This window comes from Schistocerca serialis, chromosome 5, assembly GCF_023864345.2.
Source record: "Schistocerca serialis cubense isolate TAMUIC-IGC-003099 chromosome 5, iqSchSeri2.2, whole genome shotgun sequence".
NCBI lineage: Eukaryota > Metazoa > Arthropoda > Insecta > Orthoptera > Acrididae > Schistocerca > Schistocerca serialis.
In genome coordinates, this window is record NC_064642.1 from 267292761 (window position 1) to 267532360 (window position 239600).

The 239600-nt window shown below is 42.5% G+C and overlaps 1 protein-coding gene across 1 annotated transcript; it reads left to right on the forward strand.

Moving 5' to 3' along the window:
- The first annotated feature begins 265 nt into the window (after positions 1 to 265).
- On the forward strand, positions 266 to 148970 carry LOC126481893 (uncharacterized). Its single transcript, XM_050105851.1, has 9 exons — positions 266 to 357; positions 27203 to 27406; positions 46884 to 47058; positions 76623 to 76768; positions 96098 to 96266; positions 110786 to 110841; positions 110890 to 111074; positions 142339 to 142539; positions 148903 to 148970. The coding sequence occupies exons 1-9, from the start codon at positions 266 to 268 to the stop codon at positions 148968 to 148970; spliced, it is 1296 nt and encodes a 431-aa protein (XP_049961808.1).
- The last annotated feature ends 90630 nt before the right edge of the window (positions 148971 to 239600 follow it).

A 239600-nucleotide genomic window follows, 5' to 3' on the forward strand; every position in this document is an offset into this window, starting at 1 on the left:
TCACAAGAACCTCTAATCGAAAAAGCAGAATAATGGAGGGAGTATTTTTGCATCGAGATGTTTCTCTAGTAACGTGAGAATTTATCACTCTCATCTGCCCCGCACGATCATTAATCATTGCTATCATTCGCTCTCGTTATCTACGAAGTCAGTCGCCTGCGGGCAAACAGCAATCAGTCTTGTGACACGGAAAGGTGTTTGTTTTCGTTGCGCGCGAGCGCAGTTTGCGCTGGGCTCGTTAGCAGTCGCGGCGCCCCGCCACGCCATGTGGAGGCGCTTCGCGGCGGAGTTCTCCGCGCAGACCTCGCTGCACGGCTGCCGGCAGGTCGCCAAAGCCGGCACCAGCGCTGCCGGCAGGTGAGCGGCGTCCAGCAGCGCCGGACTAGGCGCCACGTTCTAATGAGGCCCCTCACACCCACGTAACCACGTTCGAAGACAATAATTCCATGTAAACATCTCAAACTGCCAGATGCTGAACATGTCCGTCATGGAAACTGTTGCCACCATATGAAACTACAGTCTATAAGCGCAAGCTTCCGCGACCGTTGTCACTGCCAATAAAACTGTTCTGGGCTGTAGACCGTATTGTCGATATATAATACGGTCTGACGTTTCGGCCACTATTGTAAGTGGCCTTCCTTAGGGCTTTGTGCTAAGTTGACTGTTGAGTGAGAGAGACTTTACATCTTATACTGTTTACGTAAACAGCTCCCTCCGCTACTGTGTAAGATACAGTCTCCCTCATTCAGCAATCAGCTCAGCACAAAGCCCTGAGGATGGCCACTTACAATAGTGGCCGAAGCGTCAGACCATTTTATATATCGGCAATACGGTCAACAGCCCAGAACAATTTTATTGACGGAAACTATAGTCGTCTGGCCATAACAATGGCTTCTTTGATTGCCCACTGGAACTACAGCATATAAAATATCAATTCACTTTATTACATGAATAAATACGAAGATTTACATAACTTGGTACATCCTTTGCTACAGCAATGCTTGATAATTTACAGATGTCATTGATTACTAAAGCGTCACTTTAAGCTATAGTTAACAAACGGTTCTCAACGTTTACAAAAGTACTTTTTCATCTGAGACTTGAATAACACTTTAATCCTACTCGAGGTATTTGACTGCTTCAGTTGCTGTCACGAACTGGGCAGAAAGCTTCCTCGCTCGACTGATTATTCACCTCCATGCAAGGGCGCTGCTGTGCTGAGAGAGAGGGCGTGCCTTCTTTAGCCTCTCCCATTCGTCACTGCGGATTGCAGCGAGACAACTCTAATGTCTGTAATATCGATATGCAATTACTGACTTTGGTGTGGCACCGCGATCTTTGTTCAGTATCACAGAAACGACGTCTGTGACACCAGGAAGTACTTCCACCATCAACATTACCTACATCATGTTTCATAAAAGTTTAATCACCATCAATCCTGCGTCCGGCCATCCTGATGTACGTTGTCCGTGATTTCCCTAAGTCGCTCCAGGCAAATGCCGGAATGGTTCCTTCGAAAGGGCACGGCCGACTTCCTTCCCCATCCTTCCCTAATCCGATGAGACCGATCACCTCGCTGTCTGGTCTCCTTCCCCAAACAACCCAACCCAACCATCAAACCCGCCGTAATATTCCATACCATTCTTAGGCAACACTGGGATGGGTCGTGATTGTGAAATGTTACGAGCTGGCAAGCACTACTACTGTTGACAGCCTCAGACATTACACAAAAATTATTTAATTAATGTTCTTAAACAATCTTTTCAGGATCAGCGAGGTAAAGAGTAATCCTAGTTACGTAAGAACAGTGGCATGCTATCAAGATATTTATCACAAAAAATCAAGGTAATTACGAAATGGAATCTCTACAATTACAACATTCAGTTAATTCCACTGGTCACACTAATTTAAGATTGCCCAACACATGCCTTTTTTGCAAAAATCGCGTTCCCCATTTTCACGACAGAAACACTGAAATGGTTGATACTGTCTAGCCTCTTTATTAGTAGGAATCTCTACCCTGAGTGGCGCTGACATCACAGATCTCAGAGAGTAATCTATTGGAACTGGACATATTTATAATTACGATTCCCTATGTCTCAACCTGTGGCACATGTGTCACCATAAAAAGTCGAGTGGAGAGCACATCTGCTGTGTCGATTTGTGGAAGATTGCGGACGTCGTGGAGACAAAGTGTACGTTCAGATGTGAATTTAATTACACAGAGGACGTGTGGTCGAGCCTGCAAACTTCTGCATTTGAAGTTAAAAAAATACAGAATCAGTTCATGAGTCAATATAATCTGCTTACACACTTGCCAGGAGCAGACTATGCCGCAGACAAACAAAATGATTCTCCTTCAAGTGGCACGATTGGTACTTCCTGGGACTAAGTTTGAGTGTGTACACTGGACACGTTGTCAGCCATATCTCAAACAAATTATACCCTCTCCAGCTACTTGTGCCAGCTTCATACCCACCAGGAGTCCTCTGGCACATTCTGCTTCAGTATTAGCAAACCTCAGTTCAGTAATATGGACACTTGATTCAGCCAATTACAGTTTTCATTACAACCAGATTAGGCGCTGCAGTCATGGACTGTGCGGCTGATCCCGGCGGAGTTTCGAGTCCTCCCTTGGGCATGGGTGTGATCGTTTGTCCTTAGGTTCAAATGGCTCTGAGCACTATGGGACTCAACATCTTAGGTCATAAGTCCCCTAGAACTTAGAACTACTTAAACCTAACTAACCTAAGGACATCACACACACCCATGCCCGAGGCAGGATTCGAACCTGCGAGCGTAGCAGTCCCGCGGTTCCGGACTGCAGCGCCACAACCGCTAGACCACCGCGGCCGGCTGTCCTTAGGATAATTTAGGTTAAGTAGTGTGTAAGCTTAGAGACTGATGGAAATGGAAATGAGCGTTTGGCGTCATTGGCCGGGAGGCCCCTCGCGGGGCAGGTCCGGCCGCCATATCGCAGGTCTTATTTCATTCGGCGCCACATTGGGCGACCTGCACGCCGGATGGGGATGAAATGATGATGAACACAACACAACACCCAGTCCCTGAGCGGAGAAAATCTCCGACCCAGCCGGGAATCGAACCCGGGCCCAGAGGACGGCAATCCGTCACGCTGACCACTCAGCTACTGGGGCGGACTTAGAGACTGATGACCTTAGCAGTTAAGTCCCATAAGATTTCACACACAGTTGAACATTTTTGAACAACTTGATTACCTCCCACTCATTCTAACCATGAAACCGCTGGCCATCCCTGAGCAGTTCATACTAAATGTTCTAGAAGCTAGGGCTTAGCCAATCACAAGGACTCCTGGATACAGTGGCGGGAAAGTGCTATGCATTTCTTAACTATTGTCTCGAAAGCACCTGTGGACCCACCAGGTTAGCCGAGAGCGCTAATGCGCTGCTTTCTGGACTCGGATGGGATCGCATCCGCCCGGCGGATTACCGACGTCGGCTGGTGTGCCGACCTGCCCGGATGTGGTTTTTAGGCGGTTTTCCAAATCGTGCTTCGTGAATACCGTTCTGGTCCCCCCCTTCCGCCTCAGTTATACGACTCGCAGACATCTGAACACGTTCGCACTATTCCATGAATTCTACTAGACGCAGATAGCTGGGGTTCACTCATTCCATCCCAGGGCGTGGGGGTGGCGGCAGGAAGGACACTAACTATGCCGACCCTGCGAAACTGCAGGACAAGGCACCAGCAACAGAACAGTCTGCCAGATGCCCGTGCGACGATTGGAGACACACTCTGATGGAGCCGGCCAGTGTGGCCAAGTGGTTCTAGGCGCTTCAGTCTGGAACCGCGCGACCGCTACGGTCGCAGGTTCCAATCCTGCCTCAGGCATGGATGTGTGTGATGTCCTTAGGTTAGTTAGGTTTAAGTAGTTCTAAGTTCTAGGGGACTCATGACCTCAGATGTTAAGTCCCATAGTGCTCAGAGCCATTTGAACCACACTCTGATAGGGCTGAAGAACTGCAGGTTATTCTTTTTAGATGGCTGTCTTTAGTGCCCCTATTCAACCTTCGGCGATGACCCTGACAATGGCGACCTGCCCAAAGTCCGTTGCTTCCTCAGTCTCTATCACTGTCCTAGAAAATGTAAAAATAATTTTTTAAAGCATGCAGTACTACAGATTCTAGTTCTTGAGCTCCCAATATCTGCCACTACAGTTAATAAAATGATCCCTTTGGTCCCAAACGCTATAAATATGTTAATCTAATCGATCAAATTAATTAAATTGATTGATAATGTACGAAGGCAAAATACCGCCGCCCTACACTTTTTAAAAACCTTCATTCAATCCCCACTGACTTATTTGATTCGACTATTTCTCAATTACTACAGCATTTGAATCATTATTGCCATCTCGCCAGTCAATCGTATTCCGAGGTGTAACCAACAAGTCAAAATCATATTCGCCACCGATCAAATTGAGGATGAAATAATTTACATTGTATACTAAAAGTAATAAATGGTATTAATTCTGGAATAGTTATAGAGTCACTTATCCTACTCTCTTAATTCTTGGACTTTTAATCCAAAATGCATTATCTCAACACCGCACAAAATTCATAATTTCAAAGCTGTCCCCAGAAACTATGCCCATCCAAAAGCGTAATAGTAATGATTATCCTTCTCAAAACGACTCGAATCCCTATACATGCTCACGCTTTGAGATTCTCTGTGTATCAACATCAGTCCTCTCATACGTGGAGTATCTAGAACCGAGCACGTCTATTATACTACGGCGAATGCAAATCTAAACCACCTCTCGTTAATACCGATCTCCCTACGCAAATTCATCAAATTGACAACTCTCTGCTTCCTCTGCCTATGATCAATGGCACTCAATGGCATTTATTTTCACACAATCACTTCAAAAACATCTATCCCCCCAGAATTTCATACCCTTCCCCTCATTTCTCTTATTTTAATTCTTATCCTTACTATCAACATATCGCTGTCTTCATAACTTCCTGTTTTGTAATCCTAGCACCGATTAGTATGATCAAAATACCATTCTTGCTATGTTGTTCCATCAATCTTTACTACTCCACCGGATGTTATCTTGTTATTGCCGTCGCAGCCATCTCGTCAACCGACTAACAGCATTATATACATCGTCTGCACCAGCAATAATATCAACATCAAACCTTCGGCAGCAGCATATAACATTACGTCAGTAGTGTCTGCAGATTCAGTAGCAACGAGCCTCTAGATGTCTGCATTTAAAACACACGTCACAAGCCTCATGTTACTCTGTATAGCGCGTCCAAAACCTTAGAATCATAACTGTACAGACGTTAGAGGACTCTAAACTCAGTCTTTTGATGCAAGGAACCAATAGTCGGATGTCTACATTTCAGGCGTACGAGCTCTTGAACAAGTGACGCATGCGACGTCCATACTGTACATGCTTATGAACATCTTACTTTATTGACGCTATCTTGAGAAACGATACATTATGCTCTGTGATGAGTATACAAGTCACCAAAACTCGAAGTTTTAATTCCACAGAATGTGCATATGGTTAGTGAAACGAAACAGTTCAAATTTCTAGGTGTTCAGATAGATAGTAACCACACGTACAGGATCTTGTTCAGAGTTTTCGAAGATGCACTATTACCCCTTAAAGGAACTTGCAAATATGCATATACTGTACAGTGCAGCATTACGTAGTACCTGGAATGACGAATTAATGTACAAAAAGAAGTCCTTCCACTAGGAGCCACAGAGGAAATTTATCACCGTGAATTATGCGAAACGGGTTCTTTCAAGCCACAGACACTAGGTAAATATTGTTGACAAAGATGTTTTCTTATTTTAGACTTCGATGAGATGATGTTGGGTCAAGTGGGAGGAGAGCCTTCAATAAGTAAGAACCAAGTTGTCCATGAAATGCACACTTTGTAGATACAGTTAGGAGAGTAAGGGGCGGAGCAACAATTACATCCCTTAAGAAAAGAACTTGCGTAAGCACTGGGACCAAATAATTTTGAACTCAGAGTTCAACATGTCAATAGATTTTGCCGTAAAATATGCAATAGGTTTGGCAGTAGTATTTTAAACATTTGTTTCGAGCTTAAGTTGTTACTACACGATATAGACACTAAAAAGGCCAATTTACGACTATTAGGCTCGTATCACAAAGTGCTCACTTTAAGATCATCTATCACATGTTTCTGAGTGAGATGGCGCAGTTGTTAGCAAACAGGACTCGCATTCGGGAAGACGATTGTGCAAATACCTGTACCACTATCCAGACTAAGTGTCTTGCGTGATTTCCCTGAATCGCTCTAGGCAAATAGCACGATGGTTTCTTTGAAAAGGGATTTCTTCCTCATACTTTCGTAATCCAAGCTTGTGCTCCTTCTCTAACGACTGCGCTGTCAACGAGACGTTAAACTTTAATCTTCCATCCTTCCCTCATTCTGATCCTGACCCTAAAGGTTTGCATCAACTGACTTCTGAGTGACTTGATGCAGCCCGCAACGTTTTCCTCTCTGTGCCAAACTCTTTATCTAACAATGGCACTAATACACAACGTCCTCGACCATTTGTGGGATACTTCCAATCTCTGTCTTCCTCTGCATTGTTTGCCCTCTACGACTCCTTCTACTACTGATGTGTTAACACATGCCATTTCGTCTGCTTATATTAATATATTTCTTCCTCATTGATTCTGTGGAGGACCTCCTTATTAATTGTTGTTGTTGTTGTGGCCTTCAGTCCTGAGACTGGTTTGATGCAGCTCTCCATGCTACTCTATCCTGTGCAAGCTTCTTCATCTCCCAGTACCTACTGCAACCTACATCTACCTGAATCTGCTTAGTGTATTGATCTCTTGGTCTCCCTCTACGATTTTTACCCTCCACGCTGCCCTCCAATGCTAAATGTGTGATCCCTTGATGCCTCAAAACATGTCCTACCAACCGATCCCTTCTTCTAGTCAAGTTGTGCCACAACTTATTAATTATAAAATCAATTTTTTTTCATTCTTCTTTATTATTACATCGCAGACACATCGATCCTATTCATCACAGTTTCCTCGCAGTCCATGATTCACTTCCACACAATGTTGCGCTGCAGATGTACAATCTCAAAAAATCCTTCCACAAATTGAGGCTTATGTTTGATATACGAAAGAATGAGGAATGCGTTTTACGTCCTCCTTCATTCGTCTGTCACTCTTAAATTTGCTTCCAAGGTAGCAACAGTCCTTTATCTACTAGGTGGCCCTAAATATGGAAGTTTGCGCTAATCTCATTTTGGATGCTGCTTGACACTTTACTCCCAGTCCGTTTTTGTTTCTTAGCACACAGGTGCTGTAGTAGAAAGGTCGTATAATACTGGTACAACACGAGATGTGATTCACCCGACCAATTAAATGGTTCAAATGGCTCTAAGCACCCTGGGACTTGACATCTGAGGTCATCAGTCCCCTAGACCTAGAACTACTTAAACCTAACTAACCTAAGGACATCACACACATCCATGCCCGAGGCAGGATTCGAACCTGCGACCGTAGCAGCAGCGCGGTTCCGGACTGAAGCACCTAAAACCGCTCGGTCACAGTGGCCGGCTGACCAACTAATACGTTTCCATTGATCCGTAGTCGAATCAAATCTTCATGGTCCTGTAGCAGCTGCAATAGTAATTAACGATGTCAACATGAGAACACGTAGGGCTTGCCTGCTAGTGAGCCCAGTGTTCAACAACGTGCACTGAACAGCATGCTTCGAAACACTTATGCCTGCATTAGCACTGTACTTCGCTATCAGATCAAGTACAGACTAAAAGACACCCATGGTACATATAATGGTTTCCTGTTACATCTTTCAGCACTTTGCAGTACACAAATTATCATCGTGTTCCATCTTGTTTCGGGAATCTGGAAGCAGCACCCTTTACTTCATGATATGTCGCTACAGGCATTTAACGTATACTATTGCACATTCAGGTCGTCTAGATTCTGTGTAGAAATGAATTGTCTCAGCAGTGTGCAACTTTTCCTGGTATTCCCAGCTAATTGGTTACTTCTGCTCAAGTGTGATTGCCAATCCTGTCAACTGAAGACGGAGTTTCTGAAAACTGGAAAGGGAAATCCTGGAGGGCAGTTTTTTATGCAAGTCTTTTATAACACAAGGCTTCATCTAATTCCTCATTCAGCCAGATGTCCTCATCGCAGATCATATGTACCGGTATGCCTGTTTGAATGGCAGGTTTGCTAATTTTTCCGGATTTTAATCTATTTTGTTTCCCGGGGACTTGGACAGGAAAGGTATCCAGGATCACTGTCTACCTTTTTTTCTGATTGGTTTGATGCTGCGACGCACCTGGAATTCCTCTCCTGTGCCACCTCTTCATCTCAGAGTACCTCTTGCATCCAACTTATTTGTTGGATGTAATACGGTCTCTGTCTTCCTGTACAGTTTTTACCTGTTACAGTTCCCTCTAGTACTTTGGAGGCTATACCCCGATGCCTTAACAGACGTCCGGCCATTCTGACCATTCTTCTCGTCAGTTTCTTTTTCCAAATATTCCTTTTCTCTGCGGCGAACTTCCACATTCCTGATTATCCTGTCCAATTTTTACACATTCTACTGTAGCAGTACATTAAAACCTTTCGATTCTCTTCTGGTCCGATTTTCCCACAGTCTATGATTCCTTACTAAACAGTGCTGTGCTCCAAACTGTTGCGCTTCTGTTTTTCCCAAACTGTCCCGTAACTGTTGTAAAACCCGAAATAAAAAGTCTATCCAGTTAATTAATCTCCACAAATAAATGAAATATGAATTAATACCAGTAATTGCCAGTACTTAACTAATGCAGATTGCAATTTCCTATGTTGAATTAATTGTACGTAGACATAAATAAGAAGCGTCTATGGAAGCATATTGGACTTCGCTGTAGCAAGAGCACGTGCTGTGTGTCGTGTCAGCTGGCGGGGAAACAGTCACAGCAGAATTCGCGGAAGGCACAAGAACATATGCAAAGAACTACGTCAGGGGGTCACACTGTACAGTGCATTGATGTAAGCCGACTCGGCGCCGGAAGTCTAAAGGTCACAACGCACACTGTATCTCTACGCTATGTGGGAACAACGCAGTCTGTTTTTAACGAGCTGTGTTTGGCTTGGGGACGGGTGCTGTTTTGGCAGAGTCCAGGAAGAAATCCTTTTGGGGACGGCACGACAGGCAGTGAGAATTCGGCGAAATACACAGATCGCTAAGATAGCGTCTGAGAATGTGTAGTGGGAACGAAAGAGTTCAAGGCACTCTCGAAGACTATAAAACACCGCCACCACTCCCAGGCTCCACAACACAAAATGTTTAATGAACTATAAAAACAGCTACCGTTGGGTAACCTAAACAATTTGGGAGTGGAAGAAAGAAACACGGTTGCACTTACATAGGTCTGCCTTTATTGGCCGACAGGCGAACGTAGACAGAGAGAGGGAGAGAATGGGATACAGCATTCGAGCGCCAAGTACTACGAAATTCGTAAATGGTTAATCAATTGAAAAAGATTAAGGGAGGGAGACTAGTGTCTTTTAAGACAACTTATTACCGGTAGGCATTCGTAATGTGTATCATTCAACCAATCAAAATTACGTAACGCCAGAAAGACGGAGAGAACCTGGCCTTCATTGTCATACGCAGACTGCAGAAAGTTATTCTTCAGCCAGCCATGCGCAACCTGAGACAGACCTCACTTCGACAGCGAGAGGCTCTCACCTGACTAACATAAAATTAGAGGCACAGAGCCAACGATTAAGTGTGCAGCTACTTCAGCCACCATTTCTAGATTATGAGCATGGTGAGATCCAGCTACAGCTATGAGTCGACCTGTCCGGAAAGTCAAGTCATTTTTAACGATGTTCATTTATTTCAATATGCATTACGAAGACTTTTTTGTCGTTAGAGTTTCAGCATGTTTTCAATTCCGACAATAGATGCGAACCAATAAACTTCTGTAGTACTAACCTTTAGCGATCACAGTACAGCTGACACGAATATAATTATTTTCTTGAAATATATTCAAACTGCGAATACGGTACCACCATATTACATAATCAACTGGAAACAAATGAAAATTTGTGCCGGACCGGGACTCGAAACCGAATTTCTCACTTAACATGAGTGATCGACTTCACTGCTTCGGCTGTCTGGAAACACTTCACGGACAGACCCAAACTTCCGTATATCCCAGCATTTGCTTCCCATAGTACCCGCACAATTACGTGATTTTTGATTCGACGATTTCGTTCTTCGTCTCCGACTCTTGTTCGTCCCTCCTGGTTCTTGTACTCATTATATATTACCCGTCTTTCCCTATAGATTATTGCTATTTTTCTTAGAAATTCAAATATCTTGCACCATTTTACATTGCCGAATGCTTATTCTAGATCAACAAATCACACAACTGCGCCTTGTTTCTTCTCCAGTCTTGCTTTCTTTATCAACCGGAAGGTCAGAACTGCCTGTCTGGTGCGTTTACATTACTTGAAGTCAGACTGATGGTCAACTGACAGATCCTCTATTTTCTTTTCATTTCTTTTGTTTATTATTGTTGTTAGCAGCTTGGATACATGAGCTGTTACGCTGTTTGTGTGATAATCTCACACTTATATTCTCTTTCTATCATCAGAATTGTACAGATTATGTTATTTCGAAAGTCTGATGGTAAGTCGCCTATGTCATAGTTTCTAAACATGAAACTGAATAATCGTTTGATTGCCTCACTGATTTCCAAAATTCCTATGGAATGTTAACTATCCCTTCTGCCTCATTTGATCTCAAGCCTTTTACAGCTGTTTTAGACGTTCAGTCTATTATTGGATCCACTATCTCTTCTATTTTGCCTTCAATTTCTTCTTTAATAGCGTCATCAGAAAATTTATGGAGGTGTTCAATGTACTCCTTCCATATACCCACTCTTTCCTGTGCGTTTCATAGTGGGACTATGACTGCAGTCTTATGTTGCCACCCTTGCTGTTCATTTCAGTGATATATCTATATCCTGAATCGGTCCTTCCTATTATCCTTTCTTTTTCGATGTCTTCACACTTTCCTGTAGCCATTTCGCCATAGCTTCCCTACGTATCCTATTTATTTATATTTCTGTATTACTGTCTTTTCTGAACATTTTTATACTTGCTTCTTTCGTGAAACAATTGAAGTATTTCTTCTGCTACTCAAGGCTTTTTCGGTATTACCTCCCTTGTACCTATGTTTGACTGTACAACATCTGTGATTGCTCTGTTTAGAGATGTCCACTCGTTTTCAGCAAACTGCCTCTTGTAATATTCGTATCAAGCCGACCGGAGTGGCCGTGCGGTTCTAGGCGCTACAGTCTGGAACCACGAGACCGCTATGGTCGCAGGTTCGAATCCTGCCTCGGGCATGCATGTGTGTGATGTCCTTAGGTTAGTTAGGTTTTTAGTAGTTCTAAGTTTTAGGGGACTGATGACCTCAGAAGTTGAGTCCCATAGTGGTCAGAGCCATATGAACCATTTTTATTCGTGTTACAGTATCGATATCGTTAGTGAACTTCAACGACATCTCAGCATTCCTCAGTACTTCACTATCCCACTGCCTTCCTTCCACGATATTTCTTCTGGACGATTCTCTTAAACTTCAATTTACTCTTTATCTCTACTTAATTGTAATCTGAGTTTATATCTGCCCCTGAGTGAGCTTTACAATCCAATATCTTATTCGGAATCTCTGTCGGACCATGATGTAATCCAACTGGTATGTTCCACTGTTTCTGAATCTTTTGAAGTATATCTCCTCTTCTGATTCTTGAACAGACTACTCGCTATTACTAGCTAAAATTCATTGTTGCACTGAGTTAGTCTTTCTCCCCTCTCATTCGTGCTATCAAGCCAATTCTATCGTTCTATATTGTATGGAACTGGGGACCTAGAGACGACGGAGAGGCTTCGTCCCCACCGTAGCCCTCAGTGGTTCACAACCCCACAACAGGCTACAGCAGTCCACTCACCCCACCGCCGCCCACACCGAACCCAGGGTTATTGTGCGGTTCGGACCGCAGTGCACCCCCCCTCCCCCCCCCCCCAACGGGGACGTCTCACGCCAGACGAGGGTAACCCCATTGTTTGTGTGGTAGAGTAATTATGGTGTATGCTTACATGGAGAAAGTGTTTGCGCAGCAATCCCCGATGTAGTGAAACTGAGGCGGAATAAGTGGAACTAGCCCGCAATCGCTGAGGCAGATGGAAAACCGCCTTAAAAACCGTCTACAGACTGGCCGGCACACCGTACCTCGGCACTAATCCGCCGGGCGGATTCGTGCCGGGGACCGGCACGCCTTGCCGCCAGGAAAGCAATGCGTTAGACCGCATGGCTAACTGGGCGAGCTATCAAGCCCATACTTCCCTGTAACTTTTCCTTATGGTCCTTCCCCTACAACCGCATTCAGTCCTCCTTTGCATACTATATTCCTGTTCAGTACCCTCATATACTTTCTTTATCTCTTCATCTTCTGCTTGTGACACCTACATTACACCTGAACTATCGTTGTCGGTTTTAGTTTTCTTTTGAATTGGAAGAGAACAACCCCATTACTGGACTGTTCACAATAACTCACCCTCTGCCTTACCTTCCTTTTCATAATAAATTCTACTCCCGTAATAACGCCGCCACTTCCGCACTGCACTTTGTAATGACGAGTGTTCCGGAGGATCCCTACAATATGGAATAGTGTGTCTGATCCGAAGTAAAATTATGGTGCAATGACATGGTGGGTGTTATAACCGATTCGTGTCAATAAAATTTTTCTGTTAATGCCGATAAACAATGTCTCGCATAATTGAATATTTTTCAATAATCGATTTGAGATTTCAGTGGTCATTTGTTCTGATTTCCTGTTCATTAATCTGCACAGTTAGCTGAAACAAACTTGCGGTCGCCAGCTCGCTGCTGTGCCAACAACTCTAGTATGATCAAATATTGGAATAATGACACTAGCAGCGTAACTCACCTCGTTCTTCTATTAGCAAACAACACTATTCAACTTCTCACAATACACTGACACAGCTATGAACTGGAATGCTACAGGAAAAGATGGGTTTCTTTTCTGTTTGTTAAATAGAACAGCTACTCAAGGCGCTAGCACTACACATTAAATTCTCTATAGCAATAGGGTCGCATCTAGCAGAATATTACGACGTTATTCACCTTAATGCTTAATACTGGCTGTCTTCAGTATACCTGTACCGGAATACGTCTGTATTTGCTCTTATATATTAGCTTCGAAAATGGAAAAAATAATTGAATACATTTTCTGGTGTAGTGATTTTAGCAATAACTACAGTGTAATGCTCGCTGCAATGCTTAAGCAGTTAATTTGTTAATCAGTAACAAATAATGTAAAACTGATAACTGACATTCATGTTTTGATAGATGAAACGCAATGCTCTTTCAAATTAAGAAGCAATGTTTAACAAAAAAAAGCCTGAAAGCTATCATGGGAAAGGTAGTACTACTGACGATTGTTAAAATCATTTAATGTGACTATGACCTGTTACTTTTCTGAAATACTTTTTGACCAGTCTTTTAAAGAAATTAGGGTTATTACCTTTCAGTTTCAGAAAACATTATTATTTAACTGTTGTTCAATTGTGAACAGTTAACACAAAGCATTCTCACCGTTTCGACTGTTTCAAGCTAATCACAAAAAGTATGTTATTAGATTATTGTTCACTCATTTGGATAAGTTTCTGTCTCTTAATACAATTCGGAATTTCACATAAGGAAAGGGAGGACCCTTTCACGGAAAATTTTCAGGCTGTAGCACAACAATTACTGTCACAATGAGAAACTACAATTTGAACACTATGAGTTCTAAACGCTGGAATGTCAGTACAAACTCGTAGAATAAACTAGTTAAATCTTAATTTGTGCTGAATCTTCTTAGGTGCTTCTGCGGATAACATAAATCGTACAGGCCCTTTATCGCTCGTCCAATACACAGCATTGGCCCCACAGTACATTCTGTTTTTGTGATTAGCTTGTTGCCAGTTAAGCTCTCGAAGTTTGGTACTTTGCCCACATAATTCCAAATACTGTCTGTCCATACAAAACCTTCTCATTGCAGCATAACGACGAACATTTTAGCATCTCATAGACAGTCTCAAATCTCTGCACAATTTGACTGTAATACGTTTTACGTCTGAACCATAAGCACTCTAGCAATGCAAAAGCAATGACTGCCTCTCCAAAAACTATTTCGCGTGCAGGTGCGTCCATTAATGAAACCTACCGATCGATACTCTTACCGATAATGTTACACCTTTGACTATTCTAACGTGTCTACAAACAGTAATTGAAACATTTATCAGTAATGTATTGACATTTATGTCACTGGATTAAATAAAAGTCTTAAAAATATCCTCGGCGTAACATTACAGAAAAAATATACACAGTGCTAACCATCCATCAAAGCGAAATATCGATAATCCACTGTGTTGAGATGTTACATGTGCTCCATTTTTCATTGATCTACATTACAAGATGTAGACTCAAGGAAACTTCAAACACATAGCACAGTGCTTACGGTATTTTGAAATTTCAACAGAGCAATGACTACCAGTTTTATGAAAATTTTTCATATCTTAGCTACATGAACTACAATAACAATTTTTTCAATATTTCAGTTACAGTATTTACACACATACATTTTTACATACGCAGAAATACATGGCAAGCGTTTTTGTCACTCTTACTAATTATTGAAAAATATATTTGTTCACAACATGAATAGTTATTACTCATAGCAATTTTAACAAATTATTACTTTACTGTACTTTAAAAGCATAATTTTATCTCTGTACACTTATATATCATCTCACTAATTTGCTGTCTATGACATATTAGTCTTTATAAGCATTTATTAGTTTTTATATTTGCATATTTTATGTTTCATTCCCGTAAAAGAACACATATATTTCACTTGTGCCAAACAACTTTTCAAGATATTTTGTGTTCTGGTGCCAGCATGCCAAGCATGTTCATAGACACTCACTTCCAATTATTTTTCTATTCACCACTTTAGTTACTTTCTAGAATTATTATCCAAGCTGTCAGTTCATCTCTTTTATATTATTGCTCGTTATCTGTAATTTAAGTAACCAGTCTCAGTACACATATCTATAAAAAATTTACATACATAATGAATTTTATAAAAGTAGTATCATATGATACTCTGTACTTATTCATACAAATTTCATAGTTAAGTCGAATTATGTATTTTTGTACTTTTATTTTTGACTTCATAAATGAATGTTAACATTAATTTTTTTTTATTTTGGTAATGTTTCAGATCTATAATGTTACAGACATTTCGCCTTTCACAGACCGAGGGTAAACCAAGCAAAAAGCATTAGGATGAAGAACAAACTCAATGCTAAATGGTCATTTGTTAATGAATTTGAACGTATGTATTTCACTGTCGGTTTCACTGGCTTTCTCGTGAGTTTTCATAATGACAACATCTCCTACCTTGAATTTAACTTGTTTCACTTTCTCATCAAGCCCCTTTGTTCATGCTTCAACGCACTTCATCATCCTTTCTCTCCAAAATTTCTTTTTCTGTGACATACCCAATTCTTATGTTGGTGGAAATTTGATTATCTCTTCTATTATGCTCTTTAGTCAATGACCAAAACTAATTTCAATTGGAGAGAAGCTCATTCTTTCATGTCAGAATGAGTTCATTATTTCTTCCATTTCAGATACATATTTGCCCAAGCTGTATGATCACTATGACAATAAGTCCTAAAATAACTGACCAATTCACACATACATCGTTAAGATGGGTTAGTTTGAGGGTGGTAGGCCGCAATATGAATCACTACACCACTTCATTTATTCCCTCATCCGAAACTTGGGATGTAAATCGAGGCCCATTGTCAGATAGTACAGGTTTTGATGTCTGATATCCACAAAATGTTTATTTGCTAATTTAAAGAATACTGCTTTTGCAGTAGCTTTTCTCAATGTATACAATTTTATAACTTTGGAAAAAGTATCCAACGCCACCAAAATGTATACAAAGTTTCCTGTCATTTTTGGCAGTGGGCATTTATGGTCCATTGACAAAATTTACAGATTGTCTTTAGGCTAAATGCTTTGCACGGCACCATTACTAGTTAAGTCCATCACTTTTTCTCTCCGACATTTATCACAAGCCCATACACTTTCCTTTACTTTCTTAGTTATATTAACAAATGTTACATGTTTAGATATTTATGTGTACACTTCTTTTGTCCACAGTGGTCATAAGCTAAATGGTAGTAGCCTATCAATTCAGATATGTACTTACTTGGCCAACAAATTCGGCAGTGTTCACCAATTTCAATATTTTGTAAATGTAATATGCTACCAACGCGACCAAAATGTATACAAAGTTCCCTGTCGTTTTTGGGAGTGGACATTTGTGGTCCATTGCCAAAATTTCCAGATTGTTTTTAATAGTGTCTAAATTTGGCACCTTCTTCATTCATAGAATCATTTTTATTTTTCACTAGCGTTAAACATTCATCTTCAGATTGATAACGATGTATATTTTTACATGTGTTCTCTATCTTCCTTTTACCTTCAACCTCGTTAAAATACATCATTTTAAATGTTCTCTCTGAACTCTCCCTGTTAGTTTTACCACCAGGATAAAATGGCAGTCTTGACAAGGCATCTGCTACACAGTTATCAACTCCTTTAAAGTAACAAATTTCATAATGAATCATCTATATGAATACTGCCCACCTTGTCAATCTGTCATACATCAGACGAACACTCTTTGAAAACGTCAACGTCTTACGATCGTTATGTATTGTTATTTTGCGTCTCCTTCAAAAACCTTTAATTTCCTAAAATCCCATATGATAGCTAATACATCTTTTCCTGACACAGTGTAGTTTCGCTCGTATTTGGATCATGTCCTACTTGCGAAAACTATTGCATGACTTCATCTTCTCCTTCTCCTATTTCCCGAAACATGTGAACTCCAACTTCCTCGTAGCTTCATCAGTATTCTCTATAAAATCTATTTTATTTCCCTGTTTCCTTCTTCTAAACCCTCAGCTGCTATCATCATTCCTTATCCTCAACCACAGTTTCAACTTCATTTATCGAGACACCTTGCGTATTTGCAAATGAACACTGGGCTAGAACCGGTGCGGCAGCACCACTCGTGCATGTGCGAGTATTCGCTCTGGCAACACTTGTAATTTCACGAACCTGCATTTCTAACAAGCCATTACCATTTTGTTGTTCGGGCCCAGCTAGCCTCTGCGCGACCTTGACTACCTGTAACAAATTTTTCTGTTCACTGTTATATCGTTATTGTTGCAGCAAAACTGATTTCTTTTCTGTTGGTGTCGGGGCCCCCAATTCTATTCGCGGTACTACGCCCCTTTACAGACATGAAGCGTCGTTTTCCTCATAACCTTTTTCACGAGGTCTGCAATTATGACCTCCTCTTCCTGGACGAAAACCTCTTCCGACTCTTCTCAACTCCATTTACCTGTGCTGACCTCACATTGTAGTCGTTACTATTACCATTTTGATGATAATGACTGCCACTATAATTATTGTGGTTTCTATTCTGGTTGCTGCTGTTGTTATAATGGTTTCGGTTTGGATGGTTGTTAACATTATTGTGGTACCGATTTTCACCATTACTGTGCAGCAGTCTCCTACGTCCTTTAAAAACGAGATTTTATCACGGTCCCTCATAACATAACTTCGGACATTTCGTGGTAGTCTGTCCCTCGGTATGTCCAGCATTCATTTTTCACTCATTTGACCTTCAGGTTCCCCGATTGTTTACACAGGTGCTTGCAATAGCTTTTTATACTCGAATTCCTCTTGCTTATCTGCTAACCAGTATTCTTTTCCAAACCTTTTCAAAAATTCATCGAGCGTTTCGCAACCCCCAAGGAGCGAACTGCTCAGGTACCTGCACCTACACTCAACCTTGTTATGGCAGTTCTCACGCGGCTTTCCCCCGGGAGTCCTTTTGGTATTAATAGCCTACACTCATCCATGAACACAGCCGAATGACTTCTGCTTTTTTGGATCAAACTTGCCGAGATCATTACCTGTCTGATTCTGACATGATCCTCCTATCGCTTGGCTTACAGTAAAACTTTTGGTACTCTCTAGGTTTTCCACACATTCCTGAACTTTGCTTGTTTCTGTGTTAATCGCGTTTACAGCTCCCTGTAATTGAGATTCCGATTCTTGCTTAACCATATCCATTTTTTCATGCAAAGGATTTTCAGACTGCTTCACCTCTGATCTGACTGTTGCTCTCTTTAGATCAACATCTGTTTGGATATCATTACTGACATTCTTCATATTTATATCTACATTTTGATTTACTTTGGACACCACATACTGGCTATTCTCTTCGATAAAGCCACTCAATTCCTGTTGCGTACTTGACTTCATATTCTTTATTTCATTGGTAAACAAATTTTAAGGGTTTTCCTTTCATCTCCAAATTTCTTGTCCATTTCATTTTTCCAAGAATGAATAGACGTGTTAATTTTACTATTCAAAGATTGATTAGAATTTCGTAACTCAGTTCTCCAATTATTTAAATCGGTGCTCAAAGATTGATCTCACTTCTTCAAGTCGGGGCTCAAAGATTTATGTAGCTCATCAGTTTCGTTGTTCATGGCAGTTAAACCATTTATTTAAGCATTTCTGTTACCATATCCATGCGACCTGCACCCAATTTGATTTCTTGCACCACTACTGGTTTCATTTCTGTTACACTTTCGTCCAAACGACTTTCATATCCCATGTAATTTGAATTTACATTCTCCATACTATCATCAAATCTTCCTACTTTATTACTACATTGTTTATATCTGCCATATCCCCAATAGTCTTTGTTTCAATTTTGATATCCAATTTATTGTCAAACAACTCTGTACTCAGAACGTGATATTGTGTTTCTTATTCCACCTTCTTTTCTGAATTCGACCTTCTATACTACTGCTTACTGAAATTTATCTTACTCCTGAAAATTTCAAATAGGACGCTTTTCAGTTTCAGAACAATGGTAATCAAATTACACTGCCCTGTCACTGGGAACCACGTACAATGCCCCCACCCAGTACTACATTTTGTCTGCAATGACACATTTTCCTAAGGATCCCTGCAGTGTGGAATAAGGCATCTGAACCGAAGTAAAATTATCGTGTAGTAACGTACAGGTGTTACAGCCGATTCGTCATTAACCCGCTTTTCTATCAACAACGATAAACAAAATCTCGGTTAACTGATATATTATTCAATGGTCGATTTGAAATTTCAGTAGTCAGTTGTTCTGATTTCCAGTTCATTAATCTGCACAGTTAGCTGAAACAAACTTACAGTCGCCAGCTCACTGCGTGACAACTGTAGTATGATGAAATATCGAAATAATGACGATAGCAGCGTAACTCACATCGGTTTGTTGTTACCATATGACACTACTCAACTTCTCACAATCATTGACATAGCTGTGAAATGGAAATACTAGAGGAAATTTTGGATTTCTTTCCTGTCTGTTTAACAGAACAGCTACTTAAGGCGCTGGCACTGCCCATTCAATTCTCTATAGCAATAGCGTCGCGTCCAGCAGAATATTACGACGTAACTCACCTTAATGCTGAATGTTCGCTGCCTTCAGTATACTTGTATGGGAATACGTTTGTATTAACTCTTATATATTAGCTTCGAAATGGAGCAATAATTGAATACATTTCCTGGTGTAGGGATTTTAGCAATAACTACAGTGTAATGGTTCAAATGGTTCAAATGGCTCTGAGCACTATGGGACTCAACTGCTGAGGTCATTAGTCCCCTAGAACTTAGAACTAGTTAAACCTAACTAACCTAAGGACATCACAAACATCCATGCCCGAGGCAGGATTCGAACCTGCGACCGTAGCGGTCTTGTGGTTCCAGACTGCAGCGCCTTTAACCGCACGGCCACTTCGGCCGGCAACTACAGTGTAATGCTCGCTGCAATGCCTAATCAGTTAACTTTGTTAATCAGTAAAAAGTAATGTAAAATCGAAAATTGTCATTCCTGTTTTGACTGTTGAAACGTAATTCCCTTTCAAATTCAGAAGCAATGTTCAATAATAAAAAAAAACGCCTGAAAGCTCTCACTGGAAAGTGGTAGTACTGACGATTGTTAAAATCATTTAACCTGAGCATGACCAGTTACTTTTGTAAAATGCTTTTTCAACAGTCTTTCAAAGAAATTAAAGTTATTATCTTTTGGTTTCGCAAAAAATAGATCACACTGTCATTATTATTTAACTGTTGTTCAGTTGTAAGCAGTTACCATAAAGCATTCTCAAAGTTTCTACTGTTTCAAACCAATCACAAAAAAATGTTATTAGATTATTGTTCACTGATTTCGATAAGTTTCTGCCTCTTAATACAACTCGGAATTTCACTTAAGGAAAGGGAGGACCCTGTCACGGAAAATGTTCGTGCTGGAGAAGATCAATTACTATCATAATGAAAAACTATAATTTGCACACTACCAGTTCTAAACGCAGGAATGCCTGTACAAACTCTAGGCTGGTTAGACTTTAATTTGTGCTGAATCTTCTTAGGGTTTCGGCTGATAACGTCATGCAGCAATAAATTGTACAGGCTCTTCATGGCATCGATTTACAATATACAGCATTGGCCATACACTACATTTTGTTGCCAGTTAAGCTCTTGAAGTTGTGGCCACGTATATTTCTAAATACTGTCTGTCCACACAAAATATCTCTTCCCACCATAACGACGAACATTTCAGCACCATCATAAACACACACAGATCTCAGCACACTTTGACTGTAATACATTTTACGATTGAGTCAGAAGTAGTCCCAGTAACTCAAAAGCAGTGACTGCCTCTCTAGCAACTATTCTGCGTGGAGGAGCGTCCAAAGACATTATATAAGCCTATCGGTCGATAGTCTTACAGATAATGTTACACCCTTGACTATTCCAGGGTGTCTACATACAACACTTAAAAAATTACCAGTAATATATTGACATATAGCTCACTGAATTAAATAACATTAATAAAAATATTCACGGCATAAACATTACCGAGGAATATACACTAAAGCGAAAAATCGATAATCCGCTTTATTCTGGTGTTAAACTGTTACACCATTTTCTGCTGCTGTTCATATTATCCCATATTCTTCTGGACTAAACCCTTATCTTCTTTGCATTTAACTTCGCTGACACCCACTGTATCTAATTGAAGCTTTGAAATTCCATTATCAGATTTTCTTCGTTCCTCTGCTGCTAATGTTCCCAAATCCAGTAATTAACATTATGATCCAGTGATGAGAGGAATTGAAGGCCAGAAGGAAGAAGACGATCCTCTCTAAATTTTGGACAATATCATCAGGATGTAAAGACGAAGCATATTACACTAACTATATGTGACAATTTTAAACACTCCTGTGCGCCATAAACTATTATACCACCGTTATGCAACAGCTGCGCCAGTATCGACTATTCCAAGGTCAAGTTAAAGACACACTGTGTGATACGATAACTGAGTTTTATTTATAATTTTAAAACCAGTGTAGATCATTATTTCAGAGTATTATATCACAACCAAATGAAATATGAAGTAATAAGTTGTTGTAAACGATTCGATATTAATTTCTTTCATTTAACAATTTGTTTTGGCTCTTGACTATGAGACAGAATCACGTTTTGTGCCACAAACTGGAATATAGTATCCATACCTATTAACATATGGATGATGTCGAAGGATCAGATTATTTTTATAGAGTATGAGAAAACCTTGTTCTTCGAAATAATGGATGGTCGTGGGTTAAGAATGATTCTGTTCTTCACACACATATATGTCACATAACGTTGATGGACTTCAAGGCTGTTGACAAACAGTGCTAATACATGTATTGTTATCAGAAATGTGGAGACTTTTAGTTATTACAAAATATAACAGTGAGAAGCGCATAAATAGCTGAGATGTTTAGACATAAGTTTAATGAAACAGAAGATGACACGACATGTTACTTTAGTAGAGAATGGACTGATAAAATAGATTATGAATATGCAGTGACAATTGAAAATACATTCCATACCACGAAACGAACCTTAGTGTGTTTATCAACGTTGGCTGTCGACCTAACCATTAGAAGACATCTAAGTGCTGTTATATGTGATTCAAACGATCGCTGTCACAGATCTTTCCACATGTATATCCTTTGTAGGTGGGTGAGATTAGATTAGATTCTATTTACTTTCATTCCAATTGATCCATAGGGAGGAGGCCCTCCAGCATGTAGAACATGTCAGAAAAACAACAATATATGACAAATATTGACTACTCAAGCAAATAAGCTAATGTACCATTCTACAGGTCCCATGTGGAATGATCATCATTTTTTAATGAACATAATATGAAAGAATAATTTTACAAATACTAATGCACTGAATTTAAAATAAAAATATTTATTTATTTATAAGGTTATAAACGTGTAATACAACTACTATAATACTTATTTACAATGAACACATTACTGTAGTGATATGGTGCATAAGTTAGATTGTACTTACAGACACACACATATACTTACTTACAATGAACAATTTACTGCACTGAAATTGTGCAGAAGTTATACACAAACATATATATATATATATATATATATATATATATATATATATGATGCCATGAAGTGAGCTGTTGGTTTGAAAAAGTGATAATGTTACTGATGAAAGAAAAAATAAGGATTCTAAAATGGAACCTTGTGGGACCCCACATGTAATATATATATATATATATATATATATATATATATATATATATATATATATATATATATATCAGTTTGTTCTACTGAGAAATTCATAAATGAAGTAGAAGGAGTTGGTTACCAATAAATCCTTTAGGTTTCCTTTAAACTGAATTTCATTGGTTGTGAAGCTTTTTATGCCTGCTGGCAAGTTATTGAAAATATGTGTTCCTGAATAATGCACACATTTTTGCACAAGACTAGGTGACTTTAAATACTTGTGAAGATTATTCTTATTTCTAGTATTGATTCCATGAATTGAGCTGTTGGTTTGAAAAAGTGATATATGTTTAATGATAAATTTCATTAAAGAATAAATATATTGGGAAGCAGTAGCTAGTATCACTAGTTCCCTATACAGTCTTCTGCAGCATGTTCTTGAGTTCACACCATATACAGTGCTATTACAAATGATTGAAGCAATTTCATAAATTCACTGTAGCTCCATTCATTGACATACGGTCACGACACACTACAGATACGTAGAAAAACTCATAAAATTTTGTTCGGCTGAAGCCGCACTTCAGGTTTCTGCCGCCAGAGCGCTCGAGAGCGCAGTGAGACAAAATGGCGACAGGAGCTGAGAAAGCGTATGTCGTGCTTGAAATGCACTCACATCAGTCAGTCATAACAGTGCAACGACACTTCAGGACGAAGTTCAACAAAGATCCACCAACTGCTAACTCCATTCGGCGATGGCATGCGCAGTTTAAAGCTTCTGGATGCCTCTGTAAGGGGAAATCAACGGGCCCGCCTGCAGTGAGCGAAGAAACGGTTGAACGCGTACGGGCAAGTTTCACGCGTAGCCCGTGGAAGTCGACGAATAAAGCAAGCAGGAAGCCAAACGTGCCACAGCCGACGGTTTGGAAAATCTTACGGAAAAGGCTAAAGCAGAAGCCTTACCATTTACAATTGCTACAAACCCTGACACCCGATGACAAAGTCAAACGCTTTGAATTTTCGGCGCGGTTGCAACAGCTCATTGAAGAGGATGCGTTCAGTGCGAAACTTGTTTTCAGTGATGAATCAACATTTTTTCTTAATAGTGAAGTGAACAGACACAATGTGCGAATCTGGGCGGTAGAGAATCCACACGCATTCGTGCAGCAAATTCGCAATTCGCCAAAAGTTAACGTGTTTTGTGCAATCTCACGGTTTAAAGTTTACGGCCCCTTTTTCTTCTGCGAAAAAAACGTTACAGGACACGTGTATCTGGACATGCTGGAAAATTGGCTCATGGCACAACTGGAGACCGACAGCGCCGACTTCATCTTTCAACAGGATGGTGCTCCACCGCACTTCCATCATGATGTTCGGCATTTCTTAAACAGGAGATTGGAAAACCAATGGATTGGTCGTGGTGGAGATCATGATCAGCAATTCATGTCATGGGCTCCACGCTCTCCCGACTTAACCCCATGCGATATCTTCCTGGGGGTTATGTGAAAGATTCTGTGTTTAAACCTCCTCTACCAAGAAACGTGCCAGAACTGCGAGCTTGTTTCCACGATGCTTTCGAACTCATTGATGGGGAAATGCTGCGCCGAGTGTGGGAGGAACTTGATTATCGGCTTGATGTCTGCCGAATCACTAAAGGGGCACGTATCGAACATTTTTGAATGCCTAAAAAAACTTTTTGAGTTTTTGTATGTGTGTGCAAAGCATTGTGAAAATATCTCAAATAATAAAGTTATTGTAGAGCTGTGAAATCGCTTCAATCATTTGTAATAACCCTGTATAACTCTTATTGCACGTTTTTGTCCCCAGAAAACGTTAGTTTGACGTGATGAATTACCCCAAAAAATAATCCCATATGACATTATGGAAAGAAAGTAAGCATAGTATGTGAGCTTTTACATTTTTATATCCCCTATGTCTGACACAATTCGCATTGCAAATAGAGATTTGTGAAGATGCTTCAGCAGTTCTGTGGTGTGCTTTTCCCAGTTGAATTTATTATCAAGCTGTAATCCCAAGAATTTACACTGTCCACTTCTTCTATCTGCTTGTCATTGTATGTTAGGCAAATACTCGTGGGACACCCCCTACAAGTTCTGAACTGCATATAGTGTGTTTTTTCAAAGCTTAGTGACAAAGAATTGGCTAGGAACCAGTGATTAATGTCCACAAAAATTTTATTAGCTGATCTTTCTAAGACTACACTTGATTTGCTATTTATTGCAACGTTTGTATCATTGGCAAACAAAACGAACTTGGCATCTGGTAATGTTACTGATGAAAGGTTATTCATATAAACAAGAAAAAGTAAGGGCTCTAAAATGGAACCTTGTGGGACCGCACATGTAACTAGTTCCCAGTTGGATGATGCCTGATAGCTTAATACATGTCTCTTTCCTAATAACACCCTTTGTTTTCTGTCAGAGATAAAAGATTTGAACCATTTTGCAGCATCTCTGTTACACCATAATATTCTAATTTACTTAAGGGGATTTGTGTTTCACACAGTCAAATGCCTTTGACAGATCACAAAATATACCAGTTGCCTGCAATTTTTTGTCTATTGAATTAAGCACATTTTCATTGTAAATGAAGATAGCTTTCTCAATATCAGAACCCTTTAGAAATCCGAACTGCGACTTTGACAGTATGTTATTTAAGATAAGATGGTTATAAAGCCGATTGTACATTACTTTTTAAAAATTTTTGAGAATGCTGGAAATAGTGAAATTGGACGGAAATTTGATGCTATTTCTTTATCTCCCTTCTTAAACAGTAGCTTAACTTCAGCATATTTTAACCATTCAGGAAATATTCCACTGATAAACGACTGGTTACACTGATAGCTTAATATGTTACTTAACTCAGAATCACATTCTTTAATTAGCTTGGTTGATATTTCATAATAGCCACTAAATGTTTTTGATTTTAAAGCTTTAATGATGGTCATTATTTCTGCTGGGGTGGTGAGGGTCAAATTCATATTATGGAAGTTACTTGAAATGTCTGGTCTGAGGTATTCCATAGCAGCATCTACAGAACCTGGCAACTCCATCTTTTCAGTAACAGTTATAAAATGTTTGTTAAAAAGTTCTGCAACACTATACACATATGTCATCAATGTATCATTTAGTCTTAATGCTATTTGTTCCTCTTCATGTCTGGTTCTACTGGTCTCCTCCTTCACTATATCCCATATTGTCTTTATTTTGTTATCTGATATGACTATCTTTTCCTTGTAATATATTTGCTTTGATGTCCGTATTACAGTCTTTAATATTTTGCAGTATTTCTTGTAATGTGCTATAGCGTCAACATCAGAACTGCTCTGCGAATTTGTGACCTTTGTGATTCTCATCCCACATTCACCTTTGGCAGTGGTGACCAGAAATTGTAGGGAGAAACTTTAATGACAATGAAAGTTTCGAATCCTGGTGTTGTACAAATTTCCGTTTGCGACTGCATTTTCTTCACATTGAGTATTTTCTATCTTTTGATGCCATTTCACTATCATTGCTTTCATCCCAATCGATGCAGTTCTCTCGTTTTTTGACATCGCTGTCACATAGCACTATGCGATATTGTTTCATTTTTCTGCCTCTATGCGTATTTCCCTGTGAGGAAAGATCTGTGTGTTTTATTCCTGGGAAGGTGCACTGCCAGCGTGGTCTCTAATTTCTGTTTGTCGGAAGAAGGCAGTCAGTGAGTCTACAGGAGCGTCTAACACCCACGGGGAGTTCAGCAGTTTCACAAGGTGTGACCGTGGCCCACTCCATGCTTTTGTTGGCTAGAGATAGCATCTGTCTTCGCAGAGGGGAGAGACTGCTGTTTAATGACTGCTGTCCTCAGAGAGTAACTGACGGTGACATTTTTGCCTCTTCCTTTTCTGTACGGACCTTAAATGATCAGAAGGAGAAAGTCGGTTGCTTTCGCTCAAAAAATTTGGTGTATCCAGTCAAATGAACGGGCCCTACTACCGTTCTTGGCCCGAAAAGGTTCACCAATCGGTGGGACACTGCTCCAGGGCAGTCTGCCAATGGACTGAGAGGAAAGTCAAATAACATTGGAGGTTAGAACATCCGTCGCACAAAGATCAATAACGTATATAGTGAGGTCATAAAGTTGAAGACAGCATTAGTCAAATGTCCTCTGAACTGGCTTTCCGCATCTCACCACTAGCGGTTTGAATGTAGCTCTTTGTACCACAATTCATTAATCTCTGCTTTCTTTTTCTAGATCTTGCCACGCAACAGTTCTGTGTCTGAGAAGTGAAAAGTGAAGAGTAACGGATATAAAGCAGCGGATCTACAGCGCCCTCTAGTAGCCCTTCTTTCACTGTTTCAGGCTGTATTGGGTGGCTGTTATTTTCTGCTGTTCGGCATTCTGCGCGTTGTTCGTTTATAACATTTGGACCGAATATGAAGACAGCCCGACTTCGACAACCATAGAAATGACCAATTACCCTCTGTACCGCATACCTTTCCCAGCAGTTACCATCTGCCCATACACTAAAATTCGCAGAACAGTGGGAGAGAAGATTCTTGCAAGGTAGGAGGAATATATTGGATATAGAATTTCATTTGTATCTGTAATGTGTGAAATGAACAGAAGTCATGCAATGCACTAATGTAACTCATTTATAACAAAAGTGAATGACTTATATTGTTCTCAGCTTTATGTTAGCTATGTTTCAGTTAAAAGTACGTTTATTTCTTCATACTGTTGGCCAAACATTTTGTATTGCTGCTTTTACGCATCATGAACGTACAAAACCTGTTGTTAGCCTTTATTGTTATCCTGCTTCTCACTGCCGTGGAATGTTTAATTATGACACGATACAAATTTTTATGTTACAGCGATAGAGGATGGGGTACTGAAATGTGAACTGTCAGGTATTGGTTTAGAATTTAAATTTGTTTTCTATTCTTTAATCAAGACTCTGTGAAGTAATTAGGTATGTATGCCTTTTGCTCTGGCTGTTATATGAAAAAAAATTGAGAATTCGTAATAGTTTTGACGGCATACTTGGTGTGTGAAAGGTGGTTTTAAGGAATTGTAATGCATACCGTTGGTAATAGAAAGAACCTAAGCACGGATTCTTAGCGAGGGGCTTAAGTTCTTGTGAAAAGATTGTTGAAAAAAAAATGGTTCAAATGGCTCTGAGCACTATGGGACTCAACTGCTGTGGTCATCAGTCCCCTAGGACTTAGAACTACTTAAACTTAACTAACCTAAGGACATCACACACATCCATGCCCGAGGAAGGATTCGAACCTGCGACCGTAGCGGTCGCACGGTTACGGACTGCGCGCCTAGAACCGCGAGACCACCGCGGCCGGCAAAGATTGTTGAGGAAACACGCTTCCAAATACGCGATGTTCACTAATTAGCATTCTTCTTTGAATGACTTATTTATAGCACAAGGGGTACAAACCAATAAATGAAATGAACTAAGATCTGGCACAGCGGATGACGAGAATTTAAACGAGCATGGCAGAAGACAATGTATCGTAGCCCACGCTAGAGTCTATCGTATAGGACATTACCCTTTTCACTGTCTACTTTCCTTAAGTGTGCTTTGATACTGCATGCGAACTGATCTTTCGGGACTGAATGCAGAGGGTGGAGTGGGTAACGTTAATGGTGCTAACAAGATCATTTATGTAACAAGAAACGTTCCTTTTATCATGAAAGGCGAAGATTTACTGATCTAAAACCAAAGGATTAATTACAAAAACTTTTTTGAACACACTCAGTACACAGTTTTCATGGCGCAATCTAGCGCATTTAATTGTAGTTGCACCGCCTGGGGTAGCCGTGCGGTCTACGGGCGTATTGTCACGGTCGGCGCGGCTCACCCCATCGGAGGTTCGAGTCCTCCCTCGGGCATGGGTGTGTGTGTCGTCCTTAGCGTAAGTTAGTTTAAGTTAGATTAAGTAGTGTGTGAACTTAGGGACCGATGACCTCAGCAGTTTGCTCCCATAAGAGCTTACCACAAATTGGATTGTAGCTGATTACCGAATTACGTTAAGGTGGTGAAATTCATTGATAGTGGATACAGCCTCGGTTGAGAGACATTAAAGTGGGTGATGGAAGGAGAAGTTATGTTAGCTCATGCTCGCACTCATGCAGTTGTTTATCTAACACTCTATTCTACGTGAGCTAAGCAGAGAGTGGACGCGGTAGATGCTGAGTGAAGCCACATCAAAGACATACAGTCGATGACATTTCTTAAAAAATCGGTAAAATAGTCACTGGATAGTAATTCTGAATGCTTAAAAGTAATCTTTATGCACAGATTTTAACTTAGTAGACACTGCAATATATTATAGTTTTCTAGCTGGGAGTTACGCAGAACAAAGACCGTCCTACTAGACATTAAGAAATGACCAATGAAAAGGTATAAAACTGCACACGAATTCCTCCACTCATTACTTGATTTAATTCTAGGCAGAATTGAACAAACTATAGGCTCATACTGGTTACGGCGATCGATTACGTGAACACAGAGTGATGCCGTAAGTCCGGACAAAACAGTGACCATCAGATTGCTCTTTCTCAGAAAATGTAACAAAATAAACAAATAAACGAACAAGTCGGCCTTTTAGTTCTCCAGAGCCTACTGGTCTACTCTATAGATAGCGAGGAACAACAAAATCAGCGATATACGTAGACGAAATGCGTAAATATGTGAGTTCAAGGAAACAGCTCTGATTGGCCCGTTTAAAATGGAAACGTCACATTCGTCATGTAACTGGGAATATATGTGAGGAGCGATTTAGAACCGCAGAAACTTTGGTCAATGATTCCTGATTCGGGTCCCCAATAGAACAATGAGTGTTCCAAAGACCTGATGGGCTTCGACTTGTTCTGTTATCGACTTCTCCCTCCCACTCCTGGCCCCAGCGCACACTTCAATTGGTTGACGAAAGAAAGAAGTGTAAAAAGCTGAGGAAAAGAAGTGAATAGAACAATGTAATTTACTTAGAAATGGAATAAATAAGAGGTGGAAGGAAGCTAAAGCAAATTAATTCCAGGGAAGATGCGAAGTTATCGAAAAAGAAATAGTAACTGAAAGATGGATCTGAAGTACAGAAAATTGAAATAACTTTCCAAGAATTTAAAAGCGAAGCCTTCAACATTAAGGCTGCGAAAAGAATTCTGTTGTTAAACGTACACGAGAGAAAATAGGTAAGTGGAAAGAGTACATAAAGGACTTCCACGAGAGGGAGGATATGTTTGGTGTCGAGTTAGAAGAAGAAATATGTTTCGATCTGGACACAGGGATCCAGAACTATTGTAGAAAGCTTTGGAAGAGGTGTGAGTAAATAAAGCAGAAATCACAGAAAACATTTCTCCAGAGATTTATAAAGTGATTGGGGAAGTGGCAACAAAATAATTATTCAAGCTACTATTTAGAATCTTTGAGACTTGAGAAACAGGCGATCATTTGGTTTTTGGGAAAGTCAGTTCTGACGTTAAGCTTGATATTGGAGGAAGAATGAAGATAATTTCAGAGAAAATTCATTCCACAGAATGGTGTGGTTCAAAACATTTGTAATCCTGAGAAAAATAGGCGTGCACTATGGGAAAATATAAGTAATAGACAATAAGCACCACACCCAAGAAAGAAAATTAAGCATTGCAGGCCAAAAATGAAGGGCTCGAATAATAAAGGAGGTATGGGAGAATACAGTGCTTCTACTCTAATGTCTGACCTATATAACAAAGCAGCAATGAAGATAACAAAAATGACTTTCCGAAATGGGCTTAAATTTTAGGGTGAAAGGGATGATAAGATTCGCTAATGACACAGAATATGGACTGACAAGGAAATGTCATCAACTTTACCCCAGATTTTCTGGGAAAAAGCACCGTAGTGAGGTAGCCTCAAGATCAAGACAGAAGCAGTGGAACAAAGTATGTTCCACCCCACCTTCCACTCTTGCAAACCGTATTGAAGATGGAGGATCCAAGAAGGTGGCAATAGATACGTGAACGTCGCTATGACGTCGTGGAAGAAAGATCAAATCTTGGTGGGAAAATAGGTCAATTGAACTACCTCCCCTAACCTAATCTCCTCCTCGTCCCCTCCAGTTCCCCTCCTATCCCCCTCCCCCTCCCATCCCCCTCCCCTCCCCCTCCCCCAGAAAATGATGGGAAGTTCAAATTCCAGCAGACCAATGCAACACACCACAGCTACCTCCACTAACCTAAGAAAACGGCGGGAAAATAAGTCACTTGGGCTACCTCCACTAACCTAAGTCATCTGACTGCCACCTCTTCCTAGGAATTTGTGGGAAAAGGACTCAGCCTGTGCTGGATAGGATGGACATAAATCTTTATTTTGCATGCAGTGTTTATTTAAACAATTTGAGGCAGTAGCTCCATCCAGTGTGTCCACCATGAGGTCCAGAGTCCAACTGACATAGTACATGGTACTGCCACCAGAGGGCACTGTCATCCCTCCCGTGACGTAATCCAAGATGGCGGTCTGGAGGGGAAAAATGGCGAAAAAATGACTCACCTGTGCCAGGCTGCTGGAGAGAGGAAGGAGTGTACTTCATTTATTTTCGAGCAAATTTATTTAGGAACGGATTTGACATAGTATATTTATTACACTGATAGAAAACACTCGCCCTGGAGTGATTGTGGTCAAAATACTCAGCATACAGACATGCAAACAACTCGTAAATTACCGAAATAATGGTACACTGACGTGCAGACACACTAACTAATTATAAACTGTCAAAATAATGCATGCAATTTTTTTAGAGACGGATTTCACGTAGTTTATTTATCATACTGGTACAAAACACTCATACTCACATGCTTGAGGTCGCAGTAAATAGTCTACAGACCTGCAAACTAATCGTAAATCACCGAAATAATGAAGTACAATGATGTGCAGAGACGCAAACGATTCCTAAATAGTCAAAATAATGCATGTGAAACACTCTGCAGACACGCTTGCTAATCGTCAACTGTCGAAATCAAGCATTGCACAGCCTACAGATAAAATGCAAATAATTTAACAGACATGAAAACCACTCATAAATTGTCAACATATAACGCATGTCTAACGCTATTCAAACATGCTCGCAACGTTAAAACCCCCTGAAACTAATGTAGTGCACAAACACTCAGTTCACATAAAAAATGCAACATACCAGGGAACTTTTCCAAAGCCCACATGCACTTTGCAGGGCCAGTTGGACGCAAGCCAGCGCCGGAGCGCGAGCGATTGCTATTGCGCTGCTGCCAATGATAGGTGAAAGTCGTTTCTATTTTGCCGGATACAGTTAGAGTTATTTGAGTGTTATCCTGACGTCACATGTCTACGTAAATATGCGCCAAGTCGCCCTCTGGACTGGGCGCACATGTTCGCGATTGCTGGCGCCATTCCTCTCTCTACCTGCAGTCCAGTGAAGTCCTGATTGCTGAGCGACTCACTCGTGCAGATGCTGCAGACATCTGTTCCATTACTTCCCATAATAGCATAGGCCACATTGTTCCTAGCAATCCTATCAGGATAAGAAAGCTCATCTAGCCACGTACGCATTTACAAGCCGAGCATGGCTGATGCATCACCGCAAAATGCTCGTGTAGCTTTACACCATCGCAAGCACATCTAAAAGGTTCTCAATGTGGTACTAATGCCACATGCCTGTGTAAAATAAGAGCCAAGGGGACCTATTGGAGTTTGTATAGAGTCCCAGAAATAGTAATGGTTGCTTTTGTAGGAGCTTTCGTGATGTCTCAGCTTGTCTGCATGGAAATTCTTGCCCTAAACTGTTTACGAAAATAGCGCAGAATAACACTGAACACATTCCTCCTGATGGTCCTAACGTGGCGCCCCATCCATCAAGTGCAATCCTTCTTGGAAATCGTTAAGTTCAAATGGTTCAAATGGCTCTGAGCACTATGGGACTTAACAGCTAAGGGCATCAGTCCCGTAGAACTTAGAACTACTAAAACCTAATTAGCCTAAGGACATCACACACATCCATGCCCGAGGCAGGATTCGAACCTGCGACCGTAGCGGTCGTGCAGTTCCAGACTGAAGCACCTAGAACCACTCAGACACTCCGGTTGGCAATCATTAAGTCCTGCTTTCAATAAACATCATCGAAACGCAAACGTTCTCCTACGTCGCAGCACAAAGGATGTCGTTTAAATGATGGAGCATTATGATTGGCTCTTATTGAATGTATTTGCTAAATTACTGACGCTGCCAATGTGGAAGCACTGTCTACCTTGTTTTTCCTTTCTGCAGACGAGACTTTCAGGGCGAAAAAACTATTTTGTGCAGATCACCATATTGCACCGACAATTAAACCTTGCGAAGTGGCCTACAGATCGTCAAATACATAAAGACTCTTACTCAATTACACCACTCAGCTACTGACGGTGGGATCTTGAATATTAAAGCGTGAAACCGATCTCTAACCCAGCGTACCATGTCAATGTAGTAAACACACAATTCGTATCCTGCACCACACAAAAACGGCCCTTTTACATCATTCGTATGGCTATCGACCACCAGACACTCATACATATACCCTGAAGACAGACAGTGTAATCAGTTGCACCATCGGTATATTTCTCGCTGCACTAGATATTTCCTGAAAGGTTGGGCAGTCATCCACCTCCAATGAGTGATTACAGCAACCCTCAGTGGACCTAAGACACTCTCAGAATTGTTCTATAAATTCGGGCTCCCATCGGCTCAAACGCATTACTGTTTCTGGTCTCGACCTGCTTGCTTGCTTTTCTACACCCGTCTCCTGACACTGAGATTACACGAACATATGTAATTTCACATGGTGTGCCAGAATATCATAGCATTTTTGTGATACTTCTCGGTATCAAGCACATAGCAATATCGCTTGAATGGCAGTATCACTTGCGCAACATAATCCTGAAGATATAGACTATAAATTATTTCTCTAGAAACCCGAAACTTTTGCGAGGTGGAGCATGCTGTAAACAACTAAGTAACTAGAAACTTATCCCATCTGCGAAGACCTTTACATGAAAACTCGAAAGAATAGAGGAAACTGATATTTCCACTCTCAAATACCGATGATGGTGATGTAACAGATTCCAATCATCCCTATAATTTACAAAGTCAACTAGAGTGTTTCTCATGTCTAGAGTATCAGTAAACATGTTTTCCATCTATCTTTCACCTGCTAGATGTACATACCTCAATCGATGTTCCCTCAACTAAATAAAGGCGCGACATGTGGAGAAGCAGTCAACCGAACTATTCACATGGTAGGAAATAAAAGTCTAGCGAATACACATGTCCATATTGAATCTTCTCAAATTTCCACATGATCACGAAAGTTATCCAACACATACTAAGTATTAGTTCGCTATTCGGCCGTCTAGAGGTCGACACAGTTAAGTCAGCTACATTTCTGCACCCCAAGAGGCCTCTCCGTTTGGACAGCTCCTACTGTTAGCCATAAATGTGAATCATTCCCATCACAGGTCACTGGCGCTGCATGCCAAGCACACATAGACTGAATCATCCTAGAAAACCAGCCACATATATATTTCATCACTATACTTACAATTAAATATTACAATCGCAGCCTCAATTGGACGACATTCGACAATGAGCGAAGTATAGGAAATGCACCCTGCTGACGGCTGTAGCTCTGGAAATAGAAATATCTGTATCATTCTTATGACTTGACATACTCTTCCCTTTGCTATCACAGTATTCCACGTCAAGTCCATACCTTCCTTATGACCGGACACAGTGTTTTAATTTACACATACTTTATAGGCCTCATGCTCAAGGCAAACCTAACATGCATCCCCTACTACTAAGTAGATCCATAACTGACTGCCAGCGATATGAAATAATACTGACCTAAAATCAGCGATGGGTGGACATGTCTCATAAGTTTTTCTTGCAAGTGGTACCATTGTGTCTTAATAAGAGAAGCATAGTAGTCTTACAAACCACCAGATGTTTAATACACGATCGCCACTACCATATTACTATCACAATCAGTCTTGGTTCTACAGGTACACACAAGTATCCATGTTAAAAGCTATATGGGCTTTATAAATCGAGGCATGGCATTACCTCCGAATGAAGTGGTTTTTGCAGACAAATATCGCGACGCTGAATATGCCATGTGAGAGGTTCGGTGACATATATCGATTGGGTTGTAGGCGATGGTTGATTGAGGATCACAAACAGTAGTAGATGGTGTGCTGATTGAGGTCGTAAGAAATGTACACTAGCTTTTCAGATCTCTAGTGTTACACTTTCCGTAGAAATGCTGTCTGGGATTTGGGATCAAGTCTTTCCATTCAACCACATACCTATAGTGGATCCTATGGATAAACCCTTTAATGGTTACAACCACTAGTGAATCATATTTCTGGCACTGTCATACCTCGAAACGAGTCACCGTTTTCGAACCTATCTGCTACAGTGAAATTTCAGATAGTCCCTATGCCTGCCATTTCTGCAGCTTTTCGCATGTGACTGTTCCACTTTAAGTCGACGCTGAGCAGAAGTCAGAGAGAGCTGCATCTACCACCTTCTGCAACCCATGTAGAAACAGAGTGACCTGAGTTAGTGTGACAGGACGGTGTTATGCCCATTCGATGGAAATGAGAGCATGTTGTCAAAGCCCTGCCAACCGTATATAATGTGTAAGGTGAGCGCCAAATGAAGCCTGCTCCTGCAACACGAGGTAGTATAAAAGACGGCACGGGAACTAGAGGGAGGACGAGGATGTTGTTACTGCATTGTGGTTCATCCCCGAACTACGAGTACATAAAAGTACTGCTGTACAAAGCAGATCTGTGTCCCTCATGGCCCATTCACGTCTATCACACCAACATGCTATCTTAATTATTCTGTACCATCCAACAGAGAAAAAATACGAACTATTAAAGCTCCACTAACTCCATCCACTAGAGAACTCATTAAGAATTTTACCACGTCGCTCTCCTCCCGTATACCGAAAACACATACTGTCTGCGTGCCAGCATCGAGCACATGTGACAGTCCTATCAAATATACAGCTGTTTATCCATGCACGGACCAGTGTGAAGTTGCATCACCTGTCTGTAGGAGGATGACTGGATCCCACAAACTATACTATAAGTAGAAGAGACCCTCCCTGTGACCCTGTGTCGCTGTTTGAAACATTGCTTTTTCTGCTGTAGCATGCTTCCTACACTGCCATACATTTTGTACTTTCCGCCACAACTTCGAGATCTGCGTCAGGTTCTAAACTGACATTAACACGTTCTGATCCATTGCTTCTCACAGAAAACTCGACGGCGCACGTTATAAGTCATGTTGTTACTGCTGCTAACATAATGCACCACACACACTGGATGATTTTAAACAAAAGACATTTACAACATAAGGAAACTGGAAGAATTTGGCGGCGTTGTGGAGAGTTTCCAAACTGATGTCCGAAGGTGATTGACGATCTCTACATTTAAACTCATCTGTTACAGTGACGGAATAGCTGATGACTCTGCATTCCATTTTGGCCGATTCCTCATATTGCAGTCATGTATGCGATCACTGTTTCGGTGCTAGCCATCCCAAGAAGGTGTTGCCCCACCACCAAAACTCTTTCTATATCTCAAACAAGCGATGTCAGTCAATTATTATGTGGTAACAAACAGCGTACCTGTGAGGGGATGGCATGGAAAAGGCGCTGTCGATGTACTGTAATAATAACCATCACATTTAATAGTGCGAACAATTTTAGCAATTTTACAGCAGTTTCAAAACTGACCAGTGATGTGACAGCATGTCTCCCAATTTCAGTATCATAGCTATACCACCCCTTCTCTATTTTGCGAGTATCATTGCGAATGTAGTTTGATGACTGTGCAGTATGTCCATTAATTGTTAATTCTCGAACATATACATCATCAAAGTATACCAGACAGCACTGTACATATTTCTAGCACCTCGAGCATAGTGTTTAATTTACTATCTGGTTGGCAGTCACAAAGTATTCTCGCAGTCTTAGGACAGACCCCCTCGCACCGTCTTTTACCAACCCACCCTCCAGCACCGTTACCAATTTAATCTGCAGCTGACCAGAAACAGATCGCTACATTCCGCGTCTCGTGAAAGAATTGAGCTAGTCGAGTCCTCACCCATCCAAATGCACAAGATTTCTCTAGGTGGCCCATTGTGGAGGAGGTTAGCACTCCTTATCAATGAATAGTAACAGATTTGAAAGTTTTGTGATGTTATAGCAGACTGTTAAGAGGAACGAGAAACGGGTAATTTTTATGCATGTTGAAGCTCCAGGCAGATAGAGTTCGAAGCATTTTTACACAAATCAACCATGCTATCAACTCTCAAGTATTGTTCTATAGTCTGGAATCAGTACCAGGAGGGTATTGGTAAGAGAGAACATAAACACACACAATCCTGAGGCTACATGGTTCCACACTTAAAACAGGCTATAATGTTACATTGCTCCAGTTTCCGACCTTTTAATCGTATGGAATGTAACACTGTTAATATTCCAATGTAAGAAATATACTTCCAGTGCATAACATACAACCTTCTTGCCAGTTTCCGTACGATAAGCTATGGTAACAAACTATAAAACGAAAAAACTACTTCCTTAAAATATCGATTCCGTGTGATATGTGCACACTATAGCTTTCCAGAGATGCACAGTTCAGAAATTATACTATGTTTGCATCAGTCGTATATAAAATGATCGTTGGTAACGGAGAATACCTTTTAGAAGGAAACAGATAGACGCATAGCAGCGGCGTTTGACATGTGAAATTACACGTCATACCGCTACTAACTCTGTAAACAGGACATCTATCAAGCAAATGACTACACGGGGATTGCAGTACCTCACAAACACCTATCGCTAACTTAGAATCATCTTAGTTATGAAACTGAAGTCTTGATTTTATATCCAAGATGCGACCGAGGAATGGAGTACATTGCATAAATCTGCATTTGTTTAGAGGAATGTGTCACGTTTCATCACACATGAGATGGAAGTTCTCTGATGTCAGAGGTTTACTGTTAACGATCACAATGAGACACTTCTCTAAGACCCATCCAGAACATGTGGTTGTATGGGCTATGTCACGCGATCATTACATCCTGACAGAACAGTGGAACTATTGACCTGCAACGACTTCTCCCTCCCTCTCTCTCTCTCTCTCTCTCTCTCTCTAGAAACCACCACAGTCTACCATTAAATCGTACCTCGTTACAACTCCATCTCAGCCGACCACTCTACCCACTGTATGTCATCCTTTAACTCAGATGCAAGTAAGTTTAGAGGCAGATGGTATCTGTTTTTCCTGGAAAGCATCAAAGACAGCAGTCAGCTCATGTGTATCGCTGTTACCTTAATAGACATACAGTAGAATGCTGCCTCGATGGAAAAAAAGTAACTGTTTTCCTGGTTCTCTTCGCTTCCATGTCTATGTTTCCTCAAACTCCTCTTGCTGTCGCATACTTATTCCCATGTACAAATTCTTCTGCGCCAACCAGAAGAAACCTAGTACTTCCTCAATTTCCCCACACTTCAGTGTATGTTCCCTCAATTTATAGGTATTTTCAGCAATTCTATCGATTTTTTTATGTCGGTACTACTACCGATGCGATCGAGACATAACCTCTCGTTCCGTGTTCTAAAATTGCTTGTAAATGTAGTAGCTGTCGGTTTGTAAGACTATTACGCCTCTCTTGTTAAGACACAGTGGTACCACTGGCAAGAAAAACTTATGAGACATGTCCACCCATCGCAGATTTTCGGTCAGTATTATTTCCTATCGCTGTCAGTCACTTATTGGCCTAAAATTATACTTAGTAGTAGGGGATGCATGATAGGTTCGCTTTGAGCATCAGGCCTATAAAGTACGTGTAAAGGAAATCACCATGTCCAGTCGTAATGAAGGTATGGACTTGACGTGGAATACTGTGATAGCAAAGGGAAGGGTATGTCAAGTCATAAGAATGATACAGATATTTCTATTTCTAGAGTTACAGCCATCAGCAGGGACATTGTCGAATGTCGTCCAATTGAGACAGTGAATGTAATATTTAATTGTAAGTATAGTGATAAAATATATATGTGGCTGGTTTTCTAGGATGCTTCAGTCTATGCGTACTTGGCATGGAGTGCCAGTGACCCGTGACAGGAATGATTCACATTTATGGCTAACAGTAGGAGCTGTCTGATTGGAAAGGCCTGTTGGGGGCAGGAATGGAGCTGACTTAACCGTGTCGTCCTCTAGACGGCCAAATAGCGAACTACTACTTAGTATGTATTGGACAGCTTTTGTGATTGCGTGGAAATTTGAGAAGATTCAATATGGACATGTGTCTGCGCTTGACCATTATTACCTCCCAAGTAAATTGTCCAAGTGGCTGCCTCTGCACATTCCGCGCCTTTACTTAGTTGCGAGAACATCGATTGCGGTGCGTGTATCTAACAGGTGAAGGACACGTTTTCTGAATCAACAGTAAGTGTTACCGTAGTCTGATGATTATAATTTTCATGGGTCGATTTCAGTTAAATTGGAGCCCTTTTGTGTTTCTTTATTGCGGAATTGGACCAATACATTTGGGTTCAGTTAGAAATATTGGATTTCCTGCGATTAAGCAGTCCTGAGTTGTGGTCAAATAGGTTTTTGCATTGCATTCTACAATTATTAGACAACATATGGCGTTCTTTTTAAGTACAGACCACTTTGTCCGTCACATGATAGTCTTCATCAGTAGGTGCTCCTAACATTAGTCCACTGGGACTGTTTTGCAAAAGTGCTTGTCATATAAGATATCGATCTGGGTAATTTCCAAGAATGATTGCCTATCGAAGTCGCGGCGTCCAAACGATACATATCGAATGTGCGATCGTAAACCGATCATGCAACTCTGGTGGCAGGTGTTATGATCAATTATTTATGATCTTCATTATTATCTGTTTTCCGTCGTTTCCTTAGTTGCTCTAAATTGCGTAAATCCGCGAATTATTTGTGAGTTGCTAGTGAAACCTAGACGATTTATGTCGTGAGTAGAATATCTGGCGTTCTTGGCGTTTCTGCGGCGGATTCTCTCACATGAAAAAATCTAATTTCATGCTTATGCCCCATAGAAAATTGTTCGACTTTTTGTCGCAAATATGAAGTACTACCAGAAGACGAAAGGAGGGACTGTGTGGACTGTGGAGGTGCGAGGTGTGTAAAACTTCGTAAGAACAGTTTCGATGCTGAAATAGCGTTACAATTTCATTGCGGACAATGCGGAAAACGAACGAGTATATGGAAGAATACATGGTTCGACTCTTCCAGATTATCCGTTCACATGACGACAAAACCGACGACGAGTAAGGTAAGTCGTCTCCTTCGTAATTACAAGTATTTTTGTAACGCTCTTATTCTGTCGTTGCTGTAGTGTCCACCGAAAACATACTCATAACGCTCGCCAGCAGAGTCACATGATAGATTAACGATCGCACGTTCGATATGTATCGTTTGGTCCCCACGACTTCGATAGGCAATCATTCTTGGAAATTACCTCGATTTGATCTATAATACAGCGTGGTGGTTTTATGGTTTGTCTGTGACTACCTAGCTTGCTGTCACTGGTTAGGCTTCCATCGTTTCATTGATGATGCATTTTTGCCGATACTAGGATTTAGAGGAGTTTCATCGCGATATAGTCGGTTTGTGAGCAAGACGTGTGGTTTGTTAGCGACTCATTGTATTCCTACGGGCGTGTTCTGTAATATTACCGTTCTAATTTAGCTAGAATGACCCATGAGGAATTTGGCACTTCAGTGTCTTGTCATACGTCATTTCTGGGACTTATTTTAGTAAATATCACACCGTTACTTTGGGGTTTTTCTTTGTATGATAGGTGTTACTTTTGTTGAGCACTGTTAATTCACGTTTGTATTAATTTAAGCCTTTATATGTTTCACCATTGTTTCCGACAGTATAAATTTTCTTCGCCTTTTATTTTGTTGTCTAAGAATCTTAGTACATATGTACTTTCTGAACCTTACTGTAATGCACTGATTTGTTTGGTTGAGGCACACAATGTGTCACCTTCATGTGAGCTCGTAGATCTCAGGTTTTTCTGCAACTCTTTGCAGCCCGGTTTATGACGGTCTGCTCTCATAATAGGCATCATGTTTTCATTAGCGACCATGTTTTCGGTTTCTTGTTATCTTATACGCTACATTTAGACTTAGGACGATAAAGTGTTTTATTTCTTCCTTATGGCGGATCTTGGTGTTAACTAACGTCAGCTACCACCTTTTAGTCAGTTGCATTTCTAGGCCCAAATTGACACATTGCCCAGTTCACTTGTGGGAGTTCCGTACGTCTTGAATGGATCTTGTGAGTATGATTAGGACCCGGATAGTTTATCAGCGTTTCTGTGTTGTCGTTACTTCTCCATAGATTCCCGGCAGGGTCGGGGATTTTCTCTGCCTCGTGATGACTGGGTGTTGTGTGATGTCCTTAGGTTGGTTAGGTTTAAGTAGTTCTAAGTTCTAGGGGACTGATGACCATAGATGTTAAGTTTTAGAGTCAGAGCCATTTGAACCATTTTTTAACTTCTCCATACAGCTCGGGGGGAATGTTATGATGTTCTTACTAGAAACGTGTTTCGGTGTACATGGAGCCTGATGAAGTTACTCACTTTGTGGGCTTCAACTTCGATGATATGGTGGTCTTCGCACACCCATTTATCTTTTATTTTTTTCCATACCCACGTTACCAATCGCGATACAACTTGCTATGGCTTATTATTTAGATGGGTTGGTCATCTATAGATAGGTCGTTAGGGTATTGCCTTACACTCCCAGGGAAATAGTATGACATTGTCGGCTGAGAATTTGGAGGAGCCCCTTTCTTAAATACGATTTGATATCCTTGTTGGTGTTCCGCTGTGGTAATGCCGACCTGTCAAGTGATATAAAGGAAACCAAACCATATCTTTTTATTTCGATTCACTGTACAACCTAAGCCTACAAGGTATTTGTGAATATGCTTAGCGTGCTCTGTGCATGCTGGTTTTCTCTTAATATGTCGACTGCCGTTATGTTTTGCGTTAAGTTGCTTCACGATGGAGTGACAACTAATTGTATCCTCAATTGCGATATAACCTATGTCGGAAATATGCATACTACTGTACTTCATAGATTACTGTGCGACATTTTATTTTATGTGAAGACAGGTTCTCATGTATACTAGCTGTTTCCTCATGTGTAAGAATTTTACAGGATTTTGTACATACAAAAAAGACAAGCTTTGTTTCAATGGAGCTCCTGATTGTATACTACCTAGTTCCGATCTTTTCAATGTTTTTGCACATTATCTTGTAAATCTGTGATCTTCAATAGTCTTATGACTAGTAGATATGTACATATGTCTTAGTCCATTGTGCTGAATGTACCCGGAGATTTGGTTTAACGCCTCTAACAAATAGGTGCACATGTTTTAGTCTGTTGTGTTGGATGTACTCAGAGATTTGGTTTCACGCCACTACTTTCATTTTTAAGCTTTAAGCGCTATTATGATTAGCAGTCACTTTCTGTAAGCTTGCTTTATACACTCTGATATACACTACATGTAGATTCTTTCATTATGCAGGGGCCTGAAGATGGCATAATGAAATGCTGAAACTGGCAGCCTTCAAAATAAAGTAAAATAACTTCTTAAGTGCACGGCTGTTGGTGAATTTCATTGCCACTGACATTTACTTAACCATCCGATGTCCCCTGTCCATAATGGACCAACGGAGACTGGAAGACTATATGTTCTACATTTGTACCTGAACAATCAGACTGCGTTTCCACCTCAGATGAGCATTACCATCTACTTGGCGTCGATTTCGTCCGATTTTGGATGTTTGGGGGAATGCGGTGGACTCGCAGCTCAGTCGCCTACACGGGCTTCAGAACTGTTACCTTCGCGTGCCCTTAGGCCTGCCGCGACGCTACTCAAGTGAGGTGGGAAAGTGCAGTACTAAAGCACTAGTAGTTTATCACGTCTCCGAATGTACTTGCTATACGATCTGGTTTGTTACGACAACTGAAATAAAGCCTACGGCAACCAGCCTGTTTTCGGAAGAAAGGAATCACACGGAACAGTGTATTTGGGATTAGTCAGAAATACCGTTGTCCCACGAAATGGAATTTTTACAAAAATCATCGATTCACTGTCTGTCTGTTACATACTACGTTGAAAGCACACATAACGCATACACTCTCATAAACATACAATACAAGTTTATTAAAAGTATGGTTGGATCTTAAGCAAAACGGACTGCCATTGGCTGGTGAGTGACGCCACTATAGGTGCAAAGCGAGGCAGCGTCTGGCGCAGTGAGCGGCTCTTAAGCAGTAATAACTACGCTTAACTGCAATAAATTCTCAGGAAATTTTTTAAAGCAGCTGATTTACCTGTTTAGATGTTATTAGTGGATAAAGAGTGCCACTGCCAGGATTTTCGCTTTCGTGCTCCTGCTGTCTTTTGCATTTCAGCTTCACATTAAGGAAGCGCGTGCGAATTAAAATTCTTGTTCCAACAGATAGTTTGATAATTTATGGTGAAAAATATCAGCGTATTTGGTTTGCACACAGTGCAGATTATTTTCACTATACAGTTTTTCTTTCCTTCGAAATACCTAGGAAAATGGTATATTCATTAAAGATGAGTTCAAACTGCAACGCTCTTTGTAGCCAGCCATGTGTCGGAACTGTAAGATCACCGTGAGGTAGAATTTCCATCCAGCCAAAACGTTCCACTTCTGTAGCGGGAGGTATTAAAGCATCAGTAGACGGTGTTCCCAATGTGCCGTCATACTTCTTTGTACGATACGTGATTTAACCGGCAAGGAATCGGAATCGTGCAGAGCAGTCAGGTCCCCCTCCGACAGCTGATTCTCCTGGTGCTGAATGAAAAGGAAAGTTAATATCTTGCAGTTCTCTTTTACCATTTACAGTGCTTCACTCATGCCGGGCAAAATTTCTCTGAACAAACGTCACGTCAACAGTCCGTCATGTCGACTGCTTCTCCCAAAGGTTCATTTGATAGAGGAATATCATGAGCATCGTGCCCCAAGAGTAGCAGCCGTAATCGATATTTCGCTTCTGTTGGGTTCAAGTGGAAATGACCAAATCTTCTTATCTGTGAGAAAAAAATTTTCCAGTACGTCTTGGTTCACTCGTGTAGATAGAATATATTTCATCTGCAGTGGCTGAAGGTCTAAAAACAGTTCAAATAACGAGCGAATAGTTGTCCATTTGGCTCTCTGGAATTGAAGCAAACGATTTGTACTGCCTACGCCCATTTCTTCGGCACACGCGTCGAGTTCCCTTAATATTCTTCCCTGAATATCCTTGTACACTGCATAATCACTGTATGACGTGTTCTTGTCATTGAATCTTCGGGCATTCAGGATCTCAAATGCATCGTTAAAAAAATAGCTGCTTCCTCTTCTTCGGGCATCAGGTACCTTATGGCTTTAGCAGTGATACTGGGAAAAGTTGCATTGCCAAAAAAAAAAAAAAAAAAACCTTTGACGTTCTCCGCCCTTGAATATGGGGTGAATTTGTGATAGTTTAGGACACAACTTCATTTCACTAGTATCTAAAGCAAGCAGTCTTTGACTAAGTCATCTAAAGCGAGCAGTCCTTCATTAAGTCTTTGATCAACAGTTTTCCCACCTGGAAGTCTTATTCCATCATCCAGAAAGTGGTTCCTCGTGAATTTAAATAATTGTGGAACGTCTGGAAATGCTAACATTCGTTTATTATCGTACTGAGGATCTGGAAAGCAGTAATTTGGCTCTGTCACGTTAAGACCTTTCCACACAAATCGATTTTTAGTGCCGAGGTCGCACACTACAGCAACAGTGTTGTAGGCAGCATCATGTACGGAGAAGATAATAGTGTTTAACTGATCAGCTGTTACCTGTGTTTGGAAACCATAGCAGACTGGTTGTTTCTATCCTGAAAACCAACCGCGTACTTTAAAAAAATAACGCCTTAATGTGCGGCCTTACAACACTATCTTCAACAGAATCGTATGTAACGCTGCTACCTACATTCAAATTCAACGTTTGACAGTACAGATGGCTACGCTTTCATTAGCTGCAAAACACCTGCAAGCACGACTGACTTCACGCTCTTTCGAGCGTGAAGTCAGTCTTTTCACTCTCTTTGGAGCGGTAAACCAAACAAATTTCTTAGAAACAAATGTTTCCTAGATACAGCGCGAATAGTAACTGCTTTGCTAATGTCTTCTCTTGGCCAGTTTGCTTGTTTCTTTCCACCCAGCAAGTAGTTTATCTGCGTCATTAAAAACAGTTCGCCTAATATTTCAGTCACCTTCTCCTTCACTTGCAGCTTTTGATACTTTTGCCGATGTTTTATTTTCTCAGCATAAGTCTTCACATTTAGTTTCAAGCACTATTCACTAGACGTCAGGCTTGCATACTTAGCTGTCAGATGCGTTTACTGAATTCATTGATTTGTTTACTGTCAGTCTCACACTCATCTGCAGTTGTTTCCTTGTCTACATTCCTTTTTTGAGAGCCACGTTGGACAGGTGCTCAAGTACACTTTACGTCGTCTTCTTTGCCTGCAACTTGTCTGCCCTGTTTGGAGATACTGTGCCACCTGCATTCGAATTACCACTTACACTGGGAACACTTCCTTGTATGATTACACTCCATACTGATTGCTCTTTAAGCTCTCTCCTACGTGCTAAATTAAGAAGTTCTACTCATAAGTCACTGACATAATCAATAGAAACGTAATGCAACGAACAAATTGTCGATGTAACATCGAAACGATGTTTTCGGTGGCCCATCGTAATCCAGTCTTTCTGCAAATGAATGTCTTTTGGGATGGAATGACAGAGTATATCCAAGCATTTTCCATTCTGACAGTACGACAGGTATCCAGTTACAGCACAGCCAGGCATTTTAAACTGAAACTTTTATCAAATACCGCAAAACATCGCAAACTAAAGCAGGCAACACAACTACGTTACACACTTCAATATACTGTGGAACTCTGCGGTCTCGTGTGCTCCTATGATGACGACAGGCGCAGAACAACAAAATGTTCAGCGATCTGCGCATGCCGTTTGGGTAAATTGAAATAACACGGCACAGTTTTAAAGAAACAGATACATCAATATTGCTGATGTAAGCAATATTGTGCTTGGATGAATATACAGTGTCCTCTACAGAAAATGAAATTAAAATGTAACCAGATGGATAGCTGGTACATTGTCCAAGGATATTCTTTTCTAAGTTCCACGAGATAAGAATAGACCGACAAGACCACACCGTGGGCAGTGGATATATCATATTAGAAACTGCATGATCAACTTGAATACGTTTATCGGAGGACAATAATGAAACTTTGATGCGATTCCCTGAGTTCCATAATGTATGTAAGTCTAAAGGGGATCGTTTCATTTAGCAATGAATCTTGAATGGCAGGTTTTATAAAACCACAACCTACGGCACGCTAGGCACCAGTGCTGCTCTCTATTCGCTTCCAGTCATGTACACACTGAAAGACTAATTATTATTAGTTTTTGTTTGCCCATCCTTCCCATTGAAGGTTTGCGGGACTTCGGCCTTTGATTTACGTAATAAAATGAAAAACGCGAAACCGTTCTTTCAATGCTATTTGTTATACAGCAAGGCCTTAACTGACGCTGAAGGGGTGAACTCGTGCATATAATTGGTGTTCACCTCCTCAGCGTCAGTTAAGCCCTGAAGGTTTTGTGCTGAGTCACTCAAATTGGTTGCTTTATAATAAATAACATTGAAAGGACAGCTGCAGGTGTTTCATTTTATTATTATTAGTATGTTTCATTTACATTTATGAAATGCATATTAAATACAAACTAATTGAAAGTCTCTAACAGTTTTCAAAATACGTAATACTTCAGCCCTTCTTTTGGCTTCAGGTTAACTGTTGTTTTTTGATGGTATCTGTTACAGGTACTTGAATGTGTCAGTGTTGAATGAAACGCTACGTGAACAGTTACGGCTTGTTATGGAAGCTTTATCTCTCCAAGAGTTTCCGCCGAGCAGAGCAGCAATGGAAACGTTCGAAAACATAAAGGTGTTTGCTAGGCTCTTCCATAATCTCAACACCACCCGTTTCATGCTCGATGTAAGTACAAATGCCTGCTTATACAGAACTAAGATAATAATTATAAATGAATTCGGTTTATATATTCTTTTTTCTCAGTCATCCGTCTTCTAACGGTTTGATGTGCCTGCCATGAATTCCTCTCCTGTGAACAGTTTCTCATCTCGGAGTAGCAATTTCAGCTTACGTCTTCAATTATTTGATGGATGTATTCCAACCTCGTGCCTTCATCTACAGTTTTTTGGAAGTTATTTGCTGATGTCCTTTCATCCAGTCTCTTCTTCTTGTCAGTGTTTCCCTTGATTTCCTTTCCTCACCAATCCTGTGGGGAACCTCTATAATCCTTACATTATCAGTCCATATAATTTTCAACACCCTTCTGGAACACCACAGTAGTAGAGCAAACTATGTACAGCACCACTCTCAATTGTTGCACAAATTTATTCAAGGTGGCAGATACAAGATGGTAGCAATAGTTATGTCAATGTCACTATGACATCATGGTGGGAGGTTCAAATGTTGGCAGGAAAGTAGATCAATTGGGGTACCTACACTAACCTAGCCCTCTTCCCTCCCCCTCCCCCCAGAAAATGGTGGGAAGTTCATATTCCATGAGGACAATGCAACATACCACAACTACCTCCACTAACCTAAGACAATGGTGGGAAAAAAGGTCACATTGGCTACCTCCAGTAACCTAAGTTATCCGACCACCACCTCTTCCTAGGAAATGGCAGGAAAAGAACTCAGCCTGTGCTGGATAGGATGAACGTAAGTCTTTATTTTCAGTCTTTATTTAAACAACTAGAGGCAGTACCGCCATCAAGTGTGTTCACCCCAAGGTACGGAGTCCAACTGACCTGGTACACAGTACTGCCTCCAGAGGGTGCCGTTGTCCTTTTGGTGACATAATCCAAGATGACGATCTGGAGGAGAAAAAATGGTAGTAAAATGACTCACCAGCGCTGGGCTGCTGGAGAGAGGGAGGAATGTACTTAATTTATTTTCGAGCAATTTATTTAAGGACAGATCTGACATAGTATGTTTATTATACTGCTACAAAGCACACGCCTTGACGTGCTTGGGGTCACAATACACAGCATTCAGACACGCTAACAACTCGTAAATTATCAAAAGAATGCAGTACACTGATGTGCAACCACGTTCACTAATTATAAACTGTGGAAATAATGCATACAATATATTTAGGGACGGATTTCACATAGTTGATTTATTAGACTAGAACAAAACACTCATCCTCACATGTTTGAGGTCGCAGTAAATAGTCTACATACCCGCAAACTATTTGTAAATCACTGAAATGATGCAGTACACTGATGTACAGAGACGCAAACAACTCCTAAAGTGTCAAAATTATCCATGCAGAACGCTCTGCAGACACGCTTGCTTATCATCAACTGTCGAAATCATTCGCTGCACAGCCTAGAGACCTGCTCGCAAAATAATGCAACAGACACACAAGCAACTTGTAAACTGTCAAAAAATAGTGCATGTGTAACGCTATTCAAACACTCTCACAACGCTTAAACACCCGAAAATAATGTAGTGCACTAACACTCAGTGCACGTAAAAACGGAACACATCTGCGAACTGTTCCACCCCGAGCGCGCGATTTTCAGGGCCAGCCAGACACAAGACAGCACTGTGACGCCGCTGCCGACGGCAGACTAAAGCCGCGTTTACAGTTACAGGTCTTTGAGTGTTATACTGACGTCACATGTCTATTTAAATAAGCGCCAAGTCAGCCTCAGGACCGTGTACAGGCGTTCACTATTGCTGGCTCGATACCTCTCTCTACCTGCGCTCCAGTGAAGATCTAACTGCCGAGAAACTCAGCCTCGCACCTCGCAGACACTGCAGAAATCGGTTCCATTGCTTCCCAAAAATAGCACAGGTTGCATTGTTCCTAGCGATCCTAATGGGACATGGGAGTTGTGTCTAGCCCGAGCCGTGTGCGGCTCGCGTTGATGCAGTTCATAGCTTGGCATCTTGTAATAGCGATAGTGGCGCCTTGTTTTCTTAGTGTGTTCACTTGAGCCACTGAGTTTACTCGCCTTGTCTGTCCGTGGGTGGCAGCAGCAGCGCTTATCGGTGGCGTGTACTGTGGTACCATCTCTAGGATTTCTGGGTCATCGTGTGTCGAGGGCAGTTGAGTTGGGACGGAGCAGCAGTGAGGGCCGGACAGCCTGGACTCGCCCAACCACTGGGGACACACATGCACTGTCAGACGAAGGATGTGGTCGCGAGAGTGCACGACCATATCAAGGAATGGATTCAGCGAGTTTTAGTTCAATGGACCGTGATATTGGAGTAGTGGAACTTTCACCTGTGTGTGTGTGTGTGTGTCTGTCCGCCCGTCGAAGTGCCCTCATGTCAATAAGTTGTCAGTCGATGATTTCTTCTGGGATCTTTTCCGTGCCTGACTTGAGTGGGGATGACCGTTGGATGGTTGTTCGATCGGTCGTCGTAGCGGACGACGTGCATTTGGTTTCCCTACCGTTTCTGGCTTCTCTGTGTTCATGTCGACTGATAATTCGTCCGTGTTGTTTCACAGTGACTGGTTTTAGTATTGTTTGAGACATTGTGGAATTGCCTTCGCGGGTCTGTGTGTATCTTGTGTGGTCTTTGTATCCAGTTATTTAAATGCTGCCTGCTGGTGTCGGTAGTTCGGATTCGGACGGAGCGGTAAGGAGGTCAGCAGCGCGAGGGCAGGCCGGGACCACGGGCGGCGTGCAGGTACTGTCAGACCTGGGGGCTGTGGCCGACGACGAAAGCCAGGACGTTTAAAGTTGAGTGAACCTTGTCCAGCACTGAAACCTCCACTGTTTGAGATCTCGCTGTTGTTTGCATGTTGCTGCTCCCAGGGTCGGTGAGACCAACTGCAACAAGTGGAGTCTGTCAGGTTGGCAGAAGCTATTAGCCGCCTTCTGCTTCTTGATGTTAGTTTGGATTTAGTACTATTCTTATTAGTGAAGTGCAGCCAGCAGTATCTTCTGCCTTGTGGCCGCTAACACCCCAGTTACCTGCCCTGGAGGTTAGCGTACTTTTCTGGCCGTGTACCTTTCCTCGTCGTGTTGATGCTGGCCGACACGGCGTGTAGTTCGACAGCCTCTTGAATTGTACTGTGCATATGCTTTTGGGAGGTCTACCTTGGTTCTAGTGTTTCCTTCAGCCTTGGGTGTGTTTCTGAAGACGTGGTGCTGTCCGTCTCTTCGCCCTTGCCTAAAAATATTCCATCGTTGTACCTGTTTGTACCTGTCATCGGAAGTTAGGCGGATTGGTTAGTCGGTCGGTCTGCCCTTAAGCTACCCCTAATGTGAGTTTCATCCTGTTACGTGAATACAACTCTCGGCTGCCTGTCTCACCGCTCACACAGCAGAAGTCACCTTCCTCAGGTCGATCCAGGGAGCAATGTCTGTGGATCACTCTGTCTTATTTCGCCGAGTTGTCATAATTGTTTGAAATTTACCCTAATGTTTTAGCCTGTTATTGCCTTCCCCACTTGTAATTCCGGCCTTCAGCCGTTAATTGTTTGTAACACTGCTTGTGGCTCTCAGCCGACAAGTAGTTTCAGTTCTGTCTTGATAAGGCCTTCAGCCGTCACTATAGCTTGTTACAGTTATTGAGATTGTTAGGAGGGTTTTTGGTATTTTTAATGTGCTATTGTCCACCTTATTGGTAAAACAGGCCTTCAGCCGTTGTGTATATTCGAATTTGCTTGTGGAGTTCACCCGACGAATAATTTCGAACGTTCTTAATCAGGCCTACAGCCGTTGATTGTGTGTAACATTGCTTGTGGCCTTCAGCTGAATTCTTGTAATAAGGCCTTCCGCCACCAGCGTAGTAAAATATTTAAAAATGATGGTTGAGAGTTTTGTCTTTTTTTAAAAAAAAATAAGTGTCTGTGTTTTCTGTGCAACCAACGGTAACTGATTAGTCCCCATCCACACCTTTCCTGCTTTCCCTAAGTTCCACATTTCATAGCCGTGCACGCGGTCTTACCTGCCCAGCAGAGCTGACGCATAACCGCGAAATGTTCGCGCAGCTACCAGGACCTGTTTACGAAAATAGCCCAGAATAACACCGATTGCATTTTTCCCGATGGTCCTAACGAGACATCACGTGCTCATAAAAGCATTCTTGTTGTTTGGAAAGAGGGCACTGTCTAAGCACGGACATACAGAAAACAAGGCAGCCGCACTGCTAATGTGCGGTATGTGGGTGGAGGCGACTGGATGCAATCGAGTACAGTGCTATACTACAACTCCCGATCAGAAGAATAGTGAATTTGGGCTAGGTGTTGGCAGCTGTACTACATTTACAAGCAGTTTTAGAACACGGAACGAGAGGTAATGTCATAATATCATGGGCAGAAGTGAAATAAAAAAAATCAGTAGAATTGCAGAAAATGATGAAAAACATGTATAAATCGAGGGAAAATATGCTGAAATACGGGGACGTTGAGGAAGTAATTGCGCAGAACAAATCTTGTACATGGGGATAAGTATGTGACAGCAAGAGGAATCCGCGAAAACGTCCATCGTCGATATGGAATCGAAGGGAACCGGGGAAACAGTTCCTTTTTTCTGTCGGGGCAGCATTCTATTGTAAGTTTAATGAGGTAACAGTGATACGCGCGAGGTGATTATTGTATTTGACCTTTTAAGGAAAACAGAGAACCATCCGCCACTAAACGCACATGCATCTGCGTTAAAGGATAACAGAGAGTGGGTGGGGTGATGGATTGAGGTGCAACTGTAACAAGCTATGATTTAATGGCAATTTGACGATGCATTCTAGAGAGGGAGGGAGATCTTGGCGCAGGTCGTCTGACCATTTTCTCCTCTGTTCTGTCAAGATGCATCAAACGCGTGACATAGCCTGCGTTCGACACGTATACAACTACGTATTTGACTTAGAGCACTGTCTACTTGCGATCATTAACAGCAAACCTGTCCGTCATCAGAGGACTTCCATCTGATGTAAGATGAAATGTAACCACCTTGTTTCGACAAATTCCTCTAAACGAATGAAGATTTATGCGATGGACTCAATTCCCTTCTCGCATCTTGGATATGAAATTGAGACTTCAGTTTCATAACTAAGATGATTCTAAGTTAGCGATAGGTGTTTGTGAGGTACTGCAATCCCAGTGTAGTCATTTGCTTGATAGATGTCCTGTTTACAGAGTTAGTAGCGGCATGACGTCTAATTTCACATGTCAAACGCCGCTGCTATGCGTCTATCTGTTTCCTTCTAAGAGGTATTCTCCGTTACTAACGATCATTTTATATAGGACTGATGCGAGCATAGTACAATTTCTGAATCGTGATCGGAAGTGAACCGTGGACGCTATACATCTCTGGAAAGCTACATTGTGCACATATCAAACAGAATAGTTATTTTAAGGACGTAGTTTTTTCATTTTACAGTTTGTTACCATCGCTTATCGGTTTCAGGCTCTGTCTCAGGCTGATACTGATCTTCGGCCTGACATGGCTGCTTGTCCTGTTCCAGAGGTTGCCCTTCAGTCTGCAAGATACGGGCGGTCGCAGAGGGTGGGCTTACTGGTAGTTGGGAGCTCCAATGTCAGGCGCGTAATGGGGCCCCTTAGGGATATGGCAGCAAGAGAGGGGAATAAAAATGTGCACTCCGTGTGCATACCGGGGGGACTCATTCCAGATGTGGAAAGGGCCCTTCCGGATGCCATGAATGGTACAGGGTGCACCCATCTGCAGGTGGTCGCTCATGTCGGCACCAATGATGTGTGTCGCTATAGATCGGAGGAAATCCTCTCTGGCTTCCGGCGGCTATTTGATTTGGTGAAGACTGCCAGTCTCGCTAGCGGGATGAAAGCAGAGCTCACCATCTGCAGCATCGTCGACAGGACTGACTGCGGACCTTTGGTACAGAGCCGAGTGGAGGGTCTGAATCAGAGGCTGAGACGGTTCTGCGACCGTGTGGGCTGCAGATTCCTCGACTTGCGCCATCGGGTGGTGGGCTTTCGGGTTCCGCTGGATAGGTCAGGAGTCCACTACAAGCAACAAGCGGCTACACGGGTAGCAGGGGTTGTGTGGCGTGGGCTGGGCGGTTTTTTAGGTTAGATGGCCTTGGGAAAGTACAGAAAGGGCAACAGCCTCAACGGGTGCGGGGCAAAGTCAGGACATGCGGGGACCAGGCAGTAATCGGTATTGTAATTGTAAACTGTCGAAGTTGCGTTGGTAAACTACCGGAACTTCAAGCGCTGATAGAAAGCACCGAAGCTGAAATCGTTATAGGTACAGAAAGCTGGCTGAAGCCAGAGATAAATTCTGCCGAAATTTTTGCAAAGGTACAGACGGTGTTTAGAAAGGATAGATTGCATGCAAACGGTGGTGGAGTGTTCGTCGCTGTTAGTAGTAGTTTATCCTGTAGTGAAGTAGAAGTGGATAGTTCCTGCGAATTATTATGGGTGGAGGTTACACTCAACAACCGAGTTAGGTTAATAATTGGCTCCTTTTACCGACCTCCCGACTCAGCAGCATTAGTGGCAGAACAACTGAGAGAAAATTTGGAATACATTTCACGTAAATTTTCTCAGCATGTTATAGTCTTAGGTGGAGATTTCAATTTACCAGATATAGACTGGGACACTCAGATATTTAGGACGGGTGGTAGGGACAGAGCATCGAGTGACATTATACTGAGTGCACTATCCGAAAATTACCTCGAGCAATTATACAGAGAACCGACTCGTGGAGATAACATCTTGGACCTACTGATAACAAACAGACCCGAACTTTTCGAATCTGTATGTACAGAACAGGGAATCAGTGATCATAAGGCCGTTGCAGCATCCCTGAATATGGAAGTTAATAGGAATATAAAAAAAGGGAGGACGGTTTATCTGTTTAGCAAGAGTAATAGAAGGTAGATTTCAGACTACCTAACAGATCAAAACGAAAATTTCTGTTCCGACACTGACAATGTTGAGTGTTTATCGAAAAAGTTCAAGGCAATCGTAAAATGCGTTTTAGACAGGTACGTGCCGAGTAAAACTGTGAGGGACGGGAAAAACCCACCGTGGTAGAACAACAAAGTTAGGAAACTACCGCGAAAGCAAAGAGAGCTTCACTCCAAGTTTAAACGCAGCCAAAACCTCTCAGACAAACAGAAGCTAAACGATGTCAAAGTTAGCGTAAGGAGGGCTATGCGTGAAGCGTTCAGTGAATTCGAAAGTAAAATTCTATGTACCGACTTGACAGAAAATCCTAGGAAGTTGTGGCCTTACGTTAAATCAGTAAGTGGCTCGAAACAGCATATCCAGACACTCCGGGATGATGATGGCATTGAAACAGAGGATGACACGCGTAAAGCTGAAACTAAACACATTTTTCCAAAGCTGTTTCACAGAGGAAGACCGCACTGCAGTTCCTTCTCTAAATCCTCGCACAAACGAAAAAATGGCTGACATCGAAATAAGTGTCCAAGGAATAGAAAAGCAACTGGAATCACTCAACAGAGGAAAGTCCACTGGACCTGACGGGATACCAATTCGATTCTACACAGAGTACGCGAAAGAACTTGCCCCCCTTCTAACAGCCGTGTACCGCAAGTCACTAGAGGAACGGAAGGTTCCAAATGATTGGAAAAGAGCACAGGTAGTCCCAGTCTTCAAGAAGGGTCGTCGAGCAGATGCGCAAAACTATAGACCTATATCTCTGACGTCGATCTGTTGTAGAATTTTAGGACATGTTTTTTGCTCGAGTATCATGTCGTTTTTGGAAACCCACAATCTACTATGTAGGAATCAACATGGATTCCGAAAACAGCGATCGTGTGAGACCCAACTCGCTTTATTTGTTCATGAGACCCAGAAAATATTAGATACAGGCTCCCAGGTAGATGCTATTTTCCTTGACTTCCGGAAGGCGTTCGATACAGTTCCGCACTGTCGCCTGATAAACAAAGTAAGAGCCTACGGAATATCAGACCAGCTGTGTGGCTGGATTGAAGAGTTTTTAGCAAACAGAACACAGCATGTTGTTATCAATGGAAAGACGTCTACAGACGTTAAAGTAACCTCTGGCGTGCCACAGGAGAGTGTTATGGGACCATTGCTTTTCACAATATATATAAATGACCTAGTAGATAGTGTCGGAAGTTCCATGCGGCTTTTCGCGGATGATGCTGTAGTATACAGAGAAGTTGCAGCATTAGAAAATTGTAGCGGAATGCAGGAAGATCTGCAGCGGACAGGCACTTGGTGCAGGGAGTGGCAACTGACCCTTAACATAGACAAATGTAATGTATTGCGAATACATAGAAAGAAGGATCCTTTATTGTATGATTATATGATAGTGGAACAAACATTGGTAGCAGTTACTTCTGTAAAATATCTGGGAATATGCGTACTGAACGATTTGAAGTGGAATGATCATATAAAATTAATTGTTGGTAAGGCGGGTGCCAGGTTGAGATTCATTGGGAGAGTCCTTAGAAAATGTAGTCCATCAACAAAGGAGGTGGCTTACAAAACACTCGTTCGACCTATACTTGAGTATTGCTCATCAGTGTGGGATCCGTACCAGATCGGGTTGACGGAGGAGATAGAGAAGATCCAAAGAAGAGCGGCGCGTTTCGTCACAGGGTTATTTGGTAACCGTGATAGCGTTACGGAGATGTTTAACAAACTCAAGTGGCAGACTCTGCAAGAGAGGCGCTCTGCATCGCGGTGTAGCTTGCTCGCCAGGTTTCGAGAGGGTTCGTTTCTGGATGAGGTATCGAATATATTGCTCCCCCTTACTTATACCTTCCAAGGAGATCACGAATGTAAAATTAGAGAGATTAGAGCGTGCACGGAGGCTTTCAGACAGTCGTTCTTACCGCGAACCATACGCGACTGGAATAGGAAAGGGAGGTAATGACAGTGGCACGTAAAGTGCCCTCCGCCACACACCGTTGGGTGGCTTGCGGAGTATAAATGTAGATGTAGAAGCCTGCAGGAATTATTTATGTCATGCGCTCGACATATATTTCTTAGAATGGAATGTTAACAGCACAGCAATCCACATGTCTGATAGGTCGGAAATTGAAGCGATGTAACATTATAGCATGTTTTAAGTGCAGAACCTTGTAGCCTTAGGAGTGCGTGTGTTTATGTTCCCTCTTACCAATAACCTCCAGGTACTGATCACCCGTTTCTTGTTCTTCTCAACCGTCTGCTATTACATCACAACACTTTCAAATCTGTTACTATACAACGATAAGGGGTGCTAACCTCCTCGACATGGGCTCGTCTCGAGAAATCTTGTGCACTTGGACGGGCGAGGATGCAGAATGTGGTCTACTTCTTGTCAGTTGCAGATTACATCGGTAACGGTGCTGCAGAGCGGGTTGGTGAAACAAAGTGTGAGGGAACCTTCTAGTCTCTAACTTTATCCTGAGATTGCGAGAATGCTCTGTGACTTCCATCCGCATAGAGATAGATCGGAAATTAAGCACTATACTCTAGGTGCTAGAAATATGCAGAGCGCTGTCTGGTATACTTGATTATATATATTAACAATGATTGGACATACTGCACAGTCATCTATCTACATTCGCAATGATACTCGCAAAGTATAGATGGGGCTGTTTAGCTATGATACTGAAGTTGGGAGACGTGCTGTCACATCACTGGTAGTTGAAATTTCTGTAAAATTGCTAAACTGGTTCGCACTATGAACTGTGCTGATTGTTATTACAGTATATCGATGGTGTCTTTCCCATCCAATCCGTCCACTGGTACACTGTTGGTTACCACATAATGATTGACCTGTCACTGTGCCAGATGAGTTGAAATGTATAGTTCGTCAATCACCTTCGGACAGCAGTCTGGAAACTCTCCACAATGCCGCCAAACTCTTCCAGTTTTCTTATGTTCTAACTGTATTTTATTCAAAATTATCCAGTGTGTATGGTGTGTTGTAGCAGTAGTAACAACATGATTTATACGGTGCGATAGTGTTAATGTCAGTTTAGAACCTGACACAGACCTCGAAGTCGTGACGGCAAAAGCAAAATGTGTGGCCGTGTACAAAGTGTTTTACAGCAGAAAAAAAATCAATGTTTCAAACAACGACACAGGGTCACAGGAAGGGTCTCTTCGACTTATAGCATAATTTGTGGAATATGGTCATCCTCCTAGAGTACAGGCGATACACCTTTACACTGGTCCGTGCAATGGATCAATTGCTGTATTATTTAATAGGATCGTCACATGTGCTTGATGCCGGCACACAGACGATACTTGTTTTCAGTATATGGGAGGAGAGAGATGCGGTAAAAATCTTATCGAGCTCTCTCTTGGGTAAAGTTAGTGGAGCTTTTATAGTTCGTAATATTTCTCTGTTGGATGGTACAGAATAACGAAGATAGCATGTTGGGGTGATAGACTTGAATGGGCGCTGAGGGACGCGAATCTGTGATAATTGTATATAGTTTGGGGACGCACCACAGTGCAGTAGCAAAATCTTTGTCCTCCCAGTTCCTATTTCTATCGAATGGTCAAAACAAAGTCCTGTCCTGATTAACTAGTGGCTGTAATCGTTAAAGGATTTGCTACAGGTATGTGGTTGAATGCAAAGACTTAATTCCAAATCACAGACACCATTTCTACCGAAAGCGTAGCATTAGAGATCTGAAAACCTAGTGTACGTTTCTTACGACCTTAATCAGTACACCATCTACTACTGTTAGTGATCCTCTGATGTGGCATTGAGAGTGAATGCGTTACAAATAATGGAGAAATATCTAGCGGCGGCAGCGTGAGGGAGTTGCAAACACCAGTTTCATACCACACTCTTTAGTCAAATAACATTCAAAATTCGGTAATTTTATTATGAGGTTGCACCGTCGGTGACGTATAACCGCACTGTTGGTCTTATACTATACACTCCAGTGATCACGGTATTTGTCTAGAAAACACCACTTCATTCAGAGGTAGTGACAGTGTTGTGTTGGCTGAAGATCCAACACTGTGTTACTAGAGGAGGCGGAAATGCACGCGTTTTAGCTCACTCAGGCTGGCGTGAGGTCTGGAACATGACAAGGAATGAGAATTCAGAAGACGGACGTAATAAGTTTCATACTTAACTTTAATCCATTAATGATGAAAGTCGCTCTTGAAGGTACATGATTCACAATATCAATCTCAATAGTAACTGAATATGGTGCCTTGCTAGGTCGTAGCAAATGACGTAGCTGAAGGCTATGCTAAACTGTCGGCAATGAGAGCCTATGTAGACAGTGAACCATCGCTAGCAAAGTCGGCTGTACAACTGGGGCGAGTGCTAGGGAATCTGTCTAGACCGGCCGTGTGGCAGCGCTCGGTCTGCAATCACTGATAGTGGCGACACGCGGGTCCGACGTATACTAACGAACCGCGACCGATTTAAAGGCTACCACATAGCAAGTGTGGTGTCTGGCGGTGACACCACAGCCATACGCAGACTTATAAAGACATTATAGCATTTAGCATGGATACTTGTTTGCACCTGTAGAACCAAGACCTCTTGTGATGGTAATATGGTTGTGTTTTATAACATCTGGCGGCTTTTAAGACGATTACCCTTCTCTGTCTAAGACACAGTGGTGCCACTCACAAAAAACTTAACTTGTCCACCCACCACTGATTTTTGGTCAGTATTATTCCCTATCGCCAGCAATAAGTTATTGGCCAAGTATTATACTTAGTAGTAGGGAGCGCGCGATAGGTTCAACATGAGCATCAGGCTTATAAAGTATGTGTAAGTGTTTCGACATGTGCAAAGGAAATGACTATGTAGGTATAGATTAGACGTGGAATACTGTGTAGCAAAGGGAAGAGTATGTCAATTCATAAGAATGGTACAGATATTTCTATTTCCAGAGCCACAGCGGTCAGCAGGGCGTATTTCCGATAAAATATATAAGACCGGTTTTTTTCCTAGGACGATTCTATGCATGCTTGGCTTGCAACGCCGGTGACCTGCGGCGGGAATGATTCACGTTTCCAGCTAATGGTAAATTGTTCGGTTGACTGTTTCTGCACATTTCGCACCTTTATTTAGATGAGGGAACATCTGTTGTGGTGTGTGAATCTAGCAAGTGAAAGACGGCTGGAAGACATGTTTGCTGGTTCTCTAGACATGAGAAACACCTTAGTTCACTTTGTCAATTGTAGGGATGGTTTGGAATCTCTTACATCACAGACATCGGTGTTCGCGATGAAAATGTCAATTTCCACTATTTTTTCCGAGTTCTCACGTAAAGGTCTTCACAAATGGGATATGTTTCTAGTTACTCAGTGGTTTACATCACGCTCTACCACGCTTAAGTTTCAGGTTTGTAGAGAAATGATTTGCAGTCTATATCTACGAATTATGTTGTGCGATCGATTGGTAGGATACTGCTATGTGCTTGATGTCGAGAACTATCACGTAAATGTTATAATATTATGGCAAACCATGTGAAAATACATGTGTTCTTGTAATCACAGAGTCAGGACATGTGAGTAGAAAAGCAAAAAAGCAAGCAGGTTGGGTCCAGAAACAGTAACGCGATTGTGCCGAGGGGATCCGACTCCGAATTTGTAAAATTCTGAGAGTGACTCCGATCCACTGAGGGCGACCTGGTCACGCGTGGAGAGTAGATGACTCGTGACAGTCGGCTTTGGAAATATATCTAGTGCTGCGAGTAGTATATAAGTGCTGTCTGTCTTCACGGTATATGTACGAGAGTCTGGCGATCCATAGCTACACAAATGATGTAAAAGGGGCGATACTGTATGGTGCAGCATACGAAATGTATGTTTACTACATCGATACGGTACGCGATGATATATATTGCCGGTTTGAAGATTGGTTTCACGCTCTAATATTCAAGCTGCCGCCCTCAGTGGCAGAGTGGTGTAATTGAGTAAGAGTCTTTCTATATTTGATGATCTGTAGGCCATATTTCAGGGTTTAATTTTGTAGGACAGTGCATCGAATACTGTTTGTGTAATTGTTCTGATTTCCCCCCATCTGTGCTTAGACAGTGCTCTCTTTCCAAACAACAAGAATGCTTTTATGATTAACGGTGTTTACGCGAGTGTACATAGACATGATGAATCCTTTTAGCGGTGAGAACATTTAATGTTTCTGAGATGTAAAAAAATGGTTCAAATGGCTCTGAGCACTATGGGACAACTTCAGAGGTCATCAGTCCCCTAGAACTTAGAACTACTTAAACCTAACTGACCTAAGGACATCACACACATCCATGCCCGAGGCAGGATTCGAACCTGCGACTGTAGCGGTCGCGTGGTTCCAGACTGAAGCACCTAGAACCGCTCGGACACTCCAGCCAGCTTCTGAGATGTATGCTGACAGCAAGATTTCCTGGTAGGGATCACGTGCTGTCTCTTTAGGACCGTCTGGAAGACTGCAATCGGTGTTATTCTGGGCTACTTTCGTAAACAGGTCCTGGTCGCTGCGCGAACACTTCACGGCAATGCATCAGCTTCCCTGGGCAGGTAAGAATTCGTGCACGGCTAGGCACAGCTCGCATGTCCCGTTAGGATCGCTAGGAGAAATGCAGCCTGTGCTATTCTGGGAAGCAATGGAAGTGATTTCTGCAGTGTCTGCGAGGTGCGAGGGTGAGTCGCTCGGCAATTAGGTCTTCGCCCGACCACAGGTAGAGTGAGAGTTCGCGCCAGCAACGATGTACACGTGCACGCGGTCCTGAGGCTGACTTGGCGCTTATTAAATAGACATGTGACATCAGTATAACACTCAAAGAACTGTAACTGTAAACGCGGCTTTCGTCTGCCGTCGGCAGCGGCGTCACAGTGCTGTCTTGTGTCTGGCTGGCCCTGAAAATCGCGCGCTCGGGCTGGAACAGTTCGCAGATGTGTTGCGTTTTTACGTGCACTGAGTGTTAGTGCACTACATTATTTTCGGATGTTTAAGCGTTGAGAGAGTGTTTGAATAGCGTTACACATGCATTACTTTTTGACAGTTGTTTGTGTGTCTGTTGCAGTATTTTGCGAGCAGGTCTGTAGGCTGTGCAGTGCATGATTTCGGCAGTTGATGATAAGCAAGAGTGTCTGCAGAGCGTTTTACATGGATAATTTTGACACTTTAGGAGTGGTTTGCGTCTCTGTACATCAGTGTACTGCATCATTTCAGTGATTTACAAGTAGTTTGCAGGTCTGTATACTATTTACTCCGACCTCAAGCATGTGAGGATGAGTGTTTTGTTCCAGTGTATTAAATAAATTATGTGAAATTCGTCCCTAAATAAATTGTATGCATTATTTCGACAGTTTATAATTAGTGAGCGTGTCTGCACATGACGGTGCTGCATTCTTTCGATAATTTACGAGTTGTTAGCGTGTCTGTATGCTGTGTATTGTGATGTGAAGCACGTCAGGGCGAGTGTTTTGTATCAGTGTAATAAACGTATTAGGTCAAATCTGTCCCTAAATAAATTGCTCGAAAATAAATGAAGTACATTCCTCTCTCTCTCCAGCAGCCCAGCACAGGTGAGTCATTTTACTGCCATTTTTCCTTCTCCAGATCGCCATCTCAGATTATGACACCGAAGGGACAATAGCGCCCTCTGGTGGCAGTACTGTGTACTAGGTCAGTTACACTCTGGACCTTGGGGTGAACACATTTGATGGCGGTACTGCCTCTAATTGCTTAAATAAAGACTGAAAATAAAGACTTATGTTCATCCTATCCAGCACAGGCTGAGTTCTTTTCCTGCCAATTCCTAGGAAGAGGTGGCGGTCAGATGACTTAGGTTAGTGGAGGAAGCCAATGTGACCTCTTTTCCCACCATTGTCTTAGGTTAGTGGAGGTAGCTGTGGTGTGTTTCATTGCCATGATGGAATTTGAACTTCCCACCGTTTTCTGGGGGGGGGGGGGGGGGAATCAAAGGAGGCTAGATTAGTGGAGGTAGTCCAATTGACCTATTTTCCTGCCAACATTTCAACTTCCCACCATGATGTCATTGCGACATTGACATATCTATTGCTGCCATCTCGGATCCACCATCTTGAATAAATTTGGCAACAATGAGGGTTGGGCCATACATAGTTTGCTCTACTACTCACCATATCCAAATGCTTCGATTCTCTTTTCTTCCAGTTTTTCCACAGTCCATATTTTATTACCACACAATGCTGTGCTCTAGAAATTCTCAGAAATTTCTTCCTAAAATGAAGGTTTATGTCTGACACTAGATGACTGCTCTTGTCCAGGAATGTCCTTTTTTAGCTGCAATAGTCTGCCTTTTATGGTCCCTTCGTCCATCTGTCATGGATTATTTTGCTGGCTAGGTAGCATAATTCCTTAACTTCTTCTACTTCGTGATCGCCAGTTCTGATGTCAAGTTTCTCGCTGTTCTCACTTCTGATACTTCTCATTATTTTCATTTTTCTTCGGTTTACTTTCTGTCCATATCCTGTGTTCCTTATAATGTTCATTCCATTCAACAGTTTCTGTAATTTTTCTCCACATTCACTGAGGACACCAATGTCATCAGTTAATCTTATAACAATTGTCCTTTCACCAATCGCACTCTTGAACTATTCTTTTCTTTCCGTCGTTGCATCCTCGATGTACAGAATGAGCCATACCAGGAAAGGACTACAACACCGTTTTTGATCCAAGCACTCCGTTCGTGGTCTTCCAATCCCATGTTATTAACGTACACTTCTTGTTCACTGTTGGTTATTGTACGTATTGTATACTCGTATTATCAGTCTTTCCATAGAGGTTACCCATGTATTTCTCAAAATATCGAACACCTTGAACCATTTGACATTGTCGAACGCTTTTTCCAGGTCAAAAGATCATATAATGTGTCTTGATTTTTCTTCAGTCTTGCTTCCACATCAACCGCTACGTCCGAGCTGCCTCTTGAAGCCTTGATGTCTTCCCTAAAACCAAACTGATCGTCATCTAACAGGTCCTCAATTTTCTTTTCCATTATCCCATACATTATTATGTGTGCATGTGCTGTTAAGATGACTGTACGACAATTACCACATTTGTCAGCTTTTGCAGTCTCTACACACCTACGTGAATTGGTTTTTTATTTCTACTTCCCCAATGATTTTAGAAATTCTGATGGAATGTTATCTATCTCTTCTGCTTTATTTGAATTTGTCTTCCGAAGCTCTTTTAAATTCTGGTTCTAATACTGGATCCACTATTTCTTTCCTGACAATTCCTGTTTCTTCTTCTGTCCATTATCAGCTACGTCGTCCACCCCTCATAGAGGCCCTCAACATACTCTTCCCACTATCCGCTGTCTCCTTTGGATTGAAGAGTGGGATTCCCATTGCACTCTTAATATTGGCGCCCTTGCTTTCAATTTTATGGAAGGTTGTTTCGACTTTTCCATGTGCTAAGTCAGTCCTTTGGACAATCATTTCTTTTTCGATTTATTCACACATTTCATGCAGCCACTTCGCCTTATCTTCGTATTTATTCTTTTATTTCATTCCTAAGTGACTTGTATATCTGTATTCCTGAAGTGCTTTGAACATTTTTATACTTCCTTCTTCCATAGATCAACGGAAGTATTTGTTCTGCTTCTTCGCAGTTACCTTCCTTTCTCCTATGTTTTTCTGTCAAACATCTGTGCTTGTCCTTTTTAGAGATCTCCATTCCTCTTCAGCTGAAATGATTACTAGGGTATTAATTATTGCGTTATTAATACCCTGAGATAACTTCAAGCGTATATCTTCATTCCCACGGAGCGACGTAACGCTGTAGTTAGCACACTGAATTAGCATTCGGGAGGACGACGGTTCAAACCCCCGTCCACCCATCCTGATTTAGGTTTTCCGTGATTTCCGTAAATCGCTTTAGGCAAGTGCCGGGGTGTTTCCTTTCAAAGAACACGAGCGACTTCTTTCCATAAGCCGATGGGACCGTCAAATGAACCAACCAACCAACCTCTTCATCCTTTCGTACTTCCGTATCCCACTTCTTAGCGCATTGATTCTTCCTGTCTAAAATGTGATCTGGTACTATATCTGCTCTGGGTACGCCATACAATCCAATATCTAGGTCTGGAATCTCTGCCTCAAGATGATGTAATCTAAATGAAATTTTCCCGTACGTCCTGGCTTTTCTCATGTATACCACCTGTTCCTCTTGTTATTCTTGAATAGAGTATTCGCTATCGTTAGTTGAAATTTTTTTCAGAACTCAATTAGTCTTTCTCATCTCTACTCTTTCCCCTTAAAGCGCATTTTAATCCCCCATGACTGTTAGATTTTCAGTTCCCTTCACGTAATGAATTACCTGTTCGTTATCCTCATATATTTATTCTCTCTCTCATCATTATCTACTTGCGACGTTGGCATGTCTACCTGAACAATTGTTGTCGATGTTGGTTTGCTGTACATTCAGATGAGAGAACCTTATCACTGAACTGTTCACAGTTACTCACTCTTTGTCCTACCTTCCTGCCGGCCGGAGTGGCCGCGCGGTTAAAGGCGCTTCAGTCTGGAACCGCGCGACCGCTACGGTCGCAGGTTCGAATCCTGCCTCGGGCACGGATGTGTGTGATGTCCTTAGGTTAGTTAGGTTTAAGTAGTTCTAAGTTCTAGGGGACTTATGACCACAGCAGTTGAGTCCCATATTGCTCAGAGCCATTTGCCCCAACCTACCTTCCTACTCATAACGAATGCTACGCCCGTTATACCATTGTTGATATTACCTAACATTCATCAGGCCAGAAATCTTTGTCTCCTTTCCATTTCACTTCACTGGTCCCCTGCATATGTAGACTGAATCTTGGCATTTTCCTATTCAGATTTCCTAGATTCCCTACCACTTAAAAACTTCTGACATCCTGATCCCCGATCCGCAAAACGTTTTTCTTGTGGTCACCTTCCCCCTGACAGTCCCTTCCCGGAGATCCGAATGGGGATTTATTCGGAATCCTTACCAAATAGAGAGATCATAATGACACTTTCTCAATTACAGGCCACATGTGTTATAGATACACATTAGGTGTCTTTAATGCAGTGGTTTCCGTTGTCTTCTGCATCCTTATCATCGCTGATCCTTTCGCCTTGTAGGGGTAGTTTCCCACACCAAGGGCAAGAGAGTGCCCTGAGCCTCTCTGTCCGCTCCTCCACCCTTTGTGACAAAGCCGTTGACAGAATGAGGGTGATTTTCCTATGCCACAAGTTTCGGCGGCCATTGCTAATGATTTTTATTCAAAATGTGACCATCAGTGATGTTCAAACCCGGGACAGGGGATGTTCTGATTACTAATGAAAGACTCTACCCCGAGAGCAGAGGTGGAGAAATAATGAATTATTTAACACAGTTATATACAAAAGTCCAGTTAACGGAGAAAAATTAGGGGGAAAAATTGAATAGTCGCTAGGAGGGATTGTAATGAACAAAACACTAAAGAGCCTGACCGTTGGGATTGGATCTTTGGCGTGCAGGGCCGTTTAAAGACAACTTTTTGGGTGTTTTCTCGAATAACTCGAAATCGCGGCTCCTAGCGAAAATACTTCTCAGTACAAAATTAAACTACATTAAATTTCCTACGCAGAATGTCCCATTCATTTTTTTCTAGGACTAAAGATTATGTCGTACTACTGTATGAATGCTTACTTGTACATGTCCACACATTATTGAGTACTTATTCAGAAGTACGATGTAGTATTGCTTCTATTTAAAGTCTTGGCTTGGGATAATTCTTCTTTTGTCAACTTTATACATAACAAGAGCCGCTCGGCTTTATCTAATCTAATGTACCATCATGTGATGTAACAAGACCCACTCCTTGTGTAGAAGATATTTCTAAAAATATCGAAACCTAGGTCGAGGGCTAGTAAACATTTGTTTTGCAACTGGTTGGCTGATTTTTGAATCTCTTCAGATTTACATAGATTTTGAAATATTAAATATGTATTTCACGGCTAAGCGAAGTAGAGCCGTATTAAGGGATAAATTGTGTTCGGGGGTGCAACAGGGTGAAGGGGGTGAGGGGTGTGTAGGGTAGAAGGTGAGGGTAGTCAGGTCGTCGAATTATGGTCATGGACTTCCCTCCTTCATATGTGTGGAATTGTGTTCATCCACTCCCTCCTTCATATGTGTGCAAGTCGAAGTAGGAACGGGGCTCACGAGAAATACGGGTCCCGAAACGATCTTGTGACTTCACACTAGTCGGCTTGCGCGCCATATTTCACGAATGTATCCATTATAGGTCTTAACTCTGGCGTGTGCTATTGAGAGCTTGCATGCATTTAAACGCGTAGTTGAAAATTATTAAACTTCGCGAAATAGTTACTCGCTCCTTGCCAGAGGTGGTTGCTGGCATTCGTAAGACCTGTCTAGTGACGTGCTGTAACATACACGCGGCGGTCTGTTTTTCTTGGGGGCCTCTATATAGAGCGAGTGATTCCCCACACTCTCTAGCGCACTACGTCACAAGAAGCAACTATAGGATGTTCAACGAAGTTATACACAGCGTGCCTTATGAAGCACTAGTGATGTAATGTGCAGGCATGCCCAGGAGGAGGTTGGGGGCTTATTTCACAAAGTGCCTTGACACTCCATGGAATGCAGATATGAATTACAAATGACACCAACACAAGAACACATATGGACAGAACCTGCGCAGATCCCTGCACGATGTTGTACACTGCCAGAAGGGCAACTGATTCTTAGCCATCCCGTACGGCGGCAGCACGGATCGTCCAGGAAAGGCAGCTTTCTTCACTACAAGCGATGCCACATTTTCAGTTTACAGACGGACCATGCCTCCCCAGTCCTCTTAAGTGAGTAGTAAAAATAACTTCACTGAGCTTGTGTTTATATAATAAACTTATTTCCAGTTTTTTAAATGAGTTTTTCTTACATGTGTTAAATGAACTTTGAAGTGTGAGTTAGCGAGCTTTGCTCTGTCATTTAAATATATGGCCGAAAGAGTCAGCCTACAGGAATTGTGAAAACGAACCCTGTCGTCCAGGATCGCGTGCCACAAAGGGCGCAGATTCACCAGAGATGGGGAAATTCACAGGCGTCTGCTGTCTATTGAGGCCTAAGCGCTGTACTGTGCGAGTGAGGCAGACGAGTACCTTCATCATACGGAAACCCAGTAGAATCCTTTTGTGGTAGAGAAGACTTAGCAGTGTTAAATATGGCGGACCTAAAATAGGCCATGAAGGGAAATATTGAAACTATTTAATTCTGTAGTAATGCAGAGAATCAAGCCACAGTAATTTTAATTTGCCATACTCCATAAATTTTCATGGTGATCCCAATAAAACTTGAATATTGATCATATCTATAATAGTTTAGGATTTACTGTTAAAGTGAAATTAACAAATTTTGTAAAAAAGACTTGAATGCTGAAATCTGAACGCTTTGGTCGATCTTAAAGATCGACATTTCATATAGAAGATCATTATTAAAATGACAAAAGTTCTAAATATCAACTCTGTAACCTTTTTTGTTTAAAAAATATAGTAAATTTAAATTATCAGTTATTATAGTTAAACATCAGATCATAATTTCCTCCATACAAAGCACACTGAACGATGACAGCATGACACTTTATTGAATCATTAGGTAACAGAATATTTGTTGTAAAGTTTAGCGCATAATAGTTAATTTTGTTCTTTATTTATTTATCAGAAATTACATTGGTGGAAGTTTACTGGCCGTGACATTCAAAGTTAAGAAGGAAATTGTACTGGTTTTATGTAAAAGAATTTAACGTTTATTATGTAATGGATATTATTGTTTCTTTATTTACAGCGTGAAAGTGGTCAAGCCTTGATTATTTAAATATGTTAAAATGTAAAATAATGTAGAATAAGCTGTTGCCAATCAGATGGACGGCTTGAGGAAAGGTAACTGCCCTAGTCAGTTGGGCGAGGATGTTCGGCGCGCGGAAAAAGCGGCCGGGGACGGGCAGAGTTTCAGTGCTGGTACAGACGCGAAAACGGACGGTTTGGCTGGAGACATCAAAGGGTACAGTTCGGACACAGACGCGGAAGCGGACGGTCGGTCTTTAGGCAGCTAGCAAGTGAAACGACTTAGCAAATCTCGCGTTGTGTGGTATCGCGGGACTTAGTCTCTGAGCGGTGAGCAGCCGCGCGCCTAGTGTGAACTCTTAACTTTTCGAGTATATAACTTATATTTCGCGATGAGATTGTGAATGATCGTACTGAGTCTAATGGATATGCGCTCGAGTGTAACAGTAACTCTAAATACGACCACCTTCGCTATTAGTTTGCTTTCTGAATAAACATTACTCTAACCAAATGACAACTGTTTGGCCTACATCATTTATGGGTCGTTAATTTAGTTTACGATACTATTATTACTGTTATTAGATGCTACGTTAACTTCGTATTTCGCAAGCTTGCCACAGCCACACAATTTAACCAAAGGGTCACAAGTGGTTAATTTAGGCCGTGTAATGCGACACGTGCGGTTCAACACCTAGACGAGTTTGATCCAAGACGTTTCGACGAAGAGAAACCGCATGTGAGCCCGAACGTCTTTGGGATGTTAACTCTCAGGTGTAACATAAATTCCTTTAAGCAATGACTGGGAAGGATTTAATATTTAAGTGTGATGATGTCAGTAATCTATGTATTGCCGTTAGGAATGGAAATTGATTGGTAACAGTGACACTGCAATCTATGTAATTGTGTTGTAGTTACTGAGTGGTGGATTACTGAATGATCAGAAAGCTACTGCACTTCTCTCGCCATTAACTATGTTAATGATGGGTTGCATAAATGTTTTCCATTCATGAATGGCTGCCACTTGTAGAGTGGGCTGCACCAAGTGGAGCCAATTAGCATACATCCACAGTGTGTCTTCCAGGATGGTGTGAACTTTCTGATCATACTCAAGTTTAAAACAGTAGTCTGCTGTAAAACATTGTTTGACTTACGATGACATCTCTGAAGTTCTATAACAGGTGGCCTACGTCTGTTCTAGAGGGATGCAATCTAAGCCTGTGGGTCTCTTCACATATGAAGAGAGCTGAGGCTGGGGTGATGCATGTGATACGCTTCATGCTGTGATAAATATTCCAACCAGTGATAGTGTAGACAATGAAATCGCCATTGCCTAATACATATTGACAGCATGCTACACTTTGGAGCAAGGGCACCCATACAATAGTTTGTATGGGAGAGGGGGGCTAAAACTGGCGGTAGGGAATATTTTTAATATTTTGGAAGACGAATGGCAGCTTGTAAGTAGCCATAAAAAGTTCTAGTTCCGACCCTTCTAAAACCTGTGTGATATCGACTTATAAATCATTTTCTTCAAAGAAAAACACACGACTACACTATATTTTTTTCCTTTCCCTGAGAACTAGGGTGGGGCGTGTGTGTGTGTGTGTGTGTGTGTGTGTGTGTGTGTGTGTGTGTGTGTGTGGAGGGGGATGGGAAGATAGATGGTCCACCTTTCCCGCAGGTACCAGTGACCAGTGAGTCTAATCGAGCGCGTTTCCCACACCGAGCCAAAATTTCATACGTTGCGCACCTATCTCTTTTTTCTCATAGGTTATTAATTCATTTAACCACATTCGCATTTCAAAAATTGAAATTTATTCCTGAAATTCAACTGAACTGTAATTGATTCAGATCTACTACGGAAAACAAAATATGAAAATTTGAGCCAGATCCTTGACTCGATCCCAGATTCCCCGCTTATCACGAGCAGTCGCCTTATTAGTTAGGCTGTCCGAGCATGCTCCCAGACGAGCCGAAACTTCCATACGTCGCAGACCTATCTGTTTCTTCTCATAGATTATTAATTCATTTACCCACAGTCACATATCTTGTGATTCCCGTGCAGGTTTTACAAACAATACAATGGGAAGTCACAGACTATCGTTGTCTTTTTCACCACAGGCCTTTCATCGCCTTATATATATTTATACCTGACGAAAAACTATAATTTTCGATAGTTGCAGCTGCGAATACATATCACAAATCAGTTTGTCAATAGATTTGGCATATCTCGTAGTTAATGAAAAACTGCTGCAGATGTTGTTGAGAATTTGACTGAGTCCGCTACCGGTTTCTGCTTTTATATTAGGCCATTTTCAAGTAGTTCTGAAAACTGACATAACTATGACAGATATACAAATATTGAATATAAGGAAAGATGAAGAAAACCAAGGCCTAAATACGCACAATTTAAGTACAGTTATACTGCAATACATTATGGTGTAAAGAGCAACGTCCAAATGATAATGGTTTGATGGAAAGGTGGTTAAAAATGTTACGTGCGCAATGATATTGTGAGAAACATGGGAGTGCCAACATTGTAAAGTCTGTACAATTTGTTACAATGGAATTTTGTTTCTCGCGATGTCAGTGGGTTCGCAACATTTGAAGTCCATCTTGCAACATAGGCGTGTCAAGACTATAAAGATTATACAGTTCAATGCATCTTAATTAATAATTATTTTTGTCATGATATCATTGGGCAATTAACATTTTAAATCCACCTTGCAGTTTTATTATTTGTAGGTTGCTGCTCTACAGTATAACGTAATTTTATGCTCTGTCTCTTCTTCGTAACAGTAATAATAATAAAAGTTCGATAGCTTTCTTCTTTTTTCATCTTCTGTTACACAAATTGTTTACAGATCTATCAAATATATGGTAGTTTTCAGAAGCACTTGGAGAAGGCATAATGAAAAGGTCGAAACCGACAGTGGCCTCAGTAAAGTTCTCAACAGCAACTAGAGCGGAGTTTCATTACTTAAACAAACAGTTGCGGAATGGGCACATAGAGAAACTAATAACATCGCATGGTACTTCATACTGGTTACATTAGGAGGTAGTTTAAAAACCAGACCTTTCGAAAGAAGTAATAAAAATCAACCGCTGGTAAATGCTTGGGCTTCGATGTATACTTTAAACGATTCCCTAGTACAGATAAATCTGTGTCGTCAACAGATTTCTCCATGAGATTTATCACAGAACGTTGAGTTATAGAATGAGGGGCATTCAATAAGTAACGCAACACTTTTTTTCTGAAAGATGGTTGGTTTTATGCAGGAGACCAATGCATCACATTATTCCCCACTCTTGTGGCCACAAAAATCCTATTTTTCAACATAACCTCTATTCAACGCGACGGCCCTGTGCCAACTTACTCGGAGGACCTGCAGGCCCTTATGGTACCACTCTACTGGTCAACATCGGAGCCTACGTCTAGCTGCAACATCAATCCCGCCAAAATCCTCACACTGCTTCTGGCGGAATGCATTCTTCACTGGGCCAAACAGATGGAAGAAGGAAGGTGCGAGATCCGAGATGTAGGGTGACTGAGGAAGAACAGTCTAACGAAGTTTTGTGAGCCCCTCTCGGGAGCGCAGACCTATGTGAGGCCTTACTTTGTCAGGGAGATGGCGGAGTTCGTTTGCTTTTTTGAGGTGACGAACATGCTGATGCCGTTTCTTCAATTTCCTGAGCGTAGCACAACACACTCCAGAGCTGATCGTTACATCATAGGGTAGGACATCAAACAGAACAACACCTTCAAAGTCCCAGAAGACTGCCAATGGCTTTACCGACCGAGGATGCGGCTTTGAAATTTTTCTTCGGAGGAGAGGTATTGTGGCGCCACTGCAGGGAGTGCCGTTTTGTCTCCGTTTCGAAGTGATGGATCCATTTCTCATCGCCTGTGACGACGTTTAACAAGAAATTGTTACGATCAGCCTCGTAAAGGGCAAACAATTCCGCACAGATCGTCTTTCGTCGCTCTTTATGGTCTTCCGCAGGAGCCGTGGAACGGAGCGGGTACACACTGGTGGACGAGTGTGTCAGCGCTACCAACAGACATTTCCAGTGCAACAGCGAGGTATTTGACTATGGTTCGTCGATCATCTCGAATGATAGTGTCCGCACGTTCCAACATTCCAGGAGTCACAGCTGTGTCAGGGTGGCCGGAAGCGGGAGATAGGACGGATTTGCACAACATTGTTGCAATGGTGACACACCCTCGCCCAACGACTCACCATGGTTTTGTTCACTGCCAGGTCTCCATAGACAACATGCAAGCGCCTATAAATATCTGCGATGAACTGGAGTTCTTTTTTTTTTTGTTTCTTTGCCAAAAGAAACTCAATGACAGCTCTCTGCTTGGAACGGTCCTCCGTTACAGACGCCATTTTGAAGGCTACTTATAGCACTGCCACCTATCGGACCTTCATGCAACTGTAGGTGCTCAAGCGGGAATATTACACGATGTCCCACAACAAATTCCCTTTTTTTTTCAATCAAAACCGGCCGAGAAAAAAATGTGTTGCATTACTTATTGAACGCCTCTGGCATTAGATTCCGAGCCAAGGAAAGTTTCAAACTTCGCCAAATGCCGAGGAGTTACAGAATTAAATTCCCAGTCAGACTGCGACAATGAAGAGTCGGCCAGCCAATCCAAGAAAAAGCCGAAATTCTTGAAGCAATCATTAAATTAAACCGAAAAAAGTCGTTGGAAATAAAACCTAACTGTCGACAAGTGCAATCGATCCTGTGAAAAACAAGAGCTATGCCAGCGCTTTGCTTGATGTGACTGGCGGCAGGAGAATTAATATGTTGCACAGCTTTGGCAAACGTTGGGAAAATATTTCTGTCACCACACCTCAACAATCCAGCCGACGTCTAAGTGTTTGCTAGTGCTTAAATTTATTAGTTCTGTTGTACAGGCTATTTTTAAACTACCTCCTGACGTCGTATAGGAGGCTACGAGGGTGGCATGTCATATGTTGAATGGGGCATGTTCACGTGAGAATAATATAATATCAGCAGAGAGGGTTGCTTTAAGTTCACCTGGAGTTGATCCGGATATTGTTATTTTACCCACGAACAAAAGTAGTGCTACAATTGTTTTCGACAAGCAGGAGTACGTTCAAAATATGCTGTGTTTACTGTCTGATTCAGTGTATCGCAGGATCGGCGCTAATCCTCAAAATGTGTTAAGAGAAAGACTAACCGACTCCTGAAGAAAAGTTCTTCGTCATAGGAGACTATCAAAAGCCTTAATTCTTATTGTGCCGTTCCCCATAGATTATATAGTCTTTCGGAGATCTGCAAGTGAGTGGCTCCTCTTAGGCCGATTATGATTAACATTGGTGCTGTGACATCCTGTAGCAAAACACCTTACTTATCTGTTGAGGCCCCTAGTAGTTCGGCTTGAGCATCACATTAACAACTTGGCGGATTTCTTGCGTCGATTAGAGGGAACGCGAATGAATGACTACGATATTCTAATAAATTTATTTACTCGAGTTCCTCTGTTTGTTCGTTATGGTTAATTAAGATTAGAACTGGTGTTTAACTAACGAAACTATTTCAGCATGTATTGACAACCACTAATTTTTAATTCAATGGCCAGTACTACGAGCAGACAGATCGACTGGCGATGCGAAACCCGTTGACACCTATTATGCCAATTGGAGTCAGCGGCTTTGAAACCTGCGTATTGTTTCAGATATACAGACGATACTTTAGTTGTTTGGCCCATGGCACTGAGAATCTGAACGACGTTTAATTCAATGCGCATGAATATTTCACGATGGAGTTGAAAAAGCTGCATTTCCTTCCTTGATGTTTTGGCCAGGAGAAACGTTGGTGGTAATTCGTCACAAGTCGTTTGTAATAAGACTACTCGCACTGAATCCTATCTACAGACTGATAGTTGCCACCATCCAGCTTAGCGCGGAGGGGTACTTCGTACCCTAGTCCACAGGAGCCACATCATCTCGGACCCATCTTGAGGTCACCCTTTGTTACAGTGGTTATAACGAACACAGATCACATTTGCGTTGCGCTATCGACCAACCGTGCACGTGGTGAATGATGACAATAGCGGGGCGCACCGAAGTCTGCGCCAATTGTGCCATATAAAGGGTGCATTTTCAACAGGATTGGTCACATTTTTCTGCAATATGAAGAGTAATAAGTTTTTAGGCCACCATCTAAGATTACGGTCCGCTTGCTTCCGAAAAGAATGATCTGTGTTTGCACAAGGCCGGTGTATGCCGTATTCCATGCATTTGGTGAGGCTATAAGGACAGTGGAGTGCCGGTGTGCTGAGCACAAAGCGACACACGTGCTTACAACAGCCCGCAAATACGCCGTTGCGGAACATTGCCTTGGCACCGGTCATCCGATGAAATAAAACAACGAGATTCTGAGATGCACTTGCCGCTATTGGATTAGTGGCACTAAGGAAGTAGTTGAAATTAAATTACCGAGTAACCTTATGAATATAGATGGAGATTTTTGCTTAAATTCTGAGTGTAATCCATTCTCTCCCTTGTCAAAGAACAGGGACACAGTTAATGCTGCCTCACTCGTGGTTATCAATTTTCACTATCGAAAACTTCTGATGTTCGTCATCTTTGGTTGTGTGGTGGCGCTATTGTTTACAGTGTGTGTGTGTGTGTGTGTGTGTGTGTGCGCGCGCGTGCGTGTGTTATCTTTCCCGAATTGCTCTGAGAACCTGGCTTACGACTGTATATCCTTAAGCTACTTAAACATAGCATACGCCGGAAGAACTCATGGCTTACTTTGCGATTGTCTCATCTCCAGCTAATACAGGGATTGGACAAATATGTGGAAACATAACGATAAATTCATGCTTGACCATAAATGCGAATGCCAGCTAAGCCTGCAGATTGTGTTGTTGTATTTGACCACGAAAAGCAGCTGTGCAATGTCCTCAATATGTTGCAAGTGACAGTCGTGGCCAGAACAGAGTTCTTTGTCGTTGTGAACGCATTATGTCGGAGATAAGTGAATACGAACGTAGGCAAATTGTTGGTGTTCGCATAGTCAGTTCTGCAGCAATCAAAGCATCCAAAGTGTTCGGCGTTTCCGAAGATTTATACCACATACAGGGAAAGCAGAAAACGTCATCTGTTAAGTTACAACGCGGACGGCGGTGTATGTTGAGTGATCGCGACAGAGAGTCATTGAAAAGGATTGCGACGAAAAAGAAGATTACGACAACTAAAAAAGTCACTGTAGAATTGAGTGTTGCACTCGCGAACCCTGTCAGCACCTAACACGAAGCGAGTTCCAGAAGAAGAACATTGGTGTGCGAACGGGAATTCCAAGACCTCTCATCAGTTTGGAAAATGTTCGTAACGGGAAAACGTGGTGTCGAAGCCATAAAAGCTGGACTATGGAGAAATGAAAGAATGCCATTCGGTCGGATGACTCTAATTTATGGCTCTGAGCACTATGGGACTTAACATCTATGGTCATAAGTCACCTAGAACTTAGAACTACTTAAACCTAACTAACCTAAGGACATCACACAACACCCAGTGATCACGAGGCAGAGAAAATCCCTGACACCGCCGGGAATCGAACCCCGGGAACCCGGGCGAGGGAAGAGAGGACGCTACCGCACGACCACGAGCTGCGGACAACTCTAATTTATCTTTTCAACGTCAATAAACTTCACCAACAGCCGTATACTTTGTTTTATTTTATTCTGAAAGCAATTCTTACAGTATACGGTTGTTGTTGAAGTTTATTGACACTGAAAAGTACTCACCAGCTGATGTCCCCCAACTGTGATGAACCAACAGAGGCTACAATGTCTTATTTCACCCTGTTTCCAACTTATGGTCGAGTTTACGACCTAAAAGTGAAATGTGAAGAGGCATCGGTGATATTTTGGGCAGCCATATCGTGGTATTCCATGGGCCATGTGACTACTCAGTAAGGCTGTATTACTGCCAAGGATTTGTATCCATTTTGGTTGATCATGTTCATCCCATGGTACAATGTTTGCTCCAAACTGGGGATTCCGTGTTCTAAGACGCCAGAGCCCCTGTTCACACAGCTCGGATCACCCTGGATTGGTTTTGTGAGGACGAGGGTGCACAATTGTATCTTCCTCGGCCAACGCAGTTCCTAGATCTCAATATTAAAATTTAACTTCTGTGGTCTGCTTTGGAGATAAGGGTGCTTGATCGCTTGGACCTACATCATTGTTACCTGAAACTGCCACTATTTTCCTCGAAGAATGTCGTAAGATTCCTTTGAAAACCTGTATTTATGCTTTCCGAGACGGTTGGCAGCTGTTTTGAATGTCAGCGGTTTTTCTACACGGTATTAGGTATGGTAACGTGTTGTGTTGGTGGTGCTTCCACATTGAAGTCCATCCCCTGTATGTGCAACCTGAAATGCAAGCGCTCCCTCGAATTAAAATACGAGCTTCGAAAATAACTACTGGTCACAAAAACTGGAAAATGACCGCCTGAGGGTCAAAACTGACAGATTCGGACAAAAAATATCCACTTCAAAACTAAGATGGAACATTTCCCCAGTAATCTCCCTATCTGCATAACCGTAACATCAAGTTTTTTGTAAGAAGAACAGAATGAAACTTCCATTCATTTCATATAATGGCAGAGTCATTCAATACGGCTTCTTCTATAGTTAGTAAACACGTCCATTTATTTGTGTTATTTGCTGTCTCTTAAACTTGCAGTCGCATATTTTACCCAATAGCAGTACCGCTTTTCATCTTTTCCAGGTCCTTCCAAGAGTGGAAGATATATTCGCAGTTTGCTACTGGCAAGGTTACAGGACAAACTGCTCCAATATATTTTCCCTTCAACGAACCGATACGGGATTTTGCTACAGCTTCAACTCCTTGACATCAGAAAAAACACGGCACTGGTAATTTATAACATATTGAAGGGCAGCTTTAAATTACATCTATTGGAAACATAAATAAATTTAGTAAGTAAATATTAATGAAACTCGGATGAGTACAACAGAAGAAACAATCTTTTGGGAGAAAGGCACCTATTTATGGTCACGTAGGCTAATGTTTCGCAAAAGAATTACGTCGACGCTTTCCTCGATTGAGTTACGTGACCAGAGAAAAAAGAAAAAAAAAAAGTTCGGATCCATTTTTATTTAAGTACTGTTCCTATACAGTTGAAGTGACAATTTTCTTTAATTGTAAGAATAAAGATATATTACTCTATAATGACTATAATATAGCCGCGCGGAGTGGCCGCACGCTCTCAGGCGCCATATCATGGACTGCGCGACCCGTCCCGCCGGAGGTTCCAGTTCTCCCTCGGGCATGGAAATGTGTGTTGTTCTTAGCATACGTTATTTTAAGTTAGTTTAAATAGAGTGTAAGTCGAGGGACCGATAACCTCAGCAGCTTGGTCCCTTAGGAATTCACACACATATGAACATATGAACAGCACTACAATATGTGCAGTCTTATTCGGCTGAGTGCTCTGAAATGCAGAATGGAGAAAAGTAGTTCCCGTTCTAAAGATATGTACCCTACTTTACTATATGACACGAGGTTGTCAAAGCCCTTCGGAGTCAGTAGTTCTGAGCTCTATGGTTCAAATGGCTCTGAGCACTATGGGACTTAACTGCTGAGGTCATCAGTCCCCTAGAACGTAGAACTACTTAAACCTAACTAACCTAAGGACGTCACACACATCCATGCCCGAGGCAGGATTCGAACCTGCGACCGTAGCGGTCGCGCAGTTCCAGACTGCAGCGCCTAGAACCGCTCGGCGACCCCGGCCGGCTTCTGGGCTCTACCTCTGGCTCCTAAGCTTGTGGTCAGAGTAGCTTTCGATCTGAGACAGACAACGGAAACGCCTTATTTCGCCTAGAATTTAAATTTGGGGTCAAGTTACGAATCTCTTCTCGACAAGTGTTTAATCCTTGTGCCGATTTTAAACACACAGAACTCACTGTAAGCATGAAAAAACGGTTCTCAACAGGGCGTTTGAAGTAGACTATTGAAGTAGTTAGATGAAACCTCGAAAAGGTGGTGCAGCTTATGCAACAGAGAAATGTTCGCTCAGTTATACATTAGTGTATAGTTGTTCGCCATGGTGAGTTTTGGATCACGTATTCATTTACTTTGCTTCACAGTTGTAAAACCATCCTCTTCGACTCCTGTAGCTGCTCGAAAAGCTCAACACACAGTGAATAAATACACATTAGTAATGCATATAGCATACAGATAATCTTAGATTGGAAATAACGTTAAAATAAAGGAAAGAGCACAACGGAAGTGTTAATATCTTCATGTTAATACTAATGTAGAACAGTTGGCAACAAATGTAAGATGAAGGTGAAACATAACAACTCACTACCCATGATTAGAACCGATACCGAATGTAATTACTCTCCATGTGGCAGAGAAAACCTCGTGAAGCAGAAGTCTCTTCTATTGCCCCATTCTCTGTCCGGACAGCCGTCGAAATTTCCAACGGTTTCGAGCGACCGCCGTATCATCCTCAGCTGATAGGCGTCACGAAACTGCTGCAGCCTAGTTCTAGAACTAAAGGAAACCTTCACTGTAGTTTTATTCTCTGTAAAACTCGAAAGAGTTGGCCTGGAATCTCATTGATTCGTGTATAATTGTCTTCAGTGATGGCTCACTCTACGAACTGAGCCCCGATGACCAGTAAAGACGTGACTGGAGAAGCCCTGGATAGCGGTGGGATACCAAATTGACTGTCACTTGCCATACGAACCGACAACCAGGATTCATGGTGGGGGTGCCATTTCTTTTCACAAAACAAACCTGTTTTTTGTCATCCGTGGCACCCTTACAGAACAGCGGTACGTCGACGATATTCTAAGCCCTGGTTTGCTGCCCTTCATATGTCGTTTTGGGCTTTCAGTTCAGTAAGGTAATGCCCGCCTACATGCGGATAGAGGCTCTACTGCTTGTCTTCATGCTTACCAAACCCTACCTTGTCCAGCAAGGTCGCCGAATCTTTCCCCAAGGGAGAACGTTTCACGCATTATAGAAACCGCCCTCCAACAGGCTCGTAAGTTTAACCATATAACTCGCCAATTGGAAAGAATTTGGCACGATATCCCTCAGGACATCCAACAATTCTATCAATCAGTACCAAGCCGAATAAATGCTTACGTAAGGGCGAGAAGTGTACCAATGCATTACTGACTTGCTCAACTGGTGAAGATTTTTCTCTTGAATAAATCATACAGTTTTTCTGAAAAAGTAATCATCTCTCTCTCTCTCTTTCTATACTTAAAGTTCCAGTTTCAAAGTGCAGTAGAAAGAGAACCGCTTCTCAGAATGACATAAAATTTGAAAAGCTAATTACTGGCGTGGGGAAAACATCATTGGAAAGAAATCAAAAAAATAACTAAATTTTGACAGAGACATGTCGCTGTAAGCGTCAGAATATGCACAACGACGTACGTGCGGCACACGGCTGTCCCACAGTTTGCGACTAGACGCCCCACATGAGTGTCTCAATGAAGGATAGGGCGCTGCTGGAAATTCACTTTTACAAGAACGGTGACTGCATGCCAGTAACCCTGCAGAATTTTCGGACACTCAGGGGTATGGAAAAAGCATCGGTCCGATGTCTGATAAGTGTCTGTAGGAAATGATTTTTTTAAAAATGTGTTCTGTCTAAGTGCAGTGTGGCACAGGCAGGAAAGCAGTTGATCCGACGTCTGTCAAAGATGTGGCCACAGCATTGCAGGACGGGTCATGCTGTGGTGTGCTCGAGGAACACGGGACATGCCTGCGAGTACGGAGCGTAAAATCCTAGGAAACATCCTGCATTGCTGCCCATACAAAATCCTCCACGTTCAGGAGTTTCTTCCTGCTGACCTACCAGCGAGACAAACGTTCGTTCTGGAATTTGATGCTCGCGCCGAAGGGGACAACGAATGGCCATGGAACATTCTGTGAACATACGAAGCCCATTTCCATCTCCAAGGATGTGTCAATACCCAGAATTTCAGAATATAGGCAATGGAAAATCCACACGCACCCCACCGCCTCCACTACATTCTGCAAAGGTGACTGTGTGGTGTGAGTTGACGGCATTGTTTATCGCAGGGCCGTAATTTTTCGAGGAGAGGTGTCCTGTGGGTCCTGTTACTGTACCGTCAGTGATAAACAGTATGCGGGTCTTTTGTGCATCAACGTCATTCCAACACTTCAATAGCTTGGGTGTGTAGTTAGGATCATTTTTATGCAAAATGGCACTCCTCCGCACTTTGCACAGTCAGTGAAGCGGCTGCTACAGAGACATTTCGGAAATGCTACAATTATCAGCCGTCATTTCCCTACAGCCTGGCCGTCCAGATCACCTGATCTTAATCCGTGTGACTTCTGGATATAGGATTATCTGAAAGATGTTGTGTTTAGTGCTCTAGTTACGAACGTAGCTGAACTGGAGGCATGCATTGCATTGTGAACGTGACACCCCCAAGACCTCAGGCCTGTTGAGGAACATGGTGTTTTCCGATTTCTACTTGTGGCAGAAAACGGTAGACAACATATTGAACATGTCTTGCAACAGTCTCGTGACCATTTGAAACCGATGAGTTTTTACTTTTTGTGCTGTTTTTGGCCCCAGGACAATAAATACCGATGTCATTTTGCTTTTTATGCGGTTTTTGGCCTCGTGGCAGTGCAGAATCGAATTTTTCTATCCGATATGGTACGAGATTGCTGCGATGAACGGGCTTACAAAACATACATTGCCTTAATTGTTGACTGCCGAACTTGTGCAGTCATACACATTGAACAGTACAGGTGGTGTAACGTGCAAATCAAACCATAGCCGTCATATTGCGATCTGTCGTCGACTCCATTTACTTTTACTTTAAGACGGTTGCATTGCTATTGTTTTTTTTTTTTACGTGAGGTTTCTCCCCGGCATCAATAATATGCTGCTCAATACTTTACAGTAACAGAGTCTTGTTACCATCAGTTGTATCACGTTTTCAAATTGTTAGTATTGAAATCGGAAACAGGTAAAATTCGAAAACGGCTTCCTTGTACGCCAAAGTGGCTTCAAATTTGGCAGTTTGATAGACATCGAATTCGAAGTTTTAAAATTGCTAGAAGCGACCAAAATGCAGATGTACCAGCTAAAAAAGAATAGACAGATGTATAGATATATACATTCTTGCAGATGCACACTTGCATTAAAAAATATGTGATTGCTACATCAGTACTGCACAAGACACCTAGAGATATGTGGCGGATGGTATATCTGGTACCAGTAACTACTACCCCGTTTCCTGTTCCACTCGCGAATGGAGTGTGGAAAGAATTATTGTCAATAAGCCTCTGTATTAGCTCCAACTTTTCGAACTTTTTCATCGTGGTAATTTCTGGAGATGTATGTGGGAGGAAATAATATGTTGTCCGACTCTTTCCGGAAAATATTCTCTCGAGATTTCAGTAGTAATCCTCTCCTAGATGTACAACGTCTCTTTTGTAACGTCAGCCACTGTAGTTTGTTGAGCATGTGTGTAACGCTCTCGTGCCGACTAAATGATCCGCTTTTTGTACGATCTTCTCTATCTCTTCTATCAGTCACATCTGTCAAGTCCCCATACTGAGTAACAGTACCAAAAATCGTTCAAAAAGCACCTTGTGAGACGCTTCTTTTGTCGATGAAGTACCTTTCCTTCCTATGAATCTCAGTCTGGGGTCTGCTTTTCCTACTATTTGCTTTCTGTGGTCATTCCGCTTGAGATCGCTATGGATAGTTACTCATAAATATTTTGCGGCTGGTAGCGTTTCCAGCAATTTCTCATCAATAGTGCAGTTGTACAGTAGTGGATTTCTTTTCCTGTGTGCGCAAAATATGTTACATTTATTTACGTTTAGGGTCAACTGCCATAGACTGCACCATTTTTCAATATGCTTTAGGTAATTTTGCAAACCGTTGCAGTCTTCTGACGTTGCTACTTTGTTACAGACAACTACATCATTTGTGAATAGACGTACTGTATCATTTATGTATACTGTTTACAGTTACGGTCCTGTCACGCTTCTTCTGGGTATACCTGAAATTACATCTGTCGACTTCGTCCCGTGTGCGACGTGTTGAGTTCTGTCTGCAAAGAAGTCCGCAATCCAGTCGCAAATCTGGTCCGATCACGGTAAGCTTGTAATTTTTTCACTAGACGGCAGCGCGGGACGGTGTTAAATGCCTACCTGAAGTCAAGGAAGACGGCATCAATTTGAGCGCCGTTGTCTATGGCGCTGTGGATCTCACGGAGGGAAGGAGCGAGGTGAATTTCGCAACATCCCAACATCTCCGTTTGCCGAATCTATCTCGATTTTTATAGAGGAGATTTTATTTCTTCAAAAAAATCATAACTATTGAGTGTAAAACATGGTTCATAATTCCATTAAGGTCATACACATAGACGTATAATTTAGTGCATCTCTCCTACTATCCTTCTTGAAGATGAGAACGAACCACGCCTTTTTCCAGTCGCTAGATGTCCTTCGTTGCTCCAGTGAACTACGATGAACTGATGCTAGATGGGGAGCAAGTTCTTTCCCACAATCTTTGTAGAATCTTACAGGTATCTCATCTGGTACTGATGCCTATCCACTACTAAGCGCTTGCAGTTGCTTCACTGTTCGTTGATCAGTTACCTCAATATCCGCTGTATCGATTTAATTATAAGGAGGGACCGTATTACGATTTTCCGCCGTGAAACAATTTCAGAAGACCGAATAACTGTGCATTAATCATTGCTGAACCGCTGGTATCCCTATGCGCTGTGGAGGGAAGTGGAGTTAAAAGTAGCGAGGTGAGATACTTTGACACAGCAGTGTGTATGACGTCAAAGCATATTCCTCAAAAAAGATGATAAATATTAACGTAATAACTTTGACACTGCCCGATGTGTGAATTCTACAAAAAAAAGAGTTAGTCCTCTAGGTGAATTGCGTGTGACTGAACTTAAAAAAACGGTGACCCATTTTATCAAAATAAATGGTATCCGATTGTAACAGCAAATTATTCAGATAAAATACAGTCTAGTCTGTAAACACTCCACAGACGTTGAGACTGTGTCACACATTTACAGCCGAGTGGGTAGCCGTCAGGTCTAAGGCGTCTTATCACGGTTCGCGTGGCTGCCCCGTCGGAGGTTCGAGGCCTCCCTTGGGCATGGGTGTATGTGTTGTCCTTAGCGTAAGTTCAAATGGTTCAAATGGCTCTGAGCACTATGGAACTTAACATCTGAGGTCATCAGTCCCCTAGAACTTAGAACTACTTAAACCTAACTAACCTACGGACATCACAGACATCCATGCCCTTGGCAGGATTCGAACCTGCGACCGTAGCAGCAACGCGGTTCCAGACTGAAGCGCGTACAACCACTCGGCCACCACGGCCAGTTTAGCGTAAGTTTGTTTAAGTAGTGCGTAAGTTTAGGAACTGAAGACCTCAGCAGTTTGGTCCCATAGTCCTTATCACAAATTTCCAATTTTTTTTTCACACATTTACATTAAATATGTCGGCATTGCGAATACGCGTTAGCAGTCATGTGTGTCAGACTATTTGTTCTTCGTAATATCTCTATCAGGCAGCTCGCATTTTTACTATCCCTGCTGACTGCTAAAAGTACTGACTAAGCACATTTGCAAACCACAGCTTGTCAGGACAAACATACTGTCCACTGTCGTGTGTAAACCTGAGCCTATGCCACAAGTGTTATAACAATATAGCAAGAGTAACATTTTTTTTCGTCACAGTACCGTCAAGCAATGTCATTTCGTATGTATTAAGAGAAAATAACTGTTGTATCAAACGCAAACTAATATCTACCTGTCTTAGCATTAATTATTTGTCGAGGAAACCGAGACACTGTTGTATCATGCCTTGCAACATATGGGTTGATAATTTTTGTGTGTGTTAGGCTTCAATTTATAGCTACAGTATTTACCCTGCACATACGAAGAAGATATTGTACATTTACCGAAAATGACGTTAGCATGCCCACATGTCGTACTTATCCTTTGAGTAACTGCGTGGCTGCCTTTAACTTGACTGTGGGCAATACGTCCACTATAATATTCTCTAGAAAGGAAATAAACTTTTATTGCCGACCAAACAGTGTATGTATTGTCTGTAAGCTCTACAAAGCATGACCACTGCACGTCTTTCATAACCTCGCGCAATAAAGCGACACCTACAGAAGAAAGGTTCTAACAGGAAGTTTCATATCAGTGCTCACTCCACTGCAGAGAGAAAATTTCATTCTGGAAACATCGCCCAAGTTGTCTCTGCAATATCCTTTCTTCCAGAGTGCTAGTATGCCAAGTTTCGCAGGACAGCTTCTGTGAAGTTTGGAAGGTGGGGGTCTAAGTACTGGTAGAGGTGAAGCTGCAAGCTGCAAGGGCTGGTCGTGAGTCTCCTTGGGTAGTTCAGTCAGTACAATCTGCCTTCGGCTACGGTGCGCTCACGTGACTGTGTTCTGCAGCGAGGCGCATCTAGCCGTTGTTTGTGTTTACCGCGGCCACAACGCGTGCTGTCGTTCCTAAGGGCACTTCAAGCGACATAATTATTCATTTTTTGCTCCGATTTCGCCCGTCCCAAGGCGCTCGATGTCGAACGATTCCTGCGCAATGAAGCGGAGGTACCGCCGACCGACATCACAAGGGTCCAGTTTGTCACTGTGGGTGGTACTGTCTATGTGAGAATGGTTGACGACACGGCAGGTGATAAAATTATACGAGAGACCCAACGTGGACCATGCTTCTGCCACTCCGACCCCAACGTAGGTCCCGTCACCTTAGACCCTGCTACCGTTCGAGCTCCCTGCAGACGTTTTGCTCGACGCTCTGTGACCCTATGGTACGGTCATCCAACACGTTGCCCAAAAGTGGGTGCAATTCAGGACATATCCTGTCCTGAACGGTGTTCGACAAGTTTGCAGCCGGCCGGGGTGGCCGAGCGGTTCTAGGCGCTACAGTCTGGACCCGCGCGACTGCTACGGTCGCAGGTTCGAATCCTGCCTCTAGCATGGGTGTGTGTGATGTCCTTAGGTTAGTTAGGTTTAAGTAGTTCTGAGTTCTAGGGGTCTGATGACCTCAGAAGTTAAGTCCCACAGCGCTCAGAGCCATTTGAACTAGTTTGCATCGAACTTCGGAGCCGTGGACACTCTTATGTCCGGGTCATAGGTTGCATGGTTATGAGTTTGTGCAACAGTCAACCATGCACACGCTCTGTTTACGGGAAAGAGGGCCATCTACGGTCAGAATGCGTTCAACGACATGTTGTGCAACTTTCCCTTACGGCCTTGCAACTCCAGATCATCACGAGAGTCCTCCTGGAAACATGCGGCAGTGCTCACCGCGACGACGACAACTCCAAGTCCGTCGTATGGCACCATACGCCTCCCCACTGTCACTTGGACGTCGCTGCGGTCAATAATAACGACGAGGCCGCCTTACGGCCGCCTCCGACCTACAACGGAGGGGTCACTCCACTACACGGCCACTCGACCCATTTATTGTAACTATAGCGGCTTTCAAGATGAGACGTCGCACCTCATTGTCGTCATTAGATACGGAAGAACACGTTAGTAAACGACGATCAACACACTGAAGCAAACGTCACCATTGTTCACTCACGGAGCCCCGGTGTCCTCTCCGCCTCCCGCAACGATGCTAATCCTGCCTGGCTGGAAGACAGTCGCACCATGATGTCAGCAGACGGCGACGGCGATGGCTTTGCGCGACGGTTGCCTTGGCGCCATCGAAAACTCGGTGTTTCCCCGTCACACGGACAGGTTGAGACGACAGTCTACCCGCAGTCGTCACATGATTCTCCTCCTTCAGAGAATATGGACGCACGACACCAACACTCCGCCGCTTCTCACCATGGCAGACCTGCTCCCAGCACTACCACGTCACACAAACAACTTTGCAATGCTCGGTACCAATATGGTCAGCAGTACAGCAGATTTGCAACTCCTCTGCGAAATGCTCAGGGGGTCAGAAATCGGTTGCGCCCTTCTACGAGGGTTGTGTCTTGCTACCAGTCAGACTCTTAATGGATTCGAGTTGTTTGCCCTCTATGTCCAGGAAGGTACCTCAGTCACTCATGTGGTTTCTTTTCCATCTGCACAGAGCATGGCCCTGGCACTATCTGGTACCTGGCTCATCAGCTTATATGCCCCATAAGATTCGACACACCAACGTCAACAAACTACGATCAGCGCAGAAGAAAAAGCGTCTTTATTCGCGGGGCAATATCACCGTTACGTCATAGGGGAGATTTCAAATGTATCCTCCATCCGAAGGATCGGACTCCCGGCTACTCAACATGTCCAGGTGTACATTCTTTGGTGGCCATTTTCATCTCATTGATGCGTGGGAGATCATACAGCGTGACATTCCCGCTGCCATTTTCACACTGTTTTAATTGTACAGGAATATACTCTAAGACAAAGAAAGGAATTATCAGAATGGATCGAAAATTGGTATATGTGATGTAAATATAAAGATAAGCAAATGATTAAAATTTCAGAAAAAATTTGATGATTTATTCAAGAGAAAGAGATTCACAAAGTGAGCAAGTCAGTAATACGTTGATCCACTTCCGGCCCTTACGCAACCAGTTATTCGGCTTGACATTATTAACAGCGTTGTTGGATGTCCCCCTGAGGGATAGCGTGCTAAATTCCTTGCATTGGACGCGTCAGATCGCCAAAATCCCGAGATCGTTGGATGGCCCTGTCCATAATGTTACAAACATTCTCAACTGGAGAGAGATCCTGCGACCTTCTTGGCCAAGGTACGGTTTGACAAGCACTAAGATGAGCAGTAGAAACTATCGCCGTGTGCGGGAAGGCATTCTCAAATATAAGCCCAGTAAGACTTAACTGGGCGTAGAACGTCGTTGAAAAACCGCTGTGCTGTAAGGGTGCCGCCGAAGATAACTATAGGGGTCCTATAATGAACAGAAACGACACCCTGGAACGTCACTCCTGGTTGTCAGGTCATATGGCGAACGACAGTGAGGTTGGTATACCACTGCTGTCTGAGACGTATCCAGACACGTCTTCGGCCTGGAATCTCGTTGACTGGATCAGAGTTGTTGTCAGCGGTGGGTCCCGCTTCGAACTGAGCTCCAGTGACCAGCAAAGATGTGTGCAGAGACGCGCTGGACAGAGGTGGGATTCCAACCTGAGTGTTGCCCGCTGTATGTCCCAATAGCCAGGAGTGATGCTCTGGGGTACGATTTCACTTCATTGAAGGTCTTCTTTGGTTGTCAGCGGCGGCACCCTCACAGCACAGCGGTACGTCGACGATAATGTCCGCCCGCACATGGCGAGAATTTCTAGTGCTTGTCTTCGTGCTTGCCAAAACCTACCTTCGCCGTCAAGGTATCTCAGTCTCTCTGCAATTGAGACGTTTGGAGCATTATGGGCAGGGTCTCCTAACCTGCACGTGATTTCGACCATATAACGCTCTACTTAGCTAGAATATGCATTTTCTCAATTTGTGAAACTTTTTCTCTTGAATAAATCATCCATTTCTTGTGAAATTGTAAACATAACATCTTCGTGGTGCCTGTTTCTTCTTCTTCTTCTTTTTCTTCTTCTTAGAGTAAACTTAGTACTTCATGCACTGGATAAAAGATATACTTTTTTAGAGTCAAGAGAAGGCGTATTTTCAGTTCATGTGACTTTCACTTACGATTCGCGTCGATTAGTCAGCTTATAACGCTACTGGCGGCACGCGCGTTTGCTACCTGTTTCCTAATAATGTAACTTTTAGTCCTGTCACAGGAAAGCCAAGTATAACGCTACGGTGGAATGTATACTGCCAAATATGACCTTAACATGCAGTAAGCGTTACTCTCTGGGAGGAATTTTGGAAGTTCTTCAGTGCATTAACCCAACGGATAGAGGGTATCGAACGTGAATTTCGTATAGTGGTAATTAGTAGAAAGCACTGTAATTTAGAAAATAATGAAAATAACAAAAATTTACGTAAATGAAACATAAAAACCGGTCGCCAGCCTAATCAGGCATAATAATGTGCAAGTATTATTCGCAATGAATTACTATATACTCTTGAAAAAGGAACTTTCATAACTTCTTTCTTAGTAAAGTGCAATGAACACCTGCAACAACCAGACGAACTATCAGTGGGTAACAGTAGTTATCAACAGCATAGATTAGCAATCACAGAAATATAATAGAAACGTTACCCCTGTTAACTACAATCATCACTTCAACCTTTGACTAAATCAGCACAAAATTTGTTCTCAAAGATAACACGAGACTAAGTGTCACCTGACAAGAGTTCAAGTTTGACTAACACACATATACACATCACAAATGCAACACTATGACACTGAAATAACACTTTTCATATTCATTCCACTGTGGTAATGTTTCAATTCATGATCAAAAACTAGATTCAAATTAACTTTCCATTGCTGGCAAAAATTTAAAGTGGTGCCCTTAAGCTGTTCCTTCCTTTATCATCAACTACGCACACCTTACAGAAACACTTTTCATACAATAATACTGATTTCCAATCCCACTTGATATTAATAATCTTGCAATATTTTATAAACATTTGCACTGACAATATACTTAATTGACTTCAAAATGATTTCAAGTTAGGGTTAAATCTGAAACAGGATCAAAATTAAGTGCCTTATAACACCACTTGTGAAACAAGTGATTTTAATTAACCACATTTATGTTCATTACTACTAAAACTTTGGCACTTTCAAAGTAAAAACAGTTCATAGCAAATTACAGCTTTTCATAAGTTTAATATTATGTGCTTCTCTCTTTATCTGTGAAACCAATGATTTAACTAGCAACTTTTATATGCTTTAAAACCGAAACTTAGGAACATTGAATCAAAAACAAATTAGCATTTCTTCATAAACAGGATACTCGGTCTTTAGCACTTTTAGGATAGGACCCTGCTTGGTACCATGAAGGGAACAATTTCAACGGTCAAACACAAATTTTTGCAACACTTGAATTACTATTGGAAAAACACACAAAAACGCACTGGTTCATACTGGTATACGCATCTGCACTCCAAAGTTGTTGAAACAGTTGCGCAATATTGGTGGCAAGCACGTGGTGGCTATCTGGTCTCCTATGGCGGTTTAATACTCTATTTCATTTCTTCTTGGCGGCGAGTTAATCATTTTTAGAGCAGTTCCAAATACGAGAGCACCATTTTACAGCCGAAACCACATCCGAGGCCGTTCCATCATAGATTTGGTATCAGAACGCCTGACGTGGCACCTGCGGTGTTCACTATGCGACTACTGGCCACTGACTGATTCACGTGCTCTCCCTCTTGCCGCCCAGACAGACCACCACGTCCACCTTTTCTTGCGTGCCAAGCCCCTTCCGTAGTGGAGGGGGTTTCCTAAGTATGAACCAGTTATTTACATACAACTTGTTCTTACAAACATACATATTTAATAAAATTCCATTATTTAAGCACACTATTAAATTAAACAAATCATATATCATAAAGTTCCATTTCCCTCCAACAATTCAAAGAACTTAACTCATACAGAATAAACGCTTCATAATTACATATTCTGTACCAATTACTCACAATTGATGATGGTGTTACAAGCTCAAAATATTCGGGATATCAAATGCTGCTAGAACTGACCAGTATTTGAGTCGTACAGTCTTCAAACGAACCAGAAACGTACGATCACAGTCTCGGGGAAGCTGGTAAATTCGCCAGTATCTGCTCGGGTCTGCATTTGCTGATCCTTTCGCATACCACTTCAAAACCCTTTTATGGTAATGCTTCTTGCTGATTCGAGTGTGTTCATGTTTCACACAGTCGTAAATGTCAGAGAGTCTAAAGCCACTCTCTCAAAAATGCTAACTCTCACTTCTACGCAAGTCCGCCTTATACTTCTTACTACACTGGTATTAGGTGCAAAATTTTATTTTTAAAGGTATCTCTCATGTAAAAATTATATGTATACTGAAATTTATATTAATGTTACAATAACAGCTGTTTAACTGCCAACGGTTGGGAGGTAAGTGCTTGTGTAAGATTTGGGACAGCCAAGCGGCTGTGGACAGTATCAGATTTTGTGCTGATGTACTTTTGGGCTTACAGTCAGAACCTCATTTAACTCAACCTCGTAACTTCATATATATATATATATATATATATATATATATATATATATATATGAAGTTACGGTGAGTCATCTAACATTACCGCTAGATGTATTTCGTAAACCACATCAAATATCAAATACTGACGAATCGATTACACAGACCGAACGTGAGGAGAGGGGCTAGTGTAATTGGTTAATACAAACCATAAAAAATTGAATGGAAGTATGTTTTTTAACACAAACCTACGTTTTTTTAAATGGAACCCCGTTAGCTTTGTTAGCACATCTGAACATATAAACAAATACGTAATCAGTGCCGTTTGTTGCATTGTAAAATATCCGGAGACATTGTAACCTAAAGTTGACGCTTGAGAACCACTCCTCCGCTGTTCGATCGTGTGTATCGGAGAGCACCGAATTACGTAGGGATCCAAAGGGAACAGTGATGGACCTTAGGTACAGAAGAGACTGTAACAGCACATTACGTCCACATGCTAACACCTTTTTGTTGGTCTTTTTCACTGACACACATGTACATGAGGGGAGAGGTACACGTACATACGTGGTTTCCGTTTTCAATTTTTTTTTTTGTCATCAGTCTACTGACTGGTTTGATGCGGCCCGCCACGAATTCCTTTCCTGTGCTAACCTCTTCATCTCAGAGTAGCACTTGCAACCTACGTCCTCAATTATTTGCTTGGCGTGTTCCAAGCTCTGTCTTCCTCTACAGTTTTTGCCCTCTACAGCTCCCTCTAGTACCATGGAAGTCATTCCCTCATGTCTTAGCAGATGTCCTGTCATCCTGTCCCTTCTCCTTATCAGTGTTTTCCACATATTCCTTTCCTCTCCGATTCTGCGTAGAACCTCCTCATTCCTTACCTTATCAGTCCACCTAATTTTGAACATTCGTCTATAGCACCACATCTCAAATGCTTCGATTCTCTTCTGTTCCGGTTTTCCCACAGTCCATGTTTAACTACCATACAATGCTGTACTCCAGACGTACATCCTCAGAAATTTCTTCCTCAAATTAAGACCAGTATTTGATATTAGTAGCCTTCTCTTGGCCAGAAATGCCTTTTTTGCCATAGAGAGTCTGCTTTTGATGTCCTCCTTGCTCCGTCTGTCATTGGTTATTTTACGGCCTAGGTAGCAGAATTCCTTAACTTCATTGACTTCGTGACCATCAATCCTGATGTTAAGTTTCTCGCTGTTCTCATTTCTACTACATCTCATTACCTTCGTCTTTCTCCGATTTACTCTCAAACCATACTGTGTACTCATTAGACTGTTCATTCCGTTCAGCAGATCATTTAATTCTTCTTCACTTTCACTCAGGATAGCAATGTCATCAGCGAATCGTATCATTGATATCCTTTCACCTTGTATTTTAATTCCACTCCTGAACCTTTCTTTTATTTCCATCATTGCTTCCTCGATGTACAGATTGAAGAGTAGGAGCGAAAGGCTATAGACTTGCCTTACACCCTTCTTAATACGAGCACTTCGTTCTTGATCGTCCACTCTTATTATTCCCTCTTGGTTGTTGTACATATTGTATATGACCCGTCTCTCCCTATAGCTTACCCCTACTTTTTTCAGAATCTCGAACAGCTTGCACCATTTTATATTGTCGAACGCTTTTTCCAGGTCGACAAATCCTATGAAACTGTCATGATTTTTCTTTAGCCTTGCTTCCATTATTAGCCGTAACGTCAGAATTGCCTCTCTCGTCCCTTTACTTTTCCTAAAGCCAAACTGATCGTCACCTAGCGCATTCTCAATTTTCTTTTCCATTCTTCTGTATATTATTCTTGTAAGCAGCTTCGATGCATGAGCTGTTAAGCTGATTGTGCGATAATTCTCGCACTTGTCAGCTCTTGCCGTCTTCGGAATTGTGTGGATGATGCTTTTCCGAAAGTCAGATGGTATATCGCCAGACTCATATATTCTACACACCAACGTGAATAGTCGTTTTGTTGCCACTTCCCCCAATGATTTTAGAAATTCTGATGGAATGTTATCTATCCCTTCTGCCTTATTTGACCGTAAGTCCTCCAAAGCTCTTTTAAATTCCGATTCTAATACTGGATCCCCTATCTCTTCTAAATCGACTCCTGTTTCTTCTTCTATCACATCAGACAAATCTTCACCCTCATAGAGGCTTTCAATGTATTCTTTCCACCTATCTGCTCTCTCCTCTGCATTTAACAGTGGAATTCCCGTTGCACTCTTAATGTTACCACCGTTGCTTTTAATGTCACCAAAGGTTGTTTTGACTTTCCTGTATGATGAGTCTGTCCTTCCGACAATCATATCTTTTTCGATGTCTTCACATTTTTCCTGCAGCCATTTCGTCTTAGCTTCCCTGCACTTCCTATTTATTTCATTCCTCAGCGACTTGTATTTCTGTATTCCTAATTTTCGCAGAACATGTTTGTACTTCCTCCTTTCATCAATCAACTGAAGTTTTTCTTCTGTTACCCATGGTTTCTTCGCAGCTACCTTCTTTGTACCTATGTTTTCCTTCCCAGCTTCTGCGATGGCCCTTTTTAGAGATGTCCATTACTCTTCAACTGTACTGCCTACTGCTCTATTCCTTATTGCTGTATCTATAGCGTTAGAGAACTTCAAACGTATCTCGTCACTCCTTCGTACTTCCGTATCCCACTTCTTTGCGTATTGATTCTTCCTGACTAATGTCTTGAAATTCGGCCTACTCTTCATCACTACTATATTGTGATCTGAGTATATATCTGCTCCTAGGTACGCCTTACAATCCAGTGTTTGATTTCGGAATCTCTGCCTGACCATGATGTAAGCCAATTGAAAACTTCTCGTATCTCCCGGCCTTTTCCAAGTATACCTCCTCCTCTTGTGATTCTTGAACAGGGTATTCGCTATTACTAGCTGAAACTTGTTACAGAACTCAATTAGTCTTTCTCCTCTTTCATTCCTTGTCCCAAGCCCATATTCTCCTGTAACCTTTTCTTCTACTCCTTCCCCTGCAACTGCATTCCAGCCGCCCATGACTATTAGATTTTCGTCCCCCTTTACATACTGCATTACCCTTTCAATATCCTCATACACTTTCTCTATCTGTTCATCTTCAGCTTGCGACGTCGGCATGTATACCTGAACTATCGTTGTCGGTGTTGGTCTGCTGTCGATTCTGATTAGAGCAACCCGGTCGCTGAACTGTTCACAGTAACACACCCTCTTCCCTATCTTCCTATTCATAACGAATCCTACACCTGTTATATCATTTTCTGCTGCTGTTGATATTGCTCGATACTCATCTGACCAGAAATCCTTGTCTTCCTTCCACTTCACTTCAGTGACCCCTACTATATCTAGATTGAGCCTATGCATTTCCCTTTTTAGATTTTCTAGTTTCCCTACCACGTTCAAGCTTCTGACATTCCACGCCCCGACTCGTAGAACGTTATTCTTTCGTTGATTATTCCATCTTTTTCTCATGGTAACCTCCCCCTTGGCAGTCCTCTCCCGGAGATCCGAATGGGGGACTATTCCGGAATCTTTTGCACATGGAGAGATCATCATGACACTTCTTCAATTACAGGCCACATGTCCTGTGGATACACGTTACGTGTCTTTAATGCAGTGGTTTCCATTGCCTTCTGCATCCTCATGTCGTTGATCATTGCTGATTCTTCCGCCTTTAGGGGCAATTTCCCACCCACAGGACAAGAGAGTGCCCTGAACCTCTATCCGCTCCTACGCCCTCTTTGACAAGGCCGTTTTCAATTACGGAGTGGAATAGAGTGTGTCCCGACATGTCAGGCCAATAGATGTTCAATGTGGTGGCCATCATTTGCTGCACACAATTGCAATCTCTGGCGTAATGAATGTCGTACACGCCGCAGTACATCTGGTGTAATGCCGCCGCAGGCTGCCACAATACGTTGTTTCATATCCTCTGGGGTTGTAGGCACATAACGGTACACATTCTCCTTTAACGTGCCCCACAGAAAGAAGTCCAGAGGTGTAAGATCAGGAGAACGGGCTGGCCAATTTATGCGTCCTCCACGTCCTATGAAACGCCCGTCGAACATTCTGTCAAGGGTCAGCCTAGTGATAATTGCGGAATGTGCAGGTGCACCATCATGCTGATACCACATACGTCGACGCGTTTCCAGTGGGACACTTTCGAGCAACGTTAGCAGATCATTCTGTAGAAACACGATGTATGTTGCAGCTGTTTGGGCCCCTGCAATGAAGTGAGGACCAATGAGGTGGTCGCCAATGATTCCGCACCATACATTTACAGTCCACGGTCGCTGTCGCTCTACCTGTCTGAGCCAGCGAGGATTGTCCACGGACCAGTAATGCATGTTCTGTAGATTCACTGCCCCGTGTTTTGTGAAACCCGCTTCATCGGTAAACAGGTAGAACTGCAACGCATTCTCTGTTAATGCCCATTGACAGAATTGCATTCGATGATTAAAGTCATCACCATGTAATTGCTGATGTAGCTAAACATGCCGGCCGTTGTGGCCGAGCGGTTCTAGGCACTTCAGTCCGGAACCGCGCGACCGCTATGGTCGCAGGTTCGAATCCTGCCTCGGGCATGGATGTGCGTAATGTCCTTAGGTTAGTTCGGTTTAAGTAGTTCTAAGTTATAGGGGACCGATGACCTCCGATGTTAAGTCCCATAGTGCTCAGAGCCTAGCTACACATGAAACGGGTGAAAGCGGTGACGATGCAGTATGCGCATGACACTACTTTGACTCTGTCCACCGGCTCTCGCAATGTCCCGCGTACTTATGTGTGGGTTCATGGCAACAGCAGCTAACACACCAACTGCACCCGCTTCTCCTGTGACGTGCCTGTTACGGACCCTTTTGCGTGGTACGACCATACCTGTTGCATACAGTTGGCGGTAGATGTTTTGCAATGTGCGGCACGTTGGATGCTCTCTGTCCGGGTACCGTTCTGCATACACCCTGCAGGCTTCAGCTGCATTTCGTCGTCACTCGCCATAGATGAGTATCATCTCCGCCTTTTCAGAGTTCGAATACACCATGGTCACAGTTCCTACAACGCTACACTATCACACACGTCTGGTAACACGGTGTACTACAGCTGGTCTGCGTGCGGAGACGAATGCAGAATAACAATAGCAGCAAGCGGTACATGCTGACACTGCGACAGCTAGAACAAACCACAACAGTGCACTACAACCACACTCGTAAACACGGACGTCATCGTAAACATGTCCCTGCAGATGCTGCTCGCCGACCGTGGCCCGTGTTTGTTAGAACACGCAACTGAACGTCGGAGGTTTCAAGCGTCAACTTTAGGTTACAATATCTCCGGATGTAATTAACATTTTACAATGCAACAAACGGCACTGATTACGTATTTGTTTGTATGTTCAGATGTGCTAACAAAACTAACGTGGTTCCATTTAAAAAAACTTAGGTTTGTGTTAAAAAACATACTTCCGTGCATTTTTGTATGGTTTGTATTAAACAATTACACCAGCCCCTCTCCTCACGTTCGGTCTGTGGAATCGGTTCGTCAGTATTTGATGTGGTTTACGAAATATATCCAGCGGTAACGTTAAGTGACTCACCCTGTATATATATATATATATATATATATATATATATATATATATATATATATATATATATATATATGATGCAAATCATCAAGCACATACTTACGAACTGAGTAACATTTTCTTAGACTTTACTTTTTATGGGCAAAATTTGCTTGGGCTTCAATATTGCCACAGTTCAGGCACCGCTAGCTCACAAAATAATGCTATCTACGAACTCTCAGAAAAAGTATGAATATCTTATAAGCTGTGAACACAATTATGTAGTAATGAATTGTGATTGACACTGTGACACGCTGTTTTCTATTGTCGTAAATCTGTGATTTGCTTCAGATATTTCACACTAAAACAACAATTTTCTGAAGTCAACAAAATGGAGATAATTTTTATCTGAAAATAACATATTCGATTAATTTGTACAAAGTGTTTGTTACACCCGATGTTTCATTAGCGTAATATGTCAGTAAAGTTAAAAATTTTTGTCTTTAGCCCTACACTGATCGAGTACAAAGTACCCACAACCGTGGAGCAGCTGCAAGACCCTTGCACAGTGAGGCGCAACATCGCATCTGGTCCTACAACGGGTCTCGAGTTGTTTCTCAAAGGATTACCCCCGGAAGATACTCTTGACGGCAGGCTAGAACCATCCATAGCAAGGGTAAGCTGAAACACACACATAACAGTTATACAGTATTTTGTATTACTGACTGAAATCGGAAGATACTTAACTGATCACATGTTTACAGGGTGAAAAGTATTTAAACCGACAAACTCTGGGAGGTTGTAGGGGACATCAAAACAAATATTTTTCCCTAATGTCATTTTTTCCTATGAGGAATATTTAAACCGGTAGAAGAAAATTTCTCTGGTGGCAAATTAACTAAAGCAACAAACACTTTTTCCATTTCTTTATATCCAAGAGGCAATACATTAACACAATCCAATTTCAATTACAGTAGATTGTCAAAAATGCCTCCATTGACACGTAAACAAAGGTTAAACCGTCGGATCATGTTCTGTCTGACACGGGCAAAAACCCCAGGAGTATCCTAAATTGTTCCTGCTGCTGCTACTATCCGGGCAACCAGATCCTCTTCTGATGCAACAGGAGTTGTATAAATGAGGTTGTGCATCTCTCCCCAAGCAAAACAGTCCAGAGGGGACATATCTGGGGATCGAGCGGCCATGGTACAGGACCACCTCTGCCAATCCACATTTCTGGGAACCGTCGGTCCAGGAATCGACGCACAAGACGACTGAAATGTGCCGGCGCCCCGTCATGTTGGAACCACATGCGTCGTCTTGTAGGGAGCGGAACGTCTTCCAGCAATTCTGGCAATGCTCTGGGGAAAAAATTGTAATAGTGCCTGCCATTAAATGGTCTAGGTAGCAGACACGGCCCAATTAAACAGTCCTCAACAACACCGACCCACATATTAACGATGAACCGCACTTGATGAGCGCTAGTAACTGTGGCATGTGGGTTATCCTCACTCCAAACATGCTAATTGTGCATCACGCCCGAGCGTTGCTTCATCGGTAAATATCACAGAGGATGGAAATGTAGGATGCATTTCACACTGTTCCAGGTACCACCGCGGAAACTGTGCTCTGGGGGATAATCAACTGGTTCCAGGTTGTGGACACGCTGTAAGTGAAATGGACGTAACAATTGCTCTCGAAGGACTGTTCTTACATTCGTCTGATTCGTCCCCATGTTACGTGCAATTGCACGAGTGCTGATTGAAGGATCCCGCTCCACATGCTGTAAGGCAGCTTCCTCAAATTGCAGCGTTCTTACCGTGCGACGGCGTACCTGTCCAGGTAATCTGCTAAATGACCCGGTCTCACGCAGATGTTGGTACACAGCAGCAAAGGTCGAATGAAGCGGGATACGGCGATTACGATATTGTTGCTGATAAACCCGCTGTGCAGCTCGTCCGTTGTGATGCGCTACATAGTATGCACCAACCATATCAGAGTACTCACTCCAGGTGTATCGCTCCATTAATAAACACAGACAATGCACTACTACACTGGTGGACAGCAGTTTCCTACAACTGAAGATCGTAATACGGCCTCTAACAACTGAAGAGCGTAATGTGACCTCCACCGGTTTAAATAACCCTCATAGGAAAAAACGACGTTAGGGAAAATATTTGTTTTGATGTCACCTACAACCTCCCAGAGTTTGTCGGTTTAATTACTTTTCACCCTGTAGATATCCACTTTACTCCCCCCCCCCCCTTTTTATAGTTGGCGCTTAATGTTCATGCTATACAGACAGCACCTTAATATACAGATTGTCCACCCAACTATGCCACCTCATATACTTCCACAAAAGAAAACTAAATGTAAAAAATGCAGTTGGCCAGGGATGTACCTATGCCAGGAGCTCACGTGACGGCCACGAAGACTACTTTCCGCACAAAGTTAGGTTTTTTAAAAGGCACATTTTAAATGGCACATGTATGCTTTTTTTTCTACAGAAATAAAAACTAGAAGTGATACGACGTGATTCTAGAGTCCCAAACATAATTATTAGCGTCATATAGTCCGCAGAAACTTCAGGTTTCTGCAAGACATCCAGCATGGAAAACGCACTCAGAACTAACCAGGGACATCACGACCAAGCAACCTGCGTCACTTAAGCAGATGTTCCACCGTTTGCATCAGTATACCTGTGGAGACGGTGAACAAGTGAGCATTGCGCAAGTGATAGTCTTTCGACAGGTTTTGCTGCACACCCAGCGGTAATACGTTATTTCTTATCCTCTAGTGACGTTATCGGTTCGTGGAACACAGACTCTTTCACTACGCCCCAGAGAAGGTAATCGAACGGCGCCACGTCGGAAGAATGGACTGGCTAACTCACAGGACTCTCCAGTCCGCCCGCAGCTCGTGGTCGTGGGGTAGCGTTCTCGCTTCCCACGCCCGGGTTCCCGGGTTCGATTCCCGGCGGGGTCAGGGATTTTCTCTGCCTTGTGATGACTGGATGTTGTGTGATGTCCTTAGGTTAGTTAGATTTAAGTAGTTCTAAGTTCTAGGGGATTGATGACCATAGATGTTAAGTCCCATAGTGCTCAGAGCCATTTGAACCATTTGAAACTCTCCAGTCCTCTCCACCTATTTGGAAACATTGTGTTGTGTACATAGTTCCACATAGTCAGCGCGTACACAACTTTCCCAATAGAGCGTTCCCCCGCTGAGCACAACAGCGCTCTACGAGATGGGGCTGCCATAAAGACGAACTAAATTCCGCTTTTTTTTTTCTTTTTTTTTTCATTTATTGAATTTCAATTCCCCCCGAAGGGGGCGGGCTGGCAGCAGCTTAGTATGCCGCTCTTCAGCCGACAGATTTTGTGACAAAGATCAAGTGAACAAATAATAAAAAACAGGCGATAAAATCGGAGACTTAGAGAGTAACAAGGCGAAAAGAAATCGTGGAACTTAAAACAACAACACAGGGATGATGACGCTAGTAAAAATACATACGAAGCAGACAGGGAAAACAATAGACAATTAAAAAAAAAAACACGGCGACAGTCTGGATTCTGTTCGCAAAGGACATAAAATTCACACCTAGCGACAGCATGGTTGTTGTTCGCAACACGAGAAAGACAAACAACACTGAATAGTCACTGGAACACTGCACTAAAAAGTTGGCAAATGTGACACCACAGTCGAGAGCAGGTGGGGGGAAACTGGACAGAAGATGGGAAAACAAAAAAGGGGGGAAAGGAGAGTAAAAGCGAAGGGGGGAGCCGGGAAGGGAGCTGAAGGAGGATGAGGACCCATAAGAGGGGTGGGGGGCAGATGCGACAGGGAGTGGGGTAGGCAGAGGAGGGGAATACAAAAGGACTGGGGGGAGAAGGGAGGTAGGGAGAGGTTTAGTGGGGAGAAAAACAGGACGGAAGGGGGGGGGGGGGAAGAGGGAGCCCAGGGAAAGGACAGAGGAAAGGAGGGGGATTGAGGATCAGAGTTGATAGGAAGGATAAATGGAGGGAGAGAGGGCATCATCCGGGAGGGGGAGTTGACGGAAGCCACCTCGGGAAAGGAGATGGAGGGTCTAGAGATGGCGGGTAGGGGGGACACAACGGTGAAGACGTGGCAGGGGGCGGGGATGGGAGAGGAGAGGAGCAACCAGGGGGTCAGGGGGTTCAAGACGCCGGGAGGTGTAGAGGATGCGGATATGTTCGAGGAATAGGAGCAGATGGGGGAAAGGAATGAGATCATAGAGGATCCGCGTGGGGGACGGGAGGCGGATACGGAAGGCAAGGCGGAGTGCATGACGCTCAAGGATCTGGAGGGACTGACAAAATTTGGGGGGGGCAGATATCCAGGCAGGACTGGCATAACAGAGGATGGGATGGATTAAGGATTTCTAGGTGTGGAGGATGGTAGAGGGGTGCAACCCCCATGTCCGGCCAGAGAGGAGTTTGAGGAGTCGGAGGCGGTTGTGGGCTTTGGATTGGATGGAGCGGAGATGAGGTATCCAGGTGAGGTGACGGTCAATGGTGAGGCCACGGTAGGTGAGGGTGGGGGTGAGGCGGACAGGATGTGCGCAGACAGTAAGGGAGAAATCCAGGATCCGGAAGGAGCGAGTGGTACGACCTACGATGATTGCCTGGGTCTTGGAAGGATTGAGTTTCAGGAGCCATTGGTTACACCATGCAGCAAAAAGGTCAAGGTGATTCTGGAGAAGGCGTTGGGACTGTTGGAGGGTAGGAGCGAGGGCGAGGAATGCGGTGTCATCAGCATATTGCAAGAGGTGTACTGGAGGGCGGGGGGGGGGGGGGGTTGGGGCATATCTGCCGTGTACAGGAGGTAGAGGAGAGGGGAGAGGACAGAGCCCTGGGGCACACCTGCAGAGGGGTAGAAGGTGTGGTAATTGGCATTATGGATGGTAACATAGGAGGGGCGGTGGGAGAGGAAGGAGGCCACCAGACGGGTGTAGTTGATAGGAAGGGCGTAGGTTTGGAGTTTAAACAGGAGACCGGGATGCCAGACACGGTCGTAGGCCTTTTCGAGGTCAAGTGAGACAAAAATGGCGGAGCGACGGGAGTTAAGCTGGAGGGAGAGGAGATGAGTGAGGCGGAGGAGTTGGTCATCAGCAGAGAAGGAAGGTCGAAAGCCACATTGGGTGTTCGGGAGGAGGTGGTTTTGGTGGAGGTGGAGATGGATGCGCCGGGAAAGGATGGATTCCAAGAGCTTGCTGAACACCGATGTGAGACAGATAGGACGATAGGAAGAGGCATCAGATGGAGGCTTATTGGGTTTGGAGAACATCAGGATACGGGAGGTTTTCCACAGGTCGGGATAGAAGCCAGTGGCAAGGATGACATTGTAGAGGGTGGCAAGGAGGGAAAGGAAGGAGGGAGGGCAGTGTTTGAGGTGGCGGTAGGTAATGCAGTCGTGGCCGGGAGCAGTGTTGCGTTTAGTGCGGAGTGTGAGGCTGATGTCCTGTGTAGTGATGGGAGTGTTAAGTGCAGAAGGTGGGGTGTGGCCCAAGTACTGGAAGCTAGGAGCAAGGGGAGGAACAGAGGTATTCGTACGGTCCATGACATCAGGGAAGAGGGAATAATCAAAGTGGGGATCATCTGGGATGGAAAAAACATCAGAGAGGTGGGAGGCAAAGTGGTTGGCCTTACTGAGGTTGTCAGGAAAGGGACGGTCATTAAGGAGGAGAGGGTACTGGGGGGTGGGGCGGTTCCCAGTAAGGCGGTGGAAAGCAGACCAATACTTGGAAGAGTTGATGGGGAGCGTGGTGTTGAGTTGTGTACATGTCTGGCGCCAGGCTCAGCGTTTCTTCGCAACAAGCAGGTTGCGGATGTATCGCTGTAATTGCCGGTGGCGGGTAAGTGTATCCCGGTCACGAGTGTGGAGAAAAGAGCAGTAGAGGCGGCGGGACTCTCGAAGAAGAAGGACGGCCTGTGGAGGCAGGGCGGGGTGGTGAGGGTGGGTGGCTTTGGTGGGGATATGGGTGGCGACGGCGTCAGACAAGGTCTGGTGCAGGAAGGCAGCAGTGCAAGCGATGTCAGCAGGAGACTGGAGGGTAAGGTCGTGGCCGTCAACCTGGGTGTGAATGGAATCCCGGTAGGCATCCCAGTTGGCACGGGAGTAATCATGGACAAGTTTAGGAGGGACGTCAGGGCGAGGAGCGTGGCGGGGATGGCGACCGTTAGAGATAGTGAGGAGGACAGGAGCATGGTCACTGCCAATGAGGTCAAGGACATCCGCGGTGATGCGCCCAAGGAGGTTTGGAAAGGCAAGGACCACATCAGGAGTGGTGTTGGATTCGGGCCGGGTGTGCTGAGGCAGGGGAACCAGGTCTCCCTGGAGAGTGGTGAGAAACTGATGCCACCGCCGGAGGTCGGCAGGATCACGGCTGTGGATATTGAGGTCGGCGGCAATCACGTAGGTGGAGAAGGTGCGGTCAATGTGGGCCAGGAAATCGTACGGGATGGGGGTGCAAGGGCGGACATAAATGGTGGCACAGGTGATGGTAAGGGTGGGGAAGAAGAGGCTGAGGGTGAGATGCTCGGCAGGATTGTTAAGGAGAGGTTGGGGCCGGACAGGGAGGTGCTTGAGGTGGCCTATAGCAACTCCGCCACACGCGAGAGGGTACGGGTTATTGGTGCGGTGTAGAGTGTAAGGAGCCGTGGAGATGGAGATACGGGGTTGAAGGAAGGTTTCATTTAGGACGAAGGCATCCACGCGGTGCTGACGTAGGGTGTGGAGGAAGAGGAGTTTGTGGGTGGGCAGGGAGCGAATGTTGTGGTACAGGATACGGTACGGTTGTTGTACCATGTAGAGTGTAAGGAGCCGTGGAGACGGAGATACAGGGTTGAAGGAAGGTTTCATTTAGGACGAAGGCATCCACGCGGTGCTGATGTAGGGTGTGGAGGAAGAGGAGTTTGTGGGTGGGCAGGGAGCGAATGTTGTGGTACAGGATACGGTACGGTTGTTGTACCATGGGAGTGGAGAGTTAGACAAGGGTGGTGAGGGGGGTGAAGGTGAAGTGGGCCTGGTTGTGGGAGTATGTGGCATAGGTGGTAAGATGGAAGATGGAACGGGCAGCGAGGGCGATAGGGAAAGAGTGTGTGAGCGCTGGAAGGGGTGGATGTTTTGGAGCACAATGGTGGTGAAACGGATGATGTCCTCAGCAGTAGGGGGAGGGCGGAGCGAGTTGTTGGGGTGGATGGGGTCATCAACAGGACGGACAGGCACGGTGAGCTCAGGGGTTACTGGTGGAGGTTTCGCTTTACACTTCGAGGAGTAGGTAGGATGTGGTTCGTTGCAAGTGTTGCAGGAGGGGGAGAGGTGAGGTTGGGGCAATGCTTGAGGAAGTGGGAAGCTTTGCATTGGGGACAAGTAGGGGGGTTCCTGCAGGCAGAGGTAATGTGGTCGTTGTAGGTGAGACAGCGTTGGCAGCAGTAGGATTGGACGGGGGAACGGGAGGGGTCTACCTTATGGCGCTGATTGTAGATGAGGGCTCCCTCGGTGAGGAGGCGGTCAACGGAGGAGGAGGATTCGGTGAATATCCGCATGAGAAAAGTCGGCCCGGCATCATTGAAGATGTGACGGGCCGAGCGGATTTCAATGTCGGGCCGGGAGTTGAGTTCCGCCAACACCTCAGCCTCCGTGATCACGGGGCTAAGCTTCGTGATCACAGCAGTGAAGGGTGGCGGACGCCGGGGAGGTTGAGGCTGACGGGGAGAGGACGGGGTGTGGTAGGGGGTGAGGGTTGCACGTTGGCCAAATTGGATACGGGGGATGCGGGAGAGGAGATCGGTGTGGAGGGAAGCACTGGGGGATTTGATGAGGACCGAGTCCTTGCGAGGAATCAGTTGGGAGATGGGAGCATTGGGGTAGTATTTCCGGAGGGCGAGGGTGAGGGAGCGGGCATCAAGGAATTGAGGGTCAGGATTGGAGAGGACAAAGGTGTGGGTGGCAGGCGAGGCAGGGGCGGGGGTCAGAGCCGCGTCCATGGGAGTGGGTGGGTCACGGGGGTTGGGGGTTTTTTTGGAGGAGACTGCGGGGGAAGGGTCAACATTCGGGCGCTTTGAAGGTTTCGTGGGCACGACCGGGTGGAGAGGGGGCAGGGGTACTGGTTGCAGGGGGAGATGGCGGGGGGCAGGACCACCCTGAGCAGCGGATGACGCAGACGGAGGGGGCGTGGGTGTCACTGAGACTGTGGAACGTCGAGCAGAGATCCATGCTGGCTTGGAGCCTGTCGGAGGCGGTGCGGGGAGCGGCGGAAAGTCAGTAGCTGTCGATGGGGCGACAGTGAGAGGGGAGGAGGAGTTGGGGGTGGTTACAGCCGAAAGTGGTGCAGGGGTGGGGTGGACAGGGAGAGAAGGAAGGACGGGAAGTGGGGTGGAGGAGGAGCTCCATGTGATGGTGGTTGGAGCAGCGGAGGGAGAGGTGAAAATGATAGTGGTGGTGGTGGTGGGTTGGGACATGGCGGCGGCGCGCGAGAAGGGCGGCGGCGGCGACCAGACGGCGACGGCGGCGACCGGCAGGCGGCGGCGGCGGCGGCGGCGGCGGCGAGCACCGGCAGGCGGCAGGCGGCAGGCGAAGGCGGCGAGCACCGGCAGGCGGCGACCAGGCGGCGGCGGCGAGCCCCGGCAGGCGGCGGCTGCGGCGGCGGCGGCCGCGGCGAGGACCGGAAGGCGGCGACCAAACGGCGGCGCAGACGGCGGCTGCGGCGACCGGCAGGCGGCGGCGGCGGCGGCGGCGGCGGCGGCGAGCACCGGCAGGCGGCAGGCGACGGCGGCGAGCACCGGCAGGCGGCGACCAGGCGGCGGCGGCGAGCCCCGGCAGGCGGCGACGGCGGCGGCGGCGGCGGTGGCGAGGACCGGAAGGCGGCGGCGAGAAGGGCCGGACGGCGAGCAGTATGGACGGCAAGCAGACGACACGGCAAGGAAACGGCGGGAAACTCCCACGTCGAAGTTGCACCCTGAGAGTAGCCCAGGCAGTGAAACTCTTCGATGAAGAAGAGAGGAATTCCAACCCTCGAATCAATTCCGCTTCCGCCGATCCGCGTATTAATATGTAACGCAGCCAATGAGATTGCTGCTAACGTAGAACCTTTTCTCCTCGCGGATCACACTCGCGCAGTGATACCTGAACGCGTGAGGTAATATAACGAGTTTACAGACCTCCGATTAGTCAGTCTGTACCAATCTGTATTAGTGTGCATTAGTCTGCATTTGTCTGTACCAGTCTATAGTCAAGTTTCAGTCTGCACCTAGTAAGATTATCATTTTCCTGTACATAGCCATGAAGATAAATGAATAGACACTTCGTCAAGTATCAGAGATATGTGAGAATAAGATTAACGTACCAATACCAAAGGATCTTCAGATTGTCAATTGTAAACAGCATCCAGAATCAAGTTACGTAATATCTATGATTTATTATTTTAATAAATGTGTGTGTGAAAATTAATCAAGTTCTGTTTAAAGTTGGTCACCATCAATCTGCTACTCTAAGCGCGCAAGTGGCATTTCTATCGTCTGACCTAACGGCAGAAGATAAACACGCCACGATAAGACCACGAGACATATTGCTGACACTCGCCTACTTCGTTAGAGCGACGAGTCAAATAATCTGATGGTGTGTGTACCGAAGGTCTTACAGTACGCACACCACACATTGCATCCTTCGTTAGAGCGATAAGTCAAATAATCTGATGGTGTGTGTACCGAAGGTCTTACAGTACGCACACCACACATTGGACCTGTTTCTCTCGAAACAGGTGCGTAGTGCGCGGGACTTCCATCACCCTGAAGCCACGTTGATAGAGTGTCTAGCAGAAATGCAGCATATCGCCTTCCAATTAATGGTCCCTGATGAAAATAGAGATCTACAATACGGATATAAATGATGCCGCACCAGACATTGAGACCCCACTATCTTTGACGAGATGCTGTGTGAAGCCAGCGGGGATTTTTCACTGACCAATAGTCCATGTTCCATAGATTCACGTGACCATGGTTTGTGTGGAAAGCTCCATTAGTAAACAACGCATCGCATACGAAGTCAGGATGAACTTGCAAACGCTGAAGTGCAAAACGACAGAATTCATTGTGGGATTAAACGTCATTTCCGTACATTACTTGGTGGATACGGATTAAAATATGCCTAATCAAAATTCTCCACACGTTACTACGACATTTTTTACAACCGCGTGCAATTTTTCGTATACTCACCTCAGGATTTTGAGCCAGAATAGCAATTTCACTGCCATTGTTAGTTGTTGTGTTATTAAGTTGACGTTGTCTGGGTGCCCAGCTGCCTGTTTCTATGAAACTTGTGCAGATTTTGGAAATGGTATGACGTGAAGGCGCAGTTCAAAATGGTTCAAATGGCTCTAAGCACTATAGGACTTAACATCTGAGGTCATCAGTCCCCTAGACTTAGAACTACGTAAACATAAGTAACCTAAGGACATCACACACATCCATGCCCGAGGCAGGATTCGAACCTGCGACCGTAGCAGCAGCGTGGTTCCGGATTGAAGCGCCTAGAACCGCTCAGCCACAGAGGCCAGCGAAGGTGCAGTTGATCTGCGTAGTGTTCAGCATACATTACTGCAGCTGTGGTTGCATTTGTGTGGAGTTCGCCGTAAATTAAGACATAGCGACGAGACGACCACAAATGTCACAAGCCACACCATAACAGTGGAAGCACTGTCAGAAAGGTACATGAAATGCGTCGCAGTTTATTTTCCTGTTTGGCACCGATAGCAGTACCGCAGGAGACACTATTAGACTGAATAGGGTAAGTAAAAAGTACGTAATGGTGGTGGTCTGTTTACAGTTGTCTGCAGGACAGTGCAGGCAACCCTTGCCCTGCGCATTACAGCGCAAACCGCGAAGCCGTTCCCATCCTGTAAAGTCTAATATTTTAGAGTGTGTGAGGTTTAGAATAGTGAAACCAATTCTTCCGTCATAGTTGTACCTCTAATTTGCATTTCTGTGGGAAAAAACACACATGTGCCATTTAAAAAAACATATGTGTTGAAAGTGTTGTTCGTCAAAATTTACGGATTGTGCATTGCCCATTGTTTGAGCCGCCGACGTAGGTGCATCCCTGACAATTTTCATTTTCCACAATGAGTTTCTTTTCAGAAATGTATAAGGCAGCAGAGTTCGGTGGTACCCCCTGTATATGTATTATACCTGATCATTAAAGAAATGTACGTTTGGAGTACATCATTGTATGGTAGTGAATCGCAGATTGTGGGAAAACTAGAAGAGAATCGAAGCATTTGAGATGTGGTGTTACAAAAGAATCCCAAAAATTAGGTGGACTGATAATACAAGGAATGAGGCGGTTCTCCACATAAATGGGGAGGAAAGGAATATATGAAAAACACTGACAGGAAGAAGCGACAGGATGCTGGGGCATCTGATAAGACATCACGGAATAACTTCCGTGGTACTACAGAGATCTGTAGAAGGTAAAAACTGCAGGGGATAACATAGATTAGAGTACATAACTGAGGACGTATTGTAAGTGCTACTCTGAGATAAAGAGGCTGACACAGGAGAGGAATTTAAAAAAAAATGTTCTGTACTGTGAGAAGACACAGAACACACAAAAGCTGATAACAAATGATAATAGCACTCCAAGTAAGGACCAACAAACACAGTTCCTTTAGATTATTGAGGAATGATCGTAAGGAATATTGTAAATACACTAATTTATTCTGGAATAAAATTTTCTACATAGCATTCTGGTTATGATACTTCACTTTAGATGATCATCAGTTGTTTATTTTCATGTTCGGTGCTACCAGTTTCGATCAGTAGAAGCAAAAAGTAAGCAGCTTGTCACTGCAACATTTGAAGTGAACTACGACGTAGGTAGAAAACCATAGCTTCTGTTACAATAAATAATCTCCAAAAGACACAGATATGTAGGTGATGCATAAAAGAGGATCATACGTTTCAAACCCACTTTCTCATTACTCTATGACTAGCAGAAGCTAAAGATTGTAAAACATGTAGTTACAGTACTGTCTCCTGATAGACAGTCTGTGGTACGTTGTGTGGGGACACCCAGTGATTGTATGTGCGGGATGCAATCTGTTAAAAGGATAGGATTGATACTAGGGAGTAATTGTTTAAGTCTGCGTAGTCTGTTTCACAAAAAGATTTGTGGGTCGTGATACTGTCCTCACGAAAACAATAGGTCACAGGAATAAGTTGGAGAGTTCCCAACATCAATACTGTGACTGGGGAAGTGGCCTTAACGAAAGCACATCCTTCTGTTGGACCTTTAGTTCCACCTACAGCTTGACCAGTCTGCAAACAACACACTCCTGGGGTTCAATAGACTGTAGATTATGGTCTTTGTGGTCCCTGTGTCGCCTTTCCTTCCACTCTTCATTTCATGTCTTATACTCGTGTGACCACTGTGATGTGGTCGGACAAACTGAATCTGAGAAAAGTAGGGGGTCAATATACACTGAGGTGTCAAAAGTGATTGGATAGCGATATGTGGATATGCAAATGGTGGTAGGATCGCGTACACAAGGTATAAAAAGACAGCACATTGCCGGAGCTGTAATTTGTACTTAAGTGATTCATGTAAAAAGGCTTCTAACGTGAACGTGATTATGGCCGCACAATAGGAATTAATAGACTTAGAACGCTGAATGGTAGTTGTAGCTAGACACATGAGACATTACACTTCGTAAATCATTACGGAATTCAATATTTCGAGATCCACTGTGTCAAGAGTGTGCCGAGAATACCAGATTTCAGGTATTACCCCTCACAAGAAACTACTGAAGAGGCCGACGGTCTTCCCTTAACGACAGAGAGCAGCGGCGTTTGCGAATAGTTGTCAGTGCTAACAGACACGCAACACTGCGTCAAATAACTGAAGACATCAATGTGGGACGTATCCGTTAGGAGTAGTCAGCGAATTTTGGCGTTAATGGGTTAAGGCAGCAGACGACTGACACGAGTGCCTTTGCTAACAGCACATCGCCTGCTGCGTCTCTCCTGGGCTCGTGACCATGTTGGTTGGACACCAGATGCCTGGAAAACCGTGCCCTGATCAAATGAGTCCCGATTTCAGTTGGTAAGAGCTGATGATAGTGTTTGAGCGTGGAGCAGACCCCACGAAGCCATGGACTGGAGTCCTCAAAAAGGTGTTGTGTTATGTGTTGGGCTAGGTGGTGGTGGCATCATAATGGTGTGGGACTGTGTTTACATGAAACGGACAGGGTCTTCTGGTCCAATTAAATCGGCAATTGACTGGGAATGATTATGTTCGGCTACATGGAGATTACACTATTGGCCATTAAAATTGCTAGACCAAGAAGAAATACAGATGATAAACGGGTATTCATTGGACAAATATACTACACTAGAGTTGACCTGTCATTACATTTTCACGCAATTTGGGTGCATAGATCCTGAGAAATCAGTACCCAGAACAACCACCCCTGGCAGTAATAACAGCCTTGATACGCCTGGGCTTTGAGTGAAACAGAGCTTGGATGGCGTATACAGGTACAGCTGCGCATGCAGCTTCAACACGATACCACAGTTCATCAAGAGTAGTGACTGGCATATTGTGACGAGCCAGTTGCTCGGCCGCCATTGACCAGACGTTTTCAATTGGTGAGAGATCTGGAGAATGTGCTGGACAGGGCAGCAGTCGGACATTTTCTGTATCCAGAAAGGCCCATACAGGACCTGCAACATGCGGTAGTGCATTATCCTGCTGAAATGTAAGGTTTCGCAGGGATCGAACGAAGGGTAGAGCCACGGGTGGTAACATACCTGAAATGTAACGTCCACTGTTCAAAGTGCCGTCAATGCGAACAAGAGGTGACCGAGACGTGTGACCAATTGCACCCCATACCATCCCGCCGGGTGATACGCCACTATGACGATGACGAATACACGCTTCCAATGTGCGTTCACCGCAATGTCGCCAAAGACTGATACCACCATCATGATTCTGTAAACAGAATCTGGATTCATCCAAAAAAAATGACGTTTTGCCATTCGTGCACCCAGGTTCGTCGTTGAGTTCCCCATCGCAGGCGCTCCTGTCTGTGATGCAGCGTCAAGGGTAACCGCAGCCACGGTCACCGAGCTGATAGTCCATGCTACTGCAAACGTCGTCCAACTGTTCGTGCAGATGGTTGTTGTCTTGAAAACGTCCCCATCTGTTGACTCAGGAATCGAGACGTGACTGCACGATCCGTTACAGCCATGCGGATAAGATGCCTGTCATCTCGACTGCTAGTGATACGAGGCTGTTGGGATCCAGCACGGCGTTCGGTATTACCCTCCTGAGCCCACCGATTCCATATTCTGCTAACAGTCATTGGATCTCGACCAACGCGAGCAGCAATGTCGCTATACGATAAACCGCAATCACGATAGGCTACGTGGTGGTACGCATTTCCCCTCCTTACACGAAGCATCACAACAACGTTTCACCAAGCAACGCCAGTCAACTGCTGTTTGTGTATGAGTAATCGGTTGGAAACTTTCCTCATGTCAGCACGTTGTAGGTGTCGCCACCGGCGCCAACCTTGTGTGAATGCTCTGAAAAGCTAATCATTTGCATATCACAGCATCTTCTCCCCGTCGGTTAAATTTCGCTTCTGTAACACGTCATCTTCGTGGTGTAGCAATTTTAATGGCCAGTAGTGTATGTGCACTCATATAAGTACTTCATGTTGCTAAACAACCATGTTATATCACTGGGTCACAGTTATTTGCGATCGGGTTGAAGTACGTTCTGGACAATTCGAACAACTGATTTGACCACCGAGATAGCCTGACATAAATTCCATCGAATATTTGTGAGACATTATCGACAGGTCAGTTCGTGCACAGAATCCTGAAGCGGCAACACTTTCGCAATTACGGACGGCTACAGACGTGGCACGGTTCGGTATTTGTCCAGGGGATTTCTAACGATTTATGGAGTCCACGCAACGTAGAATTGCTCCACTATGCTGGGGAAATGAAGGTCCGACATGATATTAGGATGTATCCTACGATTTTTGTCACTTCAATGAACGTTGCCTCTGTGCGGAAAACCGTGTACACACTTTATTGGTGCCCACCACATGAGCGTTATTACTCATAGAAAATTCGTCACAGTTCCATAACTGAGCCGCCGTGCCGGCAGGTGTCGGTGCAGCCGGTGACGGAGGTGCCCGAGTTGCGGCGTGGCCTTTGGCTGCGGCGCGCGGCGGGCCGCGTGCTGCTGCTGCGGCTGCGCGCGTCGCTGAGCCGCGGCGGCGCCCCGCTGGCCGCACTGCCGGCGCCCCGCCGCCGCTGCCACCTGGCGGGCGATCAGCGCGCGCGCCGCTGGCTGGCCGCCGCCTACTCGCAGGCCGCCTGCCGTGGCTCCTGCCGCCTGCAGCGCGCCCTCCGCCTCTGCCGCTGCACGCCATACTTCTTCAACTACGTGCCCGGTCAGTCGCCCTCTCACCTACATGTCGAAAGCAACAGTACAAATGGTAATACGTATATTATCTTCAACAGACCTACTTTGGGTTGTACATTGACGCAGACCAAATTTGTTTGAACTTAATAAAAGACGATAACAATATGCAGGACTAGACCCAGTAGGCTATTGTAAGATATTACTGATCGATCCAAAACACAGAGTAAGGAGCAATAGTAGATATAAAAAGGGGCTAATGACTCAATTGTGATTCATTCTCGAATTTCTTAGTTTCATAAAAAAAACTTCAGGGCCATCAGTGAACATAGAATATCTCCATTTCCCAAAGAAAGGAGCCTCCAGAACTCAAAAATACACCTATATTCAAAATCTTTGAAAAGACAGTCCTCATACATTCAGAAATGTACAAATTTAAAATGAAATTGTCTTAAAATCCACTCGCAAGCCACCGTAGTGGCGATAAATAACTTGTGGAGTGACGGGCGAACCACCCCAATAAGGGGTCTCCCGGCCACCAATGCCATATGCTCATTATTATATTTTTAGTCACTAAGTTTGAAAGTATAGCTTACAAAATGTAGACAAAAAATGCTACTTTTACACTACTATTAGAATATTTAGATTTCAAATGGAGATTCCAAATTTCATTTATCAAAATACCAGTATCAAAATGGGCATTTAAAAAAGGAAATCTAAAACTGCACATTTCAAATAAAAAATTTCAGAATGCAAGTTTCGAAATCAAATTTGAAAATTCAGATTTACAGATGCACATTTCATAGTACACGTATCAAAATTTAGATTATAAATTCAGATTTATATCTGAAAATTTCTTACTAAGCATTTCTAAAGTCCTATTTCTAAAAGCAAATTTCAGGACAGTGATTATGAATGGGAATGTAAATAAACACATTGTAAAATGAAAAATTTAAAATACAGGATTCAACATGAACTTTACAAAATGTGATGAATTCACAATTATGCAGAGTTCAAAATAATACTTTCAGCATAAAATTTTCAAAATGAGAATTTCAAAACCAAATTGCAAAATGTTCATCATGAAATCACAATTTCTAAATTTTGGCTCGAATACCCTGCTTCATAATGCAATCTTTGATGTTAGTTAAAAATTTTTATGCCTTATAAATGGATTCAGAACCACAAAAATCTAAGATAAAAGATTTGTTTTATAGCAATAAAATGCATTACCCATGTTCTAGGGAAAAGTAAAATGATATTCTAGACAAGATAAATGTAATTCAATGCTAAGATGTAAGTTTTCTCAAAAATGGCGATGTAAAAGTAATAGTTTAGTGTAGGGAAAGTGCTAAATTTGTAGAAATAATGGTGTTAAATAACCAAAATAGATTGAAGTGTAATCACAACATTGTGAAGTCAATTGATAAATGTTATTTAGGTAAAGAAAAAGATACAGAAGAAGAACAGAGAGAAGAAGAAGATACAGAAGAGAAGAAAGATATAGATTGAACACATCATTATATAGTCAATTGCCAATAGTGTGTGGTAATAACGACAAGTTGAGAAATAATGAATAAAGATTTAAATTAGAGGATATTCCTTTATAAATCCAAATATAAAAAAGGAAATCTGCTGCATTACATACAAGTTTACAATGTAAGAAAAAATGCAAGTTTAAATGGCAAGTACAAATTATTAAAGAGCTAAAAAGCTCACTCAGCCACAGTTCATTCATTTACAGACTTAGTCAGTAGAATAATTTAGTGATTTGGTTTCATCTCTATAACCAAAAAAATATTTTGATAACAACTTACATTCTATGCTCCTTATATGAAATTAAGAGAGAAAGAAATTTCTTTTCCTACAATTATAGAATTCTGAAATATTTTATTCATTAAAAATTAAATGACTGGTTTAAAGTTCAAGATCTAGAAAAACATTTAAATTATGATAACACTTAAAGGCGATTAGAGTGAACATGATGAAGAAGATAAAAAATTCATAAAAATTTAAAGAAGCTATCTCATAATCCCTTAAGATACATTTCAGCCTTATTTATCAGTGAAAACGGTTTGTATTCACAAATTATGTCTTCTGAAGTTGAGAATTTAAATGCTTTCAATAATCAGTTTGTGAAGTAGTTTTACCTGTAAGTTGTAAATAATTTGAATGATATTCAATTATTTAAGAACATATTTGAAAGGTATTTTGTTCCCTCTGTATTTGTAAGAATTTTTTCATATTTAATGACTTTCTGTGTTCCTTACTGTACACTGTTTGGGAGAAAAATTATCCTCTGAAAAGCATCACCTTCAATCTTGTAATCAAATGCTATATTATTTTTAATGAATCAGCACTTTATAATTTGATATTTAGATCTAGTATGTCTATTGCTGAAATATTATTAGGTTTTCTTTGAACAGATATGAAACTGAAACTACCACTTTAAATCGATCTGTTTATGAGAATCTTAGGAACGAAATTATCTCCAGACTGGAAAACTAGAAACTCAGAAATATTATTGAAAGTCAATGAATTTATCAGAAAATAAAAATTAAAATCAGATCCTGCATGTTAAATCACAAGCAGAAAATGCAACTGAAAACCAATGAATGTATCAAAATTTCAAAGATTAATTCAGATCTTGCAGACAACATTAGAAATGGAATATGTTGTTCATAAACGCAGTTGAAAACACAAACAAACATTAATATCCTATATGCTAATCCAACATTAACACAACTACTGAAAGTAATGCTAAATATAATGTTACACAAATATTAACAGCTATTTTGACAATAAACACTAATGCTAACATTAACACTAGTAATAAATATAAAGCTATCCATAATGTTACAAAAACACAAACAAATATTAAAATGATACAAACTGATGCTAATGTTAAAACTTACATTAAAATTGATTACAACCAATATGTTACATGAACATATGCAAATATTAAGTTGATAAATGCTAGCTCTAATGTTAACACAAGTCCTAAGCATAGGATTACATTATATTGTGTTTAGGACTATACTCTGTGTTAGAGCTGATGTTAGCATTAGCATTTATTGTTTCAATATAGGGTTTACAAAAGGCATTATCAGTCTGTAGCTTTTCATAGATGATCTGAATTTATACTTGATAATTTGATTTACTGACTTATTTTCAGTTGATTAGTTTTAAATTTTGGGTATAGGATATGAATTCACTTAGGGTGTTTTGACAAATTTGTTAATTTTCAACTGTATTTTCAGTTTGTAATTTAGGATCCACAATCTGATTCCACCTTTGACATTCTGATGTATTGACTTGTTTTGTGGCATTTTCATTTTCATGTGTGTATAGACATTACCAGCAGGTTTTCAGCTATAGTCTTACATCACATAAATATTGATTTAGAAAATACTGGTCTACTGAAATATAGAGCAGTTAGTTGTAAGTCTGATAGTATTGCTGCTGCACCAGTGCCTTTTATTTCTGTAATCTTGAGTTTATCATCATATAGCTACAGTTTGAGGATGTAGCACTTTTAAGAAATTTTATCTAGAAAGACTTCAGACATTTTGGAGGATAAAATCCCCCCCCCCCACCCCCTGCACCAAATAGGATAGTATAAGAACCATAGAAAATCATTTGTTATTAAAACATTATTTTAATTAAACAGAGGAAAAACAATTACTTTTAAAATTATTCATTTTATTTACAATATTGAGGTAAAATTTATTCATAAACATATCATTTAACTTCTGAAATTTTAGGTTAGAGTGGTAGTGAACACAAACCACTGACACTCAATTCTCATTACCTTTTAAGGAACTTCCAGGTAGCCCTGCGAAATTTTCGTGAAGCTCTTTATCTTTTTCACCACTATTCATAATATCTTCCTGTTTAGTATTCTCATAAATTAAATAACTTACTAGATAATTTGCTTTAAATTAGGCATCATTTTCTTCATCAACAATAAAACTATTTCAGAATCCTGCACATTGGCCCTACTAAAAGTCTTCAGGCATATTTTCTCATGTGTTTTGCAAGATATTTGTAGTTTTGTTTTTGTAATATGTAGCAGGAGTCAGGTTAAAGAAATACTACTCAATACATCTCTCATGAAACACCTTGCATAGACAGAAAGCATCTGTTTCCTGCTACAAATAAAATGATTTCTAAAACAGAATTTTATGTGGTCACTCAACAGAGCCAGTCCATATTAGTATTGTGTGGTATTTTTTGTACTAACATGTATCAACAGGGACAGTAAAACATGAAGAACATACGGTAGCCCAGCAACAACAGCACTGGCCAGCTCTGACTGCTAGCTCCATATAGCACAGCTATTCAGTCTCTGCTAGAGTACTGGATATTCAGGTTGATTTACTCTCATTGTTAATACATATCGCTAACTGAATATTATAATTGACTAATGTGGGGTAGCTCTACAGAATGGGAATGTAAAATTTCACATTAAAGTCATTTTGTTTGTAATGGGAAACATACCAACAGTTCTGTCATCACCACATGTTGCATGAAAGACATGAAGAGAATTATTTGTTTGGGCTGACTCCAGAAACACATTGTGAGAAAGAAATTGAAAATATCTTCCAAAACATCAAGGAAATTCTTCCTGACTTCTCTTAGGAGCCACTATAATTTTTGGCAGAGAAATTTCTCACTTCCTCCATAATGTTACAAAAGAAAAACAAAATATCGTAGGTTGTCAATACATTCTTTTGAGGAACCATTTTTTGAGGTGTAGATAAAGTGTCTCTAGGAGTGTAAATCCTTAGCAGTTTATACTTGCAATCTAAATTTGCAATTTAGAGTTGTAATTTTATATTGCCTTTTAAACTTCTAAATAATGTCACAGATTTCTTTTTTATATGACGATTTTTATAAGAATATCTTCTAATTTAAAAACACACTCATTATTATTCAGATTGTAGTTATTACCAGATTCTTTTTGAAACTTATCTTCATAATAATTTACTTTTAATATAACATCTTTCTGTTTATCTGAAAAATATTCTTTTATTGTGGAAAAAACTTTTTTTATGCTTCAAGCTAATTTGTTTATTTGACACCTTCATTTTCACAAATTTGTCCTTTACATTATCATATAATATTATTTCTTTGTTGTCAGTTTTAAGAAGATCTATGGCCAATCTGTGTACTTTGTTTCTTATGTAGGAAATCTTTCAAATTTTTAGCATCCAGATACTGCATTTTATTGCTATAAAACAAATCTATATTCTAGAGTTCAGTTGTCTTGAAACTACTTATAAAGCATGAAAATTGTTGACTGCCATCATAAACAGTGTTTTGAAATCAGTGTTTAGAAATCCTCATTTTGGAAATTTTAATTTGAAACTCTACATTTTGAAATTTATACACGAAAACACCATTTTGATACCTACATTGTTAAATTCTGCGCCTGAAACTCACAATTTTAAACCTTCTTTCTAATATTCTCATTTTGAAACCTGTATTTTGGAATAACTCTTCTGAAATTTTCATTTAGATACATGTTTGAAACTTCCTGGAAGATTAAAACTTTGTGCCAGACTGAGACTCAAACTCAGCACTTTGCTTTTCATGGGCAAGTGCTCTACCAACTGAGCTTCCCGAGCACAGCTCATGTCTCATCCTCTCAGATTTACTTCCACCTCATCTCCTACCTTCCAAACTGAAAATAAGTTCTTCTACAAAATTTGCAAGACTAGCATTTCTGGAAGAAACGATAATGGAAAGACATGGTTTAGCCATAGAGGGTATGTCGATAAGAAATCCCCTCACAGATTAAACTGTGCATTAGGCTGAGACTCGAACTCGGGACCCAAGTTTGAGTCTCAGTCCTGCACAAAGTTTGTCTGCCATTCAAGTAGGGTGAATACCAAAGAGGATTCAGGAAGGGAAATTCATGTGCCAAACAGATCATAACCCTTAAATAAGTTCCTGTTATTTTAAATACAGAAGCAAGAAATTTTTAATGACCTTTGTAGATTTAGAAGGAGCTTATAAATCAATTGTCTGAATAACTCTTCTCTTAATCTTCAAAGAATTTGTCTTGGATAACAAAAGAAGGGCTATTTCTGATAGACTCCCGCGGTCACCACCTACAAAGCAAAGATTGTGGGAGAGATCTCAAATGGTTCTGAAATCAGATCGGGAATTAGGCAAGGAGGTGGACCCTCAATTCTACTTTTCAACTGTAGGGATAAGAACGTGACCTATATGTGACGAGAAAGAATGAGAGTAAAAAAGATAAAAATAGAGTCGACTTGGCTATAGAAATATGGTCTTTGCAGAAGGCCAATTTTTTTGTGATTCTCTAAATATAGCTACATAACAAATCAGTGAGCGGAAGATGCAAGCAGCAAGGCAGGGACTTCAGATCTCTTTCGAGAAAACTGAAATTACTACAAACATCAAGTCATTACCCATAGTACTAGACTGAAGAAAAAGGGAAGTTTAAAATCCTCTGAGTAAGAACCCTTACCATCTCAGATCAGAACAATGTACATAAAACATCAAATAATCAAAGATGGATATCAATTAATGCGAACATATGACAATACTGCATGGCAATAGAACTGGAGGCGTTATATTATCTGATAGAGAAACTGTAAATAAGAGAAAGACACATCTTAAGAAAAGGCCAGGACTCGACCAAAGAAAATGGTGCCTGCATGAGACGGCACATTAGTGAACTCTGTTGACGTTTAGAAACGATGACATACATCGTTCGGAAGAAGAGGATTGCTTTCAGTGGACACACTGCCCGTATGAATCACAGAAGACTGATCTACCGCATCTTCCGTAGCTTTCAGGATGTATGCTGGATTTGGGGGTTATCATGCCCATCTCCACAAGTTAATGGACGTCACCCTTCCTCACAATCAGAAAACACATCGAGCCTTTGCACAGATATTAAGTCCACCGTTAACGTACAGTCTGTCGTGGATTTGTACCCTCTCCTTCGCTCTGAACAGTTAATGGACAAATAACAATGGGGCATGTTCTTCTCAAAGATCGATCTCAAGGACGCCTATTTGCAACTTCCGTTGGTTGAAGTTACGAAATCCTTACTCATCATCAACACTCAAATCAGGCTGTTCGAGCATGAGCATCTCCCCTTTGTGACTGGCGTATTGTGACGAGCCAATTGCTCGGCCACCATTGACGTGACGTTTTCAATTGGTGAGAGATCTGGAGAATGTGCTGGCCAGGGCAGCGGTTGAACATTTTTTGTATCCAGAAAGGCCCGTACAGGACCTGCAACATGCGGTCCTGCATTATCCTGCTGAAATGTAGGGTTTCGAAGGGATCGAATGAAGGATAGAGCCACGGGTCGTAACATATCGGAAATGTAACCTCCACTGTTCAAAGTGCCGGCAGTGAGAACAAGAGGTGACCGGGACGTGTAACCAGTGGCACCCCATACCATCACGCTGGGTGATACGCCAGCATGGCGTTGACGAATACACGCTTCAATGTGCGTTCACCGCGATGTCGCCAAACACGGATGCGACCATCATGATGCTGTAAACAGAACCTGGATTCATCCGAAAAAATGACGTTTTGTCATTCGTGCACCCAGGTTCGTCGTTGAGTACACCATCGCAGGCGCTCCTGTCTGTGATACAGCGTCAAGGGTAACTGCAGCCATGGTCTCCGAGCTGACAGTCCATGCTGCTGCAAACGTCGTCCAACTGTTCGTGCAGATGGTTGTTGTCTTACAAACGTCCGCATCTGTTGACTCAGGGATCGAGACGTGGCTGCACGATCCGTTACAGCCATGCGGGTAAGATGCCTGTCATCTCGACTGTTAGTGATACGACGCCGTTTGGATCCAGCACAGCATTACGTATTACCCTCGTGAACTCACCGATTCCATATTCTGCTAACAGTCATTGGATCTCGACGAACGCGAGCAGCAATATCGCGATACGATAAACCGGAATCGCGATAGGCTACAGTCCGACCTTTATCAAAGTCGGGAACGTGATGGTACGCATTTCTCCTCTTTACATGAGGCATCACAACAACGTTTCACCAGGCAACGCCGGTCAACTGCTGTTTGTGTATGAGAAAGCGGTTGAAAACTTTCCTCATGTCGGTACGTTGTAGGTGTGGCCTACCTTGTGTGAATTCTCTGAAAAGCTAATCATTTGCATGTAACAGCATCTTCTTCCTCTTAAATTTCGCGTCTTTAGCACGTCATCTTCGTGGTGTAGCAATTTTAATGGTCAGTAATGTAATTTTTATGCGTACAAATTGAATGCCTCAGTCATATCAGCGACACCCTTGGTGTTTGCCCCTTTGGCAAACGTTCCAAGGCTATTCAGAAGCTCCTTCCCTAAAAAATTCCACCGAACCTCAGACTGCTCTTGGCAAGATATAATATTATCTTCGCTTAATTCCTAACGCAGCACACATCGTGGCACCCTTGTTTACTCTCTGGAATAAAAACGTCCCTTTTGTACGATTGTGTGGGCAAGAAACGGTTTTCCAAAAATAAAAAAACAAGTCTCGCTTAGTGACATGGCTAGTCCACTTTGAACATTCGAAACCTGTGGTCCTCATGGTAGATGCCTCTTCCTATGGCACTGGTACAGTGCAGTTTCGCAAGACTGGCGCCACGGACCGTCTGATTGATTTCACATCAAAACTGCTCAACAAAGCTCAGGTAAATTACAGTCAACTAGAGAAGGAGGCCTTGACAATCGTCTATAGTGTTTCCAAGTTTTACCAGTATCTTTATGGCTGGAAATTTTTTTCTGCTCACAGACCATAAGCCTCTCAACAGTTTACTTCACTCTGCAAAACTTGAGTCAGTCTGGACAGCACTACAACGTTATGCCCCTATCCTGCGAAAGCACATCAAGTAAACGCAAATACTTTATCTTGTCTCATGGTCGGATCAGATGCGAAATTTGATTCTTCTGAGGACCCTTGATTTCGCATTGACCAGATTGAGAAAGTTCTGACTGACCACCATATAATCGTCATGCCCTCAGGGAAAAATGACAGCCTTCAGCTCATTCGCCGTTTTATTCAGTTTGATACGATGTCACTGCCAAGTGATTCTCGGTTTTCAGTCCAAAATCGAGTTGTGCTTCTACACTCGTCAAATGAATGAACCTGGGTGCTGATCCCAGCATCTTTGCAGCAACAGGTGTTGCCTTTACTTCATAAAGGACATTTTGGTATCAGCCATAGGGAGAAATTGGCCAGTTAGCACTGCACGTGGCTGTGGGTAGACAAGGAGATTGAACACATGATCCCACACTGCAAGGAATGCGCTGAGAACCTCCCTGAGCCTCACCAATCCTTTTTTGACTGGTCCCGACTAGACGCCTCCTGACAACGAATTCACATCGATTTTGGGGTTCACAGCGGATTGTTACAATGGGCGAATTTTCCAAGACCCCTTTTGTGGTTCCTCGGAATTCCACAAAGTCGGCCAGTACGATTCGATCTTTAGTGACTGTATTCTGCCAAGAGGGAATGATCATGACCAACAATTAACTTCAACAGACCTTGCGTGTTTCTGTAAAGCTAATGGTCCAGTGGGAAAGAGGGACAATTCGTGCCTTGACGCGCAAATGTCAAAATTAAGGCAGTCTCACTACAAAGAAAATGCTCTGCCCCTTTCTCATCAACGTTCTATACTACACCTCCGGCAGATAAGTAACCAGCTAAAATTCTGAATGTCAGGCTTCAGAGGATACACTGCATCTCCTCTATTCTGCTCTAAATCCCCCTCGAAATTACAGGCCACTCATAAGACGCTCTTCTGGATTTTCAACCGTGGTCATTCGTAGTAACCTGGGACTTAAGTCCAATTTGTGGATAGAGCAACCTACGTTATTCGAGACTATTCGGGATTCCGTCTTCACATACACCAGAATAAGCTGCGCCCTCACACGATTCCCGATCCTCCTGTGGAACTTTCTGTTCCAGAACACGCTCCAGCTGATGGTTTCTCCTCTAGGAATCAGCATCAGTGAATTTCGTACTACCTGTTCACATCTTCAGCAGGATTCCTCAAAAGCAGAAAGAGAATAATGCTATACACCAGTGAATGATCTAGAGCAGCCTCTGGGATGGCTGCCAGCAGAGTCCATGGATAACACCAAGGTTAGATTCCCATGAAGAAGAATCAGTTCTGTAGTCCAGTTTCAGAGTGGGGTTGAAATCCTGATAATGGCGGTCCGAATGGTGTAGCGTCGTGGTACCAGCAGCAGACTGCCCCCACATATTCCCAAGCTGTCCCAACGATATCGTCAGTTCAGATCGCAGAGGCACGAGATCATCGAGACTGGACCGTGGATCTGTGGAAACATGTCGCCTGGGGAATGAATCACGTAATAACATATTTTGTTACACCTGGTTGATGGTCGTGTCCAGATAAACCTTCATCCAGGTGACTGGTTGCTCAAAAGAAGCAACACACCATGAACGCAGGTCGATTGGGACCGTATGATGCTATGGGGACTCTCACCTGGGCTTTCGTGGGTCCTATGACACGAATTCAGGCCACCACGACAGCTGTCAACTATGTAAACACCAGTATGTACCAACTGTTTCCTTTCATGCTTCATGTCTTCCCTGAACGGCTGTGATTTATTCTAGGAGAATAGCTCTCTGTGTCACTTGTTGAGAATCGTAACACTGTGGAGCACGCTAGTGAACTGAGTTTGATATGTTGGCCACCATATTTACATGATCTGAACCCAAGCGATTAAATCTGGAACGCTATCGGGCGCCAGCCCCATGGCCAAAAATCACTGAACCCATAATTTACAGGATTTACGTGATATCTGGTGTTATATACAGCTACATCTCCAAACAGGCTTGTCGAAACCACGTCATGTGCAATCGATGCAGTATTGCGTTCTAAATGTTCCTCACACGCTATTAAACAGGTATTCACAGTGTTGTAGCTCATTACTGTATATTTGACTAAACAACAATAACACTGAAGGCTCTAAGTTCTAAAATCACCGATAAAAAGGAGTCTGTTGGAATATTATGTGTTCTATAATTATGCAGTACAACTACAGACGTCTAATGTTTGATTTTGGGACATCAGAAATTTTGTTCATAACATTCATCTGTTCTACCGTAGTGTTGAAAGTGAGCCTTAACTCATATTTGTGAACCAAATAATGCTCATTAATTACGTATGAATTATATGAACCATGGACCTTGCCGTTGGTGGGGAGGCTTGCGTGCCTCAGTGATACAGATGGCCGTACCGTAGGTGCAACCACAACGGAGGGGTATCTGTTGGGAGGCCAGACAAACATGTGGTTCCTGAAGAGGGGCAGCAGCCTTTTCAGTAGTTGCAGGGGCAACAGTCTGGATGATTGACTGATCTGGCCTTGTAACTTAACCAAAACGGCCTTGCTGTGCTGGTACTGCGAACGGCTGAAAGCAAGGGGAATCTACAGCCGTAATTTTTCCCGAGGACATGCAGCTTTACTGTATGATTAAATGATGATGGCGTCCTCTTGGGTAAAATATTCCGGAGGTAAAATAGTCCCCCATTCGGATCTCCGGGCGGAGACTACTCAAGAGGACGTCATTATCAGGAGAAAGAAAACTGGCGTTCTACGGATCGGAGCGTGGAATGTCAGTTCCCTTAATCGGGCAGGTAGGTTAGAAAATTTAAAAAGGGAAATGGATAGGTTAAAGTTAGATATAGTGGGAATTAGTGAAGTTCGGTGGCAGGAGGAACAAGACTTTTGGTCAGGTGATTACAGGGTTATAAATACAAAATCAAATATGGGTAATGCAGGAGTAGGTTTAATAATGAATAAAAAAAATAGAATAAAAAAATAGGAGTGCGGGTTAGCTACTACAAACAGCATAGTGAACGCATTATTGTGGCCAAGATAGACACAAAGCCCATACCTACTACAGTAGTACAAGTTTATATGCCAACTAGCTCTGCAGATGATGAAGAAATAGATGGAATGTATGACGAGATAAAAGAAATTATCCAGGTAGTGAAGGGAGACGAAAATTTAATAGTCATGGGTGACTGGAATTCGTCAGTAGGAAAAGGGAGAGAAGGAAACATAGTAGGTGAATATGGATTGGGGGGAAGAAATGAAAGAGGAAGCCGCCTTGTAGAATTTTGCACAGAGCACAACTTAATCATAGCTAACACTTGGTTCAAGAATCATAAAAGAAGGTTGTATACCTGGAGGAATCCTGGAGATACTAAAAGGTATCAGATAGATTATATAATGGTTAGACAGAGATTTAGAAACCAGGTTTTAAATTGTAGGACATTTCCAGGGGCAGATGTGGATTCTGACCACAATCTATTGGTTATGAAGTGCAGATTGAAACTTAAGAAACTGCAAAAAGGTGGGAATTTAAGGAGATGGGACCTGGATAAACTGAAAGAACTAGAGGTTGTAGAGAGTTTCAGGGAGAGCATAAGGGAACAATTGACAGGAATGGGGGAAGGAAATACAGTAGAAGAAGAATGGGTAGCTCTGAGGGATGAAGTAGTGAAGGCAGCAGACGATCAAGTAGAAAAAAAGACGATGGCTAATAGATATTCCTTGGGTAACATAAGAAATATCGAATTTAATTGATGAAAGGAGAAAATATAAAAATGCAGTAAATGAAGCAGGCAAAAAGGAATACAAACGTCTCAAAAATGAGATCGACAGGAAGTGCAAAATGGCTAAGCAGGGATGGCTAGAGGACAAATGTAAGGATGTAGAGGCTTGTCTGACTAGGAGTAAGATAGATACTGCCTACAGGAAAATTAAAGAGACCTTTGGAGAGAAGAGAACCAATTGTATGAATATCAAGAGCTCAGATGGCAACCCAGTTCTAAGCAAAGAAGGGAAGCCAGAAAGATGGATGGAGTATATAGAGGGTTTATACAAGGGCGATGTACTTGAGGACAATATTGTGGAAATGGAAGAGGATGTAGATGAAGACGAAATGGGAGATAAGATACTGCGTGAAGAGTTTGACAGAGCACTGAAAGACCTGAGTCGAAACAAGGCCCCGGGAGTAGACAACATTCCATTAGAACTACTGATAGCCTTGGGAGAGCCAGTCATGACAAAACTCTACCATCTGGTGAGCAAGATGTATGAGACAGGCGAAATACCCTCAGACTTCAAGAAGAATATAATAATGCCAATCCCAAAGAAAGCAGGTGTTGACAGACATGAAAATTACCGAACTATCAGTTTAATAAGTCACGGTTGCAAAATACTAACGCGAATTCTTTACAGACGAATGGAAAAACTGGTAGAAGCGGACCTCGGGGAAGATCAGTTTGGATTCCGTAGAAATGTTGGAACACGTGAGGCAATACTAACCTTACGACTTATCTTAGAAGAAAGATTAAGAAAAGGCAAACCTACGTTTCTAGCATTTGTAGACTTAGAGAAAGCTTTTGACAATGTTAACTGGAATACTCTCTTTCAAATTTTAAAGGTGGCAGTGGTAAAATACAGGGAGCGAAAGGCTATTTACAATTTGTACAGAAAGCAGATGGCAGTTATAAGAGTCGAGGGGCATGAAAGGGAAGCAGTGGTTGGGAAAGGAGTGAGACAGGGTTGTAGCCTCTCCCCGATGTTATTCAATCTGTATATTGAGCAAGCAGTAAAGGAAACAAAATAAAAATTCGGAGTAGGTATTAACATCCATGGAGAAGAAATAAAAACTTTGAGGTTCGCCGATGACATTGTAATTCTGTCAGAGACAGCAAAGGACTTGGAAGAGCAGTTGAACGGAATGGACACTGTCTTGAAAGAAGGGTATAAGATGAACATCAACAAAAGCAAAACGAGGATAATGGAATGTAGTCGAACTAAGTCGCGTGATGTTGAGGGAATTAGATTAGGAAATGAGACACTTAAAGTAGTAAAGGAGTTTTGCTATTTAGGGAGTAAAATAACTGATGATGGTCGAAGTAGAGAGGATATAAAATGTAGACTGGCAATGGCAAGGAAATCGTTTCTGAAGAAGAGAAATTTGTTAACATCGAGTATAGATTTAAGTGTAAGGAAATCGTTTCTGAAAGTATTTGTATGGAGTGTAGCCATGTATGGAAGTGAAACATGGACGATAACTAGTTTGGACAAGAAGAGAATAGAAGCTTTCGAAATGTGGTGCTACAGAAGAATGCTGAAGATAAGGTGGGTAGATCACGTAACTAATGAGGAGGTATTGAATAGGATTGGGGAGAAGAGACGTTTGTGGCACAACTTGACTAGAAGGAGGGATCGGTTGGTAGGACATGTTTTGAGGCATCAAGGGATCATAAATTTAGCATTGGAGGGCAGCGTGGAGGGTAAAAATCGTAGAGGGAGACCAAGAGATGAATACACTAAGCAGATTCTGAAGGATGTAGGTTGCAGTAGGTACTGGGAGATGAAGGAGCTTGCACAGGATAGAGTAGCATGGAGAGCTGCATCAAACCAGTATCAGGACTGAAGACCACAACAACAACAACAATTACGTATAGACACTGGGTATCTCTATTTGCGACTGAAGCGGCTTATAATGTCTCTCTTCGACAACCAACTCAGAAATAAGAATCTAGGGTGTCTATCACATGAGTATAAAAACTGTAACACATATCAATGACCTGAGGCCATTTACTTCTTCATGATGTATAGGACTAAATAAGGTCTATGTACGTTTTAAAATTACAAATTTTATAATGTCTCATACAATGCATGTTTTATTTTCCAGATTATCGAATTTGCAAGCTAGTGGATATTCCTTGCTTGAACAACATAAGCAGTAAGTTCTTTTCTGCAAATCAATTGCTTTATATATTATCTATTTTCTTCATCCATTCAAGCATTAATGAAGTTTCATACGACAGTTATTTAGATCAGTCTGGCTGGTCTTCACCTATGTAGCAGTCACATATTTGTGATAGCATCAGACATTTATCTCTCTTCTGTAATTTATAATACATGTACTGAAAGACTTTTCGTTTGCTCTGAAACTTATTTCACCATTATTCGTAATAAATTAAATATCAACACGATATTTAGCGAACTTATTGTCAGCAAACCACATGAAGCCGGCACAAAAGTTAAAATACTACATGAGCCCATCACACAAGATACTATACATCAAGTGCATAATATAAACCCCTCCAGGTTCGCTGTAATAGATCGAATGTAATAACAGCACATAATTTTGTGGTTCAATTTGTTAAGTCCTAGTTTTCGTATAAGAATAATTCTTCCGAAAAGACACTACTTATTTCCTACCCCTTTCTTGTTTAATACCATCTCGTAAATAATCGTTAATGATTGCATATTCGACTTATAATTATGCTTTATTTGTATTTGTAAAGTCTGCCATTTTGGGTTTTACGTCCATAAACTCTTTGGTGAAAGGAGTTGGGTGCCTTTTCTTTTTTTAATGTAATACTAATCGCAGCGTGGAATGACAGAATCTGAAACATCTAAAAAGGGAAATATAAAGGCTGGACCTTAATATTGTAGTCAGTAAAGTGAAATGGAAGGAAGATAATAATTACTAGTCAGAGAAATATTAGGTGATAACAACTGCAGCAGAAAATGGTGTAACGAGAGTAGGATTCGTTATTGTCAGAATCGAAAGGAACGAGACTTCACATCAACAGTTAAAGTTCACAGCCCAGTGTCACAAGCAGATGGCGAAGTGATACGTAACTTATTTCAGGATACCAAACGGGTAATTCAGAATGTAAAGGGTATAGCGCATTGGAACGTGGTAGTAGGGGAAGAAATAGAGGACAAAGTTAGAGAGAATATGTGCCTAGTAGCAGAAATGAGAGAGGAGAAAGACTAAGTGAATTCTGCAATAAACTTCAGCTAGTAATGGTGAATACACTGTTAAAAATCAAGAGACAGAAAGTCTATTAGGAACAGGCCAGCAGGAACGAGAAGATTCCAACTGAAATACGTCATGGTGAGACAAAAGTTTTGAAATCAAGTATTGGATTGTATCGTGTCCTCGGATGCCGCAGCTTAGTAACAGTAAAGAGGCGACTGAAGTTCAAAATAATCTGTTGAAACCATCGCACAACTGTCTCTCATTAGTCAGTACTGAGAATGTTAGGCGCCAGCTTCAAAAGTGTGATATATTTAACACAAAATGTTTCGGAGCACCCCTTTAACAGATGCTTCAAGCTTCTATGCCATTAGGCACCGCAAAATGTAAAAATCACAGAAGTTCGACAGACAAACATAATTACAAGGAAGTAACTGCATAGAAATTTTGGCTAGCTACGGAAATACTTCAAATGATCCATGAGTGAAGGAAGTGTAAATTGTTCAGGAAGACACAGGAATGTGGCAAATAAGTCACTTAGGAATGACCTGCGGTCCTTTGGTACAGAGCCGAGTGGAGGGTCTGAATCAGAGGCTGAGACGGTTCTGCGACCGTGTCGGCTGCAGATTCCTCGACTTGCGCCATAGGGTGGTGGGCCTTCGGGTTCTGCTGGATAGGTCAGGAGTCCACTACACGCAGCAAGCGGCTACACGGGTAGCAGGGGTTGTGTGGCGTGGACTGGGCGGTTTTTTAGGTTAGATGGCCTCGGGCAAGTACAGAAAGGGCAACAGCCTCAACGGGTGCGGGGCAAAGTCAGGACATGCGGGGACCAGGCAGTAATCGGTATTGTAATTGTAAACTGACGAAGTTGCGTTGGTAAACTACCGGAACTTCAAGCGCTGATAGAAAGCACCGAAGCTGAAAGCGTTATAGGTACAGAAAGCTGGCTGAAGCCAGAGATAAATTCTGCCGAAATTTTTACAAAGGTACAGTCGGTGTTTAGAAAGGATAGATTGCATGCAACCAGTGGTGGAGTGTTCGTCGCTGTTAGTAGTAGTTTATCCTGTAGTGAAGTAGAAGTGGATAGTTCCTGCGAATTATTATGGGTGGAGGTTACACTCAACAACCGAGTTAGGTTAATAATTGGCTCCTTTTACCGACCTCCCGACTCAGCAGCAATAGTGGCAGAACAACTGAGAGAAAATTTGGAATACATTTCACATAAATTTTCTCAGCATGTTATAGTCTTAGGTGGAGATTTCAATTTACCAGATATAGACTGGGACACTCAGATGTTTAGGACGGGTGGTAGGGACAGAGCATCGAGTGACATTATACTGAGTGCACTATCCGAAAATTACCTCGAGCAATCAAACAGAGAACCGACTCGTGGAGATAACATCTTGGACCTACTGATAACAAACAGACCCGGACTTTTCGACTCTGTATGTGCAGAACAGGGAATCAGTGATCATAAGGCCGTTGCAGCATCCCTGAATATGGAAGTTAATAGGAATATAAAAAAAGGGAGGAAGGTTTATCTGTTTAGCAAGAGTAATTGAAGGCAGATTTCAGACTACCTAACAGATCAAAACGAAAATTTCTGTTCCGACACTGACAGTGTTGAGTGTTTATGGAAAAAGTTCAAGGCAATCGTAAAATGTGTTTTAGACAGGTACGTGCCGAGTAAAACTGTGAGGGACGGGAAAAACCCACCGTGGTTCAACAACAAAGTTAGGAAACTACTGCGAAAGCAAAGAGACCTTCACTCCAAGTTTAAACGCAGCCAAAACCTCTCAGGCAAACAGAAGCTAAACGATGTCAAAGTTAGCGTAAGGAGGACTATTCGTGAAGCGTTCAGTAATTCGAAAGTAAAATTCTATGTACCGACTTGACAGAAAATCCTAGGAAGTTGTGGTCTTACGTTAAATCAGTAAGTGGCTCGAAACAGCATATCCAGACACTCCGGATGATGATGGTATTGAAACAGAGGATGACACGCGTAAAGCTGAAATACTAGAAATACTAAACACCTTTTTCCAGAGCTGTTTCACAGAGGAAGACCGCACTGCAGTTCCTTCTCTAAATCCTCGCACAAACGAAAAAATGGCTGATATCGAAATAAGTGTCCGAGGAATAGAAAAGCAACTGGAATCACTCAATAGAGGAAAGTCCACTGGACATGACGGGATACCAATTCGATTCTACACACAGTACGCGAAAGAACTTGCCCCCCTTCTAACAGCTGTGTACCGCAAGTCTCTAGAGGAACGGAAGGTTCCAAATGATTAGAAAAGAGCACAGGTAGTCCCAGTGTTCAAGAAGGGTAGTCGAGCAGATGCGCAAAACTATAGACCTATATCTCTGACGTCGATCTGTTGTAGAACTTTAGAACATATTTTTTGCTCGAGTATCATGTCGTTTTTGGAAACCCAGAATTTACTTTGTAGGAATCAACATGGATTCCGGAAACAGCGATCGTGTGAGACCCAACTCGCTTTATTTGTTCATGAGACCCAGAAAATATTAGATACAGGCTCCCAGGTAGATGCTATTTTCCTTGACTTCCGGAAGGCGTTCGATACAGTTCCGCACTGTCGCCTGATAAACAAGGTAAGAGCCTATGGAATATCAGACCAGCTGTGTGGCTGGATTGAAGAGTTTTTAGCAAACAGAACACAGCGTGTTGTTATCAATGGAAGACGTCTACAGACGTTAAAGTAACCTCTGGCGCACCACAGGGGAGTGTTATGGGACCAATGCTTTTCACAATATATATAAATGACCTAGTAGATAGTGTCGGAAGTTCCATGCGGCTTTTCGCGGATGATGCTGTAGTATACAGAGAAGTTGCAGCATTAGAAAATTGTAGCGAAATGCAGGAAGATCTCCAGCGGATAGGCACTTGGTGCAGGGAGTGGCAACTGACCCTTAACATAGACAAATGTAATGTATTGCGAATACATAGAAAGAAGGATCCTTTATTGTATGATTATATGATAGCGGAACAAACGCTGGTAGCAGTTACTTCTGTAAAATATCTGGGAGTATGCGTGCGGAACGATTTGAAGTGGAATCATCATCATCATCATCATCATTTATGACTGATTATGCCTTTCAGCGTTCAGTCTGGAGCATAGTCCCCCTTGTAAAATTCCTCCATGATCCCCTGTTCAGTGCTAACATTGGCGCCTCTTCTGATGTTAAGCCTGTTACTTCAAAATCATTCTTAACCGAATCCAGGTACCTTCTCTTTGGTCTGCCCCGACTCCTCCTACCTTCTACTGCTGAACCCATGAGTCTCTTGGGTAACCTTGCTTCTCCCATGCGTGTAACATGACCCCACCATCTATGCCTGTTCGCCCTGACTGCTGCATCTGTAGAGTTCATTCCCAGTTTTTCTTTGATTTCTACATTGTGGACACCCTCCTGCCATTGTTCCCGTCTACTAGTACCTGCAATCATTCTAGCTACTTTCATATCCGTAACCTCAACCTTGTTGATAAGGTAACCTGAATCCACCCAGCTTTCGCTCCCATACATCAAAGTTGGTCGAAAGATTGAACGGTGCACAGATAACTTAGTCTTGGTACTGACTTCTTTCTTGCGGAAGAGAGTAGGTCGTAGCTGAGCGCTCACTGCATTAGCTTTGCTGCACCTCGCTTCCAGTTCTTTCACTATGTTGCCATCCTGTGAGAATATGCATCCTAAGTACTTGAAACCATCCACCTGTTCTAGCTTAGTTCCTCCTATTTGGCACTCATTCCGTTTATATCTCTTTCCCACTGACGTTACTTTCGTTTTGGAGATGCTAATCTTCATACCATAGTCCTTACATTTCTGATCTAGCTCTGAAATATTACTTTACAAACTTTAAATCGAATCTGCCATCACAACTAAGTCATCGGCATATGCAAGACTGCTTATTTTGTGTTCACATATCTTAATCTCACCCAGCCAGTCTATTGTTTTCAACATATGATCCATAAATAATATGAACAACAGTGGAGACAGGTTGCAGCCTTGTCTTACCCCTGAAACTACTCTGAACCATGAACTCAATTTACCGTCAACTCTAACTGCTGCCTGACTATCCATGTAAAGACCTTTAATTGCTTGCAAAAGTTTGCCTCCTATCCCATAATCTCGTAGAACAGACAATAACTTCCTCCTAGGAACCCGGTCATATGCCTTTTCTAGATCTATAAAGCATAGACACAGTTCCCTGTTCCCCTCATAGCACTTCTCCATTATTTGCAGTAAGCTAAATATCTGGTCCTGACAACCTCTAAGAGGCCTAAACCCACACTGATTTTCATCCAATTGGTCCTCAACTAATACTCGCACATTCCTTTCAACAATACCTGAGAAGATTTTACCCACAACGCTGATTGAAGAAATACCTCTGTAGTTGTTACAATCTTTTCTGTTTCCATGTTTAAAGATTGGTGTGATTACTGCTTTTTTCCAGTCTGGTGGAAAATGTCCCGACTCCCAGGCCATTTCAATTATCCTGTGTAGCCATTTAAGACCTGACATTCCACTGTATTTGATGAGTTCCGACTTAATTTCATCCACCCCAGCTGCTTTATTGCACTGCAATCTATTGACCATTTTCTCCACTTCCTCAAATGTGATCCTATTTCCTTCATCATTCCTATCCCTTTGTACCTCGAAATCTGAAACATTACTGATCGTATTTTCACCTACATTGAGCAACTCTTCAAAATATTCCCTCCATCTGGCCAACCAATCCACAGGATTCACCAGCAGTTTTCACGACCTGTCCAAAATACTTGTCATTTCCTTCTTACCTCCCTTTCGAAGACTGCTAATTACACTCCAGAATCGTTTTCCAGCAGCTTGACCCAAAGTCTCCAACCTGCTTCCAAAGTCATCCCAAGATTTCTTCTTGGATCCTGCAATTATCTGTTTTGCTTTGTTTCTTTCTTCAACATAACTTTCTCTGTCTACCTTAGTTCTATTATGTATCCATTTTTGATACGCCTTCTTTTTCCTTTTACAGGCTGCCTTGACTGTGTCATTCCACCAAGTTGTTTTCTTCATCCTACCTTTACACACTACTGTTCCAAGACATTCTTTAGCCACTTCTAGTACTGTGTCCCTGTACCTTGTCCATTCCTTTTCCAATAACTGTAATTGACTACATTCAACTAACTGGTACCTTTCTGAGATCATTGTTATGTACTTGTGCCTGATTTCCTTATCCTGAAGTTTCTCCACTCTTATTCTCCTACATATGTACCTGACATATGTGGCCGCCTGGTAGAATTTTGCACAGAGCATAACATAATCATAGCTAACACTTGGTTCAAGAATCATGAAAGAAGGCTATATACATGGAAGAACCCTGGAGATACTAAAAGGTTTCAGATAGATTATATAATGGTAAGACATAGGTTTAGGAACCAGGTTTTAAATTGTAAGGCATTTCCAGGGGCAGATATGGACTCTGACCATAATCTATTGGTGATGAACCGTAGATTAAAACTGAAGAAACTTCAAAAAGGTGGGAATTTAAGGAGATGGGACCTGGATAAACTGAAGGAACCAGAGGTTGTACAGAGATTCAGGGAGACCATAAGGAAACAATTGACAGGAATAGGGGAAAGAAATACAGTATAAGAAGAATGGGTAGCTTTGAGGAATGAAATAGTGAAGGCAGCAGAGGATCAAGTAGGTAAAAAGACAAGGGCTAGTAGAAATACTTGGGTAACAGAAGAGATACTGAATTTAATTGATGAAAGGAGAAAATACAAAAATGCAGTAAGTGAAGCAGGCAAAAAGGAATACAAACGTCTCAAAAATGAGATCGACAGGAAGTGCAAAATGGCTAATCAGGCATGGCTAGAGGACAAATGTAAGGATGTAGAGACTTATCTCACGAGGAGTAAGATAGATACTGCCTACAGGAAAATTAAAGAGACCTTTGGAGAAAAGAGAACCACTTGCATGAATATCAAGAGCTCAGATGGAAACCCAGTTCTAAGCAAAGAAGAGAAAGCAGAAAGGTGGAAAGAGTATATAGTGCGTCTATACAGCGGCGATGTTCTTGAGGACAATATTATAGAAATGGAAGAGGAGGTAGATGAAGATCAAATGGAAGATATGATACTGCGTGAAGAGTTTGACAGACCTAAATCGAAACAAGGCCCCAGGAGTAGACAACATTCCATTAGAACTACTGACAGCCTTGGGAGATCCAGTCCTGACAAAACTCTACCATCTGGTGAGCAAGCTGCATGAGACAGGCGAAATTCCCTGAGACTTCATGAAGAATATAATAATTCCAATACCAAAGAAAGCAGGTGTTGACAGATGTAAAAATTACCTGCCGCGCGGGATTAGCTGAGTGGTCTGAGGCGCTGCAGTCATGGACTGTGCGGCTGGTCGCGCCGGAGGTTCGAGTCCACCCTCGAGCATGGGTGTGTGTGTTTGTCCTTAGGATAATTTAGGTTAAGTAGTGTGTAAGCTTAGGGACTGATGACCTTAGCAGTTAAATCCCATAAGATTTCACACACATTTGAACATTTGAAAATTACCGAACTATCAGTTTAATAAGTCACAGCTGCAAAATACTAACGCGAATTCTTTACAGACGAATGGAAAAACTGGTAGAAGCCGACCTCAGGGAAGATCAGTTTGGATTCCATAGAAATGTTGGAACACGTGAGGCAATACTGACCCTACGACTTATCTTAGAACAAAGGTTAAGGAAAGGCAAACCTACGTTTCTAGCATTTGTAGACTTAGAGAAAGCTTTTGATAATGTTGACTGGAATACTCTCTTTCAAATTCTAAAGGTGGCAGTGGTAAAATACAGGGAGCGAAAGGCTATTTACAATTTGTACAGAAAGCAGATGGCAGTTATAAGAGTCGAGGGACATGAAAGGAAAGCAGTGGTTGGGAAGGGAGTGAGACAGGGTTGTAGCCTATCCCCGATGGTATTCAATCTGTATATTGAGCAAGCAGTAAAGGAAACAAAAGAAAAGTTCGGAGTAGGTATTAACATCCATGGAGAAGAAATAAAAACTTTGAGGTTCGCCGATGACATTGTAAATCTGTCAGAGACAGCAAAGGACTTGGAAGAGCAGTTGAACGGAATGGACACTGTCTTGAAAGAAGGGTATAAGATGAACATCAACAAAAGCAAAACGAGGATAATGGAATGTAGTCGAATTAAGTCGGGTGATGCTGAGGGAATTAGATTAGGAAATGAGACACTTAAAGTAGTAAAGGAATTTTGCTATTTGGGGAGTAAAATAACTGATGATGGTGGATGTAGAGAGGATATAAAATGTAGACTGGCAATGGCAAGTAAAGCGTTTCTGAAGAAGAGAAATTTGTTAACATCGAGTATTGATTTAAGTGTCAGGAAGTCGTTTCTGAAAGTATTTGTATGGAGTGTAGCCATGTATGGAAGTGAAACATGGACGATAAATAGTTTAGACGAGAAGAGAGTGGAAGCTTTCGAAATGTAGTACTACAGAAGAATGCTGAGGATTAGATGGTTAGATCACGTAACCAATGAAGAGGTATTGAATAGGATTGGGGAGAAGAGGAGTTTGTGCCACAACTTGACTAGAAGAAGGGCTCGGTTGGTAGGACATGTTCTGAGGCATCAAGGGATCACAAATTTAGTTCTGGAGGGCAGCGTGGAGGGTAAAAATCGTAGAGGGAGACCAAGAGATGAATACACTACGCAGATTCAGAAGGATGTAGGTTGCAGTAGGTACTGGGAGATGAAGGAGCTTGCACAGGATAGAGTAGCATGGAGAGCTGCATCAAACCAGTCTCAGAACTGAAACCACAACAACAACAACAACAACAACAACAACATCACTCAGGAAGACATCCAAGAACTCCGTCAATAAATGCTTCCCGAATAAGGGACACAGGTGGACCAACGCGTCATTGACTTGCTCAATTTCTGAAACTCTCTCTCTCTCTCTCTTGAATAAAAAATCCATTGTTCCTGAAATTTTCATCATTTGTTAGTCTGTACACGTACATCACATCTACCGATTTCCGTCCCATTCCGATAATTCGTTCGTGGTGCGTCTTTTCTTTTTTAACTTACAGTGTATTTTACAACCCGGTACATGGAATGTGGGAAGTATAAACACAAAAGAGCAGGTGTTAGAACTAAAAAAGAAACACAGTAATATAGCTACTATAACTGAAACAAAAGGAAAGTTAAATGTCACGAAAGATTTGAACCAAACCACAACATGTAGTGGAGTAGGGCGTAAGGAAGGAGCTCGGTGTGGCGCAGCCATATTAAAGGATCAAAAGCCGAAGAAGAAATTGCAAAGTTATTCTTCCATAAACGACAAAAAGGTAGCAGCACAGTTTGAAATAGGATGAAGACATATGACAGTGATAACTATGTGCGCTCGCCAAGAAGAGAAAAAAAAGCGAAGAAACGAGTTTTATAAAATAATGCCATGTGTTATATATAAATGTATCACGAGCGACCAACTGATTATCTGCTGAGATTGAAACGCTCGAGCAGGGAATATACATAGTACAAATGTTGTGAGGAAACGAGGACGAATTTAGGCAATTTGCACTTTCAGAAAGCTGAAATTTAGGTCAATTTCGACGGCACAACCCCGATATACAGTGATATATTCGGACCACTATCTCATAATTTAAAAATTATAATAATCGCAAAATGGAGGTAAAATAACCCAAAACACAAACGAGAAAGTAAGGAAGTACACGTGGTGTATCTATTACAAGAATAAAGTTTAAGAACTCTGTGGAAAAGTACTTACGAAATATTTAACGGACACACCCACCGACGAAGGTGTAAATAAAGTATGGGAAGGTATAATACATACAATCTATGAAACTGAAAAGAAATTTTATTAAAGAAGAGGAAGATAAGTAATCAAGATGTTCGAGAATACGGTAACAGAAGCAAGAAAAACAAATATATCCTGTGAGCTACATAAAGACGAAAGAACAATTGTCAAGAAATTAACCATGAAAGCTGAAGAGTAAGCGTGAGATAAGGTTATAACTGAGCTAAAGCATAATGCACTTGCGAGAAAGGGAATGAAACAAGCAAACAGCTTTAATGCCAATTCGAGAAGTAGACCCTATAACATTACAAGAATTAGACACAGAACTGAGATGTAAAAAGTAGGGAGGTACATGCATTAGATGAAGTGGATATCGAACCAAACAGAGATAAAAGATTGGCACAGAAGAGGAATTCGTGGCAGGCCGCTTCAGATCAGTCAAAAGAATGATGACGCAAAAGGTCGTACTACGAAGGTGTACTCAAAAGTAATGCCTCCGAATTTTTATTCTGTTCTCAATATCGGTTGAGGTATTAAATGACTTGTATACTACTCGGTCGACTTTTCTGTTTCGCTGACGCTAACCGCAACCCTCCACCGCTAGAAGCCTCCGAATTGTACCGTGTAACATGGCTGTGTTTAATGTAACTATGTCGGTGCGTGAGAAACATCGTACTGTAATCGAGTTTGTAACGCATAAGAGTTCGGCCATACGTGGAGCACCCTTTCCTTCAGCATAACAATGCCAGACCACGCACGAGCGGTGAGACATCTGCAACAATCCGACGCCTTGGGTTCACTGTTAACGAACATCCTCCATACCGTCCTGACTTGACCCCAACGAATTTCTTATGTTTCCAAAACTTAAACAACAACTCCGAGAACTTCACTATGATAATGAAGAAGCGGTGGAAGCAAAGGCGACGTTGTGGCTTCGTCACCATCGTCAAACATTCTACAGTGATGGTATCAACAAACTGGTCTCTCCTTGGAGAAATGTGTTCATCGCCAGCATGATTACGTTGAGAAATAAATATATAGACATGAAGAATAAAAATTTAGAATGTTAATAACGTTTATTTTATTTGAAAAGCTTTGAGAATTTTCACAAAAAATTCGAAACAATACTTTTTAGATATATATGTCTGAAGCGACGAATGAAAATATGTACCACGGACGGATTCAAATCTTGCCTTGGTACAAATTTTCATTTGTCGCTTCAGTCTTTATATATACATAACACATGTTTCCGACTTGAAAAGGTCTCTGGAAGCATATAGTTTCATGTTATTATACTAAATATAGTGGTACAGTAATTAAATTTAAAAATTTTCATGTACTCCATAAATGCTGTGGAAATTTCCAAATACCTCTTTCTTGGCCACCAGTTCTAGTTAGGAAAGTATTCAAAAGAGAAGGTTGCAAAATCTGTAAAAACTGTAGAGGAATTAGTCTAATAGATACAGGATATAAAATCTGCACTAAAATAGTAAGTAACAGATTAAAAAATATTGCAGTCTGCTAGGTGAGGAAGAAAGCGAATTTGTGAAACGTGCGAGCTAACATCCCAAAGATGTTGGGGTTCACATGCGGTTCCTCTTCGTCGAAATGTCTTGGCTCAAACTCGTCTAGGGCTTGAACCGCAAGTGTTGCATTACACGCCCTGAATTAGACACTTGTGACCCTTTGGTTAAATTGTCTGGCTGATGGTAAGTTTGCGAAATTGTATGAAACGTACAACGTTAGTATAACGTATAACAACAGTAGTAATAATATCGGGAACTAGATTAACGACCCATAAATGATGTAGGCGACAAAGTTGCGCTGTGGTTGGAATAATGTTTATTCAGAATGCAAACTAATAGCGAAAGTGGTCGTATTTAGAGTTACTGTAGCACTCGAGCGCATATCCATTTGGCACAGTTCGATCATTCTCAGTCTCATCGTTATCTACTCGAAAAGTTAGAGTTCACACTAGGCTGGCGGCTGCTCACCGCTCAGAGGCTAAGTCCCGCGATACCACAAAACGCGAAATTTTGTAAGTCGTTTCACTTCCTAGCTGCCTAAAGACCGACCGTCCGCTTTCGTGTCTCCATCAGCACTCCTTCTGCCCGTCCCCGGCCGCGTTTCCCGGGCGTCGAACATCCTCGCCGAACTGACTAGGGCAGTTCCCTTTCCTGATGCTGTCCATCTGATTGGCTACAGCTTATTCTACATTATTTTACATTTTAACATATTTAAATAATCAAAGTTTGACCACTTTCACGATCTAAATAAAGTAATGATAATATCCATTACATAATAAACGTTACATTATTTTACATAAAACTAATACAATTTTCTTCTTAACTTTGAACGTCACGGCCAGTAGCCTTGCACCAATGTAATTTCTGATAAATAAATGAAGAACAAAAGTAACTGCTATGCCCTAAACTTTGTTGATGTTGACAATATTTGTCATTTTAATGATGCGCTTCTATATGAAATGTCCATCGTTAAGCTCGACCAAACCGCTCAGATTTTAGAATTCACGTCTTTGTTACAAAACGTGTTAATTTCATTATAACAGTAAATCCTAAACCATTAAAGATACGATCAATATTCAGTTTTTATTGGGATCACCGTGAAATTTTATGAAAGATGGTAGGTTAAAATTACTGTGGCTCCATTACCTGAACTACTACAGAATTAAATAGTTTTCATAAATGTTTCCGTTTATGGTCGACCTTCGGTCCACCATATTTAACACTGCTTCGTCTCCCTGGCCACAAACAGTTTCTGCGGGGCTTTCCTATGACGTAGGTTCTTGTCTGTCTCACTCGCACACTACAGTACTTAGGCCTCATTCAACACAATAGACGACTGTGAATTTCCCCATCTCGTGGCGAAGCTGTGCTCTTTGTGGCACACGGTACTGGACGACAGGGTTCGTTTCACAATTCGTGAAGGCTGACTCTTTCGGCCGTATACTTAAATGAGAGATAAACGCCCGTTAACTCACAAAGGGCGATCCTGTATGGATAATCTTTCACCATATACAAATAGTAGAACAAAGAGGAGATAAGAGTATGAAAAAACATTTCACTTTCATAGGCTCTGATGAGGCGTATCGAATAAAATCATGGTAAGTACTACAAAATAAGGGCTACCCAAACATCACATTTTGATAGCAAGGAGAATTTACAGAAATACTGATTTTGTCAAATACACGGGAATTAAAAGAAATGAATGGATTCTAGCAAATAGAGGACTTAGACAAGGCTGTAGCTTTATCACCCTCTCTTTTTAACGTATGTGTTTAAGGCGTTAGGAAGTTTCATACAAACGTAAGTCATTAGTAGAGGCAGGAATTAAATTATCAAATAGTGTCTATTGAAATACTCTTCTGTTTGCAGACGATGAAACGATGATTCCAGTAAATGAGACGCAGCTACAGAAATCGGTATTTCTTGTAAGCAATCTATTTAAATTCTGACTTTTAAATAAAAGAATGCAGTCAAATCTAAGATGGTGCTAGAAAACATTTTCCAACAAGTATCGAATTTTAAATCTCTTGGCTGTGGCGTAACTTACTGCAATGACAAGGACACTAACCAAAATGTTAGCACATTTCATGCTGTATATGGGACAATTCAAATAACTTTTAAATATAAAGTTAGAAAAGAAACGAATAAGAAATGTTATAACGTAATGTCTTTGGTTTATGGCAGTGAAGCCTGGATACCGACTCAAAAGCATCTGAGTAAAATATAGTCGGCAGAAATTAGTTTCTCGTATGATTTACGTAAGCCACCGTAAACCTGTATACCGAATGCTGGGTCGTGATCCGTGCTCCGTTCCTCCCGAATGCGTTTCAATATGTCATTTAATTCGATATATTTAGCAATAACGTTACCTTAAAATATTCTGACCGAGCGAGTTGTAGCTCTGGTAGTCGGAAGGACGGCCCGATCAACGAAACTAAAGTTTTCCGTCATTAGCTCAAATTTTGATATGGTGTAAAGGGATAAGCGATTTCCTTCCTCACCCTTTCGCAATACAACATGTTCTTCCTTACTAATGAGCCATTCGTCGAAGGGACGTAATTCCTAATCTTCCATCCTTCCTTTTTTAACCGTGTTGCTGGGTACTTGCTTTTATAAAAACATTATCAATTACGATCTGGAGTTGTTATATGTATCCTTTCTTGCAATAACTGCTTATGGTTCTTATGTAGAGATTATCGTCACTGTTACTGAAAATATAAGCTTTACCGAATGTTTTGTAGCTATTTATAGGTTCGTAGTCATTGCTTGTGCAACTACGTCCCATTTATTGACTCCATTTCCTTTGAAAGGATTCTCCGGTATCTCAGGTCTGTTCCTCACCAACAGATGTTTTCTTAGTAGTTCTCTGATAAAGATTACGTAATTGTTTCACAGTTAATTTTGGTTCATCTCATTCAGTACTTCTCAAATCGTGTTTTCACCTATAGACTGCCCGACAGTTAAAAATCTGTTCCGTGTACTGCAACGTAAGTGAATGTTTTCATTAGTTCAGAAAATGAGACGAGAGAAGAATACTACAATTTATTCACTGTGTCATAATGAAACACGTAACAAATTCGCACGAAGCTAGAATTTACATCTATGGAGCGCAATTGTTAAGACGCTGGACAAGTGTTCAGGAGAGCCCAGTCAATTTTCCCATCTTGTATATGTTTTACGCAGCACTTTAGACAAAGACCGCAATGTTTATCCTAGAATGTGAGGGACTGATTCCCTTCCCCGAACTTATGCAGTTCGAGATTATGCCCTGTCTTTTTAACGGTCACAAGGTCTAGACGACCTAGACATCTGTGATTTCCTTAAACCGTAAACATACGCACGTATTTCTATGACGTTACGACACGCGGGGGGTACTTTTTATCCCAGTCAGAAAAAGAAACGTTTTCATGAAGCAATTGAGGTAATTCGAATGTACATACGTACATCAAAACAACAGAGTATTTTGAAGGTGTATTTAATGACTTTTAAGATGTAAGCAGTCACTTCTCACAATTAAAAAAAAATAAATCTCAGGAAGACATTGTAATCTGGAGGGTTTGTCTTTCGATATTGTATTCTGGACAATTTGTCCTTTATGTCTCATCAGGATCATAAGAGACACATTCTATGTAAACTGAAAACTAATGTTCGATGCGTATTAATCTAGAGCAAGTGTTGCATGCAGTTTTGGTTTTCTGATCCTTTTTATGGAAACATTCCTCACATCTACTAGAAGACACTCTAGCTTCCTTCTGCCTTGGCTCATCCACTCCACTGATGGATCCGTCAGCAGATTCGGTAAGTGAAGGCAAGCGTTTCACGGTGTTGCAGATTTTTACCGCAGTGCCATTCTTTCCTTTACAGCTTGCTTGAGATATTGGTGCCACATCCTCTGAACTGTCACTATCTACCTCTTGCTCAGTATCTGTATTACGGCCACTATCTGAAATGTCGTAATTTTTGCTCTCAGGCTCTTTATCCATCTCATTTTAGTCTGCACAGTGTTCTACATAGGACATCCCATGTCTTCATCATGTTCGAATCTGCCATCTATTTCCAAAGTTCAATGGCCACTGTTGCCACATTATCACACTCGCGGGGTATATTTTACTCAGGCACTAGAAGACACGTCTCTACTCGAAAAGAACTTAACACATTATTGCACGGAGGGACAGGTGGTTGGAAAGAATATGGAAGGCAATAGTTGTAGTGGGGTAGGACGTCAAATGGCACGACTTGGAGCAGGAGAGACACCACAGGAATTTTTAATTTCCAGTGTCTATGCTTTTAAAAATAAATTCATAAAACTTTATCAGAATGACCAGAAAGGATTCAGGATTTACACTTATAGTGGTGGAAGTTCAAAAATATAAGAAAATAATTTATTTTTTTACATTTGTATTTCATCTTTTTTTCACTTACCATTGGCTGCATTTGTTGCTATAGGTACACTTTTCTTCATAAGTAAGGGAGATTCTTCGATGAATTTTGCACAGCGTACAAACCGTACTTACAGGTGTATGAAACACTAGAATTTTCCAAATCTATTAAAAACTGTGATAAAAACTGAGATACTGAACTGTAAAACTTGAGTTTGTCTCTAAACATGAAGTTAAAAATGTAACAGCACATTCATTTTTTCATAAATTAAATAATTTCTAGAGTTTCATAGACCTGTAAGTATGGTTTGTATGCTGTGCAAAATTCATTGAAGAATCTCACTTACTTACGAAGAAACGTGTACCTACAGTAACAAAGGCAGCCAATATAAGTGAAAAAATGATGAACTTTCACATGTAAAAAAAATTATTTTGTTAGTTTTTTGAACTTCTACTGCTATGATTGTGAATCCTGAATCCTTCCTGGTCATGCTGACAAAGTTTTATGTATTTATTCGTAAAAGTATAGACAGTGGAAATTAAAATGTCCTGTGGTGTCTCTTCTGCTCCAAGACGACCCGTTTGACGTCCTACCCCCCATAACAATTCTATCAACGTATCAAAGACACAGCGGGGTACATTTTACCCCACGCATGTGCTTACTGGTTAAAAGAAGCATCAGCCGACGGTTCTCCCGAGTGAACGTCCCTCAGCGGGTGCGACGTGTGTTGGCGCAGGGCTGCTGCAGGGCAGCGGCGACTCCTCCGCGTGCCCGCAGTGCCTGCCCGCCTGCGCCTCCTACTCGTATAGCGTGAGCGCCGTCGAGGAGGACAACACGCACCGCAACCAGCGCGACGGCTACCTCGACCTGCACTACGCCGACGTGGGCGCCGTCATGTACCGCCGAGACCTCACCTTCGGCACCTCCGAGTTCGTCGGTGAGTTGTGCGGAACGGCAGCCCTAGCCACGCGAACCGCGTCGCAATTGCGGTCGCAGCACGCTTCTCGTCAAAGAATACACTGTAAATAAAAATTAAAAAAGCAGTGCTCCATGAAATAATTGTCTGAAGAGGCAGAAATCGGTAGATGTATGATATACACTTACAGACAAACACATGATAACAATTTCAGAAAAAAATTGATGCTTCATGAAGAGTGAGACCTTCACAAATTGAACAAGTCAATAATGCGTTGGTCTGCATCTAGCCCTTATGCGAGCAGTTGTTGGACATGTTCCTGATGGACATCGTGCCAAAATATATCCAATTGGCGCTTTATATCGTCAAAATACCTATCCATAAAGCTCCAAATGTCCTCAACAGAGGAGAGATCCAATGACTTTGCTGGCCATGGAAGGGTTTGACAAGCACTAATACAAGCGGTAGAAACTCTTGCCGCCGACTGGCGGGCACTGTCTTGCTGAAATGTAAGTCCAGTGTGGCTTGCTAGGAAGGGCACCAAAACGGTGCTTGTGCCATTTCTCTGGCGCGTTGCGTATCCGGCACTATCGATAGCGGCTTGTATTTCTGGTTGGTTGGTTGGTTGGTGAAAGAGACCAGACAGCGTGGTCATCGGTCTCATCGAATTAGGGGAGGATGGGGAAGGAAGTCGGCCGTGCCCTTTCAGAGGAACCATCCCGGCATTTGCCTGGAGCGATTTAGGGAAATCACGGAAAACCTAAATCAGGATGGCTGGACGCGGGATTGAACCGTCGTCCTCGCGAATGCGAGTCCAGTGTCTAACCACTGCGCCATCTCGCTCGGTTGTATTTCTGTTTCCGTCTGGTTCGGCCTGCGCAGGCGCTGAGGCGGCTGCTGCCCTCTGGAGCGTTTTTCGCGGGGGTCGCGCGCGCTCGGCTCGGGAGTTGGATTCGCACCGAGCTGGCGGTATATTGCCTTCCGCCCCGGCACGGGGGTGTGGTCTCGTTGTTGGCGGGCCTCGTTGATTTGGGCATTGGCCAGTGTGCCGTGTTGATGATGTGGTGTAGTGGACAGCTGATGGATCCCCGCACGAGATCGCTCGAGGTTCTCAGCCTCTGAAAAGGGTGCCACGATATCGCTTGGGTTTCCGCACTCAGGAGTTGTAAGTACTGCAGGGCAGTTTTGGTGTGTGTTTGCTCTGTCCGGTCTGCGTGGCGGGGTTCGTTTCACCTTACTTCACCATACTTCAGCTTGTTCATATTTTCTGCGTGCTTCCGTTTTAGCCGGAGTCTGGGTGTCGAGTTTTCTGATGGTGTGTAACCGGTCGTCGTCCCTGTTTTCCCACCCGGAGGGGGGGAGGGGGGGGGGGGGCGCCCGTATCTGTTGGTGGGAATTATTTAGCAGCGTGTGTTTTGCGTGGACCTGGTGTGCTGGTGTGCGCACGCGCCCTGATTCTGAGTTGAAATTACTGTGGTCAGGCTGGCTAGGTTGCTGGAGTGTGTGTTGTTGGTTTCCTGGCTTGCTGGGGACTGCGCGCGCGCCTGTTCCGTTTGTGATGTAGCAGCAGTCTGATATTTTTATATGTGCTTGTTAAGTTGCTAGCAATTGTTTTTAGCCTTGTGCTTACTTATTTTATTTAAATTGCTGGGCATTGTCATTTGTCTGTCTTTTTACCTTTATTGTAGTGTCAATTAAGCCTAAGACGATGTCCAAGGTGCTAGCAATTGATTTGCGCCTCGTGTGTACTTAATCCTATTTAAATTCTTGAGCATTGGCATTTGCTTGTTCTGTTACTCTTATTTATTTGTTGTACCAGTTAACTCTAAGATGATGTCAGGCCTTGGTATCTGTCAACCTTATTTTGGCTACCAGCGCTCAGGTGCAATATTGCCGGGCTTATCGCGGATTTGTCATTAATTGAGAGCTTTTTATACTGTATTTTAGCAGTAGGTTTGGCAAGTGCACTTGCGTATGGTATTTATTGCGTTTACCCCTCCCCCCTCCTTCCTCCTTCGTGTAAATTGATTTGGCAAGATTGCAAGATGGCCTGTGTTATTACCTATGTAAGTTTGCCCGCTGCTGTAGTCGTAACATGTTTTGACCGGCAAGCGGCCCATGTTGGAGAAAGTCTGTATGTGTTTGCGCTGTTAATGTTGGGCCTTGCCGTACATATATTTATTCATGTACCTGTTGTTGTGTTAAGGATTTTAGGGCATTTTAGCTGAGATGCCTGTTGAATATTTTATCACTTTTTTAGAGAAGGTATAGGAAGGAGAAACTTCAACTGAAAATTTAATTGCAAACTATACATTTGTGCTTCACATTTAAAAATTTAACTGTATGAGGTGAAAGTATGTAGTTTAATGCACAACGATTATTTGTCAAAGTATCAAATTGTAAAGTTTGTTTGGCAGTGATTCAAACGACACAAATAAGTTTCTCTGTTCACATTTCACATTTTTATTACCTCATATTGTAAGCAGTTTGATTGTTTGTGTCACTGTAATTTGTGAACAATAGTGTAATTCATTACAATTAATTAATTGTTTTGGAGAAATAAACCTTCTATTGTATGTCCCCTTTTCATTAACCGAATCCCATCCAGATCGTCCGCTCAGTGCTGTAAAGTTGTCACAGATGGAAACCAAAGTGTCCATGCTATCAAATTAAATGGCACCAAAAAGAGCATCGCTGTTGCTTGTCAGGCCGACAACCAGAAATGATGGTCGGGCGTCATTTGTTTTCATAGCAGGACCACTTTGGTGGTCATCCGCGGCACCCTCACAGCACAGTGGTAAGTTTATGATATTCTGCCCTTCGTTTTGTTACCCTTCATGGCAAGCCATCCTGGGCCTATATTTCATGCCGGCAGAACATGGCGAGAGTTTCTACTGTTTGTCTTCACGTTTGCCAAATCCTGCCTACACCAACAAGTTCGCCGGATCTATCTCCAGTTGAGAACGTTTGCAGTATTATGGCCAGGGTTCTCGAACCATTTCGGCTTTTTGACAATATACCAGAGGTGGCCAACGCGTTGTTGACTTGTTCAATTTGTGGAGTTCTTTCCTTGAATAAATCACCCATTTTTTCTGTAATTATGATCATTTGTTTGTCTGTACATGTACTTTACATCTGCCCGCCCAGTTGGCAGAGAGGTCTAACGCACGTCTTTCCGGACGCGAAGTAGCGCCGGTCCCCAGCACGAATGCGCTCGGTGGATTTGTGTCGAGGTCGGGTGAGCCGGCCAGTCTGTGGATTGTTTTTAGGCGGTTTTCCATCTGCCTCGGTAAATGCGGGCTGGTTCCCCCTATTCCGCCTCAGCAAGTTCTCCACATACGCGTAAATCACGATAAGTCCACCATGCGAACATAGGGGTTACACTCGTCTGGTGTGAGACGCTCCCTGGGGGATCCACCGGGGGCCGAACCGCACAGTAACCCTGGGTTCGATGTGGGGCGGCGGAGGGGTGAAGTGGACTGCGGTAGTTGTCGTGGGGTTGCGGGCCACTGTTGTTGCGGTGGGGACGGAACCTCTCCGTCGTTTTTAGGTCATCGGTTAACATAACATAACACAACATTACATCTACCGATTTCCGTCTCAGTGGTGTAATTCCTTCACAGTGCATCATTTTTTGACTAAGAGTGAAAACAGTCTTTCTACGCTACGAAACCTGCACGTGATGCAGCACATTTCCTCTATGCGGAGGAAACCTATTCACGTTCGTAGCTTCCATCTCGAAGGTAGGGCAACCAAACTTGCAAATGCATAGAAAACCCTCAGTACTTCGTGCGAGACTGCTGCATGGAAATGTAGAGTTCCGGCTCCGTGGTGTGTCATAGTTGGAGAATGCTGGCTGGGATGAAAACATATTCGTATTGTATTTGGTATCTTAATTAGTTACCAGGGTATAGTGGGTCCCTGGCCCGCAGTCATGGAAATCTTTGTATGTTCAGCAGTACAGGACGTTTCCTGGCAATGCCTATGTGCTCTTCCAGTACCTCTCGTGTACGCCAGGGACGGTTTCCTTTTTCTGGTCGAAAGAAGCTTCCTCCAGCCTGGGGAAGATGGGCGAGTCTGATGCTGCCCGTCACGAATTTCTGTTTTCATCTCAGAGAAACACCTGTAGAGTGAAAATCAATAACGGTCAACGTGCCAAAAGACTGATTCCAAGTTATTCATTTTTTGTTTTCGTTTTGACAAAAATTATTTCATTGAAAAAACATCAAAAATATTTTTTATTTATTTGTTGTAGTAAGACTCGCACAGCTATCGCAAAATTTTGGAAGTTCCACATATTATATCAATGAAACTAAATATTTTATTCATAAAAACGCAGGATGCCCAAATGCCATACAGGTATCAGTAAAAATGAGACAAGTGCCAACGAAAGAAATCTCAAGCATTTATCAATTTTGTTAATAATAAACATTTTACAGATACAATACACTGTGATTAAATTACTTTTAATTCTTCTTTTACTTTTGTAAAGCACAAAGCAATATTAATTGATTAACTGTTCGAAAAATGTTGTTTTAGCTACTTTCCAATACGGCAGCACCTGTTGCAGATCCTTTTTCTTTTCAGCTGACAGGCTTTTTTTACGTTGTTGTGACTGTGAAACAAAGTACTTTATAATGTCAGTGATAATCCCTTTCCTGAAAGTCTTTCAGGCGTTCCAGTCTTCAAATTAGTGAAACATTTTCCTCATCTTGACGACACTATGAAATATTTGGAAGTATTTATTTACGTTGTGCTAAAAGGTGCGTCGGCTGCTTTTTTAAAATATAAAAAGGTCAGCAGGCCCTTAGGTTCTTGGCTGATATTGTTAAAGTCGCGTACGATGTTCAGTCTGGTCAAAATCTCTGTCACACACTACAGACGATTACAAAGCCTTGTGGCACTTAGACCGATTTAGCCTCAGCAGTGGTACGGCACATACCGCTCATACTATCTTTCGGGCCTTATGTGCACTACTACAAATGATCGTAGCTCTTAGCCCGCTTTTCAGATTGTTGTCTACAGTACTTATCTTGGTTTTTCGGGTCTACAGTTTCTACCCTCTTCACCTCCGTCTAATACCATGGAAGTTATTCCCTGATGTCTTAACAGGTGTCCTATCATTTTGTCCCATCTTCTTGTCAGTGCTTTCCACATATTCCTTTCCTCGTCGATTGTATAGAAAACCTCCTCATTCCTTAACTTATCAGTCCATCTTATTTTCAACATTCTTCTGTAGCACCACATCTCAAATGCTCGATTCTCTTTTGTTGCGGTTTTCCCACAGCCCGCGTTTCACTAGCTTGCAGTGCTGTGCTCCAAACGTATATTTTCAGAATTTTTTTCTTCAAATTAAGGGCTTTGTTTGATACTGGCAGAATTCCCTTGGCCAGAAATGCCCTTTTTGCCAGTGCTACTCTGCTTCTTAAGTCCCAAAGGTGTACAAATATTCCTTCCAGCTTACCTGACCTTATCTCCCCGCCGTACCCATTAAAGCAGCTCAGCCTGCCGCAACGGAGACACATGAGTGCATGTGTGCTGAAGCAAAATGGTCAAGGCTGGCCACCTTGGTTCCCTGCAGCCTGGCAAGGTTCACGGCATACGTTCAGCCTGCTTCACTTGATAACGGACTACGCTGTCAATCCGACGTGACTACTGCATGGCAAACTATATTTTTGAGTAGGTAGTTTGACTGCAGCTCAGCTATCTTAACGGTGAACGGTGGGAACAGCGAAGTCAACAAACCAAACTTAAAGAAAACTGAGAAGAAATTAAGAATTGGTGTGTATGTTCTAGTCACGAAACAGATCCCAAGTCCAGCATGGGAAAAGTTTTCGTGTGTTTATGAAGCAGCTGAAATAAATCGTTATTTGATGAATTCTTCTCGGGTTATCAGCCGAGTGGTGGCCTCGTCTTGTCGCAACGTTTCAATGAGTTTCGTACCCATCATCTTCTGGCGAAGTGTCGGGATGCTGTGTGCTCGGTGGCTATCCAATCTGTCTGCGAATGCCGCTGCCTTCAGATCGGAGCGTTCGTGACATATTTTGTCAATTGTGGGATTCCGCGCTGCACTGAGCTGAAAACCGGTATCCCTGTTTACTAAATTGTTGTGCAGACGTATCTCCACTGCATCTTTGAAAATCTAGTCCCAGAAACCGTTGGCGCTGCACAGCTTCAGACGCTTCGCCAAAAGATGATGGGTACGAAACTCATTGGAACGTTGCGACAAGACGACGCCACCACTCGGCTAATAACCCGAGAAGAATTCATCAAATAACGATTTATTTGAAACTGCTTCATAAACACACGAAAACTTTTCCCATGCTGGACTTGAGCTCTGTTTCGTGTCTGGAACATACACACCAATTCTTAATTTCTTCTTAGTCTTCCGCCAGGCGGAAGAAGAGGAGGGTGCGTCGCAGGACGACCGCATCGCCGAGGAAACCCGATGAAGAAGGCTTCAACGCGCCCTCCAGGCGCCACACAGCGAGAGCCAGGGTGTTCGAACTGGTGACGCCGGAACGGATCCATGTTGCAAACCGGTATACAGATCTGCCGGAAGTAGTCGAGACTGACGGGGACGGGACCACACCGACTATGGCGACGAAACAGCCCCGCCGCCCGCCGCCGACCACAATCCACTGGCGGGAGGGCTATGGTGAGCTGAGAGAGAAGCTCTGTCGTAAAACCGCGAAAAATGATCGCGGGAACCGACACGTACAAGGTTAGAGCAGAATGCATAAAGGACCACGCGAAAGTCATACAGCTCTGCGAAACCGAGAGGTAGCACTGCTTCACGCAGAGCACTGAACAGCTGATGCAACTGAGGGTCGTCTTTTGCCACCTGCCGCTGAAGATGGAACCGGCATTCCTACAGCGACAGGTGGAGGAAATCGGCTTCCAGAACCGCCACGTCGGCCTGATGTGGTCGTCCAGGACCCACAGGGACATACCTTTGTTCCTATTGGTATTGGTTGACAACGTTGACAACCAGAAAATTTATCAGGTTAACAATATTGCCGACTTAGATGTCAAAGTCGAACCACTCAGTGCGAAAGACAGGCGAGCCCAGTGCTTCAACGGCCAGCGCATGGATCACGTAGCAGAATATTGCAGGATGCCTGAGTGCTGCTCAAGTGCGCCGAGGAGCACCAGTCGCGTGACTGCCCAAAGAAGAAAGAAGACCGGCCGAGGTGCTGCAACTACAATGGAGACCACGTCGCCTGCTGTCGAGGATGCGACGCATTCGAGCACGGGAAGCGCACCAGCCGCGTAAATCCGAGTCGCAGCTTCGCAGACGTCGCTAAGGGGAAACCGGCCGCTTCCTCCGAGATGCCGAAGTCGCTCGCAGGGGAGGCCGCACCGGCACCGCAACCGTCGCAGCTGCCATCGCCGTCGGCGCCGTCTGCAGTCGGGGGAGCAGGCTTGCCGGTGCCCGCGCCTGCGAGGAGGGTTGCCGCCCGCGCAGGGCGTTCCCAGCACGCTGCTCCGCTGCCGACTACGGGAAATGTCGCGATGGAGTCAAACCTTCCCGAAACAGCGAAGGAAGACACCACAGAGCTGGGCGCGCTTGTGCGGTGACGGCGGCCCTCCAGGCCGTTGCCGGGAGAAACGAGCCTTAAAATGGATAACGACCGCCGCGCGGGATTAGCCGAGCGGTCTGTGGCGCTGCGGTCATGGACTGTGCGGCTGGTCCCTGCGGAGGTTCGTTTCCTCCCTCCTTAGGACAATTTAGGTTAAGTAGTGTGTAAGCTTAGGGACTGATGACCTTAGCAGTTAAGTCCCATAAGATTTCACACACTTTTGAACATTTGGATAACGACCATATTTATTGGTTAACCATTTGCACGTTCAACGCTAGGTGCCTCCACCCCCAGCAGGGCGAATTTCGCAATTCTTACGTGACGAGGCGGTCGACATCTGCCTTGCGCCCAAGGGGGCGGCACTGCCATCTACGTAAAGAAGTCACTGCGCCACCACCAGGTTCAACTGCCGGCGCTTAATGCGCTGGAGGCCACAGGAGTGGCCGTCAACACCACCGCCGGAAAGATTCTTTTTGTGTTGGTGTACCGGCCGCCTGGCAGACCGCTAGATGAGGCCGACTTCGACGCCGTGCTGTCATTGGAGGGGCGAGCTTTTATTGCTTGGGATTTCAACGCCAAATACACCGAATGGAACTGGGGAACTGTCAACCGCAGCTGGTACCGCCTCTCCCGCACTGTTCTCCGTAATGGCACGATCACCGTGGGTCCGTTTGACCCCACGATCTTTCCTGTACGGGGACAACCGGACGAGCTCGTTATTGCTCTTCTCAAGGGAATCGGGCAATTCGTGACCGCAGAGACGCGAATGGTCCTATCCTTCGATCACTTACCAGTCATTTTTGGTCTCGACGTAGTCAGAGCTTCTCTTCCAGAGAGCTGTCCTAGCTGTCGCAGGCTGGACACCGAGCGATTTCGGACGAAAGCCCTCGAACTGCTCGAAGACGCGCCAAACCCCGCAGAGGTAGGGGCAGACGCTGCCCTAGCACTCTTCACCCGAACAATACAACCAGCAGATGAAGCCACGCCGAGACGTCGCCAAGGGCCACGAGACTTCTCGCGACAGGTACCGCGCCCTATTCTGGACGCGATCACCGAGAAGAACCGATTGTTTCGTGAATGGCAGCTCACTCGCCAACCAGACACGAAGCGCCGCTTAAACCACATGAGACGGGAAATTAAGGCAGCAGTCCAGCAACGCTGGAACCAGGAATGGGCAGACCTTATGTCTACCCTCAATCCTGAAGATGGTAGTGGATGGAGGGTGGTAAAATCTTTCCTACGCCGGCGACAGCGAATACTACCCTTACAGATCGGGAACGACTCCGCCAGCGACCCGGACGCAAAAGCCGGCTATCTGGCTGACGCATTCGCAGCGAACTTCACACCGGTGGCCGACGTCATCGACGTGCAACACATACGGCGGGTCCACGAGCAACTACCAACCTGCTTCGCCGCAATGGAGGAAGGGGATGTTATCGAGAAGATAACGGAGGAAGTTCTGGTGCAGCTCCACTTGCTGAACCTCAAGAAGGCTGGAGGCAGCGTCACAAACCTCCTGCTGAAGAACCTTCCACCGGGACTACACCGGCAACTTGCCGATGTTTTCAACGAGATCCTCCGATCAAGTGTCTACCTCTGTGCGTGTTTCCACGCAGAGATTGTGGCCATTCTGAAATCCAGCAAGGACCACTCTAGGCCTCCAGCTACCGACCCATCAGCCTGCTTGCGTGCCTCTCGAAGGTTTTCGTGAGGCTGTACGCGAGAAGACTGATGCGGCACGTCACCCAGGATGGCATCATCCCGGAAGAGCAGTTCGGGTTTCGAGAAGAACATGCCGCTTCCTATCAGTTCCTGCGGCTGGTAGAACCGGCGATTAGGGCACTGGAAACAATGGAATACCTTGGGGCAGTGTTCCTCGAAGTCTCCAGAGTGTTTGACTCGGTGTGGCACGACGGTCTCGAGTTCAAACTTTTTGAACAATGGATATCCGCTGCTGAACCCGGAGTTGTCATTGCCACCGCAACACAACATCGCGCTATACCTAACATTGGTCTGGCCACTGTTAGTGTATGCGGCCGTGGTATGGGGGAAAGCCGCGGATGTTCATATTGTAACTCTGCAGCGGATACAGAACCGCGCTCTGAAGACTGCCATGTATCTTCCAAGGCGCTACTCGACGCGCCAACTCCACGAGGACACCGGGATCCAGCTTCTCAGAGATAGGATTCGCGCCATCGCCAAGAAGTTCTACGAGAAAGCGGGCCACTCCCGCAACCGGCTCATCCGAGGACTGGGCCAACAACGTCACCACAGGCCAACCACGCATTGGCCTGACCTGCTGAGTAATTAAATTTTACTAATTCCTCATCAGAGTGTGTCTACCTCTCCTCTTTTACAGGCCCCACCAGCAAGGACAAATCAACAAGAACGGTAATATCTATTCTCTACCTCCTAGGAACCGCAGGAATGACAATTTTGTCTAAACTGCACCATCTCGAGCGAAGGACAGGCTCGCCTTTTCAGCGTCAGCGTCAACATCCCGACACTTCCCCAGAAGATGATGGGTACGAAACTCATTGAAACGTTACGACTAGACGACGCCACCACTCGGCTGATAACCCGAGAAGAATTCATCAGTGGAATGCGCCGTGCAAACGCATAAATCGTTATTAGTCCCACTATGGAAATTGTGGAAAAAGTTGCTAAATAATTTCGAGAACCTCGAGTATGTTACGACACGCTTGTAAATCTGACTAACAGTTTCCTCATTCCATAACATTTTCTAAAGAGGACGAAGACTTAATGGCTGACATGTGTGTGGAAATGTGTGCTAAGAACTTGAGGCCATTTAGCCATTATAGGCTTCCTAAATTTTGACAAACTTTGCTTGAAATTGGAAAAATATATGGATCAGATTATATTAAAAACCACATTCTAATGGCATGCAACAAAGAGCAAAGAGAACTTAGTACAAAAGACAAGCGTTTTCTTTCAGACATGTACTCCTAGTTTAACATACAGGGTGTATCAAAAAGAATCATCTGATTTGCATTTCTTTATTTCTGAAACTAATAAACATATACTATGAATTTTGTTTTTTGATGAACGGAAAACTCAAAAAGCTTTTCTTCATACCTTTTCATAGGTGTTCAGTATGTCCCCCTTGAGATGCACAGCGTATGTTAGTGCGATACTCAAATTGTTCGCACATTGCAGCAAGCATGTCTTGCGTTACAGCTTCCACAGCAGCTGTTATGCGATGTCTCAGTTCATTCATTGTTGTTGTTAACGGAGGCACATAAACTGAGTCTTTTATAAACCCTCACAAGAATAATCACATATAGCCAAGCCCGGTGATATTGGAGGCTAGTAATGTAGGGCTGCATCATTTGGTCCAGAGCGACCGATCTGACGTTCAGTAATCCTTTCGTTTAAAAATTCCTGCAGTTCCAGATGCCAGTGTGGTGGTGCCCCATCATGTTGCAAATGAAGTCGTTCGAGTCAGTCTCCTATTGTGGGATAGAAAGTTCTCAAGCATCTCGAGATATGTGCTTCCTGTAACAGTCTCCTCGCCAAATAAAAATGGACCATACACCTTTTCCTGTGAAACTGTACAAAACACATTACATTTTGGAGAGTCCCTCTCATGTTGTACAACTTCATATGGTTGTTCCGTGGAAGAAAACTGTCATCCTCCAACTTGCCAAGAACGAAATTACAGAACTCCACGCGTTGTTGTTTGTCACCTTCACGAAGAGCTTGCAGTAGCTGAATTTCGTATGGTTTCATGTGTGAAAGTCGACGCAACATACGCCAGACGGACATCGGGGATATGTTGAGCTGTCGAGCTGCAAGGGGAAGGGATTTCTACGGACTTTTTGTGAAACTATAGCGGATGCTTTCGACGTCTGTGTCAGACACTCGGGGACGGCCCGGCGATTTGCCTTTACACAAACGACCTGTTTATAGTAATTTATCACACCATCGCCTAATGTTCTTTGCTGTAAGAGGATACACACCATAACTAGTACTAAAGTTACGCTGAACAGTTGTTACTGACCCGCATTGCGCAAAACGTAGAACACAAAACGCTTTCTGTTGTCCAGACATTTTGACTACAACTGAAGTGGACGCACACTGCTGAAATCTAGGGGGAAGCACGTAAAACTCGAGTTTGATCTTCCCGACAGTACGCTGTTCATGCATGTATCTCAAATAACATAACAGTAATGATTTTTTTTTAAATCGGATGATTCTTTTTGATACAACCTGTAATACGAAAGACGAAGTTCATGTTTGCTAAAATACATTTGGGGAATTTACAGTGAACTGTTTTGGTCACTTAAAATGAATTCAGATAACCGGCAATACACTTCCTAGAAAGGCTAATTAAAATTGTTATAAATGGATTCTTATTTGGCTGAAACACATTAAGGCTACAGAAACTAGACTTTCAAAACCATACTTTAGTTAGCGTTGCAGTGTAAAAGATGTATCGCGTTCATAAATGCAAAGGGTCTCGGCTTTCAGGAACGGTTCTGCTTACTATAGAAAACATGTATTAGAGGTAATCTGATAATTGTTCGGATTGAGAATAGCCATTACTAGTCGAAAGAAGTGAACTTACAGAGAAAACTGTTCATATCTAAAGAAAGAAATAATCGGGAATTACACCGAAATGGAAAAAACGGACAAATAAAATTCACAATATTTTGGACTACAATGACCCAGAGTGAGTATATGTATTACATTGGGCCTCGTCACCCCCATGAACCATGGACCTTGCCGTTGGTGGGGAGGCTTGCGTGCCGCAACGATACAGATAGCCGTACCATAGGTGCAACTACAACGGAGGGGTATCTGCTGAGAGGCCAGACAAACATGTGGTTCCTGAAGAGGGGTAGTAGCCTTTTCAGTAGTTGCAGGGGCAACAGTCTGGATGATTGGCTGATATGGCCTTGTAACACTAACCAAAATGGCTTTGCTGTTCTGGTACTGCGAACGGCTGAAAGCAAGGGGAAACTACAGCCGTAATTATTCCCGAGGGCATGCAGCTTTATTGTATGATTAAATGATGATGGTGTCCTCTTGTGTAAAATATTCCGGAGTTAAAATAGTCCCCCATTCGGATCTCCGAGCGGATACTACTCAAGGGGACGTCGTTATCATGAGAAAGAAAATTGGCGTTCCTCGGATCGGAGCGTGAAATGTCAGCTCCCTTAATCGGGCAGGTCGGTTAGAAAATTTAAAAAAGGGAAATGAATAGGTTAACGTTAGATATAGTGGGAATTAGTGAAGTTCGGTGGCAGGAGGAACAAGACTTTTGGGCAGGTGAATACAGGGTTATAAATACAAAATCAAATAGGAATAATGCAGGAGTAGGTTTAATAATGAATTAAAAAAATAGAAGTGCGGGTAAGCTGCTACAAACAGCATAGTGAACGCATTATTGTGGCCAAGATAGACACGAAGCCCACGCCTACGACAGTAGTACAAGTTTATATGCCAACTAGCTCTGCAGATGATGAAGAAATTGATGAAATGTATGATGAGATAAAAAAAATTATTTAGGTAGTGAAGGGAGACGAAAATTTAATAGTCATTGGTGACTGGAATTCGAGAGTAGGAAAAGGGAGAGAAGGAATCATAGTAGGTTAATATGGATTGGGGCTAAGAGATGAAAGAGGAAGCCGCCTGGTAGAATTTTGCGCAGAGCATAACTTAATCATAGCTAACACTTGGTTCAAAGATCATGAAAGATGGTTGTATACATGGAAGAACCCTGGAGATACTAGAAGATATCAGATCATTTAAATTGTAAGACATTTCCAGGGGCAGATGTGGACTCTGACCACAATCAATTGGTTATGAACTGTAGATTAAAACTGAAGAAATTGCAAAAAGGCGGGAATTTAAGGAGATGGGACCTGTATAAACTGACTAAACCAGAGGTTGTACAGGGATTCAGGGAGAGCATAAGGGAAAAATTGACAGGAAAGGGGGAAAGAAATACAGTAGAGGAAGAACTGATACCTTTGAGGGATGAAATAGTGAAGGCAGCAGAAGATCAAATAGGTAAAAAGACGACGGCTAGTAGAAACCCTTGGGTAACAGAAGAATTATTAAATTTAATTGATGAAAGGAGAAAATATTAAAATGCAGTAAATGAAGTCGGCAAAAAGGAATACAAACGTCTCAAAAATGAGATCGACAGGAAGTCCAAAATGGCTTAGCAGGGATAGTTAGAGGACAAATGTAAGGATGTAGAGGCTTATCTCACTAGGGGTCAGATGGATACTGCCGACAGGAAAATTAAAGAGACCTTTGGAGAAAGGAGAACCACTTGCATGAATATCAAGAGCTTTGATGGAAACCCAGTTCTAAGCAAAGAAGGGAAAGCAGAAAGCCGGAAGGAGTATATAGAGGGTCTATACAATGGCGATGTACTTGAAGACAATATTATGGAAATGGAAGAGGATGTAGATGAAGATGAAATGGGAGATATGATACTGCGTGAAGAGTTTGACAGAGCACTAAAGACCTGAGTCTAAACAAGGCCCCCGCAATAGACAGTATTCCATTAGAATTACTGACAGCCTAGGGAGCGCCAGTCCTGACAAAACTCTATCATCTGGTGAGCAAGACGTATGAGACAGGCGAAATACCCTCAGACTTCAAGAAAAATATAATAATTCCAATCCCAAAGAAAGCAGGTATTGACAAATGTGAAAATTACCGAACTATCAGTTTAATAAGTCATGGCTGCAAAATACTAACGCGAATTCTTTACAGACGAATGGAAAAACTGCTAGAATCCGACATCGGGGAAGATCAGTTTGGAATCCGTAGAAATGTTGGAACACGTGAGGCAATACTGACCCTACGACTTATCTTAGAAGAAAGATTAAGAAAAGGCAAACCTACGTTTCTAGCATTTGTAGACTTAGCGAAAGCTTTTGACAATGTTAACTGGAATACTCTCTTTCAAATTCTGAAGGTGGCAGGGGTAAAACACAGGGAGCGAAAGGCTATTTACAATTTGTACAGAAAGCAGTTGGCAGTTATAAGAGTTGAGGGACATGAAAGGGAAGCAGTGGTTGGGAAGGAAGTGAGACAGGGTTGTAGCATCTCCCCGATCTTATTCAATCTGTATATTGAGCAAGCAGTAAAGGAAACAAAAGAAAAATTCGGAGTAGGTATTAAAATCCATGGAGAAGAAATAAAAACTTTGACGTTCGCCGATGACATTGTAATTCTGTCAGAGACAGCAAAGGACTTGGAAGAGCAGTTGAACGGAATGGACAGTGTCCTGAAAAGAGGGTATAAGATGAACATCAACAAAAGCATAACGAGGATAGTGGAATGTAGTCGAATTATATCAGGTGATGCTGAGGGAATTAGATTATGAAATGAGACACTTAAAGTAGTAATAGAGTTTTGCTATTTGGGGAGCAAAATAACTGATGATGGTCGAAGTAGAGAGGATATAAAATGTAGACTGGCAATGGCAAGGAAAGCGTTTCTGAATAAGAAAAATTTGTTAACATCGAGTATAGATTTAAATGTCAGGAAGTCGTTTCTGAAAGTATTTGTATGGAGTGTAGCCATGTATGGAAGTGAAACGTGGGCGATAAATAGTTCAAACAAGAAGAGAATAGAAGCTTTCGAAATGTGGTGCTATAGATGAATGCTGAATATTAGATTGGTAGATCACATAACTAATGATTAGGTATTGAATAGAATTGGGAAGAAGAGGAGCTTGTGGCACAACTTGACTAGAAGAAGGGATCGGTTGGTAGGACATGTTCTGAGACATCGAGGGATCCCCAGTTTAGTATTGGAGGGCAGCGTGGAGGGTAAAAATCGTAGAGGGAGACCAAGAGATGAATACACTAAGTAGATTCAGAAGGATGTAGGCTGCAGTAGGTACTGGGAGATGAAGAAGCTTGTACAGGATTGAGTAGTATGGAGAGCTGCATCAAACCAGTCTCATGACTGAAGACCACAACAACAACAACAACGGGCCTCGTCTTACGATACTGGAATAAAAACGTCCCAACCCTACCCGTAACACTACAATGAAAGTGTACAAAATACGACAGCTATGTATCGTAGCACCGCGGAAAGACAGGCAAGCAAGCAAGTTTGCTTTAGCTTGATTAGAATTGGCGGACCCTGTCTGTTCGGCTGATAACGTACGGCAGCTTGCCTGCCTGGCTAGGAGGCAAGCATGGGCAGGCTAAAAGCGGTATGTGTACACCTCTGCTCCGTCATGGATTATTTTGCTGCCTAGGTAGCATAATTCCTTAACTGCGTCTTCTCCGTGGTCCCCAATAGTGATATAGAGTTTCTTGCTGTCATCCTTTGTGCTACTTCTCATTACTTTCGTCTTTCTTCGATTTATTCTCCATGCACATTCTGTACACATCCAAGAGATCCTGTAATCCAATTCACTTTAAATGAAGATAGGAATGTTATTTAAATCCTTTCATCTTGATTTTAGTTCCATTCTTGAATCATTCTTTTATATCCGTCATTCATTACTCAATGTATAGATTGAACAGTAGGGGCGAATGACTACATCGCTGTCTTAAATCTTTTTGATCAGAGCACCTCGTTCTTGGTTTTCCCGTTTTATTGTTTCCTCTTGGTTCTTGTACGTATTGTGTACTACGGTATCACAGACCCTGTGTAGTTAAGAAGCACGATGCAGTGTTCCTTCGGACGTGCATGCACAGGCACTATAATATTGTATTTATATGCCGATACCAGGCAGCGACTTTCAATTAAAATTCCTTCCCCTGTACGGGAAGGACATAATGTGTGTTCGACTAGAGGTTGTGTCAGAGGAACGATGCCTTATGGAAGTTTCCGTCTGGCCGTGAGTCGTGCTCTGGTAACCAAATGGCAAGGCGACCGTCTGTGTAAAGCGAAAATTCGGATTCGAGTCCCGGTCTGGAATAAATTTTCATTGTCGTCATTCCCTTATAAAGCTGCTGGTTGTTCGTATTTGCAACTGCGAATACATTTCATATACTCGTATATTATATATTACCCGTCTCTTTCTATTGCCAACACCTACTTTTCTCCGACATTCGAAGATGTAGCTCCATTTCACATTGTTGAAAGCCTTTTCCAGGTCGACAAATCATAAGAAGGCGTCTTGATTTTTCTTCAGGTCTTGCTTTCACTATCACCCGCGGCGTCATAAATGTGTCTCTGGTACCCTGACCTATTCGAAAGCCAAACTGATCGTCATCTAACAGATTCTCAATTGTTCTTTTTCATTCTTATGTATATTATTTTTGTCAACAACTTGGATACATGAGCTGTTAGGCTGATTGTGCTACAATTGTCGCACCAGTCGGCTTATAAAATAAATAAAATAAAATAAAATAAAATAAAATATTAATTATTTTTATCTGTCTGATTGGCTCTCCTATGAGTCGTCAGGTTTTGATTATTCGGTATCAGACGCTTGACAATGGCTTTTTCGTAAAGGCAATGTTACTCGTACTTGACCGTGAAATAAAACTGAAATAATCGGACTTCGTAATTAAATCGTTTCCAAAGACTGCTGCGGTAGGTGCGGACTCATAAACTAAATCTCAATATTACAATAATTTGCCAGCCATGCCAAAACGTCGTACAGAGGTGATTGTCTACTAAACAAAAAAATTACACAGTTAGTTAAATCATATATATTCAATGAATAAGCCTACTGTTCACAATCCTACTTACTTTTATAAATATAAATTCTTTACAGAATCGAGTGCCTAGTATGGTTGCAACTCGCAGTAATTTTCTATATCATGAAATATGGCGGTGTGCCAGACAATAAACTAAAATACGTGCTTCTCGCACCACTTCAACGAGAGCTCATCCTTTTTTTTTTAATCAAACATACGACTAACGAAAATGTACTTTTGTTTTATCAGCGACACAGCGCTGCAGTTGTGTGCCATAGGCTTTATTTATTTGTCACTGATTATTTATTTAATTAATATCTCGCGTTTCCGAGGAAACTCACGCTCGGCATGCAAATGTGCCTTTATATTGCCCCCTGAATTGCGAGGCGAAAGGACACACCTGCAGGCGAGCAATTCACCTAAAGGCACAAGAAAATCTAAGTTATCTACAACTATTTACATGACTTACATTATACTGTATATTATACACAAAATTTGAATGACGCGCGTGCGCCGAAAAAGTTCTTATGTTGGCAAAACAGAGTGCGCGCATGCGCAGAAGCGTCTGTGTAACTACGGCACTGCCGTTATTTCGTAAATTTAGATCACGCGGCACAGTATTGCAGTTCATATTGTTCGTGTGCGCGCGCATTTCTTAGTCGTTGCACAAAGAAAATATTCCACCAAGATTACATATGAAGACTACATTCTATGACAGGTAACTTAGTTTTAAAATTACAATATTTGTTATAATACAATACAACTTTAGATTGTTGAATGTTCTTAGTTACATAGCATTGCAATGAAATGCTTCAAAGAAAAATGTCCGTATTTTTCAGGTGCGTTGACCTATACACATGGTGTCGTTATCACAGTTCATATTCATCTGCTGCACAATAATTTTTTTACAGGTTAGTATCGTCGTGGTAAAGTTTTTTTGATCACAGTAACATCGTTGTATAACAACGTGATTGATACATAAGCATGTCCATTTCCTATTTCCATTATAGTCGTTGTGATGCAGTTCGTTGTGACAAAAAGCATTGTTTATTACAGATCAGACGTGACCCGTCGAGTAATTAGTCCATATGCAGTTCGTTTTCGATATTCCGTGGAAGCTTGGTTGCAGAACCTCGGACGGCACATAGCTGGCGTCGATCCTTGGACAGTCCAGGTAAGCGTGTCCGTCACATTTCGAGAACATTTCATTCCCTGAAGTTCCAACCAAAATTCTTCCACCCGTCGTGTTGTTTTCTGGACAGGCACTTTGTGTCCATTTAATCCAGTTAACATCTTGAAGTTGGGTACTGTAGTAATGTCGCTAGACGATGCACGAATTATGCACTTCACATATTCAGTTTTTTTTTTTTTTAAATATAGCTCACCTAAATGTTCGTGGTTACTCATCGAAGAAATCGTTCATCGCGTTAACAAAGGTACGATGCATCATGAATGTCATTAACAGTTTCTTTCACATAGGTTTCTGCGTAGTTGCAGACTTAGTAATGTACGTTAATGTCCGTGAATAGTGGTTCACTACGCAATTTTTTTTTTTTTTAAAAAAAAGTTTTTCACATTTTGGCACTCGTTATCGTTCAAATTTTCACACAGTAACAGTTACATTATACATCAGTTTAAAAAAAACATAAGTAATAATACATACACACGTCACATATTTTCTTAGCATAAACATAATACAGTTGCACATAAACATGTTTACATCATCATTACATAGCTATAGGTTATTACATTGTGTCATATTTGATTACATGAATTGCAGATATTTACATCCTCTTTAGCGGTTTTGCTGGGATATTATCGATGTTTTTTGTGATGTCATCTGAAATTAAGATAGGTTAGACACAACATTCATTACATCAGTAGGCAAGACCAGGCGTTTTCACTACTCAATAAATATTCAAAATAGTAAGAGAGAGAAAATGTTCGATTCCTCGCGTTTTGTGCGTGTGTGTAGTGTGTCTGTGTGGCCTTGACTACTGGTAGATGCTTTTCTTGCTGAGAGATGTGCGTCTAATCTATTTCTCGAAGTAAAAGATCGCTTCACAGATGACGTCTGTCGGTTCGTCAGGTGTCATAGCAAGTCAGTGGTACCTACAGTCACAAATGTTCCGTGAAAAATTTATATATCATTCACTGCTACGTAATCATAAATTTTACTTTAATATTCAGTCTTCTCGGTGGAACCGCGGCGTTGAAAGAAAAGTTCTTCTGTCTTCAACTGCGACTCTGGAACGCTGAAATGAAAATTTCTATACTACTTATTATCTGTGTTGTAGCAACAGAGTTTTTCGAGTTGCTTAGCAATATTTTGATGGGTATGACTTTTACATTATTCAGCATGAAATGCTCTAAGATCTCGGTGTGCGTATAGCCCAATAATTTTGTTAGTTCTACGATGTTGTAACAGATACGCACCAGGGTGCGGTATGTTAACAATTATATAAGGTCCTTCATATAGCAGACGCCACTTAGCGTTGCGTCGTTTGAGTGCAACAGATTTATGATGATTACGAAGTAGTACAAGCATTCCTACCTCGAATTTTTGTTTTCTTTTTATTATGTTTCTGTGATGTTTGTTTCGTATCTGTGCGTGATGTGTCAGCGTAGTCAATACTTCTTTTATTTTCTGTTCAGGTGTGATTTCCTTGTCTGACAACTTAGGTAATGGTTCTATCCACTGATCGTTCTGTTTGCAATTGAACATGATCTCGTTAGGTGTGTAATTTGTATCGTAAATATTTAAGTTATTGTGTACGTCTTCGAAAAGACTTAGGTAGGACACCCAATTAGTATGTTTTGATGAAATATAGGTCCTCATGAATCGATTTAATTCTCGGAAAAGTCTCTCAGTCGCGTTACATTGTGGACTAAACCTCGAAATAAATATACTTTTAATGTTATTGTCCTTCAAGAAATTTCTCCATTTGTACCCAGAGTAGTATGCTGCATTATCTGACAGAATTGCTTTAGGTTTTCCCACGTGCGTCAGGTAATCACTTGAGAATCTTCGTATTATAGCATTTGCAGTGGCGGATTTTAAAGCATAAAGTTTTACGTGTTTAGAAAATATATCGTAAAAAGCTAAGATATATTTGACGCCTCCAGAGCTTGCTGGATGCGGTCCACTAATGTCAGTACACAGAATTTCCAGGGGTCTACCAGGTAAAATAGAATGTAAATCTGTTTTTGTGGATAAATTCTGAGGTTTTGATTTTTGACATATGACACATGTTTTTAGTTCCCTGTAAATTTTTCTTCTCATATTGCTAAAATAACAGTATGTACTGAGCTTTGCCAAACACTTTTTCGTCCCATAATGACCCCAAACTAAGTGTGTGTGCCAAATTAGATTACGTTCAGACTCTTTGGGAATGCATACACACCAGTTAGTAGCATTTGGATGTCGGCGGTAAAATAACACATCATTGTGTAACTTGTAATACTGAGTCAAAGGATGGTTGTGTTTTTCTACCAGTAATGTTATTATCTTATACCAGTGAGGATCAGATTTTTGTAATTCAGCCATGTTTCTGCACATATCAATATAATATTGGTGATACTGCTTGTCTTGCATTAAGAGAATCCTGTAGTCATTTATATTTTCTAAGTCACTGTTGGTATCATTCATACCTTGTGGAAGTCTAGACAAAGTGTCTGCAATGGTGTTGTCCTTACCTCTTATGTACTTAATTTCAAAAGAGTAGTTCTGAAGTGTAACTGCCCATCGTGATAGTCTAGGATGTACAAGTTTACAAGTTAACAAAAATGTCAGGGCCTGGTGATCGGTGTAAATTACCGTATGTTTTCCAAATAAATAATAATTGAATTTCTTGAATGCCCATACTATGGAAAGTGTTTCTAACTCAGTAGTGGAGTATGTACGCTCACATTCAGTTAGAGTGCGACTCGCAAACCCAATAATTCTTATCTGTTCCTCCTCTTTATTCTTTACAACTTGAAATAAGCAACAGCCCAAGCCAGTACGTGAAGCGTCACAAGTCATACAAAAATCTAAATTGAAATCTGGATGGCTCAAAATGTTAGCATTCACTAAAGCATGTTTAATTGTATTAAAGTCATTCTGGCACTGTTCCGACCAGATCCAAACTTGATTCCTTCTGAGTAGATTTAGCAGATGTTTACTGTTCAAAAGTGGTTGTGGCAAAAAACGTCTGAAAAATGAACATAGCCCAAGGAATGATTTTAACTGCTTTTTAGTTCGAGGGCTAGGAAAGTTTCTGATAGCATCTAATTTACTGGGATCCGGACGTATGCCCTGTGAATTAATGATATGTCCTAAATACTTTATCTCACTGCAACCAAATTTTGATTTTCTTAGGTTGGCTGTGACTCCAGCTTGTGCAAATTTTTCTAAAATTCTTTGAAGTGTGTCAACGTGTTCATTCCAGGATTGTGTAGCTATCAGTATATCATCTACATAGTGTGTGACTGTCTCAACTAAATCGTCGCCAAGCACGGTATCCAGGGCTGTAATGAATACCCCAGAGCTGACATTCAGTCCGAAGGGTAGAACACAAAACTGATAGGTTCGCCCCCCGAACATAAATGCAGTATATTTCCGAGAATCAGGAGTGATACCCACCTGCCAAAACGAATTAGCGAGATCTATTGTGGAAAAATATTTTGCATCTAGAAATTTCTGTAATTGCTCTTCTAAATTTTCAGGTTTTGTGTGAACCGGTAAAATTATTTCATTAATAGCTCGTGCGTCTAACACTAACCTAATGCCTCCATTTGATTTTTTGACAACAAGTAGAGGACTACAATAAGGTGAGGTGGATGGTTCAATGACCTTCCAGTCTAACATTTGTTTTAATTCTTGCCACACAGCAGGTCGTTGAGATAACGGTACGTTATATGTCTTATGGTAGAAGATCTTGTGAGGCTTAACTTCAATCTTGTACACATACGTGTTGATAACACCTAATCGTTTGGTAAAAACTTGTAAATATTTGGATAACACTTCCTGTAGTTTTATACGTTCATGTACACTGAGAGCTGTAGCTTCACTTATCTTATGATCAAGCAATGTTTTCAAGTCCATTAGCTCTCTGTCAGATGAGTGTGTTTGCATGTCTTGAATGTCTTTGTCAAGTACTAACTGTACCTTGTACCCTGTACAGTGTTTGTCATGCTTTAGAGTTCTCCTGTGCAAATCAATAATAATTACACTGCCTTTATCATTTAAAATACATTTACCTTTGGAGAAGTCTATAATGCAGTCCTTCTCGCTCATAATATCTATTCCTAATATGCAATTTGTCACAAGGTTTTGTACAACCAGGAATGGCCATTGTACGGTTCCATTACCTATTTTAACGTTTACAAAAACTTGCTTCGTAACCCTACATGACTTATTACCTAGTGCAGTAGTTATTTTACAGTTTTGGGCAGGAAACTCAGGCACAGGTTCCAATTCACACATCTTTTTATAAAAATTAAAAGATAAAACGCTCACAGCTGCACCTGTATCTAGGATAATAGTAGTTGGAATCCCACCTACTACACCAGTAGTGGATGCTAAAACAATTTCATTTGTGTTTAAACGACATTGTGTACTGTCTTGTAAAAGCTCATCTGATATATTGTTATTGTGGTTGTATCTTATAAATAAAACAGGTAGTTTTTGTTTAGAATTACTCGGCATATCATTATTCTGTTGTTCAAGTGTGGTGTCAAATAACTGATTAACATTGAAGCCGCCCCCCAAGGATTCTTCAGCCACGACCTGGGGCAAAGTAGTGACTGTTTCTAGTTTGTTGGATTATCATTTGTACTAGGTACTGACACAGATTGAGGTTGTGCATCAGGTGTCATTTCTATTATATTCACATTCGGATATTGCCTATTATGATCTCCAAACTTTTGCGGTTGTTGTTGCTGTTGCGCATTATAACTTACCTGTCGGTCGTAAGGTATGCTCCAATTTTGACCTGGTGGCTGCTGTGGTAAAGCAGAGTTTGAATGAAAGTACTGATCGTTACGAGTCCAACCTTGATGCTGTCTTGGCTCGTAGTTATTATTATTTCTATTTCTGTTTGTGTTTTTGTTATTACCTTTGTATCCGTTGTTACCGTTGCAGTTATTACCGCGGTGCCTTTTGTATGGATTGCCGCATGAAATGTTATTACTGTTGTAACTATTGTTCGTATTGGAATACGCGTGTTGATTTTGATTTCCGTACTGAGACGGCATGTGAGTTTGCTGTTTTTGTTGTACCGCGTATCCAACTGTGGGCGCGCCAGAATTGTGTTGGCAAGCCTGCATGTTTTGCATACCACTAGTGTAAACATTGTGGCTGCTGTTTTGCCGCGCGAAGCGCTGATCTTCAAGTAACATGTCAACCGAATCTAAAGCTGTTAAAAAATAATCTGAATCGTCATCCGGGATATGTAGAAGTTTTTCCTTAATGTTGAAAGGCAATTTGGCCTTCAACGCTCGGAGTATATCACGTGTTGCGACTGGTTCGTCTAAAAAATGTCCCATGTTCAAGTATTTTTCAAAATATCTGCGTAAGTTACCATTTTTACTGTTAAAAGTTTCAGGTTCTAAAATTTGTCTCCTGAGTCGCTCCTGGACGGATTGCGACCAGAATTTGTTCAGATAGGCACGCTCAAACTCACTGTACGTGGTACATACGTCAGCTTGACTGTATGCCCAGACAGCTGCATCGCCTTGGATGTAACCGACAATATATGAAATCTTTTTCCGGTCACTCCAAGTGCGTGGAAATGCGTTACTAAAAGATTTAAGAAAAATCACCGGATGAATGGTTCGTTTCTCTGGGATAAAAGCCTGAAATTGCCTGTGTTTTATTAAGCTTTCTTCTTCCTTTGCATTATGATATGGATTTGTTCCACTGTAATTACTGCAATGCTCAGCTGGCGAGTAATTACGATAATGTTGCTGTGGTTTACCATGATAATAGCTTGTGTTTGTGGTTGCACGTCGTGGTATGTGTTGTAGTCGTGGTGTGTTTTGTTCTGGTGTGTTTGTGGTGTGCGGTATGTGTGCGTCATACTCGAATGTATATTGGTTTCTGAACTGTAGATTGTGACTGATATTTTCGTTACATTCAGACTGTGGTTGATCGGTGAATTGTCTCATGGGTGCAGTGACGGATTGTACTGCGTCACTAATCAGCTGTTTGTTATTAGTGATGTATTCCGCTACGGAGTCGTGCACAATTGTTGGTAAATTTTCACGTATGCATCTATCAAAATGTTTGTCTTTGTTCTCTACCCAATCATGAAATTCTTTATTAATATTTTGAAAATGAGCTGTGGCATCAGATTGTAAGATGTCAGTCAGGTGTTGTTCAACATCGTCAAATTTATTCTGCACGTCAGTAATTCGTTTTTCAAGGTTGTCGTGTACTGAAGGATATGTTTGAATTTGTTCAGTAAGAGCTTCACACGTGACATTAAGGTTTTTTAATTGTTTCTGTAAAAGTGCTACGTCATTTGTAGTCTTTTCTTGTCTCGTATTAAGCTTGGAAAATTTCGTACTGAGTTCAGTCATCTGTTCGGTCAGTGTGGCGTCTATAAGTTCCACACGTTTACACAAAGTGTCATTACATGCCTTGATTGCTATGAGATCAGATTTAATTTCGTCATTTTGTGTCTTTAACTGTTCATTTTGTGTCTTTAAGGTTGCCATGTTTTCCGCGTTCTGCATCCTTAAGGTTGCCATATTTTCTGCGTTTTGTTTCATTAGCATTTGTAACATGTTGGCAATGTTTACTGTTTGCAAGGTCTCTGCCCCCGCCGCGTCATTAGACGTGACGTCATGTATTAACATGGGCTCTGACTGAGACTTTGAAATTTTTGTGGTGGACGGCCTATTGTCAAAATTTCCGTTGACACTTGCGTCAATATTTGATGTATCGTCACTACCGGTTGCTGTCGTAAAGTCATTTTCTAACATTTGTCTCTCGTCCGAGTCGGATTGCGTCTGAATAGTACGTCTTTGCTGTTCCATTTTTGCGTATTGTTTTCTAGTTATTACCATGCCACACGTGCTATATATTTCAAGAAATTAATGTTTGACACTGGTTTTAAAATAAAATGCAGTTGAGCATGAATCGGTTGTAGCAACAATGGCTGTCTGTTAATTTAAAAATATAAACTGAATTTGAGATTATTGGTAATGGCTGCTGGCCATGTTACATGATATCGTACAGAAGTCGGCCATATTGTACACTCGTGTATTGGTATTGTTGCATACGTTATTGTTTAAGGAAAAATACTGAGAGTGGAATTTATCACTGAAACTGTTATGCGGAAAAGAAACACTACAGAATTTTACTGAAAAGCTAATACACTGAATTATACGTCTGGTCAAGCCTGCTAATGCAAAGATGCTGCGTCTTACCTTATTTTGCTGGAAGCTTCTTTGCGTCTTCCCGCAAAATTTTATAATTGGCAAATATCTTCTGATTTTTTTTTTTATTTCTCATATAGTCAAGTCCAGGACCAGAAGGTTGATTTTTCACATGAAACAAAGAGAACAATGTAACAAATGACAAAATAACAAGTCCGACACGCAGTCGCCAATATAAAATAAATAAAATAAAATAAAATAAAATAAAATATTAATTATTTTTATCTGTCTGATTGGCTCTCCTATGAGTCGTCAGGTTTTGATTATTCGGTATCAGACGCTTGACAATGGCTTTTTCGTAAAGGCAATGTTACTCGTACTTGACCGTGAAATAAAACTGAAATAATCGGACTTCGTAATTAAATCGTTTCCAAAGACTGCTGCGGTAGGTGCGGACTCATAAACTAAATCTCAATATTACAATAATTTGCCAGCCATGCCAAAACGTCGTACAGAGGTGATTGTCTACTAAACAAAAAAATTACACAGTTAGTTAAATCATATATATTCAATGAATAAGCCTACTGTTCACAATCCTACTTACTTTTATAAATATAAATTCTTTACAGAATCGAGTGCCTAGTATGGTTGCAACTCGCAGTAATTTTCTATATCATGAAATATGGCGGTGTGCCAGACAATAAACTAAAATACGTGCTTCTCGCACCACTTCAACGAGAGCTCATCCTTTTTTTTTTAATCAAACATACGACTAACGAAAATGTACTTTTGTTTTATCAGCGACACAGCGCTGCAGTTGTGTGCCATAGGCTTTATTTATTTGTCACTGATTATTTATTTAATTAATATCTCGCGTTTCCGAGGAAACTCACGCTCGGCATGCAAATGTGCCTTTATAGGCTCTTGCTATTTTCATAATTGTGCGGTTGATGAAAGCCTCATGGTATATCTTATGCATTCTACACGCCACCGTGAATCGTAGTTTTGTTGCCACTTCCCCCAAAAGTTTTAGAAATTCCTATGTACTCATTCCACCTGTCTGCTCTCTCTTCTGCACTTAACACTGGCATTCCCGTTGCACTCTTAATGTTACCGCCCTTACTTTTAATTTAATCGAAGGTTCTTTTGACTTTTATGTATACTGAATCAGTCCTTCCGACAATCATTTCTTTTTCGATTTCTTCATATTTCTTCATGCAGGCATTTCGCCTCGGCTTTCCTGCATTTCCTATTTATTTGATTGGTAAGGAACTTACATTTTTGATCTGTCTTCTTCCGTCGACCTTCTGTTATCCATGATTTCTTCGCAGTTACCTTTCTTATGTCTACGTTTTTCTTTCCAACTTCAGTGATTGGCCTTTTTGGAGATATCCGTTTCTCTTCAACTGAATTGCCTCTTGAGCTGTTTGTCATCGCCGTCTCCTTAGTGCTCCTAAATGAGCTGCGGTGGAGTCCTACGAGGGAGGTTCAACGACGAGTGACCTTATCAGGAGGCAGGTATGTTCCTGCACATGTTGGGAATAAACTTCTGAAAAGTGTTAAAAGGAAACAGCACACAATAGCGGAATGTCGTTAATGCGACAGTGAAACGCCCAATCAGATTTTTGAATGCGGCTAATGAGTCTGCCATCAGAAAGACGTGGATGTTGAAAGACTTTCGTTGAATAGTTTTGGAGCTCGCGAAATTGAGGAGACAGCCGACGGGCCTCGCGGGCTGTGAAGGAAACTGTGTGCCCTCCGAAGCTGAAGTTGTGTTTTAAAATGGTTAAAATTTCGGAAGTCAGGCGTAACTGATCTCTCGTTAGCAGCCCAGCTGTCTTTCAAATATGGAAGGAGTTGTGAATCTAAAATGCGTTTCCTGTCGCGAGATTTGAATTCTGTTTAGTCATTATACGGAAATCCTGGGCGAGTTTTGCGGTAGAGTGATGATGAATGTGTCAGCAGGAAGAAGCCTCATTCAAGAGCGTGGAATCTTTAGATACGAGGTAGTAATGTTTTATTAAAGAAACGGACTTACCAGTGTTTCATTAAATCCAACAAATTACATTTTTTCGTGAAAACGGAGAGAGTGTTGATTTTGTGTGGTCAATAGTTGTTATTTCGAGTTTTGTTGTTGCGGATATTAACAATCGAAGATTCTAGGAGCATGCTGGAGGCGATCTATGACTTGTTATCGGTGTACTGACTACAATCCTGTGGTGGGATCTCAGAAAACTCTTGACAATTATTAGACAGTTGCAGGGCTTTTCACTGTTGCCTTCGTAATAGTGGGAACTTGAACCCTGTCGCAAATGTCAGAGCGAGGCGGGATATCCTTATTTAGGACGATTTCAACAATTTTAAAGTGCAGACAATCAATTCGAGGCTGCTCAACAGTTTTATAAGTCAACCTGCGGAGTACAGTTTTGCGCAATGGAAGGGACTGGCGGAATAAAATGCTATCTCTCTGTTTGTTAGCATTACACCGTTCACTTAATCTGTTGTATTTTATAGTGTTTCACATGGTAGCAACAGATGGTTCCATATGTAAAGTTTGAATTAACTAACTACTTTATAAATAGAGCTGTCTTGTTGTTCCTTTTTTCTGGTTTTCAAATTTAATTAAACATATAACACGTCCGAAAAATGCCCTTTTGGCTTAATATTTTCTTCCGACTGCTTCAGTTAGTCTCTCACTCACCGTACGCCGTTAAAAGGGTGTGGATTCCGTGCAATATCCCAGGCTACATTTCGTGTGACGCTAAGTAATCTTCACTACATGGGCGAAAGGAACGGTTGAAGTAAACATCATCTTTAAATTCTAAATTCATGTCCATAAATTCACGATACAGGTGCTGTTGGGCATCAAAACTAGAAAACCTGTAGCAACAAGAAAATGGCTCAAATTGCTCTGAGCTCTATGGGACTTAACTTCGGAGGTCAACAGTCCCCTAGAACTTAGAACTACTTAAACCTAACTAACCTAAGGACATCACACACATCCATGCCCGAGGCAGGATTCGAACCTGCGACCGTAGCGATCGCGCGGCTCCAGACTGTAGCGCCTAGAACCGCTCGGCCACTCCGGCCGGCCCTGTAGCAACACCGTGCAGTATTACAAACGCGGTTCGAAATTTTCACCTCCAACGTGAGTGTGGTTGTGCCTTCATTGTTCAATTTCTGTGTTGATTCGCGTGATTAGGTCACCCTCAAATGCTAAAGCATTAGCACCACAGTCATAGTACCCTACCACAAATAATAAAAATATGAGCTTCTTGATCATGGACAAGATTCCAGTCTACCAATCACTAGTTTCGATATTTGGTGTCCAGGTGGTGCTGCATGTTTGCATCAGAACCAGCCAGAGCTCCGATGTCGGTCGAACACATAAAGACACCTCTTCCAGTACAATAAACAACATCTCTCGGAAGAATCGAAGTTGGTAGGTTGATTGGCATTAGACACGACCCAGTAATAAGGAGAATCTGTTGCTCATTAGCAGGTGGGATATTGGTGACGAGGAGTCGAATTAAGTTCAGTGATCATGGATCCAGGATTCTTGAAACAGTGGCAACAGCAACAGCAACTTCAAATGAAACAGCAGGAGCAACAGGAACAATTGCAAAAGCAATTCCTCGAACAACAACATGTGCAAAAGCGCAGATTATGGAACAGTAGTAGCTTATACTGCAGCAGCTCATTACGGCAGAACGACTTCCACCATCACTATTCGAGCCATTTCATCCAGAACTTGAAAACTGGGACTCGTACTACAGACTTCTGCTACTGCAAGCCAGCAAGATAAGGCTTTGTTATTACAAGGCATGCTTTAATGCAATCTGATTAAACCTATGTAATGTGTCTTCTACAAAGGTTACTCCCTCTCACCAGACATGGGTGTTTGGAACTGTAAGAAATCCACAGTTTACTCTCCAATCATTACGAGCAGCAAACATATGTCATAGCAGCTAGGCCTGCATTTTTTCGTTGTCGTGAGAAGTCACATCAGTAACATGTTGCAGAGGCAGCTATCTCAAAATGCTGACCCGAAACTGTTGATTTTTGCGTGAAAAGCAAAACTGTTGACAGTCTTACGACAAATCGTTAGTGCTCAATGTAGAATTTGTATATGAACCTGAAAAGGAAGTTTGTGCAAATGGACTGAAATTAACTAATCCTACTGTCGAGGACATGTTAATAAAAGCAGCAACCTTTGAAATGTGAGATGCAAGACAGCAATATTTTGATGAAAGTGTCTTTTCTTAGGCCAGATGGCTTTCCAATTCACTTTGCAGTAAGCGTAATCGGAACTCATGGGTATTCAAATTCGTACGCTCATTTAATAACAAAGTCCAAAAACAAATCAGCAGTGGCATTTATTCGACTCAATTCTTCTAGGGCTCATCCTCGCTTATAACATTTGGACACGGTATCATTGATGCCCAGTCGTTTTTAACATACATGTGCTCAGTGCTTACATAAGGAAACGCGTTGTGCTGTAAAGAAGAGCACATGGCGGAAGTTTACAAAGGCCGCACCGCGTTGAACCAACATCGCTGCTTCAGCGAAAAAACAGTATGAGTACAGCCGCAGCTGAACCCATTCTCGCAACCAGCACAATCAGAATGTTTTCTCTCTAGCTAACGATCAGCAATCAGTTAACAAAAGTCCTTGTTGATACTGGTTCGCCTGTTTTTGTTATAAACCAGTAAACCGAGAGTCTTTAAAAAATTGACCTCCACGTATAAAACAGCTTCAAACTTCTGATTATAAATCAGTAAGTATGTTAAATATTTTACGTTAAGGTTGACAGCGAGAAAAAGTTTAGAAAATGTTTGAAATTATATTTAAAGTTTGTTGGAAGTCATTAAATGCTCTCATTATCAAAAACTGAATTTGTAATAGCCTGGGTAATTTGCGATCTGTTTTAAGCAACAGCTAGTTTTTCACACATCTCAATGTTCATGACGTCGTATCCCCTGAATTATGACTCGTAGAGTGATATACTTTTGTAGGTACATTCAGTGGTATATTTAGATACTGTCAGGATAATGTGCTGTTCACGGAGCTAGTAGCAAAAAAGTAACAAATTAAAACGTCATACATAATGTGTTAGTTTTAATCTATGAACAGCGAATATGCAGTAACCGATAAACTTTTTTCCTTCCGTCATTTGCTGAGGGGGGAGGGAGGATCAGCGAGATAAAGTTTCATAGAGCTTTAAAATTATGTTTAAAGCTTGTCGGAAGCTATTACGAGCCAGCACCTGCATCAGAATGATGATGCTGCCACTGCAGAGGACGCAGCATAACGACAGATTCCAGCCATCATCGAGAAGCACGTCAAATCCCTAGCTGGCCTTATCGTCCTACCAACAAAGTCACTATTGACCCAGCAAGGTTGACGGTTTGAGATACATGTTGTCAAAGACTTCACCTATGTGCGTAACAGGTGCATGCAATTAATCACATCGGCCCGCCCTCTGATGTCATGCAGAAAAAAAAACGGTTGCCTTCCAGGATGAACTTACGTGGTAGAATTTGCCTCGCTGGTGATGTGAATATGCTACTGAAATGCTTACTGGATCTGCCTTCGACAACTCTTTGGACTGCTAATACTCACATGTTGATGGACTTATCTATTCACAAACTATCTGGATTCCTCTCTTTACAACTCGGTGCAGGCTGCTTACTGACAAGTGATAATTATTTATCCATCGGATAAACCACCGGAGATTATGTTAAATAACTCAGACCAATGTGATTAAAGTGTGTTCGTCACACTAATACTTTTGCCTTTCTCGAGATATCCTCTAAACAAGTTAGCTTCATTACAGCTTCATTGAAGCTGAATGTGTGACATTGTGGCTCATTCTACATTTATAACAACCCATTCTGCATTTATAGTGAACCCTAAGCAAGCTTGTGCGCAAGACTGGCCAGCAAAAGGGATGGCGTTGTGCAACCCCCACGCCCAGCGACCACTGAGGGAGCTTCTGCTGGCGTGCTTGTTTTTATTTTTAATTGTTTTTTTCTGTGCAGTGCAGTCATCCCGCAAAGACGGTTAAGATGGGTTATTACATACTGATCCCATCAGAGACAAATCACACAAATTGTAGATAACTGAAGAACAACATAGACTGCACTACAACACTGAGGTGGCAAAAGTCATGGGACACCTCCTAATATCGTGTTGGATCTCCTTCTGCAAGACCTAGCGCAGCAACTCCACGTGGCATCCACTCAACAAGTCGTTTGAAGTCCCCTGCAGAAATACTGGACCACGCTGCTCTACAGCTGTACATAATCTCGAAACTGTTGCCGGTATAGGATTTGTGCTCCAAGTGACCTCTCGATTATGTCCCACGATCTGGGTAGCCAAATCATTCATTCGAAGTGTGTAGAATGTTCTTCATACAAATCGTGAACAGTTGTAGCCCAGTAACATGGCGTATTGTCATCCATAAAAATTCCATCGTGGTTTGGGAACTTGAAGTCCATGAATGGTTTCAAATGATGTCCAAGTAGCCGAACGTAACGACCCAGTCTTTTTCATGTAAACACAGCCCACACCCTTATGGGTGGAACTACTACCAGCAGCAATACATATCTGTGTGTGTCTAGGGGGGGGGGGGGGGGCGGGTTGCACGGGCCAAAATCTCACGAGATCCTAGCTTAGACGTCGCGATGGAAAAAGCAAAATTAGATTCGATGCTCAAGGTATAAGATGGCATGAGAGCTAATGCTGATAGCCACTTTGCTCGTATTGTTGAAGAGGCGAAGGTAGTTATGGAAGAGTTAGACGTGGAGATGAGTGTTTCTCGTCTTACAGGAGGACGAAGACACAGGGAAAACTGCGATCATAATGATGATGCTATGACATATTAGAAAAGAACTGTTTTTATTCCAACACTGGACCATGTTACGACTGATATGAGAGAACGTTTTGCTGAAGACAATATCTATCAATTAAAATTCAACATATTTTTGCCCTCACAACTGCTGAAACATGACGTGACTGATTTGCCACATAAATTGAATTAGTTCTTAACTGAACTACATTTCTTTGAAGAAGATTCACTCTTTGCGATTAAAAAGGGACTAATGGGAGAGATTCTTCAATAACAGCAAACGAGCGTAAACGCCCTTATAGATGTTGATTCCGTTATGCAAGCGTTGTCTGTTTTCCCTAGATCTGACTATCCTACTTTGCACACGCTGTACAAAATGTTTGCTTCTCTACCTGCATATATTGCTACCGTAGAAAGAATTTTTTCAACATTGCGGCGTACGAGGACATGGCTGAGAACGACTGTGAAGGAGGATCTACTTAATGGCTTAGCTCTGTTGAACCCTCAACCTGACATTGATTGTCCTATTGACGACGTAATTAACCAATTTGCCAGGAAGAATACGCGCATAGAATTCATCATTTAAGAAAGAGAACCACAATTGTAACTTTTTTATATCATAAGATGGCATTGTCTTGCATACGTGTGTAATAAGTTTAAATAAAACTTTCTTAAACCTTACATGTGACTTGATTATTTTTTATTACGGCAAAAGTAAAGCTAGCTCAAGATATCTTTAGCGCCCTCTCCTTGAGGTTCTTCTGTACCTGCCACTGCCCACCACCAGCTTTCACACATGGGCTGGCTTCGTGGGGTCTGCGCCACACACAAACCCTACCATCAGGCCTTAACAACTGACATCGGGATTCATCTGACCAAGGTACGGTTTTCCAGTCGTCTGTGGTACAAGCGATACGGTCACGAGCCCAGGAAAGGCAGTGCAGGCGATGTCGTGCTGTTAACAAAGACACTCGCGTCGAATGTCTGCAATTTTGCAATGCTGTCCTAACGGATACGTTCGTCGTTGGTCCCACGTTGATGTTTGCGGTTATTTCACGTGGTTTTGCTTGTCTATTAACACTGAATACTGCACTGAGCCATTAAGCGAAGGCCCTGGGCCACTGCGTTGTCCGTGATGACAGGCAATGCCTGGAATTTGGTATTCTCGGCACTATCTTGACATCGTGAATATCGGAATACTGAATTCCCTAGCGATTTCCGAAACAAACTGTCCCATGCAACCAACTGTCGCTACCATTCCGTCTTCAAAGTCTGTTAATACCCGCCGCGTGGTCATAATAAGGCGGAAACATTTTGAAATGAGTCACCCGAGTACAAGTGACAGCTCCACCAATGGGCTGCCCTTTTATACCTTGTGTACGCGATCCTGCCACCACTGTATGTATGCACGTCATGTTGCTGTCTCGTAACTTTTGCCACCTCAGTGTATGTTTGTACAAAACTCCTCAGTCTCTATATTGGACCTCTACCAATTTTAAAATCCCCTCCTCTGCTCTGAGTAATTAAATCTTCTGCAGTTTAAAATGTAGTATTAGCTAGCTTATTTTAACGGTTTTTTGCTGTATCCTTTCCTCTTGCTACGGCGTTTGCTGCATTGTGTGGAACGACTCCATTGGTATTCGTCACTGGCTCACAGTATCACTGAGTATTGGGTTCGGTTTGTGTCTGTGCGAACAATGTCCTAATACATGATAGGGCGTTCCGTTCCAGGAATACTGTATTACAGGATGTGTTCCATAAGTGAGTTAACACCAAAGTGTGCCTCTAATCTGCAGAATGTGTTTAATAAGCACCTTGCCGATGCCAGTAGTATGGGTTAACGGAAAGGCGCCAGGGAGCCAGCGCATTACAAAAGGGTCTTCGGAGCGATATCGCTATGTATACGTGTCGCTCACTATAGCGGCCGTCAATAAAATAGCCCCCTCATGGTTGTCTCACTGTTCTGTAGCATTGCCAGTTAGAGATAATTTCAAATGTTAGTAAACATTCCTAAAATATGTTAGACATCTCTGTGTTCATTCTAAAATGTGATGGAGCAATTTCCAAAAACATATTCTTGCCAGATGCTACGAAAAAAAGAGGATAAGAAAAAACTAATGTTACAGGAAATTTTGAGGAAAAATAGAACCATTGACATATTTGGGCTGAAAATAATACATGAACACTCTCAAATTTCATAGATGAATGTTATACATATTTTATTGCGAAAAAATTAAAGTATTCGGAGGTAAAAATTAAATTCCGTAAGAGGCATCTACATCTACATCTACATTGATACTCCGCAAGCCACCCAACGATGTGTGGCGGAGGGCACTTTACGTGCCACTGTCATTACCTCCCTTTCCTGTTCCAGTCGCGTATGGTTCGCGGGAAGAACGACTGTCTGAAAGCCTCCGTGCGCGCTCTAATCTCTCTAATTTTACATTCGTGATCTCCTCGGGAGGTATAAGTAGGGGGAAGCAATATATTCGATACCTCATCCAGAAACGCACCCTCTCGAAACCTGGCGAGCAAGCTACACCGCGATGCAGAGCGCCTCTCTTGCAGAGTCTGCCACTTGAGTTTATTAAACATCTCCGTAACGCTATCACGGTTAGCAAATAACCCTGTGACGAAACGCGCCGCTCTTCTTTGGATCTTCTCTATCTCCTCCGTCAGACCGATCTGGTACGGATCCCACACTGATGAGCAATACTCAAGTATAGGTCGAACGAGTGTTTTGTAAGCCACCTCCTTTGTTGATGGACTACATTTTCTAAGCACTCTCCCAATGAATCTCAACCTGGTACCCGCCTTACCAACAATTAATTTTATATGATCATTCCACTTCAAATCGTTCCGCACGCATACTCCCAGATATTTTACAGAAGTAACTGCTACCAGTGTTTGTTCCGCTATCATATAATCATACAATAAAGGATCCTTCTTTCTATGTATTCGCAATACATTACATTTGTCTATGTTAAGGGTCAGTTGCCACTCCCTGCACCAAGTGCCTATCCGCTGCAGATCTTCCTGCATTTCGCTACAATTTTCTAATGCTGCAACTTCTCTGTATACTACAACATCATCCGCGAATAGCCGCATGGAACTTCCGACACTATCTACTAAGTCATTTATATATATTGTGAAAAGCAATGGTCCCATAACACTCCCCTGTGGCACGCCAGAGGTTACTTTAACGTCTGTAGACGTCTCTCCATTGATAACAACATGCTGTGTTCTGTTTGCTAAAAACTCTTCAATCCAGCCACACAGCTGGTCTGATATTACGTAGGCTCTTACTTTGTTTATCAGGTGACAGTGCGGAACTGTATCGAACGCCTTCCGGAAGTCAAGAAAAATAGCATCTACCTGGGAGCCTGTATCTAATATTTTCTGGGTAACAAATTTCGCTGACGAAATTGCGTTGTGTTAGACATTGTTGAAACTTCTATGGAAAAAACTACCAAGAAAACTATGAAGTCAATTTTGGGAACACCTCAGTCGTTATTGCTGGATTGTGCCACGTATGAGAGCATTTTATTTGTGGGAGACGCCGTTAGCGTCAGTGAGCGAGTACTTGTATGCCGTCCCCAGGATTTGGTTCCTTACCACCGAGAATGTTCCTACCTCCCGAAACTTTATTTGCATCTCTTACTGACCGTTCGTCACTGCATCCACCATCCAAATCGCCGATAAACGCTATACCAAAGAAACTGTAGGTAGCTTCAAGCAAATATTTCCGCTGAAATCGAGTAAACAATATTTTCGCGTGTGGTTTCGCTAAATTGAAGTTTTATCGAAGTATACTAAAAGACTATTGTCCTCTGCACACAGTAAGTGCATTTTACTCAAAGTATCGTTCATGCTATTGCAAAGTCTCTGCATTTGATTAAAATTTTTTGGCCATCATTATTTTTTCTGTATCAAGTACAAAGTGAGCAGAGAAGATCGAGGACGGAGATTTCTGAGCCAGAAGAATTAATTTTTTCATGGAGATAACTCACAATTTTTCTAGCCGTCGGATACTCTCCTCTTTCGTAGTATCGAAGTACAGTTCTACCCCATTAACTTCTACTCAAAGTGGTCAAATTCCGTAATTTCACTTTTCATTTGCATCCCTTTTCTGGAGAATCAAAACACGTGCTCACATCTGTACTGTTAATACGGAGTATAGTCTTTTCGGATATACCACAACGTTTTGTCGTCAGTCTACGAACTGTGCAAAATTTATATTATTCCTGGCTTCTTCATTGTTGGCTAAGTCAGTACAAAAATATTCAGTAGGGGAGATTGGGGGAATTTGGCATAGCGGGTAAGACGAGACACGGTAATACGTAAGTGTGAGCGCTTGTCTTATCTGACCGGCGCTGCCATCTGGTGCTCAGTTACACAAATAAGCATACAGAACGCAGGAACAGCTACTTGAAAAGTTGTAAGCGCAACAAGTAAGAATACGTTTCGTCTTTGTTTCTTCTGATATTTGATCTCTGGTTTCTAAGAGGTAAGACATTTCTCGTTTTGCTGAAACACCATTTTTTTGTTTTATGCCTGTTTCTATGCGTGAGTGTGGAACGATAGTCTTTTTTAAAAGCCATGCTTCTAGGGGTAATTTGACGCACAAAGCGTGATTACGTCATTTTACCCAATTCCACGCCAATGGAAGTAGGTAGCTAAGTGATATATGATTATGAATATTTAATGGAAATCAGTATAACGTGGTGCATCATTTTCATAAGAATGGGTTCCTTTGTTCAAATGCCGAGGACGTACACCCTCTAAAACGGGGAGAGCTTATTGGACGGTGGATGAATTAAGAAATGTCGTCAGTGCTGTTCATGGTGGGACTTCTATTAGACAGAGCGCCTTTCGGCATAACATACCAGAGGCAAAGCTCTGTGCGTAGTCTGCAGTGAATTTGGCAAGCATGGCGAGGGATGTTACTGCTGTATTTCTCTGCTTTTCTGTTTCATTCTGAATACAGTAGGTGGGACAATCATGAAGGCTATATGTTACTTCTGTCTGAAGAACCATTAATTGTTTTACAGATATTGTATTGTATCGTATTGTGTTGAACTGGGGACCTGGAAACGACGGAGAAGCTTCGTCCCCGCCGTAGCTCTCAGTGGTTCCCAACCCCAGAACATGCTACAGCAGTCCACTAACCAACAACCGTCCCGCACTGAACCCAGGGTTATTGTGCGGTTCGGTCCCCGTGGAGCCCCCCCCCCCCCCTTCCTCCCGGGAACGTCTCATACCAGACGAGTGTAACCCCAAATGTTTGCGTGGTAGAGTAGTTATGGTGTACGTGTACGTGGAGACAGTGTTTGCGCAGCAATCGCCAACATAGTGTAACTGAGGCGGAATAAGGGGAACGAGCCCGCATTCGCCGAGGCACACCGGACCTCGACACTAATCCACCGGGCGGATTCGTGCCGGGGACCGGCATGCCTTCCCGCCCGGAAAGCAGTGCGTTAGACCACACGGCTAAACAGGCGGGTTTTACAAATATACAATATACCAACTACAGAGTATGCCTATAATCGAGTCTTCTTCATTTTTGTCGCAATTTTATAAAGAAACTATTGTTATTGGTTTGTATCTGTTCCATAGTTATTTAAGCTCATATTTTCGCAATTTTTTGTTAACTATGTTATTTAGTGTTTTGTTTAATAAACTTAATAGTCAATACATATATTTTGTATTACAAGATGTGTCGAATTAAATATCTTATGCCATCCCCTGCGCCAGCTTATCCGACTTTCTGCCTCATTTTACCTGGTACGTCATAATTAACAGTTTTATTCTAAAACGTATAGGTGTCTATTTATGGTTTGAAGATATATTTCAAGTATGCGGCTAATGCTATACGAAAACTGAACTCTAAGAGCTATAAAAGTTATATTTAAAATGCCTTTTGTGCGCCAAATTCCCCCCTTTTCTTCCACAATTTTAGGTTGTGTTCGAGTGTCTTTTCGCTCTTTACGCACATCGACTGTATGCTTTAACGTAGGCTCTTGACCAACTGTACTGTTAACAGAGTAAATGCGGCAACAGAGCTATGAGGCGGGCGAATCACAGCGCTGGGAGCGGGTGTGGCCTTCAGGTGTTTTCTTGACGGCCATTTTAGCTATCTTCACCCACATGAATGTGCTTGCACGTGATGTATGTGTTTGTGTGTGCAGTGTCCATTGGCGGCGTTCTGAGTCTGTGGCTGGGCCTGAGCGTGCTGTCGCTGTTCGAACTGCTCTACCACGCCGGCCTACTGATCGCCGCGTTAGGCGCGCAGTACTGGGCACGCATGTGCAGTGCACGACCTACGGTACCGCGGAGCAGCGTACGCGCTACCGTCACCGGCAAGACAACACGTCGGGAGAACAGGAGGCCGCACCGGGCACCCACACTGCAGAGCTGGCTGCGCTGAATCAACCCCACCGTTTCTTCGCTCACTACTTCAGAAGGCGTTTTATTGAATATAGCGTCCCCCATATGTATTTTCTATTTCACATCTGTCTACAGTACATCTACATCTGTATTTATTCTCAGTATGTCATCTTATGGTGTGTGTACCACTGTCACTTCCTTTTCCTCTCGCGTATGGTTTATTGGAAGAACGATTGCTCGTAATCTTCTGTTTATTGAGTAAACTTTCCTATATCAATCAGGTAACTGTATTCTGTATATCGGCTCGCATATCACACATGTGGCGCTGTGTCCCTTCTGCGCTCTTCTGGGATAAACATCTGGACATTGCAAATGAGGCGTGGCGTTATTTCAGTGTCCTGCTGGCGTCAACATTTGATTCAGTTCAGCTTGCTACATTATTAACGAAAGATTCTGTTAAAGATGTACTGACGTACTAGAGATTCACTCATCCTATGAGTTACTCAGCAAATAATTCAGTGGTGAACTCTGGAAAACCACTCGTACTTGTTCAGTGTCTTCAGAAATTCTCAACCCCCTTAGTATGGTACTTCACATCAACATTACCTGTTGTTCTATTTGTTGTCGTGACCATCAGTCTGAACACTGCTGTGATGCAACTCTGTACTCTTCGAGATTGTCACTTGCTAGCCTCTTCGTGTCTACGTAACTATTGCAACCTACTTTCATGTGAACCACTTTACTTTAGTCAGGCATGTCCATACTCCGCAATTAAACTCTTTCCTATCAATTGATCGCTTCTTTTAGTCAAGTTGTTCCATAAATTTCCTTTTTGCCACTGCCACATCGTCAGTTATCCGACGTACCCATCTGATCTTCAGCATTTTTCAATAGCACGAAATTCCAAAATCTTCTACTTCCTTATCTGTTTGCCTACAACCTTTAAAATTACAAAGAGAACATTCCAGCCAACATCGTCAAGGACTTTCCCTAAATATGTAAGTGCTATAAACGTAGCTTTGCCTTTCTTCAACCTGTCTTCCAAAATAAGTCGTAGATTCAGTATTTGTTTCCGTGTTCCTGCATTTGTAATCTTCTCCCAGACCGACCTCTATTGGGTTTTCCATTCTTTTTATTATAATTCAGAAGAGTTTTGCACCGATTATATATTGACCCTACCTTCTTTTAAAGTGGCTCTATTCCTTTGCATTGAACTGGATTCAGTATATAATTTAAACTTATTTCTGTTTCTTTTGTTGTTGCCTTTATGCTCCACTCCAGTTAGCAACAATCGATATGCAAAACCTCACTGCTTCGGACCACCAAATCAGGCATAGTTATCTCTGCATATATTGTAGGTCGTGTTATTACGTTGTGAAGTTGTAAAGTTGCTATTGGGACCAACTGTAAGTAAAAACAAGTTGGCAGCATGGTGCTGATGCTTAATGCTTTTGATTGCTGAAACTTTGACATGAGCGTTTGACAATAACGTGTTAAACCAATTACTTGAGCAAAACTGTGACTTGATATAACGACAGCGTTACTGGAACTGTCTTTGAGGATAAATCTCAATTGCTCCTTTTCTCTATAATGCGTGACACAAAGCATTAACGGATTAGAAGGACAAATTAGAGCAATGTAATACTGTAGATTGTTACTTCGTTTTATGAATAAACTTTTTCATGTCGCACATGTGTATTTTAAAATCAAATCTTGTAGGAATAGCAAAATCCACCAACAACAAATACAAAATCACTTAGCGAAATCGAGTGGAGGGTGTCGTTTCATGTTTGGAAGGAGTCAGAATACATAAAATAGTTCAGCTTTTTGTACTGGTTGCTGTGTAGAAGTGTAATATTATTAAAAGTAATCATTAGATTACATATTATGGAAATTAATGTACTTTAATTGTTCACAAACAAAAATGAAAATTACTGAAGATACTTATTTTTTAATGGGTACACGTGCAGGTTCGTGATTACTGTACCCAACATTACTATCTACTACTACATTTCAATAAGTTTACAATTTTTTTCTTACTCGAATTAACACGTCAGAACTAGGTTTGGGATAGCTTAAGAGAAAAACATGGTAGGTAGAGCCCCACATTTGTCATTTGTTGTTTTGTGCAATACATTTTATTACTCAGTGACAAAATTAACATTGTAATTTACAAACTCATTAAAGGAAACAGAAATCTGAGCAAAAGTTGAACGAACTCAAATCTTTCTTTAAAAAAAATCTTTAACAATGATACTTTCAAAATCAGGAGATTAAAGTCGGAAGTACAGAGTTCCCGAAAACAAGAAAAGTTACATCAAATGAGCGTGGCTGGAAGCAGGTTAAACGGATAGTTATACCAACTAAATGAATTACAATAACAGCTGTTAAATGTGCTAACAAACTGCAAGCCTAGCTGACCGCTACACAGTTGGACAGCATTCATTCAAACACCGGTTGCTCACAAGACATGCCACTGATTGTAACTACTGGAAAGCCGCTTAGCAATGCGTAACCCTTAATAAAAATCCCCTAAACAATATAATACGCAGTCGCTCAAAAAGAGCAACTGGAAAGGTATAAAATATAAACAAAAATGGTCACCCGTTTATCGCAACTTAACATTAGCAACAGCGTTTAATAAATATATAATTGCCCGAACTTCAAGATAAGTCGAAGCAGGTGCAACTGAAATGTACTTCAACTGGTAAAGATCACTAGAAACTTTGACGCAATCCTTAATAATTATACAATTGCCCAAAATTGAATGTAAGCAGAGAGCTACAGCAGACGGCTATCACTGCTAACAAGGAACGAGCAGCCAAATTTCGTAGCAAGTGTAGTAACTAATGACTGTGGGTCAAGGTAATGTTCAGCAGTTTACCTAGGTAAGTAACAGGCCTTAAACTTAACATGCTGAGAAGTAGTAATAAGGGTGCCAGCCTTAAAAGAACGCCGGCCGCTTTGGCCGAGCGGTTCTAGGCACTTCAGTCCGGAACTGCGCTGCTGCTACGGTCGCAGGTTCGAATCCTGTCTCAGGCATGGATGTGTGTGATGTCCTTAGGTTAGTTAGGTTTAAGTAGTTGTAATTCTAGGGGACTGATGACCTCAGATGTTAAGTCCCAGAGTGCCTAGAGTCATTTGGACCATTTGAACTTAAAAGAACAGTTATAGAGGTGTAATGAGGAAAACCTCAGGCTTGGCAAACACACCTTAACCTCCTGAGCTCTTTAAATCCACGAAACGGATCTAAGAACTGCTTCCCGCATGAACGGCGACACTCCGCCGTGGCGCACATGAAACGATAACCTTTACTTGAGCCACCACGACGCAGCTGGCAGGTGCCGTGCCAACAAACAAAACGGGTCTCTGCTCCGGGCCAAGGGAACAGGAACGCGCCGTTTGCCGCCAAAGCCACCCTGCCGACACACATGAAAAGGGAACACTTATCTGCGCAAATAACGCTTCACACAACAATGTCTGGGAAGTAACAAAACAAATTTATAAATTAATGGCAAGCGGGTTCCAAATGGTTACAGTTAACACTCCTTAAAATTACTAGTATTCATACCGATAATATCAATGTCTGCTGATTCAATAACGCAAACATACGCACGTACCACATTGCCTCCCACACAGATTGAGCCACTATTTATTCCCTTCACAGGGAATACTCTTACACTTGCACGAGATATGGCCTAGAACACAAACTGAAATTAAGTAGGGCCGACCGCTGGTCATGCGCTCAAACATTGGTAGACGCGTTAACATAACAGGACCCATTCCTTATAATACAGGCATGGCCTTACAATATCAAGCACTCAAAACAAGAAAACAACACATAACTCGACTTAGGTGAGAAAGAGCCGCATATTGCAGGATAGCAGCCAGGGCGTTATTGCCTCCAGCCCACACAGGCGACCTTCGAGTTAGAGTGAACGTTAAATTTGCAGAGTAGGCCTGGAACGTATCGATCAGGTTGCACGCGACGTCCGTCTCTCATCGCTCTGTCCGCTGCTACCAACTCACAAGCGAGCCGGATAAGCTTACCGCCGACCGATTTAACCTTTCGCCGCTTCTCGAGGCCCGCGCCGGACGGCGGGAGCCCCGAAAAGCCACGAGTTGCCAGCCACGTGATCCTCAACCGATTCACTTCTCCAGGCCCCGCCAAGCCAACAACATGCACACCTCGATCAAAAACCTTAGCTCGCGACACACGATCGACTCGACATTGGCAACCTAAGCAGTTAGTGGCGCCAGTGGGAAGCTATACCGCAAATATTAGAGCCGCCACGACTCACGAATGCCTTTTCTAAATCTCTCATTTTCTTACATTTACTTAATTCTTTGTCAGTCTTGTTTACTCTTGTCAGCTCATCAGGAACATAAAGTTAATTGGTTGGTTGGTTAAAAGAAGGGGGGAAGAGACCAAACTGCAAGGTCGTCGGTCTCCTGTTTCCGGTAAAATAATTATCTCCGGTAAAATAATTACATAACGGAAAGAAAAAAAGAAAGGACACGTACAGCATAATAACAGGAGAAAGGAAGAACGAGAAGAATGACAATAGGACAACTGACAGTACTATCGACAAAACAGGAAAAGAAAACCACAGGGTGAAGCAAGAAACAGGTAGAAGGGGTAAAAACAAGAGAGCAGATGACCGTGGCTAGCCGACCACGAGGAGAAAATGGAAAAGCCAGCCACTCTGCGACACATTGAAACATCCACCCTAAAAGCATTACAGTCCAGAACACAAAGGGACAAAGCACATGCGCTAAAACTTATGTAGAATGATAAAACCCACCGTCAGGTATAAAACGTCTAAGTTAGCTAATGAGGCGTTCTCAGCTAAAATTAATGGCAACGAGTCCAGTAACTGAAGAGTCCGTCGCAGAGCAGCCAAAGAAGGACAGCTCACCAAGATATGGGCCACTGTCAGCCGGGTGCCACATCGACACTGAGGTCGGTCATCACGGCGCAGCCGTTGTGGCCGAGCGGTTCTAGGCGCTGCAGTCCGGAACCGCGCTGCTGCTACAGTCGCAGGTTCGAATCCTGCCTCAGGCATGGATGTGTGTGATGTCCTTAGGTTACTTATGTTTAACTAGTTCTAAGTCTAGGGGTCTGATGACCTCAGATGTTAAGTCCCATAGTGCTTAGAGCCATTTGAACCATTTGAACCAACACGGCGCAGGAGATAGCATTTGTCACCCAAGCGTGGCCAATGCGGAGCGAGCAGAGAACCACAGAGTTCCTGCGAGAGGCCCGCATGCAGGACTGCCACACATTCTTAGTTTCCTTAATGGCAAGCAGTTTGTTGTGCGTGCTGAGATTATGCCATTTCGTCTCTCATAGCCGAAAAACCTTGTGGCGTAGTAACGAACGCAGGTCAGTTGCAGGAAAGCCGATCTCCATTGCGGTTTCCGCGTAGCCTGTTTTGCCAGCCTGTTGGCAAGTTCGTTGCCTGGGATTCCGAAGTGACCTGGGGTCTAGAGAAGCACCAGCCCAGGGCACAGATGGACTCCTGGATGGTCTCTACCAAAGGATGACGAAGGTAGCACTGGTCGATAGCTTGTAGGCTGCTCAAGGAGACAGTGCAAAGAAGAAACGACTCCCCAGGGCGTAAACAGATGTGCTCAAGAGCATGAGATGTAGCCACCAACACGGCCGTGAAAACACTGCAGCCACTGGGCAAGGAATACTGTTCAATATGTCCTCCATGGACATATGTGAAGCGGACGTGAGCAACAGCCATCGAGCCACTGGTGTAAACCACTTCGTGGCCTCGGTACATGTCAAGAATCGATAAGAACTGGTAGCGGTTCTGAGAGCCATGTGAAAGCGGTGGCCTAGATGTGCACCATGGAGGTGTAAGTGAATGGACCTCCAGTAAAGGTGGTAAAGGAAAGGACTCCAGTTAGGAAAGAAGGGATCAGACACAAACTGCAATTGGAAGCACTGACCTGGGCCGACGATGCAGGAGATGAACCGCCGTGGTTGGGAAAAGAAGACAGTGATTTGGATGTGCAGGAGAACTACGAACGTGTGCAACATAACTGGCCAGCAGTCGTGCAGGCCTAACCTGGAATGGAGGGACTCTGGCCTCCACAAAGACGCTGGTCACCGAACGCGTCCTAAAAATTCCTGCCACTAGGCGAACGCCACAGTGGTGCACTGGGTCGAGTAAAAGCAACGCCGAGGGCGCCGCTGGACCATAAAGCAGACTCCAATACTCAAAGCGGGACTGAGCAAGGGCTCTGTAGAGCTGCAGCAGCGTAGAGCGATCTGCACCCCAGTTGGTGTTGCTCAAGCAGTGGAGAGCATTGAGCTGCTTCCAGCACTCCCGCTTAAGCTAACAAAGGTGAGGCAGCCAAGTCAATCGGGAGTCGAAAACCAGTCCTAAGAATCGATATGTCTCCGCTACAGTGAGTGGATCGCCATTGAGGTAAAGTTCTGGTTGTGGATGAATGGTACGACGCCGACAGAAATGCATAACACACGACTTTGCGGCCGAAAACTGGAAACCGTGGGAGAGCCCATGACTGCACCTCGTGGATGGCTCCCTACAGACGCCGCTACACAAAACCAGTACTGGTGGAGCAGAAGTCGTCTACACATAGAGAAGGTGAGACGGACAGCGCTACAGCTGCTGCTAGACTATTAATGGCCACCAAAAATCGAGAGACACTAAATACAGAGCCCTACGGGACCCCATTCTCCTAGATATAGGGGGAACTATGAGAGGCACCAACTCGTACACGGAAAGAATGAAGCGACAGGAAATTTTGGAAAAAAATCGGGAGCAGGCCTCGGATACCCCACTCGTATAATGTGCCATGTGGTGTCATATGCTTTTCATACATCAAAAATATCGCAACCAGGCGTTGGCATCTAGAAAAGGCTGTTCGGATGGCAGCCTTGAGGGACACAAGGTTGTCAGTGGTAGAGTGACCCTGGTGGAAGCCGCCCTGACGTGGAGCCAGTAGGCCACGTGACTCCAGGAACCAACCCAACTGCCGACACACCATACGTTACAGTAGCTTATAAAGAACGTTGGCGAGGCTAATGGGCCGATAGCTATCCACATCAAGCGGGTTTTTACGAGGTTTGAGCACTGGAATGACAGTGCTCTCCTGCCATTGCGAGAGAAAGACGCCATCGCACCACATCCAATTGAAGATCACGAGGAGACGTCGTTTGTAGTCAGATGAGAGATGTTTAATCATCTGACTGTCGATCCGATCTGGCCCAGGAACTGTGTCAAGGCAATGTGCAACGGCACTGAGGAGCTCCCACTCTGTAAATGGGGCGTTATAGGATTCACTGTGGTGTGTAGTAAACGAGAGGACTTTCTCTTCCAGGCGCCGCTTGAGAGTGCAAAAGGCTGGGGGGTAATTCTCCAACACAGAGGCTCGGGCATAGTGCTCAGCAAAGTGCTTGGCAATCGCATTTACGTCGGTAGATAGCACGCCATTTATGTTAACACTGGCAACACCTGCTGTGGTCTGGTACCCGAAGACATGTTTGAACTTTGCCCAGATTTGAGAAGGTGATGTATGACTCCCAATGGTCGAGACATATCTCTCCCAACACTCCTGCTTCCGTCGTTTGATAAGTTGGCGAACCTGGGCACAGACTATGAAGTGCTCCACGGAAGGGTGCCGCTTATGCCGCTGTAGAGCTCGCCGACGCTCCTTAATTGCTTCAGCGACTTGTGGTGACCACCAAGGGACTGCCTTTCGCCAGGGGCGCCCTAAAGAGCGAGGGGTTTTCTGCCACAGAAATGCTTGTTGTAATCACCTGCTCAGCCATCATACCGATGTTGCCATGTGGGGGAGATTCAACGGTGACAGCAGAAGTGAAAGATTCCAGTTCGCCTTGTTTAAAGCCCATCTGAGCAAGCGTCCTTGGGCCTGAAGATGGGGCAGTGACAGTAAGATGGGGAAGTGGTCACTACAACACAGGTCGTCATGTGCTCTCCAGTGGATAGATGGGAGAAATCCTGGGCTGCAAACTGATAAATCAATGTCCGAGTAGCTACCATGAGCCACAGTGAAATATGTAGCGGCCCCAGTATTTAAGAGGCAGAGGTCGAACTGAGACAGTCAAGTTTCGACATCTCTGCCTCGGCCAGTAAGCATGGTGCCACCCCACAAGAGGTTATGGGCATTAAAATCTCCCAAAAGTAGGAAAAGTCTCAGAAGTGGGGACTGATATCCCTATGGTTGGGTGGGGGTGGGGGGGGGGTTGCTCCCAGAGTAGGTGGTATGGGAGCAACAGGGAGGGAAGTGTCCCCAACATCAAGGGGGCAGGTGTAGTCTTCCAGTTCTAAGAGGCGACAGCGAATGCGAGTAACTGATGGGGCGACGACTATTCTCATAGCGGCGGTGTAACAGGGAGTCATAGCCATAGGATTTAGGTGCTCAAATTTCCTGTTAGCCTCAGTGTAGCTCAGTCGGTCCAGCGTCTTATATTCCATGATTTCCCCCTCTTTCTGTAAAGTCCCGCAGTCTGGCGAGCAAGGTGAGTGTTGCTCTCCACAGCTGACACAGATGGGAGATGGGGCACATTTAGTATTGGGATATGATGGACGTCCACAATGTCGACATGTGACGCTGGAAGTACAGCAGGAAGGCACATGGTCAAACTTCCAGCAATTAAAGCACCGCATTGGGTGAGGTATATATGGCTTGACATCACAGCGGTAGACCATCACCTTCAACTTCTCGGGCAATGTGTCAGCCTCAAAGGACAAGATGAAGGCATCGGTGGCAACTTGATTATCCCTCGAACCCCTATGGACGCACTGGACGAAATGAACACCTCACCGCTTTAAATTGGCGTGCAGCTCGTCGTCAGACTGCAAAAGAAGGTGCCTATGGAATATAGTACCCTGGACCATATTTAAGCTCTTACGGGGCGTAATCGCAACAGAAACATCCCCCAACTTGTCAAAAGCGAGTAATGCCTGTGAAAGGGCAGAGGACGCTGTTTTTATCAAGACTGACCCAGAGCGCATTTTGCACCAGCCCTCCACCTCCCCAATCGTGTCCTCCAAATGCTCCACAAAAAACTAGGGCCTCATAGACATTAAAGCTTCCCCATCAACTCTCGTAATTACAAGGTACTGGGGTGAATAAGCTACACTGCCATCCTTAGCCTGGCGTTCCTCCCGTGGTGTGGCCAGGGAGGGGAACGATTTGGGGTAATTTTTCTTAAAACTGAAGTTAGACTTTGCCCACTTAGAGACTGCTGGCGGCGGACCACCAGCAAGAGACGATGTACACTGTTTCATGGCGCATCGTCCGCTCTGATGCCACCCTTTCCGACCAGGGGCCCTCCCCACAGGCACCACCCAGCTTCAGCAAGGGCCACATGGCAGGATGGCCATTGCCAGGAGTCTCGGTGCCCCAGGGAGATGGGCATCTACGCCACGGCATATGCGGGGAGTTGACGGCACAGGCATCAGCAGAGCGATCCCTGTGTTGTCAGGGGCTACAACCAACAGGGTACATGGCAGCCCCACTACAATCGACTGGCTACCGTGCTGGATATGAGGAGCAAAGAATTCCATGGTCCTTGTCGGCGCAGAATACGACACTGAATAGTGGGTGGAGGAAAATGCACCCAGGAAGGTGTCCTCGCTCAAGAGATGGAGAATGAGCGGGGCTGCAATGCCACAACGAGAAAGTGGGCTAAAGATCTCAATGCACCATGTGCGTCGATGGGGATGAAATGATGGTGATTAGGACAACACAACATCCAGTCCCTGAGCGGAAAAAGTCTTCGACTCAGCCGAGAATCGAATCCGGGCCCTCACGTAGAGGTATACAACACTTCGATAAAGTCAGGATAGTGGCTTTACTTTCAGCAGGTCATACAAAGCAAGATTTGCTGGTCGGTTACATGTCACTTAAAGTGGCTTCTCTAAGGTGTGGAAACAGTACAGAGAGAAAGGAAATGCGAACGACAGACCTCACAGCGGTCGTCCTCGTATGACTACACCAATACCTGATCGTTTCGTCCAACTGTCGGCTCGCAGACGCCCAACATCAATTGCCAGAAATACTGGAAATGACTTCTCCCGGGTAACAGGGATTCGTATCTCAGATCAAACAGTGCTTGTAAGATTTCATCATGATGGTCCTCAATCCAGAAGACCAATAAGAAGTTTTGCACTGAACTACCGGAATCGACACAATCGAAGGACCTGAGATCTTGCACGTCAGTATTGGACTACCGCATACTGGAGTAATGACATGCTTGCTAACGACACCAGGATAACAGTGTTTCGGTATCTTCAAAGACACAGCATCAACCGATTGCATTGGCCAGCACAGTCTCCAAACATGAAGGCAATTGAGCATGCATGGGACCTGTTGAAGGTGGCCATTGCACAGCGTCTGAATCCACCTGGCGATCTTCATGATCTCAGAGAAGCTGGTATTGAGGAGTGAGATTTCATACCCCAACATAAACTCGATAGTCTCATCTACAGCATGCTTCGTAGAGTTGAAGAACTCATCCGTGTTCAGGGAGGACATACTGGCAACTAAAAACTGAGAATCGTCATCAAGAGTTGAAGACTTTCAATGTTTTTGTTTTAGGAGAGAGCCTGCTTTATTTTTTAAGGATTTTTTATAGCTAACCAAAATCTTTCTTGTTTTCAGAAGGAATTATGCTTATTTTATTAATAAGATATTGTTCAAACCTCGATGGGTGTACTATAAGAAGTCATTGTAGTAAACTATGCGATATCGAAAACTTTTGTTGAGATGTATATTTAAAGAAACATTGTCAGATCATTAAATATGCATGATGTATGATTAATATTTTTATAAACAAAAGGGGCGAGTGGAGCACAATGAAAGAAATGACGAATAATAAAATGGTTCAAATGGCTCTGAGCACTATGGGACTCAACTGCTGAGGTCATCAGTCCCCTAGAACTTAGAACTAGTTAAACCTAACTAACCTAAGGACATCACAAACATCCATGCCCGAGGCAGGACTCGAACCTGCGACCGTAGCGGTCTTGCGGTTCCAGACTGCAGCGCCTTTAACCGCACGGCCACTTCGGCCGGCAATAATAATAATAATAATCATAACAATAACAATAAACTATCGTCTCATCGGTATACCACTTAGCTAAAATCGAAACTGATGTAACTCAGATTGATCTACAACTACATTTACACTACACGAGCTAGCTTACGGCGTGTGACAAGTGGTACTTTGGTACCACTCTCACTACTCAACATCTCTGATACAGTCGCGGATGGGCAGCGAGGAGATCAATTGTTGGTAAGCCTGCGAGCAACTCGAATATCTCTGATTTTACATTCATGGTCTTTTCATGAGATATATGTAGTCAGGTGAATACAGGGTTATAAAAACAAAATCAAATAGGGGTAATGCAGGAGTAGGTTTAATAATGAATAAAAAAATAGGAGTGCGGGTAAGCTACTACAAACAGCATAGTGAACGTATTATAGTGGCCAAGATATACACGAAGCCCATGCCTACTACAATAGTACAAGTTTATATGCCAACTAGCTCTGCAGATGATGAAGAAATTGAAGAAATGTATGATGATATAAAAGAAATTACTCAGGTAGTGAAGGGAGGCGAAAATTTAATAGCCATGGGTGACTGGAATTCGACAGTAAGAAAAGGGAGAGAAGGAAACATAGTAGGTGAATATGGATTGGGGCTAAGAAATGAAAGAGGAACCCGTCTGTTAGAATTTTGCTCAGAACATAACTTAATCATTGCTAACACTTGGTTCAAGAATCATAAAAGAAGGTTGTATACATGGAAGAATCCTGGAGATACTTAAAGGTATCAGATAGATTATATAATGGTAAGACAGAGATTTAGGAACCGAGTTTTAAATTGTAGGACATTTCCAGGGGCAGATGTGGACTCTGACCACAATCTACTGATTATGAACTGTAGATTAAAACTGAAGAAATTGCAAAAAGGTGGGAATTTAAGGAGATGCGACCTGGATAAACTGACTAAACCAGAGGTTGTACGGAGTTTCAGGGACAGCATAGACGAGGGCTAGTAGAAATCCTTGGATAACAGAAGAAATATTGAATTTACTTGATGAAAGGAGAAAATATAAAAATGCAGTAAATGAAGCAGGCAAAAAGGAATACAAACGTCTCAAAAATGAGATCGACGGGAAGTGCAAAATGGCTAATCAGGCATGGCTAGAGGACAAATGTAAGGACGTAGAGGCTTATCTCACTAGGGATAAGATAGATACAGCTTACAGGAAAATTAAAGAGACCTTTGGAGAAAAGAGAACCACTTGTATGAATATCAAGAGCTCAGATGGAAACCCAGTTCTAAGCAAGGAGGGGAAAGCAGAAAGGTGGAAGGAGTATATAGAGGGTCTATACAAGGGCGATGTACTTGAGGACAATGTTATGGAAATGGTAGAGGATGTTACATGAAGATGAAATGGGAGATACGATACTGCGTGAAGAGTTTGACAGAGCACTGAAAGAACTGAGTCGAAAAAAGGCCCCGGGAGTAGACAACATTCCACTAGAACTACTGACGGCCTTGGGAGAGCCAGTCATGACAAAACTCTACCATCTGGTGAGCAAGATGTACGAGATAGGCGAAATACCGTCAGACTTCAAGAAGAATATAATAATTCCAATCCCAAAGAAAGCAGGTGTTTACAGATGTGAAAATTACCGAACTATCAGTTTAATAAGTCACAACTGCAAAATACTAATGCGAATTGTTTACAGACGAATGGAAAAACTGGTAGAAGAGGACCTCGGGGAAGATCAGTTTGGATTCCGTCGAAATGTTGGAACACGTGAGGCAATACTGACCTTACGACTTATCTTAGAAGAAAGATTAAGGAAAGGCAAACCTACTTTTTTAGCATTTGTAGACTTAGAGAAAGCTTTTGACGATGTTGACTGGAAAACTCTCTTTCAAATTCTAAAGATGGCAGGAGTAAAATACAGGGAGCGAAAGGCTATTTACAATTTGTGCAGAAACCAGATGGCAGTTATAAGAGTCGACGGGCATGCAAGGGAATCAGTGGCTGGGAAGGGAGTGAGACAGGGTTGTAGCCTCTCCTCGATGTTATTCAATCTGTATATTGAGCAAGCAGTAAAGGAAACAAAAGAAAAGTTTGGAGTAGATATTAAAATCCAGGGAGAAGAAATAAAAACTTTGAGGTTCGCAGATGACATTGTAATTCTGTCAGAGACAGCAAAGGACTTGGAAGAGCATTTGAACGGAATGGACAGTGTCTTGAAAGGAGGATATACGATGAACATCAACAAAAGCACAGCGATGATAATGGAATGTAGTCGAATTAAGTCGGGTGATGCTGAGGGAAATAGATTAGGAAATGAGACACTTAAAGTAGTAGAGGAGTTTTGCTATTTGGAAAGCAAAATAACTGATGATGGTCGAAGTAGAGAGGATATAAAATGTAAACTGGCAATGGCAAGGAAAGGGTTTCTGAAGAAGAGAAATTTGCTAACATCGAGTATAGATTTAAGTGTCAGGAAGTCATTTCTGAAAGTATTTGTATGGAGTGTAGCCATGTATGGAAGTGAAACATGGACAATAAATAGTTTGGACAAGAAGAGAATAGAAGCTTTCGAAATGTGGTGCTACAGAAGAATGTTGAAGATTAGGTGGGTAGGTCATGTAACTAATGAGGAGGTATTGAATAGGATTGGGGAGAAGAGAATTTAGTGGCACAACTTGACTAGAAGAAGGGATCGGATGGTTGGACATGTCCTGAGGCATCAAGGGATCACAAATTTAGCATTGGAGGGCAACATGGAGAGTAAAAATCGTAGAGGGAGACCAAGAGATGAGTACACTAAGCAGATTCAGAAGGATGTAGGTTGCAGTAAGTACTGGGAGATGAAGGAGCTTGCACAGGATAGATTAGCATTGAGAGCTGCATCAAACCAGTCTCAGGACTGAAGACCACAACAACAACAACATGTAGCAGGGAGCAATATACTGACATATTGATTGACTATTCTAGGAGCGAACGATGTCGGAATTTTAACAGTAGACCGTAAGTTGTTGCATAACGCCTTTCTGCCATTGGAGTTAATGGGCGTCTCTGTCATGCTTTCGCGTTTGCTAAATGAACGTGTTACGAAGCATGTTGTTCTTCTTTGGGGCTTTTCTATTTCCTCCATCAATCCTATCTGTTACGGATCCCAAACTGACGAGCAATATTCAAGTATTATTCAAACTAGGGTCTTGTAAGTTACTTCCTTTGTGGGGGGACTAGATTTCCTGAGGTTTCTTCCTGTGAATCTCAGTCTGGCATCTACCATTGCTGCGATTAGCTTTATATGGTGGTTCCACTTTAAATCACACTGTAACCATTCTCCCAGATATTTAATGGGTGATTCTCCTGCAGTCGTGTGATCGTTCAATCATTCTGCTTATTTATGCTCAGTAACATTTGTTTATGGTGAGTACCAGCTACCATTTCCTGCATTTCGCTGTATCTGTCTATCACAGTAACTTTTCTGTATACAACAGCTAAAAGCCACAAGAAACATCTAGCGTTATCCACTAGGTCATTTATATATATTGTGAAAAGTAATGATCGTATAATACTTGGTCCTACAATACTTCTTTGTGGTATCCATGAAGTTACTTTTGCGCCTGAATACTTCTTTCCTTGATGAATGATATTGTGTGTTCCATTTGCTAGGAACTCTTCAATCCAGCCATAAAGCTAATCTGATATTCCGCACGTTCATGCGTTGTTCGTTAGGCGACAGCCTGGAACTGTGTCGAACGCCTTCTGAAGGTTAGCAGTGCGTTCTAACGCACTGCTTTCCGGGCAGGAAGGCGTCCAGGTCCCCGGCACAAATCCGCCCGGCGGATTAGAGTCGAGGTCTGGTGTGCCGACCAGTCTGTGAATGGTTTTTAAAGCGGTTTTTCATCAGCCTCGGCGAATGCAGGCTGGTTCCCCTAATTCCGCCTCGGTTACAATATGTCGGCGATCGCTGCTCAAACACTTTCTTCACGTACACGTACACCATAATTACTCTACCTCTCAAACATTGGGGCTACACTTGTCTGGTGTGAGACGTTCCATGTGGTGGGTGGTGGGGGGGGGGGGGGGGGTTAACTGGCGGCCGAACCGCACAATAACATTGGCTTCGGTGTGGGGCGGAAGGGGGGTGAGTGGACTGCTGTAGCCTGTTGTGGGGTTGCGTACCACTGTGGGCTAGGGCGGAGACGGACCTCTCCGTCGTTTCTAGGTCCCCAGTTCAATATAACACCATCTACTATCTTCTGGGTTTCTGTGGACCAACACGATCGTTGTTTTCGAAATCCATGTTGATTCTTATAGGGGAGATTTCGCTCAACAGAACAGTTCTAATACACGAGTGTAAAACGTGTTTCCACAGTTCTACAACTTTCTGAGGTCAGCGGTATAGTTCTATAGTTTTATGCAACTGTTCGTTGACCCTCCTTGAAATGGATACGTACTGTGCATTTTTTCCGATCACTAGGCATGTTTCGCTATTCATGCGACCTTACACTACTGCCAGAAGAGGAGGTAGTTATTTCACATACTCTATGTTGAATCGTATAGGCATCCCAACAAATCCAGTCGATTTTCCTCTGTTGAGCTGTTTAAGTTGATTTATTTCAACATCTGTCCAGTTACCAGGTACCTCACTTTCAACTACCTGCACGTAATTATTTCTTTCTTCACGATCCTAAGTCTTGTGACACATCCTTACACTCTCAAAACTTTGCCTTGTTTCGTGCCTGTTTTTTCTACCTGCCCAGTAAAGAGTGTGCACAGCCGCTCCGTGCGAATTTGTCAATATAGAGCTCTGGCACATCTTACCGATGAACACTGGATGCAGTCTCAAGACTTTCCCACCTAGCCTTATCTTGTACTTAGAGCCAAACCGCAAACTGTTGACTCTGCGTTTGATTCCCGCCAGAAAACTTATAGTAACATTGAAAGTTAACCTGTGAGGGTGACAATATAAAATGATTGTGAATGTATGCAAAATTTAGTTTACTGACAACCTTACTTCCCCAAAACAAAGACAGATATAAATTATGCTAAGCAAGTTATGTTTTAATACCATAAACAACTAACAGATGGTTTAACACTACAATGGACAAGGATCCTGGGTGGCAAAAGCGAGTCAAGTACTCTGGCCTAAAAACGTGGATAACGAAACCTGAATTGATCTGATGCTGAACAGAATTTGTTCAAATCTACAGAATTTTTTCTACGTAGATGCAGCTGAGAGCAAGTGGCGATTGAAATCTGTGCGCCCTGACAAGGATGGAGCAGCAGTACATTACCCTGTTTGCCTCGCGCTTGCAGCTGGCGAGAAGTGTGAGCGGAGGCGAGACGTGAGGCGGCACCGTGAATCGATCGCGGTCACGAAAGAAATGCAAAATCTCACGGTCAAGCGATCAGGCAAACGGATCGCAATTTACTCTCTACCAGAGCCCTGCAGACAGCTCTGCATACAACAAGAGGTCGCGAGTTCACACCCTGGCCTCACCTCTGCAGACGGCAGCTTGCAGCCCGCCGGATGATGCCACCCAGAGATGTAGCTCCAAGGTAAACCCCCCCCCTCATAGCCACAGTGATAACGCGCCCGTGAAGTGAAAGTTGGACGTAGTTTCAGCGCGCCAGTTTGCCGCTGATATTCATTGTCAGAAGGTTTTCATTCTCTCCGGTACTAGATGCGGGAAAAATTGCGACACGACTGCCTGCTTCGAGCCTCTGAGATCGCTTATTTATACGTCTTTTTCCTCTGGAAGGAACAAGTGGAGAGCTCTTTACCAATTACAACGCCAGCTTTTCTTAACCCACTTCTGCCCCTACACACAGGTCACTAGGCGCTGTTATAACTGCAATATATGGGTTCTTCACGGCACTTCGGTGCCCTGTGCTATCCCAATTACTTCACATTAGTATACTGTGCCCACTGGGGCGTGCCTTCTAGCCTGCTAATGGTGTCGTAAATTTGCCTCGCAGAATCGTTTGCAAAATATCAACATTGCCCCACCTGCCATCCGATGTGCCAATCGGTCCCTTAACTGTAGCCTCCTAGCCATAACTGCGCGAAATTTTCAGTAGTCGCAGGGGAAACAGTCTGGATGATTGACAGATCTGGCCTTATAACGTTAACCAAAACGGCCTTACTGTGCTGGTACTGCGAACGGCTGTAATTAATTGTGGCACAGCAATGCTTTATTCGATATTGTCTTAAATGTTTCGATCTGTTCTGAAGCTATTTTTATCTTAACAGATATTAAGGTTTATTTCCCTGTTACCAATTTCTCCCATTTCTAATGTGGCTTTTGAGCGTCTACCTTGGAGCACATGGCTCCAGAAATTGTATACAATTTAGCTACTATCTTAGTTCCTCCATGGCACCAATGATTAAAGAAACAATACACTAGAAAGGAAAAAAATCCATCATAGGTGAAACCTAGCCCATGCATTCAGTAATGTAAATGTGATACTGCAAAATTTTGACATGCCCGACCATGAATCGACGTTTTAAGGCAAGCTAGAGATCAGTAGCAACAATGCACAAGCCTCAGCCAATACCACTATATGAATCTGAGTTTCTGTTATTTATCAAGCTTGATTTTTCATAAACTGGTTCGTGTTGCAGTTACTAAAGAACAATTTCGAAACAAAGACTGGCGTACATTTTATCACAAAATGTAAATATTGACTTGTTTTCCAGGTTAGACTGCAGTTGGTACTTTCTGGTCCGTTTTCGCAATGTACTATCACCAGTGACATAGTCTCTGAATGTGGTAACCATGTATTTCATTTTTTTCGTTCCCTGGAGGTGTTGTACGTGAAACAGAACTGTTCATCTGGATTAACGGAATGCACAAAATTCAAACAGTAGTATTTAAGTTTATGCTATGTCCCACAATGATGGTGTTGTGTCCTGCACATGGTCGTCATTTATCGCACCTGCGTCCTTAGCTACATACAAATAGCCCTTCACACACATAAAGAAACGTGAATTGTTTTGTAATGAATATTGTGAATTGAAACCCACATAATCAACCCAGTCCTTTCACTCACTTGTCGCTCCGATGCAGAGCGGTAGAGGAGCGTTGTTACTATAGATTAAACTGGTTATTATCAATTGGTATTCAGACTGCAGATAATTTTGGAAATCACATCCTGGTTTGCTGTGGGGCTACGTGAAATATTCCCGTTGCAGCCCCTATACTTTCATGAAGTTCCGATAGGTAGCGGTGCTGCATCTAACCTTCAAAATGAGCTGCGTACCAAGCAGATATCTTTCATTGAATTTCTTTTGGCGGAAAATCAGAGCACTGCAGATATTCATGGGCGCTTGCAGAGTGTTCAGCAGACTTGCCAATGAACAATAGCATGGTGAATCTGATACGTGCTTCCATGCCTCGTCACCTTTGGATCAGAAGGACTGGGACAACAGGGTACTGCACATTATTCGTGGTAAAACCAATTTTTAATCGCATTTATTAAAGATTGTTTTCAGGGGAGCTAATGCAGAATACTGATCATTCCTTTTAAACAATTATGAAAGACTTTAATCCTGTTTGGTATCGAACATTAAAGAGTCACACAAACACCTGCTGTACGGTAAATTACAACAATATTAATCCTTGATTGAAAACAAATTATTTAAAGAGACAGTTTCAGAGCTTGTTGTAAGAAAAATTACCAGAAATAACTAATTCTGGTTTTAGAACAAATTGTTCGGAGACGTCAGTCTGCTTATCTAAAGTAATTATTAAACATCATACTTGGATTAGAGAAAATTACTAGTAAAGGGCTATCTTAACGGGAGGGGAAAGCATTCACACATATGATAAACTCTGCTCTTGAGAAAGCCTCTCAGTGCCTGACTGCGTGCCCCATCGTCTCCAGAAAATTCGGGACGACTCACAAATGGGCACCCCAAGTACATGGGCTGTACCTCCCTAGAAAATAGACACAAACTGATATCCACACACATGAACATTTACTGACATTTTGGGTCTTGTCTAGTTATTTGTAAGAGACTAAAGAGCACACAGTGCCAGAACTGTTGCAACCTTCTTTAAATTTCAGGTCAGAAGAAACAATTAAACCGGGACGCATTCAAATGTATTACAGAGCAATGCAATAAGCCCACTGGCGGAAACACCGCCGAAAATGCAGGGAAAGCGGCAATGATTTCACTGACCCAATTGAGTACACTATGAAATTTTACACGGGAGCTACTGAGATAAACCATTACGGAAGCTTGCCATTATAGGGTTAGCGTGAAGCTCTCTCACACAACAAGACAACACACACTAATGATTAGCTTAAAACGCCAGGAACAGTAACCTTTTAAAAACCAAAGAAGACTAAACGTAGTAAGTAAAAGACATTAGCGAAAGAACAGACACCACGTTTTTATATAACTCCTTTGCCTCCATGGGCACTGAATCCACCGCCTTCAGTGTGGATGTACAATTGGTTAATCTACTGTGAGAATCCAAAACTAGCGAGCATGAGGTACATGGGCAGAGACTGCAGACAAGTGGTGGTGCTAGTTGAGAGAGTGAGTCGACCTGGGAAAGTGCGGAGACAGTGCAGTTGCGATAAGCTCCGTGTCTGGGTGGTGTACTGGTTAACAGATCTGCCTAGTAAGCAGGAGATCTCGGGTTAGAATCTTGTTCTGCCAAACATTTTCACTCATCGTCACTGATTCCACATACAGTCCTATTGCAGCTGACATCAGTAACTTCTTTCCTTTCCTTTCTCCCCACTACACCTTCAATTTACATAATATGTATCAGAGCTAAGAATTCTGCTTGGTGTCTGTTCTTTTAGGCACGTTTTAAAGAACAGACACGACACATTCATTTCATACTTCTACTACCAAATCCGCGAGGGTACAAAATTCACGCTTCCAAACACAAATCGAAATGGAGTGGAGTAACTGAAGGAACAGTCTCAAAATAAACGGGAATACACACGCACAATGCTATTTCCATGGACTCTTACACGGTGAGCTTGAAGCATTAACAGCGACGAAAGTTCTTAGAGGTGCTCGCTCAGCATAAATCAGTAAGGTGATGGTGAGAGTGAACAAGCCCGCAGCCCCTAGCGTCCTCCTGTATGTGTGTAATGGAACTATTCCCCAAAGCAATGCCTGACGGAAGAATCTCTCGGAGATTAATGACCTACGTCTTCTGCTTGCCAGACAGGTCCACCTTGGTCCATTTATGTTGCCTTTACTAACAGCCACCAAAACAAGCTGCATGTGCTCGGTCTACACACCTCAGGATCCACCAAACAGGCCCATGTAATACAACACAGACTGACAAAGCCATTGCTCTCTGCCGTCGTTAAACCGCCCTCATTCCTCTCTCCTCACTCCAAGCACACCCACGTCCAAGTGCCTTCCTGCTGTCGTCACAGGCCATGCTTCACCCCGGCTCTCTCTGGCGAAAGATAACCACTTCTGGAGCGTGATGTGAGGTATCGAAATGCGACACAACTCACAGTCGTAGGACGTGGTGTCTGACATCATCGCAACAAGGTCACACAAATCTGTCCGACGTCCTGCGTGCTGGCTGACCCCACACAGCTGTGACTCGTACAATGTTTGACAATGTTTGAACGTGTGGGCACTCTCTATGCGATCGACACGTCACAGTGAAACACCTCGCTGCTCAACTGACACACTTGTCCACTAGTTGGGGTACTAAAAGATGTGTACCCGCTGGGTTCCTCGTCGCCTTACAGAAGACAATAAAGGGTAAAGAAGGACCATCTGTGCGGAATTGCTTGCGCATTGTGAGGCTGATCGTGACAATTTTTCGTCTAAGGCAGTCACAGGCAATGGAATGTGGATTCATCACTTTGAACTGGAAACAAAATGACAGTCCATAGAATGGCGCCACACAGCCTCTTCTCCAAAGAAAAAGTTCAGGGCCACACCCTCAGCTGGTGAAGTCATGATGACGGTTTTCTGGGACTCAGAAGGGTTATTCCGTTTTATATCCTGCCTCATGATACAACTATCAACTCTAATTTATATTGTGCTACCCTCAGAAAAATAAAGAAATAACTTCAGTATGTTTGTCGCTACAAAAATGTGAACGAATGTCTCCTTCTGTATGATAACGCAATGCCTCACACGTGTGTGCACCCAATAGGAGCTCACAGAACTTCACAGCGCTTTTCCTCCTCATCCAACCAACAGCCCGGATCTCACACCTTCCAAATTCCATTCGCTTAACCCACTGACTGATGCGTCCCATGGGAGGGAGTACATGGATGATGCAAAAGTCATTGGCTCCACCGTCGACCAGTAGAGACAGCATGTGGGCATACAGGCCCTTCCGGTAATGTGGTGTAAGGCCGTCACATTGAACGGAGATTATATTGAAAAATTGGGTTTTTTAGCCACAGGAGTGGGAGAGAATATGGTGTATTGCAATCCTGAATTAAGCCAACCAGCTTTCAGCGAAAAAGCGTTACATTACTTCTTGGATGTTCATCAGATATTGAACTGTTTAACCCAAGTTGCAATAATTAACCCAGTAAGATGAAAATCCAGCATAGAAATCAACTCAGTGTGAACCACTATTCTTGGGTGGTGACTACTCTTTGTCTTGCAAAACACCATTCCTTAGTGCATAAGGTCTTCTCACATTTGCTTAGCTTAGCCCTCATTTCACTTAACAACTCATATTCTTTCTGATGCTTAGCAATTCCCTTAAATGACACAAGAAAATCTCCCAAAATAGGATTAACCCCCTCAACCTCATTAATTTGCTCTTCTAACTTCTCTGTAGTATCATCGGAATCTCCCTGTAAAATCGGACTCAGTCCCTCCGCATTCATGTTACCAGTCCTACTGACATCCCTTACTTCATACTGAAATGCTGATATCCCCATAAGTCTAGGTCTTGCCTGGACCCAGCTTAAAGCCTGCTTGGCGGTTTCGGTTTGAAATGGCCATTGCTCTAAATAGAAGCGAAACTTGCCCAGAGCAAACAACACAGCCAGGACTTCCAGTACTTTTTCTTAAGAGGGGATAATCTCCATGATGCATATGACACCAGCAATCTACAGCTGCCACACCAGACAAAGAGCGGCTTCGCAAAATCGAGAATTCCAACAAGGGACTACTTGCTAGAGCATCCTTCAACTCTTCAAAAACCAGTTGTCGTGATTCCCCCAATCTAATTTGCACCCCCTCTTCTGCAGTTTATTCAACACTCTGGCTATCTGAGCAAAACAATGGATAAATGTTCTAAAAAAATTACCATATCGCTAAATCTGGCTGTTACCTTAGCATTCCTAGGAAGCAAACACTCTGTCATAGCCTGAGAGTGAGCAGGGTCCATTCGAACCTCTCCCAGGGGCAAAATTTTTCTCCAAATCTATATCTACAGAAAAGCAATTTGCACTTTGACAGTTTTAATACTTAACTCAGCCATCCTAAGCTGAACGAACACTTCCCTTGTATGCTGAACATGCTCTTTCCAATTTCGATGAAAAATTTTAGGAGGTCGTACCCCCCAGCTCTTAGATGTTTGAAAAATGTCATGATTACTACATTGAGCTGCCGATAATGTCTTTACTTAAACTACTACTTTCAGCTGACTGATGATGAGCAGGTTTTTGAAATCATTTGATGCTGTAAGTGCATTTAAGAGTCTGATGATTGTCAATCGACCGAAACTGTTTGTTTAGATAAAGATTTTATCAGCAACTCAAGATATAATTACATTATTAAAAACTCTGAAATGAGTAAATCAACAAGATAATGATACATAAACTTTCTAAGTACTCACCTGGGTTGGTATCACGTGTCCTTACCACTTAACATGCACGGACAGCTCTGACAAATTTAAAGTTCCTGTGAAACCAGGCTGTGCCAGATAAGGAGATCCTGGAAACAGTTACGTTTGGACATCAGAATAATAGCTGTTATACATGACCTAAAATATGTCAATGAGGAAGGGGTAATCTCTACTTTAGATCAAAAGAACGAACTATTACATGTAGTAAATATTTTTACTATAATCATCACAGCGGGTTCAGGTTCCGTATTTGACGATGAAGGAAAAATTAACACAAGAAAATCTTATTGAACCTAACTTCAAGCAAGATAACCACATGAAAATTTACCAAAGCGGTTCATACACTATCGTAATCTCAAGAGAAGAACAAATACCATCGTAACTTCAAGTGCACTGAACTCAAGAAAATTTAATCCAAAATTAATACACTAACAATGTTATAAAATCACGCAGTTGACTTTACACCGACTAGTGTCCTGTAGCTGGACAATATCGTCTGTCTGCCGAATGCCTTCCTCGAATTTAGGCCCCAAGAAAACATCGCGCTATACATGGCTGACATATGGGCATGAGGGAATGAGAAAAACTACACAAATCAACTCCAATCTAAAGCAGACCTAAAGTGAACTCACTCTAGGGACTGCCACACTTAGCGTCTGAGCAATGTGGTATTTATCTTGTGCAGACTGCGGCGATAAGGACGGCCGTGGCTGGCTGTGGCATGCGTCGGCGGCGGATACATGGATGCCTCAAGAAACTGTAGACCTGACAATTCTACTCTAGCCTTGACTGCATATACAGTCGAAAAACTCTGTATTTCCCTGGCTAAATGAACTGGCTGTGTCCACTCACCAAGGCTGAGCGACGTGTACACTGTTGCCCTAAAATGTTCCACAGAACTTAACTAGCACATCTCGAAGCTCGTAATCTCCAGTCCAGAGATATTATGAGATATCAGAGCCTCTTGAACATATACAGGTGTTCACAATATAATATCCACAACAAAATGTCTTTTCCGGAACCACTACAGACTGGGATGTGCTCTGTCCAGCACACGGCCCTTCTAGGAATTACTCACTTGTAATTTCCTATATTGAGCAACCTTCCCCCATCGTAATGTGGGTTCACCTCCTGCCACAACTAGTGTCGGCCAGTGAGTGCTTTTGCTGCAACTTCGTCGTTTTTTCGCACATTCGTGTTTCAGAAACGAGCTGGGGCGTCTCTTAGTTTCACCTGGTCCAGTGAGCGTCTGCCCTTCTTTCATTTAGCAATAAGCTCCGCCATAACAGGAGCTGCCTACGTAAACATCATGCGTCATCCTCGCCAGTATCAAGTGATTTCGAATGGTTATCAAAATGCCGGTGACCAGCACTGTTGTATTCCTTTGTGCGTCTTCAAAATGGCCGACTGCTGCGGTCCTGAGTGCTTTCTTAAGATAAAAGTCTCACACCCTATACATATGACTGTCATGAGAATTTTGTTTATGTCACACTGATGATGCACTTTCTGTGTTCTTGCATTTTCGCGTAAATTGAAGGACTGTGATCTCCTTTGATACCAGACAAATGGAACCCCTGCTGTTTTAAAATGTTTACTTTATCACAGAGTGAGCCACTAGACTCGACTACTGGTGACTCATTGTTGTGCGGTTACCTCTGCCGAAAACGCCAGGTGCGGATAGCACGTCGCATCCCTAATTGATCTCCTGCGGCGATGGTTGGCTGGTTTGTGGCTTTCCTAAGTTGAGTTCCATGTAGCTGCGCCCGAGTTGGCTGGGAAGCCTCACTTACACTTTAATCCACTGCTACAGAAGTGCAACTTGTCTGTCAACTTGCATATTAGGTTTATTTTGTTAGTACCGAGTTCATGTGAGGCAGGGATGAATTAATTAATCTCCATACCATGCAAATAACGTGATTCTAACCAAAGTATGGCCTGTGGCGTATCAAATTCATCAGCCTGATAAGTAGAATCGATTTCTTGATATAAAAATTATGTTATGTGGTGAAAATTATCCTGCCACCATACAACTTGAACTAGCTGTCTGAAAATAATAAGTCTAACAACTGATATAGAACGGCAGCAACTGCATCCAGCCCAAATGGCACAAAATTAAACTCAAAAAGATTCCAATCTGTGGTGACGGCCATGATGTGTTTAGACCTCACATCCAAAGGAATTTGCTAAATATTTGGGGCCAGTGAACAGCGAAAGCAGTGTGTAAATCAGGTAATCTTATGAAGAGAGGAATTACTTTCTTATTCAATACTCTATAATATCACTGGTCTCAAATTGAAGTATGGTTTATACACCAAAAACGTGGATGCAGAGTATGGACAATTTTAGGGACAGATGACATCTTGATATAGCATTTCCCCCATTAGCCCCTTTAATTTTTTCTTGTAATGTGGAACAAAGTATTAATTGAACACCTGACAGGGACTATATCCGTTACCTCCAATCAGTATTTAATAAAGCTAGTTACCCCAAATCTTTGTCAATCAACACATCTGTGAACGCATTGCACAATCCATTCAGTTGTACTCTTTGGCCTCGGGTAAATGATCTAACTCCACCCATCATCTGTGCCTTTCTTCCAATGCTCAGACGCCACCAGCAACACATTATGTTGGTAAAATGAGAAGGTCCCATTTTCTAAATGTAAAATGGTCCTCTCCCCAATCAAGGTTCAACCCAGTCATTCAAATGACATCGGATCCCAAAATGAAATCAGTTTACAGTCTTTCAAGAATTCTTAGGTTGACCTTTTACCCAGACAAACATTAGTAATGAACTAGAATTAGCTGTAACATATGAAGTGGACATATTACTCAAATCTGCCCACCCAAACAAGCTTGGTGAGATAGAAACCACGTCTCATCTAAAACGATTACCAAACCACCACTATCGAGGAGGGCACGTATTGGTTCACTATTAATTTCACAACACAGAAATGGAGTCATACCTAGACACTGCATCATTATCAGGTCCCTCTATTGGCAAAAACTGACCTATAATGAATTTTTCCACACTGCCATAACACGGGATAAAAGTCAAACTTAGTGTCTGCAGACCTGCTCATGCATTAAGTGCACGCAGCACATATCAAACAACAAGTATTGTGAGTAGTTGTTTGATGTCAGTAGCAGGTGGGTAATTCATACATGAGCAGGTGTGCAAACGCTGAGTTTTATTTTTATCCCCTGTCATTGCAGTATGAAAAGTTGGTTACAGGTCCAATTTTTTCCATTACATTGGCTTGAAGACGGCACAGTGTGTCACTGAAACTGTTCTCATTTGAAAAAAGAGATTTAAACACGTGGCTGAAGGTATCACCATTAATTATCGTATACTGACCAGCAGTCGTTCCATAACGCACCAGAAACAAAAACACGAAAGGTGTCCCTTATTTTCCGCGGGCAATTCCGAGTAAAATGGCCTTGAACACCATAGAGAAAATAACTGCACCATCTCCAAGATCTAATCCACCGAAAACTCATCTATAACTGGGGATGAAGTAATCTAGCGATCTGTTTACTCCTCTGCCCTGCCTATACATCTGGAGCCGCTAACTTCTGCAACTGAAAATAATAATCTTCTGCATTATATTCAAATTCATCCTGCTGCCTTCCATCGAAGCAGCTGCAAGCATATTATTTACTGTCAATTCTATTTAAGCCGCTCTTTCCTGCAGTCCTTCTAGCACATTATTGTTAGCTCTGTCCTTAGTTAAAAAGCCAAATCATTCAACTGATTCAAATAATGAGCCTGCAACCTTTTCCACCTTGATCGTGAGACCACCTCATCTGCCAGAAACTTGATAAACAAAGCTGTTTCCGTGAAGGCCGCTGGACTGGAGCACATCCGCTGCTTACGTCCTGCTGCTCCCCTGATGTACGCCACTACCTGGCGTAGCTCCTGGTTCAACTCAGGCCCATAGCTTTAGGGACCTGTTCCCTAAAGACAACTTCATAGTTGTCCTCCTCGACCCGTTTATGCCAGGTACGTCCCTTGTTGATAACCATGCAACACGACACCAGAGATCACAAGGACACGGAAGCATATTACTACCTCACATTCTAACACCAACATAATCCCCAACTATGCTCTGCGACCAGTTGTGGCACAAGAAACGGTTAGAGCGGAGTGGCTGAGAAATGTGTGTGCATAAATCTATAACAATAGACAAGCATATTTATTAATCAGGATCAATAACTCCAAGTGCTTGGTAAGATTGAGTAGGTTGAGTATTCAGTGCTCAGTTCACTAAAATGTTTTTGGGTTTCCAGATACATTTGATCACATAGTGTATGTACCCAGCTTATTAATAATTGGTAACCTAAGTAAATTAGTACATTATGAGCCTCCAATAGACCATCTATAGTAAGTGCGTTTTAACTTGGCCACCGGCCACCAAGTACTGATCTTTGAAAAAAAAAAAAAACCGTTCAAATGGCTCTGAGCACTATGGGAATCAACTGCTGTGGTCATCAGTCCCCTAGTACTTAGAACTACTTAAACCTAACTAACCTATGGACATCACATACATCCATGCCCGAGGCAGGATTCGAACCTGCGACCGTAGCGGATCTTTGAAAGTTGGCACCATTCGAAACACTTCTTGTCGACTGTTCTCTGCTGCCGGCCGGTGTGGCCGAGCGGTTCTAAGAGCTACAGTCTGGAACCGCGCGACCGCTACGGTCGCATGTTCGAATCCTGCCTTGGGCATGGATGTGTGTGAAGTCCTTAGGTTAGTTAGGTTTAAGTAGTCCTAAGTTCTAGGGGAATGATGACCTTAGAAGTTAAGTCCCCTAGTGCTCAGAGCCATTTGAACCATTTGTGCTCTTCTTCTGATTACTGCCATCATAAGCTTCAGCAAAGTCTTGACACTGTTATTGCCTGACGAAGTGTTGTGTTGTCTGTGCGAGCGAGTAATTAATTGATTAACAACACTAAATGAAATTATATTTAAATCCATAAGACAATATGAGACACTATCACAAATGTTATTATTGTCATTTTCTTCTATTCATGTATTGTATTGCTACAGCCTTAATTTAATTTCATATTTCTTGTTAGAAGTATCTCAACCGGTCAAATACGAGTCTGGGATCAATGTATTTTGTCAATGAAATAGATTTCAAACTACTTTTATGCAACATCAGCCAGTTGTACTATAAAAAATTATGTAGCATTATCAAATGGCTACATAAACTTTATTCTAATGCCATTGATCTCAAACTTTCAGAATAACAAAAACCCAATGAACCTCTTTGTTTCCAATACCCTGGACATGCCAAAGGCAATTAAAAAAGCTACAGTTCTTGAAAGCGGGTTTTTATTGATTCTAAGTGTAGCTCACACCGGCTGGAAGTTGTGTGCGTTGACTTAAATCTTGATGTCAGTATTGCAGTTGGGGCCGTGTTAAATGAGTATTGTGTATTGATTGTGTATTGTATTGTGTTCTAAAGTGAATAATGTGCCATAAAGAGAGCCAGATCATATCAAAACATACAGTGCACGTGATTGTGCAAGGATTAAAACTAATTTAAAATCTCTACAACTGTGGATCTGTTGCATGATGTGTGATTTCTATGTAGATTCAGTACATATCTTGTTTCTGAAGCAGTGGTTCATTCATGTTCATTTTGGGTTGATATATTCTCTTATGTGAATGGATTCTTTATATATGAGTATGCAACTGTTGTATTAATCACTAAGACATAAGTGTGGGTAGTATATTGGTGTTTCAGTGATTAAGCGTCAGACAGCCAAGGAGTAACTAGTAATGATTTTAATTAGCTTTCTGTTACAGGTAAACGATAATTTTCTGACATAATAAGCAGTTACTATTGGCATAGCTCTTGAATGTAGGAATTGTATACTGAAATCCATATATTATAAAGTTTTATGTGGTTAATTGGATTGCCCAGGTAGGGCCATACTGAATGGTTTTGTATTAATTATTGCCATAATTTAAAGAAAGTATTTTGTTTTGTTCAAGCCCTGCTCAAGTTTATTTGGGCCTCAATGTATCTTTGGTTTTTAATAGTATTTTCTGTCTTGTTGATTTGATCTTTGCATGGTAAATAAAGTGTTAATAAAGATAGTGGGGCCCACATCTGTACAATCCCCAGCTGTACCCCAGTCCACCTAACCCATCGCAGCAATTACAAGAGAACAGAGTTCATGTTAGAATACACCAGACCAGGTTACTAGCTGCTGATCTCGGCCGTGATAAACTGCAAATCAGTGAATTTCAGCAGTAAGAAGCAGTGTTAGTCAGATATCATGTGCCGCAGTGCTAGACGACATAGCAAATATTTCTCTAAAATTACTCAATTTCTCCTCGAATCCGAGCCGGCAATTATACTAAAATCAAGCCATTCCTCTTCGAATGCATATTGGTATGCAAACAAAACAACTAGAGCATTGTTTATGATGCTCTCTTTGCGACAACTAGCAACCAAATTGCCGAGTGCTGAAATGATTTCAGTAACGCTACGATCCACTCAGAGGACGGACGCATGTGTCTGTCTTTGATTGCGCATGCTCTTATGTTACGTCATCATTGCAGGCAGTAACGATGTTATGCTCTTCGTAGCACCACGTCAGTAGAGCAGTACTGTTGAGCGCTGTTGGTTCGACAAAGAAGTGTCTTACAGTGTATTTTTTCTCTGAAATTGTGCGTAAAGCATTGTTCAAGCAATACAGCGAATTCTGTAGATGATTTGCTTAAAGATTCCCTTTTTCAGTTTGTCTTTGGAGGAGAAAGTGAGAGTTAAATAGGTAGTTAGACCAACTCTAATTTAAATCTAAATCAAAAGGCTGCAGAAAAAAAATCTAGTATATCAGGAAATGTAATATGAAAGTGTATGAAAACAGTTGGATCTAAAGGTGTGATGTTTGCGGTGCACATTTTAGCTTTCGTATGAACTTAGTTTTCCGACACGTTTTTAAAAATAGTGTAGCAGATTGGTAAAATTTTGCACGAGCCGCCATTGCTAAGGTGAGACAAAAAAATTTCATGGAACACACAAACAACAAAATGTAGATTTTCAGCCTTAATACACTAGGCCACTTAGGTTCCTAGCTGTGTTGACTTCTTGCTGGCCCTTTTGATATCAGCCTGGCGCCGCAGAGGCTCCATTCCGCTCCCCAGTGGTGGCATGGCATTTGGTGTCACCCGCCGCGCTGCGCCAAAGCCTTCTAGTAGTGCAGGTGGTGTTGGCTGCGGGCGACCTCTCCGCGACACCCTGCAAATGATGCTCGATACCTTCCACCAGCGGATGAGAAAGCAAATCTGCCTTAATTCATAGGACATGCACACATGTAAACTTACCCTGATTGATGTAAGTGATTGCTGTTGTGTTTCCACCAACAGTCATTACGAACAGTCTGCAAGTTAATTCAAATTCCCATAGACTCCTCTTTTCGGAATGGCATTTCATTTAATGGAATGTGTATTGTTGATGTCCAATGATTGATATTGTTCTCCACATTCCACACAAACTGGTATGGAAACGTAGCCACACCACTGGTGACTAACCTCGTTGATTCAAGTTGGATGATATTTTACACTCAGTAAATCTTATGTACACCACTGAAGACACCTGCATACTCAAAAGAATGAGGACGCAAAAGAATAACACAGATGTACGCTTTGTTACGTTATCTGCTACTCTGTCCAGCCACGTTAATGTGACCACCTGTCGAAAGTCTGAATAACCACCGTTTGCAACTCAGACCGCTACGAGAAGTGCAGGAAGAAAGTCAGTGAGGTTCAGGAATGTACCGGCAGAGGTATGGAGGTATTCCGACAATGTGCCGTGGACAGCTGCGCTTTTTCTCAGCTGAGTATCCACGGCGTAGACAGCCCAACTGAGATAGCACCACAGATTCTGGACCAGCTTCAGGGAGTTTGATGCAGCTTCAGGGAGTTTGGTGCAACCTAGATAGCACCACAGATTCTAGACCAGCTTCAGGGAGTTTGGTGGATAAGGGATTACGATATCTCATCATGGTGCTGCTCCATCCACTCATTTATACTGTGAGCTGTGTGACACATCGCGATGTTGTGCTAGTAGAAGCCAGGTGTCTAGTAGAAGCTGCACGACAGTCTCCAAGGATAACTGAAGATGTTGGAGAATGAAGAGATCACCTTGGGAATGCCGTGTAAACATTCCCCAAACCATAATGCTCCCTCCTCCGACCAGGTCCTTTCTGACGATGATTGCAGAGCGCTTGCTTTCAGGTATTTTACACGATACACGGCAATGGCCGTCTGTCCAATGGAGCATAAAACGTGATTCATCTGAAAAGGCCACCTGTCGCCACCCAGCGGACATTCATTAGCGGTAATGGCGTGCGAATTCCAGCCTTCACGGCGATGAACAGCAGTCGGCCCATTCGCAGCAACTTTCGCTGAACAGTCATTGTGGAGACACTTTTGATAGCTCCTTGGTTCATCTGGGCGGTCAGCTGCTCGACATTTGCACGTGTGTTCGCCTGTATACATCTCAGCAGCCCCCGCTGATCCCCGTCATCTATGACCCGTGGTGAGCCACAACTGCCTCGGCACCGGTTTTGGATAGCGCCATTTTGCCATGCACGATACCCTTTAACCATGGCTACATGCGAACAGTTTACAAACTTAGCGATATCGGAAATGCTTCCACCTTTGTCCCGAAAGCCAATGATCGCGCCCTTTTGGATGTCAGAGGAATCGATACGTTTCCGCATTACGACGACTGCACTCTTTCAGCCTCCCCCCCGCCCCCACCCACCCAACACACATTATATACTTTCCACTGCTACTTCGTCGACCTACCGTCTGTGAGTGGTTATTGCACGTTGACGTCGAACGTAAGCAGTGCTCACATTAATGTGACTGGGCCGTGTATATGCAACACATGTGAGAATGAAAGAGGTGTTTCACTGCACGCATCATCAAGTCACTCTGCGCCTCAAAGATTTCAGTCTAGATAAACATCCATATCATTTATTTGATATTACGGTGAAATGGAAACATGTTGCGGATACCATCGACTTTTGACGATTGTTAACTCTTGAAAAGTTTATTCTACCACCATCAATTTCACAACGGATTTCTTAAGAGCTTTCACATGTACTACCACAATCATCACAGCTCGCCTTCTGGTGCCGAAACTTTACACTGAAAAAACTCACGTCAGATCGATAAATGCTATGCGCCGCTCGTGTGGCGTACAGGGCCATGTCATTGCTGTATATGACAGTGGAAAGAGATGTGATATGACAGATTACTGAAATGGCCGCTAGAGGGGTAATATTATAGTTTGTCTTTAGAGGGGAATGAGTAGCTTTGTTGGGCAAACTGCGGAGTCTGCTCTTTTTGAATTAACCATCTCCACATTCAATCGAAATGACTTAGAAAAACCACGGAGAACATAGTAAAACAATGGTTTTAACCATTTTTACCTAATTCTGTTAACAGTTTCACTATTTCTATTGGGGTTCACAATAAACACTGTGTGTTTGGCAAATGCTCACACATCTATAAGCTGTGGCCCAAATAGAGCTTGTACTGAAACATGAAGTAAATTTAAAATATTATTGTTTCTTTGTGTTGGGGATGGGTTTAATCTTTTATTACCGTGCCGGCCGGTGTGGCCGAGCGGTTCTAGGCGCTACAGTCTGGAACCGCGCTACCGCTACGGCCGCAGGTTCGAATCCTGCCTCTGGCATGGATGTGTGTGATGTCCTTAGGTTAGTTAGGTTTAAGTAGTTCTAAGTTCTAGGGGACTGATGACCTCAGAAGTTAAGTCCCATAGTGCTCAGAGCCATTTGAACCTTTTTTTTTTTTTTTCCTTTTTTTTTTTTTACAGTACATGTTAGCATCAACAAGATATTTTCATTGACGGTCTCATTACTTGTTCGTTACTGTCAGCCGTCAAATACCGCAAGGTAACTATCGTGTAATAGTCAGTTCAGAATCCACCTTTATTCGCTGCTGAATATCTAAAAGGCATTTTGGATAACCCGCTGCATGGCAGACCACAACGATGGTCACCGCTACCTCTTTCTTTCTCATCGCCAAAACTGATTGCGGCTCTCCAGCATATCTGTTGTGATCAAACACTAAGGAAGGCCCGTGATCAGACGTTGTAATAATCCAGAGCCAACACAGCCTAGACGTTAATAAACACTGTTGAGCCTAAACATTACGATCACTGCCCACAGCGACTCCGAATTCTGCCTGTTGGAATGGTGGGCATGTGACGCAGTAATGAAAGTATATAAACGGAGCAGAGACGAACGGGGAATCATTGTAGCCACGGCCGGATTCACAAATGGGTACTCCGCAGAAGGCGACAGCTAAGTGTTCCCATGTTGACCTAATGGCATCGTCGATATTGGAGTGTGGATCGATGGAAACACGTCGCCTGGTCTGACGAATCACATTTCTTGTTACACCAGGTAGGTGCTCGTGTCCCGACATGCCATCATCTGGGCTAAAGGCTGCTCCGAACATCCATCGCCCCAGGGACGCAAGCTGATGGGGGCAATACTATGCTTTGTGGCACATAAATGTGGACTTTGCTGGAACCTGTAGTAGCGATAAAAGGTACCATAACAGCTGTGGTCTACGTGAACATTACTGCAGACTTTCTGCGTATCTTTATGCTATATGTTCCCGACGGCGATTGGAAATTTCCTCAGGATTATTATCACAAGGCCAGAATCAGTCGTGATTTTGTGAGCGTCATAGCGAACTCGCATTGATGTCTTGCCCACAAAATCGCCTATCTGAACCCAGTGGAATATATCTGGAACACTATGGGGCGCTAGCTCCTCACTCACGAAGAATCAGCGCATAATTTACAGGAATTGTGTGACCTGTGCTCAGACATCTAGTGCCACATACCTCCGCAAACCTACGATGATTTGTTGAATAATTGCCTCGCAGAATCGCTGCTGTATTACGTTCCAAAAGTGGACCAGCTACCAATCAATTGGTCATAATATTTTACCTCATGTGTATAATGTGTGCCATGTAAGGGTACGCTACAAATTTTTGATAATGAAAGATGGAATTATTCTGGTGTCTGTAATCTTTTGTAGTGGGTACTACGTGCAAGAGCAATTGTGTCAAACATGATCATAATGGCTATGCGCGGTTCCTATGTGAAAGTTGATTCCAAGTGCCATCGTAATAACGGCATCCGTGACTGAAAAAACCATTGTTGGCGGAGAGTCATGGTGAGTTTCCGTAACTGCACAGTCGATGGTCTGGTTAGAGCAAGCTGCATTTCCCATCCGGCCACAGTGGAAGAAATACCCTGTTATTCATTGTTCAGTTCAAAGCAGCAGCGTTGTGTGGAACAACAATGACAAAGTGGCACTCCACAGTGTAACCTCAAAAATATCAACATAGTCTAATATTTTTCTACAGCTCCCTTCAGTAACATGGAAGTTATTACCTGATAGGTGTCCCACCATCCTGTCCCTTCTTCTTGTCAGTGTATTTCTTACATTCCTTTCTATGTTGATTCTGCGGAATCAGTCGACCTAATTTTCAACGTTCCTCTGTAGCAGAAAATCTCAAACGCTTGGCTTCTCTACTTTATCGGTTTTCCCATAATCCATGTTTCACAACCATACAATGCTGTACTCCAAATGTACTTTTTCTGAAATTTCTTCCTCAGTTTCTGGCCTATGCATGATACTAGCAGACTTCTCTTGGCTAGGAATGCCTTTCCTACCAGTGCAAATCTGCTTCTTATGTCCTCCGTCTATATGGGTTATTTTCTTGCCTAGGAAGCAGAATTCCGTATCTTCGGCTATTTTCTTGTTATCAATTCTGATGTTAAGTTTCTCGCTGTTCTTATTTCTGCTACTTCTCAATACTGTCGTTGTCTTCGGTACTCTCAATCCATATCCTGTTAATTCCAGGTCAACATCATGGTACACTCTGTACATTTACACAATCAATGAAGTCCATATACCACAACTTCTTACGCTGGAACCTTTGCGTCTGACATAACTGGATATCCGGAGAAACTGGGCAACACTGACATAATCCGTTGTGAGCAGCTGTCGAAACAGGTCTGTCACAGATATAGGTTGAGGAATTCCTGTCTCGATCAAGGCCTTAAGAAACTTGAGGCGTTGTCTGTTATAGAGCAAATCCTATAATTCTTCCTCACTTTCACTGAGGATACTAGCGTCACCAGCGAATCTTATCACCGATATCCTTTCCTGAATTTTAACTCCACTCTTCAACCTTCATTTTATTTCCGTCATTTCTTCTTCGATGTGTAGACTGAACAGAGGGGGCGAAAGACTACATCGCTGTTCTATACCCTTTTTAATCTGAACAATTCGTTCTTGGTTTTCCAGTTTTATTGTTCCCTCTTCGTTCTTGTAAGTATTGTATATTACACAGGGCAACGATGGAAAAACTTTTTTGCTGAAAATACGTTATTCCTATGTTTTTAAGGGGGGAAATCCAAATAAGATACTTAAAAAGCTGTATCACCCACCATTGCTTCAAATTTTACAGTTAAATTTATTAAATTACTCAATGTTTTAAAGAATTCAACAGCTTTTACACAGTTTAAACAATTTAAAAAGGAGGTGTAATGAATGTAGATGACGTTGGAATCACTGCTGAAAAACATTTGCTGGCAAAAAGGTCGATTCTGTTTTCGTGTTAACAGATGGTGTTTTGTTTACTGTCAACCAAACCTAACTTTCCCATTTCCTGTACATGTGCTCAGTACAATGTCTAATCGTGGTTGTAAAAACTCTGCTGACAGTTTTTGTTACATGTGTGGTGAATTTGTGATTAAAAAACACCAAAAAACATTACAGTCTTTGTGGAAAAGGTTTATCTATCATACTTTGCATCTAAACTTGGTGATCAAGATAAATCTTGGGCGCTGCATAAAGTATGTTATGTGTGTTGAAGATGTGAGAAAATGGTCCAAAAAGGAGAAAAAAGCCTTTAAATTTGCTGTTCCTATGATGTTGAGGGACCCGAGAAATCATTCTGATGATTGCTACCTTAGCAATGTTGATATTACTGGTCATAATTCGAAAAACAAGAAGGTAATAAGCTACCCTAACCTTCCGTCCGCCATCCGACCAGTAGGGCATGGCTTAGATTTGCAGGTTCCTGAACCATCAGATGATTTCAATTCAATTCCAACAGAAGTATTTTCTGATGTACAATGTGATTTAATGAACCAGCTGGTGATGAACTTCATTGTTATGTAGAAAGTCTAGAGCTCGAATTGTTTACTCAGACCGAGCTTAACGATTTGGTTAGGGATCTGGGCTTATCGAAGGAAAAAGCTGAATTCCTTGGCTCTAGATTAAAAAAAAAAAGAACTTATTGGCAGTTGGAATCAGCATATACATGTATAGAGACAGCAGCAGTTTTTTCAACAAGAAGGTGATTCAGTGTACTGCTCAGACATTCCCAGTATGATGAATGAGTTTGGTATTGAATACAAAAAGGGAGACTGGAGGCTGTTTATTGATTCATCCAAAACTAGTTTAAAGGCTGTTTTATTACACAATGGTAAATATGTATGCATCTATACCTGCTGGACATTCTGTACATATGAAAGAAAGCTATGAAAACCTATAAATAGTGCTAAATAAAGTAGGCTATTCTGCTCATGGTTGGATGATACGTGGAGATCTAAAAGTAACATTCATGCTCCTTGCTCAGCAAGGTGGCTTTACCAAATTTCCATTTTTCTTGTGTGAATGGGTCAACAGGGCTAGGGATCAACAATGGTGCAGAAAGAACTGGCCTGTGATGGAGTCTTGAAAACCTGGTGAGAAGAACATTCTACGCAAAAACCTTTTAGATTCAAAAAACGTACTCCTACCACCTCTACATATAAAGTTAGGCCTAATGAAACCGTTTCTAAAGCCTGCCTAAGATGGACGATGTTTTAAATATCTCCGCCAAAAGTCTCCACACCTTTCAGAAGCTAAAAGAAGGCGTCTCTGTCGGACCTAACATTAGAAAATTGATGTTTGATGTTAACTTTGAATCCACAATGACATTAAATGAGAAACAAGCATGGGTATCATTAAAGCACGTCGTTACAAAGTTCTTATGATATGAAAAAGACTCGTAATTTGTTTCTATTATAACTCCAATGTTAAAGAAGTTTAAAACTTTAGGATGTTTAATGAGCCTGAAAGTTCACTTTTTGAACAATCCTCTTGATTACAATATGGGAGACGTTAGTCAGAAGCACGGAGAGCGTTTTCATCAGGACATTAAAGTGATGGAGAAAGGCTACCAAGCCGCTGGAACACCAACATGAAGGGGGGACTACTCTTGGTCACTTCACCGAGAAGTTCAGCAAGCGACTCATCGAAGAAAAAGCTGCACAAGAAGCTTCAAAGAAAAAAGAGAAAGAGAATACAAACTAATTCCAGCTGACAAGTAAAACCGCTATTAACACATGTTGTTGTTTTAAGTAGCTTACTGTAAATACAAACCATGCATGTTGTAACAAAGCGTTTCATTAATTTCCCAGTTTACAGTATTGCATAGGATTTTTATACTATATAATAAAAAGCAAATTTCTCGAAAATTATGGGTGATATAAAAAAACTAAGGCTAGATTTAGATTCAGTTCATAAAAATCTATAAAGATCAGCTACTAAAGTAAAAAAAGTTTTTCAAAATAAATTTCGTTGGCCTGTGTTGTTATAACCCGTCTTTCCCTGTAGCTTACCTCCATTTTTCTAAAAATTTCGAATATCTTGCACCATTTCACATCGCCTGGCGCTATTTCCAGGCCACGAATCCTACGAACGTGTCTAATTTTTCTTTAGTCTCGCTTCCATTATCAACCGCAACGTCACAATTGCCTCTCTGGTGCCTGCACCTTTCTTAAAGCCTTCGTAATTTGACAGATCCTTGATTTTCTTTTTCATTCTTCTGAATTTTATTTTTGTTAGTAACTTGGACGCATGAGCTGTTAAGCTGATTTTGTGGTAATTCTTTCACTTGTCACCTCTAGCTATCTTCGGAACTGTGTGGATGATTTTTTTTTCCGAAAGTCAGAGGGTATATCGCCGGACTCACACATTCTACACACCACGTGAGTAGTTGTTTTATTGCCAATGCCCGCAATTATTTTAAAATTTATGATAGAATGATATCTATCCCTTCTGCGTTATTCGATCTTAAATCTTCCAAAGCTCTTTTACATTCGGACTCGAAGACTGGATCCCTTATCTCTGCTGTAACGACTCCTGTTTCTGCTCCTATCACGTCATCAGAAAAGTCTATCCCCTCACATAGGCCTTCAGTGTACTCTTTTCACTCACTCACTGTCTCCTCCGCATTTACAGTGAAATTCCCACTGCACGCTTAATGTTACCGCCCTTGCTTTTAATTTCGTCAGAGGCTGTTTTGACTTTTCTATATGCTGAGTCCTTCCTTCGAACAATCATTTCCTTTTCAATTTCTTAACTTCTTTCACACAGCCAATTCGCCTTAGCTTCCTTGCATTTCCTTTTTATTTCATTCCTTAGTGACTCGTATTTCTGCGTTCCTCAATTTCCCTGAATATTTTTCTACTTCCCTTTATTATTCATCATCTGAAGTATTTCTTCTGTTACCCGTGGTTTCTTCACAGTTACCTTCTTTGTACTTATGTTTTTCCTTACAGTTTCTGAGATTGCCTTATTAAAGATGTCCACACCTCTTCAACAGAACTGTCTTCTGAACTATTCCTTATCGTAGTATCTACAGCCTCAGAGAACGTAAAGTCCATCTCTTCATTCCTTAGCACCCCGGTATCCTACTTCTTGACATGCTGATTGTTCCTGACCGCTCTCTTAAACTTTTGCCTAGTCTTCATCGCTACTAAGTAGTGATCTGATTCTATATCTGCTCAATGGTAGGCCTTACAATCCAATATCTGATTCAGAATCTCTGCCAGACCATGATCTTATGTAACTGAAATCTTCCCATACCTCTCGGCCTTCTCCGAGTATATCTTCTCCTCTTGTGATTCTTGAACTGAGTATTCGCTAATACTTGTTGAAATTTATTTCAGAACTCTTTGTCGGCTATGATTTCTACCACCAAATCCATATATTTCCCCAAATCTTTCTTCCACTCCCTCCCCTACAAACGCATTCCAATCCCCCTTGACTGTTAGATTTTCATCTCCCTTTATGTACTGAATTACCCGTTCAGTACCCTCGTATACTTAATCTCATCTTGGGCTTTCGACGTCGGCATCCACAGGGTGGCAATTGTTGAACTATACGAAAAACGCGTAAATTAGTTGAAAACTGCGGCGTGCACACGCTTTATTCAACATCACTACAGATATTCGTATTTAGGTTGTGACATGTCCGACATGCCTGGCATCAATGGCGATGATGTAACGCAGACGAACAGCAAAATTCTGCATGACCCGCTGAAGTATCAGAACATCAATGCTGTTTATAACCTCCAGAGTGTCTGTTTTCAGCTCAGCAATGGTTTTGAGGTTATTGCTGTACACCTTGTTTTCAATATAGTCCCACCAAAAGGAGGCTCAGATCTGGAGAATATAGCGGCCAATCGAGACCCATGCCAGTGGCCTCTGGGTACCGCACAGCCAGAATGCGGTCCCCAGAGTGCTCCTCCAGGACATAAAAAAATCTCCTGCTTCGATGGGGTCGAGCTCCGTCTTGCATGAACCACATCTTATCGATTTCAGGGATGAAATCATCTTCCGAAACCTTCTCGTACCGTTCGATAGTCACTGTGCCATCACAGAACATCGCACCGATTATTCCGTGACTGGACATTGCACACCACACATTCACCCGTTGAAGGTGAAGAGACTTCTCGATCGCGAAACGCGGATTCTCAGTCCCCCCCAAATGCGCCAATTTTGCTTTTTGATGAACCTATCCAAATGAAAGGGGGCTTCGTAGCTAAACCAAACAACAACACATACTAATTCCCATCACGCCCATGGCTTACCGTGCAGTTTGAACGTTCTAACGAAAACTCTTCAGAAGTTATGACGATTTTATTTCATACAGTGCAATAAATGTCATCCTGTATGTAAATTGAAGGTAGAGGGGAGAGAAAGACGGGGAAAGGGATTATTGAAATCAGCTGCATGAGGACTTTGTATGGCATCAGGGCCGATGAGTGAAAATGTGTGCCGAACCGAGATTCGAACCCAGCATCTCTTGCTTCCTAGGTGGTTGCGTTAACTACTGCGCCACAAGAACATAGCCTTTATCGCACATGCGTGGACTATCTCGGCGCGTCTTTCGACTAACCCACGTTCCCACTTAGTGCCACTTACCCGCAGTCCCTGTCCATGTTCTCCGTGCTCGCTACTTAGAGATTCTTGCAGGAGATCGGACATAATTGTGCATCCGTACTGAAAGTGGTGGATCGATTGCCCATCGAGAATAATCAGCTATATATGAATGTGTGGTGTCTGTTCTTTCAGACATGTCCAAAAGGATAGACACAACGTATACACATGTAGTCGGCATGCGTATCTGAACAACCGTTGTCGCTGTTGGTTTGCTGTCGATTCTGATGAGAGCAACCTTAACACTGAGCTGTTCGCCGGCCGAAGTGGCCGTGCGGTTAAAGGCGCTGCAGTCTGGAACCGCAAGACCCCTACGGTCGCAGGTTCGAATCCTGCCTCGGGTATGGATGTTTGTGATGTCCTTAGGTTAGTTAGGTTTAACTAGTTCTAAGTTCTAGGGGACTAATAACCTCAGCAGTTGAGTCCCATAGTGCTCAGAGCCATTTGAACCGTTTGAACCACTGAGCTGTTCACAGTAACTGAGTCACTGCACTACCTTCCTGTTCATAATGAATCCTACTCCCGTTACACAATTTGTTATATAAAAGAATTTAAATGTCTCAAATAGTGAGGCCTTTGTGACCTTTTTATTTTCTATCCAAGCAAGACTTTACGGCCGCCACTGTGGATTAATTTTAACATACTACTCATTTACTGGTTAATGCAGTAATATTTCGCGCTTACATTATGTCTTGTACAAATGTCTACGCATTTACAATGTAACGCCCACAATCGCACTAATAGAACAGTCTGCGCGATTTATTTCCTGTTTTGTAAAGTATGTAAGCTGTCTGATTAGGTTTCTAGTGCTTTATGTAGCTTCATCGACATCATCGTTACGGGCAATAGGTGGAGTCAGTTGAAGTAATGCTCAGCAACTCTTCATTTGAACAGCGGATTCTGAGTATTAAGATAAGTAGATTGGTGATAATAACAATTAGGATATTAAGCAACATCTCATGGAAGTTTAACATGCAGAAATTTCACGTTCATACATCACGTAAGTTGTTTTGTGGCGTACCTAGTGAAACTCATCGATCAAACAAGATTGCTGTTGTTAATGTAATTACTGGATAGTAAAATACTTTCCGACGCTTAGCGTTAATGACAAAATCGAAAGTGCTGTTCGTGAAAACTATGAAGCACAATGATTAGCTTTTTTGTCGTATTGTTACTACGTCGTACGATTATAAACAACTACTAATGTTTCCGGAGAGCTGTCTGCCAAAATTCAATAAAAAATTCGGGCAACCTTAGTATCTCCAACTTCACAAATAAAGTGAAAACTTCAAATGTAGTTTCCTATGTTCTAGGATGACCTGCTCTGCAGATCGATTGCATCATTATTTACTCGTAAGCAAAGGTAAAATTTTCAGTTTATGTCGAAGTTTTCTGTGAAATTTCCCACATTTCCTCCGGTGAATTACTGATATCGTGAACGTATTTCTGACTGTCAGAGGGTAGGTTTCGAGACTTAGATACATGTTTTTCTGTCGATGTCGAGTAGATACGACGGCTGACATGTCAAAGCCGACGACATTAAGGCGTCGTTCTTCGTGTTTGTCGCACGCCTTGTCGGCGCCGCAATCAATAGCTGTTTCATTTTCTGTCGAAGTCAGCCAGTCCCAACAAATGACAGAGCCTTTGTGTGGCGCTGGCTCTGATTCGCATTCAAGGGGAGGCAGGCTCTTTTATGAAGGGACTCTCGCTTCGTTTTCATTCCTCAGGCCGCAAAAACAGGGCGGCTACGGCGTAGTGCGTGCACAATTTTCTTTCTACGTAAACAAATTTAAGGGCCTTCGCATTCACACGGCTATAAGTATACCAGCTTCGCAACAGCTTGTTTCACAGTCTAGACTGCACTCCTTCCTATATTGTGAATCAACATGCGCTATCTATTGCGACAACGTAGGATGCAGAGTAAGTTATTTTAGAGGACTGATAAAAAATTGTATTTTGTGTATGTTCAATAAGTTTAAACTGCATATGATCAGTCGATGGAGCAGATGCGGATTCCCAAACGTCTAAGGAAACATTCACCTTTGTTTAATATAAATGTATATAAGAGTCAGTTAACGTCAGATGGTTCAGATTTTAAACAGAGCAACACAGTGAACTATTATAAGACATTCAAAAAATCATTTGAAGCAGTGCACACCACCAAAATTACAGCATATAGAACAGAATGCAGAACCATAGAATACTCGTCGATTACTTTAAGGTATTAAACAACTGCGATTCACCAAAAGAAGAATATAGTTTTGGTAACACAATACAAATACATCCACACTTACAAAAAAACAAAATCACTTTTTAAAGTCTTCAGACTACTGACTGGTTTCGATGTTTGGCACAACGATCTCCTCTCTTGTGCCAACTTCTTCACCTCAGAGTGGAACTTGGATTCTGCATCCTCAGTTCCATTGCCTGACAAAAAGTGTGAGTCAACCACAAGGGGAAGGGAAACGAAAATCACCTCTACAGGTTGAAAGGGTATGTGATGTTATTTCAGTTAGTACAGTATCGAGTCAGATTTACAAAGGTCTTGACAGTAAAAGCCCACTTATCAGTAAGATGTTGCACTGCCTCTGGTCAGCGTGTATGCACTGATTCGATTCAGAAGGTTGTCATAAGGCCATTGTACCCTTTCCTGAGGCAAGATAGCCAGCAGTTGTTGTAACTGTTCACTGATATCCCGGTTACTGGTACGTGGAAGTAGTTGATGCCCGAGCTGGTCCACATATCTGGGGATCTTGCAACCCATTCGAGTAGCTTAATACCTCAAAGACAGTTCATAGAGACACGTCTCAAGCGTGGGCGAGCATGGCCTGTTGAAAAATGGTACCACTAATTTGTCACATGAGAAGTAACACACGAGCAAGCAGGATGCCTGTAACGTACCGTTGTGCCGTTACAGTTCCCTCACTCACTATCCGCTATGACCTGGATTCAAACCTGATGGCTGTCCTCACCATGACGCCAAGAGTAATACCGCTGTGCCCCTGAAAACACTGGGAGAGTGGTACTTATCCCGAGGTCGCTGCCACATTCGCCGATGATGGTCATAAGAATAGCGCAGAAACGCTTCACCACGGAAAACAGTGTGACACCATCAGAATTTCATGCTTCCCAACCATGGCACCACTCCAACCGCAGGCGTTTGTGTTCTAGTGATCATAGCAGCCTAAGCGTGAGACAGTAATTCACTAGCCTGGTTGTTGTCAGCCTCCAACCAATGGTTCGGAATGACACAGAATGTTTCAGGGAGTCCTGTGCTTATTCTCGGACTGTGGGCGGTTATACAGGAGGTCACGATGTGCTTGATGCACACTACGGCATTCCTCTACTGTGGTTGTCAAACGTGGTCGACTGGAAAGCCCACGACGAGTGTGCCTGCCCCCACGTTGCCATGCAATCTAACATCGGGCATTCGCCATACCCACAGCCTGCCATCGGATCGCCATATTGTGTACCGTGATTCGTCACTCCACACAACGTTTTGCCACTGTTCAATCGTCCAGTGTTTGCGCTCCTTAAGCATGCGAGGCGTCGTTTGGTATTTACCGGCGTGATGTGTGGCGTATGAGCAGCCGCTCTACCATGAAATCCAAGTTTTCTCACCTCTCGCCTAACTGTCATAGTACTTGCAGTGGATCCTGACGCAGTTTGGAATTTCTGTGTGATGGTCTGGATAGATGTCTGCCTATTACACCTTACGGCCTTCTTCAACCTTCGGCGGTCTCTGTCAGTCAGCAGACGAGGTCTGCCTGTACGCTTATGTACTGTATATGTCCCTTCACATTTCCATTCCACTAACACATCGTAAACAGTGGACCTAGGGATGTTTAGGAGTGTGGAAATCTCGCGTACAGACGTATGGCACAAGTGACACCTAATCACCTGACCACATTCGAATTTCGTGAGTTCCGCGGAGCACCCCATTCTGCTCTCTCACGATGTCTAATGACTACTGAGGGCGCTGGTACGGAGTACCCAGCAGTAGGTGGCTGCACAATGCACCTAATATGAACGTATGTTTTTGAGGGTAACCGGATACTTTTGATCACATAGTGTATTGTAAATTACCTTTCTTTTCCTATAGCATACTCCTATTTTCATCAGAAATTCGAACATCCTGTACCATTTGATATTGTCGAAAGCTTTCTGTAGGTCGAAAAAACCCTGTGAAGATTTCTCGATTTTTCTTAAGTATTGCTTCCATAATCAAGCTCAGACCTGCCTCTCTGGTGTCATTGTCTTTCCGAAAGCCAAGCTGATTGTCATCTACCATATCCTCAGTTTTATTTTCCTTTCCCACCGAGCGAGGTGGCGCAGTGGTTAGCACACTGGACTCGCATTCGGGAGGACGACGGTTCAATCCCGTCTCCAACCATCCTGATTTAGGTTTTCCGTGATTTCCCTAAATCGTTTCAGGCAAATGCCGGGATGGTTCCTTTGAAAGGGCACGGCCGATTTCCTTCCCAATCCTTCCCTAACCCGAGCTTCCGCTCCGTCTCTAATGACCTCGTTGTCGACGGGACGTTAAACACTAACTACCTACCTCCCATTTTCCTTTCTTCCGTATACTATTCCTGCTTGCAATTATGATGCATGAGCTGTGAGGTTGATTGTGTACTTGTTCTTGTACTCATCTGCTCTTGCCAACTTCGAGACATCGTGACTTATCTTTTTTCGGAAGTCTTCGGTCTCATAGATTCTACACACCGACATGAATAGCTGTTTTGTTGTCACTACCTCTTATGATTTTAGAAACTGCGAAAGAACGTTATTTACCTTTTCTCCGTATTTGATTGCAAGTCTTCCAAATCTCCGTTAAACTGTGATTAGTGCTGGACTCTCTATGTATTTTATATCAACTCACATTTCTTCTTCTATCACGTCAGGAGAGATGTCTTCTCTCCCATAAAGGCCGTCAGTGTACTCCTTCCACCTATATTAATATCACCGAAAGTTAGTTTCACTTTTCTTTATTCTGAATCAGCTTTCCGGCTACCACTACTTTCTTCATTTCTTCATTCTTTTCCTGCAGCCATTTCAAGTTGCCTTCCTCCAAGTCCTTTTTGTTTTATTCCTAAGTAACTTATGTTGCTGTATTTCTGTCTTTCTCTGAACATTTATTTACTTCCCTTATTCTTCGATCAATTGAGGCTAAATTTCTTTTAGTGTACTTATGTTCCTCTGCTTCAGCTTCTGTGGTAGAAATTTAGCGAAGTCTATTCCTCGTCAACTTATCATTAAGCTGTGATATTCATTATCGCAGTACGTACGGCGTTAGAAAACAGAAAACGCATTTCATCTTTCGTCGGTACTTCAGTATACCGCTTCTTTCACTGATTGCTCAACACGATTCACTTTAATTTCAGTCTATTAATCGTTATTAAATTGTGATCTGTGTGCTCCTAGGTACGACCTACAATCAAATTTATTATTTCAGAATCTCCGCCTGACCATGATGTTACCAGCTGGAATAGTCCTATGCCTCCGGGCCTTTTGCAAGTACACCTCCACCTCTTGTGATTATTCGCCATCACGAACTGAAATTTATTGCAGAACTAAATTAGTTTTTCTACTCTGTCATTCCTTCTACCAATCCCACATTCTCCCGTAGCACTTTCTTCTACTCGGTCCTTTACTGCCGCGTCCCAAGCCCCATTGATTATTACGTTATCGTCTCCCTTTATATACTGTAACACATGTTCAGTGTCCTCATATACTTTCTATACCTCTTCATCTTCTGCTTGTGACGTCGGCATGTATATCTGAACTTTTGTGATTGATGGTTTCCTGTTGATTCTGATTAGAACAACAATATCACTGAACTGTTCACAGTAACTCATAAAGAATACTGCTCCCGTTATTTCATTTTCTACTGCGACTGATATTACTCTATATTCATCTGGTCATATATCCTTATCTTTTTCGCATTTCGTTCAACTATCACTATATCTAGACTGAGCCATTGTCTTTCCTTTTCAGGCTTTCTAGCTTCCTACCACATTTAAACATCTGACATTGCACTCTCAACCTCACCCCTACGTTGGTTATTCAGTCTTTTCATCTTGATCATCTCCCATTTGGCGGTCCCCTCCCGGATATCTGAATGGGGAACTAGTGCGGAATCTTTCGTCAATGGAGAGATCGTCATGCGACTTTTTCAGTTACAGACCACATGTCCTGCGGGTGTCTTTAATACTGCGGCTGCCATTGCCTTCTTCATACTCATGGCGTTGCTCATTACTAATTCTTTCTCCTTTCATGCGTAGTTTCTCGCCCCAAGGACAAGAGATTCCACTGAAACTCAGTCCTCTCCTCCGATCTTTTGATAAGGCCGTTGGCAAAACCGGAAGTCTCCGGCTGCTGTGGCTTATTTGGAACATGGGGAATAGGACGTTTTGATGACTGATGAAAGACGCCATCTGTGGACTATGTGTTTAGAGTGGTTGCTGTTATCATGGATACATTCTAAGGGCAACTTTATTCTGTGTTCAACGGAAATAGTTAATGAAATCTGAGCAAAAAGTAGCTTACCAGGAGAATAGACATAGATATTAATATATCCATTATAAAAAAGAGAAAGAAAACAGAGTTTAAAAATTATGGAGAAATCTCTTTGTCTTGCCAGTGATGCGTAAGATCCTGTCCACAGAAAGCACTTCTGAAGAGAGCTGTAGGAGTTCTAGAATAAAAACTAGGAGAATATCTAATAGGTTCTGGGAATGGAAGATCTTGCTCAGAGCCAATATTAAATCTAAAGACAATAACTGAAACGAGAAAAATCAGAAAGTTCAAATATGTGATAACTTTTGCAGGTTTTTAATGGACCTAACACTGAATCGTCAGAAATGCTCCAAACATCATTACAAAGTAATTCGGGATCGACAGTAAAACAACAGGAATAATTACAGAAAGTTTAAAAAATACAACATCAAAAGTAAAATTTGCTTGCAGCATCAAAAGCTTTAGAAATACAACAATGTTAACTGTGCCTTAGAGAAAGTTGTTCGAGAGTGGAAGAAGTCTCTCAATACAAAGTGTGTTCAACTGGGAAGAATCCAAATGAAACCGTTATAGATCGTTTATATTTTGCAGAAAACACGGCGTTAATTACTGACGTAGCGGCTAGCGCCACTGAACAATTCGCAAAACTATGTAAACAAGCACACGAGTAGCTTAAAAATATAATTTAAAAAGCAATCGCAGTTTACGACGAACATCAGTGATGCCCCAAAAATTTTAAAAGTCATGGCAACACAATATTTAAAAAAATTTAAATTCCTAGAAGAATAGATCAAGAGCAACACAAAAAAGACTAACAGTAGAAAATAGAGTACATGCAACGGAAAGGACATTCCAAATCACAAAACACATATAGCCAAATACTTTGTCGTGGAACACAAAACTAAGACATTAGATTAGATTAGATTAGATTAGACTAGATTTACTTTCATTCCAATTGATCCATAGTGAGGAGGCCTCCAGGATGTAGAACATGTCAGAAAAACAATGATACATGACAAATATTTACAACTCAAAGAAATAAACTAATGTACCATTCCACAGGTCCCAAGTGGAATGATCGTCATTTTTTGTAAACGCTATATGAAAGAATCCTTATACAAACACTAATGCACTGAATTTAAAATAAAGATTTTTTTATTAATCAGGTAATAAACATGTAATAGAACTACTATAATACTTGAATGAGATTTTCACTCTGCAGCGGAGTGTGCGCTGATATGAAACTTCCCGGCAGATTAAAACTGTGTGCCCGACCGAGACTCGAACTCGGGACCTTTGCTTTTCGCGGGCAAGTGCTCTACCATCTGAGCTACCGAAGCACGACTCACGGCCGGTACTCACAACTTTACTTCTGCCACTATCTCGTCTCCTACCTTCCAAACTTTACAGGAGTTCTCCTGCGAAACTTGCAGAACTAGCACTTCTGTAAAGTTTGGAAGGTAGGAGACGAGATACTGACAGAAGTAAAGCTGTGAGTGCCGGGCGTGAGTCGTGCTTCGGTAGCTCAGATGGTAGAGCACTTGCCCGCGAAAGGCAAAGGTCCCGAGTTCGAGTCTCGGTCGGGCACACAGTTTTAATCTGCCAGGAAGTTACTGTAATACTTATTTACAATGAATGCATTACTGCACTGAAATTGTACAGAAGTAATATACAAGTGATTTGGTTCTACTGTGAAATTCATCAATGGAGTAGAAGGAGTCGGCCACCAATAAATCCTTTACGCTTCTCTTAAGCCGAATTTCATTGGTTATTAAGCTTTTTATGGCTGCTTTTTGTAGAAGAGCAAGTGACTTTAAATACTTGTGAAGATCATTCTTATTTCCAGCATTGATTCCGTGAATTGAGCTGTTGTTTTGAAAAAGTGATATATTTTTAATGACAAATTTTAGTAAGGAATAAATATATTGGGAAGCAGTAGTTAGTATCCCTTTTTCTCTATACAGGCTTCTGCAGGATGTTCTTGAGTTCACACCACATATAACTCGTGCTGCATGTTTTTGAGCCCGGAAAACTGTAATTTGGCTTGATGAATTACCACAAAAAAGAGTCCTGTATGACATTATGGAATGAAAGTAAGCATAGCCAGCTTCTTCATTTTCATAGCCCCTTTGTCTGACTCATTTCGCATTTCAAATAGAGATTTGTTAAGATGCATCAGCAGTTCTGTGGTGTGCTCCTCCCAATTGAATTTATTGTCAAGCTGTAATCCCAAGAATTTATCACTGTCCACTTCTTCTATCTGCTTGTCATTGTATGTTAAGCAAATACTCGTGGGACATCCCTTACAAGTTCTGAACTGCATGTAGTGTGTTTTTTTCAAAGTTTAGTGACAAAGAATTGGCTAGGAACCAGTGATTAATGTCCACAAATATTTTACTAGCCGATCTTTCTAAGACTACAGTTGATTTGCTATTTATTGCAATGTTTATATCATCGGCAAACAAAACGAACTTGGAAACTGGTAATGTGACTCATGACAGGTCATTGGAATACTCAAGAAAAAGTAAGGGCCCTAAAATGGAACCTTGTGGGACCCCACATGTAATTAGCTCCCAGTTGGATGATGCCTGATAGCTTCCTAATAACACCCTTTGCTTCCTGCCAGAGATATAAGATTTGAACCATTTTGCAGCATTTTCTGTTATACCATAATATTCTAATTTACTTAAAAGGATATTGTGATTTATACAGTCAAATTCTTTTGACAGATCACTAAATATAGCAGTTGCCTGCAATTTTTTGTCTAATGAATTAAGCACATTTTCACTGTAAGTGTAGACAGCCTTCTCAATATCAGAACCCTTTAGAAATCCGAACTGCGACTTTTACAGTATGTTGTTCGAGATAAGATGGTTGTAAAGCCGACTGTACATTAAATTTTATAAAATTTTTGAGAATGCCGGCAAAAGTGAAATTGCACAGAAATTTGATGCTATTATCAAACCACGGTAAGAAATCAAAACACTGAATGCGGCATAAACTAACTAAATTTTGAGATCTTCAAAACTTTGGAAAATACTTAGAGCTAAAAGAAATAGTAACACTGAATATAAATTAGGATCAAATAGACAGCTCCATTTGAAAATGGGAAATCTAGCTGATGCGACGAGAAAACGAAAAGCAGAGATGTATGGATGCATTTACTGTATGGATAATAACAAACCATGCATATCTTCAACTTACTAAGCAGCTACAAATCCAAGCCTACTTGGTTCAATGAAATTGACAAAGACATGGAAAACACTGGAATTAGAATGGACATACAGGAGTTCAGGAAAGCAATAGGTTAACAAATGGGAGAAAGGGGACCTAAAAGGAAAATGAACGACAGTCTCCAAAGATACAAAATATCTGGAAGCTAAGAAAAAAAACAAGCAGACATAGTGAAAGATGATTTATTGTACCCTCCAAAGCAGTTATTCGTATAAATAATAAACCCCATAGGCAATCTAGCACATGTGTAGTTCGTTACATATGGGACAAAACGGTTGGTTATGAGTCTACAGAGACTCTAACATTCTGTGTGGTGTCTGTTGTTCTATATCGTGTCTCCCTACCACTTTCACGCAACGATGCTCTGAGCGTGTTTTGACTAGTTTGAACCTGGGACCTGTTGCTGGTAAGAAGACGCCAGACCACATATGACATGTAGAATTCAGAAGAGTTCAGTGAGACTAGCGATGATATAACCAAATACTTGATGATTTCAGCGCCAGCTCCACTGCACTCCCTGTAAAAGAATCTTAATACTAACTAAATTTAGTGGAAGGGGTTCAAGGCTTTCCTGTTTTTAGTTAGCTAGTCAAATAACGTCGAAAAAGCAGTTAAGTTTACCATTGGAAATTTTATTCTACTCACAAAACATTGTTTATAAATTGCACTATTGATAAAAGGAAATATTTTAATACAGGATGATAAAAACCAACTGCGTTCAACAAAAATGTGAACGAATATTCCCTGAATGGGTTTCCAAGTTCTATAATGGATCGAAGGATGGCCTATGCCATATCACATCTATAATCTAGATTTATGTTAAGTTTCATAAAAGAGAAAACTAACAAAATGGTCTACAGTGACCCTCAATTATCTTTAATTACTTATTTAACTTGTCGTAAATTACAGTGGCTGATGTGGCTTCTCAATAATTATAAAACAGAAAAATTATCGCGTTTCAGATTTTAACTTACTTAGCAAATGTGAATACCATGAGCTTTGATTGACGATCGACACTAGTATTACGCAAAAAGGGGGTGTAACAGATGAGACTTCTGCAGTTTTGAGTGAAGCTTTATGCGCTGTTATGCGGCATCCCGTGCGTTCACTACCTTGTCGTTGGTTAGGCTGCGTCAGGGAGGCAGCGGGCGGCGCAACACCATACAGCTCGCCGTCTCGGAAGCAACTCCTTCCTAACTTCTCCTTACTACAATTTACCGAAGTTGGTTTAAAAAAAACTATCTGGCTGTGTTTTCATCTGACCAATCAGGGTCTCAATGTTAACCTTAAGCTCCGCCTACAAAAATTCTGTCTATCCAATGAGAAACGTTATACTTTTCGTGGTGGGGCAATGTTTTTAACGTTTGCGACGTAACAGAGACGTGAAAAAGTCTCACGCTAAAACTTGCAGCTGGTGTGGCCCTTTTAGTGTTATCGTAAGATCTATACTGTTCTTCTGGAGGTCTCTATCTTTTAACATGGGCTGGGGGGTGGTCCTGGTGGTTAACTGGCGAAGTGGGTGTCCGTCCCTTATCGTAGGGCCTTCTAGCTTAACACGATTCTGCTCTCGGCTTCTGTTCTCGTTTCTCCACTCGGAACTGCGTCTGTCTCACGGTGGGAAGGTATGACATACATTTAGGCATTCTTGTGTTAGTCTGTGGTATTCCATTTGCTCACTCGTTACTCGTATTACTTTGGTTAATTTAATGTCACAATTTATTCGGAGCTATGTGACATACTACTGGATTTGCTTATCATGTCAGGGTTTTCATGGGAGGTGTTGGATTTGCCTGACACCTTACAAGACTGTGACGATGATCTGACTGTCACACATAGTACTAACAGCCACAGAAACAAATGGACTTTGATATTTCAGATATTGGTAATCTGTTCGTTGAAGAATAATGTGTCCCTACTGGATATGGACTGAAATATACTACTGATCACCCTTTTTTGCCGGAAGGACACACACAGCCATCTGTTGGTGTTTTAGGAATTGTCTAGGATTTTGCAGGGTTACGTTACATTCATTTAAAAATTTCATAATTTGTTTTAAAATTAATATATTATTTTAATGAAGGGGAGCTGCTGCATTATTCGGCAGTGTTTAATGAAAACCTACTAACTTTTGTACGAAATCATTGTCTCACAATAAGTATTATCTCCAATTAGTATTCGGTGTAGACAGCTGTGAGGTATTCACGATTTAGTGTTATGGGAACTATGGAAGTTATAACTTCCCCATAATTGTGTGGAACCAGGGCTTCGAGGGAATGTTTGGCTGTAATTGTCTGTAATATCCCTCTTTACTGATATTCGTCTGTCTTTGGTACCCTGTTCTTCCATATAATATAGTCTTCACGTCTGATGGCACGGCATTTCGATGTACCTACGAGTGCCGTTTTGAGCGGCAGTCTTTGCTGAGTCACTGTCTGTTTCATTATACTTAACGTTAGCATTTCCCTTGAGCCATGTAAATTTTACCTTCTTCCCGAGATTTTCGCTTCTCTTGAAGGCTTTCGTAAGGTCCATTATCGGTGAATGTTTTTTTTTTTTTTTTTTTTTTTTAGGTGGGTTGGTTGCTATAATAATCTATCTTCTATAATCGGTAAAGTTGGAAGTTCCACATTATACGCTTCGAGACATTTGCGAAGAAGACAGTGTCATACCGCCAGATCAATGTTGCTCTTTTAATATTGCGTGAAAGTTGAAGTGGCTATATATAGATTTACTTCTTTTATCTGCACTATGTTCTGAATATAATTGAAAAGAATGATTAAAAACCCGGTGATTCTTCCTGTCAATGTGTTTTTTCCGTTATTATGGAGACGAGTCGAAGACTTAATCACAATCTAGAACGGCTCTGCGACAGATGCGAATTTTCGATCTCCGTGACTGGAGGAAGGGAGCATTGTAGAGTCCTCCAACGTAACACAGGCTGGCTGGTGCAGGAACCGGTGTCTCACTCTCAGTGTAAATAAATACAAATTGTTGCGCGTAAATAGGTGGAAAGGCCCATTACTGTTCGACTATGCTGTTTTTTGGGAACAGTTAAATATATACGGGAAGACGCCAGGAGCCTGTAGAATGGAAGGATGGCGTAAATCTAGTTGCAGAAAAGTCAGATGCCATGCTGATTTAAACTGAAGGCTGCTAAGGAAATATAATGCAAACACAAGAAAGTAGCTTTCGAAATCTTTATTGGACCGATGACGAGTATTGGTCGTCAGAATCACATTCTCATCAGGTCGTGTTTAACTTTCGAAACACCCGGAAGATGGTCTTCCTCACAGGAACGGTAAATTTTTACTGTTAATTTCAGTCCATTCGCACAAAAACTATAAATTCTACTCCGATAATAATATTTACAGATTCTGAAGAACGTTCTGTCAATAAGTAATGATATGTGGCATTACACTCATGCAGCTGGTCCACGCAACGGAGTAAAAATAAAAATAAAGTCCTGTAATCCCAGTCTAACACAGAAACATCACATCTGTCCGTTTTCGACATTTGGTTGCAGAAATTTTGTTCTGACTCGATATCTATTGAAACACTGTACTGTTTCTTCATTGTGAAACACAGTTTTCAATATATCAACAAAATTAATATTTATCAGACTTTATAGTAGTCCGATTTAATTTAAGATTCAAATTTTAGCTCAGAAAATTACTGTGTAGCTACAAAACAGCGATTTTCTTCTGTATTTCGGTAAGTCACGTCTGCTAGCATGCTTCAGAGTGAAATATTGTAACTCATTGTGAAACGTAACTCATGCGGAAAAAATTCTCAATAACTGAGTTCAAATGCATTGTTAAACAATATATATATATATATATATATATATATATATATATATATATATATATATATATTGAAATATAGTTTTAGAGAAAAGTTCTGTTGTAAAGTGGTGGCTGTAATCGAAAACAGGACTTGTACCACCTACTGAGTGAAACCGCAACTGATTGCAGTTTTTGGCAGTATATTTTAGTAATAATGCGTATGCGGATTTGAAATTATTTTAGGCATATTCTGGAAATTTTGGGCAAACATCAAGTTCGTAAACACGTACTATTTAGTGAAATGCAATAATGAATGTCATAGATGTAGTGTGAAATAGGTGCAAAATTAAAAGTGCTCTAGTGCTTGAGGATCTGTGTCTTATGATTACTGTGCCCATATTCTCTATTTGAAGATTGAAGACAGAAAATTTCTACTAAGATCTGACAGATTATTACACATTGTTTGCACGGATGTATGCCACAGATTTCTGACGACAGAGACGTACCGGTAATAAAATTTGGTGAATAAAGACTGACCTCTGAAGATCCAGACAAACGGTTTTCTAGGAATCACATTGCGAACTTCTGGCTGCGCAGAGCTGGCGCACCATCACGAAAGAATTATCTGGAGCCAACGGAAATCGTTAGATATGTTGTACTTGTACAAACCAATGATTGTAGTTTCAGAAAAACTAAAGATTCATTCAAGAGAATGGGCTTCACAAAAAGAGCAAGGTAATAGTGCGGTTATCTACCTGTGGCCATTATGTAAGCAGTTATTAGGCTTGATATTGATTGATAGAGTTGCTGTATGTCCTCCTCACGGATATCGCGCCGAACTCTGTCCAATTGGCGCGTTAGACCGTCAAAATCCGGAGTCGGTTGGGGGCCCTGCCCATAGTGCTGCGAACAATCCGAATTGCGGAGAGATCCGCCAGTGTACGGTTTAGCGAGCACGAATGACAAACTGTAGAAACTCTCGTCCCGAACGAGAGGGGAGTGTATTATCTTGCTGAAATGTTACCCCAGGACGACTTGCCATGAAAGGCAAGAAAACGGGGTGCAGAATATCGTAGACGTGCCACCGTGTTATAAGGGTGTTGCAGATGACAACTGAAGAGGTCCTGTCATGAAAAGAAATGGCACCTCTGATCGTCACTCCTGATTGTCAGGTCTTGCGGTGGGTGACAGCCCGGCTGGTTTTCCAACAACTTCAGGAGACTTCCCGGAACCTTCGGTCTGGAATCTCATTGACTGGAGTAGAGTTGTCTTCACTGATGAGTTCCGCTTCGAATTCAGCTCCGACGACCGGCGAAGACATGTCTGGAGACGCAACAGACAGTGGTGAGATACTTGTTTTATCTAGAGTACGGCTGCCTATTTCTGCTTCTAATTCCTTCTAAAGTTCCAATATTCGTGTTTGCCTACATAGCTCATCTTTAGGACGCCTTCAACTTACAAAACCATTGCTGAAAGTCACAGTTCATGTCAACTAACACCGTACTATCATGTTCAGAATGCAGCCTACGTATGGATCGTAAGTTCTTGTTAATCAATCTGTGAATAGAAAAAGAAGAAATTTTTAGAAGAGTTGAAGTTCGGAGAGAACAAATTCCGTCTGGGATTGCAAAAGACTTGGAACGTTCAGTTTAACGGAATTATTGATACCTCGAAAAGAGGACGTCATAAACAAAATAGTCGTAACCAAGTATATTAGAATGAAGCCCGTATGCCAAAGCGAAGCGTGGAGGATCATGGGCAGACACAAGAAGAAAATAGGTTTTGAAAGGAAAGGGAGCAGCAGAGTGTTAGGGTTTAGATAAGCAGAATCGATAACAAATGAGAAAGTACTGAAACACATCAAAGAGGAAAGAAATTTGTGGCGCAGCTTGACTGAAGGAAGGGATCGGTTGGTAGGATACTTCTGAGGCATTAATGATTAGTTAACTGGGTAATGGCCAGGGAAGCATGTGTGTGTGTGTAGATGTTGGATGTTGGTGGCAGGGGGTGCGGGGGGGCGGGGGGGGGGGGGAGAAGAAAACCTAAGCTTAAAGACAATAACCAACTTCAAATGGATATAAGCTGCAGTTGCTATGCAGGCCGAGATGAAAATAAAAGTGGATAAACTACCATCGGAGTGAAACTACAACAATATTTCGTACGAAAGAAGACGCTAATAATATAAACATCTCAAGACACCTTACGGTAATAGGACATTGGAATGGTTACAATAAAATTCTCCAAGACAAGATAACCCATCAGAGAAACCTAAAACTTGTCTAAGATATATTGGAAACAAGGTGCACCTATTCAGCAGCACATATATTCATTTGCTTCGTGCTAGTAGGATCGTCACAGCTATGCGCTGACAATCGCGCTGAACCACAAACTAAAGTTCACTTTGAGAACACTAGTCTGCTCCTATGTAAACGCAGAAATGTTTTCATTCAAAAATATATCTCGCACCTAACTGCTCGAAACTCCGTTACAAACATTGCTACTCATACCAGATGGGCTGTACTTGGATCTGAATAACAAAGTGACACACTTGTGCAAACTTGGGTGTGTTAGGGAGCGATGTTGCCGGATCGTCGTTACTTCGTGCGTAGAATGGCATTGGCAGCAACAGCTGTACGGCTTTGTGTCGGATAAGTTTGCATGCTCCCCGTTAATGTGCAGTGTTAAGGTTGACTGGTGACTCATGACAGCTTATAACATTTCTGCACACTTTTACTGCTGGTTTCTGACATTCCGTTTCGCTAGAAATAAATTCGTCACACAGGAAAAACATCGTAGCGGATACCTGCCCTTGCAGGATCTGTACTGCATTTCCCCGGAACCCAAACTGATCTTTCGCGACGTCGGCTTCTTCCAGTTTCTTTCTTTCTTCTACAAATATTTCACGTCAGTATTTAGCAAGCATGATGTACACTCCTGGAAATTGAAATAAGAACACCGTGAATTCATTGTCCCAGGAAGGGGAAACTTTATTGACACATTCCTGGGGTCAGATACATCACATGATCACACTGACAGAACCACAGGCACATAGACACAGGCAACAGAGCATGCACAATGTCGGCACTAGTACAGTGTACATCCACCTTTCGCAGCAATGCAGGCTGCTATTCTCCCATGGAGACGATCGTAGAGATGCTGGATGTAGTCCTGTGGAACGGCTTGCCATGCCATTTCCACCTGGCGCCTCAGTTGGACCAGCGTTCGTGCTGGACGTGCAGACCGCGTGAGACGACGCTTCATCCAGTCCCAAACATGCTCAATGGGGGACAGATCCGGAGATCTTGCTGGCCAGGGTAGTTGACTTACACCTTCTAGAGCACGTTGGGTGGCACGGGATACATGCGGACGTGCATTGTCCTGTTGGAACAGCAAGTTCCCTTGCCGGTCTAGGAATGGTAGAACGATGGGTTCGATGACGGTTTGGATGTACCGTGCACTATTCAGTGTCCCCTCGACGGTCACCAGTGGTGTACGGCCAGTGTAGGAGATCGCTCCCCACACCATGATGCCGGGTGTTGGCCCTGTGTGCCTCGGTCGTATGCAGTCCTGATTGTGGCGCTCACCTGCACGGCGCCAAACACGCATACGACCATCATTGGCACCAAGGCAGAAGCGACTCTCATCGCTGAAGACGACACGTCTCCATTCGTCCCTCCATTCACGCCTGTCGCGACACCACTGGAGGCGGGCTGTACGATGTTGGGGCGTGAGCAGAAGACGGCCTAACGGTGTGCGGGACCGTAGCCCAGCTTCATGGAGACGGTTGCGAATGGTCCTCGCCGATACCCCAGGAGCAACAGTGTCCCTAATTTGCTGGGAAGTGGCGGTGCGGTCCCCTACGGCACTGCGTAGGATCCTACGGTCTTGGCGTGCATCCGTGCGTCGCTGCGGTCCGGTCCCAGGTCGACGGGCACGTGCACCTTCCGCCGACCACTGGCGACAACATCGATGTACTGTGGAGACCTCACGCCCCACGTGTTGAGCAATTCGGCGGTACGTCCACCCGGCCTCCCGCATGCCCACTATACGCCCTCGCTCAAAGTCCGTCAACTGCACATACGGTTCACGTCCTCGCTGTCGCGGCATGCTACCAGTGTTAAAGACTGAGATGGAGCTCCGTATGCCACGGCAAACTGGCTGACACTGACGGCGGCGGTGCACAAATGCTGCGCAGCTAGCGCCATTCGACGGCCAACACCGCGGTTCCTGGTGTGTCCACTGTGCCGTGCGTGTGATCATTGCTTGTACAGCCCTCTCGCAGTGTCCGGAGCAAGTATGGTGGGTCTGACACACCGGTGTCAATGTGTTCTTTTTTCCATTTCCAGGAGTGTATTAAACTGATTTTCGATACTATTCACACTTGTCAATACCCACCTTCTTTGAAATTAGTGTTATTACATTCTTCTTGAGGTCTAATGGTTTTTTCCGCTGTCTCATATGTGTTGTACATAAGGTGGAATAGTTTTGTCGT

Excerpts from the sequence above, each read along its gene's own strand:
- LOC126481893 (XM_050105851.1), top strand. The coding sequence starts at position 266 with ATGTGGAGGCGCTTCGCGGCGGAGTTCTCCGCGCAGACCTCGCTGCAC. Across the intron at positions 27,407-46,883 it reads GGAGAGAAGATTCTTGCAAG|GTACTTGAATGTGTCAGTGT; the intron begins GTAGGAGGAATA and ends TATCTGTTACAG. Across the intron at positions 76,769-96,097 it reads TCAGAAAAAACACGGCACTG|CCCTACACTGATCGAGTACA; the intron begins GTAATTTATAAC and ends TTTTGTCTTTAG.